The sequence below is a fragment of the Peromyscus californicus genome, unplaced genomic scaffold, assembly GCF_007827085.1.
Source record: "Peromyscus californicus insignis strain IS unplaced genomic scaffold, ASM782708v3 Scaffold_2__1_contigs__length_46816999, whole genome shotgun sequence".
NCBI classification, from domain to species: domain Eukaryota; kingdom Metazoa; phylum Chordata; class Mammalia; order Rodentia; family Cricetidae; genus Peromyscus; species Peromyscus californicus.
In genome coordinates this window covers 14,046,950-14,289,449 of record NW_026294540.1, presented here as the reverse complement: position 1 = coordinate 14,289,449, position 242,500 = coordinate 14,046,950, and the positions used below count along the sequence as shown (strand labels likewise).

Here is a 242,500-nt window from a genome sequence, read left to right as displayed (position 1 = left end):
CTTCCATCAATCACTAATTATGAAAATTCCCTATGTGATAAGAATGATAAACGGCACTGGTTGCCATGCGAAAAGGTCCCGAGCCACGGCCACAACTACCTAGTAGCCGAGCTTTATTAGGAGGAAGAGGGGTGGGGAAGAAGAACCAGGCCTGGGAAAGGAGCACGTGCAGAGAGAGGGAAAGATGGTGGGGAGAAGCGAGAACAGAACAGAGAGAGAGGGTGGGTTCTGGGTCACGGCTCTTAAGGCACAGGTAGGCCTACAGAGCTACACCACTCATGCACTGATGGAGTGACCACGCAGGAGCACATAGTCACCATCACACACTGATGACCTAAGATGCAAGACCTTTTGCTTAACTCCTGAACTGCGCATGTACGGTCATGCAGCTGGAGTAAGGGCAGAATTCTATCACTACAAGCTTGCCTACAGCTTGATCTTGTGGAGGCAAATGTCTCAGCTGGGATTCCCTCCTCTCAGGTGATTCTAGCTTGTGTCACATTGACGTCAAATTAGCCAGCCCAGATTTGCTCTGGCTCACAGTGTTAGAAGGCTTTGAGTCCACTGTACAGGGAAGGCATGGCGGTATTCATGGTGGTGGGAATGTGTAGTAGCGTATCACAGCCAACCAGGAAGCAGGGAACACAGGCCCCACTTCCAAAACTCCCTCATCTTCAAAACAGTTCCATTAGGTGGGGAGCCTGTGAGAGGCACTGAAGGGTCAAACCCTAACATCTGGCCTCCAGAACAGGGAGAGAACAAATGCCTGTTGTTTGAAGCTCTGATTATTGGCAATCAATGGTTGGCACTCCCAGGAAAGGAACACCAAGGTGTTTGGAGCAAACACAGGGAAAGACACTGAGCAGTCCCCTGCTTCTTTAGAGACCTAAGGAAGCTGTTGGAAGGGATTCTGCCAACACTACACACTCACCAAGTTTCTGTCAATTCCTTCTCATTTTACTCCCAAGTTCTCTTCTCTTGGGCTGGGGGATGTAGCTCAGTGGTAGAGTGCTTGCCTGGAAAGTCAAAGGCTCTGGGTTCTATCTTTAGAACAGAAACAAAATAAAACAAAGGACCCCTCCATAAACATCAACAGCTATTCCGCCCCCACCAACAAACACACAACCATCACACCCTTCTTTTTATTTCCCGTGTAGGTTTTTTGTTTTGTTTGAGACAGGATGTATGAGTTACTTTTTGCTGCTGTAATAAAACACCATGAATAAAAGCAAAATATGAAAGAAAGTTCATTTTGACTTACAGTTCCAGAAAGTGCGAGTCCATCATGGTAGGAGCGCACAGTAGCAGGAGATGGGCATGGTGGCAGGAGTAGGAAGCCAAGAAAGCTTATCTTCAAAGGCAAACATAAGGCAGAAAACAAGACACTGAAGTGGGACGAGCCTATAGACACTCAAAGCCCAACCTCAGGACGTACTTCCTCCAACAAGGCTGCACCACCTCCCCTAACGGCTCCACTGCCTGGGAGCCAAGTGTTCAAATACCTGAACCCATGCGGGATATTCCTCATTAAATCACCACACAAGGTCTCACTATGATCCCAGGCTGGCCTGGAGCTCTCTTTGTAGACCAGGCTGGCCTTCAACTCACAGAAATCCACCTGCCTCTGCCTCCCGAGTGCTGGGATTAAAGGCGTGTACCACCATGTGCCTGGCCTCTTTTTCACTATTTTACAACCTTTATCATACATACTTTTAATTTTTTCTCTTATCAGATGCACTCCCTGTTCCCTGCAAGCTCACAAGTGAAAATTAAAACTGGAAAATATCACCATGTGTCAAAGAAACACAGAGCCAAATACAGAGTTAAAAGCCAAGAAGTCAGAGCAATAGCTAAGAGCTGAGATTAAAAACCTTACCCTTCACTGCCCGCTGCTGTCCTACCTCTCCGCAACAGTACTTCCTGTGTGTTTGTCCTATTTATTGACTTTCTGTTCTGCCTTCTCATTGGTTGCAAACCCAACCACATGACCTCCTCGTCACTGCCTGTCTATACAGACCTCCAGGTCTTCTATGGTTGGTATTGAGATTAAAGGTGTGTGTCTCCATGCTGGTGGTATCCTTGAACACACAGAGATCTGCCTGTTATGTGATTGGGATTAAGGGCGTGTGCTATCACTGCCAGACTTCATCTATGGCTTGATATTAGCTCTGACCCCCAGGCAACTTTATTTATTAACATACAAATAAAATCACGGGCTGGAGAGATGGCTCAGAGGTTAAGAGCACTAGCTGTTCTTCCAAAGGTCCAGAGTTCAATTCCCAGCAACCACAGCTTGGCTCACAGCTATCTACAATGAGATGTGGTGCCCTCTTCTGGCCTGCAGGCATGTAGGCAGAACACTGTATACATAAATAAATAAATCTTTAAAATCACATTTCAGTACAAATAAAATATCACCATAACCATGAACCTCAATTGAGGCACAAGAAAGTAACTTCCTAAAAAAAGGCCTCCTAGCAAAATACTACATTGCAGAATTATTTTGTTGTCGGAAGTGCTGGGGATTGAACCCCTGGCCTCATGCATGAGATGCAAACAGGTTACCATGGAGACACACCAGCCCAGTATACACAGTTTGTATTTTTGCTGGGGAGCGTGTTTCGAGACAGGGTTTCTCTGTGTAGCTCTGGCTGTCCTGGAATTAGCTCTGTAGACCAGGCTAGCCTCAAACTCACAGAAATCCCCCTGCCTCTGCCTCCTGTGTACTGGGTGGTGTGCGCCACCACCACCCGGCCAGTTTGTAATTTTCACATAGTAAATTTATAACCCTAGAACTGCCATTTGGATATCACGAATGGCCACGAGTCACTAAAACAGACAAAGACACATGATGGAGCGGGTTCCCAGGGTTTGATGAAGAAAGTTTCCTAGACATATGACCCCATATGACCACGACACCAACAAGTGCAGGCATGTGACATCATGAGGCAGGAAGTAGAGGCAGAAATTTTGTAAATCACTACTTCCCTTTTTTGAGGCCTGAAAGATAGTATGGGCTGTGTATGTGTCATGTGACCATTTCTGACTTAAAATGGTAATAATGAAGCCTATATAAAGAACCCTGGAAAAAAATGAGTCAACAGTTTTGTTTTTGAAGTAATAGCTCTTCCTTCTTTCTCTTTCTCCACATCAGCTCTTCCAACACAACAAACATCCCATTTCTTCCTACACAGTGCATATCCTTCCCATTACCTGGCTCTACAATTGTTTCTAGTACATTTATTTACTTACTTTGAGAGAGAGTGTGTGTGTGTGTGTGTGTGTGTGTGTGTGTGTGTGTGTATGTGTGCATGCATTTTTTTTTTTTTTTTGTTTTTGGTTTTTCGAGACAGGGTTTCTCTGTGTAGCTTTGCGCCTTTCCTGAAACTCACTTGGTAGTCCAGGCTGGCCTCGAACTCACAGAGATCCGCCTGGCTCTGCCTCCCGAGTGCTGGGATTAAAGGCATGCGCCACCACCGCCCGGCGTGTGCATGCATTTCTTGACACGCATGTGAGGGTCAGAGGACAACTGCGGGGGTCAGTTATCTCCGTCTTTCATGTGGGTCTCAGGTTTGAATTCAGATCATCAGCCCTACCTCCTTTACCCGCTGAGCCACCTCACCAGCCCAAGATATTCTAACTTCAGCTCAAGCTCAGGCGTCCAGAGAGAGAGGCACTGAGAGGAGAGAAGCATGGGTGAGGCTTCTCGAAGAGAGTTACAGAGAGGAAGACATACCCGAGTGTGTGTATTGGCTCCTCAAGAGAGAGGGTCGGGCTGGAGAGATGACTCAGAGGTTAAGAGCACTGCTTGCTCTTCCAAAGGTCCTGAGTTCAATTCCCAGCAACCACATGGTGGCTCACAACCATCTGTAATGAGATCTGGTGCCCTCTTCTGGCCTGCAGGGACACGTGCAGACAGAACACTGTATAAATAATAAATAAATAAAATCTTAAAAAAAAAAAAAAAAGCCGGGTGGTGGTGGCGCATGCCTTTAATCCCAGCACTCAGGAGGCAGAGCCAGGATCTCTGTGAGTTCGAGGCCAGCCTGGTCTCTAAAGCAAGTTCCAGGAAAGGCACAAAGCTACACAGAGAAACTCTATCTCGAAAAACAAAAACAACAAAAAAACAAAAAACAAAACAAAACAAAAAAGAGAGAGAGAGGGTCTCAATCTTCACAGGTTGCTAAACCCATGCAAACTCCTGGGTGATGTTAGTGTCTTGTGCCAAAGAGGCCACTCTCTGTGGGCTTTCAAATAGGCCAAGTCTTTTACTCAGGCAATTCATCATGGGGCTGGAGAGATGGCTCAGTAGTCAAGAACTGCTCTTCCTGAGGACCTGGGTTCTATTTCCAGCACCCCATGGAAACTTAGATCCCTAACTAAAGTTCCAGAGGACCCAATGTTGTCACCACTCCAGAGGTGGTGGGACCTTGGAGAGTGGAGCCCATAAATGAGGTGGACTAAAGCCTCATGCACCAGTTAACCCGATTCAGGGCTTCAGACAATTCATACTCTAAGGGTTAAGAGAAATCATACGAATAAAGCTCTCATGAGTTCAAACTGTATACAACCACAACAACAAGCCACAAATGGCAAAACATATTTTTCCATAGAGGCATATAAGGAATAGTTTAAAATTTTAATTGAATAACACCATCCATCAAGTAATAATGAGTAATCTGAATAAACTCACTTCTATCCACTGCACCTGGGAGAAGCACAAAAACACGTTCCAAGAACAATTCTGTGTTTTGAAGACACTGAGGTCACAAGACCCTTGTTTTCTTGGCGTTTTCTCACCAACACTCAGAATTCTCCTCACGTGACTCCATTCTTGGGACCGAAACCTTAGCTGCCTTATTCCACTGTAGAGGACGGAAGGGTACACGTAAGTCTCAAACATTCAACATGTTCCCTGAAGTCAGTCAGTTCTAACTTCCCCCTTTTCATCCTGTGTCATTTGTCCATGTGACTGCGAAACATTCAAGGTTAATTTTATCTTGAGAAAGAGTAGCCAAAAATTCAGTAATTTCATAAATATTTAAAGGAATATTAACTGGCTTGTTTTTTGTTTGTTTGTTTACTTGTTTGGTATATTGAGACAGGGTTTCTCTGTGTAGCCCTGACTGTCCTGGAACTTGATCTGTAGACCAGGCTGATCTTGAACTCACTGAGATCAACCTGCCTCTGCCTCCCAGTGTTGGGATTAAAGGCATGTACCACCATGCCTGGCAACTGGCTTGCCCTTGTTCAGGCAACCTCAGCCGCGTAGACTTCCTGAGTACAGCAGTCCTGGCTGGAAAACAGTGCTCTGCTTCAGTCTTCCCTGCCCTCTGGCTCTTACAGTCTCTCCATCCCCCTTCCATCATGTTTCCTGAGCCTTAGCTGGGGTGATATAAATGTCCTGTTTGAGGCGGAGCATGCCACCGACACTTATTATTTCCACTTCGGTCAGTTGTGAAATTTGAATTAACCAACAAAGAAACTAATGAGGCCTAAGAGCTGTACTAATCAATCAGTATACAAATTTAGAGGGATTGATACTGTGTCCATTTAGAAAAAAAATATGAGTAAGTTCACGCCTGGCGTGTTTACCAACCATGGGTTCTTGGCCAGAATTACAGTCATAGGTATGCATTCATTTCCTCCTGTGACCAGGCCTTAAATCCAAGCAGAAAGTGGTTGGTTGCCCCCATAATAATCAAGCCACTATTGCACACATGAGGCTATCTTGACATGTGTCTTGACATGTGGGTCATTACAGTAGCTCACAGGGTTCATAGCTGGGTAAAACGACTGATGACCCCCTCCCACCCCCAACAACCTATAGAGCGCCTTCTAGTCCTGTGAAAGGTTGCCAACAGGGAGGGAGGAAGCTTCCTATTTAGTACCAGCTTGATTTCTCCATGTCCTGTGACCAAAGTGTGTGGTGTCTTCAGCAATAGTGTTTTACCACCAAGCTCTGGAGGCCAACCAACAATGGTGGCAATAGCCCGTGTTATTCTGGGCGGTGGGCGTCTCCGAAGTATTTGGATTTTTAAAAGAGTAAGTAAACTGTTTTTATTCTTGATAACTATGAAGAAAAAAAAATGTGACCTTTGGTTAAGGTGTGCTTTTATTTATATATTTGGGGCTTTAAAGGTATATTGTGTGTGTGTGTGTGTGTGTGTGTGTGTGTGTGTGTGTGTGTGTGTGCGCGCGCACCATAGTATAATGTGGAGGTCAGAGAACAACTTGCAGTAGTCAGTTCCTCCCTTCCACCATGGGGGTCCTGGGGATTGAACTCAGGTCACCAGGCGTGGAGGGAAGAGCTTTTACTCACTGAGCTATCTCGCTCTCCTTACTTTGTATTCCTCAGATAGTCTCACTATGGAGTCTTGGTGTGGTGATTTGAAAGAAAATGTCCCTCAAAGGGAGTGGCAGTATTGGGAGCTGTGGCCTTGCTGGAACAGATATAGCCGTGTTGGAGGAAGTGTGTCACTGTGGAGGTGGGCTTTGAGGTCTCCTATATACTCAGTGTGATACTCAGCCCACTTCCTGTTGCCCTCTGATCAAGATGTAGCCATATCTGTCTGCCCATGTGGCTGCCACACTCCCCGCCAGGATGATGGTGGACTGAACCTCTGAAACTGTAAGCCACCACCTCAATTCAATGTTTTTCCTTTGTAAGAGTTGCCGTGGTCATGGTGTCTCTTCACAGCAATAGAAACCCTAAGACACTTGGCTTATCTGAAACTTGCTATATAGCCCAGGCGGGCCTTGAACTCAAGATCCTTCTGCCTCTGCCACCATCTCAGCACTAGGACTGCAGGTGTGCACTACACCTTCAGTTGGGGGGGGGTGTTTTTGGTGGTAGCTCTACGAAACAAGAGGCTTTCTGCACTCACCTTCCTGGAGATCACCCGTTTGCAGTTTGGACAGGTTTTGGTGTGCCAGAGCTAGCACCGTGGGTTTTACGGTAAGGGAACGGGGGAGGCAGTGAACAGCCTGAGGTAGGCTGTGGCAGGATCTGGCTTATGTTACAGTAGCCATAGGAAATAGAGCAATGACTGCATAGGAAACACACAGAACAAGAAAAACAATCACACAGTCAAGTTATAATCAATGTCACAATAGAAATCCTCGAACTGTGTATTTGCGTGTATATTTATGTTCTCAAACATGACCTCTCTGGTAAACCCTCTACCCTGTCAGAATCTTATTCTGCCCAGGGAAACCAAAGTGAAGATTGGGAAAGAGCTCCTTTTGGCTGAGCTCCATGTTTAGCAAAACCTGTAGACTCATTTCCAATTGTTACATTCTAGTGCCCCCATGTGATCCCTGCTGGTGTTTGCACATTTGTCAGCAAGTGCACACAGCACACTTGTGAATTCAGCCTTCTTTTGGGTTAAGATGCCATTACAAATAAATAAATAAATAAATATGTATCTTAAAATTAAATTCATTCATTTATTTGGGAGGATGAACACGTGTGGAGGTCAGAGGCCAGTTTATGGGAGTTGATTCTTTCTTTCCCCCATGTGTAGGACCCGGGGTTCCAATTCAGGTCACTAGGCTTGGTGGCAAGTGTCTTTATCTGCTGAGCCTTCTTACCGTGTGTAGTCCACGAAAGCCTTTTAAACTCACTGTACAGCAGAGGATGATCTGGAACTCCCATCCTCCTGCCTCCACTGCCCAAGAGCTAGGATTACAGGCATGGGCCAACAAGCCCAGTTTATGCAAGTCCAGGGTTTTGACATGCTGGAAAGTACTTTAGCAACTGAGCTACATCCTAGACAGATTACGAATATTAAAGAAATACAAATGTAAATGTATATAATGAGACATCATGTTCACCTATGAGATTAACAGGTTTTTTGAAAGACAAGATTGTTCAGGGGATAATATAGTAAAGACTATTGCATTACTAGCAGGAAAGGACATGAAGACCTTTTGAAATGCATACATGTAGTTCAGCAATGTGCAGTACAGGTAGGAAGTATCCAGTCTGTTCCTAGGAATGTATCTTTAAAAAACCCTTTGTGGGGCGCTGGAGAGATAGCTCAGTGGTTAAGAGCACTGGCTGCTCTTCCGGAGGACCTGGGTTCTATTCCCAGCACCCAAACGGCAGCTCACAACTGTCTGCAACTCCAGGAATCTGACACCTTCACACCAACATACATAAAATAAATCTAAATAAATAATTAAAAAAACCCTTTGTGTATGTGTGTAGGGGGGTAGGGGAGCATATATGTGTCACGGCATGCGTGTAGAGGTCAGAGGACAACTTTTAAGAGTGGGTCCTCTCCTACCATGTAGGTCCTGGGAATCAATTTCAGGTGACCCACATTTTGCAACAAGCACCTTTCCCCTCGTAGCCATTTCACTGGCCCTGAGAAAGCATCTTACAGCAACGACTCCAAATATGAGAATTTGTAGAAACCCGTTAGTCAGGCTCCACCTAAAAGAGCCCTCTTGTATTCAGGGGACCAGAGATGGATTCCCAGCACCTACATATGGCAGCTTAGGACTGCCTGTAATTCCAGCTCCAGGGGATTTGGTGCTGTCTTCTGCCGATATCTCACGCATGTGTGTGGGCACAGGCACATACACAATTAAATATATTTTTGGAGGGTGTGGTAGAGACAGGGTCTCAGTATGTAACCTTGGATGGCCTAGAAGTCACAGAGATCTACCTGTCTGCCTCCTGGGTGCTGTGGGGAGCCATCCCACCCTCACATTTCCCCACAGTATACTCTCAAGTAGAGGCGACAGGAAATATTAGGATAGCGGGGAGAGAAACAGAAAATACAGGATAGCCTCGAGAGGACCTGGATCCTAATCCATCAGTTCTAATCCTGACTGTCTCTGCCCTACGGTTTTAAAAGGAACGCCAAGGGCTGGAGCAAAAGACCTCCCCCCAGCACAGCCAAGTGCAGACCATCGCAGACACCTGATACTCGGGCCCGTGGCCCAATCATCCAATCATGCAGACCTGCTGGGTAAAGCCTAAATGGGCTCCAACAGGGTGCTAGGATTAAAAGTTTGCACCACCATGCCCAGCTAATATTTAAAATAAAGCAAAAAAAAAAATTAGTGCATTTTAAATAGTTGGGCATGGTGGGACATGTCTGTAATCCCAAAATTTGGGAGTACAGGTAGGAAAGGAGGAGTTGGAAGTTATCATTTGCTACATAGCAAGTGTGGGGTCAGCTTAGACTAATGGGACTATCTCATCCTCCATCTAAATGTCTAGAGGACATTCAACAGTGAGTGACACAGCGATACTGAGAATGTGTAATATCCTACATTTTTCCTCCCAGACCATGCAGGAGGTATATTATTCCCACACTATGGATATGAAAATGTACTCAGGAATACTAAACAATCCAGTCTAGCTAATATACCCACAGTTTACAAGCAGTTTTGTAACCTGAGCATGCCTGGCTCTCGAGCCTGTGGCCTTTTTACAGTACCAATGACAGAACACACAACCATTAAAAACAAAACTTTTACCTGGGCACAGTGGCACCTGCCTGCCATCCCAACACATGGGAAGCTAAGGATCACTCCTGGAAACCATAGGAAGTTCGAGGCCAGCCTGAACAACATAAGATCTTTCCTGAGAATTAGAAAGATTAAAAACGCTTTATTTTTAAAGACTTACAGCATGTCAGGATCCCCGCTCTCAGGAGGCAGAGGCAGGCAGATCTCTGATTTTGAGGACAGCCTGGTTCACAAAGAGAATTCCAGGACAGCCAGGGCTACACAGTGAAACCCTGCCTCCAACGAAACAAAATGGCTTATTGTAGGGGTTGGAGAGATGGCTCAGCAGATTAAGAGCACATGCAGGGATTAAAACTTCAATTCCCAGCAGTCATTCAAGTAGCTCACAACCACTTTTAATTCTAGGGGATGCAACAGCCTCCTCTCGCTGCCAAGAACACCTACACTTACACACACATGCACGCACATAATTAAAAAATAAAATAAAATCTTTAAAAAAGCTTGGCTAGTGTAATTACTTTTTTTCTGATGAATTATATATATATATATATCAAGTTGCTGCTGTTGTATTGGTTTCTGCTGCCTTGATTCATGCTTGCCCACTTTTGTGCTAAATTCCCATGTTGCTGAGTATGTATGAAATGCATTCTTCTCATTTCTTCAGTTATCATTGACTGTCTACTTCTTGAAAAAATATACAGTGTTTCCTCATGGAAAATAAAAACTTAAAAGCATACTGTCTGGATCTGGTGGTGCACACCCATACCCTAGATGCAGGAGGAAGATGAACTCAAAACTAACAGTTGTGATTTATGCTGTCATGTTGTGTGATATTTTGTTTGTGTTCTGACAAATAAAGCTTGCTTAGAGATCAGAGGGCAGAGCTAGCCACTAGTTAACCATAGAGGCCAGGCAATGGCGGCAAACAGCTTTAATCCCAGCACTTGGAAGCAGCAGGAAGATCTGGAGTTCAAAGCCACCTGGGGCTACACGAGATTGATTCCATCTAAAAGAGAAACAGAGCCAGGTGGTGGTGGTGGTGCACGTCTTTAATCCCAGCACTACGGAGGTAGAGACAGGAATATAAGGTGGGTGGAGACAGGATCTTGGGCCCATTCAGTCTGAGAATTCTTGGACAGGCTGACTCATTCAGTTTGAGATTTGGTAGAGTTAAGAAGTCTCTGGTGGCTGCTTTGCTTGTCTGATCTCTAGGCACGCTTTATTTGTCAGAGCACAAACAATATCATACAACACTGTAATCCCAGCAGGCAGAAGGCAGAGACAAGGAAAATCCCGTGGACTTCTAGCCCAGACAGTCTACACAGTAAGTTCCAGGCCAGCCAGAGCTAAAACCAACCAAATGAGGTTTTAAATTTTAATTATTTGTTTTGAGACAGGGTTTCTCTGTGTAGCCCTGGCTGTCCTGGAACTGGTTCTGTAGACCAGGCTGGCCTCAAACTCACAGAGATCCACCTGCCTCTGCTGCCTGGCTAAATGAGTATTCCTAACAGAAAGTTAATACTAACATGGCACATACCAGAACATTTCTCTCCCAGATCAAACCTCCGTCCCCAAACAGTAGATTCTCCTGTAGCCTTGCAGACAGCTTCACTCACAGGTTACCTTTCCAGCTTTACTGACATGTACCTGGCTGCAGTAACTCACCCGTCTGAAGCATACTGCTAGATGTCGTGCTGGGGTGGCGCTGTGCTTCTGCCCGGATGAGCACAGACGCCGCCTCATCAGGCTGCTTCTGTCCTGGTCCCCTGGCTACTGCTTTTCCAGCAGCGCTCATCAGTGTGTGTCAAGAGAACCTGGGGCCACATAGCAAGGTGCCACCAACAAATGTGTGGTGCACTGGGCTCTGAGGTCCCTGGCCATCTGTATCTCTCCACTTTTCAGTCTCGTGTGTAGAGCTTATTGTAGCAGGAATCACCAAAGTTCTTAATAAAATCAAACCCGGGGCCAGTTATTGGGGTGAAATGCTAGAAGATCAGAGAGACAGAACAAGCCACAGCTAACCTCACCTGGCCAACTTCTCAGCTGATCTTGTTTCCTCAGACTGGAAGCCTCTGTGTCCTCATATCCAAATGGCTCTCAGCTGAACTGTGCTGCTCAAAACCTAAAAGCTTAACCAGGCCAAATGCTTCTAGTTTCTGGTCCTCACACCTTATATAACTTTCTGCTTTCTACCACCACTCCCTGGGATTAAAGACTCGCTTTCTGGGATTAAAGGCGTTGAGTCACCATGCTTGGCTGTATCCTTGAACAGATGGCTTTCTGCCTCTGGAATGCTAGGATTAAAGGCGTGTGCTACCATTGCCTATCCTAAGTATCTAGTGGCTATTCTGTTCTCTGATCCCAGATAAGTTTATTAGGGTACACAATATTTTGGGGAACACAATACCACCACAGCTTATACTTGTACTTACGAGGAATAGCACAAAACACGTATATTCTATCTCCGGGAAGCTGGAGTACCACCTTACTTTTGTTTTTGAGGTGAATTTAGAGGGCAAATCACACAAACCTGACACCAACAATACCAGAGATTGACTTTAGAGCGTGGGACACGTACGTAGGAGTTCTCATCACAGGGCTATATTCTTGGCTGGTCTACATTATTTCCTTTCTTTTTTTTTTTTTAAAGATCCTCCTGCCTCTACCTTCCAGATATGTGAATTAAAGGCACATAACACCATGCTCAGCTAAGAGACAATTTTTATTTTACTTTTTAGACAATCTCATGTATCCCAGACTGGCCTAGAAGTCCCTAAACAGTCAAAGATGATCCTGAAACTTCTTTCATGTGGGTCCCGGGGATAAACGCAGGTTATCAGGTTTAGTGGCAGGTGACTTTATCTACTCAGCTAACTCACCAGCTCTAGCCCAATGATTTAAAAGTAACTTTAAGGTGGGTATGGGAGGCAGAGGCAGGAAAACTGTAAAGGTTGAAGTCATTTTGAGCTACACAGTTAGGTCAGCCAGGCCACATGACTAAGGCCAAGGAAAACAAAAAACGATAATAGTCCATTTTTTAAAAGTAGCTTTATTGGTGCGGTATGGTGGCGCACACCTTTACTCTTGGCCTTATGGAGGCAGAGGCAGGCGGATCTTTGTGAGTCTGAGGACAACAGGGTCTAAACAGTGAGTTCCAGGCAGCCAGGGCTTCACAGTAAGACTCTTTCCAGCCTAGCCTTAGGTAACCTTTTAAAAGGGGACAAAAATCCACCAATTACTTTATTTTTCTGTATGCATTTTTCAAATACTTTAAACAAGTCTTTTTTTTTTTGGTTTTTCAAGACAGGGTTTCTCTGTGTAGTTTTGCGCCTTTCCTGGAACTCACTTTGTAGACCAGGCTGGCCTCGAACTCACAGAGATCATCCGCCTGCCTCTGCCTCCCGAGTGCTGGGATTAAAGGCGTGCGCCACCACCGCCCGTCTTAAACAAGTCTTTTAACTTAATTTTCCTGAAAGTTATCACTAAGCTGCTTAGTCAATTTCTCTTTTTTTTAAAAGATTTTATTTATTTATTATGTATACAGTGTTCTGTCTGCATGTACGCCTGCAGGCCAGAAGAGGGCGCCAGATCTCATTACAGATGGTTGTGAGCCACCATGTGGTTGCTGGGAATTGAACTCAGGACCTATGGAAGAGCAGCCAGTGCTCTTAACCTCTGAGCCATCTCTCCAGCACCTAGTCAATTTCTCTTAATTTGACAGGAATATATCTCATGGCATAGGCCTAAGATCCCCAAAGGGGAAGAAAGAATTCACTTCAGGAATAACTGGGGCTGATGAGCAGTCCAGGGAGTGAGTGGCCAGCAAACCAGCATGCAAGCAATTGTGTCTTGAAAAGGTGTTGGAAACACCACAGGGTGGGCACAGATGTGTAGATGTAACCAACGGTCTTATAAAATAAGAAACACAGAGCCAATTCAGAGAAGAAAGCCAAGAGGTCAGAGCTAAGAGCCTCATCCTTCCTGATTCAGGGATCCTCTCCAGCCAAGAGAGCTCTCCGAAAAGGACCTACTTCCTGTGTGTCTGTCTTTAAAGTCTTTTTGTTTTGTCTTGTCATTGGTTGTAAACCCAAACATGTGACTGTCTCGTCACTGTCTGAATGTACCGCCCTCCAGGTCCTTAAAGGCGTGTGCCACCGCCGCCATGCATTTGCTATGACTCTAATAGCTCTGACCCCCAGACAACTTTATTTATTAACATACAATTAAAATCACATTTCAGTATAAGTAAAATACCACCACACAGATGCGTGTCATCGCTTTTCCTGTGTCTCTCACAGGCAGTCCTGGGGTTTCCCTGTGTCAGGAGGCTTGATCTAACCTCTAGATTGCCAGGCCATCTTACCTAGACACCACCTTCCCGGGTGATGGTACAGACTCCTCATCTGGGAGGACCTCTTAGCCACTGAGCCATCTCTCCAGCCCGTGCCTGGCACTCTTTCAGTTCCTTTAATACCTTTGTAGGCAATCCCTGGCATTCAACCCTTTTTCTGCCTAGCGTAGCAGGGTGGTTTCCATCTTTTTGTATGGCAAAAAGATTGGAATGAATGCCAAAAATATGGCAATTGACTGACATGCTCCAAGACTAAAATTATATAAACACCGACTGAGAATACTCTCAGGGCAATTTTTACAACTGTGTATACCTGTTTGCACGCATGTTCACAAAGACATGTATGATAGGTTGACCTGGAGTGTCTCATTCAACTGTTCTCCATCTTAGTTTCTGACACAGCATCTCTCACTGAGCCTGAAGCATGTCATTTCCTAGAATGGCTGACTAGCAGTCAGCAGTCTTCAGGGATCTGCTGTCTAAACAAGCACAAGCCACAGTCCTGGGCTTCTTATGAGGATGTTGGGGACCTGAATTCCCTTCCTTGTGCTTGCTCAGCAGGACTTTACCAGCTGGGCCATCATTCACCCCAAGACAGGATTTTTTTTTTAATTTTTATTTTTGAGACAGGGTTTCACTGTGCAGTTTTGGTGCCTGTCCTGGATCTCACTCTGTAGACCAGGCTGGCCTCGAACTCAGAGATCCGCCTGGCTCTGCCTCCCAAGTGCTGGGATTAAAGGCATGCACCACCAACGTCTGGCTAAGTACAGGACTCTTTATCAAGAGAAGGGTGGACTATTTTTACTCTATCTGTATGAGTGTTTTGGCTGTATGGATATATGTATGTGCACCATGTGCGCCTGGTGCCCATGGAGGCCAGAAGAGGGCATCAGATTCCTGGGAACTGGATTTAAATGGTTCTGAGCTGCCATGTGGTGCTGAGAACTGAACTAAGTCCTCTGGAAATGCAGTCAGTGCTCTTAACTGCTGAGACTCCTCTCCAGCTTGAGAGTGAACTGTTTTTACATTTTGTTTCTTTCATGTACAATACAAAAAACTGAGACTCCAAATTACACAAGGAACCAATATTAAAATATTTATTAATTCAGCATGTGGGATACTTAAGTCATAGTTAATATTGAATGTCTTAGTTATTCTTTTCAGGATAATGAAATATAGATTGCACAATTTATATACTGCAATAAATATGGTTAACAGCAGACTCCAAACTTCCTCTTTGTTTTTGAAAAAAATCGTGTGATTTACTATGATCCACCAAGAAATATCTAAATGGGGGAAAAAAACAGAAGCATAACTCATGAGTGTCAGGGCTTCATTATCATTATTATTACATTTTGTGTGTGTGTGTGTGTGTACACGCGCGCACGGGTGTCAGAGGACAGCTCTGTGGGTCTTGGGAATTAAGCTCATATCATCAGGCCTGGCAGCGGCTGCTCTTCCCTGCTAAGCCATCTTGCCAGCCCTAGCTTCAGATTTTAAATAGAAAATTGTTAGATAAGCTACAGAACCTACGGCCAGTGTGAATATACACGTATGAAAGCATCTCGAGTTTGAAGACAGGTGTGAAATGAACTTTAGGGGCTACAAAGTTGTCTCCATCAATGTTCTCATTTTTTTATTTAATACTGTGCTGTCATGGTGTCAGCACTGGGTGTCACTGATCTCTACCCCGTGGCATTCACTGTATGTCAGTCTGCTGGCCTCACTGGAGGTGGTGGCACCTGGAGATGGGCGGGGTTAGAGGACTCAGCACACTAGGCTGTGCCCTGACAGGTGTTTCCTGCCCCTGCCACTCTCTGTCTGCCTCTTTCAATCTTGGGATGAGCAGTTTTGTCTGGCCCCAGGATGAAGATGAGCCATGGCCATGGACTGCAATCTTTGAAACGGAGCCAAAACCAATCTTTGCTCCTTTGAACTGGTTCTCCTCGGTATTTGCCACAACAGTGTCTAACCAACATATCCACAGAGCACAACTGACTGGACATGAACGCAGCTAGTTCTCTATGGAAGGTAACAAAGTTCAGGTGCACTGGAGCATGTCAAGAGGCCCTGGGGCTCCATTCACAGCTGGACCATTAGGCAGCTAATGACTCGGGCTGGTCACTTAGCCTGTGGGGCTTTAGTGACATCATGGTTGCTGTAGTATCCTAGTACAATGCACTGCTCTTGTTCATGCGGATGCTGGTATCAACAAACAAGATGTAGCATAGATAACGACGTGCACATAGTAGCTGATAAGGAAGCTGAGTAGCGCTCGCCTTTAATCCCAGTCCTCCACAGGCAGAGGCAGGCAGATCTCTGTGAGTTCGAGGGCGGCCTGGTACAGAGTGAATTCCAGGACACCCAGAGCTACACAGAGAAACGCTGTCTCAGAACAACAAAAGGGCTAATGATCATAAATGATCATAAAGTATGTGTACTCACCACACATACTTTTTAATCACTCTTAGTGCAGTGGTTCTCAACCTGTGGGTCATGATCCCCTGGTAATCATATGGATCCATGACAGTAGCAAAGTTACAGTTATGAAGTAGCAACAAAAATAATTTTATGGTTGGGGGTCACCACAGCATGAGGAACTGCTGTGCTGTTAAGGATCGTGGTGTTAGGAAGGTTGAGAACCACTGCTTCAGCATGCACTCCCGTTTAAAGAACACACTTGTGTTCTTTACTGCACCAACAGCAGACTCAGGCTTCTGTGTCTTCCACCTGTATCCAGAGGACACACTGGAACACTGGGTGACACACTGAGACCATCTGGGTTTGTGTAGATAACACAGCGCTCAGAAGGAAACCAGTTATATGATAAATGAATGTGCACGCACATAAAAACATGATTATTGCTAGAAAATGTAGTCAGCTGCAAGACTAGAGATAGAAACGGCAAGGCTGGCAAGATGCTTATTAGCACATGTAAGTGCTTGTCATGTAAACTCAGCAACCGGAATCTGACCCCAGAATCCACAGTGGAAGGACTGACCTCTACAAGTGTGTGCATATGAACACGAGTGTGCATATGAGCACGAGTGTACATACACACTCACAAACACACACACTATAATTAATTAATTAAAAAATATATATAAATGGTCTCAGATTTGAATTGAAGCAATAATTAGCTAGCTTTACCTTCAGGATTTCACAAGGAGCAGCATCTGGTGGCATAGGTTTCCCACAATGCTTTGAATACTCAGTTATCAAAGCTGATGCTTCATCTAAACTGGAACCAGAAAGAACAAGACAGTTGGGGGTGATTCCTGTGGTGATGACCTCAATAATAGAGATGGTAAATGTATCAAGCTGTATTCTTCACATACATACAGTTTATTATACAGATCAATTTTAACTCAAAAAATACCATATATCCACATACAACAATGTAGTCATGACGGGATCCCAAGGATGAACAGACAGCTAGAATCATGAGGTGTAAAGGAGACAGGGTGTAGGGTAAAAAGGCCAGCCAAAAAAACCCACTCTGGCCCTGAAACTGGAGCCAAAAGGTTAAAAAGGGCCAGTGAAAGAAATACACTTTGGCCCTGAAACCAGAGCCAAGGAAACACACTACCCCAGACCAACAAAAACAATCAATCCTTGAGTACAAAATCCAGCCAATGTCTGAGCTTGCCCAAGCTCAAGGATTGAAATCTGACCAATTTCCACCCTGAAAATCTCCACCCTGGGAAAACTCCGCCCCTAGGAAGCCCTATACAAGCCCTGTTCAGTTTGTTGCTGCCTTTTTCCACCCTGGCAGAGGCAGCCACCCTCCTGGATTCTTCCCTCCCAATGAATCACTTCAATGAAGTTTGGGTGAGACCTTCTTCCCCTGCAGTGGTGTGGAGCAGAGAAGTAACAACTTTTAGCTGGAGCCAGGAGTGGAGCGGACCTGTAACAACCTCGCTGGGGAAACCCTCCCCTGATGGAGCAGTTATTACATTGGGAATCTTTCTCTGGAGCAGGGCTGTAAGCGGCTATGCTTACTGCGACTCTGTGGTGTTCTTTGGCTCCTGACTGCCAGGATCCCTTCCATCCCAGCTGCAATGCTTACACAGGGCACCCCTGAGTGGCCAGCTGGAGGACAGAGCCATGACCTGCCTGTGACTGTACTTTCCCTTCTAAAGTGTCAGCTGCTATTTCCTTCTTACTTTCGCATCCAATTGTGGCTCTGGCTCAAGCAACTCACTGTTTCTAAACTTGTGGGTGTAGAAAGCTAACGAGCTTAGCAAAATTGGTGTGTTACATAAGGCCAGCAGCATGCCAAACAAGCGTTAAGAATAAAGATGTAATTTAGGGTTCAGAGCAGGACTGTGAGAAACCTATTTTGAGGGTCCAGACAGCTCCTTTAATTACTGGATGACAGATTCATGTCTCGAGGTTGCAAGCTGCAGGAAAACGCACTCCTGCGAATGTGTAGGCATGCTGCAGGTTAACACTGCAGCTTTCAGTTACGACCACACAGCTTTATAACAGCCGTTTGCCTCCAGAGTCAAGACACATTGTAAGGAAATTCTATGGTAAATTGGAGTTCCCCCATGTTAACTTACCTCAAGTCATTTGCCAAATAGTTTACCAAATCAGTGATATTGTTGGCGTCTATCATATGCCATTTCAACAATGGAAAATATTTCGTCTTTGCCAAAATTCCAAATTCCTTCTTATTTATGACATGATTCAGAATCAGACTTCTAATCTATGGGACGAAAGTCATCATTATATCAGAAATGTGTTTAATTTTAAGTCTTTCGTCAATGACAAATTTCTGGCAGAGTTGAATTATCAGTTCTTTGGGATTAAGCCTCTGGGAGAAGACCATGGGGCTTAGTGCAGTACACAAATACAAAACCTATTGTTGTTACCCACTTGGGGATTTTTTGTTTAAGTGAGGAAGAGGATCTAATTACAAGTATTTATGGGTACAATTTCTCCAGTGGGCACAACAGTAAACCACCATGACACTTGTTTTTTTATTTTTATTTTTATGTAATCCTGGGGATTGAATCCAGGCTCTTGAGTATGCTAGGCGAGTGCTCTACCACTAAGTCACATCCCCAGCCAGGGACCTGACTATTAAAAACCTAAGCTTTTAATAAGAGTGAAAGAATATTATTTGGGGGATAAGAACTGCTTTCTCTGACCAGACATAGAAAAATGAAATGAAATCCTTACTTGATGTGAAAATCCTGCTAGCTGGCCAGTGTTCAGATATTCTTCTAATTGCTGTAAAATGATCTGAGCATCACATGAATCCAGGAAATTCTAGGCGAAAAAAATTAAAGCATAATTAAAAAGGATTATTACTACTAATTGCTGTCAAGTCTGGAAGGTTTTTAAAAACTCTTTAGGATTCTTTAATTTGGGAGCTGGGCATGAACCCAGTTGGTAGAGTGTCTGCCCAGGGGCACCAAGCCTCAGGTTCTAGCCCCAGACTTAAGAAACTGGACACAATGGAGTCTGCCTATAGTCACAGCACTCAGGTGGAGGAAGGTCGTCCTTGGCCACACAGTGAATTGGAGGCCAGCCTGGGACACAGGAGACCACAGTCTCAATCAAGAAAGAGGTGGGGGAAGGGGTGGGGGAGAGGAAGGAAGGACACAACTAGCTCGAAAGGAAGGAGAGTGGTGTTCCCTGGAGCTCTGTAACTCTCCTCTATACACACTTTTCCTTAAACTAGACATTCATCAGTTCTATTCAAAACTGAAAAAAAATGAGCTGGGTGGTGGTGATGGCACACGCCTTTAATCCCAGCACTTGGGAGGCAGAGTCAGGCTCATCTCTGAGTTTGAGGCCAGCCTGGTCTACAGTTCCAGGACAGCCACAGATACACAGAGAAACCCTGTGTTGAAAAAGAAAAGAAAACAAAAACAACAAAAAATTTGAAAAAATACGATGCCTGTGCCACCCCTGACCTGAGGGCAATCCCACTAAAACGCTGCTTTTCTTGCTTCACTCTGCTCAGCCAAGAAGATCAGTTTCCAGATAACGGAATAATGTCCAAACTCATTTTACGATATCCTTCAGCTCCAAGTCAATCAATCTCGTTGGTTCCCATTAGCCTGCCTCACCCATACCGAGTATGCATGCTTTACAGGTTTGGTGAAAGGAAATGCACTCTTTTGAAGGACAGGCGGTGTGTCCTGGCAACTCAAGAGGAACAACATACAAGATACCTTAATCTGCTGGTGTCTTCTTTCGGAGTGGGGCATGAGCATCAGACAAGCCAGTGCGAAGGCCGGAAGCTCTAACTGGACATACTGCTTGGCGACTCCCATCATGTCGAGGTCATCTGAAACTGGGCATCTTGGAGAGAGGCAGTAATTAGTTAGCAGCTTGACGGATTCCTAGACCACATTAGCCTTTCTCACTTTCCACAGAGCTTCTGGTCCACTGTCAACCACTCTAAACGCCTAAGTGCTGGTACACAGCACATTCTTACTCTAAATGCCTAAGTGCTGGTACACAGCACATTCTTACTCCAAACGCCTAAGTGCTGGTACACAGCACATTCTTACTCTAAATGCCTAAGTGCTGGTACACAGCACATTCTTACTCATAAGGAATGAGCCTTTGAGAGCAGTCCCAGCACCTGGGAGGCAGAGGCAGGAGGATCAGGCCAGCCTGGTCTACAGAGCGGGTTCCAGGACAGCCAGGGCTACAAAGAGAGACCCTGTCTGAGGCAGGTGGTGGGGCAAAAAAAACAAACAAGCAAAACTTTTAGATGCCCAGGATCCATGTGCCAGCACTGCAGGACTCAGCAGGAGGAGGCCCTGGGACCCTGCAATTCCATCAGGCACTAATCCCTGAGTGTTGTGCCCATCAGCTTCGGGGAAAACTTTCAGCACACTCGAAGAATGGTGGTGACAGGTAACTGACACCGAGAAGTAGCCATGGCTACGCCGCCCCCCCCCCCCCCCCCCCCCCCCCCCCCCCGGGTTCAGAGACCCCGACTGGGAAGGAACTTCAAAGCCACAGGTCTTACTTTCTCATAAGAGAACACACGTCTACTCACTCTAGGATGGCGATGAGGCTCTCGCAGCAATCTGATACCTGACTGGGTCTCAAAGGACAGGAGGCTGAAGAAAACAGGAGACACACGCACAGGCACTCAAACGTCATTGCTACGGTCAGCCCGGCAGGGTGGCTCACCCTGCAACCCCAGCCCCTGGCAGGCTGAGCAGGAACACTGCTTAAAGCTAGCCTGGGCTACAGTGCAAAGCCCTGTCTTACCACAAAACAACCCCAAAACGCTACTGTGAGTGTTCAGAGGCCAGCAGCTTACCTGACAGCAGAGGAATCTGGATCACACGCTGCCAAGCCTTGCTGAAGTATGGAACCTGTGGAAATATGGGCACTGAGGAACCCATGTCCAGAACACTAGAAATTGTTTTATTTCTACAGCAATTTGTACAGTGTTCAGGGTAATGTAGAGATGACATCTTTCTTAAACACACACCCTGGTGAGGTGGCTCAGTGGGTACAGGTGTCTGCTGCCAAGCTAGACGACCTCAGTTTGATCCAGAGACCCAGATGGTGGAAAGTGAGACCTGACCCCCACAAGTTGTCCTCTGACGGCCACTCACACAGTGTGATACACACGCACCCACACAAAATAACTAAGTAAAATGGAATAAAAAATAAATTTAGGGCCGGGCGGTGGTGGCACATGCCTTTAATCCCAGCACTCGGGAGGCAGAGCCAGGCGGATCTCTGTGAGTTCGAGGCCAGCCTGGGCTACCAAGTGAGTTCCAGGAGAGGCGCAAAGCTACACAGAGAAACCCTGTCTCGAAAAAACAAAACAAACAAACAAACAAACAAACAAACAAACAAATAAATAAATAAATAAATAAATAAATAAATAAATTTAGGGAGCTGGAGAGATGGCTCAGCAGTTAGGAGCACTGCCTGTTCTTCCAGAGGTCATGAGTTCAATTCCCAGCAACCACATGGTGGCTCACAACCATCTATAATGAGATCTGGTTCCCTCTTCAGGCCTGCAGGCATACATGCAGGCAGAACACTGTATACATAATAAATAAATCCTTAAAAAATAAATAAATAAATAAATAAATAAATAAATAAATAAATTTATAGAAGGAAGTGGGTATGATACATGCAAATAGTATGCTTTTTCACATATGGGACTCAGGCAAAGACTATGGAATCTGCAGGGTGGTGGTGTCCTAGAACTAACACTCACAGAAATCAAGGGTCTGCTATATTTGCATATATTACTTGGTAATAAAAGAAATGAAGAATGAAAATGCTACAATGTAGTGTTTAGCTATAGGAGAGAAGCCAGACATGGATGATCACATATTGTGTGAGCCATGTGATGTGAAATGTCTAAAACAAACAAATCCATACAGGGGTCAGGAGTCACTAGGGGTTGGATGAAGGGAAGGATGGCTATCAGATATGGGGCTCTTTTTCTTTTTTTGGCAGTACTGGGGCCTAAACCTAGGGCCTCATGTATGCTACCCCAAGCTACAGTCCCAGCTCTGAGGTTTCTTTCTGAAGTGGGGAAAACATCCTAGTATTAGCTAATAGTGATGGCTGTTCAACTCCGTAAATACAGTAAAAGCCACTTAATGATATGCCTTTGAAAAGGGTGAATTTTACCGTAATAAACCAAGATAGATCTATGTGTCCTGAGACTGAACAATCTCCTGTTATACGGAAACACCACCTTAAGGGCTAGAGTGACAACTCAGTGGTTAAGGGTTTTGGCTGCTCACACAGATGAAAGAACCTCAGTTCCCAGCATCCATGTCAGGTGGCTCACAACTGCCTGTAACTCCAGTTTCTGGCCTCCTCAGGCACTTTACTCATGCACGCGCGCGCGCGCGGGTACACACACATACACACACACACACACACACACACACACACACACACACACACACACACAATTAAAGAAAAATAGCACTTTAAAACATGCCTGCATTTATGTCTGTACACATATGCACACAGACACCAGTATGCTTTTATAACAGCAAAGTACTTCCAGAAGGATTAGTAAAGGAGAATTTTATTGTTTTTGTTTTTTTGAGACAGGGTTTCCCTGTGTAACAGCCTTGGCTGACCTGGAACTCATTACATAGACCAGGCTGGCCTTGAACTCATAGAGATCCATCTGCCTCTGCCTCCCAAGTGCTGGGCTTAAAGGCATGTTCCACCACATCTCACTCAGTACAGGAGAGTTTTAATGTTTTCCTTAGTATATTCTACAATTCTAATGAACTAAGAATAAATTACCTACTTATTTTTAAAACCTTTAAAAAAATTATGATTTTCGGTCAGCCCTCTTGGCTTCTCGTGATCCTGAATACTGGATGGCAGACTGAGTCAGAGTTCTCCAGAGAACCACGCTGGACTGAACCTCACCTCTCCCAGATCCTGTAACCAATCCCTTTACTGGCTGTAAGTTACCCCAAAATAAACCTCCTTTTAACTATCAGAAAAAAAAATTATGATTTTATTTATTGTGAGCAAGTGATGCACCACAGTCGGAGGACAACTACCATGTGGGACCCAGGATTCGAACTCCAGTTGTCAGGCTTGCTGGCAAGTGCCTTTACCACTGAGCCGTCTCTCACTGGCCCCTAAATGATCTACTTCTGTACAAGGATTACGTAGGCGCACAACTCAGGAGACTGAAGAAGAGAGAACAGATAAAGGCTCCAACCTGAAAGATCTTCAAGGTCTACGAGGGGGCAGTCCAATGTGTAATCAAAATAAATCATTCTGTGACAAAGGCTAGAGTAGTCCCAAATGACTCCTGAAGCCAGGGAACCCAGGCGAAATGCCAGCTGAGGATGCTGGGACACTGTCCGCTGACCCGTTCTGCTCCTCACTAAGAAGCTGATGGCTCAGCCCAGGTGCCCAGAAAACGCAGAGCACAGGGACTGAACTTAATGAAATGTACCTTCAAGGAGACGCACATACCTGCCACAGTGAATGGACGCTAGAAATGGAGGATAAGACTTTCCTTAGGTAGGGAATCTGTAACAGGAAAGAAAATTTAAGATGTGAAGGATTACCAACATGCTAAATTCCCACACCTCAACACGCAATATTGGACTTTTTTTTAAAGCTGCGTTTGAGATAGGCCTCACTCCACAGCCCAGGCTGGCCTTCAGTTCTTGGGGACACAGCAGTGCTGGGGTTGCAGGGCACCACCACATCTTGCAATAGTGCACATCCCCCTCTTTTTCTTTTGGAGACAGGGTCACACGTAGCACTGGATGGCTTCAAACTAGATATGCAAAGGAACATGACTTCCCATCTCTGATTCTCCTGCCTCTACCGCCTGAGTGCGGGGACTGCAGACAGGCACCATTTTGGGTTTCTTGCAACGCTAGGTATGAGATCCAGGACTTTCCTGCTGCTTGTCAAGCAGTCACCTGAGCCGTGTTCCCAGCCCCTCAAGGTCATTTCGAGTGTGCTTGCAGCATGTGTCAGTAACTGGTGCTGATTCAACACGTATTGGGGATGTCGCGCGTCAGGAAGCCCCAAGTCTTACTTACCATGTTGAAGCCAAGAAGCTTCTGCAAGAGCCCGTTCCAAAGCTGCAGGTCATAGATTCTGTATTCTAAGCAAAGCTCTGTCACCAATCGTACTGCCTAAAAGTCAGAACACCAAACAAGAAAACAACAAAGTAACACTGCTTTAAGACACCAGTGAGCCAGTCCAACAGCCTTTTGAAAAGGTAGAGTACCTTCATAAAACACATGGACATAACCCACAAATGTCTAATGCCCAGTCTCAGTGAAGGACTCCATTTCCTATCTATGAAAAAGAGAGGTTCTTCTCTTTCCTGTTTCTAACTAAGAACAGCCCACCTCCTGGCCTCAATCCTGTCCCAGCTCCAACTGCATCAGTGACTAGTTCCCCAAAGGTGACTAGGCGGGAGAGAATGGCACCCCTCCCTATAGGGTGGGCCTTGGAAGGAGGCACAAGTGATCTTCTTGTTTACAGCATGACTAGCCCACGTACACTAAGAAGGGTGGAGAGGGCCTTCCAAATTGCCCTCTCATTCCATACGGCAGGCCCAGACACAGGAAAGGTCTGGGGCACTGGACCTACTGGGGGCAAAGGGCTCTGGTCAGCTGAGGGGTGGCAGGTGACTGTACGGAAAAGGCGTGCCTTGCTTGGCCATGCTCGCTGACCACGTACGTACCATAGGTTCATGGCTGTGGTTCTTCCACAGGCCCTTAATCATCCCTTCTTTGGGACTGTTGCAAAATAACTCATATGTGATGGGAATATTCAATGTCTCAAATGAAGCCAGGAAGGTTATACACTTCAGATAGGATCTGAAAAACAGATGTGTTTGTAAGGACCATTCTTATGGTTCACATTTATGTCTAAAACCAAGGCTACCGCAGGGGACAGGTGCTGTGGGATGTTCTGTATGGCAAATGTGTTGCTCTGATTGGTCAATAAATAAATCACTGATTGGCCAGTGGCCAGGCAGGAAGTATAGGCGGGACAAGGAGGAGAATGAAGCTGGGAAGTGGAAGGCTGAATCAGAGAGACACTGCCAGCCGCCATGATGAGAAACAGCATGTGAAGATGCCGGTAAGCCACGAGCCACGTGGCAAGGTATAGATTTATAGAAATGGATTAATTTAAGCTGTAAGAACAGTTAGCAAGAAGTCTGCCACGGCCATACAGTTTGTAACCAATATAAGTCTCTGTGTTTACTTGGTCGGGTCTGAGCTGCTGTGGGACTGGTGGGTGACAGATTTGTCCTGACTGTGGGCCAGGCAGGAAAACTCTAGCTACAGACAGGAGGCAATCTTGTTTCGTGTCCATTTAGGCCTCCAGATACCTTCACAGCATATGGCATAGATAGAAATCCATTTAACAAGAAAACATTAGTCTCTGAATGTTGCTAAGAAACGATGGAGACAAGAAGTTCCCTTAGGCCCGTTTCCCCTTTGCTGAAAGGTCAAGAATCAAGGTAATGGGATGGCATTTACACAGCAGCTAGGAGACAGCCATTCATTCCACCAAAGGCTCAGAAGTTATGGCTGAGAAATAAGTAGAAAAAATAAAATCTGTTTGCTTCTTTCTGATACAGTACATCAAGTTCTACTCACTTCATTTCTTCAGTGGACTTTTTGAAGAGAGATTCTATCATTTCCTTGTCAGCCAAATAAAAGAGACACTGAAGAGCTCGTGCTTTGTGGGCGAAGGTTAACTGGCGCATGCCCAGTGTCTGCAAGACCGAGAGGTTTGGAAAGTCAAGCTGCACACCTGCAGCCGAGGTCAGGCAATGGCTTCAGCTTAGGCAGCAAGAACATCCCTTCCCCTGGATATTTTTCCACTTCTCTTGAACTCAATTATCTCCACTTTAACCAGTGCAGAGTAGAGAACAGAGCACTTCAACATGACCCCTGGAGAGAACTCCTGAGACTCTTTCAGGAGGCAAAGGGCCAAAATATTAAAAGGGCTCTTTGTTTTCTGCCTTTTACAAGATGTTGGTATTTGTCCTTCTGGTGCTAACGAAGCAGTGGGTAAGATGTCATGCAGAATGAAGACAGTGACACCCCCAGCTGCTCACAACCACTGCCAGCACGGAAAACCAAAGAGGACTTCCCTTGAAATGATGGAAGCCTGATTGTGCTGTTATTTGCTCTGTAGAACAGGCTGGCCTCGAACTCTGTGATCTGCCCCTGCCTCCCAAGTGCTGGGATTAAAGGTGTGTGCCACCACCACCCAGCCCTTGAAATGTTTTTGATGAAACAATAAAAACTAATTTTCTTAATCAGTCAACTCTTATATTTATGCATCAATGAATGCACCTCTGAATACACATTAACACCAATTAATGATGGCGCATTCGTTAGTATTCTTCTTGGCAGAAAGGGCATCAGGAAGAAAGCATCCCTGCTGAGCCTGAGCTAACTGGCCCATGCACACCGGCCATACTTGAAGAACAACTAGAGGACAGACTCCCTTGTAGAGCTGACATGAGCTGACATCCGGGACCACAGATTTCCCTCCTGTCCCTCTCAGGACCATGTGCCGTGGTCCTCACCCTCCCTCTGCCTACTCTAGCTGCCTCACAAGATATTGTTAGCTGGGTACAGTAGCTCATACTTGCTATTTCAGCACTAAGGAGACTGAGGCAGGAGGTTTGCCAGGAGTTTGAGATCAGTCTAGGCTACACAGTCTAAGCCAGACTGTATCTCAAAAAACAAAACAAAACACAACAATAACAAAAACAAAATAAAAAACAAAACTTTCTCCCACTGCCCATCACCAAACTACCAACAAAACTGCTATATTAAAAATCATGAAGACTAAAGAGTTTGTGTGTCCCCTCAGGGAGACTGAAGTTTAGCATGGGGAGAGGCTAGTGGGTGATCAGAGGCAGAGCAGGTCATACGGGGCATGGAGACAAGTGAAGCTTCTTCCCAGGGCCAGTTTGTACAGTGTCCTGGTATCAGGAATGCTGGCTGATCAGGGAGTTAGTATCCATGAACAAAGTGCACCTCTGGGAGCTACCAACAGGTGCATCATGCGGCCTGCTAAGCAGATGCTGCATTCACGGTACTAAATGGAGTGTGGTATGTGCAGTGATCCCTGCTTATCAAATAACATCACTATCTGGATTGTGTTTACGAAACCAAGTGTGAAAAAATACACAGGGGGAAAACGTCAAGCCGAGATGCCCACATGTTCTGATTGAGTTTCTAGAGCTTACACTTGTGGCTGAGGTGGCAAATACAAACAGCATTCTTGAACTATAATCAATCGGACGAGACTGCAGGAGATACACGACTCTGGGGGGAAAAAAGAGAGACATTTTTAAACTTAGAGATACAATACAACAGAGCTGTGCTTCTGTCTGAAGTAAATGGCAACATCCTAAATATCAGCCAGAAGGACATGGGCCAATGGCATTTTTGTTTTCCCTTTCAAAGGTGTTTAAACCTTATTATTATTATTATTATTTTTTTTTTTTTTGGTTTTTCGAGACAGGGTTTCTCTGTGTAGCTTTGCGCCTTTTCCTGGAACTCACTTGGTAGCCCAGGCTGGCCTCGAACTCACAGAGATCCTCCTGGCTCTGCCTCCCGAGTGCTGGGATTAAAGGCGTGCACCACCACCGCCCGGCAAACTTTATTATTTTAAACTTTTGTTTACTTCTTTTGTGTGTGTGAGTGCTTTACTTGCATGTGTGTCTGTGCACCATGTGTGTGCCTGGTGCCTGCAGAGGCCAGAAGAGGGGATCAGATCCCCTGGAATTGGAGGTACAGCCGGTTGTGAGCTGCCATGTGGGTGCTGGGAAGAAACCCAACCAGTGCTCTTAATCAATGAGTCATGCCTCTAGTCTGGATGGTTCGCTTTTTCTTGAGTTCCTTCACAGCTAAAGAAGACAATGTCTGGAAGAAAGGCGGCATTCAGAGATCTCTGTAACACGGCCCGCCAGCCCACCAGCCCTGGAGAACTACTGTTGAGACTCTGACACTACAGCCTGAGGCACAGGGAGCGGCACACGCGGGAGACTGTGTTCACGGGACCCAGGAGGACCTGGTAAGTGATACAATTTCGACTCTAGCTCCAGGGCTGCCAGGCCTCTCCTAGGAAGGTCCAGAGGGGTTAGACAGGCTGGAGGAAAAGGAGCTCTCAGGTGGAAAAGACATTTGCAGATACGCTTTGGGGATTCCTTCTGTTATGGTTTGAATTGCTTCTAAGGCTTTCCGCATAACTGGTGCATTAGACAGGTCAGGAGCTGTATCTGAGTTGGACAAAGGCACACATACCCTTAAAAGACTAAGCAAGAAGCCAGGCGTGGCACACGCCTTCAATCCCAGCACTCAGGAGGCAGAGGCAGGCGGATCTCTGTTGAGTTTGAGGCCAGCCTGGTCTACAGAGTAAGTTCTAGGACAGCCGGAGCCACACAGAGAAACCCTGTCTTTGGGGTGTGGAGGCTAAGCGAGAGACAGCCAGGCCCGGAACTGCACACCTGTCATCTCAGCACTTGGGAGGCTGAGGCAGGAAGATTCCAAGTTTAGGATCAGTGTAACTGCCCACACAGTTAGATCCGGACTAAAAAAATATGTAAAAGTAATAACGCCCCCTCCCAAACTGCTACTGAGGTAGGTTCAGAAGGAAGGAGCCAGAGAGTTGGTAGGTGACTGGCTCTGCTCAAAACTAGGAACAATTATCTTTTTGTCTGGGTTTTGCAAGTCTACCTTCACTATTTGATTTTTGGAGAGGAGGCAGCCATGGGGCCTCGCAGGACTCTTAGCTACTTGTGGTCTAGGGCAGGAATGGCACAGAGCTGGCAGCTTACTGCCACACCCTCTTCCCATGCTGGGGCCAAGCATCAATAATAGGCTACCACATTCCTTCTGATACAAGTCTCGTCTTCTCAACAGAACAAGCGGTGAGCACATTTGACGAAAGTACACAACTCCTAAGATCTTGGTCACAGACGAAGGAATCTGTCTTGTATCTGAGCCATGACATGTTCTAGAACACAAGTGTTCACAGGGCCCTGGGGCCAAGGTGCTATCTGAGAGAAAAGTTTCCTTTGCTTGGGACATTCTCTGTTACAGAAGTCCTAGAACATTCACAGGCGGTTCAAATCCTCAGTCTCAGCTATTGACTCCCTCCCAGCCTGTGGAGACTCTGCCATAGAAATGGATGGATGGTTCTTCTCTGAGACTCTGACCCAAGTCACATCAAGAAGTCGTTTCAAATCTAACTTCTAAATCTGTTTCCTAATAAGATCCCTACTGGGTGTCAAGGGGGAGGCCACAGTGAAGGAAAGCATACCTGTGCAGCACTTCATCCTCTTCAAGTTCAAAGAACTCTGACGCTTTCTTTAAAAACAGAGAAGAATGAAAGTTAAGACTGTAGATTGTGGATACACAAACTTTCCTCTTAGTGCAATATACATGACAAAAAACCCAAGGTACAAAACTATGTTTATAGGGCTGGAGAGCTAAGAGTGCACTTGTTGCTCTTGCAGAAGGCCCGGGTTCGATTCCCAGCACCCACATGGTGGCTCACAATTGTCTGTAACTCCAGTTCCAGGGCACCTGACACCTTCTTCTGACCTTAGCAGGCATCAGGCATGCATATGGTGCATGGACATGCATGCAAGCAAAACACTCATACACACAAAATCATAAAATGATTAACGAAAACCAAAACTACATTTATGTGGAGGAAATACTGTGATTGCCTAATGATGACTTTTGCTTAAATGAAGGTTCCATGCTCATCATTCACACAATAAATATATTCTGGGTACTTTTTAGGTGAAAGTCTAATTCTGAGCACACACATGGCCTTAAGTGCACAAACATTTGGGTCCTTGTGGAGGTGACATTTGTTGGATAAATTTTAAAAGGAATGGAGCCAGGCATGGTAAAGTATGTCTTTAGTCCTAACACTGAGGAACAGAGGCAGGGGAATCTCTGTGAGTTCAGGGAAAGACTGGTCTATATTCCATGTTCAAGTTCCAGGCCTGACAGCGCTATAAAACAAACAAAAAGGGTCCCAAGATTTGTGTGGGGTTTTTGTTTTGTTTTTGAAATAGAGTCTCACTACGTAGCTGAGGCTGGCTCCTCCCATGCCTCATCCTCCCCAGTGCCCAGGGCCTCAGTCAGACATGCCAGCCAGTGCTGTCACTGAGCTACTCACAGAATTTAAGTGAGTCAGTCACTCACCAAATTAACATGCATTCATCAGGGCTCCCAAAGCACCGTGCTAGGTTTGAACCGTGTGAGGCATGGTTCTTAGTTGCCAGACCTTTCAGTTGACTACCTGAGCTAATGTGGAGCTTGGCACACAGAAATGCTGGGTGTAGACATGAGCTTACACTGTGTCCCGTGGAAGCAGTCACTGCTCTTGGTAGGATAGGCTAGCACTGGACTCAGGCATGCAGTGTTTACACAGTGGCATGGAGCACTGGGCTCAATCCCCAGCGCAGCACAGACCGGCTGTGGGAGCACACACCTCCAATCCCAGCACTTGGGTGGCCATCCTCAGCTACACGGTGAGCTAGAGTCCAGCCTGGGATACTGAAGACCTAATGTTAAGCATGGAGCTGGAGAGATGGCTCAGAGGTTAAGAGCACTGGCTGCTCTTCCAGAGAACCTGAGTTCAATTCCCAGCAACCACAAGGCGGCTCACAACCATCTATTATTAACTCATAGGTAAAGGCTCTTGTTGCCAAGTCTGAAGTCTGAGTTCAATCCATAGGACCCACTTGGTAAAAGGAGAGAGCTGATACCCTTGAACAATTTGGATATAATTAAAAAATAAGTGAAAATAAGAGCCAAGGGCTGGGGATGTATCTCAGCAGTAGAGCTCAGGCTTGGCACTCAATGGGTTCAGTATCCAGTAGAGAAGTAAATCAATCAGCTCAGTAAGATAAAACAAATAGAAACTGCCCAGCTACAGTAGTCTCAGCTCCTTGGGAGACTGTGGCAGAACTGTTTTCCACCGGGAGTGGGAAGTAGTTTGGGCAAAATATTAGCATGAAAAATCCACTAAATATACACTTAATTTCATATTAGTTACACCATTTTTTTACAACTACATTTCAAGAATATTATCTTCCTACCTAAGCGCAGGAATGATAGAATCTACTTATTAAGTTCTACCTGAAAATTCAGAGAAACAAGTGAAAAATGTGGATTGAGACTAATTTCTTCCACAAATGTTAGATGCTAATTATACTATTTCTAAAAAGTCAGCATCATGTGCCGCCTACTGTGTTCTGCTGAAAAGAACACATCACCTATACAGTGTGACTAAAGCGCATACGCTATGTTAAGTCACAGAAAAATGTGAGCAGAGCAAAGATGGCATTTATAAAGCAATTGGCCTGCACCCTTCCAAACTGCTAATGCGCCACACAGCTAAAGCATGTTAAAAATCATCAGTGTTGCTAAGCTAACATGTGGGGGTGGGCAGATGAGGTAAGGGGAAGAATTTGCAGAGAATTTTATGCTGTATTATCTCAAAACATTTCCCCTAATAGCTACAAAGGGAAGAACAGAATGTATTAGAGAAAGGGACAACTTAATCAAGACGTGCATCTAAATTAACATAACCTGTAAAGAGAGGACAGAACTGACTCCACAAACTTGTCCCCTGACCTCCATGTGCACATGCGCACATAAATAACACACATGAGTAAATTAATACCACCTAGAAGGGCCAAACAGATATATTCTCCCAAATATCATATACCAACATCATTTATGCAGCATTGTCTCAGTATTTAATCCGCTGGCTTTTACTTTTGAAACCGAGTCTTTAGTAGGTAGCTCTGGTTGGTCTAATTTCGCTGTGTAGACAAGGCTGGCCTTACACTTGCAATGATCTTTCCACCTTTACCTCCCAAGTGCTGAGATTTTTCTGATTTTTTTACAATTAAAACTGTAGTTGTTAAGCAAATCCCTGCTCTTAGGGAATAGGCACTTCAGTGTTAAGAGGCTAAGGGACATGGCATATGCAATATACTCTCCAATGGAGAGAAATGAATAGAAAGGACAATAGAACTAGAGGGTGAAGTACATGCAGAGAGATGTTAGAAACCAATGAATCGGGGTAAACAGTGTACAGCAGTATTTCTGCACTGTTTTTAAACGTTCCTAATTCCACTTTAAATCATTTCAGAAATAAAAAGTTAATCGCATGAATCCAAGTCAAAAAGCAGGCCTCTTCTTATATGTAAGAATGTGTGAAGTCATGAGCTGAACGTTTGAATAGCTACAGAATAACAGAAAGGAAAAACAAACCACCTCATTGAAACTCATCAGGTGACCTGTGACCTCTGAGGAGTCAGAGTCAGATGTGGTGGTGCGGCCTATAATCTCAACACTTGAGGGGGCTGAGGTGTTAGAATAACAATGCAAGGCCAGCCTGAGGTATAAAGCCGGACTGTCTAGGAGGGAGGGAGGCCAGTCTGTGTCCTCTTTGGAGAGCTGTGTCGTCTGGAACACAAACTCAGCTCCTATCTAACCACAAACTTGGGGCTGTGAGCATTCACTCACCTCACCAGGCATTGTTGAGGGGCACAACCATTTCTCCAACAACATGTCCCAAATTTTTTCCAAATTAATTTCATTGACTTCGGCTATTTCTTTAGCTGCTGTGTGAATATCTAAGACAGTCAAGACAAAAAAAGTACAAAAGTGAAAACTCAGGCTTTCGGCATGTGACAACTGGGAATCAAAACAGAGGCTCTTCCTGGACCAAAAAACACGAAGCTTTGTTCCCACCGGGATAATCTTTGCCAGACGAAGTACGAAGTCTTTCGCTTATGCTGGGATGTTCATAGAGGCTCACGATGAGATGTGCTGGCTTTCCTACTGCTCTTAAATATTCCGGAACATTCAACTTGTGGGCTATGAGCACGGCTTCGGTACCAGAGCGCCGGAACTGGAGATAAAGCTTCTTCAGCAAGGCCTGGGCTTTTTCACATGTCTCATCCTTAAAAAAATTCCAAATGGAGAGAAAGCCTTCCATCTTTAGCCTTCATGGGCCCTCCCCGCTTTATCTGCACCCTAAAGCACCCATCATGGCAACTGTGGGCTTTCTTCTCCCTTCTGGGTACTGGGATAAGGGGGGGATGAGATCGCTGCTCAGCAAGCATGGTTCAGACTGACCTGAGATGGAATGTTTTGTAGCCATCTTTCAGCCAAATACAGGCAAAATTTCAAGCTAGTCATCTTGAAGGGGCCTGGAAGAACAAAGGTCTGTGAGCAAATCTAAATCCTGAGACAACACGTTACCAAAGCAGCAAAAACTCTAAAATTATAAATGAACACCCAGTAAAAATAAAAGATGAGGGAAATGAGACAGCAAGATTCAAGACAGAAACCCAACAGCAAAGAGACCCTTCACAGCTTCCAGTCCACGCCTGGTTCCCTACGAAGTTGTCTAAGGATGTGGCGGCAGACGGCATAATACCATACACACTGCCTTTTCGAATCTTTTCAAATAGGCTCTGAATGGACCCGATGCAATAGACTTGGGCAGCTCGTGAAAATCCCTTTAGACACCGGAACAGACCAGGAGCTTCCAGCCAGCTCCAGCTGATGAGCACTGGGAACTGAAACCGATGACTGGACAGAACACCTGCCCGGCATGTACAAGACCCAGGATCGATCTCCGGCACTGCAGAAAAGGGACACAGCCAAAACCCAAACCATCAGCCGGCAATGCAAGTCCAGGAGTGGAGTGCGGCGCACCTTCTGGGACTTCCTGGGTGAGGCTGATGGCGATGGCCACGGCCCACTCCGGGTTGACTATGGACAGGAGATAGGACTCGATGGTCTTCGTGAGCTTGTCCACTTCCTTGCTCCTCAGGGCTGACGACTTGGCTTGTGCTAACTTGAGCAGCTTTGGCTTCAGGCTTTTCTCAAAAACGTGTTTGGCTGTAGACACGTAGAGAGTGTCTAGGGAGAACTTGAGAGAAGGAGAGTGACGGTGAGGGGAGGCGGTATAAGCTCCCTGGGCCAGGCTCAGGGACTGCAGACAAGAAGCTCCTTAGCAGGCCCGCCCGCCCGTTACCTTCATTAGCTTAGAAATTAAGAGCAGGGTTGGAAGCGACTCTTCACTGAGCTCTGAGGCTGAAAAGGGAAGTAGAAGGACATGACACGTGAGAAAAAAATTAGTTAGCTATTAAGTAAAATTCCTAGGAAGTTAATGAACATACAGAGAATTTTCCAGAAGTTCTGTGCTGTGCCAAATAATATGAGGTGGAAAGGCAGTCTAGTCTGGGCAGCTGGCGGCAGAGTTATCACGTGCTCCAGCATATACTGGTATTCGAGGTCCACTGGGGGCGAGATTCTTCTGTATGACTTCAAGTGTCTCAGAAGATTCAGAGCCTGTGTGGAAACGAGCAAGAGGCCTGTGAGGGTCACCCTGTCCTGGATCATCTGCACCACGTGCACTTGTCAGTGGCCCCTGCCACCGTGCCTGCGAACCTGACCTCCACAAGCACGTTGTGGCACATGTACGTGCCTGATACACACACGCTATGACAACCAAGTCCATGTCTAGTTTTCCCTGTATGGCTGGCTCCTAAAGCATGCTATATGAACACTAGAGACATCACATTCAGAGGAACAGAGGAGGGTACCATCTGGCTCACAGAGGAAGACTTGGGCAGTTCCAGAGAAACTCTTCAAATAGTTTGGGACAGAAATCAAAAAAACACTGAAGTTAGAAATTTTCATTTTTAATTCCTCAACTTATTTTTGAGGTGGGATCTTACTATGTTTCCCAAGCTAACTCTAAAATCTTCCACCCATATAGTAGACAGAAAGTGACCAGTAATCCCAGTACTGGGGAGGTAGGAGGTAGAGATGGAAGATCAAGAAATTCAAGGTCCAACTTGGCTACACAACCAGTTTGTAAACAGCAAGCCAGGAAGGTAGTGGCGCACGCCTTTAATCCCAGCACTCTGGAGGTAGAGGCAGATGGATCACCGAGTTCAAGACCAGCCTGGTCTACAGAGTAAGTTCCAGGACACCCAGGGCTACACAGAAGAAACTCTGTCTCAAAAAAGGAAAAAGAAAAGAGAAAAGAAAGAAAGAAAAAGCAGATTGAGCTACATGAGACCCTGTTTCAAAAAAACCCAAACCATGGGCAGGTAAGGTATCTCAGCAGTGCTTGCTGTACAAGTCTGACGACCTGAGCTGAATCCCCTAAACCCTGTAAAGGCAGAAGAGGAGCGGTGACTTCCCACTCACCCTTTAACTCTCAGGTGGTGTGCATGGTATTGGCGCGCGCACATGCACGCGCGTGTGGGAACACACACACACACACACACACACACACACACACACTAATGTTTTTAAAAATGGAAAAAGCAAAAATCATTAAATAAACAAAAATAATAAATGAATTAAAGAAAACTAAGGGGGGTTTGTCAGGAATAAGTTGGGGGAGAAGTAGTGGTGTAAATATGATCAAAATACACTGTATTCATGCATGATTTTTTTTTTCCCCCCCCCGAGATAGGGTTTTCTCTGTCTAACGGCTCTGGCTGTCCTGGTATTCACTTTGTAGATCAAGTTGGCCTCGAACTTTGCTGAATTCTTCAAGAATTAAAAATATTACATTTTTAAAAAAGAAAATTAGCTGGGCGGCGGTGGCGCACACCTTTAATCCCAGCACTCGGGAGGCAGAGCCAGGCGGATCTCTGTGAGTTCGAGGCCAGCCTGGGGTACAGAGCGAGTTCCAGGAAAGGGCCCAAAGCTACACAGAGAAACCCTGTCTCAAAAAAAAAAAAAAAACCAACAACAAAAAATTATTTAGAATTAAGTTCAGAATCTAAAGGGAGATCAAAGAACAACCCAGAAAGAACCCGGATAATATTCTTAATATTATAATAATTATAATATATAATATAATAAGCCGAAGCACAGAGATGAGTTTCAGTCTTTAACATTCTTTTATACCTGATTAATGTTCACACTGGTTATCTTTTCATTGGCTTGTTCTATAACTTTCAGTACAACTTCAATCATTTCATAATCATACGGGTCCAGCTGCACAAAAAGCAGAAATATGTCAAAACATGAGAAGATACTGTCATGCTTGCATGTGCTTTACTTGGTAATGTTCATTGGTACAAACAGCAAACATAAGCTTAGCAGGCACCGAAGCCCAGGCTGACCTTCATAGCTTAACTCTCACCTCGAAAACGACCTCTATCAGGCTAAGTAGCCACGATTAAAATGTCTTGAAGTGTAGTTTAAAAAGCTGTACAAGGCAATACTTTTTTAGTGACGGCAGATGCCTCTAGGGTACTAATACACAGAAAGAATAAACATGGTTAAGTTTTCAGTTTTTTTAAGAGTTTGAAACTGAAGTTTCATTTGTTCTACTTATGATGGAAATTAGAAAAGGAAGAAGACTCCCTTAGAAATGACCTAACACAACGTGGACCTGTGGGGTTGAGGCATTTGAGGGACTCTGCCTTAACCATCTTCCTCATGCAAGGATTAACTGAATGGTATCTGTACAGGCTTACAAAGAGACGTGTTCTCTTTGCTCCTCCTTTCTGCCCACACAGCATTTTCATGTTTTAAATGCTGACTAAAAGTACATAATTATCAAAGTGGGAAGATGGGCTATCAGATCCAGGAGCAAGCCAGTAATTTCTGGCTGATTTACAGGCAAAATGTCAAACTGAAATTTATCTTATAGTCTGATAACCTCATTTCTCCTGCTACCTACCTTCCAAGCCCCAATCAAACTACCTTTTAACTTAAAAATACCAATTTGGAGAGAATTTCATTTAAAACAAAAAAAAGAATAGGAAACCACATTCATTCAATGTAACTGTTTATAATACTGAAATGTATGGCTTAAAGTTCTACTTGTAAAAGGCTGGTCAAATGCAGTATGTCGTGTCCACCCCTCACCACCCAACCCCTGCAGTGGGGTGCTACACAGGACAGGCACTGGGCCACATACTTATCCTGCTCCAGAGAGTAGGGCCCACAGGGAAATTTCCCTTTAGAACTTATACTTTCTTTCTCTTTTGATTCTTTTTTTTTTTTTTTTAATTTTTTTATTTATTATGTATACAGAAGAGGGCGCCAGATATCATTACAGATGGTTGTGAGCCACCATGTGGTTGCTGGGAATTGAACTCAGGACCTCTGGAAGAGCAGCCAGTGCTCTTAACCTCTGAGCCATCTCTCCAGCCCTCACTTGATTCTTTGACAAAGAATGTTTGCTACTTAAAACATCTGAGTGGAGCTGGTCAGGCATTTGCTGCCAGGCCTGACCACCTGAATTCAAGCCCTGGGTCCCACATGGTAGAAACAGAGTCCTGTACAAGCCGTCCTCTGACCTCCTCACACACGCTGTGATGAGCATATCCCACAACAGATGCAAAATAAGTAAATGTAAGATGAAAACAAACAAAACCAGCCGGGCGGTGGTGGCGCACACCTTTAATCCCAGGCAGATCTCTGTGAGTTCGAGGCCAGCCTGGTCTACTAAGTGAGTTCCAGGAAAGGCGCAAAGCTACACAGAGAAACCCTGTCTCGAAAAACTAAAAAAAAAAAGAAGAGAGAGAAACAAAACCAAGAAACCAAGTATGGTGGCACACACCTGTAATCCCAACAACTGGGAAATTGAGGAAGGAGTTCAAAGTCACCCTTGGCTACACAGCAAGCTTGAACTACTTGAGACCATTTCAAAAAGCCATATATTGAGGATCTCACTAAGACTGATCCACTCCCCACTCACCTACCGTATAGAGGATCTCACTAGGACTGATCCACTCCCCACTCACCTACCTTATAGAGGATCTCACTAAGACTGATCACCAAGTCCTTCGTGCTCGTCAGTAAAGGAACCATCTCAGTGGCTTTGGTCAGGAGTTTGGAATGCTTCTCCTTTGTGGACTCGGGGCTGGCATCTCCCTGGCTCTGGTTGTTAGTATTGTGGAGCAGGGTTTCAATGAACAACTGAAGGGCTTCATCAGAGTCCAGCTGAAAGGTGCTGAAAGGAGCAGGAAGTCACAGGCTATTCGCAAATGTTTCTCAGCAAGGGTTCTGACAGACAACTCAGGTGCGCGCTCCTATCACTCAAGTCTTTTAACCTTGCGATTGTCTAGCTCATAATCAGAAAGTGTGCATCATCAAAGCTAAATACTACCGTTCTGTTTTAAAAAGGAATCTTGATCAGCAGCTGGGGCTAGAATGGAGCTTGAGGTAATCCTCCTGCCTCAGACAATAGTGGGGCCTATACCACAATGTATGGTTTAATTATTGTCTTTTCAAACCAGACAGTCTAGCTGGGCTAGGCAGTACATGCTGGTAATGCCACTGGGAGGTAGTCAACTGGATCAAGAGTTCAAGGTCGGCCGGGCGGTGGTGGCGCACGCCTTTAATCCCAGCACTCAGGAGGCAGAGCCAGGCGAATTTCTGTGAGTTCAAGGCCAGCCTGGGCTACCAAGTGAGTTCCAGGAAAGGCACAAAGCTACACAGAGAAACCCTGTCTCGAAAAACCAAAAAAAAAAAAAAAAAGAGTTCAAGGTCATCCTCGGCCATATAGTAAGTTCATAGCTAGTTTAGACTACATGAGACCCTATTTCACACAAAAAATAAGTAATAAGTTATATAATTTTAAAAAAGGCCTTAGTCAGTATAGACAAAGTAACAACTGAAACACCTCCTCAGGCCTTTAGAATGAGACAGTGATCCTTCAGTCTGCCATGCATAATAATTGAGATATGAAGCAATGCTTTAAGAACCATCACAGTCAAGTCCCCTGATATTCTAAAAACCATCTAGCTGGGCACAGTGCTGGGGTGGTTCACATCTATAATCCCTGTGTTTAAGAGGCTGAATCAGCAGGACCACAAGTTGGAGGCCAGCTCGAGTGACATAAAGAGTTGCAGGCCAGCCTGGACCACAAAACCAAAATCAAATGCAAAATCTTAAAAGCCATCTGACTTAGTTCACGAGGATCGCCTCAGGCAAAGAGTTACTATCAATACAAACGATCAAGGCCTCTGCTGAATGACTGAAACAAACTTAATATTGTCACGGCTACTTAAACTGCAGGAAAGGGAGCAGTTAGAAAGCAGTACTCAGAAGTCTACCAGGGTTCAACTCTGTCAAGCATGGCAGACACACCCTACCAGCGTTTGAAGTTCTCAAAACTGAAGACTGGACAGTTTCATTCCCATGCTCTGAATCAGTGCTACTCAGAGCTCTGAGCAGCTTCTAGTCCTTAACTGCAGCCTCAGCATGGAGAGAGTCAGGGTCATTACTCTTGTCCCCAAGGGGAGGAGGGACCGACTAGATGCTTGGCTGCTGAAAGAATACTGCAGGCAGATGTTATCAGTATCTTAGGCACTGGGGATGGACCGGGGTGTGGTGCAGTCAATGCGCTTGAGGAGATGAATTTGATCCCTACCACCCAAACAAAAGCAAAAAGACTTGGATCTCAGCCAGCATAATGATATGCACCTATGATCCTAGCACCTGGAGATGAAGGCAAGATGATCAGGAGTTCAAGACCAGCCTGAGCTACATAGCAAATTTGAAGCTTTTGTGGGTTACATGGGATCCTAACTCAAAAATAAACAAAAATAAACCCCCCAGAATCCGCTTATCTACTGCAAGTCAGAAAGGGGTGAGAGCCTTTACTCTTTGAGAGACAGTCACTTATCATTTGGCTGACCACGACCATCACACAGTCCCCTCGGTCCCGAGCCTTCCCTTCCCCTTCCTTGTCTCCTTACTTTGTCCAGTGTGTCCATGTTGTGTGTCACTACGAGCCACAGAACTATGAAGGAGGGATTCAGCTAACTATGGCAAAGCTATTACCTGGAAGAGCCAAGTTTTTTCTAGAGGAAGTCAAGGTTCAAGGAGCACTGGTGCTATTTTGACTGTATCAGCTGTTTTCTGCTGTGAATCTCATGTGTGCTACCATAGCTTCCCCAACTGATTCTTTTCCTAAGAACTAACAGTGTGGATTGAGTTTCTCCCAATACAATCAAGGTAGGTAGATTCATTTGATACCCTCAGATTAGTATCCCGGCCACGTGTGGCATCTGTCCCAGGACTATGGGAGAAATCTCCTCAGGGCAGGCACCTGAGGGGAATTCGACACAAGCTGGCTACGCCAACAGCACAGATGCATTAACATTTAAAGATTACCTGCAATATTCCAGAATGAGGTTTGTGTCCATATCTATGTTATTAACAAGAGCTTTAAGGAGGTCTTTCTTGGTGAGGAAATTTTGTCTGAAAGCACGCTGAAAAGAAATCTAGAAACAAAGAATACAAAATGAAAAAACCGAAACAAACAAAAAACCTGACCTTCTAAACTGAAAAGTATCAGAAATAGAGCAATAGAGCAACATTACAACACTACAACACACCTTTCTACTTTACTATTATTTTTATAAAGAAACATTTTTTACAGCTCCTCCAAATTATATTTTTAAATTTATTTACCTATTTAGTGTGTGCATGCATGCCTCTGTGTGTGTGTGTGTGTGTGTGTGTGTGTGTGTGTGTGTGTGTGTGCGTGCCTGCCGCAGCCAGTGTACGAAGGTCAGAGGATAACTTGTGGGAGTCAGTTCTCTCTTACAGTGCAGGTTCTAGGGATGAAACTCAGGTCCTTTGGCTTGGTGGCAAGCATCTTTTACCACCGAGCCATCTGGCTGGTCCTAAATTTTTTTTTTCGTGCTGTTCAATCCAACTATCGCTGTGAAACCTGAGGAATCTTTCTATCATAACCTCTTGCTGCTTCGTCAGGGAAGCCTGATTGTTAGTGGTGGTGGAACCGGTCCCACCACTGCATAGGAGTCAAGTTTCAAAACACACAGCATTTTGGCAATGGTCACTTTCCTGATAAACAATCTATTTGCAAATAAAATGTTTTATGTCTCGTTCTGTAACCCAAACTGGCCTCAAACTCACCATCCTCCTGCTTCGGCTTCCCAAGTACTGGGGTGACAGGTATGTATAACTATTACTCCTTAATATTATATTTAGACAAGAAGGAACAGTAACATGCATTTGTAATCCCTACTACTCGGGAGGCTGAACAGGAGGATCTGTTTAAACCAAGTCTAAGACTTGAGCAGCATAGCAAAATCCTATCTCCAAGAGAAAACAACACAAACTAGTAACTAAACAACAGACGGTATAGGCTATGAGTTAAATCTGAAAGAGCATAAATGTCGGTGGGTACTAGACACAGACCTACACACGAGACACCGAAGCAGGTGAAAAGTGTTGGGCTCCTTCAAACACTAGTAAAATAACTATCAAAAAGAAATAACACAAAAGACCCTTCTTTCTTTCCTTTTTTGGTTTTTCGAGACAGGGTTTCTCTGTGTAGTTTTGGTGCCTGTCCTGGATCTCACACCGTAGACCAGGCCGGCCTTGAACTCACAGAGATCCACCAGACTCTGCCTCCCGAGTGCTGGGATTAAAGGTGTGCGCCACCACTGCCCGGCTCCCTTATTTCTTTATATACCCCAAAGTAACGGTTGACAAGATCTCTGTCTTATATTCTCAGACTAGATAATTCTCAAGACAGATTAAATATCAAAGTGCTATGAATACTCACACCAAGTTTACCAAGACGAATACCCCATTGAGCATCAATACTGATTTCATGGAACCGAAGTTCTGTTTCAATATCCTGATAGAGATTTGCCAGCTTAGAGCCCACCAAAGATAATGCCTAAAAAGTAAAAACAAGATCAAACAGTATTAGTTCTAATTAGATGAAACTCAGAAAGGAGGGAAAAAAATCAAAGCCAGGTGTAGCAGGGTCTGTGTGATCTCAGCCCTGGAGAGGACTCCCAACCCTGGGGAGGACTGCCGAGAGCTTAAGGGCAGCCTGGGCTGGAGAGCATCAGGCAGCCAAGCTGCACACAAGACCCTGTTTGAGAACAGAAAACTCATAACCTTGGGCTGAGGACATGGCCCAGTGCTAAAGCATGGAGTAACGTGTGTGCAGGCCTGCATTCAATCCTGAGTCCCCACCCTCCCTAAACCTTATAAACCTTTTTGTGACAAGAGTGTAAATTGCTACATATTGGTTTATATGGTCACTACTTCTTTTTTAAAGATTATCTTCTTGATTTTAAAGATTATTTTAAACTATGTGTCTCTATGTATGTGCACCTGTGCACAGGTGCTCAAGGATGCTGTAGGCATCAGATTCCCCTGGAGCTGGTGTTACAGGGGGTTGTGAGTTGCTCAATGTGGATACTGGAAACCAAATTCCAGTCCTCTGCAAGAGCAGTATGCACGCTTGACCCCTGAGCCATCTCTTCAACCTCTGTTTTCATTTATATGTGTGTATGTCTATGTGAGTGTATGCCACAAGTGTGTAGGTGCCTGCAGAAGCCAGAAAAGGGTGTCAGATCTCCTGGAGTTAGAGTTAAGGCAGCCATGAACGGCCTGGCATTGGGGCTGGGAACTGAACTTGAGTCCTCTGAAAAAGCAGCAACTGCTCTTAACTGCTGAGTCCTCTCTCCAGCAACACCCCCACACATACCATACATGGACTTTTTTTGAGACAGTCTCAGGTAGCCGAAACTAGCCTCAAGTTTACTATGTACCTGTGGACTCTGAACTTCTGATCCTCTTATCTCTACTTCCCAAGTGCTGCGATCAGAGGCATGCACCCACACTTTGTTATGCAATGCTGGGGATTCACACCCAAGCCTCCCACATGCTAGACCAGCACTCTACCAGCTGAGGTACATGTCTTGCCCTCACTCATTACTTTTACATAGCACCTGGAGAATTCAGCTTTTTGCATGATACTGTAAATTTAATCTAGTTTTCCTACACAATAAAAGGACAATTTTAGGCCAACCTGGGCTACCCACAAAATTTCCAAATAAAAACAACTGAAACAAACCAAGCAATCAGAACAACTCCAAGGTAAGTTATGTAGGCTCTAAACTCATCCTACAGAAAAGCCTTGCTCTGGGGTCCAGGGTTTCAGGGAAAAGGGGTGAAGTTCTAAGGCTGCACAGAGATTTGTGTGTGGAGCCAGAGGAGAACCCCAGCTATCATTCTTCTGTGTGTGGAGCCAGAGGAGAACCCCAGCTATCATTCTTCTGTGTGTGGAGCCAGAGGACAAGCCCGGCTATCATTCTTCAAATACCACCGGCCTTTTTCTCGAGACAGTTCTCTCACCAACCTAGAACTTGCCAAGTGAGCTAGCTGGCCAGCAAGCTCCAAGGACCCCCAGCACTGGGATCACAAGTGCCCACCATCACACTTGTTTGGGTTTTAAAATGTGTGCTGAGGACCGAACTCAGATCCTCGTACTTGTGCAGCAAGCTTCGCCAACAGCTGTTTTCCCAGACCCTATGAATTTATTTATTTATTGTATTTTATGTGTGGGAGTGTTTTGCCTGCATATGTCTGTGCCATATATATGCTGTGCCCAAGGTGCTTAGAGTCCGAGACTGACGTTACAGACAGCTGTGAGCCGCCATGAGGATGCTGGGAACATAGTATCCAGGTTCACTGGAAGAGCAGACAGTGCTCTGAACTGCTCAGCCATCTCTCCAGCCCCCATTTTTCTTTGAGCTCTTTGTGCCTCTGCTTTCCACAAATACTGGAATCAAAGGCGTGTACCACCATGCTTGACCACACATAGAGGTTTAAATATTTTGTTTTGTTTTTCGAGACAGGATTTCTCTGTGTATCCTTGGCTATCCTGAACTTGTTCTGTAGACCAGGCTGGCCTCTAACTTAGAAATTCACTAGTCTCTGCCTCCCGAGTGCTGAGACTGAAGGCGTGTGTCACCACACCCAGCTATAGTTATTTTTTGTTGTTGGTGGTGGTTTGTTTTCGTTTTTTAAGAAATAAGAGGTATCACCAGGCAGTGGTGGTACACTCCTTTAATTCTAGCACACGGGAGGCAGAGAAAGGCAGATCTCTTAAGTTTGAGGTGATGGCACGTCTATAAATCGAGTTCTAGAACAGCCAGGGCTACACAGAGAAACCTTGTCTCAGAAAAAAAAAAAAATCAGAAAGGAGAAAGGAGGGAGGAAGGAAGGAAGGAAAAAGAGAAGGAAGGAAGGAAGGAAGGAAGGAAGGAAGGAAGGAAGGAAGGAAGAGCTATTTTAATTCTGTAAGCAATGCTTGTCACCCGAGTGTCACCAGTCAAGCAACAGTGGGTAGAGACCACATAAGACAGATCACCATTTCTGCTCAACAGTTAAGACCTGCTAGCAAAGTCCTTCACTTTGTCCCCCAAACCTTTAACCCATCAACAGAAGCAGGCTTCCATGCTCAGGGCATACCAGAATTTTGTCATAATTCTGCCATGCTTTATCGACAAGCTTCCAGAGGTTTTCAAACACATCCTTTTGAGGTAAGAGAGTGCAGTAAGCCAAGGCCAAGTCCAGGTCCACCAGGCGACAGTTAAACACCTGTGGGAAGAAAGCATCATGAACGAAGTCTCCATGAGCAAAACAGAAGGAAGGACCTTCGGGTCACTCCCCCAGTTGAGGGTTAAGCTCTCCAGAAAGAACAAGCCTGTCAGGAGCTGATTTAGAGAATCAGCTCTAAGAAGTCTGCTTAGGCACCTTTTCCAGGACTAGAAATGGAAGGAGAGCAGTCTCAGTGAGCTCTGTAAGGGCACAGAAGTCTTCCTTCTCCTACAGCTGACTTCAGTCTCTGAAATCTGCCATGAACCCTCCTTTGCCTCCTTAGTTACCGACTCCACATTTTAGCAAGCCAAGAAATCAGAAGGAACCAGAAGAGATCTACCACATCTTCCCACCAGCAAATCCACCCCACCCCCCTGATCTGACCCCAAATACAGCTGTGAGCTCTACGACAAAGCTGTGTAGTCCCTGACAGACTGCACGTACAACAGGGGTCCCATAGGGCCATGCTGCTGTTGCAGCCGTCTTAGCTCATGTAGGGATACTCCATGCAGTCTGCACTGCTTTGCCTGCACACATCCGACACCACCACTACCTATCAGACTGTCCCTTCCTTTTCCATGTCACTGGGTCCCATCGTCTCCAGCCTCCTCCTCTACGTAAGGGCTTGCTCTTGCTAGTTCTCTAACTTACAATTATTACTCTCTTTCCTCTGGCGACTCAATATTCTCTCTTCTGTCTAAAAACAAACCAAAATCAACACCTGGCTCTGGAGAACTCTATAGAGAAAGGTGCGGTGCTATTTCCACAACACCATTCTACACCTTCAAGTGCAGGCTCCCAGATCAAAGCTGGATAAAAGATGATTATGAAAGGCAACACCAGGATGTGGTCCTTTAAAAAAATTACGTTATCATTTTATATATGGGTGTTTTGTCTGCATGAGTGCATGTGCACCATATTTATGCAGCACTTGCAGAAGCCAAAATAGAGTGTCAACTCCCCTTGCGAACTGCCATATAAGTACTGGGAATCAAACCTTGGACCTCTCTGCTCTAAAGTGCTGAGCCACCTCTCTAGCCCCAAGACTTGGCCCTTTTATTTTTTTATTTATTTATTTATTTATTTTTTTGGTTTTTCAAGACAGGGTTTCTCTGTGTAGCTTTGCGCCTTTCCTGGATCTTGCGCTGTAGACCAGGCTGGCCTCGAACTCACAGAGATCCGCCTGCCTCTGCCTCCCGAGTGCTGGGATTAAAGGCGTGCACCACCACCGCCCGGCTGACTTGGCCCTTTTAAAAAAAGGTCCACACAGTCAATGTTTCAGCCTTGCAGGCACACTTCTGTGGCAACAGCTCATTGTGTCTCTAGTGGCAGGAAAGCAGCCTCAGCAGCCACAGATAATACACAAGGAGTATGGCCATGGTCTAGAAAAGCTTCATTTACAAAAGCTAACAGCTGGGAGTTTGCAGGCTGTAGTCTGCTGGTTCATAAAGTATATGAATTAATCTAGATCTTGGACCAAAATACATGATTGACAAAAGAGACAAAATTAAAATAGAATGTGGGCATTAAATTAACACAAGTTTTTATATCACTGTTAAATTTAGTGATGGAGAAATCTGCACTGCCACTAAACAAGAGAACATCTTTACCCGAAGGAGACAAACATTGGATATCTAAGGGTAAGGAGCCTTGTATGCTGGGCCGCGGTGGCGCACGCCTTTAATCCTAGCACTTGGAGACAGAGGCAGGGGAATCTCTGAGTTCGAGACCAGCCTGGTCTACAGAGTGAAGTTCTAGTACAACCAAGGCTATGGAGACAGTCTATCTCAAAAAACTTCTATTACAGATAATAGAAAAAAAGAAGAGAGCTTGCCATTAAGTAACATATCAATAAAGGGTATGCTGCAGCTCCTAGTATTATTATTAAACTTTTTCTAAAACTCTGAAAGTACCACCAAATTTGGAAGTGTGTGTACTCATGTACATGTGTTTGCATGTGAAGGCCAGAGACAACCTGAGAATATCATTCCTGAGGTGTCATACCCCGTTTTTCTATCTCAAACAGGGTCTCTCATTGGCCTTCAACTCAGTGATTCAGATAGGCTGGCCAGCCAGAGAGCCATTGCTGCTGCAAGGGGAGGGAACACGTGACACATGGTTCTTTCCTTCTGCCGTTATGTGGGTCCCAAGGCTCAAACGCAGGTTGTCACGTTTGCATGGCTATCACCTTTACCAACTGCGCTGCTCTGCCAGCGGTTCTTTGTAAAGCAATCTGACAGGGCTGGGCATGGTAGGGGACACCTAAGAGTCCAGTGCCAAGATGACGAGGCAGAAGGTTTCGGGCAGTTTGTGTATAGCTTGGGCAACACTGAGGTTAAGTCTCCTCTGGGGTCTTACTATTTAATCTGACAAATAAATAGAACCCAAGTGCCCAATACAACAATAATAATTCTTCCCCTCCAAAAGTCTCTTAGAACTTCTTAAAATTTAAGGTTTGCATATGCCTATGATGCCAACCCTCGGAGGCAGGATAATCAGGAATCATTGTCACCTTTGGTTATACATTGAATTCAATTTATTGTTTTGTTTTGTTTTATTTTTTCGAGACAGGGTTTCCTTGTGTAGCTTTTGGTGCCTGTCCTGGATCTCTGTCTGTAGACCAGGCTGGCCTTGAACTCACAGAGATCTGCCTGGCTCTGCCTCCCGAGTGCTGGGATTAAAGGCATGCGCCATCACCACCTGGCACACTGAATTCAAATTTAAGACTAGCTTATGCTACACAGGACCCTTTTTCAAAGGGGAATTTTTTATTTTATTTTTTTTAATTTTTTATTTTATGTGCATTGGTGCTTTGCCTGCGTGTATGTATGTCATGTGAAGGTGTCAGAATCCCTGGAACTGGAGTTACAGACAGTCTTGATCTGCCACGTGGGTACTGGGAATTAAAGCCAGGTCCTCTGGAAGAGCACCCAGTGCTCTTAACCGCTGAGTCATTTCTCCAGCCCAGGAAAATTGTTTTTAAGACTAATAAATTAAAATTCCTGTGAGAAAATCCTGGCATAGAAATATAAACTGAAAGTAAGGATCATTAATATCCTCTAGCCCATTAAAAATAACAAAATCAAGGGGAGAAACGGACAGGATTCATTACAGTTTCATCCATGTTCAATAAAATATCATTTACATAAACTACAAAACAACACAACGTTTGGACGTCACACTGGCTCTTGCAGTTTCAGAATGGTAGAACACTACCAAACAGCACATGACTGGCTCAAAACAAACAAGCCAACCACAAATACTCACTTTATGCAGCAGTGTTGTGGCATTCCCTTTGATAAACATGATGGACTTTTCTTTCAATTCCATAACGATTTGCTTTGAGTTTGCCAATGTGGTCTCACCAAGTAACTTTCAGAAAAGAACAGAAGAATCATTAGGTCCACTTTGATGTACTGTTCTGAAAATTGCACTTGGGAGACAGAGGCAGGGAGATCTCTGTGAGTTCAAGGCCAGCCTGGGCTGTAAGATACTCTGTAAAAAAACATTCTCAACAGACAACAACAGCAATAAATGCCTACAACAAACAAGCAAACCCACCAGCAGACAAATGCTGTGCTGAGATCAGGGTGAGATCAACCTAAACCTTGGACTAACTAGTTTTTACAAGCCCAGTTCTGAATTTCTGCATTTGCAAAGTGGAGACTCTCAAGGGCTATTAATAAAAATGTGTGCAAATGTCCTGGAATCTTAGATGCTCAACAAATATATCCTGTATTTAACAAATAAGCATCACTGGGCAGTGGTGGTGCATACTTCTAATCCCAGCACTTGGGAGGCAGACCAGGTGGATCTCTGTGAGTTTGAGGCCAGCCTGGTCTACAGAGCGAGATCCAGGACAGGCACCAAAACTACACAGAGAAATCCTGTCTCCAAAAAACAAACAAAAAACAAAAAACAAATAAGCATCAATGTCTTTGTTATGGAGCCAACAGGAGATTGGCTTGCTAGAGCTTTTGACACTTTAATTACCAAAGTCAAATCATTTATTGTGATGCCATACCTTTTCACTCAAACTGACACTCATGATGTTTGACATGGAGTGCTGCAGGCAGGTACCGAAGGAACCGACCACGAACCTCAGGGCCAGCTCCCACTGACTAGATTCTTGAAGGTTCCGGAGCAGAGCAGAGATGGAGCTCACAATGGGGAGAATGAGGTTGTCTCCTGCCAAGTGAGAAGATGACTTTCAAAAGTTGTATTTTTTAACAATAAAAAACTCATACAAATATTTACTTATTTATTTAATGTGTGTATGTGTATGCCAAAGTATGTGAGTGTGCACTGTGGGTGTACAGAAGCCTTTGGGGTCAGAAGAGGGTGTCAGAGGGAACTGGAGTTACAGGGAGTTGTGAGCCTCTGTATGAGTGCTGGAAACTGAACCAGGGTCCTCTGTAGAAGACATCCCCTGGTTGTTTTTTTTTTTAATTTATTTAAATAAATATCACTGCTTTGGGAAATTGCTTTCAGGGATGGCCTACTTCCTCAAAGTGGTAACAGCCACAGAGTTGGTTCCCAAAGTCTTAACACATGAGTGTTAATAAGAGTTAACACTTAAATAAGAAAATAACTAAATCTGGTTGGTTATAATATCCATTTTTTTTTTTTAAGTTTAGATGCTCAAATTATTGGCAGGTAAAGACATTTTCTCTATACAGAAAACTGAAATTTATGAATACAATTAGACAAATCACATAAATGTCTCACTTCTGAAAATGTAACAATGAAATTGTTAAACATTACATCAAAGATTTCATGACAAATTCATATTCAGAATTTCAGTATGTATGAATTTACACTTTAAATTATATTGGCATTTGCATATTTGTAATATTGTAATATATTATATATTTCTAATTATAAATACCTTTGCTAGTGGAACAGTATGGCAAACTTATAGAATCCAAAGGATGTCTCTTGCTTTCTATAAAAGAGAAAAAGGAATGAACTAAGACTAAATGACATAACTCTTACAAAGCACTGGACTCATCTATCATTGAAATCATGTTATTATCAACAATGTCGTAAAGCAGCAATTGCTTTAAGAAGCAAAATAACCGACAAAACTCAAAGCTGAGCATGGTGACACATGCCTGAAATCCCAGCACTTAGGTAGCAGGAAAGTTGCAAGTTTGAGGCAAGCCTGGGCTACACAGTGATACCCTTTCTCAAAAGAAACCCAAAAAACTAAAACCAACCAACCAAACTAACAAGAAGCTTTAACCTACACATCCAGAATGCCCAGATAAACATACAGTCTACTAAGCAGCCAAGCTGCATATGGCTGCACCATGATCAGGAACCAGAACTTTATACCCAGAAACCTCTCATACCCTTCTATAGTTATGACCCAGGGACGGTGGTTTGAGTGAGAAAAGTCCCCCACAGGCTTGGTCCTCAGTCGATGGTGCTGTTTGGGGAGGTTTAGCAGGTACAGCCTTGCTGGAGGAAGTCAGCCACTGGAGGTGGGCTTTGAATGTTTAAAGCTCAGCACCATTTCCAGTTTGCTCTGTGCTTCATGGTTGCTTTTGAAGACGTGAGTTCTTAGCTGCCTTTTTTGCTACCACGCCTGCCACTTGCTGCCATGCTGGACTCTACTCTCTGGAACTGTGAGCCAAAATAAACCCCTTCTTCCAGAAGTTGCTTATGGTCATGGTGGTTTTCTGTTTTTTGTTTTTTGTTTTTGGTTTTTTTTTTAGTTTTTCGAGACAGGATTTCTCTGTGTAGCTTTGGTGCCTGTCCTGGATCTCACTCTGTAGACCAGGCTGGCCTTGAACTCACAGCTATCCTCTTGGCTCTGCCTCCCGAGTGCTGGGATTAAAGGCATGCACCACCACCGCCTGGCTGGTCATGGTATTTTGTCACAGCAACAGAAAAGTGACTTATCCACCATCCCTAAGCTAGCCACTACACTGAATACCATGGCTTAGTGTGAACCCATTTTTTCCTTGAATAAATAAAATCATTTGCAGCATGCATTCCGTTGTGCTTGGGCCCTTAAACATATAAATTTATCTTGTTGGATGCAGTTCTGGTTCCAGGAATCTATAGCTCCAGTGTGTAAAAGCAAAAATAAATAGGAAACAATGATACAAGTGAGATTTACCGGCAAGGGGCATCACTGAGGAAATCAGCTCATAAATGACTGGCAGCACCACCTGGGACTCCAGAACGATTCCATCCTCACTGAAGAAGTCACTGTAGGACCACTCTTCATATGGATCCTTGTGAGCTCCAAAAGCAGCCTAAAGAGCAAACCACACAGAAAAGACAGCAGTAGGTACACTGTGACCCAGACCACCTTCACCAAACCGAATCCAGAAATCAGGTGTAAGAGCCCAACAGCTTAAAAAAAAAGACTTGTTTTCATTAATTTTAATTAAATGTAGGTCTGTATGCGTGCATGTGGAAGCCATGTTGGATCATCTGGAGCAGGAGCTATAGACCACCGTGAGCAGCCTGATGTGGGTGTGTGGAACTAAAAGCCTGAGAGATGGGTGTGGCTTATATGTAAATGGTACACAGCTTTGGATAAGGTTCATGTCTGTGCTTAAGCCTGCATGAAAGACATCAATATGGGGAGGTCAGGAATGCCGGGATCATACAAAAGCAAATGTCATCAACAGGAAGAAATGACTTTAGCATCCACAGATTCTGGTGTCTCTGAGGGAGGGCCGGTTCTGGAACCAACTTCTTCTCTGCATACTGAGGGAAAGTTATATTCGAGTATTCCTTTCTTGTTGGCAACTTGTAAAATATCACTTCAGATAAACCCTTAAGAGAAGGTCAATATACCCAGAGAGGTCTCAGTTAAGGCCCTATATTTCAAAAAGCAGTTCAAGGGGCCTGGAGAGATGGCTCAGAGGTTAAGAGCACCAACTGCTCTTCCAGAGGTCCTGAGTTCAATTCCCAGCACCCATATGGTGGCTCACAACCATCTGTAATGAGATCTGGCGCCCTCTTCTGTATACATGATAAATAAACAAATCTTTAAAAAAAAAAAAAAAAAAAGCAGTTCAAATCAAAATAAACAACTGTGCCTGGGTAAGAGAATTGGCTCCGTGGCTTTTGAGAGGAGAGCTAAAGAAAAAAAGTAAGTGGAGATTGGTATTTCTGTGAACTGTGCAAGTGACGTAAAGACCACAGGTGGGGCCAGCAGCAGTTTTGTTTATGGAAATAAAACTCAGAGGTGACTTACCCTCATCAGAATTCCACAGTCATCCATCTGGCATTGTTTGGAAAGCTCCACAGCGGTTAAAGTGTATTTACTTAGTTCTAAAGCGTCCAGCAAAATATCTAAAAGAAAGTGGACAGGATCATCAATCCTATGTTATTCCTTTAGAATAATGACAACAACCTTCTGATAATGACCACTTCAAATGCCCAGGAAGGCCAACGTACAGACAGCTGGCTCACCACGGTCAGGTCTGTGCTGAAGCTTGCATGAAAGAGATCAATATGGGGAGGTCAGGAATGCCGGGATCATACAAAAGCAAATGTCATCAACAGGAAGAAATGACAGTGCTAATGGGTTTTGGGATTTAGTGACTGACTGGTTGACTGATTGTCAAGGTCTAGCTAAGTAGCCCAGGCTAGCCTTGGGCTGATGATCCTCCTGTCTCTCAGACACCTAACTCAAGCACTACAGGGGACAACTTGGCTGTTAATGTTTTAAAGCTACAGTATCCTCGTGTAAGAAGCAGCTGTCTCTTGTGTGGTTTCCAGAATGCAGTTATCACAGACAGCGTGTGGGAGGTATGGGTACGATGAAGCAGAGAATACGAAGATTTATACATCTTGTCACCTGGACTGCAGATGGTGGCGGCTTGGCATGCGAGATCATGGATCTCAGAAGGAAGATTTAGTCCTACTGGTACTATCATTGGGACGTTGTTCGCCAGCATATGACAGAGCTTCTGACACACCAGAAACAGCAATCTCCCTGTGTCAGCATTACAGTAATACTTAAGTAAGTCTCTGCAGAGGAAAGAGGTGGGCAGTTAGGATTCAGAGCAAACGCACCTCCATTTGTCCTTCTTGCATTAACACACAGAGTCTTTAAAGCTTTCTGGGGGGAGCGGGGGACACAGCGGAGCAGTGAAGAGCACTCATTGCTCTTGCAGAGGATCCAGGTTCCATTCCCAGCGCCCACATGCATGGTGGCCCACATCCATCTATAACTGCAGTTCCAGGCAATCTGACCTCTAGGGACACTAAACATGCATGTGGTGCACATACATATATACATACATACACTCAGGTCAAAACACTCATACTCATAAAATCATTACAACGACAGAAAAAACGTTTTCATGGTACAAAGTGTGATCCACTTTCAAAGTATTTTAGTAACCCTTAAGGATCAAGGCACAGGAGCCAACATTCAACAGTCATGTGACCAGCTGAGCAGGGTCTCTTCCTTCCATACTACGATTTTTAGATGAAGAGGCCCCCAAACAGGCTCTTAGGAAACCAAGAATCACCTCTGTGACAGTGAAAGTGGCCCTGGCCCGAGGCTTATCAGTGATGGGACGGAGAGAGCAAAGGCCATTTCTGACAACGTGCCAGGCAGGGGTCCCAGTGTCACCTGCATTTGCTCAGTGCGGCTCCCACCTTCCCGTCCTTCAAGGCCCTCAAGACTAGCTCTGCTTCCAGCTCTTGTACAGACACCTGCAGGGCCAGGGCCTGTCTGTGCAGCTTTGACTTGATGCTCAGGTCTGTCCCCCCGGTCAGGGTGGGCCCTGGGCATCCCCTGAGTTTGTGCTCAGCCTGTGCATCTTCATGGGCCTTAATATACTGTTCTCGAAGACCGGCTACCAGGGCACTGTTGCTGTAGTCTTCAAATGGGAGGAAGACCTCAAAGTTCTCCTGCAGCAAAGCAAGACAAACATCCAAGTTTACTCAGTGTTAAAACTCCGCCTTGGAGCCGGGCGGTGGTGGCGCACACCTTTAATCCCAGCACTCGGGAAGCAGAGGCAGGTGGATCTCTGTGAGTTCGAGGCCTGCCTGGTCTCCAAAGCGAGTACCAGGAAAGGCGCAAAGCTACACAGAGAAACCCTGTCTCGAAAAACCAAAAAAAAAAAAAAAAAAAAAACTCCGCCTTGATTCTTACCCTCTCCTTGAGAAATTACTCACTTATAAATTAGGAATTTAAGATTTTGATGGCTCAAAGTAATAAAATACCGACACTAAAAGCTAGGAAAATAAGAAAACATAATTATAGAGAAATGTTTCTCAATTTTAGCACTCTTGACATTTGGGTCCAGATAATTTTGTGCTGTAGGGAGCCTTGCAAAAGAGGGGAGAGGCTTAACCATTAGTTTGGGGTAATTCTACTCTGCAGAGCTCTGCTGCCTTATGGGTACAGACTGGGTGCACTGACTAGGCACATGGTGTCTTTACCTGTAAACTAGCAACCACTTTAAATTGCTTCAAGAACTCTTCAGATTCATCCTTCTTCTGTAGATTGTCTGTAATTACATTTTTAAAAGTTACAGCAGATGTACAAATTCCCATATCCTCCAGAATGTCATGATAACAAGAGGCAGGACTGCAAAGTCATCATGAACGGATTATTCTAGTCATGAACAATAGGTTATTCAAGAGTGCTTGATGGCTCTAGCTTGGTCTTTCTGAATGCATGATGTCCTCTGTTATGTGACTACACAGCAAGGCCCCTGGCAGACCCTGAGCAGATGATGGCATCACGTCCTTGGACTTCTCAGTCTCCAGAGCTATGAGCTAAATAAACCACTATTATTATAAATTACCCAACCTTGGGTTTATTATAACAGTAATAAAATACACAATAACATACTATATTATGAGGATTTTTAAAAAGCTAACGTATTAAATAATCTTGGTTTTCTTGTTAGTCTTCTATATTGCTTTTCAGTTGCCAATGTAACGATTTTTACTTATACTTAGTGTGTGCATGCGTGTGCACAATCACACACACAGAGCACAGCATGCATGTTGAGGTCAGAGGACATGGGTTCCAGGGATTGAACTCAGGTTCCAGGCTTGCCTGTCAAGTGACTTTACCTGATGAGCCATCTCACCGTCCCTGACATGACACAACGGAAGCGCAAAAAAAGAGGAAATCTGAAAAAAGAAACTTCTTTCTGGAGATAGAAAAGGGAAGTTTAAATGTTATAATAAAATGGAAGGGGCTGGAAAGATGAATCAGTAGTTAAGAGCATGCCCTGCTCTTCCAGAGGACCAGAGTTCAATTCCCAGCACACACATCAGGTATCTCACAACCACCTGTAACTCCAGGGTTCCAACTTCTCTGGCCTGCATGCATGCATGCACATACCCACACAAAAGACACTTGTACACATAATTAAAAATAATAAAATAAAAAGAATGGCAAATCTTCTGAAACAAATTATACCCCCCCATTTCCAAGAGAGTTACTTTCTCAACTGTTTTAAGTCCAAATTTAAATAGGCTTTCTCCCCTATCATCACCAACAGATACATCAGGTATCTAGTCCATTAACCAACAGATTACCGAAACACGCACGGAAACAGAAAATAAGTCCACTTTACATGCTGTGGTCTAATAAGACTAATTAAAAACAAAAAGATTACATTTTTCTTATGGAAAAATGGGTAAAGTCAGAGAACCAGAGCCTTGGTGAGCTTTGGGACAAAAAGCAAGTAGGGGAACAGAGGCTAGGGAAAATACCTCTCTGAATATCGCACAGGATTTTGAGAATATCCACCGATGTCTTTGCGACAGACATTCTCCAGGCCTTGTCCTAAAATATACAAAGTGAAATCTACTTCTTTACTGCTCACCTCAGCTGGACAGAGACAAAAACACACATAAGAGCCGGGCGGTGGTGGCGCACGCCTTTAATCCCAGCACTCGGGAGGCAGAGCCAGGCAGATCTCTGTGAGTTCGAGGTCAGCCTGGGCTACCAAGTGAGTTCCAGGAAAAGGCGCAAAGCTACACAGAGAAACCCTGTCTCGAAAAAAACCAAAAAGAAAAGAAAAAAAACACATATAAGAACCGTGGAATCGTGGTGTGGAATAGTGAGAGAGGATTCCTAGCATCCCTCAGGCATGAGTTCCGTCCTCAGTACCACCAAAGAACAGAAACAAAAGAACACAAAGGAAGCAAACAAAAAACCAAGCAAAGAATCAAAAACAAACAAACAAACAAACAAAAAAAAACAATAAAACAGGTGACAGAGGATGATGTGCAGCTCTGGTCAGGCAGCTGCAAGGCGATAGGAGCATCACAAAGGCTAAACATGGGAGCCGCACCGAGATGGACTTTAGAAATACCAGGAAAGGGGCTGGAGAGATGGCTCAGAAGAGCACTAGCTGCTCTTCCAGAGGACCTGAGTTCAATTCCCAGCACCCACATGGTGGCTCACAGCCATCTCTAATGAGATGTGGTGCTCTCTGCTGGTATGCAGGCAGAACACTGTATACATAATAAATAAATTAAAAACAAACAAACAAACAAACAAACAAAAAACAGGAAAGATGTGCTAACCTACAGCCTTTCGACTACACTATAATTGACAGACCTTTTAAACTAAATTACATTTTAGAAGATTTAACAACAGAGAGAAGGAAAAAACAGAAGGAACCACAAAAGAGCTGTGGGACGGAGGTAATTCAGTGTAATTCAGTGGCAGAGGCCATTGGAAACACTGCATCTGGTCGCCAGCACCACACGCACACAGCACCAGTGACAGTACCAAAACAGGTGTGAACTGAGGCTCTGCTACTTTCTAATAAACCAAAAAGTCATTTAAATCTCATTTTCCGTAGTTAATCTACAATGGGACCCACTTCCCAACTTTATGTGAAAAAGTAGACTGTTTAAAGCTGGGAGGCATTTCTTAAGGCTTAAAAATCCAACTATTCTGGTAATTTTTTGTGGGGGTGGGGGGCAGGGCAGGGTCTTCCTGTGTAGCTAAGGCTGATTTGAAATTCACTATGTAGAGGCTGGCGGCCTCTGCCTGGCATTGAAGTCGTATGCCACACACCCTGTGATACTTGGTCTCTTATCTCTAAAGGAATGACTGGTTCTACTGTGGGCATGTTCAGCTTCCAATACTTTCTTGTGAAACAAGGACTTACAACGGAGCCAGGCTGGACCTGGAGTTCAAGGTCCTGTTGCCCCGCTACCCATCACCCCCACCCCCATACCCGCAGATTTCCAGGTATGCACTAGCACACGTCTCGGTTAATGAAACCCTCACTTCTTCAGAACTGTCTGGCTCTTCTTGCAATGCTAGCCGAGCCCAAATGATGACTCTCTCTGCAGTTCTCTCGGCTTCAACAGGAGGCAGAGACCTCAGGAGCAGGAGACAGTCATCCCCCTGTGAAGTGTTAGAAAGAAAGGAAAAAAACAGCGGGTCCTTACAAGGAATAGTTTGAACTTAGCTCTTCCTTTTCTACTTCAAAGTGAGAAGAAAAAAAAAATTCTAATCTACACTGTCCATTGTGAGGACCTGGGTTCAAATAGCAGAATGGGAAACAAGATGAAAAGATACTTTGAAAAAAAGACTATACTTTAATATTTTTAAAAATCTGAGGGCTGGAGCTGGACGGTGGTGGTGCACACCTTTAATCCCAGAACTTGGGAGGCAGAGGCAGGTGGATCTGTGAGTTCGAGGCTAGCCTGGTCTACAGAGTGAGTTCCAGGACAGCCAGGGTTACAGGAGAAATCCTATCTTGAAAAACAAAAACAAAACCAAATCAAAGCAAACAAAAAAAAACACTGAAGGCTGGAGAGATGGTGCAGCAGTTAAGAGCACTGACTGTTCTTCCAAAGGCCTGAGTTCAATTCCCAGCACCCACAAGGCAGCTCACAACCTTGTATAACTGTAGTCCCATGGAATCATGCCCTCTTCTCGTGTGCAGACATACAAGCAGACAAAATACCCATATACATAAATAAATAGATCTTTGAAAAAATACAAATATAAATCTGATAATCTGAAGAAGGTATAGTGGCACACACCTACAATCTTAACACTTGGCAGGGAGTTTGAATCCCAGCCTGGGATACATAGCATTCTAAGATGGTTTGGGCTGTAGAATGAGAACCCTGTCTTAAAAAAACAAACAATATCTGAAAATCCCATTTTGAATGACAGCTGTATATAAGCTAAATTGACAATCGGCCCCCAGCAGTGAAGATGTCCTTATAACGTGGGCATGCCTATGGCTGCTGGATATGAAGCAATAAAGACATTTAAAGTTACAAAAAGAGAGTGACAATTCAGTGCTGGAATGTGTGATTAGCACTCATGAGGCCGTGGTTTCAACTCCTAACATCTAAAAACTTCAGATGGAAAAAACCCCACAAAACCCACACACCGTAATTTAGAATCTAAGAGGCCTATGGCATGTGTAAGACCTGGGTTTGAGCTGTACCAACTAGAGAGCAAAAGCCCACTAGCTAATCACTTTTAAAGTAACTACTTTAATATACTGTTTTCACATTGACATAGCTATTTATTTAGTTTTGTGAAAGTAGTTTGTACAATTTGGTTTCTTTAGAGATTTAGACAATCTAAACTGTCCACACCTGTTCTCTGTCAATCAGATCAATAATTCTTAGACTGTAGATTTCGTCATTAGACAGCCTGTAGCCTTGGGCCACCTTCAGAGCATCTTCTAAAGATGACGGGATGTCTTGCTTGAGAATGTATCGGACCACCCTCTGAAAGAGACAACATACATTTCTTAACACGAAGACTCAGAGCCCAGAAATCATTTGCTAATGAAGGCAAAATGCCTTCAGTATTTTAAAAATGTAGCAAAAAACCTAAACTGGACCTAAGATTGAAACATGATTTAGGGGCCAGCGAGATGGTTCAGTGGGTAAAGGTGCTTGCTGCCAGGCCAGACAACCCAAGTTCATTCCATAAAACCTACATGGTGGAAGGAGAGAAGCAGCTCCTGAGCTCTCCTCCTACCTTCATATGTTGTCACGGCACCTGTGTGACCCACTCCCATATAATAAATCTAGCTCGGTGAACTTTCTCAATATGAAAAGCTTCAGTCCATTTCCCACGCTGCTCTAGAATTACAAGAACACAGAGGAACCAATCCAACTGGCACTTACCATTATTTCCTTGTTCAAGAGATTCACCTCTCTTATTCCATAGCCTCGCAAAAGTTTCTTCATCTCCATCAGTTTGTAACTTTCCTGCAATAACTTGACCCTAAACAAAATGTGCTGGTATTAACTTGACTATGTCAAACAGTCAATGGAAAGACCTGACTGCTGTCAACTCAAAGCAGGAAGCTGGCGCAGGGCACAGACACATCACTGAGTGTCCATCAGCAAACTTACTTGGGGTGGTCCATTTCCAGATGCTGTTTCACCAGCTGCTCCACAGCTGCACTCCAGGGAACCACCGCCTTGTACATTATCTTCAGCACAGCATCAAAGATGAGCTACAAGAGATCACACAGGAACAATGACCAGCCCTCCGCTGCACCTTTCAAGGGAGTGACTGGCACTGCGAACATCAGGTATGGGGAGAGTGAGAGCATCTCATCTGCCTGCAAAAGCATATATTGCCTCCAACTGCTACACACAAAGAACAGTTTCAGTGGCTGGAGAGATGGCTCAGCGGTTAAGAGCACTTGCAGCCCCTGCAGAGGTCCTGAGTTCAGTTCCCAGAACCCAAATCAGGTGGCTCACAACCATCTGTTAACTCCAGTTCCAGGAGATCCGACACCCTCTTCTGACTTCAATGGATACCAGGCACATATACAGTGCACAAACATATATGCAAGCAAACATTAATACACCAAACATAAAATAAAAAAAAGGTCAAGAGTACCTTCTGCTAATGAGTGGTACTCTCATTACCACTGAGGTCAGCCTGGGATACTTGATAACCTATCTCTAACCAAACAAACCTGAGCAGCTCTGTTATTCAGAAAAGTACCTAGGATGTTGTCAGTCAGCGGCCGCGGAGCTTTTCCTAGATGCTCAGCTGTCTCCATACTTAAAAGTAGCTTCCATAATTCAAATATAATCTTTTAATTCATTTTTTGAGAATTTCATACATGTAAACAATGTATTTTGGTCAGGTCCATCCCTATTTACCTCCTCCAACCTCCCCCTACCCAGACTCAACCAGATCCTCCTAACTTCATGCCCTCATCTCTCTCTCTCTAACCCATAGTCAATCGGGGCTGCCCTTATATTTTAAATATTTAATTATTCATCTATCCTTTATTGTTTTCCCAAGACAAGGCTTCGTATATGACTCACCATCCTAAATGCTGTGACTGTGAGCACCTGCGCTCCTGCCTTTATAATGAGAACTAATTAATAGTGGGAATCATTGTAAAGCCCAGCACCAACCAGTTAAGAGTTTAATTTCTGAGTAATTCCAGCTCCGGAACAGAGACACATCCAACAGAGAGGCATCCAACTGATCATGAAAAATCTTTTGGTAATAGGAATGGGTGCATTTTCATCTTATTTTCCACAATCAAAGGAAATAAAATTATGTATGGTTTTATCTTTTTTTTTTTAACATTCTACAAATACATGTCATTTTTATGACCAGAAAATAGCTGTGAGAGCCAGTGTTCAAAAGGAAACTCGTTACTGCAAACAGGAAGCCCCAACAGTCAGGGTTTGCTCACATCTGTGTCAGACAAGCATCCTATCACCGCCATGGCCTTCGCCTCCCATGCTGTGTCAAAGAGTGTCGCTGACTTTGAGCTGCACCTCTTCAGTAAATCCTACAAAGAGAAACATACATGTTTTCGAGTATTAGAAACTCTCAGGCTGGAGGTGGCGGCATACCTTTAATGAAGCAGACCAAGCCTGGACTCCAGAGGCCTGAGGCCTGATCCTCAGCACCATCTCCTGTCCAAAACCCCTAATACCTCACAGGAGTCCCTTGGGGAAAGTCCTGTTGTTCTCTTTTTCTTCTGGAGGTGGAATCTCATTATGTTGCCTAGCTGGTTTTGAACTTGTGGCCTTGAGTGATCTTCCCTATTTCAACCTCTCTAATAGCCAGGAGCTTCTCCGACGGTTAACAGCACAATTAGTTTACATTCTTGACCATTTAAATGCCTCCCTCATAGGTACTAGTGGTAAAGCCCGGCATTCCTTACAGAGTCAAGCTTTTTTTTTTTTTTTTTTTTTTTGGTTTTTCGAGACAGGGTTTCTCTGTGTAGCTTTGCGCCTTTCCTGGAACTCGCTTTGGAGACCAGGCTGTCCTCGAACTCACAGAGATCCGCCTGCCTCTGCCTCCCGAGTGCTGGGATTAAAGGCGTGCGCCACCACTGCCCGGCTCAGAGTCAAGCATTTAACAGATGACGTACTGCACAGATCTCAGAAACAAAAGTTGGGACTGATGGCTCAGCAGGTAAAGGCACTTGTGACCTGAGTCAGACGCCCAGGACCCATGTGGAGGAAAGAGAAAACTGAGACTCCCAAGTTGTTCTTGACCTTCACACATGCACCATGTCTGTGAGCACACACCGTCACACAATAGAAATGATTATTTAAAAAGTTAAAGAAAATATTACCTCTATATAAAGCAAAAGAAGTTCCTCCTCTTGCAAATTCTGTTCCCGCATGTAAACTCTCACAGACTTCTCTAAGACAGAGGGGATCAGCTCTGGTGCTGAGACCCTGTCAAACATCCGGAACACTATAGTGGTGCTATTTTCCTGGAGATGAGACGGGAAGATGGGGTAAATGACGCAGAGTTTGGCCACAACTGGATACAAAAAACAAACCAGTGCTCCTGGGGCTGGAACTTTACCTTCTCAAACTCAGAGAGGGCCAGTTTGCAGTTGTATTTCTTATGCAGGGTGATCAGCTCCTGCAACTTGTTTACCAGTGTCTGTAACTGTTGGACTTCCTCTGTGTTTTGATAATCCTTCTAAAACAAAAGCATTAACATCATTAAGGATACAAAACAAAAGTGTGTTAAGGAAACACAGTCAAGCTTATCTCAAAGAAATAAGTACAGGCCAAAATTACAGAGGAGAAAACCAGAATCTAAAATTTACTTCTTGGGAAAAAATTTAAGAACTGGCAACAGGAGGACAATTGTTTCAAAACCCAAATATAAACTTTCTCTCTCTCTCTGTCTCTGAGAGAGAGGCTCTCATGAGGCCCAGGCTGGCCATGAACATGATACATAACCAAGGATATCCTTGAATTTCTAATCCTTCTGCTGCTACCTCCCACAGCCCGAGATTACAGGCATTCATCAATATACTCAGTGCTGAGGACCCACCCAGGGCTTCATACATGTTCACCAAGCACTGTGCCGATCAAGCTACATGCTAGCCATCACAATACACATTTTTAAAGGGCACATTTGTTTGGGGCTAAAGTACTGAATACTTCACAAGAGAGATTTTTTATTATACTGTGTAATTTATCAACTTAATTCTAGCACTCCCAACATAATTTTTAAAAATATAAAATTGCACACTTTTCCTAGTATAATTCATGCTTTATTTTTTGAGAAACCTCAAAAGAAGAGATTAACTTGAAGAAATTTAGAAGAAAGCAGTCAAATGATAACTGGCTCCCTCCAGACTATCTTTCTGACTCTGACCCCACTACTGACAGTGCCTTTTCCGTTTCTTGATGCTAGGATGAAACCCAGAGGCTCATAGGAGAGACAAATGCTCTGTACTGAGTCATATCTACAACCCACTGCTACTCCTTCAGATTGACAGGTCTCTGGTTTAAGTAAAATGTTGTTCGAATCTTAGATGGTCTTTTAATAAAAAATCCAGAGCCAGATATTGGGGTAAATGCTGAAAGATCAGAGAAGCAGAGCAGCCAGCCACTAGTTCTGACCTCTACGACATCCTCAGCCAAAATTGAGTGAGTTCCTGTTTCCTCTCGACTTACATACCTTTCTCTGCCCTGCCATATTACTTCCTGGGATTAAAGGCGTGTGTGCTTCCCAAGCAAAGGCATGAGATCTCAAGTGCTGGGATTAAAGGTGTGTGCCACCATTGCCTGACCTCTATGTCTAATCTGGTGAGTGGCTCTGTCCCCTGATCCTCAGGCACGTTAAGGGTACACAATAAATCTTCATAGTAAAAGAAGCAGGTATGACTGCTGCAGAATGACTCTTATACATCATTTTTACTTCACAGGATTTTGAGATGCTCTATTGCAAAAAAAAAAAATCCCCGTGATATCTTAGACTGTCTTTATATATTTTCATTTTGGCTGGTTCATGTCGACAGACGGCACAGAAACAGGTCGAGGTTGTAATAGAAACAACGGGAAGGAAGAAAGGCCTTTTCCTGTCCAGGCCCTGAGACAATGGCATGCCTTCTCCTACACACAGGCAAAGTCTGTGCCGTGATGTGATGAGTTTATCATAAAATTTGTCTCGACATCATACCAAGGCAATCCAGTGCCAAGAGGATGCAAATCCAAATTTCTCTGTTTTTTCTGCTGTGAAGAACACCTCTGCTAGCTGAAGTCCATTTTCCGGCCAGTTTGCCTTTTAAAAATATGAAAGACTGTTAAAAATCAAGTTTGAAGCTGCTGTGAGGGAGCAAATGCCATTTTTGTATTTAATACACAGATCTTACCTTATCAGTTAACTCTAGGTTCCTGGATGCTTGTTCCAGCCACTTTGCAAGAATGTTCTGAAATAGATACACCATTTAAAAATGAAATTCTCAATAATCCCACACAAAAAATTTCTACAATAAGTTTTTAAGAATTTTTAAAAACTGTATGTGAGTGCACGTGTGTGGCTGGGGTGGGAGGCATCAGATTTGGGTTGTGAGGCACATACTGTGTGTGCTAGGAACTAAACTCGTATCTTCTGAGATAGGAGAATGTGCTCATAATCACTGAGCCATCTCTCCAGCCCTACAGCCACCTCTTAGAAGTTATTTATCTATCAGTTACACTGCTGGACAGTGAACCTAAGACCTCGAACATGCTAGCATATTAGTCAGTACTCTACCACTCCTTCCACCTTTGGTTTTTTTTTTTGTTTTTTGTTTTTTTTTTCTTTGAGACAGGGCCACACTCTGTAGCCCAAGCTGGTCTGGAACTTGCTTTGTAGCTGCTATGCAGATTGGACTCAAATTCCTAGCCGCCTTCTACCTTAGCCTCTCAAGTGCTGAGATTAGACAGTGCACCACGGCACCCAGCGCTGTCACCTTTTGAAAGGGCTTCCTCACTAATTGAATCTGAAGCATTAAAGGAAGTTAAACCTGTAGGAGTGGAAACACCAGAAGAAACTCACTTGTCCTTCGGGCACAGCCCTCCTCACGAACGGGATGACATCATTTTTAAACCACGAACAAAGTCTTTCCAAGGAGACTTGTGTAGAAATTGAGTTCAGCAAGTTCTCCAGCATTTTCACGTCAAACTTGCTTTCAAAGTCAGCCTGAATTACAGAATCAGAAATTAAGACCTGCCTGACAAAATGAAACTAACAACCCCTCGAAGGGCAAAGACCTGATGGATCCTTGGGAAGGGGGATAAATACAAACCAAGTACAATGACAGAGATGCATGAAAATGCTTTGACCAAACCCAGGCTAACTGAAGCAAATGATTTTCTTAAACAAAAATTTAAAGCCATTTCAAAGAATATGTTACTGAATTTTGTTGTTGTTGTTTGTTTTTTTTGAGACAGGGTTTCTCTGTGTAGGCCTGGCTGTCCTGGAACTTAGAGATCCACCTACCTCTGCCTCTTGAGTGCTAAGATAAAGGCGTGAGTGCGCTACCACTGCTCAGCGATGTTACTGATTTAATAATGAATGAGAAAGGTATTTTATACAAATAATTCAAATGGGGGGGGGGTCACAACTCATTAAACATTGTATTATTGAGTAGTAGATAATAAACACACATAGGAACCAGAAGAGATTGTATCCTAAGGAAAATACAATTGGAGATGATAGTATAAATACTAATAAGTGCAGTGGAATGGTCTTTCTGTATGTTGTGAATATGTGTTGCTACCTTTGGTTAATAAAGAAGCTGTTTTGGCGTATGGTAATACAGGATAAGAACCAGGTGGGAAAGCCAAGAGAGATACAGGAAGAAGAGGGAGTGGTCAGGGCGGACATGATCCAGCTGCCCAAGGAGGAACAAGATGCCAGAAGACTGCTAACACCAGGCCACGTGGCAAGATACAGATTAATAGAAATGGGTTAATTTAAGACGAAAGCGCTAGCTAGCAAAAAGCCTGAGCCATAGACCAAACAGTTTGTAATTAATATTAAGCTTCTGTGTGTTCATTTGGGACTGAGCAGCTGCAAGACACAAAAAAACTTCTGGCTACAAATAAGAATGTCCATTAGTTGAATAACACAACACTTCTTAAATCTAAATCAGTATCAGTCTAAAGAAGGGGATTTGGATAAACAGTCTATTAATCTGTGTATGAGATGGGGTCTATATTGCTCAGTCTAGCCTGAAACTCCTAGACTAACCAATCCTGTCTCAGCTTCCAGAAGATCTGTGACTACAGGAATGTGTCGCTGTATACAGCCTTCAGATAAATACCTTTAATAAGTATTCCTTCACCACAATCCAAATAGTAGGAACATTCTCTCCACCATCGGCAGAAGCATTGATATTAATAAATCAATTAATACAAATATTGCCTACTGAGGAACAACTCAGAGCTCATCGATCTCTGAAGATAGATAAAATAAGGCACTATTACCAAACCATAGCACTTCCTCTGATCTACTATTATCTGGGGATAACATCCCCTGGGACAGGTCACAGCCTATCAATCTAGAAACACTCTACCACCCAGTCACACTTGACAGCCGGCTAGTTTCCAGTACTCAACCACCCATTCCAGAAGCTAGAAAGCAATCAAGAAATTAAAATGCAGAATATGTTACCCGATGTCTAAGCCAAAGATACTGAGCACAAACAAGGTTTCCTTCTCTTAGCTGCATAAAAATATCTCTGAGATCATCTTCATTATTCAGGAATTCAATCCAAGAGCTACCACTGAGAAATCAGAGGGAAGACACAAGTTAGGAGTGAAAAAAATACTTTCGAAGTAGGTATCATTATACATCTTAACCACTTTTTTTGGACATTCATTTATTTAGAGGTCAGAGGACAACTTGCAGGAACTGATTCTCTCCCCCATCATGTGGGCCTCAGGGATTGAACTCAGGCAGTCACACTTGATGGCAAGCACCTTGAGCATATTGCTGGCTCCAACTACTTCCCTTTTATAAATTTAATTTTATTTCATGTATTATGAATGTTTTGCCTACATATATGTATTCATACCACTAACATGTGTAGTGCTCTCAGAGGACAGAGAAAGGAGTCTGATTTCCTGGAACTGGAGTTATGAATTATTGTAAGCCACTATGTGGGTGTTGGGAACCAAACATGGGTTCTCTACAAGAACAACAAGTGTACTTTATTGATGAGTCATCTCTCCACCTTTTTTTTTTTTTAAATGAAGTAAAAAGTAAAACAGATCTAAAAATTCCACAGTGCAAAGCAAGTCTGCTTTCACAAATGTAGAGAACGGTCATCTTCACTAATGGCAGTGACTCTCCATGTAGGTACCCAGATCAGATAATCACAACATAAACAACCTGGAGAGATGGCTCAGTGGTTAAGAGCACTGGCTGCTCTTCCAGAGGAACCAGGTTCAATTCCCAGCACCCACATGGCAGCTTTCAACTGTCTGTAACTCCAGTTCCAGGGGATCTGATGCCCTCACACAGACATACATGCAGGAAAAAAAAAAAATCAGTGCACATAAATTTTTTTTTTAAAAGCGGGGGGAGTGAAGGAGAATTCAGCCAGCCTTAGCTACATAGCAAGTTTTAGGCCAGCCTAGATTATAGGAGATCCTGTCAATTAAAAAAAAAAAAAATTAATTTTAAAATATGACTTAACAATTCACGATTTAACTGTGTTCTGTTATCTTCTAGTAAGTCATTGAAAGCAGATAAAGGTTATGATAACCATAAAACTACTGTCTTAAAAATGTTTTTTCTATATCTATAGTATAAGGAAAATTTTATTTTTTTATTTTTTTGGTTTTTCAAGACGGTTTCTCTGTGTAGCTTTGGACCCTGTCCTGGAACTCACTCGGTAGCTCAGGCTGGCCTTGAACTCACAGAGATCCACCTGCCTCTGCCTCCCGAGTGCTGGGATTAAAGGCGTGCGCCACCAGCACCTGGAGATATTCTTAATATATATACATAATTTGATGAGTATACTCTGATATAATAGATAATGATGTGCAAGTTTGCTGTAACAGAATCAACAAGCTAGATTTTTGTTCTTTTTTTTTTTTGGTTTTTCGAGACAGGGTTTCTCTGTGTAGCTTTGCGCCTCTCCTGATTTTTGTTCTTTTAATATGCTTTATTTTGTTTTTATTCCTTCTATTTTTGTTTCATGAAGTAGAAATAGTTTTATATAAGATCCAAGACAAAAATTTCAGGCTTTTTCCATGATCTGAAAAGTCCAAGCAATTTGAGTATCTTGCTGTTTTCTTTTGTTACATTATAATACTTTCAAAATTAAATAACTCACACCAAAAAAAAAAAGAAAAAAGGATTTCTTATGTAAAGCAAACAAAAAAAATCCCAATAAGACAAATAACCCTAAATAACAAAAGTCACTAAAAAAAAATTAAGAGTCAAACCAAATCAAGCCAGTTATATTTTTGTAATACATTTAAAAATTAGATTAGCAAAACACAAGAGTTTTCTGATGAAGTGAATGAATGGAAAACAGGCACTCTCTAGGACATCATCTACCAGAACAAATATATTTGGAGGACATATGTACAAATTATGCCTTGGCAACTGTGGTACCAGGAACTCAATTCAAATAGACACACTCACATATACACAGCAAGAATATAATTACTTACAAACACAAGACACAGTCAACAGCAATGGGAAAGCTGAGCCATTATAAAAACACAGGCAAGGACCAAGAGCAAGACAGAAATGATGACAGAGTGCTTAAGCCAATCTTGCTGGAAAAGACAGTATTTCCTATCATTTGAACACACAGGCTCCTCCTTCCCTTGGATTACAAAGTCACTCAAAGGAATACTATCTTTCTCATGATTATCCCAAACATATTTAATTCATAAACCTAAAAAATTAAAAAATAGAATGCACACACCTGAATTTCTCTGGTTCCAAATGCTCCATAAAATGTAGTTAACTTTGCATTAGCCTTTAGCACCTAAAGAAAAAAAATAATTTGATAACTTTAATAATGTATGTGGGCTGATAAGATGGCTCACCAAAAGGCACTTGCTATGGAAGCCTGGTGACCTGAGGTCAATTCCCTGGAACCCCCTTAAATGTGGGAGATAACTGATTTCACAATGTTGTCCTCTGACCTCCATATGCATGTTATGACATTTGCATCCACGCAAACAAAACACACACACACACACACACACACACACACACACACACACACACACACACACACGAAAACATTGAAATTACAGAAGCCTTGTGTACATTCTCATTTTAACCCTCAAATATTATGGCTTAATTTCCCATCCACACAACTTTCATTATTTTAACATATCACACACAAAATAATGAAAACATTTTCTAGTCACATTTTATATTTATAAAGGCAAATGCAAAACTAAGTGTGGGGATTTCACAATCATTTACATTTTAAGGCATAAACTTAGCTGGATTATATCAAGTATCTATTTTGAAAAATTGAATATTTATTGTGCTGTCTATGTGTGTGGAGGGGGAGGTGGGTGCATGTACCACGGCAATCGGGAGACAGAGGACAATCTGCAGGAGTTGGTTCTGTCCTTCTAGCATGTGGGTCTCATGGACTGAACATGGGTCTTCAAGCTTGTCACAACATTTGGACCCACTGAGCCATCGTGAGGATTTAAATGGACACATGCTCGGATGCATGCCCATACTGATCACTGCAGTCCATTTACTGAGCCTTTAGCAGCTACCAGGGACTAGACAGAACGCTTTGACTCCAAAACCACCACAAGACCAACACTACCTGGAGTCCCGTTTTGTTGCTAAGGAAACTGAGGTACTGAACACTCACTTAACATCAATCTGCCTTTAAAAGAAAAACAACACCTTCATACACAAATTAAATAGCGATGCAATGCCATTACCTCCATGTAGCTATCAGAATAGGCCAGCAGAGTTTTGTCTTCTTTCTTGAGGAGCTAAGCATGGATGGTGAGACAGAGAGGACATGTTAGGACAGGAATGCGCTGGAGATGGACCTACTCATGGACCTACATTGTATATAGGTGCAAAAAAAGAAAGGGAAAGAACACAGAGAGACGGATTGCTCTTTATAAGAGGGTGAACTTTCTGGGACTTGACAGAAAACATTTTCTTTGGAAGCAAATTGTATTTAAGCCCAAAATAAGAGGAATCTGTTATATGCAATGGTATTAAACAGTAAAGAAACGATTTATGGGGGCTCAGCACTAGGGGGATCAGATGCCCTTTATGTGCCTCAGAAGGAACCTGCATTCACATGCACAGATACACACACACAATTAAAAATAATAAAAATAGCTGGGTGTGCTGACTCACACCTTTAATCCTCATACTGGGATGTAGGAGGCAGGCAGGTAGGTCTCTGAGTTCAAGGTCAGCCTGGTCTACAGAGCAAATCCCAGGCTAGCCAGGGATAGAAAGTGAGATCCTGTCTCAAAATAAAATAAAAATAAATCTTAAATAGATTTTGCTAAAAGTAGTGCATATGAAAATTGTCCAAGCTGGGGAGTGGTGGCGCATGAGCATCTTTAATCCCTGCACTTGGGAGGAAGAGGTAGGCAGATATTTGAGTTCAAGGCCAGCCTGATCTACAGAGTAAGTTCTAGGACAGCCAGGGCTACATAGAAAAAAAACCGACATGAAAAACCTAAATAAGTAGATAAATAAAAAAGAAATGTCCAGAATTTACACACCAAGAAGAAAAAGGAGGTAAATGAGTAGTTATCAGCGGGAGGGGCCAGAAAGAACCACACAGGTCTCATTCTAGAATGTCTGTTGATGGATGCACACAGATGGCGGGGGTGGGGGGGGGTGGGGGGGGTGGGGGGGTGTACACTAGGAACCCTGAACTTGAGATAGGTAAAACTGTGCCTTATGTAAACTGTCTCAAAGCTGGATGGAAAAAAAGGGGAAAAAAAGACATTTAAAGAAAAAAAAACAAAAACAAAAAAACTGAAGGACAAGAAAATATATTTGAGCTGATAGAATTATATCACAAGTGATTAAAGCCAACTTTTCTAAAAGAAACCAACTTACCCTGGCTTTGGCATTGCAAGTGAGCATTTCCTGGGTGGTCTCATAGGTCACCCACTGGGCCTTGAGGCAGAAATTGACCACGAAGTCATCATCCTGTTCAAACACAGCAGAGGAAGGCACCTTAATAACGTCGACCAGCACAACAGTCCGAAATCCCCAGCTGATGACTGCGAAGACGCACCTGGATTTTGCAGAGATTTTCTTTAGCTTCTTCGACAAGTTGCTGCCATTCGGTCTGCTCACTGGTGTCCGGGGAAATCAAAGCCAGTTTCTCCAATATATCATTTGACTTGACCTTGTAGACAAGCTGTAACACAAACATGCCACATCTATTGACGTGAAGCACAGGATGCGAACATGACATTGTCTCGGGAAGCTGAGGAAAACTAACTGCCACGAGGAGGACTCCTCCCTCGGCTCAGGCACGAGGTTTATACAAGGACCTTTGGTGGTCACAGTGGCGCGTGCCTTAGTCCTGTATTTGGGAGGCAGAGCAGGGGGATCTCGGGGAAATTCACTGCCAGGCTGTCTACAGAGGGAGTGCCATGCTAGCCAGGGCTGGACAGTAAGACCTTGTCTCAAAAAAAAAAAAAAAGAAAGAAAAAGGAAAGAAGGAAGGAAGGAAAGAGAAGAGAAAAAGTTAACTCTTACCTATCCGGAAGGTAGTAAACCAGATTATTAAGAATTATGGAAACCATTTTTATGGTGCCTGTGGCCAGGTCCTCAGAGGAGCAGCAGGCAGCACCTGAACTTCAGGAGACTGGCCCAGCCGAACGCAAGGCAGTGATGGGTGAATCTCGGCTAGGCAAGGCCCCGAGGGCTTCTGCTCCAGAATGTGTCTTGCTACTGCTGTGTCCTTACAAGTTTGCAGCTGTTCTTTTTCTCTGGTATCTGGCGTGGTGTGAATGGGTGTGGAGGGGATTCCCCACTGCCTTCTATGCAGTGTGATTATCTCATGGAAATATCCCGTTCTACCAGGCATTTTTACCTGTGGATTATTAAGATGATTTCCTCTTAAGCTGTACTATTTAACTATTAAGTAATGATTTTATACAATAATAGTGTTGGTTTAAATAGAACTTTGATGACTAAGGATTGTTAACAAATGTAGTAAAGAATTATAAAAGAGGTTAGTTTAGTGAGAAAATTAATATAGGTAAAGGTAGGCTATAGTATTGCTCCCTGATAAAGTAAGGGCTGCAGAGAGTAGAAAATAGGACCAAAGAAGTGTCATGCAACGAAATGACCGGGAGAAGGCTTGATTTGATCACAGTAAAATCAGAAGAATGACACAATTAGCAAGACACTAATCTGCACCGAGGACAAAGCTGTTCTCAGTAACTAACTCCTGCCTTGTGTGGTGGTGCCTGTCTGTGATCCCAGAATGTAAGAGGTGGAGGCAGGGGGATCAGTTTAAGGCAAGCCTTGTCTATGAGTTGAGTTTGAGACCAGCCTGAGCTATAAGAGATCCTGCCCATAAACAAACAAATAAACAAACAGATAAATAAATAAATGTGAAAATAAAACATGAAAAAAAAAGTGTCATGCAGCTAGGACTTACGAGTTTCTCTTCAAGAGCCGTATAGACTGTGGTTTGGGTTAATGATAAAGGAAAAACTTGTTGGGCGGTGGTGGCGCACGCTTTAATCCCAGCACTCGGGAGGCAGAGGCAGGCGGATCTCTGTGAGTTCGAGGCCAGCCTGGTCTCCAAAGTGAGTTCCAGGAAAGGCGCAAAGCTACACAGAGAAACCCTGTCTCGAAAAACCAAAAAAAAAAAAAAATATATATATATATATATGAGAAACTTGAGCCAGAAGTTAGCTCAAGTTCTTTTTGATATTGGGAAATGTGTTCACAGCTAAAACAAAGCTTTAGACAATCGACTTAATGTAACTAGGAAACAAAGAATTGGATGCTTAGTTAAGATAAGTGGACAGAACTCGAACATGGAAAGTGAAACTAGTAACCTATATAAACGGTTATGGCTGAAAGGCTCCTGATCTATGAGAAGTCTAAAAGATAAATGTTTGACTGTATGTAGGTTCTAGAGGATAATTTGTTTTTCACCTGTAATACATAAAATGGTTCATCATGTTAGGGAAATTAGAAACATTTACTTGTACTCATTGTAGTCATTCACTTAAAACTAGAAGATAAGCACATTGTAATTTTTCTATTGCTTGAAAGATTTTTGGAGTATATAAGCTGTAAGGAAACAAAATCAAGAAATGAGAAGTAAGTCATCAGGAAGCAGTGACAAGGAAGTCATCAGGAAGCAGTGACAAGGAAGACATCAGGAAGCAGTGAGAGGGAAGACATCAGGAAGCAGTGAGAGGGAAGACATCAGGAAGCAGTGAGAAGGAAGTCATCAGGAAGCAGTGACAAGGAAGACATCAGGAAGCAGTGACAAGGAAGACATCAGGAAGCAGTGACAAGGAAGACATCAGGAAGCAGTGAGAAGGAAGTCATCAGGAAGCAGTGAGAAGGAAGACATCAGGAAGCAGTGAGAGGGAAGACATCAGGAAGCAGTGACAAGGAAGACATCAGGAAGCAGTGACAAGGAAGACATCAGGAAGCAGTGACAAGGAAGACATCAGGAAGCAGTGACAAGGAAGACATCAGGAAGCAGTGACAAGGAAGACATCAGGAAGCAGTGACAGGGAAGACATCAGGAAGCAGTGAGAGGGAAGACATCAGGAAGCAGTGAGAGGGAAGTCATCAGGAAGCAGTGAGAGGGAAGACATCAGGAAGCAGTGAGAGGGAAGACATCAGGAAGCAGTGAGAAGGAAGTCATCAGGAAGCAGTGAGAAGGAAGTCATCAGGAAGCAGTGAGAGGGAAGACATCAGGAAGCAGTGAGAGGGAAGACATCAGGAAGCAGTGACAGGGAAGACATCAGGAAGCAGTGACAAGGAAGACATCAGGAAGCAGTGACAGGGAAGACATCAGGAAGCAGTGAGAAGGAAGACATCAGGAAGCAGTGAGAGGGAAGACATCAGGAAGCAGTGACAAGGAAGACATCAGGAAGCAGTGACAAGGACATCATCAGGAAAGAAGAAGAAGGGAAACATTGGCATAGAAGAAAATAATTAGAGTAAAAGAAGCAACAGAAAGAATAAAGTGAAAAACGAAGCTTTGGCCCACAGAGAAGTCCTCACATGTCCTCATATGTAGTTTGCCTACTTTACATCTCTTCAGTTCCTCTGACCTGCTGAAGGCCTGCCCTTCATCAGCACCCGAGGTAAGATCCTGACATGTTGGAGGTGTGTGTGTGTGTGTGTGTGTGTGTGTGTGTGTGTGTGTGTGAGAGAGAGAGAGAGAGAGAGAGAGAGAGAGAGAGAGAGAGAGAGAGAGAGAATGAGAATTAAGAGAGAGAGAGAGAGAGAGAGAGAGAATGAGAATTAAGAGAGAGAGAGAGAGAATGAGAATTAAGTGGCTCCCCCTCAATTTCTGAGTTGCTGAAGGCTGGTCCTTCCAGAAGCATTATTGAATCCTTAAACATGTCAAGAAGTGTTGAAAGAGTTTTATTCAAGCTGAGACATGAATCCAATCTAATTTAAGTGTCCATTGGTGGATAAGCAAATCAGTAAAACATGGTCTATACACAACTGAGGACTACTGAGCCTTAGAAAAAAAGTCAATCTTGTCACTGACAACATAGACCAAACTGGAGGACGTCATGCTGAGTGACACAAGCCAAGGACAGAAGGATGATGCACGATCTCACAGATGCACAGCCCAAAGCAACAGAACTCACAGGAGCAAAGCTAAGACGCTGCTTACGAGAGAGGGGAGGGGGACTTACCAAAGGGGGAGGGGGTCTTCCAGTAAACACGGAAGGAGTAAGTTTTAGAGATCTACTGAGCCATGTGATGATTGGCATTAAAAAATGTATATTTCAAATTGCTACAAGAATAGCTGTATTTTATCGCTATTTTTTGTTTTGATATGGTCTCTCTTCAGTGATCTCTCTCTCTGTCTCACTATGTAGATGAGGCTGGCCTGAAACTCAGAGACCCGCCTGACTCTGCCTCTCCAAGTGCTAACATTAAAGGCTTGTGCTATGGCACCCACCAACCCAGCCTACTCAGATCCCCTATGACTGGAGTTACAGATGGTTGTAAGCTACTGTATGAGTACTGGGAATTGAATCCTGGACCTCTGCAAGAACAAGTTCTTTTAACCACTGAGCCATCTCTCTAGCCCTTAGAGCTCTTGTTTTCATTAATTCAAATAAGAGTATGTTGGTCATGTCTCAGCTGCACACCTGATACTATTAAGTGCCCATGTTTCACCCTTCTGCATCTCCTGAGCCTCTAGCACACCAAGATGGCTGCCCAAGAACAACACAACAAGTGAATGCTTACCTCAACATCCAGTCCAAACTGAATGGCAAAGGTCTCAGCTTCAGCAAATCTGTGCTTGTGAAGTAGCCGGCTCAGTCTGAAGAGTTGGAAGAAATATCACCAGACGCCCATTCATCAGGGAGTTTAAGTTTCTCATTAAAAGGCAAACAGGCTTTAAAAAATGAGAAGTTACCTGTTTTCTGGTAACACCTCTGTGAGGTACCTAAGTACTAAATCAGAGACGGAGTCTTCAGACAGGCTGAAAAAACACATTACAGTGTGAGTGCCCCTGCCATGCAGGATTCATAAGCAAATTCGAATTTAACAGCTATGCGATGATTATCTGATAAACAAAGCATGACCTACTTAGCATCGTTTTTGTGGATTCCTTCCAGAAGATATATAGTATCCTACAATTTAAAAAAAAAAAAAAAAAGACATGATGAAACCCCAATGTAAAGCCAACCAGACACTTGATTAGAATAAACACATAGTTCAGGCAAGAATTACACATCGGTGGCGAACTCTTAATCACTGGGAAAAAACCGAGGAAAAAGATTTGCTCCTGGTCTGGAAGCCATGCCATACATAAGAACTTGCTAATGGTAACAGGAAAGGCTGCTCACAGAAGAGTCCTGGAGGGGCTGTCTTAAGCAAGTGACAGTACTAATGTCACCATCACAGGACACACCGGTAGGATGAGGACCTCAACTTGCTGCATTGAGACATGTGATCTGTGCAGCTTCTTGTCAAAAGACCTTACAAGAGCAGAATCAAAATGAGGCAAGCAGGCAAATCCAGAGGCAAATACTGCAAAGACTTCAAACCTGCCAGTGTCTCCAAAGACAAAAGGACCATGATAACCAAATTCAGTAAGTGAGCCTGGATTGGATCCTGGATAAGAAAAAAAGGAGTTCTAAAAAACCTCCTGGGGCTGGCAAGATGGCTCAGTGGATAAGGGCACTTGGTGGCAAGCCTGAGGACCTGTCAGATCCCCAGAATCCACGCTGTAGGAGAGAATGATGTCCACAGGCTGTCCTCTAGCCTCCAAAGGCGCACTTCCCCACATAAAATAAATACATGGGAAAAGCTCTAGCGTAATTGGCATAATTGGTAAAATATGAGTTTCTAGGGCTTATTCCTAATACTTTTGTGTTAATGTTAAATTTCCTAGTGCAACAACTTTGGTGTACTAGAATGATCGTTTGCCTGTTTCTTTGAGTCAGGGTCATATGTAGCCCACAATGGTTTGGAATTCATTGTGTAACTGAGAATGGCCTTGAGTGTCTGATTTTCCTGTTCTGAACTCCTGGGTTGGCAGGCCTGTACGACCACACTCAGCAGAACTGCCTTATCTTACCTTTAAGTGTACTTATTTAGAATGTGGGCCACAGTGCAAGATATATATAGTATCTTAACAGTAAGTGGAGGTCAGAGGACAACTTGGAGGTGTCAGTTCTTTCTTCCATCACGTGGGTTAAAGGCACCAAACTCAAGTTATCAGATGTGGCGACAATCAACTTAACCACTAACTCGTCTTGCTAGTCCTAAAAATAGCCTTATTCTTTTTTTTTTTTTTTTTTTTTTTGGTTTTTCGAGACAGGGTTTCTCTGTGTAGTTTTGGTGCCTGTCTTGGATCTCGCTCTGTAGACTAGGCCGGCCTCAAACTCACAGAGATCCCCTTGGCTCTGCCTCCCAAATGCTGGGATTAAAATGTGTGTACCACCACTGCCCAGCTCTTTATACATACTATATATATACATGTTCTTTTTAAATCATTATTTTATGTGTATGGGTGTTCTGCCTGCATGTATGCCTGTGCAAGGTATGTGTGCCTGGTACCCACAAAAGCCATAAAAAGGTATTGGGTGAACATGAAATGGAGTTACAGGTGGCTGTGAGTCACTATGTGGGTGCTGGGACTCGAACATGGATCCTCTGGAAGAGAAGCTACTACTGTTAATCTCTTAGCCATTTCTCCAACCCTATAACTTACTCTTAAAAGATAATAAAGAGCCGGGCGGTGGTGGCGCACGCCTTTAATCCCAGCACTCGGGAGGCAGAGCCAGGCGGATCTCTGTGAGTTCGAGGCCAGCCTGGTCTCCAAAGCGAGTTCCAGGAAAGGCGCAAAGCTACACAGAGAAACCCTGTCTCGAAAAACCAAAAAAAAAAAAAAAAAAAAAAAAAGATAATAAAGAATTTAGGGGAGAAAAGTCAAGAAGTATACAAGTTCCAAAATGTATAGAAAAATATAGCATATTTGTATATGTGTGTAAAAGAAATGGAGTAAATATACTAAAATGTTTTTTAAAAAGGATCACAATCACTGGGTATGACCGCACACACCTTTAATCCCAGCACCCAGGAGGCAGAGGTAGGTGAATCTCTGCGACTTCCAGGCTAGTCTGGTCTACATATCGAATTCCAGGACAGCTAAGGCTACACAGAAAGACCTTGCCTCAAAAAATAAAAACAAGCCGGGCGGTGGTGGCGCACGCCTTTAATCCCAGCACTCGGGAGGCAGAGCCAGGTGGATCTCTGTGAGTTCGAGGCCAGCCTGGGCTACCAAGCGAGTCCCAGGAAAGGCGCAAAGCTACACAGAGAAACCCTGTCTCGAAAAACGGAAAAAAAAAAAAATAAATAACATAAAATAAAATAAAATAAAATAAAAACAAAACAAAAACCACAACTTAAAAATATAAATATTACATACTGCATATGATTGTTACATATTCATAAATTTGTAAAGTAAAAGGAAATGATAAGTTCACTATCCTGATTTGATCTTTATAGACTTTATAAGTGTACTGACTTGGCACACTATAGTTCATGAATTTTTAGAATTCAAATAACAAAAATAAGTAAAGTCACTACTGCTGTGAAAACTGTCATCACCAGTTGTGGCGGAGATAAGAAGACAGCTGAAAAGTTGAAGAAAGGCTAGAAACAGCTCAGAGATGGATAGTGTACCGCTCTTGCAGAGGACACACACCCAGCGGCTCACAACTGCCTATAACTCCAGCACCAGGGGATCTGATACCACTAATACACACACTCACCCACAGACATACACGTAATTAAAAATAGTACAAATTTATTTTTTAAACAAGAAAACAAAACAGCAGATGAAGTTTTACCATAATTTTTGTGAAGACTAGGTTGGGTCTCCAAGTATCTGTTATTATGAATGTAGGTATAAAGCAGAGATCAAGCCAGATATCAAACTAAGTTCCACTCATGCTTTTCTTACTCATAAAAATTAAGAAAGAAAATTATGGTAAAGTAGTTAAACACACGCATAGACATACCGTGCTAATTCCTGTTTGAACTAAAGAAGAAACGCTAGAAACTTCCAAAGAATACAGAACTTCCATCGTAGGTAAGGAATAAATGATGAGGTTTCTCGTCTAGGAGAAATGAAAACAGTTTAGTGAGCTAATACAAACCTATCGGCACAAGTCAGCACTTCCCTGTCAGGACATCTACTAGAACATCCTGAACAAAGCTAACATAAAACCACAACCCTCTCTTACTACTGAAGTCGGCCTGCCACTGTTATTATTTAAATACTACACACAAAACTCTGTTCTTTTAAAAAAGAAAAGAAAAAAAGACAGAGACCACCACTCGGGTCCATCTCCCCATCAGCCAAATGAGAACAGGCACATAAATCCCCACAGATCCCCTCAGTTAGTCCTCAGTGCTACACCTCCACAACAGTCGCCCCAGGAAATGCTTCCCCCTCTGCCCTTACCTCTCTATTCTCTTTTCTCTTCCCCTCCTCTGCCATCCCATTTCAGCACTGGAGACTAAACTCAGGGCCTTGTATACACTAGGCAGCTACTCTTTCCTCTACAGCTCTTGGCTTTTGACACAAGTACTGGCTTGGGTTATCCCAGGCTGGCCTTGAACCCATGACCTTACTTTCTCAGCCTCCTGCAGCCTACAACTCCAGGTGTGAGATAACATACCTGGCTCAAATAAGTTCATATAAACATTTTGGATTCCTAAAATGTTGTTTGAAATGAAGAGCCAAGATTTCATCTATTCTTTGAAAAATGGAATCCGGTTCTGCAGGATTATTTCTGGTTTGTCAAAGTCTATGTGCATGTCAACTTAGCATGCTGTGAGCATTACTTGGCATCATTTCTCTGTAACCCAGGCAGACCTTCAGTTATGATCATGCTGCCTCAGCCTGCAGGGCAGCTGGGAATCCAAGCCTGAGCCACCACAACTGGCTAGTGACTGATTTCCAACTGATCAAATAGACAGGTCTAAAGTAAAGTCTCCAGTACCTTCTCCGTAGTCGTGGCTGTCAGAGTGACTAATTTGAGGTTTGCAATTCCTTGCCTAAAAGAGAACAGAAGCTGAGGTTAAACAAGCTTTGCAGGTTGCTAAGATAAGCTAAGGTAAAACGATCTTCTCACAGAAATGTTAAAACGCACTCAGAAGACCATGGATTCTCTTTCTACCATAATTACGCAGAAGTCCCTATTACATTACCTATTTGGGCCAAAAAGAAAGTGGCAGATAATGAATCGGCCCTTCCTCATCCAGACCATTGCAGATGTGGTTCCGAACACAAAACCTAAGTAAGTGATCTGAATAAACCCAGACAGGAAGCCTGGTGCTACGAAAATCACTATAGACTCCAACATACCAGGTAAGTGACGAGGGAGAATCGGCTTCTGTTGTGAGGAGAAACTGCTCCATGGGAAGAGACGGCCAGTTCCACACAGGAGTGAGGGTGTGAGCGTCCCACAGGCTCAGCACATTCTACGGAGGTAGTACTCAGTTAGCCATCCTGACGACCGCAGAGCTAACCTTTCGGCTCTGTTTCTTGATGCGCACACTGAAGCGGAGCACTGCACACACTAGTCCACCCCAGCTCCCGGCCTTGTCTAACATCCTTTAAACAGACATGATGGGGGGAAGGATGGAGCTCGGTGGAGGACACTTGCGTGGCATTAATGAGGCTGTGAGCTGACTCCCTAGCGCACAGGCCCAAGTAACAAAAAAGTGGTCACAGTAAACGGAAACACGGAAGAAGTACCAGAAACATACATCAGTGTCCAGCACAAAAAGCAGGTTGTCGATCAGCTGAAACGACTTTGCACCTGAAAGAGAAAGGGCGATGTCTAAGGATTTTATTTCACTGCTACACAGGACCCTATTTCGGCTGTGAACGACCATCTTCATGAAAAGGCAGAACTACTTGAAAGGAAGTTCCCATTTTCATCTATTGCTGCCTCAGTTTTGGCTTGTGTTATCGTTCCTTTTCTTTCAAGATGACCAACCAATAAAACACAAAGCCTGGAGCCGGGTGTGGCGACATACACCTTTAATCCCAGCACTTGGGAGGCAGAGGTAGGCGGATCTCTGGAAATTTGAGGCCAGCCTAGTCCACAGAGCGAGTTCCAGGACAGCCAGGGTTGTTACACAGAGAAACCCTACCTCAAAAAAAAGGAAAAACAAAAACAAACAAAACCCAACAACACAAAGCCTCTCCAAGAGTAAAAATTGGAACATAACATGAACATGTGTGGAGTCACCAAATGAATCTGGCTGGTTTCACGGCGGCATAACAACATGGCTCACCCATGCTTGGAAAAGTGGCTAATACCTATAATCCCAGCATCATGGAAACTCACACAGGAAAACTGCCTCAAATCTGAGTCAAGTCTGGGCTACATGGTGAGTTTCTGTTGTTTGAATCTTAAATCGTCGTTTTTTGTGTGAGTGTGGTTTTTCAAGGTAACTTTGGAGCCTGTCCTGGAACTCACTCTGTAGACCAGGCTGGACTCGAACTCACAGATCCACCTGCCTCTGCCTCCCGAGTGCTGGGATTAAAGGCATGCGCCACCACAGCCCAGTTTAAATCGTCTTATAATGAAAAACCCAAAGGCAGGTATCAGGGTGAAAGCTGAAAGATCAGAGAAGCAGAACAGCCAGTCACTAGTTCTGACCTCTATGAAATCCTCAGCCTAAAGAGCATGAGTTCCTGTTTCCTCACACCTTACATACCTTTCTCTGTCCAAACATCACTTCCTGGGATTAAAGGCGTGCGCGCGTGTGCGTGTGCGTGTGCGTGTGCGTGTGCGTGTGTCACAACTGTCTGGCTTCTATGTCTAATTTAGTGGCTGGCTCTGTCCTCTGATCCTCAAGCAAGCTTTATTGGGGTACACAATATATCACCACAAGTTTCAGGTCAGTACAGACTATATTAAGAGTCCACCTCAAAAACAAAGACAAAAATCAGGTGGGCAAGAAGGCTCGATGCATTTGCCAAAAGCATTTGCCAAACCAGAAAACCTGATCAATCCCAAGGACCCATGTGGTGAAAGGAGAGAGCTGATACCCAGTGTGCCTCTGATCTCCACATGGACATAAGGTAATCAAATTCGTACACGTAATATGCAAACTAAACAAATGAAATGAAGGAAAACAAAGTAAACATGGGCCAGAGGACCTGCAAGGTGGTCAGCGGGAAGGGCTATTGGAACCAAGTCTGACAGCCTAGGATCAAGTCCTAGAAGTCACAGTGGAAAGAGAACAATCCCTGAGAGCCATCCTCTGACCACACACACACACACACACACACACACACACACACACACACACACACACACACACATACACACACACTATTCAATCTCCAGCAGCAAATACATTATATATGGCAGTGGGAGCAGGTACTCCTAATAATCTTAGGAGAGAAGGCTGGATGATCAGAAGTTCAAGTTCAGCGTCAGCTACCCAGCAAATATGAGTCCAGCCTGAGCATATCCAGAGTGGCAACAGAAAGTAGTGTCAGTGGCTTATCTCTACCTTTGATAATCTCTGTGTCCACAAAGTTCTTAAGGGACATTTCTTTCTTGGTAGAATCTGGTTCCCATTTTGAGAATGCACAACTACCAGTTCCCTGGGAAAGAGAAAACAGGACATCAGCTGGAAATCTTAAACCCAAACCTTCCAGGAATTGCACAAAGCAGACGCACATAAACTGTACACATTTTGAGTTCAAGTACGCGTGTGTGGGGTGGTGGGGTGGGGAAGAATACCGGAGCATGAACCTCCAGAGCTTTACTAAAGCTAAGCAAGCACTCTCCTCCTATGCTGTATCCCCAGCCATTTGTATTTCATTTTCAGGCAGTGTCTAGCTAAGTTGCCCAGGCTGACCTCAAACTTAAGATCCTCCTGTCTGAGCCTCCTAACCAAAGTTGCCCAGGCTGACCTCAAACTTAAGATCCTCCTGTCTGAGCCTCCTAACCAGACAGGTCTGTAGGCAAGGTTTGCAGGCAAAGGCTAACACCCTGTTCCAAGGAACTTTTATCTCAGTTTCTCTCTGAGCTCCAGAACAGACTGGAGGGACTGAAGAGATGCTCAGAGGTTAAGAGAGCTTGCTGTTCTAACTGAGGACCTGAGTTCGTGGTCCACAATTGCCTATGTCTCAACTCCAAGGGATCTGACACCCTCTTAGGGCTTTTGCAGGCACCCAAACGAACATGACATACACAAAAATAAATAAAAAAAAAGAACAGACTGGGAAGAGCAGTGAGGTGTTCATATTCATTGTTATCACGTGCATATTTGAGTACACATATTCAAACATCTCATCTCAAAGAAAAAGAACCTCTTCCAACATTATAAGTATAGCCTTTGTTTATTAAAAAACAACAACAACAACAAAAAAGCAGGACGTGGTGGCACACGCCTTTAATCCCAGGACGCAGAGACAGAGGCAGGCGGATCTCTGTGAGTTCGAGGTCAGCATGGGCTACAGAGTGAGTTCCAGGATATGCACCAAAGCTACACAGAGAAACCCTGTCTCGAAAACCAAAAAAAAAAAGCTGGGCAGCAATGGCACACACTTTTAATCCCAGCACTCAGGAGACAGAAGCAGACAGATCTCTGTGAGTTTGAGGCCATCCTGGTCTACAGATCGAGTTCTAAGACAGTAAGGGCTACACAGAGAAACTCTATCTTGAAAAAAAAAAACAAAAACAGTTGGGTCGGTAATGCATGCCTTCAATCCCAGTGCTGGGGAGGCAGAGGCAGGAGGATCTCCTGACAGACCTTTTATGGTCACTCCAATTTTAAAATAGCAATACTTGAACAGTATTGAAGAGAACTACATGCTTGCTTTGGTAGCACATATACAAAAACTGGAACGATACAGAGAAGATTAGCATGGCTCCTGTGCAAAGATGGCAAGCACATTATGAAGCGGTCCATAAAGAAAGAGTGAGCTGCGGGTGAGGGGGGTGGGGTGGTGGTGGAGAAGGGCGACAGTGGTCTGCTCTGAATCTGAGATTAACATTTAGTGACATAGTCACAGGTGCCGCTCTCATTGAGGAGCCTTTTGTTTCTTTTTCTGTTGTTTTTATGCTGAAAGAAATGCTGAAATACAATTGGGTGAAGAAACAATACCTTGCCTGATCAAAAGAAAACTTCGGGCAAGGTTGTGCTCACCTTTAATCCCAGTATCAGAGAGGCAAGAGGCAGGTGGCTCTCTAAATTCAAGGCCAGCCTGGTCTATTCAGGGAGTTGTAGGCCAGCCAGGGATGCACAGTGAGACCCCAACTCAAAAAAGGAAAGAAGAACCTCAGGAAGAGGCTGGAGGAAATCCGACACCAGCGATCGAGCACAGAAATCTTATTTAGTGAATTTTATGACCATGATTTTATAATTTCCTTTCCCCCCCACCCCCCAGCCATTATTTTGGAGACAGGGTGATGGGATTAAAGCTGTGTGCCACCAAGCCTGGCTTGTTTCTTTCGATACTTACTTTTTATTTTATTATTATTATTATTATTATTATTATTATTATTATTTTGGAGCTGAGGACCGAACCCAGGGCCTTGTGCTTGCTAGGCAAGCGCTCTACCACTGAGCTAAATTCCCAACCCCTATTTATATTTTATTTATTTATTTTTTTTTTTTTTGGTTTTTCGAGACAGGGTTTCTCTGTGTAGCTTTGCGCCTTTCTTGGAACTCACTTGGTAGTCCAGACTGGCCTCGAACTCACAGAGATCCGCCTGGCTCTGCCTCCCGAGTGCTGGGATTAAAGGCGTGCGCCACCACCGCCCGGCCCTATTTATGTTTTATGTGAGTGTGTATGCACATACATGTGCAGGTACCCAGGGGCCATAGAGGGTGTGACCATCCTGGAGCTGAGTTACAGGCATTTGTGAAATTCACAACTTGGTGCTGGGAACCAGTCTCTGGTCTTCCTCAAGAGCAGCAAGGGCTCTAAACCACTGAGTCTCTAGCACTGATTTCCCTGTTCCTGTCACATTACAAGTTCATTTGTATTTTAAGCAAAAAGAAACGTTTTATGAAAAAGCAAAATTTATAAAAAGAATTACCCCAATTATCACAGGAGTTTCACTTGCAAATTCTCCAGTCACAAGATTAAGACAACCAAGACTGTGGTAATTTTCAGTAGAAATAAAACTACATTTGAATTGTCCTTGTAACTGCAAAATTTAAAAAAAAAAATTAGAATAAAACATGTGTACATGTATGACGAATAAAAATCATAGAAATCTGCTCAAATCAATCATCTATGTTTTTAAACAGAAATGTTTCTGAAATGTTAGATTATAGCAATTCCTAAAGTACCAGCCAGTACAATGATTAATCACAGAAACAGCTTGTACATTCATAGTAAGTAAAAGTTTTAAAAAGGCAATATGATTTCTTTTCTTACCTTCTTGGCCAAATCCAAGTCTGTGTTTTCAATTGCTTTATTTAAAAAACAAAAACAAAAGGCTGTCTAAATATACTATCAGTCCACAGGTTCATATAGATGAAAAATAAGACAACTCCTTTTGAGTTAAAGTGAAATTAATGCATCCTAGGCCAAAGGACACAGGTCAGGATCAGTAAATTAGTCTCTCTGACCAAGGCTATTCCCTGAGAGCACATCGTATACTCTTGGGATCGGCCAATCGACCTGCACAGAGTCTTACCAAGTGCCTCTACACCACCCCCGCTTCTACTAAAGCCTGAGTCTCACCTGTAAAGTATTCACCACTGCCCATCTGGCTCAGAACATCTCTTTTACCCGTCTTGATCCTGCATTAACTATGAAAAATGATGTATCTTAAATGTTTTTCTGTTTGTTTGAGACAAGATCTCTCTATGTAGTTCAGGCTGTCCTGAAACTATGTAGGTCAGCCTTGCTTAGAACTCAGAGATATTCCTGCCTCTCAGAAATGGGATTAATGATGTGAGCCACCACCCCCACTGAAAATGATGCATCTTAAAACCTAATCATATACATGGGACCTAACATGTTATCTAGCCTGCAGTAGATGTTAGTAAAGTTTGTCAAAACAAATTCCTCAGTTTTACCTGGCTCAGTGAGACTTAACAGTCCATACCATTGGATCACTGACTGTTACTGTGCATTATTGTGTGTGTTTGTTGTATATGGCATATGCACGATAGTGTAGGGGTGCATGCACCTTTGCATGCATATGCAGAGGACAGAACAGGACTTTGGGTGTCTACCACTACTGTTTTGCTCTCTGTCTTACTGCCTTGAGACAGGGGCTCTCACTGAACAGGAAACTCAGTTTCAGCTGTGCTGCTGGCCAGCTAACACTGAGGATCCACCTATATCCATTCCCTACTCCTAATGCTGGAGGTAGAGGCAGAGCTTTTCACAGATGATGGGAATTTGAACCCAGGTCTTCATGCTTGCAAAGCAAGTGCTCTTACCTACTGAGCCACCTCACCAGCTCACTTTGCAATATTAAAAGTTATCACCAGGGCTGGAGAGATGGCTCAGAGGTTAAGAGCACTGACTGCTCTTCCAGAGGTCCTGAGTTGAATTCCCAGCAACCACATGGTGACTCACAACCATCTGTAATGAGATCTGGCACCCTCTTCTGTATACATAATAAATAAATAAATCTTTAAAAAAAAAAGTTATCTCCATCACTGTGTTCATTCCCTCTTTCAAAAAGCTACTTAACTTTTTCTACAGTTCAGTAGTAGATCACTTGCCTAGTATGCACAAGACCCTGGGTCCGATCTTCAGTATTACAAAAAGTCACATTACTGTATATGTCTTTTCTTCCCAATTAAGCTATAAACTGTTTGAAGGCTGTAACCAAATAATATTTCTTCATATTCTACCACAGCTTCAGCAGAGAAGCGTTATGTATACTCTGAATACATCAAAGTATACCCAGTATCACAGGATGCAACTAAATTAAAATATTCTTAAAGGGAATACTTGAAGATTTACTTGAAAACTAATAAACACTGTCACAAATCAACAAGAAAATACATTACCCTGTTCAATTTGTGAAAGCTGGAGGTTTGTAATATAAAAAAATCCATTGTTCGTTAGAAGCAACATGTAATAGGTACCTGGTAAAATAAAATCAAAATCAGTTTCTCTAAAAGGCAAGTGAATAGAAGATCCAAAGCAATACTGGAAACTAGCTCTAAAACCTGCCAACGAGGGTTGGTAAGATGTTTCAGCAGGTACAGATACTTGTCGCCAAGCTTGATGCCCTGAGTTCATTCCTCAGACCCACATGGTAATAAGAGAATCAACTCCCACGAGCTCTCCACTGACCTCCAATAGTGAGCAGAAATTTGGTCCTGGGCATACACATACACACAAAACGAATGTTAAAAAAAGGAAAATAAAACAAGAAAAATGTGCTGGGCAGTGGTGGCACACACCTTTAATCCCAACACTCGGGAGGCAAAGGCAGGCAGAACTCTGTGAGTTCGAGGCCAGCCTGGACTACAGAGCAAGTTCTGGGACAGCCAGAGCTACACAGAGAAACCCTGTGTCAAAAAAAAAAAGTTTTTACATGCTAAAACCCACACAGATGTTTTAAAGGAATGTAATGTCACAATGAAAAACTGTTGTATGGCAATATTCCTACCTAGAAAACACCTCCTATTCTCAGAAGTTCTCTCTTACTTTTCCTTAATAAATCTACATTCACTCTGCTCAAAAAAGAAAAATGCTGTGCTGGGTTTGTGGTGTCACAAATCTTTAATCCTAGCAGGAGGCAGCAGAGGCAGGCAGATCTCTAAGAGTTTGAGGGAAGACTGGTCTATACAGTGAGTTCCAGGACAGCCAGGGCTACATAGAGAAACCCTGTCTCTAAAACCAAACAAACAAAAATGGTCTCTATTAAATGTATTGACATAAAAAGTATCATGATTTAGGTAGCACAGCAATGAACTAACAATGTTTATTAAACATAAACGTGAATATTTGGTTGGGTCTCCATCAAAAAACATGCAAAAAATTCAAAGAAACTTACCTTCATTTGAACCATCTTTCTCAATAATGAGATTCCGGTAAGTACGCTGATACTCATCGTTCGCTTTCTCCACAAAAGCCTAATTGTAAACGAATTTCAGCTTAACAATAACCCACAACCTTCAGACCAACTTGTAAACGAATTTCAAATAGCAAGAGTAAACTGAGATAAATAAAGAGTGAGGGGTATATGGTTTAAACCCTACTCATCAGCAGACATTAGCAATAACAGACTGCACCCTAAATGCTGCAGCTTGAAAGGGGAAACTGTGGGCCAGCATACTCAGGGTCTTCAGAACTTCACTGATCACTTTTGGGTTTACTTCCCATGTTCCTGCAGTCTGATTCTTCAATTGAAGATAAGTTTTTTTGTTTTTGTTTTTACTTTAAAATACAGATTCAGTAATGGCTGTCTAAGAGAGCGTTAGGGTAAAAATGGACAACAGGGCTCTTACTTTGGTGAATAATGTTTGCTTTGATGTTACATGGATGAGATGTAAGTTGCCACTTCTCTCCCCAACCAAAAGAAACTTTCCTTCTTGACACAGGCCGACCACATCCACATCAGTATCTGAAAAGTTCAAATCAACGTTACAAGTGACGTTCAATAGTCCCGGATTTCAAATAGAAAATGCAAATTTTCACACCAAAAAGTCAATGATTTATACCAATCTATGCCAAACATGGTGATGCACACCTATAATCTGAGACAGGTGGATCAACAGGATTTCTCTGTGTAGTTCCAGCAGTCCTGGAACTTACTTGCTCTTGTAGACCAGGCTGCCCTCAACTCAGATCCACCTGCCTCTGCCTCCTCAATGCTGAGATTAAGGTGTGAGGAGGATCACAAGTTTAAACACAGTCCAGGTTTAAAAAAAAAAGCTAGTAAAAAACAAAGATTAAGGCCGGGTGGTGGTGGCGCACGCCTTTAATCCCAGCACTCGGGAGGCAGAGCCAGGCGGATCTCTGTGAGTTCGAGGCCAGCCTGGGCTACCAAGTGAGTTCCAGGAAAGGCGCAAAGCTACACAGAGAAACCCTGTCTCGAAAAACCAAAAAAAAAAAAAAAAAAAAAAACAAAGATTAAAACAAAAAACACGTAGCCGGGTGGTGGTGGCACACGCCTTTAATCCCAGCACTCGGGAGGCAGAGCCAGGCGGATCTCTGTGAGTTCGAGGCCAGCCTGGTCTCCAAAGCGAGTCCCAGGAAAGGCGCAAAGCTACACAGAGAAACCCTGTCTCGAAAAAACCAAAAAAAAAAAAAACAAAACAAAAAACACAACAACAACGAAAAAAAAAAACATGACAGGAAAATCTTTCAAAATAATTTTACCATAATCACTGCCCCATCACTTAAGTCAGTCTTTAATAGTCTTTAAAATCTCTCAAAACTTTATTTTTAAATTGTGACTTGAATCTGGGCCTGGTGATGTACACCTTTAGTCCCAGCACTCTGGAGCCAGATGCAGGTGAGTTCAAGGCCAGTCTGCTCTATAGAGCAAGTTCTAGGACAGCCAAGGCTACACCACAGAGAAACCCTGTCTCAAAAAAAGTAACTTTTTAAAAAGATGTATTTGTTTTTATTTTATATGTGTTTTGACTGAATGTTATGCTTATGCCTGTGAGGGCCAGAAGAGGGCATCAGATCCCTCAAACTGAAATTGTGAGCCCCCATATAGGTAATGGGCCTCAGATCCCTCAAACTGAAATGGGGAGCCCCCATATAGGTAATGGGCATCAGATCCCTCAAACTGAAATGGGGAGCCCCCACATAGGTAATGGGCATCAGATCCCTCAAACTGAAATGGGGAGCCCCCACATAGGTAATGGGCCTCAGATCCCTCAAACTGAAATTGTGAGCCCCCATATAGGTAATGGGCCTCAGAACCCTCAAACTGAAATGGGGAGCCCCCACATAGGTAATGGGCATCAGATCCCTCAAACTGAAATGGGGAGCCCCCACATAGGTAATGGGCCTTGGATCCCTCAAACTGAAATGGGGAGCCCCACATAGGCAATGGGCACCAAACGCAGGTCCTCTGCAGGAGCAGCCTCTTAATGTTTGCCCAACTCTTTTAAGGTTTTGCCTCAGCCTCCAAAATCATACCACAACTTAACTCATTATTGGTTTTTTGTTTTGTTTTGTTTTCATTTGGTTTTTCAAGAACAGAGTTTCTCTGTTGAACAGTCCTGGCTATCCTGGAACTCACTTTGTAGACCAGGCTGGCCTTGAACTCAGAGAGATCCACCTGCCTCTGCCTCCCAAGTGCTGGACAAAAGGCGTGCACTACCACCGCCCGGCTAACTTAATTCATTATTAAATCCATGTTCACTGGTACTTTAACTCAAAGAATTATTTCACACATGTATTCTAAAAGATATTACACTGTGATATATCCTAGAAGTAATGAACTTGGCAATCCACCTCCTTCACCTGCACAAACCTAAAACACATACAAGAGTGGGAACTTGAACACAAAAGGCTCAAACATTCAAATATAAAACTGAGAGGACAGGTTATTTGAATAAATACCATAAAAACCAACAAGAAAATTAAATACTTGCTTACATGCACACCCTCCCCTTAGACATTCTGAGGCAAGGAATTATGTCAGTATCTTTTGAACCTAAGGCCCGACAAGTACTGAAGATTTTTCTTGAAATTCATCTATTTTAATTCTTTTAACAGTGGATTAAAGAAAACACAGCCCAGGGTTGGGGATTTAGCTCAGTGGTAGAGCGCTTGGCCAGCAAGTGCAAGGCCCTGAGTTTGGTCCTCAGCTCCAGAAAAATAAGAAAGAAAGAAAGAAAGAAAGAAAGAAGGAAGGAAGGAAGGAAGGAAGGAAGGAAGGAAGGAAGGAAGGAAGACAGAAAGAAAGATAGAAAGAAAGAAAGACAGACAGACAGAAAGAAAGAAAGAAAGACAGAAAGACAGAAAGAAAGAAAGAAAGAAAGAAAGAAAGAAAGAAAGACAGACACACAGAAAGACAGAAAGAAAGACAGACAGAAAGAAAGAAAGAAAGAGAGAGAGAGAGAGAGAGAGAGAGAGAGAAAGAGAAAGAAAGAAAGAAAGAAAGAAAGAAAAAGAAAGAAAGAAAGAAAGAAAGAAAAAGAAAGAAAGAAAGAAAACACGGCCATTAGAAATCAGTAGCAATACACGTTGACTCTCAGGTACTTCACTCTGTTGGACTTACCAAATATAAGACGCAACTGAAGCGACCTGCATACACTGTCGAGCAGTATCACTGAGCGGTCTGCAATGATGATGAACCCATCGCTTAAGCTGCATGCTTGTATCTTTGGATTCCATGAGGCCTGTAGGAGGGGAAAACATGACCAAAAGTGAAATCATTTCATACAAGTTTCATGGTACTTAACAGTATTGTCAGAGGGCCGGCTGTGGTAGCACACACCCTTTTATTTTTAAATTCTCACAGTCAGTACGTTATACCTAGCCCATTATGTGTCAAGAGAAAGGAGAAAGACAACACTTAGGGGTTCCAAAGTCTTTAATAAATCACCACATAAGCAGGGCGCTGATCGATCAGGACTACAGGACAAGGGAGCCTTGTTTCTCCTGGCAGCCCCAAGCAGGGGGAGAAGCAGAGTTTATAAGCACAAAAACCACAGGCATTTGTTGCCAAGTTACTGTTACATTTTTCATCAATCAGAAGTCAGAGACTAGGGACTTTCCTCGTGTATTCCATCATTGTCAACAGACACAAAATGTAAGACTTTCAATCCAACCAATGGGATTCATTTGTTCTTTCTGTTGTTAGGAACAGCCATAATGTCTTAGAGAACTAACAGGCATAAGAGACTGCTCCTACTGTATAAGGAGGAGGTACGTCAGCTATTGGAAGGTTCCCAGCTCCCCTAGGGCCTAGGAACTTGAACTGTGTTTCATCCTACAGGTAAAATGGAGTCTGAAGTCAAAACGGCAGTACTTAGGCCAAGGTGCTTTTGCCTGCTCCCTTCAAGTAGGCAGAGATAGGTAGATCTCTGTGAGTTGGAGGCTAGCCTGGTCTACATATCAAATTCCAGTATATCCAGGGCTACCTACTGAAGACCCTGTCTCAGAAAACAATAACAACAATAAACAAACAAACAAAAGTATTGTCATATATGTTACTTTAAAGCATTACCAGACAAGAGTTTCCTCTTTAGTCTGCCTGGTCAGTTATCAAGTGCTTGTATATTGTATGGCATATCTTCAATTTATACAGGATCCTAAGTAGGGATATAATCCAGGATGGACAGAGAAGAGCAAAGGTATCTTGTTTAACTCCTTGTCTCCCAAGTGCTGATTCCATGTTATAGGAACCAGGCATTAAGAGGAATACATGACTCAAGCCTGACTTGAAGTCTCCAGATTATACTAAATTAGGGATGGGTACCATGGCGAATTGTAAACTAGAGAATATATACCCCCATGAAAAAAATCCATATAAAGCAGGATATGCTTAACACCAGATATTGAAAGCCCTGTGAAAATAATTCTGTCTCAGCCTCACTATCTAACTTATTGAGACAGCTGGGTAAGAACCAGTACAGGTTTATTAAATATTGGCTAAATGAAATCTTCAGTGTAACGTGGGCTATAGTTAAGACCCTGCCTAAAAAAAAAGTCAAAATACAGAAAAAGTGCATAGAAAGAATAAACCTCCACCCTTCAGAGTGAGGCAGGCAAGCACAAGAGTTCATTTAGCCTGTGACTGTATTCAGCTTGGGTTATGTAGACCTCTTTTCATGTAGTAAAGCACTTAACAACCTAGTCCTTTTACCTGTATATACTATGCACACACACCTCTGAACAATACACCCAACTACCTCCAAATGCCCTCAGACTGGCATCTGCATCAGGCTATTCATACACTGATCTCTGAACAGTAAGATAAATGTGCGTGCCCTTAACAATTAAATTTAGATAGTTTCTAGTCAAATGTATTTCCAATGCAGTTAAGTACAAAGCATAGAAATGTGGTCTGGCTTCAACTGGTTTTGAGTACATGTGCAGTAAAGGCAAAATTGTATCAAGAAGTTTTTAGGGAAAATCCCCTATTTACCTTATTATGTCTATTCATAATTTGGGCATACATATGATTAAAATCAGATGAATTATTGGAAAGGATATGTACAGCATAAAAATAATTATGGAGCCCGGGCGGTGGTGGCACACGCCTTTAATCCCAGCACTTGGGAGGCAGAGGCAGGTGGATCTCTGTGAGTTCGAGGCCAGCCTGGACTAAGTGAGTTCCAGGAAAGGTGCAAAGCTACACAGAGAAACCCTGTCTCGAAAAACCAATAAAAAAAAAATAATAATTCTTACTGTTTAGCTGGGCGGTGGTGGCACACGCCTTTAATCCCAGTACTCAGGAGGCAGAGGCAGGGAGATCTCTGTGAGTTCGAGGCCAGCCTGGTCTCCAAAGCGAGTTCCAGGAAAGGCGCAAAGCTACACAGAGAAACCCTGTCTCGAAAAACCAATAAAAAAAAAAAACTTCTTACTGTTTAGCTGGGCGGTGGTGGGGCACGCCTTTAATCCCAGCACTCGGGAGGCAGAGCCAGGCGGATCTCTGTGAGTTCAAGGCCAGCCTGGGCTACAGAGTGAGTTCCAGGACAGGCTCCAAAGCTACACACAGAAACCCTGTCTTGAAAAACCAAAAAAAAAAAACAACAAAAAAAAAAGATTATGACCTAATCTGTCAATCAAATTAAAGAACTACCTGTACTACACCTGTTAGCAATCATAAAAGGAAGCCACAAATCAGAGAGGTCTTAGTACCCTCCCTCCGGTGGACTGCAGCTTTCCTGCAGGGCATTCTAGTCATTTCTTTTTTTCTTTTTGTTTTTCCAGGCAGGGTTTCTCCGTGTAGTTTTGGTGCCTGTCTCTGCCTCCCAAGTGCTGGGATTAATTAAAGGCGTGTGCCACTGCCGCCCGGCATTCTAGTCTTTTCTATTGCTTTGCTTTGAATAAAATCTCTTGGCTACTTCTGAACTTAGGTGAGTTATTATTTTCAATTTTGGGGGAAATAGGCTGAAAATGGAGAAACATTGGCCTCCGACCACCAGTCACAAGAGAGTGCTTAACTTGGTAGCAAATGGGATAGACTTGGGTCAGGAAGGGAGCCCTCATCTTCAACTCTATTAGGAATGTCTTATTTCCGTAGCAGATAGCAGATAATTCTTTATATCAATTTATATACACTGCCCCCGCCAGGGGTTGTTTTTGCTTTAGTTTTGAGACAGTGCCTGGCTAACATTGCCATAACTGGCCTGGACTCCCACCTGCCTCACCCTCCAGATACTGGGATTATAAACTTGAACTACCATGTCCAATTCAGTTTACAACGACCTTGTACGTGTGAAATGTCAAGAGGAGTTAGGAAGTGCTGGGAACACTGCTAAGACGACGCAGGAGGAACTCAGATGCCAATTTCCTATGGTTTGAGACTGAACCTTGACTCACTGTCAGTGTGAAATCGATACCTTCTCAGAGGAGATCTTCCCAAGCAAGTCTACTTGGTACAATGCAGTCACGTTTTCTTTTCTTGAACCAACATTGACGTGTCCACTTTCGGTGTCATCGCTTGTTAGCAGCTCAACATTGTTCCACATGTTTCTGAGATTGTCTGTGAGGAAGGAACCACTCTCTTTCCTGGAACAACATATAAAGTGACAGACCGAATTATCTTTGTTCATAGAATTCAGTTCTTTGGGTAATGAAGTGTTAATCAAAGAACAAAAATTAGTGTCACTACATTAAAACTTAACTTCAAACTGGACAGTGACAATGAATGCCTTTAATCCCAGCACTCGGGAGGCAGAGGCAGGCAGATCTCTTTAAGTTTGAGGCCAACCTGGGCTACAGATCCAGTTCCAGGGCAGCCAGCCCAGTTACATAGTGAATCCCTGTCTCGAAAACAAAAACAAACAAACAAACAACAAAAAGGGGGTTTAGGTTTCAGGTTGTATATGGTAATGGGGGGGGATACCGAAAGTTAGGTGCATGGCAGACAAGTGCTCCAAGCTGGCTACACCCTCTGGTTTCTACCTTCATCCAAAATGACACCTGAAACCCAGGCGAGACTTTAACACTCTTGTTAACAAACACAACTCCTATCACCTGTGATCTGAGTGGGACTGAAATATTAAGGTAGAAAATGTCCCTAGCTAACTGTTAAGATCTGAGGGAAGGAAGGTGCTACAGATGGCTTATCAGTTCAAAGTGCTTGCTGCTCCTCCAGAGAACCAAACTTCAGTGCCCAGCACTCACACCAGATGGTTGACAACTACTTGTTAACTCCAGCTCCAGGAGATCTGATGACCTCTTCTGCACGCGCGCGCGCGTGCTGTGCGCGCGCGCGCGCGCACACACACACACACACACACACACACACACACACACACACACACACTTAAAAATAATAATAATAATATTTTTTTTTAAGTCTAAGAGCAGGGCAGTGGTGGCAAATGTCTTTAATCCCAGCACTTGGAGGCAGAGGCTGGCAGATCTGTGAGTATGAGGCCAGCCTGGTCTACAGAGCGAGTTCCAGGACAGCCAAGACTACCCAGAGAAATCCCATCTCAAAAAGTAAATAAATAAAGTGGAAAACGGTGGGAAAGACCTAAGTCTTCAAGACTGAATTTTCTACTTAGTGCATGGAAGCTAACTACGCGAACGGGTGATAAGAACAGACTTTTGGCATCATTGACTGAGGGAGGAAAAAAAGGAGCCAATACAATATCATGAAGGAGATAAAACACAGTCAGTGGCCGGGCGGTGGTGGCGCACGCCTTTAATCCCAGCACTCGGGAGGCAGAGGCAGGTGGATCTCTGTGAGTTCGAGGCCAGCCTGGGCTACAGAGTGAGATCCAGGAAAGGCACAAAGCTACACAGAGAAACCCTGTCTCAAAAAACAAAAAACAAAAACCCACAGTCAGTGAAGCTATCCACGAACGCTCAGAGGGCCAGCCATGTAGAGTCACCTCCAACTTTCCCCCGCGCCAGCGTCTAGAGGGCGAAAAGCCCCGAAACGGGCTGAAGCGGCTTCTGTTTTCACCTGACACGACTCCCTCTTCCCTACAGCAGCGCGGTTGACCCCTCTCACCTGCAGCTGAAGAAACTAAAAGAGAACTCTCGAGTGTTTCACACTTCTTCCTGACTGACACAACCGCCCCTACCCATTTTAGCTTCCAAGCCACTGACTTGAATTGGCGGGAGAATACCGAGCCCAACCCCTTCTACGGGGGCTGGAGGAGGCCAAAATTCTCTCACACTCGAACTAGGAAACCGCCCCGCCCGAGATCAAATTGAATCCCCGCTCCCCGCCGCGGATTCATTCTACGATGTATTCTCGGCCCCACCCACTTCACGGGCCACACGCCACGCCCTTCGAAAGTCTAACCAATCACCATCTCGAACCGCGTTGTTATAGAAACTCTTATCACCACCCCTTTTTTCTCCCAGCAAGCTGCGCGCCCCGCCAGGCCTCATCCCTTTTGTGCCATCCGGGTCTCTCGCGCCAGAGATAAAGTCTGTGGCGAAGCTTCGGGGCGGCCAGTACTGTTGAGCGCGTCCAGCGGAGGCGCCGCCTTAGCGGCCGGGACCCAAAAACAATGGCGGTAGGTACTCACTCGAGCCTGAAGCCAGGGCTAGGGTTTTGTTTGGGTCTCTACACAGAGTGAACAGCTCTCGGAGCTGCGGTCCGTGCTTGTGTGTGGACAAAATGGCGCCGCGGCCGCTTTCTGCGCTCGCCATCATGGCTTCCTGCTGCAGGGAGGGGGAGGTAAGGCGGTGTGGATGGGGGTGGGGAGCCGCAGGGAATGGCTCCTTTTTTCCAGAACTTTCCTCGTCCCTTCCCTCATCCCGTGTTTCTTCAGATGCCCACCGAACTGTGGGATTCATCTCGTTGACCCAGACTAGGGGTATGTGTCGCGCTTTGGTAGGGCTTCTGAGTCTATGCTTCCACTGGAGAAATAACGACTGGAAAAGGCCAGAAGGCGTCTCTGGAAAGTATCGGGTCAGAAAGGCAGTCTGTTCGAGGGACGATGTGTGAGGAAACAGTCGCAGGCCTTTGAGCGAACCCTTAGTGAGATGGGGTACTTTGCCTCCTCCTGCTTAGTGTTTGTCGGTGTGGATCTTCTCCTCGGCTGGAGTTGGGATTGTCTTAAAGAGTGAAAATTTGTCCAGTTATCCAGTTCCATTCCCTGGTACTTGTGCCTCAGAGCGACTCGTGTTTCCATTTTAAGTCTTTGAGAACCGCGGGGCCTTGTTTCTTTGAAGACCCCTTTCTTGACCCATATCAAAACCGTACCTAAGTGGCCTCTTTGGACAGGATATGCTATGCCCGTTTTTAATGAATCCTATCATCCTGTGATTGTTTTGTTTCTAGTTATAGAGAGAAAATATTCTTCTGAGCATTATGTATTCATCCCTTTTACTGACTAAAAGGTTTTAACTTCATATTGTAGACAAGGATTGCTCTTCCTGATAATTGGAATATTTGAAATTAGAGTGGTACGAGTCGTTTTTCTGCATCTCACTACTCTTTATGTCTAGTTGAATTTAAAGTAATTTTTATGAGGTTTCAAAGAGTAGATAAGCTTTTTTAAATTGTGGGACTGGTACTTCTAAGTTGTGTCTTGGGCCTCTTCATATACTTCAAGTAAAGAGTAGTGTTGTTTTTTGTGCTCCATAAATGAATTCGAATACTTGGATTCCGCAGTGTCCTCTACTGTAAAGACAATCCCCCAGAGAACTGGCCTAATATTGAGTATGCTGCTTACCTTCCTTTGCGTTGGGAAAGCATTTACATGCTCTGCTTCAGATAGGGTTTTCAAGATATACTTTTTTTTTTTTTTTTTTTTTTTTGGTTTTTTTGAGACAGGGTTTCTCTGTGTAGCTTTGCGCCTTTCCTGGAACTCACTTTGTAGGCCAGGCTGGCCTCGAACTCACAGAGATCCGCCTGGCTCTGCCTCCCGAGTGCTGGGATTAAAGGCGTGCGCCACCACCGCCCAGCTCAAGATATACATTGTAAGAAATGGGTGGCTTTCTCACAGACCCAGCAACTACATAGAAGGCAGTTTGCAGGCCGTGTTTTTAGGGATTTCTGCTAAACTGAAGTAAAGCTGAGTAGTTTTGCTTAATAGGACTTCCTTGTATTGTAAATATCCTTAGAAAAATGAAAGTTGTATTTTGTCAGGGACCATCTAATATTACGTGTGTTTAATGGTGTGGGTTTTGTTCCGTAGTGTTTTTTCCATGTGAAAGTGACAACTACTAACCTGTGTCACATAGTGGTTCTTCTGTGGCAGAATAAACATTAGTGGACTAAATGGTGTCTTTTTCTATAGTTTTCAGTTCTCTATTGGTTCTCAGGAAAATGAGCGTGTTTTACATGGCTGTGATCCTAACAACTGGAAGGCTGCAGCAGGCGCTTGTAAAGTTTGAGGGCCACTGTGAACACAAAGCAGGCATCCTCCTCAAAGCTTCGGTGGGAGGTGGTGCCTGTGATTTATGTTTGAAGTGCTTTTTTAGGTTGAGAGGGTATATCTCAGGCCAATCTGAAGTCTTTTCTAAGGTTAGTGAGAACAAGAGTGAAAGAAAATGTGTTTTAGATCACTGTCACTCTTAATGGTGTAATAGAGCAACATGGATCACTAGTGGGTAGCAAAGACAGAGAGATTGCGGTATTTTAGGGGCATCCGCTAGTGTTTCTGGTTGTCAGCTGTAAAGTAAGGTTGACCTTGATTCTGACGGATGAATGCCTTTCACCACAAAATTATTCCAGTCCTGGAAAAAAAGAGCATGGCTAGTGGGATAAGAACCTCCCCTGCAGCTAGCTTCCTTTTTGTTTCTTACTATTCCTATTGAGGTGTACAGGTGGTAGTTTAGCACATAATTTATGCATTTCACCTCCAGTTATAAGTTTGTCCTTTTAATTATGTGTACTTAACTGCTGAGCCATCTTTCCAGCCCCCAAATCTGTCCTGTTTCAAAGTGTGTAGTTTTATTATTGGAATCTGGTACTGGTTTTGACCCATTTTTATACCTGAGTAAAATAAAACACTTCCTTTATTTTGGTACCTTATTTTCTGGACTAATCTTCCCAAGGGAAAAGAGTCAATCATGATTCTTGATGAAAGACTGTAGTTATCTTCCCCCTGAAGTCCTAAGTCAGAGATTGGTAAACACTTGGTGAAAAGGAGCAGCTGGTGAATACTTTTGGTTTTATGGGTAATGTGCAATCTTTCACACTGTTTACTTGCTTTACCAACCTTTTTAAATACAAAAAATTATTCTTCTGGGCTCAATGACATGGGTTTTTAATCCCAGCAGAGGCAGGTAGATACCTGATTTTGAGGCCAGCCTGGTCTGCAGGATGAATTCCGGGCCAGTCAGGGCTACATAGAGAAACTTTGTCTCAGAAAGAAAGAAAAGAGCACAAGAGTTCTGCAGAAAAGTAATGTCTTTGCCAACTCCTGTCCTGAGGCATCTGTTCGCTGGGTGAACAGATTTATTTTCCTGTTATTTTCCTTCTCCAGTCAGATACCTGCGGTTCCACTACATACGGTTCAGATCTGTTTGTTTTCCAGTGCCTCTTACCAAAATTCAAGCAAATGTTGGGTTTGGTGGTATGTATCTGTAATTGCCGTTTCAGGGCTTGTCTTACCTATGAAATGTTATCTGAAACTCAATTCAAGGGAACTTTCAGGTTTTAGTATATACTTGAAAATAAGATACTTTCTATTATTCCAGCTTAAATCAGATCATTAGTAATTTTTATTGTTGTTCGTTTGTGTCCTCCCACCCCCACCCCAAGATTTCTCTCTATAGCCTTGGATGTCCTGGAACTAGCTCTGTAGACCAAGCTGGTCTCAAACTCAGAGAGGTCCACATGCCTGTCTCCTGAGTGCTGGGATTAAAGGCGTGCGCCACCGCCACCACGCAGGACTTTTCTTTGTAATTAAAATATTCTAGCATTTCATACATGAGTACTGTTATACATCATTTGCACCCCTCTGTAGTAGTTCTATGGTAAGACATTATTTGGATTGCACAGTTCTCAGAAGCAGGGCTGGTGGTGGTTGGAGGTTTTTTTTTCCAGCACTGGTGATTTAAGACAGATCTTCATACTTGAAGCAAGCGGTTCTACCACTGACCTACATCTTCTACCATAAATAGCTTTAGTGAGGGGGATACAACTGAAATTCACATCTTGAGCATTTATTCGTGGGCTTTTATGCTGGTTGCTGTTACGAGTACAAAGATAGGTGGCCTTCTGTGAACTAGAAAGTGACAAGAAACTGAACCTTAGGTGAATCAGGTCTCTGAAAATGTGTGTGCCGTTGTGTTTTTGTTTTGGTTTTGTAAGTGTTGGGACTTACCTCAGTGATAGAGAACTTGCCTAACAATCATGAAACCCTGGGTTTAATCCATAGCACTGCAAAATAAAATTTATATTGTAATATTGCCTATAAAATGCTTTAACGTGGAAACGGCTTGATGTTTCCATAGCCCAGAGCATAAATACGGAGAGGCAGAACATGTTTTGCTGTACCTCTGTGCCAAGGGGATATTTTCATTAAAGAAGGTTAATTAGGTTCTCAGGTAAGGTAATTTTCTGCTTATTCTTTTATAATCTAGAAATGCTCCCTATGCTGCTTTAATATCTTATAGTTCTAAGTACCTATAAACCTTTTAACAGCTCATTCTAGATAGCTTTTTAATAATAATGAACAGCGATTTGATTGCTGGCAAGTCAGCAGATTTAATTCACACATCTAAAGTTTTATAGTTTCTTTAAATATTTATTGGAAATACCAAGAGCCAAGTCTTTTTATTTTTATACCTGTTACTTTGCTATATATACGTCCACTTGGAAATTAGCCATATATAGGTTTTGGTTTTCTTTTCTGGTAAAACTCAACTGTCTTCATTCCTTGCCCTTTTAAAAACCAAGAGACATTGGAAATGCAATTACAAACTTTGATTTTTATTTTTAACTTTTAGGCTACTGATGCAGAACGAGATGGACTAGCCCCAGAAAAGACATCCCCGGATAGAGAAAAGAAAAAAGAGCAGTCAGATGTGTCTATTTCTCCTAGAACCTCAAAACATCACTATTCAAGGTCACGGTCAAGATCAAGAGAAAGAAAGCGAAAATCAGGTAAGGAATTTGATGGGCTGAAACGTTGCCTAGATAGTGGTATATTCTGAATTTACTTAACACACTGTAACTATGTGTTGTAGCACCTACATGGGGATGTTTCATTTTGTTTTTTCTTCCAGCACTAAGTCTAGAACCTCGTACTCTGCTGAGTAGTCCCTACCATTTCATCACACCCCAAGCCCTGCAGTGCTACAAGGACAGAATGGACTCCATAGTAGTTCCAGGCTAACCTAGGCTGAATAGTGAGACAGTGTCTCAAGTAACTAGCCTTAAAGGCAAACATTTTGCTGTTGAAAGAAAGCAGGGCTGTGGTGACTTTAGTGTGGAGTGCCTAGCTTACATAAGAACATTGTAATCAGATGTTTCCTGTCCCGATCTCCTGGTTCCAAATAACCAACTCAGGCTGACTATTACTACTTAAAAATGCTCAGCCAATAGCTCAGGCCTGTTACTAGCTAACTCTTACATTTAAATTAACCGATGTTTCTATTTATGCTTTTACCATGTGACTCGTGGCTTGTGGCCTTTTTTGTTGGTTTTGGTTTTGGTTTGGGGGACAGGGTTTCTTTGTGTAACAGGCTTGACTGTCCTGGAACTCACTCTGTAGACCAGGCTAACCTCGAACTCACAGAAATCTGCCTGCCTCTGCCTCCCACATGCTGGGATTAAAGGAGGGCACCACCACTGCACGGCTTGTTACCTCATTTTTCACACGACTCACAACTGCCCTGACTCCCTTCTCTCCCAGCATTCTCCCTGTGTCAGGCTGTTAACAATGAGCATAATACACAGCAGAGCCTAACATTGCAAAGATTTTTTTTTTTTAGTATGTTTAAATCTCTTGGGCATTGTGATCACATTTAGAGTGAACATTTTCAAGCTTGATAAGACATTGCAGGATGATCAAAAATTAAAATCCATTCTGGGCTACATAAAACCCTGCCTGAAAAAAAAAAAGAATAAGAGAAAGGAAGTTTCTAGCTAACGTCCTTTTAACTATAAATCATGTCAAATTTAACCCAGACTGACGCTCCTTTGTGCTGGGATTGTGTGTGCTCAGCCCAAATCTGTTTTAATTTTTTTTTGTTTGTTTTGGGAGTTTTTATGTACACACATACATGTCCATGAATATATCTGGATGTTTATTTAGTATGTGTGTGGTATGTTGTGTGTGAGAGGTCTGTGAAGGCCAGGAGTTGACATCCAGTGAGATGGCTTAGTGTGGGGAGAGCACTTATGTGTAAGCCTGACAACCAAAGTTCAACCCTCAGAACCCCACATAAAGGTGAAAGGAGGGAACCAGCTCCTGACCTGTACACATGGACACATAAGTAGTAATAAACTGGCCAGGCCTGGTCTGCATAGCAAGTGCCAGTCCCTGGCCAGTCAGGGTAACATAAAGTCATTCTATTTCAAGGGAAGGGGAAGGGGGAGTGACTAAAAGAAAATGTAGTCTTTGGAAGACACAGCCCTCACTAGAAATTTCGAAAGTAGTGGTTTTGATTGCTTCCCCCCCCCCTTTTTTTTTTTAATTTATGTTAAAGATGTTTGTGTATGTTTATGTTATTTTTGGCTTTTTTGTGTGTTCGCAGATAATGAAGGAAGAAAACACAGGAGCCGGAGCAGAAGCAAAGAGGTAATTAACACTTTAGTGAATAGGTACTTTAAAATTCTTGTAAAGTGTCTGGTAGAAATGTTTGTGTGACTATTTGCCATTGTCAAGGTAAGTACCAAAACTTGAAATTTAAACGGTTAATTGGGTTTTTAAATAAGCATGATTTGGATTCATCATTTTTCAAGAAGATAGTTGTGTATATAAAAAGTGCCTTCAAAAGCTATTAACTTTTATTATATTGTGAAAATATTCACAATAAAAAATAGCATATGAAGAATAAGCTGGATTTTTAGGCCTGTGATACAGAGCTTCCATTAATTAATCTGAGGTCCCAGGTCTCCGTATCCTTGACAACTGCTCAAGATTTTTAAGTGTCGGTCATCTTTATCATTATTCTATTTGTGGGCTCCTTTTCTTCATTGAAAGCACTGAGTTTCCTTTCTTTTCCTTAGTGAAGCTAGTCCAGAAGTCAGCCTTATGCTGTTGGAATAAAAATGTGAGGGACAGCTGGAGAGGTGACTTTTCACTACAGCCTTAGGAAAAACAGAGGCAGCAGCTGTACTGCATAGGAGTTAACTTGCCTCCCCCACCTAAGAAGATGAGGACTGAGCTACCCAGGAAGAAAATCAGCAGTGAGAAAGGGAAAAGAGCCTCAGGGGGCTGGGCAAGGGACTCCGAAATCCAATATGGGCAGGGACTTCACCTCGTCCCCTAATGGAAGCTCTGTTAAATTTTTAATTTAGGAGAGTTTTTGTGAAAATGACTATTTTGTTTAGCTCACATGATAACATTTCTATAATAAATCATACTCAGCGTGCTAATGCGCGAAGAGACTGAACTGAAGACGCTGCAGACTCAGATAGCAAAATAATAAGCCTACTTCATGATAAGGTAACTATTAGTCATTCAAACTCCTATTTCCCTTAAATATATCTTAAATCAGTTAAGGGTTTAATGTTTTATAAAATTAATAGTAATGTTATGTTTGAAAACTGGTTTAAACTCTTATTAAAGTTTCTGGAATTGAACCGTTTATAGCATTTCTAGTCTGCCAATATATGGCAGAGTTGAGAAAGTTGTAAGGTCATAGAGAACTGGTCTTGAAACTAAGGTTTAGCTCGTGTCTCCAGGTCTCTTGTTAATCTGCAAGATAAAAAATCACTATGATCATTTTCTGATGTATCATTGTGCATGTTCCTAAATGATTGACTCCACTTTTTTGGTTTTTTTGTTTGTTCGTTTCTTGACTCTGTATTTAAAGTTAACCTCTAGTCAAAAGCAATATGCTATGGCCTATTTTGGGAAATATCTGTGTTGTGTTACAGTGGAGAAATGGTAGCCTGAGCAACAAAGGATGGGTCCCTGGCCCAGTTGAGTTACTGTGCCGCTTTGTGTTTTCACCTCTTGTTTCTATGAAATAGGAGAACAGTTTAGAGGATCTGAATTTCTCTTAGATTTAAGTTTAATAACCCTGAGTGGTGGGGGATTTAAGCTTTCACAAGGTGGCTTTCACATGTTTGGGTTGGGAAGTAAATAATAATTCCAGATTTGACATTTGAGTGGTAAGGTTGAGATTTGATCATACACTTAAGTTCAAAGTATGTATTTTATGATGACATAGGAATTGCTACCCCTGGTTTACATTTTTTGCTTCTCAATTAAAAATGGTAGTGCTGTTTTCAACCGTAGGTTCAGAAAATATAACAGAGCTGTAAGCCTGTTGGGATTGTGCAGGCTGATAAGTGATTGCTCCCTGGTTTGTAGACATTGAAAGATAAGGTCTTTGGAGAGAATGGGGCCAGAAATGAGGTTAGTTGAGGGGGGCATTGCTACTCCGCATAGTTTGAAATAGCAGTAAGTATTAACTTTTTGTTAAAGTAGACTTTGCTGCTTTTTTTGAAGTGCATTTTGTGAAGCATTGCTTTGTGTTTTTACTATTATCTCTTTTTTTGTTTCTTTTTGCTGTTACTGGGGATTAAACCTTGGACTTTATGCAGGCTAGTGAAACACTGCTGCCGAGGTACATCCCTCAGTTCCATTATTTTTATTTGTTTGTTTTGTGGTTGGGGGAAAGGTTTGGTTTTGTTTTGTTTTGAGACAAGGTTTTTCTCTGTATCCCTGGTTGTTCTGGAACCAGGCTGGCTTCAAACTCAGGTATTTCCCTGCCTCTGTCTCCCTAGTGCTGGGATTAAAGGTGTGTGCCACTACACCTGGACCTATTTTTTAAACTTAGTAGTGTGTCCTTTGGATTTAGAATGGGTTTTGTTAATTTTTTAAGAATGAGGATTCCACTTGAACCATGGCTTTCAGTATCTATTTTTTAAATCATTATTTTAAAAATACTTCGGGAACAAACTGCAATTTTGTATCTTAATCAGAAAATTGTAATTACATATGCAACATTTAGGTGATATGAAACTAGATGATTTTATTATTTGCCACACATTCCTAAGGTTACTAATGTTGCATCACAACATTTTTGTTTACTGATACCCATACTAACTCTTTTTGTTGCACTATTTTCCTGAAAGAACCAACTTCTTGTTAAAACAGGCAAGAAGACATGAATCCAAAGATAAGTCCTCTAAGAGACATAAGTCTGAGGAGCACAATGACAAAGAACATTCTTCTGACAAAGGAAGAGAGCGATTAAATTCATCTGAAAATGGTGAGGACAGACACAAACGCAAAGAAAGGAAGTCATCACGAGGCAGAAGTCACTCAAGATCTAGGTCTCGTGAAAGGTAACTAGTTTGGGTGGTGAGCCTCGGTGCCTTCCAGTACCTTTAACTTGTAGGTTATTCCTAGCATTACACACATAATCTTAGATAGGGTATTAGTTATTTCTCACTACCTTAATGTAGTTCTTTACCAGCTGATATCTGAAGGCTTTTAGAATCTTAGAATATATTTCAGTAGTAGAGAACTATCATGTCCAAAGTCCTGGGATTCAGTCCGCAGCAGTGGAAGAAAATCCATTTGGGTCTTTCTCATAAATCCAAAAGTGGCTCCAAAGCCACATTTAATTAGTGGCTAGATGAACTTTAACCTTTTTCCTTGTATTGAAAAGGTTACATTGTGGGAACTGGAGAGGTGGCTCAAGCGGTTAAGAGCACTGGCTGCTCTTCCAAAGGACCAGGGTTCAATTCCCAGCAACCACATGGCAGTTCATAATTGCAACTCCAGTTCCAGGGGATCAGACACCCTCATACAGGCATACATGCAGGCAAAACCTAATGTACATTAAATAAGTCTTTTTTTTAAAAAAAGGAAGAAACAAACGTTTCGTTGTTAAACTTTATTAACCCAGAAACTATTATTTTATAGGATTGGTGTAAAATTTGTTACCTCTTTAACTTCTGTTCTACATTTTCGTTTTTTGGTTTGGTTTGGTTTTGGGGATTAGAGGTGTCCAGATCGGGTTTTCTCTGTGTAACAGTCCTTAGCTGTCCTGGCATCTGCTTTGTAGACCAGGATGATCTCAAACTCACAGAGATCCACATACCTCTGCCTCCTGAGTGCTGGGATTAGAGGTGTGCAGCGCCACCACCTAGCTGTTGTATATTTTTTAAAAAGAGGTTTATTACTTTTTGATTCTGTTACTTTTTTGGTTTTTTTGAGACAGGGTTTCTCTGTGCACTTTTGGTGCCTGTCCTGGATCTTGCTCTGTAGACCAGGCTGCGCTCGAACTCAGAGATCCGCCTGGCTCTGCCTCCCAAGTGAGCAATAATTATTGGGCAATAATTTGTGTGATATCAAATATTTTTGTATGTTTGATACACTTTGACATAAGGGTCAATTTCCTTTCTGTTTTGTTTTTTAAAATAAACTTTGACAAACTTGTGTTAAAAATGTTCTAGTTTGCTTTCACCAGTCTGTTCTGTTGTGTTTCTGATATCAGAAACAGCTGGATCAGTGACAGCCAGTGCATATGCTCTGTAGTAATTTTCATGTGCCCAGTTGAGTATTTTTACCATTGTAGTGATAGATGCTAGTTTTGGCCAACATAGCATAAAATTTTATTTTAAATTAAGCTAAAGCTGGGAGGTTAGTAAGAATGACCATTTGCGCTCCAGAGTCAGAGTCTACTTGTACCTTTTATAACAAATTGGCATTAAAGTGAATCCAACTACAGAGTGTTTTTTTTTTGTTTGTTTGTTTTTGTTTTTGTTTTTGTTATTGGTCCTCCTTGTACAGGATAGAGCCCAACCAAGATGGCTGAGGGTGAAGAAACCCCTTTTCCTAATCTGTAAACAGTGCAGAGTAAATTTTTTTTTTCTGTCTTGGTTGCATTTTTTGGTTTTCTGTTTGTTTTTTGGTTTGTTTTTGTTTTTTGGTTAACCACTTTATAAGGTGTGCAGTGGAAAAGATAATTATGGGCTTGTCATGGTTACACATGCCTACAGTCTCAGCATTCAGGAATTAAGTAGGAGGACAGAAGTTCAGTGTCTGCCTGGGATATATAGTAAGACCCTGTACTTAAAAAGGGAGGCAACTATAAGCAATTCAAAGTTTATGCACTTGAATTTCAGACGCCATCGAAGTAGAAGCAGGGAGAGGAAGAAGTCTCGGTCCAGGAGTAGGGATCGAAAAAAGTCTCGATCCAGAAGCAGAGACAGGAAGAAGTCAAGATCTAGAAGCCGGGATAGAAAACGAAGGATTAGAACACGTTCCCGATCGAGATCCAGACACAGGCATAGGACTAGAAGCAGGAGCAGATCAAGAAGTCGAAGTCGGTAAGTGTTCATCCTCCTGAGTAAAGTATATCGTGCTCTTCACTATCCACCTTTTCTCAGTTGTACAACACATTATCTACTGATAGATCTAAAATATTTTAAATCATTACATCATCAGTAAAAACAAACTTAGGGCCTAGTGGTGTGTCTCAGTGAGCATGCTTATTATGCTTTGTCCAGGGGTTCTGTGCCCTGCACCACAGAAAACATTTCCTATACACATTCTTACACAGTATGTGATTTGAACAAAATTTATTATGTTCTTTCTGTTTGGTTTGGTTTTGGTTTGAGATTTGGCGTTTTTTGTGTAGCCCTGAAAGGCATTTGCCATCACACCCAGCAATTACGTTCCTTTTTTTTTTTTTTTTTTTTTTTAAATCACAAGGGCTAATTTAATACTCTATATTATCAGGCTATTTGTGTTTTGTTTTCCTAATTTACTTGTTTGATGTATTTGATTGTTTTGCCTGCATGCATGGTGCCTGAGGTCAAAAGAGGACCATCAAATCCCTTGGAACTAGGGTTATGGGTGGTTGTGGACTGAAGCCAGGTCCTCTACAAGAGCAGCAAGTGTTCTTATCCACTGAGTCATCTCTAGCTACTGGGGTGAGTGGGTGTGTGGGTGTGTGGCCCACCTGTGGAGGGGCTATCAGCTGTTGTCCTCTATTGATCTTCGAGTTATTTGTTGATATGCGGACTCAGCTAGGGTGACCTACAACCTCCTGGGGTCTTCCTGTCCCCACAGTCTCAAACACTAGGGTTATAGCCATGCCCAGCTATTTTCATGGGTGGTAGGGGTTTGGATTCCGGTCCTCCTGCTTTCACAGCAAGTACTATTTCTCACTGAACCAGCTTTCTTCCTTTTTAATTTATTTATCATTATCATTTACACTTGTTTTATGGCGTGGTTTACATTCCTTTGTGCTTTGGTTTTGGTTTTTGTTTGGTCTTCAAGTTGGAGTCTCACTTTAGCCCTGGCCTGGCTGCCTCCCCATGGTTTCTGGGATTAAAATTTTGTTTCGTTTTGTGGGGGGTTTTTTTGGTTGTTGTTGTCTTTTTGATTGATCATTTTTGGTTGGAAAGAGGGTCTTCCTTTTCCTCCCTCTAAGCCCTCTTGTATACCCTTCCTTCTCTCTCCTTCAAATTCATGGTTTCTTCATCAGTTGTTACTATGTGCATAATACATGTATTTGTATGTACATATATATATATTCCCAAATATACTCTGTTGTAACTCTTTTTTTTTTTTTTTTTTTTGGTTTTTCGAGACAGGGTTTCTCTGTGTAGCTTTGCGCCTTTCCTGGAACTCACTCGGTAGCCCAGGCTGGCCTCGAACTCACAGAAATCCACCTGGCTCTGCCTCCCGAGTCCTGGGATTAAAGGCGTGCGCCACCACCGCCCGGCTTGTAACTCATTTTTAATTGCCTTTCAAGCAGTTAGTTCACTTTGGATGTTTTTTTGTTTTTTTTTTTTTTTTTTTGGTTTTTCGAGACAGGGTTTCTCTGTGTAGCTTTGCGCCTTTCCTGGAACTCACTTGGTAGCCCAGGCTGGCCTCGAACTCACAGAGATCCGCCTGGCTCTGCCTCCCGAGTGCTGGGATTAAAGGCGTGCGCCACCACCGCCCGGCTCACTTTGGATGTTTTTATTGGTCCAGGACATTGACCCTCCTTCCCTTATTTTTTTAAGATTTGTTCTGTGTATGGGTGTATATTTCCCTTGTATGCAGATGTCAGTGGATGTTGGGTCTCCTTAAATACTGTGGCCAGCAAATTGTCCATTTGCTAGAGGCAAGAAGGAAGTCCAGTTCAACTTGGCTCAGTAGCTGGTGTTAGTTCAAACCTTGAGAGTCTGGCACCCAATGGTTTATTTTAGGCATATTTAAGCACAGCACAATTTGGAAAAATGTTTCCTGGTGATAATTAACACAGCAAAACTTAAGAAATGATTATGTTGAAACTCTTGTACAAGTTACATCTTCCATGAAGATAGGTTCTATAGATTAAGGAAGCAGACTCGGGAGGAGGATAGTGCTGTGCTTGACTGAGATAAATAATCAAGATAAGGATCTGTGGAAGCTGGTGTTGCCTGGCCATTCACATGGCCCAGAAAGACACCAGGCTATTAACCACGTCTATTCCCAGCCTTCTATGCAGAAAACAGGTGTGTTTTCTTGGGACAGTACTGTGTGTTTAGCATTCCTGGTTTGCCTCTTGCTTATCGTTGAGCACAAGGACCTATATACTTCTTACAAGTGGAAGCCAGAAGAGGGCACTGGATTCCCTTCATCTGGGGTTACATTATAGGCAGTTGGGAGCTACCCAGCATGCATGCTGGGACCTGAACTTAACCACTCTTAACCACTGAGCCATCTCCAGCCCCATCAGATGAATTTTTTCTGTTACAAATTCCTATTTAGCAATTAATAACTATTACCTGAGACATTAAAAATAGTAGGAATATTTGAATCCTCATTGTGTGCATACTAACATGCAGGATTATGAAGCAAATCTTTGCACCACTGGATATGTAGGCAGAAAGTTGGAACTAGCCAGTATGATTCCAGCTGTAACATGGATATTAACTGGCCATATGTGTAAGGAATTTAGAATCACTATGAAAGATGTATTGATTGGGGCTGGAGAGGTGGCTTAGTGGTTGAGAGCACTGGCCGTTCTTGTTAAATTCCCAGCACTCGTAGTTGCTCATAACCATCTGGAACTCCCAATTCAGTGGGCCTGATGTCCTCTTCTGGCCTTTGTACCAAGCATGTAAATAGTGCACAGGCATATATGCAGATTTTTTTAAAGCCTCTACATATTTTTTGATGTATCGTTTGATTCTTGTTGAGCTATGTAAAGAAAATTAGTTTTTATGAAGATAATTATTGGATGGCCATAATGAGACACAGAATACTGGTTATTTCAGAGATAGAAAGAAGAGGATTGAAAAACCAAGAAGATTTAGCAGAAGCCTAAGCCGGACACCTAGTCCACCTCCCTTCAGAGGCAGAAACACAGCAATGGATGCCCAGGAGGCTTTAGCTAGGAGGTATGTCTATTTTCCCATTTAAGTCATTTTTTTCCTTTTTGAATAGCTGTCAATTGTGTAGGCAAATGAATGCTTTTAACTCAGAGGATAATCCTTTCCCTACCCCACTCACCCCCAGAAAATCTAACCATAAATACTGTTGCACATTGGTGATTCAGAGCTATATAAGTAGGTTTTTAGTTGGGAATTTTGTTGTCATTTGTTTTTAATTTGCATGTGCAGAAAGGCTGAGAAGTTTTTGCCTTTGTGATTAACTGATATTTTTACCATCACCGCCCGCATGAAAAAAACAAAGATTCAGTCTTTTGCATTTGAAAATTTTGAATTTTAAATCGTTCAGGAACCTCTGAGTTGTCTTTTCCTTTACTATTTTTTTCTTTATTAAAAACAAAACACTTGAACACTGAGAATTCTGTCACTAGATTTTAGTTTTAGTAGATACATATCATAAGCCAGTTTATTATCTTGTAGTATAGAGAGAACGTTGCATTTCCAAAGTTTCTGTTTGAGTGTTGGGCAGTTATGTGGCCACATTAGAGCAGGTCTGTGACAGAAATGTGCAGGGGCCAAAGAGCTGCCTCAGGAGGAGGCCAAAAGCCAAGCACTTGTTTGCAATTTTTTGCATATTCTGAAAATTTATATTTTTTGGATTTGGGTTTTTTTTTTCTTACAAAATTGAGTTTGTATTTTTTTTCATTATAAAAATACAGTTATCACAGTGTAACCCGATGTGCTGCTGCCCTGTGAAGCCAGCCTGGCAGAAACTCCACTGAACAGCAGCAGCAAAGGTGTGAGCTGACCCCTTCTTCATCCGTTCACCTCAGTGAATGGAGTTGGTTCCGACCTGCATTGGCCCTACAAGTGCAACCTATAGACCAATAGTTGTCTTCTTTCACGCAACAGAGTTAAAAAACCTAATATATGATGGTTTATTAACTTAAAGTATTTTCTAAGCATTGAAGTTTACTCTTTCTTACATACGGGCATCTATTATATTTTCTTTTTAATTGTTACTAAGGTAAAGTTGCAGGGTTGATATGTTGGTGCATATCTGTAATCCCTGCATTGACAGGTAGGAAGATCAGGAGTTCAGAGTTGTTCTTGGCTACATGGATACTTTGAGGGCAGTGTTAGGCTTACATGAGGCCCTGTCTCTAAAAACCAAAAAGGAGAAAATCGTTGTTACTACCATCAAGCTGTTTGATTTAATTATCAGTGATCTTGCTGTTACAGGTAGACAGAAAGCCCTCTAAAAAAAACGTTTGAAGTGTATTGGTTCATGCCTTCAATCCCAGTGCTCACAGGGCAGAGGCAGACAGATCACTGAGTGTGAGGCCACTCTGGGCTACATGGAGAGGTCTAGGACGGTAGAGGTACATAAAGAGTCCCTGACTCCAAACAAACCAAAAAACCCATAAAGAGACTTGTATATTTCTTTTTCTTTTTCTTTTTTGGTTTTTTAAGTGTCAGAATTTAAAGCAGTTTTGGAAATAAATGATTTGTGACCTATTTTGCTGATTAACATAATCAGAAACTTATTCTCAAGGATTATAGGTTATAAAACATCTTTTTTGTAAATTTAAGTACTTTTTAAAACAAATATCTGTTGAGGATGTACTTCAGTTGATATAGTGCTCGCCCAGTATGCACAAGCCCTCTGTTCCCTGACCCTGCCTATAATCAGTGTGGCACATACCTAATCCTAGCATTTAGATGGAGAAGCAGGAATTGTCTTAAATCTAAGGTCATTTTCACTACCTGAGTTTGAGGCCATCCAGGACTACATGAGTCACTCTCTGGAAAGGAAAAAACTGCAAATACCTGTTTAGTGTCTCAACACCAAAACATAACCATTTCCTCAATCCTGGTTGATTTGGACTGAATTAATGAGACCATATGACAGGTTTCTCTTTCAAGAACTAAGTGATACTACTTACTATCTGCTGTGTGGAAAATGAATTTGACAAAACATGGTAATTTAGTGTAAAGTATAATTCATTAATTCATTTTTGTTTTGTATTGAAATTTTTATTTTATGTTACCAGTTCTCTTGCTAACCATAGATTTCTTGATTTAGTAGCTTGTTAAGAAGGGTTTTTTTTTTTTTTTTTTAATTTTTTTTTTTTGGTTTTTAGATTTATTTATTATTTATATATTATGTACACCGAAGAGGGTGCCAGATCTCATTACAGATGGTTGTGAGCCACCATGTGGTTGCTGGGAATTGAACTCAGGCCCTCTGGAAAAGCAGTCGGTGCTCTTAACCTCTGAGCCATCTCTCCAGCCCCCAAGAAGGGTTTTTGCGTATCATCTTCTAAACTAAAGATTGTAGAGATCCTTTATTTGAATGAATATAAAATAGACTTTTTATTCAGGTTCATTCTTCCCTGTGCAGTATATTATAAATATTATTTTACCACTTAAACATATACATAATTTATCTAGTACCAGTATGTGGTTTGCAGGCTTTTAATTTTATCTTTGCTTTTTTTTTTTTTTTTTTTTTTTAAGCATTTAGGGTGAGAGTTAGAGGATATATAAAAATTTTGCTTTTAACAAGTTCAGCAATTATTTAAGAGTAGTCATGGTGGCATATATCTGTAATCCCAATGTTAGGTAAAGACAGGAGTGTCACGAGTTCCAGGCTAGCCAAAGCTACTTGAGACCCTGTCTCTAAAAAAACACACACACAGAAATTTCTAAACATTAGAGCATATACTACTTTGGTGAATATAGCAAAGTTTGCATCCCTGGTCCGTAGCCTGCTCTAGCCCTGCAGTTCAGGGCCAACATAGACAACATAACCCTCCCCCATTGTTCTAAAATGAATAATGACGTTTAAGAATTATATTGATATACTCTTTAACTGACTGGTACCTAATCTTAATAGGAGGGATATGATTCATTAATTTTCAAGTTCTGTGTGTAAAATGTTTGTGTATATACATGAAGATACATGCTGGTTTTACATCAAATTGTTTTAAATTGTCTTTGATAGGTTGGAAAGGGCAAAGAAATTACAAGAGCAACGAGAAAAGGAAATGGTTGAAAAGCAAAAACAGCAAGAGATGGCTGCAGGTAACTTAACGGTGCATTGCATGGTTGTAAAAAAAAAATACTTGAAAAATCCAGAAAATTCAATAGGAAAAATCACCTTTAGAGTGTTTTCATCTTCTCAAAAACCATTTTATGGCCCTGAGTGGTTATACTCCTTCAATCTTAGTACTTGGGAGAGACAGAGTTCAGGGCCAACCTGGTCTGAATAGTAAGGCCCTGTCTTAGCAATAACAACAACAAAACAAATTTGTGTGTGTGTGTGTGTGTGTGTGTGTGTGTGTGTGTGTGTGTGTGTGTGTGTGTGTGTGTGTGTAAATGTGTATGACTGGAGAGAGAAGCCCCTGTGTTATTCCTGACAAGCAGGACCTCTGCTTCTCTCCAGCCCCTTGTTCTTTTATTGTGATAAGATTTTTATCTTGGATTAAAGGTGTATGTTTTGTTTTTTTGGTTTTTTGGTTTTTTTTTTGTTTTTTTGTTTTTTTGTTTTTTGTTTTTTTTTTTTTGGTTTTTTTTTTTTTGTTTTTGGTTTTTCGAGACAGGGTTTCTCTGTGTAGCTTTGCGCCTTTCCTGGAACTCGCTTTGGAGACCAGGCTGGCCTCGAACTCACAGAGATCCGCCTGGCTCTGCCTCCCGAGTGCTGGGATTAAAGGCGTGTGCCACCACCACCCGGCCTCTGTATGTTTTGTTTTTTAATGGCTGTGTGTGTGTGTGTGTGTGTGTACACGTGCCCATGTTAAGTAAGCACTTAGATGCCATCCATGGTGACATGTATAGGTCAGAGGACAACTTCTGGAGTCAGTTCTCTCTTCCTCCTGTAAGTTCCGTAGTGGTCACGTTTTTCTTTTTACCCACCAAGCTGTCTCATTGTCTTAAAAACAGATAATTTTTTGATGAGTGAATAATGGTTATTCCTGGTAATAAACCTCCATAGCTGACTTCTTATGTTAGCTTAAGAACTTTTAGAGCCAGATATATATGGTATCCCATAACCACTTAGGAGGCTCCCTGCAAATTCAAAGTTGTTACTATTTGCAAAAACAAGGTGTAGAAGAAAGAATTTTTTACGAGGACTGTATTCTAGCAGGGGATGGTGCCTCAGGCCTTTCATCCTAGTACTCAGGAGACAGAGTAAAGGCAGTCTCTGAGTTTGTTACCAACATAGTCTACATAGCAAGTACCAAGCCAGTCAGGTTACACAGTAGGACCCTATCTTGAAAGAAGACGGGGGTTGAGGAGCCAGCTCAGCAGTTATCAGCACTGGCTGCTTTTCCAGAGGACCTGGGTCTGATTCCTAGTACGCACATTACAGCACAGGGCCAACTGTAACTCAAATTCCAGAAAATCCAGTGCTCTGTTGTTCTTTCTGGGACCAGACATCTATGTGGTACACATACATACAGGAAAACAAACACTCAAACTTTTTTTTAAAGACAGGATTTCTCTGTGTAGCCTTTGCTATCATGGAACTCATTCTGTAGAGCAGGCTAGCCTCAAACTCAGAGAGATCCACCTGCCCCTGCTAGAATTAAAGGCATATGCTGCCACCACCATCCAGCCAAGAATATTTTTCTTTGAAGGTGGCGGCTATGTTCTGGATTGACAACTTATTTGAAGAGTCTGGCACGTCTCTAGAACTTGACAATACCCTCTCTTGTGTGTGAACAATGCCAAAATTGTTCTAAATGCTTTAATTAAAATTGCTACTGGTGGGCCAGGTGGGGGTGGTACACCCCTTTAATCCCAGCACTCGGGAGGCAGAGCCAGGTGGATCTCTGTGAGTTTGAGGCCAGCCTGGTCTACAGAGCGAGATCCAGGAAAGGTACCAAAACAAAACAGAGAAACAGAAAAAAAAAAAAAATGCTACTGGTGCTGGGTGTAGTGATGCACGCCTTTAAATCTCAGCACTTGGGAGGCCAAGGGAGGCGGATCTCTGAGTTCAGCACCAGCCTGGTCTACAAAGTGGATGCCGGGATTGTTACACAGAGAAACTCTGTCTTGAAAAATCACATACATACCCTAGTTCATTTTACTGAAATCATGCTGCCTTATTTTGTGTACATTTCTTTGGCAATAATAAGCAAATATCTATTGATGAACACACTAACATGTATTTGCTAACATTTCCTTATTTGATGAAAATTATCTTTCCCTTTTATAAATGGTAAGGTTTTTTATATATATATATAATATATAATATATATATATATTATATATATATATAAATACAAACACTACTATTGTGTGAATTAGCTATGTCTTTTAAAATCCATTGTATGTTTTTCAGCAGCTGCAGCCACTGGGGGTTCTGTTCTCAATGTTGCTGCACTGTTGGCGTCAGGAACACAAGTGACTCCTCAGATAGCTATGGCAGCTCAAATGGCAGCCCTGCAAGCCAAAGCCTTGGCAGAGACCGGCATAGCTGTGCCCAGCTACTATAACCCAGCCGCTGTGAATCCAATGAAGTTTGCTGAGCAAGAGAAAAAGAGGAAAATGCTCTGGCAAGGCAAGAAAGAAGGCGTAAGTTCTTGTGTCCTTGTCATTTCACCACTAGCTAATGATTGCATCAAACAGATTGGAGTGAAAGCTGTCATTTTAAGAGCCAGTTTATAATGCTCAGGTTTGCCATGATTAAAACTGAAACTGTGTGTGTGTGTGTGTGTAACTTAGAAAAAAAATATGACTCATTTGCATGCTTCTCAATTGTGACCTTTTTTGAATGATAATATTGTTTTGGAATATCTAAATGTTGAATTCATTTGAACCAAGCTTTTGAAGAAAACCAATTGTTTACATACATTTATAAGGAGTGGAGACTAAGCAGCTTGCTAAAAGATACATAGTGAGCCAGGCATGGTGGCTCATGCCTCTAGTCCAAGCTCTTGAGAGGCTGAGGCAGGTGGATCAGGAGTTCCTAGACAACCTGGGTTACAGAGTGCAATGCTGTCTCAGTAGGCATGGAATATATTATGAAGTGGTATTCATTTAGGTTTTATTCCTTCATAATTCTAACAAGTGTTAAGATAATTATAAATTATAGTAATAGGATTCTTTAAATTGTTTGATTTGCCTATGTTGTGGAATTTATAGCATAATAAACTTTTAAGTTTTACATATTCTAAAATTCAGTGCTTTTTAACAGGACAAATCTCAATCTGCTGAAATATGGGAAAAATTGAATTTTGGAAACAAGGACCAAAATGTCAAATTTAGGAAGTTAATGGGAATTAAGGTGAGTTATGCCTTAGGGTTGATCCTAACTTATGTTTTTTCGGCTTCGTTGATTTCTGACTTCAAAGTATTTCAGTCATGTGTCAGTTCCAAGTACTTAGTTGAGGATATTTCTTCTCCAAGTTAATCTCATAGACATGACTATGCCATAGTTATCCTTACTGTTGGACAATACAGACTGTTTTGACATGTCTCTTGATGATGCCTGCTGAGGCTACTTAGTGAGACCCTATATTAAAAAATCTAAAGCAGCCAGGCAGTGGTGGTGCATGCCTTTAATCCCAGCATTCAGGAGGCAGAGCCAGGCGGATCTCTCTGAATTCGAGGCCAGCCTGGTCTATAGAACGAGATCCAGGACAGGCACCAAAACTACACGGAGAAACCCTGTCTTGAAAAACAAAACAAGGGCTGGAGAGATGGCTCAGAGGTTAAGAGCACCGACTGCTCTTCCAGAGGTCCTGAGTTCAATTCCCAGCAACCACATGGTGGCTCACAACCATCTGTAATGAGATCTGGCACCCTCTTCTGCATACATAATAAATAAATAAATCTTTAAAAAAAAAAAAAGAAAAACAAAACAAAAAAATCTAAAGCAGGACTGATAATGTAGCTCAGTTGTTAGTTCCTTTGTTTTTGGTTTTTGTTGTTGTTGTTTGTTTTGTTTTGTTTTGAGACAGGATCTTGATGTATATCCTCATCTAGCTCTAGGTAGAGTTCTTGCTTAGCAGTCCTAAGGATCTACGTGGGTCAAGTTCATTGGTTTTTGGAAGTAGGGTTTCTCTGTGTAGACCTGGCTGTCTCTGTAGACCTGAGTGCTGGGATGAAAGGCATGTGCCACCACTACCTGGCCAAGTATCATCTTAGGCCACATAGAAAGTTGGATGATAGCCTGGGCTACATAGAAACCTGTTTCCGATCTTTCTTGGTCTTTTGATGAAAGTTTAAAGAGGAGTAATGAATTTCCTGGGGGAAATAGTAATGTTCTTTTAGATGAAAAGTAGCCTAGTATGGTGGTGCATTCCTAATCCCAGTACTCAGGAGAGGCAAGCAGATCTCTGTGAGTTCAAGGACAGCCAAGGCTACACAAAGAAATGCTTAACCATTAATGTGTAGAGAATTAATTTGATGCAAGCCCTGGAAAGATACAAAGAAATGGGCTCTTTGTTGAAGGAGATGTTTAACTTAAGCTGGCTTTTGTTTGGTATTTATTTATTTAATGAATGTGAGTGCTCTATCTGCATGTACAACTATCAGATCCCACTATAGATGGTAGTGAGCCACCATGTGGTTGCTGGAAATTGAACTCAGGGCCTCTGGAAGAGCAGCCATCTCTCCCACCCCAGCTGGCTTTTACTTTAACGAAGTAATCTCCATGTGCTCCACCCCACCAATGCCTGCATGGCTTTTTCCTGTTACATCCAATAAAATAGCTAATACTTCTGTCCCTGAAACATGTGTATCCCTATTTCACTCTATATATGGCATTTATATGCTTAAGTCTTTGCACTATTCTTGACCGCACCACTAACAGGAAATTATTGTTTGTCATCGTGCTGTGTCTTTGCATGTATAACTTACTATCAAGGTTACTATTTTATATCTGGGACTGGAGAGATGGCTCAGCTGTTAAAAGCACTTGTTCTTCAAGAGGACCCATGTTTAATTCTTAGCACCCACATGGCAGTTCACAACTGTTGGTAACTCCAGTCCTAGGGGAACCAACACTTTTCTGATCTCTGCAAACATTGCACGCACATGGTTTACCAACATACATGCAGATAGTACAACCGTGCACACAATAATAAAAGTTAAAAAATAAATTGTTTGTATGATATTTAGAGTGAAGATGAAGCTGGCTGTAGCTCGGTTGACGAAGAAAGTTACAAGACTTTGAAGCAACAAGAAGAAGTTTTTCGAAATCTTGATGCTCAGTATGAAATGGCAAGATCACAAACCCACACACAAAGAGGAATGGGTTTGGGTTTCACATCTTCAATGCGTGGAATGGATACAGTTTGAAAAATATCAACTTGGGACTTTATAGACTTGTTCTGATGTCAGGTCCTTGTTCACCAAACAGCTAGTATTCTAGCTTGCATGGGTGTTGCATTGACTTTAATTTATTGAAAAATACGATTTTTTTGTAAATATCAGATCAGTGATACTGGTGTTAGTGTTGTAATCAGGTTAAACCCACTTCCATTAAACTTGACAGGACTATAGAAGGACAATATTTTTTAGTTCATGAATTCTACTTTTCAAATATATTAAAGCTTCGGGTGGGATAAAATCTCATACATAGATTTTCTCGTGTCCGCTGTCTTGTGTACTTTTGTACTTAACCTTGTACAGTTATTTTCATCTCTTGAAACATGAAAGAAATGTTAAGTAGATGTTCTTTAGAAGATCTGGCCATTTGGTACATAATCTGCACACATATGCTGGGCAGTGATAATAAAAATGGTTTTCTCAAAACTGGTGTTAATTTAAGTTACCTGGTGTTCTTGTTTGAGTCTGTTGTATGTAGCGTTGATGTTACAATTAAAAAACACTGGCTATAATGCTTTTTTACAGCAGCTGTTTTAGGGTATAAGCAATACTACAGTGCGCAGAAATGTAAAGGGAAGGTGAATGGAGCAAATTTATTATTATAGTAGTTTTCCTATTATAAGGCAGAATTGATGTGCAGTATTTGTTAGTCCATGTTATTCAGGAAGTAGGTTAATGCATTAAAGGGATGTGAGCACTTTTATATTAATAAAGTGCCTTATGACAAGTCTGTTGTATGCTACTTGCTCATTATCCCTTTGCAGTCTTATCAGAAACTGAGACATTAGAAACAACTTTTTTGTGGGGGGGAGTGGGTGTTTTGAGACAGGGTTTCTCTGTATAGCCTTGGCTGTGCTGGAACTCACTCTGTAGACCAGGCTGGCCTCAAACTCGGAGATCCACCTGCCTCTTTCTCCCGAATGCTGGGATTAAAAGCATAAATACCACCACTTGGCTAGAAACAACTTTGAGGAGCTGAGTGTGGTAGTCTGGTCAATAACCCAAGCACCTGGAAGGCTAGAGCTTTGAAATCTTGTTTTGTGTGAGGGTGTTTATGTAAGGAACATCCAGCTAAAATGATGATGAATGACTTACATAGATCAAAGGAAGGAGCTGCAGGCAAGAATTAAAATTTTTTGTTTGTTTTTGTTTTGAGACAGGGTTTCTCTGTGTACCTTCGGAGTCTGTCTTGGAACTCGCTTTGTAGACCAGGCTGGCCTTGAACTCACAGAGATCCACCTTACTCTGCCTCCCTGGTGCTGGGATTAAAGGCGGCGGCCGCCGCCACCCCCCCCCCCCCCCCACAAGAATTATTTTATGCATACTTGCCAGGAGAATTAATTTTGAACTAGATATACTGACCTAGCTTTGCCTGCAAGAGAGAGACTGAGTAAAAAAAAAAAAAAAGTTTTCATAAATAAGGCTGAAAAACTTGGATTCAGTTTCCAGTACATGACAGCCTGCAAATTCTTATTCGTGTTACCTGGGCTCTGACACCTAACCTCCATGATCAGTGCACATGTATGGTACACATAGATCCAGGCAAAAAACAGGACCAGAAAATTCTTTTATATAAAGGATAAAGGGTAACATGCTTAGTTTAAATGAAAATCCTTTCGATCTCCCGCTCATCCTATTAGCTCATTTCTGTAGTTTTTAATCATGAATCCAACCCCCATAGTTCCTCAAAAGCCTGACATTTGTTTTCCTTCTATTAATTATGCCTCTTGGAGAAAGGGAAGAAAGGCTAGATGCTGGAATCCTATCCCTAGGGAGGCTAAGACAGGAAGATTGCCCCAGGTCTGCCTAGGCAACTCGTAAGGGCCTGGGGAATATAGTGCAGTTGCTCCATTTGCCTAGCCATGGATTTGATCCCCAGCACCAAATGAACTGGGATACATGACCTCTCAAAAGTCTCCTAGACCATCACTGCAAACAGAGCCATTCCCCAAGCTGTATTATGACAGGGTTTCTCTGTATAGCCCTGGCTGTCCTGGAATTTGGGGCTGGCCTCAAACTCAGATCCACTTGCCCAGCACATTTTTTTTTTCCCACTCATTGGCCCACTGATGGCAAGATGAGTCACCACCAGCTCTATTGGTAGTCACCCATTAAAATTTTCTTGATAAAATTTTCTTGAGTTCTTATTTTTGCCAGGTTGGCTCCAACAGTCACAGACTGATCTGGAAATACATCCTGAGCATGTGCTAAAGGTTTCCATCACTGGAAGGGCAGACTTCGTTAAATTGGGCTAAGTGATGTTTAATGTTAGAGTGGATTATTCGTGACCCATCTACCCAGGGAAAGAGATCATGCAAGTCTGTATGTAAAAAATAAACTTGTAAGACCTTAAAGGATTAATCACCTAGAAGCCTCAGGTGGCCTGAAGAACTTGGAGCTGGAAGAGTTGAGAAGATAACAATAGCAGGAAGGCTCCTGAGGGGATCAACATCTCACTAGACCCTCTCGGGAGAACTGAAACATGCCAGCATGAGGAGGACCTCCACCAAAATTTTCTTTGGGAAAACAGAAATAGGTCTGCAGACTGAAATATTCCCACCCCCAAATTCCCTTCTCTGGCACATAAAACTCCAAGCCCCCAGTGCACGTCTCTACTCTGGAGAGACTACTGGGTTCATTCTGATTAGACAGTATGCCTCTGTAGAGATCGGCCTCTTATTTTCATGTGACCTTCATCAATCTCCATCTGTCAGGTCCAAAGCAAACAGTTCCCCACACCCCAAAAGGCAGTCCAAAGAGCCAGAAATAGGATTTCTGGCAGATAAAAGGCAGCATTCCTCTGGAATTTGTGAAACTCATCTTCCTTACTTCTGACAGAAGGGACCTATGGCTACCTGTGGTACCGATCAGCATCAAAGCACATGGCTGGAAAAACAAGTGCCTGTACCTGTTAACACATTTCAAAGTCCACCCTAGCCCCTCCCATCTCCCCTGCCTTAAACTCCCTCCAGGAGGGCTCTGCCACCACCATCTGGCTTGTTAGCCATTTTCTGTTCACTATACTTTCTCTGCTCTGAACTCTTTCTAATGCCGCTGACTTCTCTCCTTCATATCCCAATAAAGACCTTCCACTGAACTATATTATGGATCCATCATGTCCTCTGTTTATACGCTAACAAGACCTTTAAGAAAAAAATCATGGGGGCCGGAGAGATGGCTCAGAGGTTAGGAGCTCTGGCTGTTCTTCCAGAGGTCCTGAGTTCAGTTCCCAGCAACCACATGGTGGCTCACAACCATCTGTGATGAGATCTGGTGCCCTCTTCTGGCCTGCAGGGATACATGCAGGCAGAACACTGTATACATAATAAATAAACCTTTAAAAAAAAAAAAAAGCCGGGCGGTGGTGGCGCACGCCTTTAATCCCAGCATTCAGGAGGCAGAGCCAGGCGGATCTCTGTGAGTTCGAGGCCAGCCTGGGCTACCAAGTGAGTTCCAGGAAAGGCGCAAAGCTACACAGAGAAACCCTGTCTCGAAAAACCAAAAAAAAAAAAAAAGAAAAAAATCATTGAGAGTGAAACTTTGGTGTTGGAGCTATCTGCAAGTCACCCATGTTCCAATAAGTAATGCCCCCCTATTTACTTTTAATTTATCCATGTTCCAATAAGTAATGCCCTCCCCCCTTTACATTTTTTTAATTTATTTGGTTGGTTTTATGAGTCAGGGTTACCTTGTGTAGCTCTGGCTGTCCTGGAACTCACTCTATAGACCAGAACTCATAGAGATCCACCTGCCTCTACCTCCCGAGTGCTAGGACTAAAGGCATTCACCACAACTGCCCAAGTCAACTTTTGACTAGTGTGTACGAGGTCCTGAGTTTAATACCCAACACCACTAAAAAAAGACTTAAAAAATAGATCTTCCACAGGCCTAGTTTCCTCTCTATTGTCTGTAGGATGAATTGCAGCTTCAAGGTATCACATCAAAATAAAACCATCTCCATTCCCAAATGTCTCCATATCCCACTTATTTCAAATGACCACTTATTTGACCAGTTTAAGTCCCAACACTGGCAACTACATACTTTTCCCTTTCTCTCAATACCTTTAACCAACACACATTCTGTTCTTATCTTTTTTTTTTATAATTTATTTATGTGTATTTGATGTACATTGATGTTTTATATGCATGTATGTCTGTGTGAGGGGATCAGATCCCCTAGTACAGGAGTTACACACCGTTGTGAGCTGGCATGTCGGTGCTGGGAATTGAACCTGGGTCCTCTGGAAGAGTAGCCAGTGCTCTTAACCACTGAGCCATCTCTCCAGCCCCTTGCTCTTATCTTTTAAATATTTTCTACTTCTACATACCTTTTTCCCCCACCACTATTGCTGCTATAATCCAAACTTGCTTCCCCCACCCTCTTTTCGGTGCCGGAGTGTAAACCCTCAGCATCATACAAATCAGAGCTACAATCTCTAGGACCCCACCCTCACCCAGTCCCCACAAGCTACAGTTTCCTACTTTACAATGAAAACCTATCAGTCTGTTTGCTAGCCTCAATGAACTGTTTTATTTCATTTGTGCTCTATCTTTTAATCAAGACTATCTTATCAAAAGGTAAGTTTGCTATTAGGAACGTACCATCTGTTTAAAATGTTTTAGGATTTTAGTTGGTAGGCAGTCTAGGAAAACTTGGCTAATGTTCCAGATTTCACTGTGCTCCACTTTGCCTTTATCTTCATTTTCTTTCTCTACCCCGGCCACCAATTTGCCCACTTAATCTTTCCCATTTCAGTTCGTGTTCTTCCCTTCACTGACAGAAACCAACAGGGTATTTTTTCTTCTTTTCTTCTTTCTTTTTCTTTCTAAGAAGGGAGGCTAGACAGGCTATCTTATGTAGCCTAGGCTCACCTCAACCTTGTCTCTGAGGATGCCCTTGAATTCCCGATTCTAACTATGCCACAGATGACCTAACTATATTGTTTCTTTGTTACACGCTATAATTTCCTGTATTTTTAACATGTGATGACAAATAGCCATTCAAACCCCGTGCGACAAGAAAGCAGAAACATTCATAATTACGGGGTTTTCTGGGTTTGGTTTTTGTTTTTTTAAGCGTTCGGGAGGGCAGACATAGTACTCTGGTCCTAGAGAAGTGTCTGACACATTACAAGCAGTGAATATATATTGAATGAATGAATGGTGAACCCACAAAAAGCCCCCTGAGAGAAATCGAAAACAATGTAATGACCTAATTTTGCTTACATTCGTTTAAAAAATAAAACAATCACAATAAACCAAAGTGGCTTGTGTCTACGAGCACAAACGTCTGCAGCAAAGCTAGAGTTCCTGTTTTCTCTTTCTGACGTGGGGCAAACGTACCACAATCTGTCATAAACCATGTATCCGGCTCTGATTCTTCAGCTTTCGGACGCCTAACGCGGACAATCCATATTGTTTTATCTCATTCGGAATCGTTTGAAAAAATGATCAATCCCAGTGTGCAATGCAAACAATCAGCCCGGTCGCTTAGAAACCACACATCCCAGGATGCCACGCTCCGGGTCCCAGCGGGCAGGAGGCAGGAGGGAGGCTGTGGCATTCTGGGAGTTGTAGTCTCCGGGCAAGTCCCGCCTCTAGAGCGGCTTCGAAGGCCTGCGTGTGGAGAAAAGCCTCCAGGGAGAGCGGCGCTGCCCTACAACCTTCGCCCCCTGCCCTCGCCTCTTTCCCACAACCCAAAATGGCCGCGGGTGTGGATTTTGGCGACCTAGAGTTATTCGAGGCGTTTGACCCTCAAGAGGAGTCGACCCCGAAGCCCGTTCACACCCGCTTCAAGGACGACGACGACGAGGAGGAGGACGACGACGACGAGAATGGGGTGGGGGACGCGGAGCTCCAGGAGCAGCTTCGGCACTGCGAGGAAACCATCAGGCAGCTCCGCGCCGAGAATATCCTTCCGGTTTGGCCCTGTCACCCGGGACTTGGGGGTCTCGGTGGCGGCGGGTGCGGGCGCGGGGGAAATTCCAAGAGGGTCAGCATTCGAAGTCCCTTCTCCCGCGGCTCGGCGGGCGGGCGGGCGGGCGGGCGGCGGCCTGCGCGCAAACCCTTCCGGGGGAGACTCCTCCTGTGTGGACCCCCCTGGCCCCCCAACCCAGGGCTGCCCCTTGGCCTAACTTCAGCACCTTCCCAGTTACATTGTAAACGGTTCCCGACTCCTCTCTCCCTCCCTTTGGGGGGTCACGCTAGTTTATTTCCTGGGCTCAAGGGGAGACAGTCGTGATGTATGTTTGAAGACGCGGGGATCGGAGCCCCCTGGAATCGGGGGGCCGCGGGGATGCAGTGTCGGGGGGGGGGGCGTGAAGAATGAGCGTGCAAAGAGAAATGGTGAATGGGCGCGCGATAGTTTTACTTTTTAGAGGTCTTCCGCTCTGAGTTGGCTTGCATGGCAGTGCCCTGGGAAAAACGCGCCAAATTTCCCTTTGACTTTATTATTAACAGGATTACCGTTTCTGGATTTGCTAGTACGTTAGCTTTCATTCATAAGTTTCTTAAGTCTGCCATGTACAGGTAGTTTTTGGTTCAGGTAACTCTGCTTTTTAAACTGATGATGAGCCCCGAGAGTGGTTGATGTGTTAGGTTTTGAAGTCTGACACTTTATTGTGAATCTTTATAAAATACTAGCGAGTAGAGAGATTTGTGCATTTCATATCCATAGATACAATCCCGCGTGCTTGTTAACATTTTGCTCTTTTGCCTTTATTTTGTCATCTACCATGATGCTTTGACGTGGGAAATTTTCCTCATTGGCCGCTTTGGCTCGTTCCAGGAACACCGTTGTCTTAACTGACATTTTGGGTTAATCTCCTAGACTGTTTCTGAACTTCAGTATCATGTCTTAGAATATACATACGTTCAAAAGGCCGAAAACTGTATTTAATGTTTAGGTCCAAAACACGAGCTCAGTGTGTCTCCCTCAAAATACTTGCAGGTCTTTCCGTTACATTTCTAACATTTGGATAATGAAAGTGGGAGTTACAGTGGTTGAATCTTATGACCTGCATAATTGTGTTTTTCGATGACTGATATTCCTTAACGAGTAATAACATCAAGAACTTAAAAGAAAGTTGAACATTCTGACAAGACCCAGGTATGAGATCTTGAAATTACACCTGAGATGCCTCTTGCTGTTCATCACGTTAATCACGGAGTAAGAGGTGGTGGGATTTTGGTATTACCGTTTTTTCAGAATACTATGAAGAATTCAGTAACTTCTTTATTGTTGACTTATGGGTATAAAGGAATTCTGGTAAGTGGGCTAAACATTTAAAGGGACTTAATGGGTCACTTTTCTGAATCCAAAAAGTTTTGCCTGATTGTTAGAAAAGCAAGTCAAACCCAACTATTCATATTCAACACACATTTCCAGGAAGATAAAATAAGTTTACAGAAAAAAAAAATAAGTTTACAGTTACTTTAGCTGATGATTTCTTTACAGATTATTATTATTGGTTGGTTTTGTTTTTTGAGCAAGAGTCGGCTTACTGAGACAGGGTTTTCACCTTGTAACTCAAACTAGCCTGGAATTCACTGTATTGCTTAGACTGGCCTTAAATTTATTGGTCCTTGTTCCTCAGCCTTGAAAGTGCTGGGATTACAGATGTAAGCCGCCACACTAGCATTATTTTACAAGTAAAATATTTGATTAATACAGATAGTGCATGGTATAGCAGTTTTGTGTTTTGTTGAGACAGTCTCACTGTTGTTGCCTATACTGGCCTCAGCTCACAGTGAAGCTGAGGGTGGCCTTGAACTGCTGATCCTCTGCCTCCCCTGAGAGCTGGGAACATGCCTGGTGCCACCAAGTCTGGCAAAGGGCTTCAGAAGGAGAAAAGGCAAGGTACTTTTGAGAAAGTACAGCATGTAGGCATGTATTCAGACGTATATGGTCATAACAAACATACTAAATGCTGGCATCGCAATATGAATTTAACAAGTCACTAAATTCATTTTTATTTTATTTTTTTGAGTCAGGGTCTCACTTTGTAGTCTTGGCTGGCTTGGAGTTCACTTTATATATACCAGACTGGTTTCTAACCCAGCCGCCTTGTCTTTCCCAGTGCTGGGATTAAAAACACGTGGCACCACTCTCTGCCTAAAGTACTAATTTATGTGGAATGGTTGGTTCTTCCTCTTTTTTGCCTTTGCTTCCCCATCCCTTCCTTCCCTTTTTTCTTTATTTCAACAGGGTCTGTGTAGCCCAGGCTGCTCTCAAACTCATGACATGCCTCCTGCCTTAACTTCCCAAGTGCTGGCATTGCAGATAGGAGTCGTGTCCAGTTGAAATAGTTTCAAGCTTTGGAACAAGGAGGTTACCCTGTACTTTTTATTATTTGTTCGTGTACTGGCTAGATTGTGACTAAATTTTCAGGTAGGGTCTCATATAGCCGGAGCTATCCTAGGACTCATTGTGTAGCTGTGATGATCTCGAACTTTTGATCCTCTGTCTCTACCTTCTGAGTCTTGGTATTACAGGTGTGCATTGTAGGCAAGCTATCAGCTGAACCACTTTGTCAACTGTGGTCTCTCGTCAGGCTTACCTAGAATTCACTCTAGCCCATACCGGCCTTAAACTGGGAGCAGTGCTGCCTACAATTCCCAAGTTGTGTGAATCTTGGATTGTAGTAGTTAAAGCAATGTGCTTTGGCCTCCAGGAGTCTATAGTAAAATAAAAATCATTTATTTATGAAGTGTTTAGTTTTCCTTTATACTTCCAAACCAAATTCATGTGGAAATGTTTGGAAGTATATTCTTGTAACCTGCCTGCTTGTCCTCTTCCTTGCTGCCCTGATTTGTAAGGAAACTAACCTCTTGTTAAAGAAACTTTGTTAAAAACTAAACCCAGGCAGTGGTGGCACATACCTTTAATCCCAGTACTCAGGAGGCAGAGGCAGGCGGATCTCTGTGAGTTTGAGGCCAGCCTGGTCTACAGATCGAGATCCAGGACAGGCACCAAAACTACACAGAGAAACCCTGTCTTGAAAAACAAAAAAACTAAAAAGATTGACCTGTTGTTCTTTGGGGAGTGTGTGAACTTTTTTTTTTTTTTAATGTTGAGATAATTTCTAGGCTAGGCATGGAGGTTCAGGCTGTTAATGACCATTTGGGAAGCAGAGTCAGTATGATCCCTGTGAGTAGCTGGGCACTGGTGGCGCACACCTTTAGTCCCCGCCCTGGGGAGACACATAGGCAGACACAAACTCTGTGAGTTTGAGGCCAGCCTGGTCTACAGAGGGAGTTCCAGAACAGGCTCCACCTGGGAGGCAGAGCCAGGTGGATCTCTGTGAGTTTGAGGCCAGCCTGGTTTACAGAGCAAGATCCAGGACAGGCACCAAAGTTACACAGAGAAACCTTGTCTCGAAAAACCAAAAAAAAAAAAAGGTGTTTGCTGTATAATTAGAATCTAAGCACCCTATCTCAGAAAACAGACAGACACTTAGACTTTCCCTTCTGGCCTCCCTCCCCGGTGCACATATGACGGGCACCCACACAGTGTATTGTGCATACACTGAGTGCAACACAATAAAGAGATAGGTTTCAGGGCTGGAGAGATGGCTCAGTGGTTAAGAGTCCTGGCTGCTCATCCAGGGGACCCAGGTTCAGTTCTCAGCACCCACATGGCAGCTCACACCTGTATGTAACTCCAGTTCCAGGGCTTCTGACACCCTCACACAGACAGACATTTAGGCAAATAAAAATAAATAAATTTACACATTAAATAAAAATAAATTATAAAAAAAGAGATGTTTTGTTCAAACCACTAAAGATAGTAGACTAGGGGAAAACTTAGATTTTGCATGGGAAAGCTGGAGCTCTTGTGCTTTTTGTCTTCACCTTACTTGTTTGGCTGGACTTGGAAGCCAAGGCCCTTTCGTGTGCTGAGCAAGCTGTCCAGCACAGGCTGCATCCCCAGCCCTCTTGGTTTTGTTTGCAGAATATTACATGATCTTTAGTCCTTACGGTTACAAAAGTCAGCTGGCTGTGGTAGTGTACGCCTGTGATCCCAGCACTGGGCAGGCTCAAGTAGAAGGATCCCAAGCATGAGGCGAGGTAGGGCAACTGATAGAAACAAGAGGAGGCCTTGTCTCAGCAAAGAATAATTGTAATCACAAAACTCATGTGCTTCTAAGTGCTATGTGTGTACTTTACTGTCTTCTAAGACTATGTTTAACTTCTGTTTTAGTGGCATACTGGTGAGCAATACTAAGATAGATGGACCCTTATTACAAATTCTATTTATGAACAATGCTATTTCAAAGTAAGTAGTTTTTTTTTTCTTACATGTGAGTTTATGTGTATATGAAACTGGATTCTGTAAATAACTATTTGCATTTGTATTTGTATCTTTATTCTTTTTTATTGCATTTTATTTATTGTGTGTTTTTATGTGTGTGCCATGGTGCAGGAATGTGGTAGTCAAAGGACAACTTGTAGGAGTCAGTTCTTTCCTCTCCCATGTGGGTCCAGGGACTTGAACTCAGGTAGTCAAGCTTGGCTGCAGGCACCGTTACCTGCTAAGCCATCTCAAGGGCCCTCATCTTTATTAGTTAAATTGTTTCAGGGTTAAAGTATGAGAGATCATCGTTTTGAGTGAGAATATGAGAATTATGGGACCTGAATTTGAGTCTGGACTCCTACACCCGTGAACTGGTGCAGCTCTCAGTACCTGTTAATTTTCTCACTTGAAAACAGTGTGTGCTAATATTAAATGCCCCTCAGGTCCTTAAATGGAATCTATGAGAGCTCAGGAAGTACCATCTCCTAAAAAATGCCACCACCACTATAATAACAATGTTAGCTGCTCCGCTCTCATATGTGGATAAGTTTTCCATATTGGCTGTCTGTGAAGCCTACCCACATCCCACATGGTTATTTTTGGTCAGTAGCAGAACTTGACTACTGCACGTCTTCTGGCATGCCTGAGTGCAAGGCTCAGTGCACTCCTGCAGTGGCCTGCCCTTCCTGAGTCACTATTACCGTCTTACGCACTGACTATGGACAAGAAGATAAAGGAGTAAGGTCCAGGCCCATCACCTGCTGTAGTTCACGAGTGGAACCCAAGACATTGGGAGCTTGGAGTAGCTTGGATGGTGAGTGTGCCAGCAACATGAAGCAGGATGCTCGGCACACCTGGGCTTGGTTACTGTGGAGCCTAGATTAGACAGGTATTAATCTAGTCTAGCTTTGTGGTCTAACTTCAGTACCATCCATCTGTTATTCTGCATTCAGAATCTTAGGCTGGAGCTAGAAAAGACATGAAAAGTCAGGTCTGCCTGAGGTCCCTGGCTGCCTTATTCCAGCATAGCAAAACCTGGATTTCTTTGACACCTGAAGGGATCACTCCAGAATATATGATCAGTGTGGTTCTTGACCTGGACAGCTAGACATCTTTCTTTCTTTCTTTCTTTTTTTTTTTTTTTTGGTTGTGCCTTTTTTAGTTTTCATGTGAAATGGACATTTTCTTATATGTGCATTGGAAGTCTAAGGAGGATATGGAAAGTATTAACAAGTTGGATGTCCCTATGTTGCAGAAATAGGAGAAAGGAGGAAGAAAGCTCTTCATTATGTAACTCCTTTGGTGGATTTTGTTTGTTTTTTGTATTCGGGGACAGTGACTTCTCTTTGTAGCCCTGGCTGGCCTGAGATTTGCAGCTGTCCTCCTTCCTCTGCCTGCCTGCGAAATGCTGGCATTACAGGCCCGCCACATCATGCCAGGCTTTTCTTTCGGGTTTTGAGCCATTTGTAAGTATCGTCTATTAAAGAGTAAAAGTATATGAAACTTATAAATAAAATCTACTTATTCTCCCACCTGTTTGACTGAGGTTCTGTGCCAGACGCGCATAGATGATCAGAATCAAGCTGTTAATGCTGCAACAATACATATGTAGAGTTTCTAAGGAGTAGCATTCTGAGTTACAGAGCCCCTAATGTAGCAAACCTGAAAAACAAAAATAAATGGGACTTCTTCAACTACTGCAAAGGACTTCACTCTGCTAATGTGTCACTCTGTCCAGGTGCTAACCATCTGTCCGTCTTTCCCTCTCCTACAGGCAGTACCACCAAGAAATAGAAGAGTTTGTATCAAATTTAGTAAAACAATTTGAGGAACAGCAAAATAATGATGTGGAAAAGACTTCCTTCAGCCTTTTACCCCAGGTATTTTAACCTTGAGGCTTGATGCTAAGTGGTTATGCTTTTTGCTGCCAACTGCTGTTACACTGGAAATCCCCTTGAATCAAAACCAAAATGGCGAAGATTGTGTGCTGACTTTGTATCCTGTCACTGAGTTCCTTCTGCAAAGTGACCAATGCTGCCATCTGACTTTTCTTTGAATGTGCCTCCTTTGCTCAGAATAGTTGCGTGACTATGCCTAAAATTAATGGTGTTCTATTTCCCAACATGGGCAGAAAATTGGCTGAAGGAGGGGTTTATTTATCTGAGGTTTATAAAAGATGACTTCTTGGGACCAGGGAGGTGGCTCATTGGGTGAGAGGGCTTGCTGTGCAAGTGTGAGAACCTGAGTTTGAATTAGGAATACCCACTTCTTATGTGTAGCCAGCATTTTAAGGGCAGAAACAGACAGATCCCAAGAGCTCACTGGCCAGCAAGCATGGCCACACAACAAGTTTCCAGTGAGAGATCCTCCGCCAAGCAGATAAGGTAGAGGGCAAGAGAGGAGGACTGGTCTGTACTGTGTCCTGCTACGGCTTCTGCATGTGTGCGCACAGATTGGCACACCCACCAACTCAAGTCCATACAATTCGGACACCTTTAATCCCAGCATTCAGGAGGCAGAGGCAAGCACTGTGGTCTACGGAGTGAGTTCCAGGATAACCAGGGCTATGTAGAGACCCTGTCTCAAAGAAAAAGAAATATGAGGAATTACAGAGTGTGTGTGTATTCAAAAGTGTGGTTGGTTTCCTTTTTTTCTAATATACATTAAGGTAAGTAGACTCTGTCAGCCAGGCATACACAAAGAAGCCCTGTCTCAGGAAAAGGGAAAAAAAAAATCTTTCAATTAAGCAATGATACTTTTTGTCCTCAGGAATTGGAGAAGGAAGTATTTTGTTATTTGAAAATTTTGTTGTTTTGAGACAGGATCTTAACTGTGTAACCCTGGCTGGCTTCAGACTCATAGATTCACCTGCCTCTGTCTCTTGAACGCTAAGATTAAAGGTTTTCACCACCACACTCAGCTGAAAACTTTTTTTTGTTGTTGGTTTGGGGTTTTTTTGTTTGTTTGTTTGAGACGGGGTTTCTCTGTGTAGCCTTAACTATCCTGAAACTCGCTTTGTAGACCAGGCTGGCCTCAAATTCAGAAATTCGCCTGCCTCTGCCTCCCGAGTGCTGGGTTTAAAGGTGTGTGCCACCACACACGCTCCAAAAATGTTACTTTTGATTCAGTGAACATTTCAGAATTTTGTAATTGTTTGAGGTCTATGAGGTTATCAATAGTGATTGTTAATGGTTTTTTGCTTGTTTTGGAGTCGGTTTTTTTGTTTTGTTTTGTTTTTTCCTTTCTTTTTTCCAGATAGGGTTTCTCAAGTCTGCCTTACTATTTAAGCATTGTATAGTTTATAAATAATCCTGCCTTAGCTTCTAAATTCATTCTATTATGACATGATGTCGTATGTATATTATTAAGTGAAAGAAGGGTGTTGAGCTTCCTAAAGTTTGAAAACCAAAAAGTATTCCTCCAGCTGGAGAGATGCTCTGTGGTTAAGAGCACTGGCTGCTCTTCCAGAGGATCTCGGTTCAGTCTCAGCACCCACATGGCAGCACACAGCTGTCTATAACTCCAGTTCCAGGGGATCCGACACTCTCATACAAGCATACGTGCAAGCAAAGCTCCAGTAAATAATCAAACACACAAGGTATTCCTCTTGTGACTCTTTGTAATGCCTGTTATTTGGTCTCAGCCATCCAGTGTTACTTTGGAAGAGGACCATAAAGTGGAAGAATCATGTGCCATTAAAAACAACAAGGAAGCTTTCAGTGTAAGTTTGGACTCTTCATTTTTAATTCTGCAGATGTGTGATTACTGTTTATCAGTTGGGTGGCTTAATGATAAGATGGTATGGTCACATGACTTGATAAGATCACAGCGTTTTCTTGTAATAATCAGTATTGTAATTGTCATCCTCTAAATATCATTTGTTCTCTAGTGATTGTTGCACGCTGTTGTGAGGACACAGTATACTTTATTCGCAAGAGTTTGTATTGGTCCTGACCAGCCTCTTCCTGTTATCTTGAAAATTTTGACTAAAGAAGTAGAAAGCAGACTTGTAAGGCTTACACACAGATGAAGCTGAGAGAAGTAGCTGATGTAACATGGCATGTGTAAAATCTGAAATGTCAATAGGCTTCATTAGTTTGTAAAAGCAAAAGCTTAACAGGGGGAACCTCTATTTAGGCCTTCCGGTTCTTTTGCAGAATTCATTGATATCACACCATTTTGTAGCATACTCACAAAGGATGACTAGTTTTCATGCTATGGGATATGCCCCCAATAATACCCCAATTTTAAAGACATGGGGCTGCTGAGATGATGAAGAGCTGCAAGTCTCATGAAAAAACTTGAAAGGAATGTTGTGTCTCTGCAAATTCAATAGTAGTTGTTACGTATCACACTTCATAGCATCCCTGGTAGAATAGGATTAGTGATAGACTTGAGAACAAGAGGTACATTTCAGCTCGGTCTTAGGGAGCTCGCAGAGGTATGGCCTTGGCGGCTCATCCTTGTAATCCCAGCACCCAGGGCAAAGGCAGAAAGGAAAAGGGAAAAGGCTAGGCTGGGCACGTAGCTTAGTGGTAGAGTACTTACTTAGGATGTGTGAGTCGCTGGGTGGTGGTATCATTGCTGTTGTTGTTATTCTTAGCCTGGAGAGATAGCTGAGCAGTTAGGACGTGTACCACTCTTGTAGAAGAACTGAGTTTGATTCCCAGCACTTAACCTGGGTGCCTCACAACCACAGATAACTCCAGCTGCAGGGATCCAACACCTCTGGCCTCCCCAGGGACTGGCATTTGTGCCACATACCCTCAAACACCTGCACACACATAATTAAAAATAAAGTAAATCTTTAAAAAAATAAGAAATTTTTTTTCTTATTTTTATTCTTCCCTTCCTCCCTTCCCCGCTGTCAGGTGTGCGCACTTCCGCTTCCCCTCCTTTCTCTCTGTCTCTCTCTTTCCCTCTTTCTCTCTGTCTCCCCATTATAATAAACCCTTTCCACATGGGGGAAAGTCAGAAATTTGCATCAGAGAGAGGGAAAATGTCTAGGTTATTTGAGTAAAATAAAGATTAGGGATGCTATCAAGAATATTTTATTTATGCCGGGCGGTGGTGGCGCACGCCTTTAATCCCAGCACTTGGGAGGCAGAGGCAGGTGGATCTTTGTGAGTTCGAGGCCAGCCTGGTCTACAGAGCGAGATCCAGGAAAAGGCGCAAAGCTACACAGAGAAACCCTGTCTCAAAAAAAAAAAAAAAAAATTATTTATTATTTATTTATTTTTGAGACAGGCTTTTGTAGTCCTGACTGTCCTGGAACTCGATCTGTAGACCAGGTTGGCCCTGAACTCAGAGATCTACCTGCCTCTGCCTCCCGAGTGCTGGGATTAAACACCTGCACCACCACCACCTGGCCCTATCAAGAATATTTTCAAGTTTTTTATTTCTTGTTCTTTGTTTATGGTTTGGTTTTTATTTTAATTTTTAAATGAAATTTATGTATTTGTATGTATGCATGCAAACGTGCATGTGCTGTGGTGCATGTGTGGAAGTCAGAGGACTGTTTTCTGGAGTTGGTTCTCTCCATCCACCCTTGGGTCCTGAGTATGGACCTCCAGTTGTCAGGCTTGGCGTTGGAGCCATCTCACCTGCACAGACTGTTTGTTCATGAAACAAGAACTCTCTCTGTAGTCCAGGCTATCCTCAGACTCACAGCAGTTCTCCTGCCTCGGCCTTTGAAGTGCTGAATTTACAGGTGTTAGCCATGTTTAGCTTCAAGAAGGATTTCTGAACTCAGCTAGGTAACTTTCATTTTCCTTTCCACTGAAAGGCTATGGAATTAAAGTAATGCTTGTCTAGAATGACAGTTTTATAGTTATTGCTTTACTTCTTTAGACAGTACTGGTGTTGACTGAATGCTGCTCTGTGCCAGGAGCAGAGAGGTTTCAGAGACAGCAGTGAAAAGAAAGGTCTAGGCCAGCTCTGGTTTAATGAGCAGGTGAATGGGAGAAGGTTAAATTCCTAAGAAAAGTAAGATTGGGGCGTAGGCCAGGAGTTATGTACTTGCCTAGCTTGTGAGGCCCTGGGTTCAATTTCCCAGTAGTACATAGGGGGGTGGGGGGGGGGGGTGTGAGTGAGAGAGAGAGAGAGAGAGAAGGAGAGATGGATGGATGGATGGATGGATGGATGGATGGATGGATGGATGGGCAGCCTAGGTAGCTTAGTGAAATTCTACCTTAAAATAGGTGAAGAAATGGCTGGGACTGCAGTTTGGAGCACTTACTTGCCTAGCGTGTGGAAGGCCTAAATTCAATTGCGGGATAGCAGGGAGAGGAGTGATACAAATCCTGGGAGTGGGTAGTTTGTATAGTGAGTTGTTGGGGACTGCCTGTGTGGGCCGAGATCTGGATGAGTTGACGGAGAATTCGAGGCTGTGTTCTGAGGGAAGCGGGCTCAATAAATAGGAAAGGGAAGGAGATGCCAGCAGCCAGTATTCCAATTGCTTTCTGTGCAGCCAGTACTGGTATATCGCTTGGGAGCCGGTTAAGGGTGATACTCGTGGAGGTAATATTCTTGCCATCTGATTAAAAAGGAAACACATGGAAAGCTAAGAGACTCACTCGCCAGTAGTCAGGTGACAGAGCCAAGTGATCTGCATCCTTATAATGCTTTATAGGCCATAATGGAAACTTCAGATTATAGTCTAAGAAACCATTTGAGGATCATAAGTAAAACTGTGACATGCTCCATCTTAATGGAAAGAATCAGGTTCTTTGTGGAAAGTAGTTGGCCCATGGTCTGCGTAGGGTCTGCAGCTAGTTAGAAAGCTGTTGTGTTAACCTCAAGCAAGAGAAGAGAAAGCATAACAGACCAGTGTGGTAGTTATGATGACACCTGGCTGAAATCTGGATATCCTTGGCAGTGAAACCAGTCAGATGTGTTCACGAGTAGGTGTAGAATAAGAGAGCTCCTGAGAGAACAGTCAGAAGAACTCAGGACTTGGCCAAGGGAAGTGGGAAGCATGGGAAAGGAGCAGGTTTGGAGGGGCTGGGAATTGATTGCTCTTTTTTTTTTTAACTTATTTATTTGGGTTTTGTTGTTTTTAAGACAGTCTCACTGTGTATCCCAGGCTGGCCTCGAACTGTGGTCCTACTATCTCAGCCTCCCAAGTGCTGGGATTGCAGGCAGGTGTCATCCTACCCGACTGCCAGTGCCATTTTAAATAGGTGAGTTTAAGATACCTTACATGTCCAGAAAGAGGTGTCATGTTGGCATTTGAATATCCAAAACTGGAGCTAAGGGATCAGAACTTACTTGGGGGGGCGGGGGGGGGGGGGTCATCAGCATAGAAATTATTTCTCATACCCTAGATCTGAGTCAGTCACCTCAGAAGTGAGAGTGGAGGAGATGTCTTAAGGATCAGCGGCATGGGGAGATGAGAGGGACGTGGGGGCAGAACTGAGAGTGGCATCCTAAAAGCCTTCCAAGGATGGAAGATGTTTCTGAAAGGAAGGAGGAATCAGCTGTGATTCCTACTTGCTGACAGGTTGAGCGATGAAGTTTGACAGTTGCCCAAAGGACTAAGCTGCAGAGAAGTCCTTAGCTCCTTCATCAAGCTAGTGTGATAGGGATGCAGCATTACTAGAAGTGTTCTAGAGACACTGGCAGTGTTGTTGAGAATGGGAGGGGCATGCTCTAGATAAAACCGAAATACAGCATAGGAACCTTAATAAATCCTGGCTTGAGGGCAAAAAAACTATAAAACACATTTTGGAGGTAGAGAAACTTGAATGTTGAGACGATATAGGTGATACTAGAGAGTTACTGTTGATTTGCAGGAAAATATTCTTAGTTCATACTGAAGCATTTAAGGTAAGTGTTACTCTGTCTGCAACTGACTTAAATGGTCAGGTAAAGAGTATGTGTGTGTATGTGTATACATGAAGAGAGTCGTGCACAGAAAAATTTCAGTGTTACTATTTATTTAGTCTAGGTACAGGGTGCATGAATATTCATTGTACTGTGTTTTCAACCTGTCTAAGAAATGGCTGCGAGAACTCAGTAGGAGACCAAGTAAATGCTAACCAAGGAACTAGAAACAATAAATGCAGCCTGTGAGGGTCTTGCTGCAAATACATGAGGTCCTGGAGGGACCTGTGAGAGTCAGGCTTTGGTTGAGACAGAACGAACAGTCTATAGTACTAATGATACCAGTGAAAGCTCGGGTGCCACTTTATTTGCACACCAGGGTCCAGCTCCCATTTAGGACTTTATTTCTCATAGCTTCATCCAGAGTCAAACTGTTAATGGGTAATCATAGACTTACATTATCATAGACTTACATTACTTAATGTCTTTTTTTTTCTGCTTAAATAGCGATATTTTTTGACTTGTTTTCTGCAGGTTGTAGGAAGTGTCCTGTATTTTACTAATTTTTGCCTTGATAAATTGGGGCAACCGCTACTAAATGAAAACCCTCAGCTTACGGAAGGATGGGAAATACCCAAGTATCCTACATAGTGAATGAAGATCTTTTATGCATCTTGCCACTAAGTTCACCTTTAAAAAAAAGCTTACCAAATTTTGCAGACTATGATAACTATTCCTTAATAAAATTCACTAAAGGTACCAGCAAGTCTTCAGCCACATTGTTTCTCTAGAAGGGCAAGAAATGCAAGTAAAGGCAAAAAGGTTTGTGTGGGGCGTTGTCTTGTTTTACTCTTTGTTTTCCAATACCAGAACCATAAACTCTTATCACCTCTTAAAAGTTAATGTTCTTTACCGCTGGCTTGATATAAATTACACATGAGCTAGAATCCTGATAGCAGGAGATATGTGTTAACTGTTTAAATTGATCATTCATTTCTTGGAATTCAGGCCCAGTGCCTGGGAGGGTGGAAACAAGTCGTTATTATTGTCAATGTAGTTACGGTCTTAGAACCATCCGCCTTCTTCCCGTGTTACCTGAAGGAAACCTGATGCTCTGTTTGCTTTGGTTCTTCGTTAGTAACCACTGAAAAAAGTTGAGAGGTAACATACCAATCTGGAACAGACTGGTTCTTGGTTAAAAGACTATACAGTGCTGTTTATGTAACTGAGTACAAGACACATTGCTGTGCTCAACAATTGCAGATACAGTACGCCTCGCCTTCTACTGTCTCTGGCACTCTGCTGGCATCTAGAATGTATTGATTTGCTTTTCTATTTCCATTGACATTATGAAAACCCTTGGATTTCTGTTTTGTTTTGTGTTCTGACCTAATAGACCAAAGCCTCACTGTTTCAATTGTGGTTCTGAAGAGCATCAGATGAAGGAGTGCCCAATGGTAAATCTCAATCTAAGCAGAGTGTCTTTGAACAAGAGCTGGTGGATGTTTTGTGCATGGGTGGCTCTGGGTAATGTGCATGAACTTCCTGTGCTACACTCATTTGTACTTTAATCTTTTCAAATTCATGTTTATATTTAAGACACTGAATACTCTATTTGAGGTGAATGAAGTATGAGTTAATTTTAGACAGTTTATTTTAAAAAGTTAATTTTGGGTTCTAATAACACTAAAATAATAAGTAGTTAAAGTGACTGTTCTTGTTTGATTTTCAAAAGTGCATGATTTTCAAAAATGCCCACTTTTATGCATCTAATCTACATTAAAACTAGAGCAATCTATGCTTTACCTTTTAAAAAGTGGTGAGTATTCTCAGTAAATTTCTGAGATATTTCTAAATTACTCAATACCATTCTTTTCGAACATTATTATGACTTAGCCTCGGAATGCTGCTCGCATAAGTGAGAAGAGAAAAGAGTACATGGATGCCTGTGGTGAGGCAAACAGTCAGAGTTTTCAGCAGCGATACCATGCAGAAGAAGTCGAGGAGAGATTTGGACGATTCAAACCAGGAGTTATCAGGTATCACTGTTGTTTTACCATGTGGTGTCACTTTTTATTTTCTTAGTATTTAGAACATTCTGTGTCTCTTGTGGGGATTACAAACATGTAAGAGTGAGCCAGGTGGTGGTGTGCAGATCTGTGAGTTCGAGGCCAGCCTGGTCTACACAGAGAAACCCTGTCTCAAATAACGAAAAGCAAATAGAAAAGAATGTAAGCAAGCTATAACAAGTCTGTACAGAATGCATCCATTCATTCAAACCCACTTATCAAAGGCTTACTGATGAAGTACAGGGCAGAAATGTTTTAGCCAGGCATGGTGGCTCATGCCTGTGATCCTAGAACTTGGGTGGCTGAAGAAGGACAATCCCTTTAAATTCTAAGTGAGCCTGGCTACAGAGTAAGAGCCCTTAAGAATAATACAGGTCTGGAGAGATGGCTTGGAGGTTCAGAGCCCTGACTGTTCTTCCTGAGGACCCAGGTTTGATTCCTAGCACTCACAGGATGGCTCAGAACCCTATCTGTAATTCCAGTTCCCAGGGATCTGACATTCTCTTCTGCCCTCCATGGGCACCAGGCGGACACATGTTGCGCAGGCACACATACAGGCACAAACACTCACACACATGAGAAAAAATGATAATAATACTTTAAAAAAGAAAGATGCCAAAATAGTGGTTTTGTGCAAATCTGAATTCATCATCTTTCCTCCTCTGTTTTGCTTAGTGAGGAACTTCAGGATGCACTGGGTGTGACGGACAAGAGTCTTCCCCCCTTCATCTACCGGATGCGCCAGCTGGGCTACCCTCCAGGCTGGCTCAAGGAGGCTGAACTGGAGAACTCAGGACTCGCACTCTATGATGGAAATGGTACGGTATGTTAGGAAAGAGAAGTCAGTTTACAGGTCCCCCACTCACCCCACCTTTTTTTTTTTTTTTTTAAGATTTATTCATTTATGTATATGAGTGCTCTACTTGGGTTTAGTTCCTGCATGAGAGAAGAGAACCTCAGAAAGAGGAGGGTGTCTGATCCCATTGTAGATGGTTGTGAGCCACCATGTGGTTGCTGGGAATTGAACTCAGGATTTCTGGAAGAGTAGCCAGTGCTCTTAACCGCTGAGCCATCTCTAGCCCCCACTCACCTGTTTTTAAATTAAGATTATTAGCCAATGGGCTGGAGAGATGGCTCAGCGGTTAAGAGCACTGGCTGTTCTTCCAGAGGTCCTGAGTTCAATTCCCAGCATCCACATGGTGGCTCACAACCATCTATAATGAGATCTGGTGCCCTCTTCTGGCATGTAGGCAGAGCACTGTATACATAATTAATAAATAAATCTTTAAAATAAATAATAAATAAATAAACAAAACCTTTAAAAAAAAAAAAAAAAAGATTATTAGCCAAGCCTTTAAGCCAGCATTTGGGAGGCAGAGGCAGGCAGATCTTAGTGAGTTTGAAGCCAGCTTGATCTCCTTAGCAAAATCCTGTCTTAAAAAAAAAAGATTCGCCATGCAGTGGTGGTGCACGCCTTTAATCCCAGCACTCGTGAGGCAGAGACAGGTAGATCTCTGAGTTCGAGGCCAGCCTGGTCTACAAAGTGAGTTCCAGGAAAGGTGCAAAGCTACACAGAGAAACCCTGTCTCAAAAAACAAAAAAACAACAACAACAAAAAGAGATTCACAGCAAAGTAACAGGCATGCATGCCAAGCCTGTTTAATGTGTGCTGGGGTAGCTGAAAACATGATGACATTTCCTGTTTTCCAAGGAAGGAACTAAAACTTCAATGATCGCCGGGCGGTGGTGGCGCACGCCTTTAATCCCAGCACTCGGGAGGCAGAGCCAGGCGGATCTCTGTGAGTTCGAGGCCAGTCTGGGCTACCAAGTGAGTCCCAGGAAAGGTGCAAAGCTGCACAGAGAAACCCTGTCTCGAAAAACCAAAAAAAAAAAAACAAAAAAAAACTTCAATGATCATACAAAATTATCAGGTGGTTTAGCTGGATATGAAGTGCACATTTGTCATCCTAGCACTCAGGAGGCTGAGGTAGGAGGATTGATAGTTTGAGGCCAACCTGCCTGAGCTGCATAGCAATACCTTGTCTTAACAAAAAAAAAAAAAAAAAAAAAAAAAAAAAAAAAAATAGGAAGAAAGGCCGGGTGTGGTGGCACATGCCTTTAATCTCAGAACTTGGGAGGCTGGTCTCTGTGAGTTCAAGGCCAGCCTGGGTTATACAGAGAAACCCTGTCTTGAAAAAGAAGGAATATCAGATCGTTATTTAGGTTTGGTCTGTGTTCTCTGAAGCCAGAGTGGGAAGCCTGCAGGTAGTCCTGAGAAGCTTTTAGCTTTCTTAGCATTTCTTAGCAATGGCAAGAGGCATGTTGCACTTCTGCAGTGATGTGGAAGGACAAAGGGAATTGACTGGGTGTAGCTCCTTGGAGAAATAACATGAGAGACCCTGCCTTATAGCAAAGGGGCCAGAGAGATGACTCAGTGGCAACAGGCACTTGCTGCCATGCCTGATGACCTGAGTTTGCTCCTCAGGATCCACATGATAGGAGAGGCCTAATTTAACAGATTTCACTGATTTCCACACACCCACCATGGCACAAATGTTTTAAGAATTTTGTTTTGTTTTGTTTTTTAGACACAGGATCTGATTGTGTTTTTGTTTTGTTTTGTTTGTTTTTGGTTTTTCATGACAGGGTTTCTCTGTGTAGCCTTGGCTGTCCTGGAACTTGCTCCATAGTCAGGACTCGAACTCACCTGTCTCTGCCTTCCAAGTGCTGGGATTAAAAGCATGTGCCACGGGCCGGCCGGGCAGTGGTGGCGCACACCTTTAATTCCAGCACTCGGGAGGCATAGCCAGGCGGATCTCTGTGAGTTCAAGGCCGGCCTGGGCTACAGAGTGAGTTCCAGGAAAGGCACAAAGCTACACAGAGAAACCCTGTCTCAAACCACTCCCCCCCCCCAAAAAAAAAGAATGTGCCACCACCTCCTGGCTAAATCTTTTTTATTTTTTGAGACATAATCTGTATCCCAGGCTGTCCTGGAACTTGCTGTGAGTTAAAGCTGGCCTTGAACTCCTGCCTCAGCCTTCTAAATGTTGGGATCACAGGTTGCCATGCTTGGAGCCTATTTAAAACTTGTAATGGTTCAGGACAATGATAGTCATTTCTAGACTAATTCTGATACAGTATCTCAGCACTTTCCTTGTGTGGTTTGATGTTGGGGGCGGGGAGGCAGGACGTGTTTAGTGTCTAACCTTGTTGACATTTTCTCTGCTCTCTAATAGATGATGCTGATGGGGAAGCAGAAACTGGAGAAATACAAAATAAAAATGTCACTTATGATCTCTCAAAATTGGTAAACTATCCAGGTTTTAATATATCTACTCCCAGAGGTATTCCAGATGTAAGTATACATTTTAAAATTTTTCTTCTGAAATGTGATAGTTATATTAAAGATTTTCCAAAATACTAATGTATGCAGCAGTTTGTTACTTAAGAAGCAAGTGAATTCGTAGCTAGACCTGATGGCGCGCATGTGTACTCATAGCACTTGAGAAGTGGAGGAAAAGTGAAGTTTACTGACGTGTTTGAATTTGTTAGACAGGTCTCGTGTTGCAGGCCAGCCTGATCGTCCTTCCTCCACTCCCAGATGCTAGGATTACAGATGTGCGTGCATCTGGCTCTGATGGACAGTCTGGGGAGCCAGACTAAGGTTATCAGGCTTATGCTGCAACTCCTTATGCACTAACTCTCCCAGATCCTGTGCAGAGCTTTTTAACTTACATTTTTCAGTACTGCAAATTGAACTCAGACAGTGCTAGTACCACACTGTCACTGAGCTAATCCCAACCTGGATCCTCTTATTAATTAGAATATGAAATGTAAAACTGTATATGTGAAAGTTGTGGGATTTTCTGACACTATATCTAAGCAAAGGAGCAAAAGTCGGTTTTTAGGCTCTATAATCCTAACTCTGCAACAAGCTCAATGGAGTCTGTACCTCAGAAGAGGACTTTGGCAGTGTGGTGTTGTGTGGTGACATGCCTTTAATCCTAGCACGTTGACAGGTAGAGGAAGGTGGATCTGTGAGACAAGGCTTTTCTGTGTAGTCCTGGCTGTCTTGGAACTCACTCTGTAGACCAAGCTGGCCTCAAACTCACAAATAACCACCTGCCTCTGCCTGCTGATTACTAGGATTAAAGGCATGTGCCACCTGTCTTGTTTGAGGTATTGAATGATGTCGTGATGTTCCTTCTGCCTCTTCCATGTCCTGGGATCTAAGAGTGTACCATTTAGTCTAGTTTTACAGTTTTTATTATTATTTTCTAGTTTGCATGCAAAGTAATGGATTTCATTTAACATTTCTGTTTTAGGGCTTTTGAGGGGGCGGGGGGAGGTTGTTGAGATGGAATCTCACAGTAACCCTGAAAAACCTTGAAGTCGCTGTGTGGCCCAATCTGGCATGGGATTTGCAGTGACCCTTAGCCTCATCCTCTTGAGTGCTAGGAGCAAAATCTTTGAAAGGTTATGTTTTCCAAATACATTCATCCTGTTTTTTTCCACATTAGGAGTGGAGAATGTTTGGTTCCATACCAATGCAGGCATGTCAACAGAAGGATGTGTTCGCCAGTTACCTTACTTCTAACATCCAGTCGGTAAACAGATTTGTGTGTGCGTGTGTATGATACTGGGAATTAAACCTAGGACCTCAGATGTGCTAGGCAATCTCTCTACCACTGAACTACATTCCCAGCCTCGGGATATAGATTTGAAGGGTGTAGTTGGTAAACATTTGTGGCCATGAGATTTTATGGTTCATTAGTATCTTACTGTTCTTTTTGGTTTATATTGTAAACATTGGTATCTGATTAATAAAGAGGCTGCTGAATAGGAGCCCTTTCAGCAATTGCTTGGGTCGAGACTGGTTTAGGTATGGGTTAGAGGTTCTCTGTCTGCCTTGTGTGACTTGTGTTCCTCTTGGTTACTCCATTAGCCAAGCATGAAGTCTGGCAGCAAGCGGTCTTCGTCTCAGTCCAGCCCTAACAGTCCAAAGAAGCAGAGGAAGGAAGGCAGCTCAGCAGCATCCCCTGCTGACATGGAGCTTGACTCGGGTACATTTTCTGGGTTTGATTTCTTGAGAAGGCAAGGTCAGTCTGTATGCTCCTGGGTCTGTAAGGCGGGCAAAGCTCCACCCCCCTTACGTCAGAGCATTGACATTGGTGCTGGTAAACCTGAATTGGAAACCACACTTGATGTGAGAGCCAGAGGGACCATCTAGCCAAGTCCCTGAAATTGGCAGGGTCAGGCACCCACAGTGCCACAGCTAGTCAGGCCCCTCAGATGGGGCTTCACTCTGGAAAAAGCAAAAGGAGGGCATGCACACCTCCGGCAGCTCCAGCTTCCAGAAGAGTTGAGCCACTGGGCAGTTACCTTTGTAGGTATATTGGTCCTATAAGTTAGTTGTCTCCCAGGGACCGTGTGCTCCTAAAAACTCAAAACAGGGCAAATCCTTGCCTCTGACATGATCCCGTGCTCAGCCTTGTGCCTTCCTTTTTCCATCCTTCCCATGGAACCTGTGCTTAACCAAGATCATGGTGATCCTGACAGGAAAACCCAGTTTCCACCTTTAGGAGCTCCTCCGACCCAGCCCCAACCACTGCTCATTTGTGTTTGCCTGAGTCATGGTTAATTAGATAAACTCAGGCTCTTCTGGACCCAAGGCTAACAGTTGTTTTCCACTCCAAAGTAAACCTGGCTAGTTTTGTCCTATATAGCAAGACAGGTGTTCTGAAATGGGGTAAAATGGCAACATGACGAGAAGATGCATAAAAAATACTGTGGTCATTGGTAGAACTGGTGGTGTGCATACTTAGCTTATGTGAGGCCCTGGGTTTGAACACCAGCACTGAAGGAAAAAAAACTTTGAATGAGGTACAAATAGTGTACTTTATTCCAAACTTGAATGTGAACACTCTCCATTTTCAAATTCCCAGGGAAAATTTAAACTTGGACTAAATTCCCTTGAAGTTCAAAGGAATTGAAGTCCAAAATTAATTACTTTACAGAAATTCATAATCTGTTAGGCTTGGTGTCCTGTAGTCCTTGGGTAACAGGCAGGAGGATTGTGGGTTCAAGTCTAGCCTGGTCTACATTGGAAGATCCTGTCCCCAAAAGATAACCAATTAAGCTGCCAGATCATTTCATATGGTATCATCATCTCAGCACAGCTCCTGAGCACCATGCCAGCAGGTTTCAGATCCTGGCCTTCTAGCTTTTGCAGCCTTACTTCAGTGTCCAGTCTGACTGCCCTCCCCAAGCCTTAATCTTTGGGTTGGTTGTTTTTGACATAGGAGCTCCTGTAGCTCAGACTAGCTTCAAACTTACTATGTAGCTAGCCCAAGCTGATCTTAAAGTTCCCACCATCCTCCTGTGTTAGCCTTCCAAGTCCTGGGATTCCAGGAATGATCCACTACACCTGGCTCTCTAGTCATAGAGTTAATAGGGAACAAAACTCTTAAGAGCCTTTGCAAGAGACCCATGAAAATTTGAAACAAGCTGGATGTGATGGTAGATTCCTATAATCCTAGCACTTAAGAGACATAGGCAAGAGGGCCTCACAAGTTCAGGGCCTGGTCTACATAGCAAGTTCTAGGCCAGCCTTTTTTTTTTTTTTCCCCCCCTTTCTTTTTTTTGGTTTTTCAGGATAGGGTTCCTCTGTGTAACCGGTTGTCCTGGAAATTGCTCTGTAGACCAGGCTGGCCATGAACTCTCAGAGATCCACCTGCCTCTTCCTCCCCAATCCTAGGATTAAAGATGTGCACCACCACTGCCCTGGCTTCCTCCCCCCCCACCCCCCCCTAGTGGCGAGGCAGTGTTTAAAAACAAAAGGGGGCTGCTGGTGGGATGGCTCGGTGGGCCCAGGCTCTTGCTGCCAAGCCTGATGACTTGAGTTTGTTCCCCAGGAACTGGGGTTACAGGCGGTTGGGAGCCACTGTGTGGGTGCTGGGAATTATGCTGGCTCCTCTGGGAGAGCACCCAGTGCTCTTAACTGTTACCGAGCCATGTCTCCAGCCCCATGAATTTTTAAAGATCATCTTAGCATGTACAAAAGGTCACGTGGCAGGAACCCTCCTGCCCAACCACAGAACAGGAAAATGGCTGCAGACACTGAAGCCCTTGACCTGAAGCCACATCCTGACCAGACCAAGCCTCTCTGGGTATCTTCTGGAGTCCCGTGAATCTGTTGTCATCTCCCAGTCCTTTCACTTGGCACTAAGTTACCTGTCCCCCAGACTCTGAATAACAATGACGAGCATCCAGTGACTGATGCTCAGGGCCAGGTATTAGAGCTACCTAGTAGAAAATCATACAGGGCAGGCTCTCTTATGATTACCCCCTATGATTAAGTTAAAGACTTTAGTTTGGGGACAGCAAAATGGCTCAGTAGGTAAAGGACCTTGCCACTAAACCTGGTGACCTGAGGTAAATCTTCAGAAATGTGGTAGAAGGAGAGAATTGGCTCACACAAGTTGTCCTCTGACCTCCATGTACAAGCCAAGACTTGAAGTGTTGTCATTCCCCCACCCAGTAAATAAATAAATGTAATAAAATGATAAGCCTGGTGGTGACTCAGCTTGGCTGGCTTAAATGCCTAGGCCAGTAGCCCCACATTTGTGGCAGGTACAAACTCATGAGCCACTGAGACACCCCAGCTTCAGTTTCAACCACCCATCATTCCCAGCTTCTTCCTTGAGAAGGAACAGGTAGCTCACTGAGTCAAGCCAGTTGTAGAGTATGTAATAAGTAAGGCTGTGTCACAAACCTGTGGACAATTATATTAGTGTGTGTTAGTGTGATAGTTTATTCAAATGAAATTTCTTACGGATGTTGTCTCGTGTCCCCGCTTAATTCTCTAACATTCGGTTATTTTATTATGTATACTTATATGTGCATGTCTGCACATGTGCCATCACCACCCTTATGTGGAGGACAGCTTGCTTTAGTTTTTTTACCAGGTGTGATCTAGGGATTTCGATCAGGTCATCAGGCTTGGCACTCACCTTTTTGTTTTTTCAAGACAGGGTTTCTCTGTGTAGTTTTGGTGCCTGTCCTAGAGCTCACTCTGTAGACCAGGCTGGCTCTGTAGACCAAGTGCTGGGACTAAAGGCGAGCACCATTATGCCTGGCAAATCTTTTTAGTTTTTAATATAATTTATCCTTAAAAGCAAATGAAGGACTGGATATGTAGCTCATTGAGTAGAGTGCTTGTCTAGGATACATGAAGCCTTGGGTTTCATTCCTTAGAACCACATAAAACCAAGTGTGGTGTCACATACCTTAACTCCTGCATTCCAGATGTGGAGACAAAAGAATCTCAAGTTCCAGGCCAGTCTAGCTATAAAAATATTCTATCAAAAAGTACTAAATTTTTAGTCAGGCATGGTAACATAGCTTTTATCCCAGTACTGGGAGGCAGAGGCAGGAGGATCTCTAATGTGTTCAAGGCTAGCTTGGTCTATAGCAAGTTCCAGTCCAACCCGGACTATATAGTGAGACCCTGTCTCAAAAAAGAAAAATCCAAAGATGATAATACTATATATTTTTTTAGTTCCACTATTACCCTAGTCACTACTCTATCACTTAGGGATTGTAGACTGTCACTGTATTTGAAAACATGTGATATATAATGAATGATAGGTAAAGAACAACAATGTGATACAGGTGCCACAGAGCTGATTACAGCCCATAATGATAGCAACTTAGAATTGTATTGAGGAGTGAAGTCAAGGACTGAGCAGGAAATCGAGCAAGGCAGGCCAGGCATTTGAGGTGGTAGGAGATACACACACACACACACATACACAAGCGTGGACTGTAGGACTGGTCCAGCAGCAGAGAAGCAAACAAGCTCTGTCCCACACGCCGAGCAAGTGCTCTGCCTCAGAGCTGTATCCCAGGCTCCTTCTGCTTTCTGTTCTGAAACAGGGCCACAGTAAGCTGTCTAGGCTGGACTTGAACATGGCAGTCCTTCTGCCTCAGCCGCCTCAGCTGGATTAGAGGCCTGCAACATCATCAGGCCAGGCTGTGAGAAATTCCTGGTCATGAAAAGACTTCTAAGCCTGGAGCAGTGCTGGGCTTCATTCTGTAGGGGAAGGATGGCACTCAAGGCTTTCATTGACGTGGAATGTTCCTAAGATGGAGGGGTGTTTTCGAAATAGATGTCCAGCTGACTTGGAGGATAGACTAAGGAAGATGAATCCAGAGGCGAGGGTGGTTGACTATTTCTGACAAGTGTCAGTGGATCTGGAATAAGGAGGTGAGCGATGCGGTAGAGGAAAGGGTGGACTTGAGGGAGCCTGGTGTCTGAGGTTAGGGCAGAAGAGAAGACTGCAGTTAGCAACAGGCTTCCCTCTGGGAGACTTTGTCTTCTCTTCTGCAGCCTTCCCCACTCAGGGACAGCACCCTCCTGGGAACTCCTCCTATCTCCATGTCTCATGTGTCCTCCGTCTGAAACTGTGTGTGTGTGTGTGTGTGTGTGTGTGTGTGTGTACACAGCGGTCGCTCTCCCAAGGTCTGAGTCACATGCCTTAGCACCAAAATCCAGAGCACGCACTCACCCTGATGTGCCTCCCTCAGGACTTGGTCAGAACTTCAGACATCCAGGCATGGTCATGGCATCTGAAAGTCACTGTTTTCCCTTTTCCTGGTTTCGAGACTGTAGGCCAGGCTGGCTGTTTGAGTGCTGGCATTTACAGCAAGTGCCACCGTGTCTAATCCTTCTCTGCTTTCTCAAAGACAGTTATTTGGGCCATTCTATCTCTAGGTACCCCAAGTTCAAATAATACATTTGTATGAAATGCATCTTCCCATTTCAGATGTGGAGGTTCCACCTGGTTCTCAGAGCAGCAAAGCCTTCCAGTTTCAACCACCCATGCCTCCTGGCACACCTCCTCCACTGCCACAGGGAACACCTCCACCTCTCTTCACTCCTCCACTCCCGAAGGGCACCCCACCACTGACTCCCAGTGACTCACCCCAGCCCCGACCCACAGCTGCAGCCATGGACGAGGACGCCCTGACACTGGAGGAGCTGGAAGAACAGCAGAGGCAGATCTGGGCAGCTCTCCAGCAGGCCGAGGGAGGCAACAGCGACTCTGATGTGCCTGTGGACACACCTTTAACTGGGAATTCAGTAGCCTCCTCCCCTTGTCCAAATGAGTTTGACCTCTCTGTCCCAGAAGGAAAGGCCCTGGAAAAGCCAGTGCTGGCTGAGCCCCAGGGCCCAACCACTTCCGCAGAGACAACGGGGCCTGAGCCTCCCTCCAGCCCAGCAGCAGGGGCAGCAGTGTTCTCTCAGAAAGAAGAGGAAGAAGCTGCAGAGGGGGACCCCGAGGAGGCTCTTGACAATGGCAGTGTGTCGAACTGTGACATGAGGAATGGAGGCAGCCAGAAGCTCCTTCATCAGGACACCCGGCCCTCAACAGCCTCCAAAATCCACAGCCTGGTGCCTGACATGAGCAAGTTTGCCACTGGAATAACACCCTTCGAATTTGAGAACATGGCTGAGTCCACTGGGATGTACCTCAGGATAAGAAACCTGTTAAAGAATTCACCCCGAAATCTGCAGAAAAACAAAAAGGCTTCTGAGTGAACGCGGGAGCAGCGCCGGCTGCACGATGATCTGTAGCTCTGCGTTGTTCTATCGGACTTAGATGGCAGGCGAAGTCGCTTCCCCCTTGTCCTCCCCACCTTTCAGAATCTGCCCCAGTTTGTGATCTCAGCTCCAGCCTGTTTCACAAAATGAAAGACTGGGCGTGTGAGTTTGCTCTTTTTCCTCACTGACGACAACGGCCAAGGAGGTGTGTACTGAGCTGGTTCAGATGTGGTTGGTTCGGGTTGTACTATTTTTGGATCGTGAGTATCTGTCAAGAGTGAAGGTTTTTTGTTTTTTTGTTGTTTTTAAATGTCTTTTGTAAATTGTTTTCCCTTTCTACATTTTGCTATTCTGTATATATAAGCTTAATATATCACTTTTTAAAAGAAATTCTAACAATTTTAAATTCACATTTCAATTCCAACAACCAAATGAGAAAAATCAGGGATGAGCAGCTTTATCCTGCTTGGGGTATTTTTGTAAGATTTTCATGCATGAATTTTAATATCACTCTTACTTTTTGTAATTTAATTATTCAAATCCAATAAAGGTGTGCTTACCTTTATGTACAGAGGTTTAATAAATTAGTTTTCTTACACGTGAACCAAGACTGGGTAGATGTGACTCACAGTTAAATTGTTCTTTGAAAATGGGGTGAAAATGATGTGGTTGCAAAGAAACTGCATGTTTGGATCCCAGCCTATAAACATATAATAAAATGGTGTAATATTTTGGGAAAAAGTGAAGGTCAGTTAGCCTTTGTACAAGATAATATTGTGCATTCAAGCTGTAAGGTAATAGTTAGACACAAACCGAGTGTGACTGCTCACTGTTAGTCTCTGCTTGGTCAAGCTCAGGAGCACTTGGGGACCTTGAGTTACTCATGCAGTGTTACCCTGCTTCCAGGCCAACAGAGGGCGAGAAAGGGAATCATTCTGGATTAGTCTACATCTCTGAGAACTTGAATAGTCCACTTGACTGGTTTGTGTACAGTAAAGGGAAGGATGACCACGAGAAAGGGCGAATGAGGCCATGCTGAAATAAAACGTTACGTACTTTAAGCTGGTTTTGTCATCCGAGTTTTACGTGAACTCTTCACAGGGGTTTACGTGACGTGACTGTGAGAACCTTAGCCTCTCTAGCAGCCCTGCCACAAGGAAGGAGGTCAAGAAGGCATAGAGAAGATAAGGGGTCTTTGTCAACATTAAAGGTGTTTCCCTTTCTCTCTCTCTCTCTCTCTCTCTCTCTTTTTTTTTTTTTTTTCTTTTGAGGTAGCATCTTGCTGTATAGCCCAAGCTGGCCTTATTCACAATCTCCCTGCTACTAACTACCTTACTGCTGGGATTACAGGCAAGAGGACATGATTCTTTAAAAACACACACACACACACACACACATTTACTTATTGTGGTGTGTGGGGGGGTCATTCCTTGGCATGCATATGGAGATTAGAAGACAATGTGTGGGGGTCCATGTTCTCTTCCCACCACTGTTTATCTTCATCAAGCTAGACAACAAGCACCCTTACCTGATAAGCCAGCTCACCAGCCTGAGACTGACATCGTACTTTTTGATCTTCCTGCCCCCACTTCCTAATTCCTGATTAAAGATGGGCACCACCACTCCCAGTTTCTGGGCTTGCAACCCAGAGCCCTGTGTGTGTGCTAGACAAGCACTCTACCAACTACTCTGCTTCCCCAGCCCCAGTGACATGACTCTTGACCGAAGATTTAGCTGGTTTCTAAATCAGAAGTAACTGTTTAGCCCTGTGTACTGGCTTATGCCTAGAATACTTCGCACTTGGGAGGAAGGCTGGAGGATCAGGACCAGCCTTGGTTACATTGCAAGTTCAGTTAGCTTGAGCTACATGAGATCCTGCCTCAAAAAAAAAAAAAAAAAGTTGTGTTGCTTTAACTGTTGTATTACTGGTATCCTCTGAATATTGAGATAGCTCAACAATTATTTCCAGTACATAAATGCCTTGTTATGGTATAGATTATCCATTTTCACTTCATTGAGTAGGCATTGTCTTTTTTTTTTTAAGTAAATGTCTAAGACATAGATGGTAAGCAACCTAATTGTAAATAAATTCCGATCTCTTGCCTCTGTATCCAAGTTCTTTTTTTAATTTGTATTTTTTTTTAATTATGTGTATATGTGTGCGTGTGTGAGTTCAGGTGCCCTTGGAGCCCAGAAGAGGGCTATGGATCCTGTGGAGTGGGAGTTGGATGCAGGTGATTGTGGGCTAATGGGCAGATGTAGGTGTTGGAAACCAAACCTGGGTCCTTTCCAAGAGCAGCAAATTTAACAGCTCAGCCATCTCTCCAGCCCCGAATCTGGACTTTTACCCACTGCCTTGCTTCCCTGTGAGAAACTCTACAAAAGTATTGGCTTCTCAAAAACTTAGCTCTTCTTTCTTTTTTTCAATTAGGGCTGGAATTTTTAGCTGAGTAATAGAGAGCTTCCCTGACATGAATGAGGCCTTAGGTTTGATTCCCCAGTACCAGGAAGAAAAGAATTGACAGCTGCCCACTGGGGCACACTTACTGAGCTAGGAGGGAAGTTTCCTGCTTGTAATCCCAGCACCGGGAGATTGAGGCTTGAGGAAGGCAAGTCGTGGGCTATCCTGTGTTGTGGAATAATCTCTTTATACACTGTGAAGATTTGTTACTTGGATTGGTTTAATAAAAACCTGAATGGTCAAAAGCCAGGCAGGATTTTTGGGGCACAGAGGATGCTGGGAAGAAGAGCAGAGATGCAGAGAATCACCAGCCAGACACATGGGCAATACAAAGTAAAGGTAGCCGTGTCATGTAAAAGAACATAAATGAAAAGAAATGGGTTAATTTAAACTATAAGAGCAGGTTAGAAACAAGCCTAAGCTATGGGCTGAGCTTTCATAATAAGAAGTCTCTGTGTGGTTATTTGGGAGATGGCTGGCAGGACAGAAGAATCCACCCACAATCCTGAGCTACACAGTAAGAGAAAAGAAATGCTAGAGGTCACCCTTTCCTTTGAAGGAGCTTCTGTGATTCATGGGTCTCAGCATAAAGCAGTATACGGCTATGGGAGAGCACAGACGGCTAGAGGAGATCATTGGCTTCAACTAGCAAGAGAAAACTCCTGAAGCAGTCCTTAAAGTGTAGGAAGGAGAATATTACAGGCCGAATGCACACTGAGAGATACAAGAAGGGCCAGCAAGATGGCTCAGTGGATAAAGGTATTTGCCACCAATGTTGAAAACTTGAGTTCAATCCCCAGGATCCATGTGGTGGGAAGAGAGAACCAAGTTGGTCTCTGGCCCCCACATGCACATCATGGTGCCTGCACACACACAATAAAAAAAAAAGAAAAAAATTTAGAGAAATATTCTGGAAATAGTAAAAATGAAATGAGTCAGAGGGATAGAGGACACTGGGAGAACACGGCCCACAGAATCAACAAAGCAGGGCTCATAGGGGCTCAGACTGAAGTGCCAACCACAGAGCCTGCATGGGTCTGCGCTGGTCCTCTGTGTATATGTTATGGTTGTTAGCATGGTGGTTTTGTGGAACTCCTGACAGCGGGAGTGGGGAGGTCTGACTCTTCAGCCTGCTCATGGGACCCTTTCCTCCTGGGTTGCCTTGCCCAGACTTGATAGGAAGGTTTGTGTCTAGTCTTATTGCACCTTGTTGTGCCATGTTCAGTTGATATCCCTGCGAGGACTACTATTTTCTGAAGGGCAAGGGAGGAAAAGTGGATCTGGGAGGGGGGCGGAAACTGTGGTCAGGATGTATCATATGAGAAGAGAGAAATATAAGAAAAAAGAAAAAAAATGCCAGGTGGTAGTGCCACACACCTTTAATCCCAGCACTCGGCAGGCAGAGGCAGGTGGATCTCTTGAGTTTGAAGCCAGCCTCATCTGCAGAGCGAGTTCAGGACAGCAAAAGCTACACAGAGAAACCCTGTCTTCAAAAACAAAACAAACAAAATTAATTAATGTGGGATAGATCCAGATTTGGTGGCACCTGCCTTGTCAACCTAGCAAGTTTGGGACAGCTTGAACTGATATGACCCTGTCTCCAGTTTTGTTTTTTTTTTTTCAAAACCAGGAGGCAGAAACAGGCAGATCTCTGAATTTGAGACCAGTCTGGTCTATATAGGGAGTTCCAGGGAAGAATACTATTTGTTGTGTTGGTTTTCAAGACAGGGTTTCTCTGTGTAGTCCTGACTGTCCTGGAACTTGCTCTGTAGACCAGGCTGGCCTTGAACTCAGAGAACCGTCCACCTCTGCCTTCTGAGTGTTGGGATTACAGGCTTACGCCACCACTGCCTGAGGATGGTGTTTTTAAAGACCTTGAAAACGGTGAGCGCTGAGACCCCTTCACTGCTTTGCTGTGTGTTTCAGTTTTTGAAGTGAAAGGACCTGTAAGGTTCTTCAGGGGGCAGTGACTTCATCTAAGTAACGTTATTCGTTTTCCTTTTTGAGATCAGATCAATTCCTATATCCCAAGCTACTCTGGCATTGCTGTGTAGCCCTGGCTGGCCTCAAAACCACTGCATTCCTCCTGTCTGAAGCATCCCAAGTGCTGGGATTAAAGATGTTCATCACCAAACCTGCTTCCAAGCAATGTTTAAAATCATATATACGGCCGGGCGGTGGTGGAGCACGCCTTTAATCCCAGCACTAGCTAGGCCAAGGCAGGCGGATCTCTGCGAGTTCAAGGCCAGCCTGGTCTACAGAGCGAGTTCCAGGACAGGCTTGAAAGCTACAGAGAGAAACCCTGTCTCGAAAAACAAACACACCAACCCATTTACTTTTCAACATGCGTGATGGGGGTTGAGGGAGGGGCATGCCACAGTGTGCGGGTGGAAATCAGAGGACAGCCTGTGGGAGTCAGTTCTCTCTCCTTCCCCCTGGTGGCCCTTGACCACAGAACTCAAGCCAGCAGGTGCCTTTGCTGCTCCGTCCAATGGCCCCTCAAGCCATTTTTTTTTTTCTCAGAGTTTCTCTGTGAAACAGCCCTAGCTGTCCTGGAACTTGCTTGGTAGGCCAGGCTGACCTGGAACTCGCAGAGATCCGCCTGCCTTGGCCTAGCTAGTGCTGGGATTAAAGGTGTGTGCCACCATCACCACCACCCACCCACCCACCCCCACACACACCACCATTTTTTTTTTTTTTATTTTTAATTATACGTCTGTATGTGTGTCTGTGCCCAAGGAGGGTAGAGGTCTCAGGTCCCCCTGGAGCTAGAGTTCTGGAATCTAACTCAGGTCCTCTGGAAGAGAAGTGTGTGCTCTTAGCCACTGAGTCATTTCTCAAGCCCCCAAGCCATTCTTTAAAGTGGATTAATTTTTGTTGTTGTTGTTGTTTTGTTTTGTTTTTCAAGACAGGGTTTCTCTGTGTAGCCCTGGCTGTCCTGAAACTTGCTCTATAGACCAGGCTGGCCTCAAACTCAAACCTCAGAGATCCACCTGCCTCTGCCTCCCAATTTAATCTCTGCTGAAATTAAAGGTATGTGCCACCACACCTGGCTAAGTAGATTAATTTTTTTTAAAGATTTATTTATTTATTATGTATACAGCATGTATGACCGCAGGTCAGAATAGGGCGCCAGATCTCATTATAGAAGGTTGTGAGCCACCATGTGGTTGCTGGGAATTGAACTCAGGACCTCTGGAAGAGCAGTCAGTGCTCTTAACCTCTAAGCCACCTCTCCAGCCCCATGTAGATTAATTTTTAAAGCAGAATTCAGAATGAATGGAATTTATTTTGATTTATTTATAATGATTTATTGGTCTTCATTAGTATTATTATATGCATTGGTGTTTTGCCTGAATATATCTCTGTGTGAGGGTGTTGGATCACCTGGAACTGGAATTGCACAGTTGTGAGCTGCCATGTGGGTGCTAAGAATCGAACCCGGGTCTTAACCACTGAGCCATCTCTCCAGCTCCAGAATGGAGCGTATTTTTAAAGACAGGGATTCATACCTAGGAGGGTGTAAGAAGAGGATGACGCTGGGCGGTGGTGGCGCACGCCTTTAATCCCAGCACTCGGGAGGCAGAGCCAGGCGGATCTCTGTGAGTTCGAGGCCAGCCTGGGCTACCAAGTGAGTCCCAGGAAAGGCGCAAAGCTGCACAGAGAGACCCTGTCTCGAAAAACCAAAAAAAAAAAAAAAAAAAAAAAAAAAAAATGAAAGAATAGGATGATGTTACTTCCTGGAGGCAACCCTCTTTTTAAATGGGCTCTGTGTGTTTGGGTGTCAGGATGAGAATGTGGAACAGAAGGAGGAGGGGTTGTTTGGACTTGTCGGTGCTGTGACAGGTCTCCAGGTGTGGGCCAGTGAGGTAATAACCAAACACTTCAAGACGGGCGTTCAGCAGGGGTGGGGATCTGTTTGTCAGGTGAAGTCCCAGAGGTTGCTACAACAAGGCCTGCTCTCATTATCTTGAGCAAAGGGGAAAGAAGGCACCACCCTGACGGGAACCAAAAGAGCTGCTGATGCTTTCTTCAGAATGCTCCATCTGCATTCCCATAACCGCAGATACCCTCCTGGGTGACTGCATTTTCAAGTTCTTTCCTAGAATGTTTTGATTTTTTTTCCTATTTTTTTTTTTTTAACTTTACATTTTTATCTGAGATGTGTATGTGTGTGTGCATGCAAATATCACAGTGCACATATAAAAGTCAGAAGACACCTTGTGGGAGACAGTTCTCTCCAACCACATGGGTCCTGGGGATAGAACTCGGGTGATTTTTGGCGGCAAGCAGCTTTACCCACTGAACCATTTCACTGGTCCTCATTTAATTTTTTTCTGTCTTGCAATTTAAAGAGTGCCATGAGCAGACAAAACCAACAAGAGTGTTGTAACCATTTTTAGTGCCCAAGTAGCTTCCAAGGTATGACTCAATTCTCTGAGATTACAATGCCTTCAGACAGCCTGTGTTTTCGGGATTTAGGAGAATCCCTTTCCCCTCAGTCTCTTAGGTTCATCTGTTATAGTGCAGATCACTTCTGACTGTTTAGGAAGAAGTGATTTGGGTAAAGGAAAGTGCTTACTGGTAGTTGACACCTGTAATCCCACCTTGGGATTTAAACACATGTGGGGCTGGAGAGATGGCTCAGTGGTTAAGAGCACTAGCTGCTCTTCCAGAGGACCTGAGTTCAATTCCCACTACCCACAAGCCAGCTCACAACTGTCTGTAACCCCAGTTCCAGGACCCTCACACAGACCTGAATGTAGACAAAATACCAATGCAAATAAAAAAATAAATTTAAAAAGAGAAATGCGCCGGGTGGTGGTGGCGCACGCCTTTAATCCCAGCACTTGGGAGGCAGAGCCAGGCGGATCTCTGTGAGTTCGAGGCCAGCCTGGACTACCAAGTGAGTTCCAGGAAAGGCGCAAAGCTACACAGAGAAACCCTGTCTCGAAAAACCAAAAAAAAAAAAAGAGAAATGCATGCTTAGGATATGGTCCTGGATCAACTAACATGTTATTGCATGTTTTTGTTTTTTTCTATAAATTTTCTTTTCTTTTCTTTCTTTCTCTTTTTTTTTTTTTTTTTTTTTTTACTTTTTCTATTGGGTAACTGAATGACGTTTTATAATTCTGTAAAAATCCTGGGAATGGAGCTCAGGTGGTAGAGTGCTAGCCCAGCATGCACAAAGCCCTGGGTTCCAACCCCAGCACGTTATAAATCAGCATGGTGATGTATGCCTGTAATCCCAGCACTCAAGGTGCGGAGTCAGTGAATTAGAAGACCAAGGTCATCCTCGGCTACATAGCAACTTTACAGCCAGCCTAGGGTACATGAGACTGTCTCAAAAATAAATTCATTAATCAATGTAAGAAAAGGGGAGGGACAGGGAGATGACTCAGTAGTTAAAGGTGCTTACCACCAAGCCCGACAACCTGGGTCCTCAGGACCCACACAGTACAAGAGAACCTGCTGAGCATGGTGGTCCACACTGGAGAGGCAGCACTGGAGAGGCAGAGGCAGGTGGATCTCTGGGAGTTCAGGGCCAGCCTGGTCTACAGAGTGAGTTCCAGGATAGCCAGAGCAACATAGTGAGACTGTCTCTCAAAAGACCAATATATATATATATTTATAACATATTTATATATGTGTAATTCCAATCCTGTTATATATCTGAAGCAACGGGAAAGGCGTTTTTAAAACAAAACTGCCAATGACCTGGTTATATTTGGAATTTTGTAACCCAAGGAGGCACGTCAACGATAAGGCTGCAGCCTTTATCCAGCTCTCTATCAGGGCTCTCAGCTGACACCACTCCTCTGCAGGGTGACCTCATCACACAATGAGTTCTCAATTTCAGTCGCAGCAGCGGCTTGGGCATTAGTCAGAGGTGAGAATGACAAATGAAACTGGATCCAGACAGGCTGTGGGATCCGACCCAAGGCAAACTTCTCACGGACTAAGGAGTTCCCTTCTCTCCCCATGCTGACTGGGCCTGGCCTGGCCGAGTCCTTTCAAACAACCCCAATTCTGCTCACCGCTCCAGCCCAGGTTATTCTAAAGCTTCTACTCCTGCACACCGAGCACTAATGAGCCCTGAAATACTAGGATGGTTGAAAATGGTCTCATGATAGCAAGAAATCAGGACAGGTTTAGCAGGCGAGTGGCAGAAGAATGTGTTACCTAGCTGACTTGGGGGCACACACCTGTAATCCCAGCTGTAAGAAGGCTGAGACAGGAGGATTGTGACGACTATGTGAGCCAGGGCTACAAAGCAGGACCCTGTCTTACTGTATCAGTTTGACTTCTCTTTTTCCTCTTCTTTTCTCTTTTTTAAAGTTTTTTTTAATTGTAGTGTGTGTGTGTGTGTGTGTGTGTGTGTGTGTGTGTGTGTGTGTGTGTGTGTGTCCACAGATACCAAGGCACATAGCTGGAGGTCATGAACCACTTGGGGAAGTAGGTTCTCTCCTATCATATGAGTCTGGAGGCTTGAACTCAGGACCTCAAACTTGGCACCCAGCACCCTTACAGATGGAGCCGTCTCATCCACACAGGCTTTTCATTACTTTAATAAAATCCTCATCACAGACAACTTGATTGGGATAGGCTTTATTTAGGCACATCGCTTCACAGTCCTCGGCTGCCTTGATTTTAGACCCATGGTGGGGCAGAGCATCACTATGACAGACGTGTGCTCAGGCTGGGCATGGTGATTCATGCCTTTAATCCCAGGAGGAGCTCTGTTCGTTAAAGGCCAGCCTGGTCTATATAGACAGTTCCAGGCCAACCAAAGCTACATAGTGAGACCCTGTTTTAAGAAAAATAAAACAAACAGCAGCAAAAAAAAACTACTTAGCTCATGTTGGCCAGCTTCTGGGATAAGGCTGTCAAAGTAATGTTAACAACCCTCCCTCATTTGAGTGCACCGAATTTCCAAACACCCCAGTCTTAGCCACATGGCCTCCGAAAATAGAATGTTCTTTTCAGATTGTGTTTGTCTTATGACTGGCCTGAAATACTATGTTTAAATTCAGACTGTATGTGTTTGTGTCACATGACTGGTCAGTGCTAATTGACAGGTTTAATCCACTTTATATAGAAAGGAATAAAACCTCCCGACCTAGGAAGACCATAATAAACACGTCACCACACAAATCTCTCAGGCAGGCTGAGAGAATGCAGTCACCTAACAAGAGACCTTTCACTGTGGGCCGATAAAGGGAAGAAGACACTCCTGACGCCAGGCCCGGTTTCTCATGTCGGTAATGTCAGTACGTTGGAGGCAGAGTCAGGAGGTTCACAGCAAGTTCAAGACTAGCCTGGTCTGAATAGTAACTTCCAGGCCTGCCAGGGCTATAAAGACCCTACTTTTAAATATCACAAAAAGGGGCTGGCTGGAGAGATTAAGTAAGTAAGTAAGTAAGTAAGTAAGTAAGAGCACTGGCTGCTCTTCCAGAGGCCCCAGGATTGGTTCCCAGCACCCACTTGGTGGTTCACAACTGCCTGTAACTCTAGTTCTAGCGGATCCAGCGCCCTTTTCTGACCTCTGCAGGCATTGCACACTAAACACTCTTAAACATCAAAATAAATCTTAAGTAACCCACAAAAATGAAGAAGAAACTTTGAAAAAGGGTTATTTCAATGCCGGACATGGTGGTACACACCTTCGATCCCAGCAAGAGGTCAGTGTACTCTACACAGCAAATTCCAGTAAATAGAGGGACTCCTATCTCAAAACACACACAAAAAAATGTTCAAGACCAGCCTAGGCTATATGATGAACTACAGTCTCAGTCCTTTCTTTAGTATTTAAAGAATGCTATTAGCCAGGCAGTAGTGGTGGACCCTTTAATCCCAGCACTCAGGAGGCAGAGGCAGGGAAATCTCTGAGTTCGAGGCCAGCTTGGTCTACAGAACCAATTCCAGGACAGCCAGGGCTTGAAGGAAAATGGACCCCCAAGGGAGCGGCACTATTAGGAGGTGTGGCTTTGTCAGAGTAGGTATGACCCTGTTGGAGGAAGTGTGTCACTATGGAGGTAGGCTTTGAGTTCTTCTGTGCTCAGGATACCACCCAGTGTGACAGTTGACTTCCTGTTGCTTGCAAGATGTAGGTGTCTCGGCTGCTTCTCCAGCACCATAACTGCCTACATGCTGCCACCATGCTCCCCTCCATGATGATAATGGACTGAAACCTCTGAATTGTAGGCAATCCACGCCTTTAAGCGGTTTTTCTCATAAGAGTTGCCACGGTCACGGTCTCTCTTTGCGGTAATAGAAAACACTAAGACCGAAGTTGGTAACCAGGAGTGGGGTATTGTTGTGCGATAGGCCTGACCATGTTTTTGTTTGGAGTAATATGAAATTGGGAGTTTGGGATAGGAAAGCAATGGAATGCTTTAAGTGTTGCTTAATGGGCCATGCTAGTAGGAGCATGGAAGACTAGTACTGAATGTGATATGGTGAACTGTGGGTTCCTGGATCAAGAGGCTTCAGAGGAGAAGAATATTAATATGTGGCCTAGAGACTGGTCTTGTGATATTTTGGTGAAGAGTGTGGCTGCTTTTTGCCCTTATCCAAAGTGTCTATCTGAGGCTAAAGTGAAGAGTTTTGGATTAATTCCATTGGCAGAAGAAATCTCAAAACACCCTAGTGTAGACTGTGTTGTGTGGTTATTAGTGTTGACACTGATGAAGATTTATAATGAAAAGGAACAAGCTGAGCAAGGAAAAATATTTGAGGAGAAAAAGAGCACCAGAAAGTGGGAGTCAGCTAACTCCTGTATTCAAGGAGATTAATGGACTAAGAAGTGGCCGGGCAGGCAGTGGTGTCGAACGCCTTTAATCCCAGCACTTGGGAGGCAGAGGCAGGCAGATCTTTGTGAGTTCAAGGCCAGCCTGGTCTACAGAGCGAGATCCAGGAAAGGCACAAAGCTACACAGAGAAACCCTGTCTCTAAAAACAAACAAACAAAACAAAACAAAAAGAAAGAAATGGAATAAAGGGAGTGGTGACCTCAGGGCAAGATCCCACCTGGCTAAATTTCCAACTTGTAAAAAAGGAACTAAAGAAAAGTTTAGAGCAGTGTGTGGTGATGCATGCCTTTAATCCCAGCACTGGCAGATCTCTGAGTTTGAGGCCAGCCTGATCTTCAGAGCAAGTTCCAGAACAGCCGATCTTAGGCAGCAAAGGAAGCCATCAAAAGCAGAGAGGTGGAGAAAATGTAATTGAACAAGGGGGTCATGTTCCAGCCCCAGCAAGCAGCAGAACTTGGTAGCTTCAACCACATGATTCTGGCTTTAGAGTTATGGATAGAAGAAAGGGGTTGTGGAATTTGTCCCTGGAATTAAGGAGAGCTACTGAGGCCAGACATGTGTCAGGGGTGTCCCTGAATGGAGGCCTAGAGAGGCCATTGCATGAAGCTGTGAAGTTGAAACCTGGATTGCCTTGAAGAACCCAAGATGTTAGGAGAGGTATATGTATGGACATGAGCATGCCGCAAGGCACATATAAGAAGTCAGATGAGGGCTGGAGAGATGGCTCAGAGGTTAAGAGCATGGGCTGTTCTTCCAGAGGTCCTGAGTTCAATTCCCCGCAACCACATGGTGGCTCACAGCCATCCCTAATGACATCTGGTGCCCTCTTCTGGCCTGCAGGCATACATGCAGGCAGAATACTGTATACTTAATAAATAAATAAATAAATCTTAAAAAAGAAGTCAGATGATAACTTTTGGGAGTTGTCTCCTTCCATCACGTGGGCTGGAGGTATAGGAGTCTGGTCCTCAGGCTTAGTGGCAAATATCTTCTATTGCTGATGACTGCACCAAGGCTGATGTAAAACTTACAACCCTCCTGCCTCTGCCTCCTAAGGGCTATTTTGCCAGGAAGGTGCTCTCATTGTTAATGTTGTGAAATGATGAGTGAGAGGCCTTGGTGGGTTTGGACCAAGGTGCCCTGCAGCAGGTGAGACACGCCATGAGGGTGCAGTGGATGGTGGCATGCCACAGTGGACCGTGGCATGGCGTGATGGAACGTTACTCACGCGGCAGATGTGACATCCGCTTGGCCAGTTTTATGATTAAAGTGTGCGTGTGTTTGTGAGAAAGAGAGGGAGAGAGAGAAAGAGAGAATGGGGGGGGTGAATTACCTCTGGAAAGAGAGAGGAGGAGAGAGAGAGGGCAAAGGGGGAGGAGTGTTTTCTTAAAGGGAACAAAGGATGACATCAGGACGCTGGGAGGATCCCCAAGGGGTGGGTCAGAATACTAACATTCCTCCACTTTGATTATTATAAACAGGTGAGTTATGGATAGCAAGTTGGGGGGAATGAGGGCGCTGAATTCTCAAGACTGCTTCCTGCTGACAAGGGGCAAAGTGGGGGGAGGGGGGAAGGTGGGAGTCACGCATGGTGGGAGGTGTGAGTGAAGAAGCATTCAGTTGGCTGTCAAAGCGGAGATCTCAAGTGTGGAGATCTCTGTCCCTCGAGAGAGCTGAGAAGGCAGGTTGCAGCAGTGATGCTCCAGGAACTTGGGGAATGGTACACCAAGTCAGGAGTACAGGAGCCATCCCATCTGCTGTTTCTCTGGAGGTGGAAAGGCCTCCATTCATCCGGTAAAAAAGTGTCAATGAAGCCGGGTGGTGGTGGTGCGCGCCTTTAATCCCAGCACTCGGGAGGCAGAGCCAGGTGGATCTCTGTGAGTTCGAGGCCAGCCTGGGCTACCAAGTGAGTTCCAGGAAAGGCGCAAAGCTACACAGAGAAACCCTGTCTCGAAAAACCAAAAAAAAAAAAAAAAAAGTGTCAATGAATTAGCAGTTTTTTTTATGATGGGCATGTGGGCGAAGTTAACCTGTCAGTATTCACCTGGTTGGCGTCCTTGGAGTTGGTTCCGGGGCTAGTGTGTCTGGAGGACCCCCTGTGGACTGTCCCTAACACAAGTCTGGCGGGGGGGGGGGGGGGTGTAAAAACTGCAAACTATGGGATGGCAGCGTGACGTGGTGGAAAGTTACTCACATGGCAGATGTGACATCTGCATGGCAAATTTTATCATTAAAGGGAGAGAGAGAGAGAAGGGGGAGGAGCTTTTTCTTAAAGGGAATGTTGGATGGCCTCAGGATGCTGGGTGAGTCCCCAAGGGGCACGTCGGAATCCTAACACTAATGCCCATTAGTTTTTTCACATTTTCACCCAGACAGCAAGTTTATATGTATGCACTGGGTGTGGTGATAACTGATATGCTAGAATGTCTGAGCTTTACAATGCTCTGAAAATGTCTTGGTTTGGGTGTGTGATGATTTTACCTTGGGTGAACTAAGCTCTCTGCAGGAGCTGGGTGGATAGCCAAGATCCTGCAGATGCTTGCTTGACTTTCCTTGAATGTGGAGGGAAGGTATGTTGTAGATAAGAGCAAAAGTTATCTTGGGGTTATCAGTAGCCGTTTACTATCAACCTCTGGATCTAAACGAACTTGCTAGATAAGGATTGGAGAAGGAGAGCCGGGGGGCGGTGGTGGTGCACACGCCTTTAATCCCAGCACTTGGGAGTTAGAGGCAGTCGGATCTCTGAGTTCAAGGACAGCCTGGTCTACAGAGTGAGTTCCAGGACAGCCAGGACTACACAGAGAAATCCTGTTTTAAACAGCAATAACAACAAAAAAAGGAAGGAAGAAAGAAAGAAAGAAAGAAAGAAAGAAAGAAAGAAAGAGAAGAAAGAAAGAAAGAAGAAGAAAGAAAGAAGGAAAGAAGGAAAAGAAAAAAAAAACAAAAAAGAAATCAAACCTAGGGTCTTTGCAAGAGCAGGTGCTCTAAGCTGGTGAGACATCTCTCTAGGCACGCCCCCTTGTTTCTTGTTTTTCAGATAGGGTCTCGCTTTGTAGCCCTGCATAGACTCTCTATGTACACTAAGCTGGCCTGGAGCTCACAGAGATCCACCTGCCTCGGGTATGTACCGCCATGCCCAGACGAATGTGTTATTTGTACAGAAAAACAGTAAGTGCCGGCGGTGTGGCTCTGTGGGTAGTGTTTGCCAAGCACACAGGAAGGGCTGCGATGGATCCCCTGCACCCCATAAACTGGAGTGGGTGGTCCATGTTTGTCATCCCAGCAGTGACCGAAGAGTGAGGAGAAGTTCAGTGACGCGCTCAGCTAGGGAGTGAGTTGGAGGACCGCTTGGGCTACAAGAGGCACTTGTTTCTAAACTAAGTAAATATCTAAAAACACATATTGGCCAGTGATATAGCTCAGCAGGTAGAGGCTCTTGATGCCGAGCCTGTGGATCCTTAGAACCCACCTGACCAATGGAAAGCGCCAACTCCTACAAGTTGTCCTCTGAGCTCTACATAGGCACAGCTGGGTCACGCATGCTCAAGCACACTCTAAATCAACCAGTCAATAACTATAGAAAATAATATATAATATATTATAATATATAAATAATATAATATTATAGTATAAATTATATAGATAATATTATATATAAATAAATGTAGAAAAGAATCGATAAATAAGTTCATAAAAGATAAACCTTGCCGGCCAGTGGTGGTACACGCCTTTAATCCCAGCATTCGGTAGGCAGAGCCAGGCGGATCTCTGTGAGTTCGAGGCCAGCCTGGTCTCCAAAGCCAGTTCCAGGAAAGGCGCAAAGCTACACAGAGAAACCCTGTCTCAAAAAAACAAAACAAAAAAACCATATAAACCATCAATTTCCCACACCCAACCCCCCCCAGACAGGGTTTCTCTGTGTAGCTTTGTACCTTTCCTGGAACTCACTCTGTAGCCCAGGCTGGCCTCGAACTCAGAGAGATCAGCCTGCCTCTGCCTCCCGAGTGTTGGAATTAAAGGCGTGCGCCACCAGTGCCTGGCTTAAACCAGCAATTTTTTTTTTTTTTTTTAAAGATTTTATTTATTTATTTATTATGTATACATTGTTCTGCCTGCATGTATGTCTGCAGGCCAGAAGAGGGCACCAGATCTCATTACAGATGGTTGTGAGCCACCATGTGGTTGCTGGGAATTGAACTCAGGACCTCTGGAAGAGCAGCCAGTGCTCTTAACCTCTGAGCCATCTCTCCAGCCCTAAACCAGCAATTTTATATGGCTTAACTTAGTACTTGCCAAGACATTGCATACAGAGATGCACACCTGTCTGTGGGGGGGCGGAGGGGCTGTGAGATACGGTTATGTGTGATGCTCATTCCTGGAGCTGTGAGCGTCTAATTTACTTGCTCTTGCTTCTTTCATCTGTGACATGGGGATAGCAACACTTTACCTCTTCTTCCTCTCCTGAAGACACAGGGTTATGACTTGTAATAATTAGTCCCTGACATTCAGAACCAGAGATCTGAAGCCGTGCCCCATGGCTTATTATTCTGGACATGTTTTTGGCTTGAGTACATGGAAAATGACTGGTTTTCTTTTCAACCATTTTCTCCGTTTTTTGTTTTGTTTGTTTTGGTAAATGTTGAATTCATGAACTGTACATGTGAGGCAAGTGGTCTACCACTAAGCTACATCTGCAGATGTACATATAGATTTAGAACATATGTGTTTATACGTTTGTATATATGTGTGTGTATGTAAACACTGTGTATATATACATACACCACACATATATGTGTGTATGTGTGTGTGTGTGTGTGTGTGGTGGTGTGGTGTTGTTTGCTGTTTTTTTCTTTTTTTGTTTTTCGAGACAGGGTTTCTCTGTGTAGCTTTGCGCCTTTCCTGGAACTGGCTTTGGAGACCAGGCTGGCCTCGAACTCACAGAGATCTGCCTGGCTCTGCCTCCCGAGTGCTGGGATTAAAGGCGTGCGCCGCCACCACCGCCCCGGCTGTTTGCTGTTTTTTAACACTAAGTCTCACTAAGTAGCCCTGGCTGGTGTGGAACTCCCCTATATCAATCAAGCAGCCTCATTTCTGTCTTAGTAGGGTTACTATTGCTATGGTGAAACACCATGAACAAAAGCAAATTGGAGAGGAAAACGCATTTAATTTGGTTTATACTTCTACATCTTAGTCCATCACTGAAGGAAGTCAGGACAGGACCTCAAAAGGGCAGGAACCTGGAGGCAGGAGCTGATACAAAGGACATGGAGGGGTGCTGTTTATTGGCTTACTCTTCATGACTTACTCAACCCTGCTTTCCTATAGAACCCAGTGTAGAATATTATTTTATTTATTTATTGTAGAATATTATTTTAAGGTGTGTTGCATTTGTTTTAACTCTGTGAAGCTGTATTACTTTGCCTTGTCTAAAACACCTGATGGTCTAATAAAAAACTGAACAGCCAATAGCAAGGCAGGAGAGAGAGGTAAGCAGGGTTGGCAGGTAGAGAGAATAAATAGAAGGAGAAATCTGGGAGGAGAAGGAAGGAGCCAGAAAAGGAGGAGGACTCCAGGGGCCAGCCACCCAGCTACACAGCCAGTTATGGAGTAAGAGTAAGATTTACAGAAGTAAGAGAATGGGAAAAGCCAAGAAACAAAAGGTAGATGGGATAATTTAAGATAAGAAAAGCTTGGGCTAGAAACAAGCCAAGCTAAGGCCGGGCATTTATAAGTAAGAATAAAGCTTCTGTGTGTGATTTATTTGGGAGCTGGGGGGGGGGCAAAAGAGCAAAAACAAACAACAATAACTCAGGACCACTAGCTCAAGGATGGAACCACCCACAATGGACTGGTCCTTCCCTCATCAATCACTAAGTGAAAAAACGCCCTATAGGCTTTTCTACAGCCTAACCTTATGGAGTCATTTCTCAATTGAAATTCCATCCTCTCAGATGACTTTAGCTTGTGTTAAGTTGACATAAAACTAGCCCACACAACTGATCCCTCGTCATCTTGACATATAAACACATCACTGGTTAAGCCACAACCTTGACCTTCTTGTTGAGTTCATAGAGATCTGACTGCCTCTGCCTCCCTAGTGTTAGGATTAAAGGCATGAGCCACCACACACCCAGTCTTCGATTGTTATTTTAATTTCAGTCAAAAGCACTATACAATGAATATGAGGGGACTGGAGAGATGACTCAGCAGTTAAGAGCACTGGCTGCTCTTCCAAAGGACCTGGATTTAATTCCCAGCACCCACATGGCAGCTCACAACTGTCTGGAACTCCAAGATCTGACACCCTCACACAGACATATATGTAGGCAAAACACCAATGCAGATTAAAAAAAAAAAAGTTATAATGAAGGGGCTTGTGGTTTGAAAGAGGTAGAACACAGGTCCCTGCAGGAATTGCAGGCATGCACTACCACCCTCAGTTGTGTGGGTGCGGGGCATCAAACCTAGGGCTTCCTGTGTGTGAGACAAGCACACGAAATTCCCTGCAAAAGTAACAAATTCCAGCTGGGCACAATGATGCATGCCTTTAATCCCAGCACTTGGGAGGCAGAGGCAGGTGGATGGCTGTGAGTTCGAGGCCAGCCTGGTCTGCAAATCAATACAAATAATCAATACAAAAGAAAAGCAAGAAAGAAAATACAAACTAACTTTGTTTTGGATCTAAACTCCTTAAAACAATCAGAGAAAGGAGTGTTAACTTCAGCAGCCTGAAACGACATTTTACAATAACAAAAAGAGCTTCTTAAACTAAAATTAACTTCCTCACTGAAGGTGCCAGTTTGTGCTTTTACACTTTTCCTGTAGCTGCCGAGTGAGAAAGTGTGTGGTGCAGTGTGGGGGAGCTCATCTGAGATGCCAAGGGAACACATGGGTCTTAGGACCTGGTGACTAAGAGAAGTAAGGGACATGAAGTAATGACTTCGAATACTCATTTATGCTTTTTGATAGAGGGATGATTTTTTTTTTCAAGACAGGGTTTCTCTATGTAACCCTGACTGTCCTGGAACTCCTTCTGTAGACCAGGCTGGCCTCGAACTCACAGAGATCCGCCTGCCTCTGCCTCCCACGTGCTGGGATTAAAGGCGAGCGCCACTGCCGCCCACTGATAATTTAAGAAGTAGAGATACAGAGGCTGCAGAGATGGCAAAATGCTTCCCATGTGAGCATGAGCACTTCCGTCCCATCCCAGCACCCCATAAAGTCTCCATTGGCGAGGTAGCTCCTAAGACATGACCTTGGAGGTTGCCTTTTGAACTACACTTACGTGTATGAACACACACTGCTAACATGCACTCATACCCATGCACACACACACACTGACACAAACAATTAAAAAAATAAAAGTAGAAAAATAAGCTAGGCTTGATGGTACATACCTGTAATTCTAGCATTTGGGAGGAAGAGGCAGGAGAATCAGAGATTCAGGGTCCATTTTGGTATATGATGAGTACCAGGCTAGCCTGGTATAAATGATATTCTATCTCAAACTAACAAACAAACCAGCAATTGACTGTGTATCACTTCTTGCCTCCTAGAATCCAAATATGGTCCCAACCTGGGGAATCATCGACAAGATTCTGAGCCTTTTTTTTTTCTTCAAGACAGGGTTTCTCCATGTAGTTTTGGTGCCTGTCCTGGATCTCTCACTGTAGACCAGGCTGGCCTTGAACTCACAGAGATTGCCTGGCTCTGTCTCCCGAGTGCTGGGATCAAAGGCGTGTGCAACCACTGCCCAGCTTGGTTTTGAGCCTTTTCCTGATATAGAGACTAAGAGGCTGCTTGGCTCCATTTTCTTGATCTTGTCTTCCACAGAGGAGTCTTGGACCTAAGTCAGGCCTACTGTATGACCTGGTTGAGATTTTGGCCTTCAGCAAATAATATAAAGTTCCAAATGACTTTAAAAAAAAAAGGCACATACCTTTAACCCCAGCAGCACTCAGACAGCAGAGGCAGGCAGATCTGAGTGTGAGGCCAGCCTGGTCTACAGAGCAAGTTCCAGGAAAGCCAGGGCTACACAAAGAAACCATGTCTCAAAAAACAAACAAACAAAAACTCACTTTGGCTGCCGTAGAGACAGTTTAAAAGAGCAACACAACTTGGTGTCATCCCAGTAGGAAGTAAATGATAAATTGTCACAACATTAAAAAAAAAAGAAAGAAAGAAATTTCAGCTTTAATCCCGACAGCACATACCTTTACATCACAGCATTTGGGAGGCAAAGGCAGGTGGATCTCAGTGAGTTCAAGGCCAGTCTCTGGTCTACAAAGCAAGTTCCAGGACAGCCAGGACTGTTATACAGAGAAACCCTGTCTCAAAAAACAAAACAAAACAAAAAAGTCACAGAATCTTAGAAATGTGGTGGTAACTTTAGAATTGATTTTGTTCCACCCCGGCAGTATAGAGCGGCATGTACTGAAAACTCTAGTCTATTTAGAAGGCCTGAAGTACAGTTTACATGATGATGTACCTGCTGTCGCTCTTGGTTAACTGAATGTGTACAATCGTGCTTCTGTGGTCAGGAGATGGTTTTCTTTTGAGAGCTGATCCTCGGAATCTAAACAGAGCAGTTTGTCATTTTTTTTAAATAATTTATTTAACTTTATTTTATGTGCGTTGGTGTGAGAGTGTCAGATTCCCTAGAACTGGAGTTATAGACAGTGTGAGCTGCCACGTGGGTGCTGGGAATGAACCTGGTCCTCTGGAAGAGCAGAAGAGCAGCCAGTGCTCTTCACCGCTGAGCCATCGCTCCAGCCCGTTTGTCATTCTTCCACCATTTTTGCTTTAAAAGAAGAAAAGTTCTATAAAACCAGAAGTGTCAGCATGGCTTTATAGAAATAGCATTCTCGATGTGTAGTGGTGGCGCACGCCTTTAGTCCCAGCCCTGGGGAGGCCGAAGCAGGTGGAGCTCCGAGTTTGAGCGTCTTCAGAGTGAGTTCTAGGACAGCCAGAGAGAGAGAGAGAGAGAGAGAGAGAGAGAGAGAGAGAGAGAGAGAGAGAGAGAGAGCATTCTCATCTCATCTTTGTGTTCCCCTTGTTCTGTAGCACAGGACTGTCTCTGTCCAATAGTGAACACATGGTAGAGTGCTTGCCTAGCACCCAAGTGACTGCTGTGTTGGATCTGCAGCATCCTAAAGCAGGTGTGATAACACATACTGGTAACCCTAGGACTTGGGAAGCAGATGCAGGAGGACCAGGAATTTAAAGTTATCTTCAGTTGTAAAAGACCCCATCTGAAGACAAAAGAACAAAGCACAGTGGCTTGATGAGTGCTTATTTTGGAGGACTTAGCAAGTAACTTCTTTTTTTTTTTTTTTAACCATGCAACAAAACCTTTATTAACATTTTTTTTTTTTTTTTTTTTTTTTTGGTTTTTCGAGACAGGGTTTCTCTGTGTAGCTTTGCGCCTTTCCTGGAACTCACTTGGTAGTCCAGGCTGGCCTCGAACTCAGAGATCCACCTGGCTCTGCCTCCCGAGTGCTGGGATTAAAGGCGTGCGCCACCACCGCCCGGCCCCTTTATTAACATTTTTAACAGAGGTTCAGCTATTACTGAAACTTGTAATTTCTAAACTTAAATTGGTGCAAATGGCTATAGTGCAGAGTAAGGCCATCATTGTCCACTGGGAATGCAGACTGAAGAATTAATAGCCACCCCTCAGACGGAGGACCAGGTGCAGGGTGGACTCTTTCTGGATGTCGTAGTCAGAAAGAGTGTGGCCATCTTCCAGCTGCTTGCCTGCAAAGATCAGCCTCTGCTGGTCAGGGGGGATGCCCTCTTTGTCCTGGATCTTGGCCTTGACATTCTCGATGGTGTCACTGGGCTCGACCTCCAGGGTGATGGTCTGGCGGGTCAGGGTCTTCACAAAGATTTGCATTTTGACCTGTTCACGAGTGTGATGAAACCACAAACCGCCGAAGCGCGTCGAGTCACCCGGACTCAAGCAGCTCCGCAGCAGACAAAGCTTGAAAAATAATTTTTTAGTGATATTTTATTTTGTGTGTTTACCTGTACGGGAGGGCCATGCATGTGCCACAGGGTTCATGTAGAAGTCAGAGGAGGGCAGCGACCGGAAGCTGGTACTCATTTTCTACCATGCGGGTCCCAGGGATTGAACTTAGATTTTCTGGCTTGGTGGTAGGTACCTTTATCTCACTGGTCCAGACTATGATGACTTCAAACTCAGAGATCTGCCTGCCTCTGCCTCCCAAGTGTTGGGACGAAAGGCTTGCATCAACACACTGGATTTTTTCCTTTTCTAGAGAGGGTATCAGTAGCTCAGGCTGGCCGCAGAGGATGACAGTGGACTTCTGATCTTGCCTCCACCTCCCAAATATTGGGATTAATAGACATATACCACTGTGGTCAGTTTAATGAGTTCTTCAAAAAAGAGAAAAAACAAAAAATGCAATAATAAATATAGGCTCTACAGGGGCCAGCAAGATGGCTCCCAGGTGTTGCCTAGCAAGCCTGGAGAAATGAGTTCAAGTCCTGGAGTCTGTGTAAAGGTGGAACAAGACTTGCATGTCTCTCCTCTACCCATACCACACACAATAATAGTAAATATTAAAACAAAAAACCAAACTCTAACATCCAAGGATGGTGGCACATGCCTTTAACCCCAGCACTCACCAGGTAGAGGCAGGCAGATCTCTGTGAATTGGAGGCCAGCCTGGTCTACGTGATGAGTTCCAGATCAGCCAGGGCTACATAGTGAGACCCTGTCTCAGTAAACAAAGTAAACCCCAACACCAACACAATCATAGGCTTGCCAGGTGCAGAAGGGCATGCCTTTAATCTTGTCGCTATAGTGAGTTCCAGGACAGCCAGGAAGACAGAATCAAAAGTAAATAAACTGGGCTGCAGTGGCGCAGGCCTTTAATCCCAGCACTTGGGAGGCAGAGTGAGGTGGATCTCTGTGAGTTCGAGGCCAGTCTGAGTCTACAGAGCGAGCTCCAGGACAGGCACCAAAACTACACAGAAAAACCCTGTCTCAAAAAACAAAACAACAACAACAACAAAAGAAATATATAATTTTTAAAAAGTGGCCTCAACACAAAACATAAAGCAAAACCCGGAAGTGTATATTGATTCCATCATTGACAGGGCTTATTGCTCCAATCCATGGGATCTATGACTACTGGAGATGCTTTAAGAGCTGAATGGTATTCAGGTGAGGGGGTCTGGACTGCCTTTCTGAGTAGGAATGAATCCCGGATTCCAAGGGTACTATCACCTCTTGACCTTGGAGCTTGCGTATCAGGCCCAGGTGGAATCAGGTAACAGATTATTTATTTATTCATTCATTTATTTTATTTATGGTGATTTAAGGCTTAAAATAGACAGGAGGGTCTGCAGGTAAATTCACTTTGTTCGGAACTTCGTGCCTTTCCAGTGGAGTTCCCTTCCTGAGCTCTGTTGCTTGTCCAGACACAAGGATGTTTTGAATGGAGGTCAACAAGGGAGGTCACCCTCCGGAATGTTTTCTCCTACCGGGAAGGAAGAGGAAGCCTGTGGCCCCTTCCAACACCAAGGAGGCGCTGCAAAACCCCCGGGCTCCCAACAGCTGCAGATTTCTGCCGGGGAGCTGCGAAACTTCTGGGGTTGCCATGGTCCATGGGAGCGAAATGCTGGCCGCCCTCTGGTACCGCAGCCCTGAGCCTGCTGTTGCAGCGTCCTTGTCCAGTCCCTTTCAAAAGCTTTTCAAGGGGGATCCCTCCTTGGGGAGGAGCTGGGACGGGACATGAACCTGGGCTTCCGTCCAAACGACTGGGGCGAATAAAAGAGGTTTTTCTTAAACTACCGGGCTGCAGCCCCGGGCTGGGCTCAAAGGATTTTTTTTTTTTAACCCCCTCAGTGTTTTCCTGGAGAGCAGAGACACGGTTCACCCCCAGCTTAGCTTGCACATGGGCCATCTTCCCTTCCAACTGGAGGCAAAAACGGTTTCTCACCCTTGCTCGGGGCGGGCAGGGGAGGCGAAAAGAAATGAATCACTACCCGCCCCCCCCATCCCCGCCCCAACAACCGCATCCCACCCCACCCCACCCCAGCAGGGGTCGGCTCGACCGACGTGCAGAGCCAGCCAGCCAGCCAGCCAGCCAGCCAAGCCATCCGGGGTGACTTGCAAATTCTGGGCACTTCTTGGCTAGGACGCCCGGGGAGTCGCCTGAAATGCCAAGGCGCCCGCGGGCGCCGGCCTCTCGGTGGGTGCCCCGGGGCGTCTGGCTCGCCCGTCCTCGCGGCGGTCTGCGGCGGGGGGGGTGGGGGGGAAGGATTTAGGGGCGCGCAGACAAAGGGGCGAGCGGGGAGCTCGCGAGCGGCAGCGGGGAGGGGCGGGCGGGCGAGCGGGCGGGCGGCGTCTTCTCCTCCCGGCCCCGCGGCGGCGGCGGCGGCGGCGGCGCGTCACGTTCTCTTCCCCGCCCCGAGCCGAGGAGCCGGGGAGGCGGCGGCCGCGGCGGCTGCTGCTGCTGCTGCTGCTGCTGCTGCTGCTGCTGCTGCTGCTGCTGCTGCTGCTGCTGCTGCTGCTGCTGCTGCTGCGAGGCAGGTGGCGGAGACCCGCGGCGTCCCAGGCGGTGAGCGAAGCGCGGGCCTGTTTCTTCTCTCTCTCTCTCTCTCTCTCCTTCCTCGCCGTTTCTCTCTCCATTTTCTCTCCCTCCGCTCCTTCCCGCGCGCTGGGGTCCGGGGCGAGCCTGGGAGAGGGAAGGCTCGGCCCCTCAGCTCCCGCCACGTTCCCCCGCCGCCCGCCGCCGCCGGGCGAGCGGGCGAGCGCCTGGGAGGAGGAGGAGGAGGAGGAGAGGGCTTGGCGGCGAGCGGCGCGCGGCCGGCCGGCCCTGTCAGCCGCGGCCCGGGCCTTGCCTTCCTCCCGCCCGCCGGCCTCAAGATGGAGCGGGGACTCCTCGGCCCCCCGCGTCCTCGCCTCAGCTCTGGGGGGCCGAGGGGGGGGTTTGCGGGGAGCTCCGGGGATGGCTCTGCCCCTCGTGGAGGCCGCGGGTCCGGTTGGACCTGTTGCCCCGGGACGCCGCCGCCGCCGCCGCTCGTCCCCTTCCTCCTCTTAAGTCAGGCCGCCGGGTGCCCCCGTGTGCGAGCCGGCATGGAGGGCGGCGGGCGTCCTTGCCTGGCTCGCCCCGGGCCCGGCCCGACCCGGCCCGGCTCGGCCACGTCCCTGCTCGGCCCCCGGGCTTTTGTTTTTTTGTGTTTTTCGCCCCCCCCGCTTCAGATCCCCTCGGATCTCTGAGAAGGTGGCAGGGCGGGCGGCATGGGGGTGCCAGAGCTCTCTGAAATCACCGCTGCCGGGTAACCCGAACCGGCTCCGGCGGCGGCCGGGGATTGGCGCGGGAGACAGATGATGACACTTGTTCGGGGAGGTGGAGGGGTGGGGTGGGGGGGCTGGGAGAGGGGCAGCGTTTAAAAAGCAGAGGTTTTTCCGTCTCGGATTAGGAGATCTTGCGTTACGATGAAAAAACAAAACACACACACACACACACACACACACACACACACACACAAAAAAAAAAAAAAACCAAAAATATCGGATTTTGATCCTGGAGTACGGCCCTGAAATCCCGCTGTCTGTCCCCTTCATGTGGCGTTTCCATCTGCCGGGAACCGCGCACCCCCACCCCCTTCCTCCCTGCCCAGCCCCACCTCTCGGGTACGAAGACGAAATGACACGTTAGGTCCGCGATCCGTGTGGATGGATACCTGCTTTTAGCAAATAACTTGGGCGCCAATTACTGTGGTTTTTTTTGTTTTTTTGTTTTTGTTTTTTGTTTAGGAGCGTGGAGATGGTTTCTATAATTTTTTTCTTTTTTCGTGTGTGTGTGTGTGTGTGTGTGTGTGTGTGTGAGAGAGAGAGAGAGAGAGAGAGATTCAGCAGCCTGGCCTCTCTTCCTCTTCTAGGCCAAGACTGTGTGTGCCTGGCTGCTTGGGGCTCTGTAAGTATTTATGCCGTGGCTGGCTGCCGCGATTTGATGATTCTGATTCTCGGATATTGTTATTATTTCTCTTATTAGTGGTTCCCAGTCAGGAGAGCAGTGTTTGGCTTCTAGGCATACTGATAATCTTTGGCCAGAATTCTCAGGTATGCTGCTCTTCAGCCTCGGGGGCATTTCTTTCTCTTGAAATAATAACAATTAACGTTTATTGAGGGCTGCTTCTGGCCAGGCTCTGGGGCAGGTGTGGGGTTTTGAATCTAGTCGTAATCCATCCAACCTAGGAAGGTTGTTGTCACCCACGTTTACCGAGAGGGCATTGAAAGGTCAGAGTCACAGCTGGTAAGTGGTGTCAGGAGTTGTACTTCGGTCAGCTTAGTAGTTTCGTCTGCCCAGTGAATCAGTGGCTCAGAGCAAGGCTGGACATTATTAAAGCTAACAGAGTGGGTGAGTGCTCCTTGTTGAGGTTCAGAGAAAGCTGTTAGGCATGCACTAGGCCTGCTTCAAAGGGGTAAAAATGAAACTGGGTGGGAACTTCCCTAGGATCCCCAACATGAGGATCTTGCCGTTCTGTTTTTTTTTACAGCCATTGTTGAGCTCAAAAAAGCAAGCCAATCTGGTTCTTTTTTGGTTTTTCGAGACAGGGTTTCTCTGTGTAGCTTTGGGTCTTTTCCTGGAACTCACTCTGTAGCCCAGGCTGGGCTCGAACTCACAGAGATCTCCCGAGTGATGGGATCAAAGGTGTGCCCGGCCGGTCTGGTTCTTTAAGGATATAAACTTTAAGGAGTTTCATAGTTTCTTCTAAGAATTAATTTTTAGTACATTTACTGTGTGTTTGTGTATTTATATGTATCATAACATGCGTGTGGGGGTCAGAGGTCAGGCATCTTGTGGGAGCCAGGCCTTTCCTTCTGCCATATAAGTCCATGGATCAAGGTCTGTGCTACCCAGGTAGGTCCAGTGGATCAAACTCAGGTTCTCAGACCTGGCTGCAAGCACCTTTTCCTGATGAAGCCATCTTTCCAGGCCTAGCAGTTTAATACTTTTATTTTTACCCAGTTTCTAATATTAACTTTGTTACATGACCCATTATGTGTGTGGATTAACTCAGTAATGTTTGATTCCTTTTTTTTTTTTTTTTTTCTGTAACAACCATGCTTGGGATTGGACTGATGCCTTAGACATGGCAGGCAAGCACAGCCACTGAGCTTCATATCCAATGTGAAGTTTTAATTTAAGCAGATCCAGGACAGGCACCAAAACTACACAGAGAAATTCTGTCTCAAAAAAAAAATTTTTTTTTAAATTTAATTTTAATGATTTATTTTTATTTTATGTGTACAAGTCTTTGCTTGAGTGTGTGCTTGTGCATTGTGTGCCTGCCAGGAGCTGGAGGAGGTCAGAGAGGATGTTGGATCTCCTATAACTGGAGTTACAGATGGTCATGAGCTACCATGTGGGTGCTAGGAACTAAGCCCAGGTCCTTTGCAAGAGCAGTAAGCACTTTTAACCTTTGAGCTATCTCTTTAGCCCTGTTTATTTAAAATATATATATTATATATATATAATATATATATATGCACATAAACACACACACCCAAGGGGTGGGAAGTATGTGCATGTTAGCGAAGTGCCCAGGGAAGCTGGATGAGACCTGGAGCTACAAGTAGCCTCCCAATATGGGTGCTAAGCACCCAGCTCAGGTCCTCTGCAAGAGCAGCACTTGCTCTTAACTGCTGAGCCATCTCTCCAGCACTCTCTTTTTCTAAGATTCATTTGTTTGTGTTCGTATGAGCGTTTGCCTGCATGTTTTTATGCGCACCCCTGGAGTTAGGGGTGTGTGTGAGCTGTCATGTGAATGCTGGGAAATAAACCTGGGTCCCCTGTAACAGCAGTAAGTGCCCTTAACTGCTTAACTGTCTCTTGGCTCTTTTTTTTTAAGCTCTGTCGATTGGGTTTGAAATCCAGAGGGTTATGTGTAAGGGATGATTTGGTCGTCTTGTCTCTCATACAAAGGTAGGACCTTTTAAGTGTCTTAATGTTGACTTCCTGGTGTTCTTCATTATTATTTACAAATAGATTTCTGTTTCTTCTAGAATTTGCATATCAAAGGCAAGGGGCTTTCTTCCCCCTGCCCCCTACTTTGTGGAATCCTCTGCAGAATTCTGCCATTTTATGTGCTGAAAATGTTTATTTAGTTGATTGAAATTGTGTGAGCCATAAGTTTCAAGACTGGCTTTGTAGTTGTCAGAACTAAAGAAAAACAAAAACAAAACAGAAGTGATCATGGTAAAGATACAAGGAGATGGCTTAATATTTGTTGACATAAAAAAAAGCCATTTGACCCAAAATTTCCGTACTGGTGCACACCTTTAATTCTTGAGCTTGTGAGGCAGAGGCAGGTGGGTCTCTGTGAGTCTGATGGCAGCCTGGTCTACAGAGCTAGTTCTAGGCCAGCTAGGGATACACAGTGATAGCTTGTCTCCAAAAACTGTAAAAACAAACAAAAAAGCCAATTGGGATTAGCAAAATGGCTCAGAAGGTAAAGAATCTCGCCCTTAAATCCGATTCATGGGACCCACTGACTCCTGAAAGTTGTCCTTGGACCTCACGTGTACACACACTAAATGAATTAAACGTAATTAAAAAAACAAAAGCCAACTATCTATGAAGTGTTAGGTGACTTTTCACCCTGTTTAACTTCCTACTATCTGAATAGCCAACTTTCTTGTACAAATGAGGTGAGAGGTCAAATAGTTTTTCATGTTGTCCCCCGCCCCCGCCGCCCCGCCCCCCCCCCCCCCCCCCCCATCTTTCTCTCTCTTTTTCTTTCCTTTTGGTTTTCCAAGACAGGGTTCCTCTGTATAGCCCTGGCTGTCCTGGAACTTGCTCTGTAGACCAGGCTGGCTTCGAATTCAGAGATCCACCTGTCTCTGCCCCCCAAGTGCGGGACCAAAGGTGTGCGCCGCCATACGTGGCTCTTGGAGTTTTTCTTTGACATGAAAAAGAAAAGAGTCAGTGTCGTGGCAAGCCTGCCCTTCTTTCAGTATTGTGGAAGTGTTGTGATTCCTCCAGAGGCTGTTTATGGAGCTGTGGTGAATCTGTCTGTCTGTGTAATGAGGTCTATTCAGTCTTCACACCACAGATACTTATCCAGCCATTTACCGTGCCATATACCCTTCTGGATGCTAGTGACACAACCCTGGATAAGATGACCTATCCTTAGTCTCTTACAACTTCTCTGCCAGCCACTGGTGCCTTTTAATGCCAGCACTCGGGAGGCAGAGGCAGAGGCAGGTGATTGTCTGAGTTCAAGGCCAGCCTGGTCTACAGAGTGAGTTCCAGGACAGCCAGGGCTACACAGAGAAACCCTGTTTCGGAAAAACAAAACCTCCCTTCCCCTAGGAAGATGATACACATATTAAATATAAGTATTTTATATATTAGAATGCCATACATGGCAAAGGAAAAAAAATACAAACTAGAGGAGGAGGAATACAAAGAGCTGCGGATAAAGTTACAGGAGTTTCAGATCAGGTTGCAAGAGACCCAGCCGAGAATATGATTTCAGTAGAAATGTAAAGAAAGTTAGAGAATGTTAGTCCTTAAAGGAAACAGGGGTCATATGGAAGAGGGACCAGAAAGTTCAACTTGATACTGGAAGCTTGGAGAGCAGATAATTTGAAGACTTGAAGGCTGTTGTTACCCTGAAAATATTTGTTAGAACACTGAAAGACCCGGAATGATTTAATGTGTCATCCATTCATTTATCCACTCGTCTGTCCTAGAGATGAGGTTGAACCCAGGCCTCTCACATATACCAGGCCAACACTCTACCACTGAGCTGTGCACACACTGCCCTCCCCCACCCCCTTTAAACACCTGGCTTAGCCTCCTGCATGCTGGGATTCCAGGTGGGAGCCATCTTACATCATACCTGGCCTTTTTGGCCTCCTCTGCCTCAAGTGCTGGGATTAAAGGCCTGCACCACCACCCGGCTCCATACCTGGCCTTTTTGTTTGTTTTGTTTCTTTATTTGAGACTGGGTTTCTCTGTGTAGCCTTGGCTGGTGCGCCACCGCCGCCAGGCTTCATACCTGGCTTTAAAAAAAAAAAAAAGGGATCTTATATGTTGCCTCTGATCAGCTAGATCTCACCATCCTGCCCCCTCAGTGTCTGCAGTAGTTGGGGTTAGGTATTGACTACCATGCCCAACTTTCTGCTGTCTTATTAACTGTGATCAAGGTTGAGTTAAAAATATGGAGAGCCGGGCGGTGGTGGCGCACGCCTTTAATCCCAGCACTCGGGAGGCAGAGCCAGGCGGATCTCTGTGAGTTCGAGGCCAGCCTGGGCTACAGCGCGAGATCAGGAAAGGCGCAAAGCTACACAGAGAAACCCTGTCTCGAAAAACAAAAAACAAACAAAAAAAAAAAAATATGGAGAATTAAAAGTTCAAAGAATTTTACTGTCTGGCTTAAAAGTCTCATAGCTGATGAAAACAGAGCAAGAACTGAACCCTAGTTTATGTTATTTTAGTAAATGTGCAAAATACCTTGGCAATAGAACATCAAGTCAGTGGCTGCTCAAAAGTTGGCTAGCCAGGCTGGGCGGTGGTGGCGCACGCCTTTAATCCCAGCACTCGGGAGGCAGAGCCAGGCGGATCTCTGTGAGTTTGAGGCCAGTCTGGGCTACCAAGTGAGTTCCAGGAGAGGCGCAAAGCTACACAGAGAAACCCTGTCTCAAAAAACCAAAAAAAAAAGTTGGCTAGCCAGGTACTTGGCTTGACCCCCTCCACACACACCCACACTGGGGATTAAACCTCAAGTTTCCTACATGCTGTATTCCCACCACCACTGTTCTATTGAGTATATACTTTTCTTGTATAATTTATTTTTAATTTTATTTTATGTGCATTGGTGTGAGGGTGTCAGATCCCCTGGAACTGGAGTTACAGACAGTAGTGAGCTACCATGTGGTTGCTGGGAATTGAACCTGAGACCTTTGGAAGAACAGCCAGTGTTCTTAACCACTGAGTCATCGCTCTAGCCCCGAATATATACCTTTATACTTTCCTATTATAAAAAAAATTTTCTGTGTATGGATTTTTGCCTGCATGTATGTCTGTGTACCACAGTGATGCTGTTCTTGTGGAGACCAGAAGAGGCAGTTTGATCCCCTGGAATTGGAGTTACAGATGGTTGTAACCCTGCATATGGATGCTGGGAACTGAAGAACAGCCAGTGCTTTTAACAGTTGAGCCAGTCAGTCTATTTTTGGTTTTTTGTTTTGTTTTTTTTTTGTTTTTTTTTTTTTGGTTTTTCGAGACAGGGTTTCTCTGTATAGCTTTGCGCCTTTCCTGGAACTCACTTGGTAGTCCAGGCTGGCCTCGAACTCACAGAGATCCGCCGAGCCAGTCTATTTTTGTACGTCAACCCAGGATCTTTGTTTAACCCAAGGGGTCTATGTCATGAGATGTGCATATGTTCTTCTCCCCAGCTGTACTTTTGGCAGCACAGCCCTGCTTTTTAGTCTTAAAAGTTTCATGGTTCTCTTGAAACACACACACACACACACACACACACCCAAAAAAAAGTTTCATGCTTCAGTTTCTTTTTCTTTTTTGGCGGCGTGGGGGTGGGGGAAAACACAGTTTCCAAGACAGGGGTTCTCTGTGTAACCCTGGCTGTCCTGGAACTCACTCTGAAGACCAGGCTGGCCTTGAACTCAGAGATCCACCTTCCTCTGCCTCCCAAGTACTGGGATTAAAGGTGTGTGCTGCCACTGCCTGGCTGGTTTAAACCCAGTTTAACAAACTTTTATATAAGTATTTTCAATCTTAACTGGAAAACAGTGTCTGTAATATTCTGTATATGAATTTTTTAGACAGCTATTTAAGGAGGCTTTAAACTATTACAACATTTTATATATTTTAAATAAACATAGGGTATGTTTCCCATATAGGTGGAACTCAAGAATCCATATGCTTTAAATCAGCATTGACTGATGGTACTGTACAGGAATTTTAGGGAAGAGTGACCTCTTCAGACTGTAGTCAGGGTACAGAAGGAGCTTCTCCCACTCCATTTTTTTTTTTTTTAAATAGGTTGACAGATTGTACTTAACCAACCTTGAATTTGGCTAGGACATCTGGGTTAATATCCTGGACCTGGCATGAAGTACCAAGGAATCTTGGCCACAATCTGTAAAGAGCTTTTTTTCCCCTTTAAATCTCCATCTGGCACTTCTAGAAGGACAGATTCCATTAGCACTAACTCAATGGGTGGGTCTGTTTTTTGATTGTTTATTGTGGTCTAACAACATCTTAAAAGTATTTTTTGCAAAGTCCTTGAAAAGAGGAAATAGTCCTGTTACTGGATCCCTGTAGGGACACCTATCTGGCCTCTTAGTCCCTGGGGAAGCCTGAATTTTCTTCTGTGTCCTGTGTCTCCTCTCAGGAATCTTCATGAGGCTAAGGCAGACATTTTGCTTTCCTAAATTTTATGTAATCATATGGCCCAGTATGCTTCCAACTTGAATTACATAGTTGGGTGTTTATATTTTCCCTCGCTTACTTATATGTAAGCTTGGATTAAATCCCAGTTGAAGAGTCTGCCCATTTTTGACACTTGAAAGTGGCAAGTCCTTGATTGACAATGTTATTTTTGAAGCTATGGGCCTAAGGATCCAGATGTTCAGGATGTGCAAATCATCTGGAATTTGGGTTTGATGTGTAACAGAAAGGCAACTCTGATTAGTTTTTTGCTTCCCAACTGTACAGATTATTTTTATTTTATTTTATTTTACGTGTGTGTGTGTGTGTGTGTGTGTGTGTGTGTGTGTGTGTGTGTGTATGTGTATGCCACAGCATGAATATGGAGGTCAGAAGATATGTTAGTTACTTCACTGTGGCTGTGATAAAACACCATGACCAAGTCAATTCATGGAAGAGAGTTTATTTGGGCTTATGGTTCCAGAGGGAGAGTCTCTAATGGCGGCAGGACCAGAGAGCTGAGAGATTACAATTTCACCTGCAGGCATGAAGCAGAGAGAGCAATCTGGAAGTGGGGTGAGGCTGTGTACTCTCAAAGCCACCCCTAGTGATGCTGTACCACCTCCTCAGACAGCATCAACTGAGGGCCAAGTGTCCAAATACCTCAGCCTATGGGAGACAGTTATTCAGACCACCAGAGAGGACAGGTTAGTTCTCTCCTTCACCATGTGGTTTCCAGGTTGGAACTAGAATAACTAGGCTTGGCAGCATAGTGCTCTTGGCCACGGAGACATTTTTCTGGCCCTACACATTCTTTACCTCCTGTAGGACCTTGAAATATTTAGGGCCCCTCCCCCCATTTTGAGGAAAAATAGGAAATAGTAGGGATATTTTCCTAGAAATTTTTTTTTGAGACAGGGTTTCTCTGTGTAGCCCTGGCTGTCCTGGAACTCACTCTCTAGACCAGATTGGCCTTGAACTCGCAGAGATTCATCTGCCTCTGCCTCCCAAGTGCTGGGATCAAAGGCATGCACCACCACCACCTAGCTCTAGAAATCTTTTTTTTTTTTTTTTAAATATGAATAGCCTTTGTTGATTGTGGCAGTCAATTGAAGAATCCTGTTCTTGTTAATTAGGTCGTATCTACAGATCCAATTAAAGCATGAAAATATTGTGTGTGTGTGTTTGTTGCTGGAGATTGAATCAAGAACCTTGTGCATGCTAGGCAAGTGCTCTACTGCTGAGCTACATGCCCAGCCCCTTGAAGACTTTGTTTTTCAAGACTTTTAAAAAAGTGTGTATATGTGTGTGTGTGTGTGTATCTAAGTGTGGATTTGTGTATGTGAGAGCAGTGCCTGCAGAGGACAGAGGACAGCATTGGATCTCCTCGGGCTAGAGTTGTAGGTGGTGGTGAGCCACTGAACATGGCTTCTTGGAAATGAACTCAGCTCTTCTGCACAGATAGTATGCACTCTTGACTACTGAACCATCTCTCTATCCTCAACCGTCAGTTTTTGTCATTGTTTTGTATTTTATTTAGTAAAGGATTTGTTTTTATTTTTTATGTGTGTTTGTATGTATATGTGTATAGTGTACATGCTTGGCAACTGTAGAGGCCAGAAGTGGGTGTCAGATCCCTGTAACTGGAGATACTGATGGTTGGGAGTTTCCAAGTGGGTGTGGGAATAAAATCTGAGTCCTCTGAAGAACAGCAAGTGTTCTTAACCATTGAGCATCTCTTTGGCCCTCCCCTGCTTAAAACAGCTAGAGAGAGAGAGAGAGAGAGAGAGAGAGAGTGTGTTAGTTTAGGCCAGAGGCCAATTTTGGTGTTCCTCAGATATCACCCCTGCTTTTATTTTTTTTTTTTTTGAAATAGGAGCTCTGACTAGTCTTGAACTTAACCAGTTAGGCTAGGATGGCTAGCCAAGGAGATCTGGGGGGATCCACGTTTTTTCTGTTTCTCAGCTCTGGGATTACAACTATGGGTCACTGGGCCACAGTGCCTGTCTTTTCTTTTTATTTATTTCTTTGTATTTATTTATTTTTTCAGAGCTGAGGACCGAACCCAGGGCCTTGCGCTTGCTAGGCAAGCTCTCTACCACTGAGCTAAATCCCCAACCCCTCTTTTTATTTGTTTTTAAATATTGGTTCTAGGGATTGACCTCAGGTCCTTATGCTTACGTAGCAAAAACTTTCCGAGATACCCCTGAACCCTATTCTTGTGTTGTTTTCTTTGAGACAGGATCTTGCTATATAGCCTTAGATGGCCTGGAACTTGCAATGTAAACCAGGCTGCCTCTGCCACTGTAGTGTTGGGATATTTGGCTTGTCACTTATCTTTTAATCCATATATTCATCAGGCATTTGTCAAGTATCTGCTATGGGAGGCACTAGCCCAGATAACAAGTAGAGGAAAACAGCTTCAAACCCTGGTCCAGAGACACCTACCTGCTCATAGAAGACAAGTTAAAAACAAGACTTTATTCTTTTTCCTTTTTTTGAGATGGGGCGGGGAGTCTTCCTATGTCCACTTGGTTAGCCTAGAACTTACTGTGTAGGCCTGGCTGGCCTCAGCCTTGCGGTGATCCCCTTGCTTCAGCCTCTTGAGAGCTGGGATTATAGGCATGCACCATTATACCCAGCTGTAGCTCTTTTTCCCTTTATTTTTTGAGGCAAGGTCTCACTGCATAGCCTTGGCTGGCTGGAACTTCCTATATAGACCAGGCTGGCCTTGAAGTCACAGAGATCCACCTGCCTCTGCTTCCCAAGTGCTGGGATTAAAGGCGTGTGCCACCACATTTGGCTTACTTATTTTTTTCATTTACAAGTGTGTGTTTGTGAGTGTCTGTGTGTGTGCCGTGTTTGCATGTGTGTGTGTATGTGCGCGCACATGCGTGGAATTACAGGTGGTTTGTGAGCTCTCTGATGTGAGTGCTGGGAACAAGCTTGGGTCTTCTGGAAGAGCAATAATGCTCTTCAGTGCTTTAGCTGCCTATTCAACCTTTTCAGCAACCCCTACTCTCTTTAAGGTAGACCCTCAGTGTACAGCCAAGGATTATCTCTGAACTATCATCTGCTGTGCTCTGGACTCCTAGCTGTGTGTTATCATGCCCAGCTCCATCCCTTTCTTGACTGCAAACTCCAGCTCTGTTATTTTGTGGAAGACTGTATTCAAATCTTTGGAGCCCAGTTCTTTCCTCTATAAATTGTGGATAACAGTTGCTTGATCGTGGGCATGTAGATTAACTGGAGCAATGGGTGTAAACTCAGCAAATGCCCCTCTTCTTCCCCCCCCCCCCTTTGCCTTTCAACCAGTAGTATTTTTCTGTCATTTCAATTGTACTGGGAGACAATGGGGTTTCCTGGCTTGAGAAATGAGACCTTTCTTCCTGCCATGTTTACAGCATTAATTTGAGTAGGAGTGACTTGCGTGACTGAAAGGGCATGTTTTAATGAGCAGTTGTCAGTGGGGAACTTGTGATTGACAAGGACTTAAATGTTCCGAATGGAAAAGCAACTTGCGCTCCTCCTGTCAGAACTTGTGTCCTGCCAGCTTGCAGGCCCTTTTGTGTGCTCCCCAGTTGTCTTTCTCAAGGTTTAATTAAAGGTGGAGTTTTCTTTCTAAGGTCTGGTAGAACTTGCTGTGTGTCTGCATCGCACGCAGGTTAGCTACATATGACTGTGACCAACACTGAACCCGGCACCTGAAATCCAAATGAAAGCAACTCTGAGTTTCCACTGACGGCATCTAGGCTGACTGCTCCAGACAGCGGTGAACTTGGGAGTGCATTTAATAGACTGATGGCTTCTTTTGAAATCAGCATTCTGCAGTCTTACCAATGTGGAAATGTTCCTTTTTCCATTGGCTCTCAAGACCCACAGCAACTGTATAGTTGCACATTTGCCAAGTAAAAACAAAAAGCCGTTTAAAGAGGGGAGCTCAAATCCCAAGTAATGAGGGAGTTCTGGAGTTTTCTGAGTTGTCTGTGTCCTTTTCTTGTTCTGAACAGTTGGTGTGCCCCATGAAGGAGCAGCAGCAGTGTGCCTTCTTCTATTCCTCTGTGAGGACTGGAAAGGAAGACAATTTGAATACCCCTGAAATGCCCCTTTCATATCCTTGCTGTATATAACAGATCAGAAACTTGTTTGCCAGCATGCTCTAGGGTCAGGAGTCTATCTAGAGATTGGGGCTTAAGTCATAGACTATTAACTAACAAGTGACTACACTTTAGAATCAGTTTCCTCAGTGGTAAAGTGAGTTCATTGAACTAGATTGCTAAGGTCTCTTCTGAGTCTGAAGTTTTATGTTGCTATATTAAGCATCTTGTTCCCTTTTACACATTAGTATAATTGACTGCTGCTGACCTTAAATTCTTCTGGGAGATAATAACCACAGCTAGTCATTTTAGTCTCCTTTTTTTTTTTTAAATTTTATTTTACAATACAATTCGGTTCTACATATCAGCCACGGATTCCCTTGTTCTCCCCCCTCCCCATTTTAGTCTCCTTTAAGATCTGTGTCTGAGCAGTGACATATATCAGAATTACAGAATCACTGGGAAATTTTGTAGAATGTGCAAATGAACAGAGCAGCTCAAATTATTTAGCTTTCTGGGTTTCTTATTTTTCCACATGCTTGTGCAGATGGAAGAACATTGGGAGGCTGTTTGTTTTTGTGTATGGAAGTCATAAGAACAGTAGTCCTCATTCCATTGAGCCAAGCAGATATTCATAATCTCTGGCAGTTGCATCAGAGCTTAGAGTTCCCCTCAAGAACAGCATTGTCTAATGTCCTAACCTAGTCCTCTGCTCGGGTTGGTTGCATTTTCTCTCTGTCTCTGTCTCTCTTTCCCCTCCCTTTTCAAAACCACTCTGAGTACGACTTGTACTCTATTCTGTGTCATACACCCTAAGTTTTAAAACCATATAATTTTCAAGTATGACTTAATTTTTCAGAGGATTATGTCTCCGTCTGACTTTTCCGAAAAGATGCCATAAACCTTTCTATTCACTGTCAGCGTCTTATTGTATGATCTTTTCAAACCAACACTTAATGCTGACAGGTTGATTTTATAAATTGCTCTGTGAGGGCTTGATCGGAAGACACTGGAAGTAAGACTCCCTTGTAACACCTTTTGAGTTAAGGAGCCAATTAATTTTCTGATTCTCACTGGCTTGTCTTGGCCCTGGAGTGTCTAAACGGGCTTCTTGACATTGATCATTTGAATAGTGGCTGCTCTGTTTACTGCCGTCTTTGTTCTTTACTCTGCCTCTTGGAGAGCAGTGGTTTGCTGTTTCAACTTGTTCATTTTAAGGCTGCTGAGTCTGTCTCTTTCATTCATTTATTATTCTTTTTTCAATACTGGAGATGGAATCCAGGGCTTTGCACATTCTAGGCAAGTACTCAATCTAGCACTGAGCTACCTCCCTAGACTGAGTCTGGCCTTTTAAAAAGGTTTAGTGGGACCGATATGGTGGTGCATGCCTTTAATCCCAGGACTCAGAAGGCAGAGGCAGGAGGATGTTTATGAGTTCCAGCCATGGTTAGTGAGACCCTGTCTCCCCCCCCACCCCCCGAAAAAAAAAAGCACATAGAGTTTGTATATGAAATATTCCTAAATGCTTACATAGAGAATTATCAGGGAGAGTGGGTCTAGCAGTCTTACATCAGGGTCCTGATTGGTTTTTTTTGGTCAACTGGATACAGGTTAGGGTCATCTGGGAAGAGGAACCTTGATGGAGAAAATGCCTCCATCACATTGCCTGAAGGCAAGTCTATAGGATATTTTCTTGATTGATGTGGGAGTGATGAGCCCACTCTGGACAGTGCCACCCCTGGGCAGGGGAGTGATGGGTTGTGTAAGAAAGCACGCCTTTAATCCCAGCACTCGGGAGGCAGAGCCAGGCGGATCTCTGTGAGTTCGAGGCCAGCCTGGTCTCCAAAGCGAGTTCCAGGAAAGGCGTAAAGCTACACAGAGAAACCCTGTCTCGAAAAACCAAAAAAAAAAAAAAAAAGAAAGCAAGCTGAGCAAGGCATGAGGAGCAAGCCAGGAAGCAGCGCTCCTCTATGGCCTCTGCTTCAGCTCCCCCCTCCAGTTTCCTGCCTTGAGCTTCGCCTAGTGATGGACTGTAAGCTAAGTTAATAAACCCTCTTTTCCCCGTGCTGCTTTTAGTCATGAGGCTTGCTGTTTGTTTTTGGTGTTTTGAGACAGGATTTCCCTGTGTAGCCCTGAGCTGTCCAGGAACATGCTCTGTAGACCAGGCTGGCCTCAAACTCACAGAGATCGGCCTGCCTCTGCCTCCCGAGTGCTGGGATTAAAGGTGTGCGCCACCACCGCCCGACAACATTGCCCGTTTTAAAGCAGTGTCTTATGCCTCTTACCTCACCCTCTCGGGTGCTGGGATTACAGACATGGGTCACTATGCCTGGTTTTTTTTGTCACTTTTGAACTAGACTTAGATATTGCATTTTCTAGTTTATATGAAAAGTTTTTCTCAATTTCATTTTGCATAGGATTTTTTTCAGGTTGTTTGTAGTTAGTTTTGGGCTCATCTCCATGTTTAGGAAGTTTAGACTTTTTATTTTATTTCAGGCTTTCTTGGTATTATTTTCTTTAACTTTTTTTTTTTTTTTTAAAGATTTAGCTATTTATTATAAGCGCCAGAGAGCCTCCATGTGGTTGCTGGGAGTTGAACTCAGGACCTCTGGAAGAACAGTCAGTGCTCCTAACCACTGAGCCATCTCTCCAGCCACTTTTTTCACTTTTTTGACAGTTATTATATAACCTAGTCTGGCTTGGACTTCACTAGGCTAGCGTCACACTCTCAATCTTCTTGTCAACTTTATGTCATGGATCTGGGAGGGGCTCTTTATCTTATCTACCTCTGAGGATTAATAGTGACTGAGGAAGGGGTGGCTCATGAGAGACATTTTCTTCAGTGGTATAGGCACTGGTAAGGTGCCCATGTACCTTAACTCTTTTTTTTAAATAACTTATTTATTTTTATGTGCATTGGTGTTCTGCCTGTATGCATGTGTGAGGGTGTTAGATCTTGTAGTTACAGACAGTTGTTAGCTGCCATGTGGGTACTAGGAACTGAACTCATAACCTCTGGAAGAGCAGTCAGTGCTCTTAACAGCTGAGCCATCTCTCCAGTCCCTGTACCTTAACTCTTAACCCTTTAACCCATAATACCTTAATCCCTGGCCCATGCTCCTGTAAGCAACCCTAGTGAAACTCATTGGAACACACACACACACACACACACACACACACACACAACATGAAAGTAGAAGGTAGACTAGTAGTAGAAGGATAGAGGCGTGTGACTGTGATCAAAATACCTTATATGGGGTTTGGCACAGTGACTCAGAGGGTGAAGGCATTTGTCATCAAACCTGACACCCTGAGTTCAATTCTCCAGATCTACGTGGTGGAAGGAAGGAACCAGTTATTGCAAATTGTCCTCAGATCTTTACACTTAGACATTCCCACCCATCCCCAATGAGAAATAAGTATTAAAAAGTATTATATGCATACATGAAAGAATCACAATGAAACCTATCATTATATAGTCAATATATGCTAATGTCTTGTGATAAAGACACCATGACCAAGGCAGCCTTTAAAAGACAACATTTCATTTGGGGCTTAGGGTTTCAGAGGGTTGGCATCCATGATGGCGGAGCAAAGGCATGCAGCGGGAGCAGCTGAGATATGGGTAGAGAGAGAGAGGGAGGGAGGGAGGGAGGGAGACAGACAGACTTGAGATGGCTCAAGTCTTTGGAAATGTCAGAGCCTGTCCTCTACATCTCCTAATCCTGCCCAAACAGTTCCACCAACTTGGGAACAAGTATTTCAACATACAAGCCTATGAGAGCCATTCTTAGTCAACCATCACAGCTAATAAATACATTTTCCAAGTTCATAATCCTCCTGCCTCTGCTTCCTCAGTGCTGGGACTACAGGCATGTGCCATCATGCCCAGCTTAATTTTTTTTAATTCCCGAGTTTTTGAATGCTTTGCTAGAAATAGAGAGTTAAATAACTGGGAGGGCCTGAGAGGTGGCTCCATGGTCAGGAGTACTTGCTGCTCTTGCAGAGGACCCAGGTTCAGCTCCCAACATTCACAAGGTGGCTCCCAACCACATATAAGTCCAGTTTCAGGAACTCCAACCCCATCTTCTGACTTCTGCAGGCACTGGGCTTGCATGTAGTGCACATACGTGCGTTCAGGCAAAACTGTCCTATTAAAATAATCTTTTAAAAAAGGAACGGAAATTTGTGATCTCTCTATCCCATCAAGAGCATCCCACCCAAATTTAAGATTTTATTCCATGATCCTCAGCACACTGAAGTTGTTGCTGAAACCCAGACTCAACATGACTTCTCCTTGGCCGATGTCACTGGTTATTACATTGGTTTGAAACAGTGGCTCTGTTGTGACCTGTGCTCTGATTGTGTTGGGTGACATCACACATTTTCCCTTGTTCCAGGGGCAAGCTTCTGAGAGGTAGAGTAAATGATGGCAGACGGTGGCTTCTTGTCACCCGTTATGGTTTTCCATGGCTGAGATCCCTCTCCAGTTACTCTACCTCACATAGACTCTGCTCTCTCTATATCTTGTGGTTTTGTTCCCTGGGCCACAAACATGTGGTCGTGACAGGACAGTGGCCAGTCACACTGTTATGTCGTTCGGCTTCATTGCCTAAGGGTGCCCAGGGAGGAGTGTCCTGTCTCCACTTGAAGTCCAGTAGTCTCTAGATGAAATGACGCAACTTTTCTCCCCTGGGTCGTCATTCTCATTGTAGTCCATGCTGGTCTGTGTAAGCTGGGCTTGAACTCACCGATTTCTGTCTTCGCCTCCCCAGCCAGGGACTTGCAGGTGTGTGCTGTGCCCAGGGGCTGGGTATCACATTTATTTTAAATGACTAACAGGTTGTTTTGAAGACAAAGTCTATGAGAATTAGGGGTAATGAGGGAGCAGATTAGTAAGAAATGAATAATAGGTACTTTGGCCATGTTCTTCACCTTTCTTTTTCCTTCTCTTCCTCCTCTTCTTCTTTTGTGGTTTTTTGAGACAAGGTTTCTCTGTGTAGCTTTGGAGCCTGTCCTGGAACTTGCTCTGCAGCCCAGGCTGGCCTCGAACTCACAGAGATCCGCCTGCCTCTGCCTCCTGAGTACTGGGATTCAAGGCGTGCGCCACCACTGCCTGGGCACCTTTCTTTTTCCTCTGTAGTTTCTTCTGCAGCCTTTAAGTCTCCTTTCTTTTCTTTGAGACAGTGTCTCATACTCAGACTAGGCTGGCCTCAAACTGGGTCTCCTGCCTCAGTGTCCAAGTGTTGGGATTACAGGCACGCGCCACCTCTCTGAGCTCTACACACTTTGATTAGCACGTTCCTTGACTCTGCATGGTTTCCTGCGTAGACAGATAGAACATGCTGATCTAATAGTGCTTCAGAAGGACTGTGCTCACGTCCCCCTGACAACTTGACATGCTGCCTCCTGCTCTGCGTGCTTGGATTCTGCTGCTCACTCACTCTTGGGTTTCTTCCTCGGATCTTGAGACATACTTCATAAATTTTTCATTTGTAACTCACTATCTTTTGCTTTGAGTTTTGTGGGTGTGTTTCAAACTCTTAGTGCTGAGCTATCGGTTTTACTGGGCAGTGCCTTGTGCTTCCTCCAGGGCTTCCTTATACATTATATGTCACTTGTCAAATAGAGACTGTAAAGTTCCTCTTACTGTGAGTGCCATTTTTCCTTTTTTTTAATCCTAAGAACAATTAAATTATTCAGTTTTATATTAAAGAGTTTTACATTTCTCCGCCCTTCCCCTCATATAGAGTGCGAAAATGGATGCTGCGTACCCAGGGGTCTCGGGCCGTTGGTTGGCAGTGGTATCCTGATCTGATGACAAGATCAGCACTGTCTTACTTTTGGTCTTAGGTATGTAGTCTGTATATCCTGTCCTTTCTTCTTTTGTTCTATTTTGAGGTGTCTTGCTGTGTTGACTAGGTTAGCCATGAGCTCAAGGGCTCAAGCAACCCTCCTGCCTCACCTTATCTGGGATTACAGGCGTGTGTCTGGGCATCCCCCACGTGAGTCTTTGAGTATTTTAAAAGAAGCAAGTCCAAACTGGGCTGTGTTGTAAACATAAAATACACAGTTGATTTCAAGGAACTAGTATGAGAGAAATGTTGATTGTTTATTGATTACACCTTTTTTCTTCATATTTATGCACATGCTAGGCACATGTGTGGAGGACAGAGGACAACTTGCAGAAGTCCGTTCTTTCTCTTATGTGGGTCCTGGGGATCCAACCCAAGTCCTTAGGATTGGTGACAAGTGCTTTTTCTCTGAGCCCATTTTGTTTGTCCCTGTTTATGTTTCGAAATAATAGCATAGATATATTGGGCTAAAAAATTAATTTTACTTGTTTCTTTTTAACTTTTTTTGCCGCCTTGGCTATCCTGGAACTCACTAAGTAGACCAGCTAGCCTTGAACTCACAGAGATCTGACTGTCTCTATCTGGGATTAAAGGTGTGGATCATCATGCCTGGCTATGTTTTGTTCTTATTTAAATAATTTGGTTACTAGAAAATCCAGAATTTCTTATTTGTCCTGCAATATATTCCTGTTGGACAGTGATATTCTGGAAAATACAGCAGTGTCAACAGATGTAATTATCCGATTTAAGACTTTCAGCCAGCTCAAATAGCACTCACGAGAGGTAGTAATTGAATAGATTGCTCATGGTTTCCTTGGCCTAGTTTTAAAAAGAGCCTCCAGAGTTGGGAAAATAATGAAATCATCTTCATCAGTGGCTCACAGTGCTCTAGTTTGAAAATTGCATCGTTTGGCATTATTTTATGGATTCTTGTTTTGATGTTGAGTCAATTCAATACTTTTTAAAAATCGGTTGTAGGGGGCTGGAGAGCTGGCTCAGAGGTTAAGAGCACTGGCTGCTCTTCCAGACTGGGTCCTGAGTTCAGTTCCCAGCACCCACATGGTGGCTCACAACCATCTGTAATGAGATGTGGTGCCCTCTTTTGGCCTGCAGGCATACATGCAGGCAGAACACTGTATACATAATAAATAAATAAATCTTTAGAAAAAAGTTGGTTGTAAGTCAAATAATCTTATAAACTTACTTGGAAGCAGGACAAGCCAAATCTTCCTGGCCATGAGGAACTTAGTCACTGCATGAAATGCAAAGAAGACTAGGAATGTGGTTTGTCACTGAGCAACAGAGCACCCCCCCAGAAGCTCAGAAAGGGGTGGGCTGGAGAATTGTCAGAGGAGACAGTTGCTGCTGTTGGCTTCTGCTGCCTTGTATTTTCATTTTGTTTTTTAGTTTTCTCTCTACAAAGCTCTGACTGTCCTGGACCTTACTATATAGATTAGGCTGGCCTTGAACTCAGAGATCTGTGTCTGCCTCTGTCTCTAGAGTGCTGTGATTAGAGGTGTGTGCAACCACACCTGGCTCTCCCCCCCCCTTTTTTTAAATTAAAAAAAAAAAAGCTTTGTGTGTACGTGTGTGTCTCTGTATGTCTGTGTCTGTGTGTGTGTGTGGCAGGGACTCAGGTATGTGCACATGAGTTCAGGTGCTTGCAGAGGCTAGAGGCATCAGATCCTCTGGAGGTAGAGTTACAGGCAGTTGGCTGCCTGACAAGGGTGCAGGAAATTGAACTCAAGTCCTCTGCAGTGGTATGCACTCTCTTAACCCTTTAACCCTTCAGCCATCTCTCCTGTCCCTTCTCTTCTTAGTCAATCTTGTGATCTCCCAGAAGCCTTTGCATGGCAGTAGAGGGTGGGTGGGTTTGTAAAGGATCCTATGTGGGAGATATGACCCTGCATTTCTCATCCATGGGCCTTACGCTCTTTTCAGCCAGGAAGTGAACCGGTTAAGTTGGGCCCAAGCAGCCCTGTGCACTTGTTGATTGGGCTTTGATAGCCTGCCCGAGACTGAAATTCTGACCTTTGGTATTCACTCAGGAGCTAAAGAAACTGCGCCAGTGCCTTTCGATTCTGTCTTCCCAATATGAGTGAACAGGACTGAAAGAAGAAAAGCAAACCGAGTAGGTTCCTTTCTTCTGTGAGATGCAAGGCCTTTGGAAAGCTACCCAGTGTTTTCGGTGGCCACAGCCCAGCAGCTCAGGTTACACTGCCCCTTCTGTGCTGGGGGCGGGGGACAGCAAGTGACACAGCATAACCATGTAGCCACACTTACATAACCATGACTTGGGGGACAGAATTAAGCTCTGAATGAACTGCCCAGGACCGAGAAGATGGTGTTAGAACAGGGTCTGACTTCTGTCAAGCGTGACTTGAAAATCATCAGCGGGACTCCCAACACCCCAGAGCCTCAGTTTGTGGCTAGCATCATTTAGAGCAGAATCTTCAGGGTGCAGCTGTCTCCAGGTAAGGGGCTGGGCCCTTTTGCTGCTGTTGCTCACAACTGTCCGGCTGGGCTCCAGTTAGACTGATTCTGGAAACTTAGTTTTAAAATCCCTCTCCTGGCAGGTAAAATTCACCACAAATTCTTGAACTGCCCTTTGCTTCCCTCCCCAGAAGGTTTAGAGTAAAGAGGTGTTTTCAGTTTACAGATGGAAAGAGCAGCCTGCAAAGCATCTGAGCCGAACTTCAGAGTGTGGTTTGCTCAGGCCAGTCCCCTGCTGCAGGAGAGTGCCAGGAACTACAGCATGAGTGATCTTATCACTCCACTGATGGCAGAGTAGTTTTACTTTGGCAAAGACGGAGCCCGAATCACTTTCCTTTACTTTTGAATCCTTTCCCTTGCTGGGATTTGAAATCTAAGGCATTGGTAGAACCCCCAAAGGGTGGAATTGGAAATGAGTAATAATTAAAACTTCAGGGTATACATTGCTGTAGGCCACAGGAATATATCATAAGAACTCAGCTGGTTATGGCAAAGTCACTACCTGGAGGAATCAGGAAATTCCTCCAGAGGAAGCCAAATCCCAAGGAGTTTTTGGTGTTACTTGGCTTGTTATATATCAGCTGTATTCTGTTATGAAAATCATGTGTGCCTTCATAGTTTTCCCAATTGACTTTTCCCTAAGAAGGGCTAACAGTGTGGATCGATCACTCTTCCGGCTACCTCAGTCGGTAGAGAATGAGACTCTTAATCTCAGGGTCGTGGGTTCGAGCCCCACGTTGGACGCCAGGTCTTGTATAATATTAGAGGGACCAGCCTTAATATTATACATCCCAGGGGCTCAGGAGAGAGAACTACTAACGGCGAGGACTATTTTCGGGAAGTAGAATCTCAGCACACCAAGCTCTGTAGTCCACTTGCTTTAATTCCTCTGGCATGACATCCTATATACACAGCTTCAGTTCTGTTCTCGTGCCTAGCTCCTTTCTTGCCTGATTTCTCTCTGTATCTACTGTTCCCTCTTAAGTTCTATCTTAATTCTCTCGTCTTAACTCTGCCTCATCTAGGTCCTTTTCACCTTGTTCTTACCCAGCTAGGGCTTTCCCACCTGACTCTTCCTCATCCTCCATCTCGTTCCTCTAGTGCTCTCCTCTAGCCCTTCAATCCAGTTCTTCTCCGTCTCAGTTTGTCCCTCTCAAGTTCTTACCCGTCTAGTTCTTCCATTCTCTTTTTTGTCCCCGTCCTGTGCCCTGGAAGTCCCGGTATATAAAGTGAGGGTCTGAGCTAAATTGTGTAAGGCCATTTACTTAACATCCACCTCACCTAGGCAGTGTCTCCTTGTGGAATTTACCTTAAGTCAGGAGACTTGCATGTGGGCTGCCATCACTGTTAGTCCTCGGAAGTTGGGCGCCCCCTGGGCAGTGTTTCCTGTAGTCCTTGAAAGTGGCTAAGGGAGATAATCTGATTCCAGAGAAAGCCTTTCCCGAGGCTGTTCTCCAAATACCTGGAATGTGTATGTCCAGAGAGTGATCAGTCCACACTGTTAGCCCTTCTTAGGGAAAAGTCAATTGGGAAAACTATGAAGGCACACATGATTTTCATAACAGAATACAGCTGATATATAACAAGCCAAGTAACACCAAAAACTCCTTGGGATTTGGCTTCCTCTGGAGGAATTCCCTGATTCCTCTAGGTAGTGACTTTGCCATAAGCAGCGGAGTTCTTATGATATATTCCTGCGGCCTGCAGCAATACATAGAAATACTGAGGTCTGGCAAGGGTTAGATAAGTTATTACAGGTCGGTTAGCTGAGACAGAAACCACACATCTCATTTCCCTGTCCAGCTTCTCGAACTCTCTTCCTGAATCAAGACTTTGGGTTTTTGTTTTGTTTTTGTTTTAGGATAGGCCTTAAGGTAGCCCAGGCTGGCCTTGAACTCCTGATCCTCCTGTGTGCTAGGATTACAAACATGAGCCACCCATATACCTGGCTTGAGGCATGACTTTGTTTTTGGTTTTGTTTTGTTTTGTTTTTTTCTGAGACAGAATTTCTCTGTATATCCCTGACTGTCCTGGAACTCACTCTGTAGACCAGGCTCACCTTGAACTCAGAAATCTGCCTGCCTCTGGCTTCCGAGTGCAGGGATTGAAGGTCATGACATTTTAAAAATGAGAGTTTGGGCCAGGCAATGGTACATAGAGAAACCCCGTCTTAAAACAAAAACAAAAACAAAACAAAACAAAACAAAAACCAAAAAACAAAGAAAAAAATGAGAGTTCGGGCTGGGGATCTGGTTTAATAGGTAGAGTGCTTGCCTAGTATGCTCAAAGCCTTGTTTGATCCTCAGCACTGGTGTGGTAGTGTCTGCCTATAATCCTAGCACTCTGAAGGTTAAGGCAGTAGGATTGCTGTGAATTCAAGGCTAGCCTGGACTATAGCAAGGCCCTGTTACAAAAGAAAGGTTATTCTTTTGGGGGGCCTGTAGAGATGGCCTGAGGTTAAGGGTACTTATTGCTCTTGCAGAAGACCTGGGTTCAATTCCAGCACCCACATGGCAGCTCATGACCATGTATAACTCTAGTCCCAAGAGATCTGACACCCTCTTCTAACCTCCTTAAGCACCAAACATGCACATGATATAAAACATGCAGACAAAACACCGTGTGTAAAAAATAATGGAATGAATCTAAAAAGTTCAAGGGAAAAAAGGCAGTTTTTCCTGCCTCTGCCTTCTGAGTACTGGGATCAAAGGCGTGAGCCATCACTGCCAGGCTTTTTTTTTTTTCCCCTTAATTTGAGCATAAGTTACTTCATTCTTATTTGGGGAACTGTTTTGATGAATTGTAAATTTCTTAAACCTTTTTTATGCAAGTTGCAGAGAATGGGGCAGGGGTTGATTTTACTAAAATAGATATCTCACATAATACTTTTAATCATGAAAATTTTCAGACCTAGAAAAGTAAAGTGAATAGTGCCATTGTCCGACATTATCAGTCTTGTTGGTCACCAAAGCTGCATGGCTTCTTTTCACACATCTTGCTCTTGCTAGTAAAATGCCTTCTTGCTTTACTGAACATAGAATACTTTTATTTATAGTTTTGTGCTTTTCTGTCTTTCCCTTCCTGCCTCCTCTTTTTATTTATTTATTTATTTATTATTATATTTATTTATTTATTTATTTATTTATTTATTTATTTATTAATTAGACAGGTTCTCACTATGTATCCTAGCCTGGCTTTGAACTTGCTGTGTGGCTGAGGATGACCTGGAATTTCTGGTTTTCCTGACTTCATTCCCTCTCCCCTCAGAGTGCTGGAATCATAGCTGTGCGTTTTCAAACCAGTTTATGTGGTACTTCATGCACAGTAGGCAAACCCTGTGAAGTGAGCTACAGCCCCAGTCTCAGACTAGGGAAGTGGAGAGCAGTCATTGAAAGAAGTGAGTCTCTCGCATCCCACTGCAGGCGTCTTCACCAGGTGCTTCCAGGGCTGCTCAACTCATCTGTCTCAAGCCACTAGGACAGAGTGTGGCCATTGCATGTGGTCTAGGCCTAGAAAAGGCACACTGCTGTCATGCTTCTTTAATGCTGTTGGCTAAAATTCAGTCATGTGGTTGACCAAAGTGCCAAGGAAGCTGGGAAATGACATCTGAGTTCAGGAAGAAGGAGAAAGTAAAATGGGCCTTGTGAATGGACAGGCCAGGTGCTAGCTCACAGCATGCCACTGATCACACTTTGTCTTGAGTCCTGTCCTGGATAGAAAGAACTAACTGGGAGCCAGCAAGATGGCTCAGTTGTCAAGGGCACTCACCCCCAAACCTGACTTCAGTTCAATCTCTGTGGTGCAGGGCAGGTGAGAGCTGACTCCCACAAATTGTACTCTGACTTCCACTGGTGTGTGTGTGTGTGTGTGTGTGTGTGTGTGTGTGTGTGTGTGTGTGTGTGTGTGTGTGTATACATGTACACGTGTACATGAGTCCTTATTGAGAAAAAGAGAGAGAGAACAAGAGGAAAAAACCAAAATGAAACTTTAGGTCTGGGGCTTTAGCTCAGCAGTAGTGTTTGTCTGTTATACAAGAGTCCTAGGTTTCCTCCTCTATGCTGCAAGAGTAAAAATATAATAAAATTTGGATGGGGTGTAGTGGCTCATGTCTATAATCCCAGGACTCTGGAAGGAGGATGGTGAGTTTGAGGACAACCTAGGTTACAAACTAGAGAGAATAGCACATGAGACCATTAGAAAAAAAAAATCACAAGATAAACAAACAAACAAACAAACAAAACAATATATATATAATTACCTTTATTCTATACTGGGATGTAAGCTCTGAAAGTCAGAAGGGAACGCAGCAGGCAGCTGGCCATTTTGCCCTTTTCCAGTGAGATGTGATATTCCAGAGCTACAGCAAGGCTGCAGGAACTTTTGGCATTTTAAAAATGAACTGCTAATGGAGGAGGATGTGGATTTGGGGGGGGGGGGGGCGGGCAGAGGGGAGGAGTGGGGGGACCGGGAGAAGAGGCAGGGGAAACTGCGGTTGGGATGTCAAATAAATACATTTGAAAAACGAACTTGTTCCACATTTTTGTCTTCACTCCATTTGCTTGGTAAACAGTCAATATTAGGGCTGGTGGCTTCTCGGTGTTCCAGAGGCAGGGCAGGGGCAGCAGTTATTTTCAGCGTGTGATTAGCTTCCTACTCAGTTTTCAGAGTTCTTCGCTGTAGCCTAATTTTCTAGGACAAAAAAGAAAACAGTATTTGTAGCTGAACCAAAAAAAGCAGTGTGCAAACTGGAAGACTGTGTCCCCGTGTTACTGGTGTTGAGGGGTGTGTGTGTGTGTGTGTGTGTGTGTGTACACACTCACCTGTGTTGCTCCTGTCTGGGGGGAGCAGGATGTCTTGACAAAGCACATATCCTTTTGGCATCAGCTCTAGGTTCTGTAATATAGAACCTTCTCTTTTTTTCTTTAAAGGGGTGAGGCTAGAGAGGCAGACAACCATCAGAATTCCCATTTGTGAGGTCACCAGCATGACCTCACAGCCAGATAGTTCAAAATGTTTCTTAGCTTCTGGGAAGATGTTAGCTGAAGCATGGCCTGATTCCATAGGCACCATGAGGTACCCCAGTCTGTCCTCTATTAGTTGATTTGGGTTGAATTTTCTATAGTTCTATAGATAAAAAGTAGACACTGATGTCTCTATTCTTTATATTTATGTATTCAGATTACACAATTTGGAGAATTATATAATGGTAAGAAAACCACTGTGGCTATCCTTGGCAGGGTAGCGCAAGTCGAAACCTCAGAAGATGAGCAGCAGTGTGCCTTCACTCTGGGTCGTCAGTGCTCTGTTATGTAATTTACCATCACATTTCTCTGCATATAGACATAATATTTTTAGTCTGTGAAAATATGTCTTTAACATCAGGCAATAACAATTTGGAATGGCTAGATCCATTTATCAGGAGTATAAATAACTTATGACCTACACACTTAAGTTGAGACACATCACAACTGAGGAGCTGTCAACATTGAGTTTTGGTGACTATTTTACAGGTGGAGCTGTAAGAGCCAGTGTGAGTTCATGCAGATACCTGGAAGGTTAACAGAGTTTTTCTTAGGTCTTACCTTGGCTCTTCGAGCTGGCCTCTCAAACTTGTGACATTCCTTCACTAGTGCTGGGAATACAGGCCTGCACCTCTTGTTCTTTGAGCAAACAGAAATGTCATGGGGTTGCAGGAACTGTCTGATTGGCCTAGTGTTTCTCTTTCATGCTCAAGACCCTGGGTTTGGTCACTAGCACTGCAGGGGGAAGCCTTCATAGAGAACTTTATGTTCCCAGATTCCTGAAACAAACACTTGATAAATCGTCACCTTCTGTATTTTATTTAGGAGCTGAGTAGAGTGGTGCATGTCTTTAATTCTAGCACTTGGGAGGCAGGGGCAGGCGGATCTCTGTTCTCGGCCAGTCTGATCTATGTAGCAAGTTCCAGGACAGCCAGAGGTACATAATAGAGAAATGCTGTCTCAAAACAAGAAACAAAAACAGAAAGTAAAGTCGGAATTAAGTCTTTTAACCTTCAGTGTTTGACTCTAACTGGGGAGATGAAGAGCTTTAATCCAAGTCATTATTTTTTTGGTTTTTGAGACTTGGTCTTATAGTCTTCAGCTGGCTTTGAACTTGATATAGATCCGAGGCTGGCCTTGAACTCATGATCCTTTTGTTTCTGTCTCCTAAGTGCTTGCATTATGGGCTTGTGCCACTATGTCTGGCTTTGCTTGTGCACGTTTGCGTGCGTGTGTGTTTGAGTGTTTGAGACAGGGTCTCTCTGTGTAGCCCTGGCTGTTGCTTTTGTGTTTTGAGATAGGCTGTGTAACCCAGACTAGACCTAAACTCGTGCGGTCACATCTGGTAGACTGTGCTTTTTACAGCACTGTCCTATGTGCTCCTTATTTTTCCCAGTCATGTGTCCCTGTTTTCTTAAATGGCAGACTTTTGGAATGAGGTAACCTATGCACACAGACTTAGAAATTTGAAATTGCTCCTTCTAGCACGTGGGAATCAGATAAGGAGGGTCAGGAGTTCAGTTCCAGCCTTAGTTAGCTACATACCAAGCGCAGGGTTATATGAGACTATTACAAAACCAGGAAGAAAGCAAGCAAGCAAAATTCCTGAAATTGCCAGTTAGAAGTGAATTTTTACCTGGGGGCAGTATTTAACTGCTTTAGATAATTTTTTAAAGGAATATTTAAAAATATTTATTTTATGTGCATGAGTGTTTTGCCTGCATGCATATCTGTGCACCACGTGTGTGCCTTATGCTTGTGGAGGTCAGAAGAGGGCTTTACATGCCCTGGAATTAGACCTTGTGGGTTCTGGGAACTGAACCCGGGTCCTCTGCAAGAGCAGCCAGTGTTCTTAATCATTGAGCCATCTCTCCAGCCATAGATTAATTTTTTATTTTCTTCCTTCCTTCCTTCCTTCCTTCCTTCCCTCCCTCCCTCCCTCCCTCCCTCCCTCTCTTCCTTCCTTCCTTCCTGTCTTTTTTTTTTTTTTTTTTTTTAAAGCTTTTAGAATCAGGGTTTCTCTGTAGTCATGGCTGACCTAGAACTCACTCTGTAGACCAGCAGGCTGGCCTCAAACTCACGGAGATCCGCCTGCCTCCGCCTTCCGAGTGCTGGGATTAAAGGCGTGCGCCATCACTGCCCAGCTCTTGCAGATATCTTTATGCAGGGAGAATAGAACTGACTTTAGGTTTTGAATTTCTCTTTACAAGATCGCCGTGGGTGGTGGTTAAGGTGGGTCACATGGTGCCAAGTATGGGCAGAAGGGAGTGGCCCTCTGGGTGTCTTGAAATGATAGTTTGCTGCTGCTAGAACAGTGACACCTTTTTGTGCTTCGCATAAAATGTCAGGTGACACTGATCTCACCTCCAAACTTTGAGAAGTAGTAATTACTAGAGTTCCTTAGGTTTTTTTTTGTTGTTGTTTGTTTATTTTTAAGGTCCAAATAATTGGGCTGGGGATATAGACAGTACTCTTCTAGCATGGTTATATACCTTAAAAAAAGAACCTACTGGGGGCTGGAGAGATGGCTCAGAGGTTAAGAGCACTGACTGTTCTTCCAAAGGTCCTGAGTTCAATTCCCAGCAACCACATGGTGGCTCACAACCATCTGTAATGAGATCTGGTGCCCTCTTCTGGCCTGTAGCCCATACATGCTGTATACATAATAAATAAATAAATCTTTAAAAAAAAAAAAAGAGAACCTACTAACTCACCTATTCTTTTCTGCTACAAGAAATATTTTCTTTATCTGCATGTTTTGAATATTCTCACTTTAAATTTTTTTATGTATGTGCATAAGCCTGCATGAATGTATGTATACCATGTGCATGCAGGAGCCCAAGGAGGTAAGAAGAGGGAACCCTTGGAACTGGGGTTGCAAACCACTGTGAGCCCCTAGGTGGGTTCTGGGAACCAAACCCTCTGCCCGAGCAGGTGAGTGGTCTTAGGTGCTGCCTCATCTCTCCAGGACTCAGTGTTCCTACTTTTACTTTTAGGAGGCAGGTTTTTGGTGATCGCTTGTTAAAAAGAGTACATAGTAAACATATGACCTGTATTTTGCAAAGGTTGTGATATTGAACTGTATTCACTCTTTAAACATTTGTTTCGAACAGAAGACCATTTTTTCTGTAATTCCTGTTCAAACAAGGTTTAGAGAGAGAGTGTATCTGAGGAAAATAGGGACCTTGAATTCTTTTTGTTTGTTTGTTTTTGAGTCAGAGTTTCTTTCTGTATCACTGGCTGTCCTGGAACTCAGTCTGTAGACCACTGGCCTCGAACTCACAGAGATCCGCCTTGGATTAAAGGCATGCGCCACCACTGGCTAGGGAACCTGAATTCTTGAAACTAGTGATGACTAATCATTGTGGTGCTTGCCAAACATGGGCACCATTCTCATGGTTGGAAACAGCCTCTAGACCAGTAGCTCTCAACCTGTAGGTCTTGACCCCTTTGGGGGTTGAATGACCCTTTCACAGGGGTCAGCTAAGACCATTGGAAAGCACAGACACTTACATTATGATTCATAACAGAAGCCAGTTTAACGTTATGAAGTAGTAAGAAAGTCATTTTATGGTTGGGGTCGCCACAACACGAGGAACTGTAGTGAAGGGTTGCAGCATTAGGAAGGTTGAGAACCACTGTCCTAGGTGGTGGTGTCCTCTAGATATTGAACTGTAACCATATATTCGATACAGTGTGTACATAAAGCACTGTGAGAGGCTGAGGCAGGAAGATGACCAGAAATTCCAGGAGGCTTAGGCATTCCTTGTCTCAGAGCAAAAACCAGGGGCTGTGGAGACGGCTCAGCAGGTAAAGGTGCTTGCTGCTCAAGTTGCCTGCCTGAGTGAAATCCCTAGAACCAACCCATATGGTAGGAAGAGTGAGCTGACTCTGGCCAGTAATTCTCTGACTTCCACACACACACTGTGACACACATGTGCCTCTCCCCAGTAAAGAAATAATTTTTTTAAAGCAAACAAGAGGCTGGAGAGACAGCTTAGTGGTAAGAGCATGCACTGCTCTGTGAGGAGTCCGAGTTTGGTTCCCAGCTCATAACTGCCTATGGGGATCTGATACTGCTGATCTCTGAAGGCACCTGCACTCACATTCTCACACACACACACTTAAAAATAATAAAAAGAAGTATTTGGAAACCAAGCAAACAAACAAATCCAAATAAAACAAACACCCCCTCCCCACTCACACACAAGACAAATGTGGACTAAACCATAATTTCATTGAGGATGAACACTTGCTTGGAATAGAAGAATATCCTACTTTCTGGAACTATAACTGTAAGCAAAGCTTAAGAAATATAAAGCACTTTTTTTTTTTAAACCCAAGGACAGGTCATCTAAGGTTATCTGCTTCTTTCACATAAATATCTTGCTTCTTTGGCCTTGAGTTATAGATCAGATCCGAGTTAAATTACAAATTTATTTAATATCTTAATTAATCTAGCTCAAAAAATTTCAGGCCTGCCTTTCTCTCCCAAGTAATTCGGTAGGGCACCCAGGACAGACAGCCAAACAGTTTGTTTCTTTCTTTCTTTCTTTTTTTTTTTTTTCCAAGACAGGGTTTCTCTGTGTAGCTTTGTGCCTTTCCTGGATCTCACTCTGTAGCCCAGGCAGGCCTGGAACTCACAGAGATCCACCTGGCTCTGCTTCCTGAGTGCTGGGATTAAAGGTGTGCGCCACCACCGCCCGGCCCAAACAGTTTCTTTAGTATTGATGTTGAGCAACACAGCTTCCTGTTTTGGGGCGGAAGTGTAACCTTGAATGACAAGGAGCAAGAAGGGATTGTGTAGTCAACGAGTCCCTCATGCTCTGCTCCCTGGTCCTGCTTGGTGCTTGGAAGTAGATGGTCTTCCTGCTTCCTTTTACGAGTACGAGCAAAACAGTAGCTATTTTTAAATCTCAGAGGTGATGTAAGTTCTCAAGATAAACATTTTACAAATAGTTCTCTCTAAGGCATCATTCAGTGTTATAAATGCAAAACTCTTGAGTTTTGCACACACCCATATACATAAGTACAAACAGACATACGTGACACAGACAGACAGACAGACACACACACACACACACACACACACACACACACACACACACACCAGTATTGTTTGGAAAGCAAGACTGTAAAGCAGTGTGACTTTTTTCTTGGAAAGTGGTCTCACTCTCCTCTTTTTGGCCTTTTGAAGCAAGGTCTTACTATGTAGCCCTGGCTGGCCTAGAACTTGTGGCTATCCTACTTTTTTCTCCCTATTTCTGGCATCACAGGTCTGAGCCACCTCCTTGGTTGTGACTAACTGAAAAAATAGGAGTTTATACACATCCACACAAGGTCTTTCCTGTGGGCAGGCGTTGTTTATTATGGTGACACAGCCATTAATTTTTGGAACTGTTGGACTTTTCCCTGTGGGCCTTGGATCTATTTTGCTTTGTTTGGTAGCTGCACATCCATTTACCTTTGAGATATTCTGATGTAGGTTTTGGAAACAGCTCCATAGTGTTGTAGAGTCATACCACTAATTTCTCGGACCACCAACAAGGTGCCTCTGAACTTGTTTCATTCACTCAGCTGCTTGTTTTTCTTAAAGTAAGGTCTCACTCTGTAGCTCAGGCTGATTTTGAACTTGTATTCCTCTTGCCTCAGCTGCCTCAAAGAGATCACAATTACTTCTGAAAATAGAGTTAAAACATTTTGAAAGATGGGAAATATGGCTGGGCGGTGGTGGCGCATGCCTTTAATCCTAGCACTTGGGAGGCAGAGCCAGGCGAATCTCTGTGAGTTCGAGACCAGCCTGGGCTACAGAGTGAGATCCAGGAAAGGCGCAAAGCTACACAGAGAAACCCTGTCTCGAAAAACCAAAAACCAAAACAAAAAAAGATGGGAAATATGATTCAGTTACTAGAGTGCTTGACTAGCATGCGTGAAGTCCTGGCCTCTATCCCCAGCATCACAGAAACTGCATGGTGGTGGATGCTTGTAATCCCAGAACTGGAGAGATAGAGGCCACAGGACCCAAGTTCAAGGTCATCCTTGGCTACATACCAATTTTTAGGTCAGCCTCAGATACAAAAGACTGGGTCTCAAAACAATTGGTTGAGGCATTTTTTGTGAAGTATTTAGTGTTTCCTCAGGCAGTCACTTTTTTGTGGGTCTTTCTTTATAATCCTGGCTTTTCTGGAACTCACTATTTAGTTCAGGGTGGCTTCGAACTCACAGAGATCCTCCTGCTTCTGCATCCTGAGTGCTGGGATCAAAGGCTTACACCACCATGTTGTGCTCAGGCAGTCACCTTTAAAATGTTTTTATTGATTTTTATGTGTAAAAACATTTTCATGTTTGTAGGTATATAGGTCAGAAGGGGTTGACAGAGTCCCTGGAACTGCAGTTACAGGTAGCTGTGGCTGCCTGACCTGGGTGCAGGGAGCCAGACTGGGTCCTTTGCAAGAGCAATAAGTGCTCCTGTTTGCTGAGCTCTCCTGCTACTCAGTCACTTGATATGGTAGATTCTTTGGCAAGGAGAGAACCTTTGGGTGGAGGAGGTTGTGGAATGCTGTTGTCCAATAGAACTATTTGTCCTGTGTGCAATGATGGAAACTTCTCTCTGTGGCACTGTGGCCTGTTAATTGTACATTTGAATGTGACTGAGCCATTCAATTTAACATGTAGGGGCTAGATACATGGTTCCAAGGTAAAGAATGCTTGCTATTCATGCAGAAGGCTGGAGAGAGCTGGAGTTGGTTTTCCAGCCCCTCAGTCGGGTAGCTCACAAGCACATCTAGGGTGTATTATGCTCTCTTCTGGCTTCCACATGCATCTTCCTGAATGATTGTATACAGAGAGGGGGTGGTAAATCTTTAAAAAGGAAAAAAGTAGGGTAGGCATGTCCGTGTATGCCCATAATCCTGGCACTTGGGAGGCTGAGGCAGGCAAAACTGTATGAGTTCTAGGCCAGCCTGATCTGCATGATAACTTTCAGGCTATCCAAGACTTCATTGTGAGACCCTGTCTCAACAAGACAAAACCAGAAAAAAAAAAAAAAGGCAACGAGTAGCTGGTGGCTACCATATTTAAAAACACAGAGGCATAATATTGAGCCTTTAGTCTCACAAACTGGGGGAGCAGTTTATGTTAAGATACAAAAATGTATCAAGTAAAGGTAAGCTGTTAGGTACTCATCCTAATCCACCCCCCGTGCCGTGTAGTAGGGAAGCTGGACTTGGACTCGGGTTCAGCGGCAGCTAGTCTTCACAGCTGTGCTGGTCTTTGCCAGAGTGTCACCTTAAGAGTTTTAGATGAGCTGGGCATGGTGGCGCACGCCTTTAATCCCAGCACTCAGGAGGCAGAGGCAGGTGGATCTCTGTGAGTTCGAGGCCAGCCTGGGCTACAGAGCGAGATCCAGGATAGTCAGGCTAGTTACACAGAGAAACCCTATCTTGAAAAAACAAACAAAACAAAACAAACAAACAAACAAACAACAACAACAAAAAGAGTTTTAGATGATCATCTTCCCTAGTAGTCACAATGTAAGCATCAACACTGATGCTCAGGACTCTTCTTTCCTGATTAGCCTGATGCTGGCAGCCCCCAGCTCTTACCTGTACTAACTACCGTAATGAATAACGAGGGTTTCAGGTGATGCAGGGAGAGGCTGCCAACGCTGGGCTTCACACTTTGCTTGTTAATGGTGGCTAGACTAAAGTAATTGAAACAAACAAGTGAAATAAATACAAGGTCCGAGATGCTGTGGACAGCTTTCATTGTGCTGGTAGAATCCTGAAATAAAGGCTTTGCATTTGAGGTGGAAGGTTAGTAAGTTGATCAGTTTCTTTTTTTTTTTGGTTTTTCGAGACAGGGTTTCTCTGTGTAGCTTTGCACCTTTCCTGGAACTCACTTGGTAGTCCAGGCTGGCCTCGAACTCACAGAGATCCGCCTGGCTCTGCCTCCCGAGTGCTGGGATTAAAGGCGTGCGCCACCACCGCCCGGCTAATCAGTTTCTTAAATTGATCTGAGGTTCTTGAGCTCTCCTTTTAAACTTGATTTCTCCTGAGAATCTTCTGGTTCGCTGTCTCTCGAGAAGGGAGGACAACGCCAGCTGTCCTTGGTCTCCTGACTGTGTAATGTGTCTTTCCTTCCAGCTCACACATGCCTCACCTTGCTTTCGGTCTTCTAGGACGTTTTCAGGATAGTCACATGGTTTGGTATTTCTCATCAATCACATTATATGCTTATTTATTTTTTGTGTGGATGTGGATCTTTTCCCCCCAGCTACATTGTAAGTTCCATATGTTTGTGTCTATCATATATTATTCTGTCATCTATAATGAGCAAGAAGTATAATTGAAAAACATATTCAGTACACCTCAGCTAATTTTAGAGTAAACATTTGGAGCTTTTATTTTTAATTTTATTTAGTGAATGTTGTTTATTAATTGTTGTAGGAAATATAAAGATGACTATAGTTTCTTCCCATCAAATCCACAGTCCACACAGAGACAGCTATGTGCTAGATGCTATGAAAAGCGTCCAGACTCAGTAGGGTGTGGTGGCTCGTGCCTGTAATCCCAGCACTCAGGAAGACCAACACCACGAGAAATGCTGTGAGTTTGAGGCCAGTCAGTACGACAGTGTGAGGCCCTTGTTTCAAAAACCGAGAAACGGCCATGAGATGGCTCAGTGGGTTAAAGACATTTCCACACAAGTCTAACTAACATCCTGAGTTCAACCCCCAGAACCTACTTAAACGGTGAAAGGAAAGAGCAGGTATCCAGGATCCATGTCACAAAGAGCACACAGACTAAACAGAATGGACACTCTATGGGAAATGGAAAGTTGAATACATTCTCATTGGTGAGGAGCTGAGTAGGTTTAGTATGGCAGGTGAGTGCAATTTGAGCAGGCTAAGCTGGAGACTTGGAAAGCACATTGCAGGCAGGGAGAACCCCTGAAACAGAGCCACAGAGGAGGCAAAGTTCTGAGGTGCTGTAGAGGTATTGAGAGTCAATTGTGGATGATTCATGTGCATGTAATTGAGAAATTGATCCTCCGATTATTTTTTGATCATTAATTGCGTAGTGGTTCTCAAATGCTCCCATCAGAATCACCCGAATGACTTATTAAACTCCAGATAGCAGAGCCCACCCAGGGCTCATTTCTCACACGTTCTAGGTGGTGCTGGTACCTCCCACTGTGAACACCAACACGTCTGATAACTGCCTGTGGAGGTGCCTGTTTTGTGTATGTAAACCCTTGATGTTAACGCACAGTGGTGTTGCTGCTCTGGGCATAGACTGGTCTCTCCATAGGCTGCAAACGAGGCTTTGGTATTCACAACCCTTAGTGCAGTGTCGAAGCAGTAGTAATCAAAACAGCAAACCTGAACATGCTTACTTGGCACCCAAAGTTTTCTTTTTATTAAATTAATTAATTAATTTTTTCCATCCCTATCATAGTTTCCCCTCCCTCCCTCCCACCCCCTCCCCCAGCCTCTGCTATCACCCCCTCATTATTTAGTGTATATGAGTGTTTTGCCTGCATGTATGTCTGTCTGTGTACCACATGAATGCCTAGTTCCAGAGGAGGTGGTGAACCTCTTGTGGGTGCTGGGACTCAAACCCAGGTCCTTTGCAAGAACAGTAAGTGCTCTTAACTGAGCAAACTCTCCAGCCCTGGCACCCAAGTCTTTAAGTATCTGAATTAGAGGCACTTGGTGCTGGAAGCCCCTTGTAATGTAAAATGAAGATTTAAAATCTCCTAACTCCCAGCCATGTGTGGTGGTACAAGCTTATAACCCTAGAACAGGGAGTTTAATCCTGGCACTAGAGAGTTCAAAGCCAGCCTGATCTACATAGTTCCAGGACAGCCAGAGCTACATAGTGAGACCTGGTCTCAAACAAAACACCTTTGTAACTCCAAGTAGAGACAACAATGAGTATAGCAACAATTGGGAAACACCTTTTAGTGCCTTTACAGTCTTAAAAATTATTGAATTTTTAAGACTTAAAAATTCTCCAGAAGTGCCCCAGCCCCCCAAAAAACAACCCAAACAAACAAAATGATGTCTTCCTGTGATTCTCTTGCACCACTACTGTGCTCAGTGTGGAGTAACTGTCGTCCCTGTTCTCTTTCTCTTTTCAGATTGAGTCGAGAGACGGAGCTCTCTATAGAAACACCCACATTTGTATGGATGATTGGGGAAAGATAGTGGCACCAGCGAGGGAGAGCTCTGACCTTCCAAGACAATGAGTATGCTAAAACCAAGCGGGCTGAAGGCCCCTACCAAGATCCTCAGGCCTGGGAGCACAGCCTTGAAGACATCTGCCGCTGGTAATGCTTCACTTCTTACTTGTTTATTTTTAATCATTGCGTTTTGAGACAGGGCTTCTCTGCATAGCCCTGTGTCCTGAAACTCACTCTGTAGACCAGGCTGGCCTTGAACAAAGGGATTTGCCTGCTTCTGCCAACCTGAGTGCTAGGATCAAAGGTGTGTGCCACCACGCCCTGTTACTTTTAATTTTTTAGAAAAAGATTTGTTTTATTATTTATTTGTGTGTGTGTGTGTGTGTGTGTGTGTGTGTGTGTGTGTGTATGTGTGTGTGTGTGTGCGCGCGTGCGCGCGCGTGTGTGTATGTGTGTGTGCATGCATGTGCATGCAGTTTCTGGAAGAGTCCAGAAGAGGGTATCAGATCCCCTAGAGCTGGAATTATAGGTGAGTCACCTGACATGGGTGCTGGGAACTGAACTCAGGTCCTCTGCAAGAGCACCAGGCATTCTTAATCACTGAGCGATCATACATTATCCTGTATAAAGGCATTGAATTGGAAGATTTTTTTTTTATTTTCTGAAAAGACAACTTTATAAAAATCGGTATTTGAAAAAGTTTTGATGAAGAAACAGAGTTTTATATTTGGAGTTCTTAAAAAAACATAAAATTATAAGCCGGGTGTGGTGGTGCACGCCTTTAATCCTAGCACTTAGGAGGCAGAGTCAGGTGGATCTCTGAGTTCGAGGCTAGCCTGGTCTACAGAGCGAGTTCCAGGACAGTCACAACTACACAGAGAAACTCTGTCTTGGGGAAAAACAAAACAAACAACAACAAAACTTATATGTTCAGGTGTACATGCACACCCACCTTTTCGAGCACCTCTGGAGATCAGGGGTTGACGTCAGGTAACTTTGTCAGTTGTTCTCCACCCAATTTTTTTTTGTTTTTTTTGGTTTTTGAGACAGGGTTTCTCTGTGTAGCTTTGTGCCTTTTCCTGGATCTCACTCTGTAGACCAGGCTGGCCTCGAACTCACAAAGATCCACCTGCCTCTGCCTCCTAGCGCTGGGATTAAAGGCGTGCGCCACCACCGCCCGACTATCTCCACCCAATTTTTTGAGACACTAGACCTGGAACTCATTCTGGCTAGGCTAGCTGGTCAGTGAACTCCAGGGATTTTCCTGTCTGTGCCCCACGCTCCGCTATTTACATTGATGCAGTGATCTAAAGTCCTCTGAGCACTTTCCCTGCTGAACCACACACGGCCACTCAGATCTAGAATTCTTTTTTTTTTTTTTTCCCCCAAGACAAGGTTTCCCTGTATAGTTCTGGATGTTAGGGAACTCACTCTGTAGACCGGGCTGGCCTAGAACTCACAGAGATCCACCTGCCTCAGCCTCCCGAGTGCTGGGATTAAAGGCGATCGCTACCACCATCTGGCAGATCTAGAATTCTTAGGAGTCACATTTTTGGAGGTTATCCTTTCTTAATTTAGTTGATTTAGTGTGACTAGTTAAAGTAATTAACAAGTTAAGTCACTGAAGTTATTTGATCCCTACAGTATTAAGGTATTTTGATTTCTCTTCCTTAATTTTTCCAGATCTTTCTCCATGGAATTAGAAACAAACAAACAGTAGTCTAGTCTAAAAGGTTGGATGACACTAATTGAACAGTAGTTGGTTCTCAAACCAGTGAGGAAGACCTTTCCCAGACATTTTATGCATGAGTGATTCAGTCCATTCAGGTTGCTCCAACACAGTGGTTCTCAACCTTCCTAATGCTGCAACTCTTTAATACAGTTCCTCATGTTCTGGTGACCATAAAATTATTTTTGTTGTTTCTTCATAACTGATTTTGCCACAGTTACTAATATAATGTAAATATCTGTGTCCTGGTGGTCTTATGTGACCCCTGTGAAAGGTTGGAACCACTGCAAAACAAGTTATCTTAGGCTGGGAATTTATAAACGACAGAAATGTGCTGTGCACAGTTTGCTGTTCCCCAGTGATGTTTACACTTCCTTGGCAGTTAGGCCTCAGACCAGATGTCGGCTCTTGGGTGTGGGGTGCTTGTCTTCTTCTCCACAGCACTCAGGCTACCTGCTTTCTTGTCTCCTCCCAGTTCTTCACTCTGACCTCTAGGACGGCACAACACTTCTGTCTTGCTTTGTTTCCTGACATCGAACAATACCTCGGACTAGTCCTAGAGACGCAAGAGGAATTAAACATGTAGAGGATGAATCCGTACATTCAGTCATTTAGTTTTCTTTTTAAAGGCCCTCGAGAGATGTCACTGCCTCCTCCCTACCTGGAAGAAACTAAACTCAGGGAGGTTGTGTCACAGCCTGAGATCATGATATGCCTCATAAACGATAGTCTGGTTAGGAATGCGCTCTTTTCCAAATTACACTGAATATTTAATAAATCCTTATTGGACGACTAAATGGATGTTTTCAGTGTAAATACACATTTCTGACAAATTAACTACTATCTTTTTGATAGGATAACGGTTGTACAAAAGTGTCTTGTCTTCCTAGGCATTTGGCTATCTTTTTGTTTTTGCTGTGATCTACCTCTGCCATCAAAGGAGTAGGTTCATGTATAAACTATTTTATATAATAGTGTTGCAGTAGCGATCATAGAGGCCTCAGCCCCCAGTCCTTTCATCCATCAAGCATGACTCCATGCTTCTGGTTAAATGATCTGAGTTTTGTTAGCTTGACATGCTCTAATATAGAAGTGAACGGGTCTTAGTGGATCTGACTGGGTATTCCTGAAGTGTTCAGGAAGGGAGTGGAGTAGGCATGAACTCAGAACTATAAATACAGGGCTGGGAAAGAATGATTTTTTTCCCCCTTGCCTTGGTGATATCCAGTCTTAGTTGCAAAAGTAGAATAAACCTCGCTCCCCAGTTCACAGAGTTTTGACAGTGTTGTACTTCCTTACTTAAGAAAAAAAAAAAAAAAACTTGTCCAACAAGTCATGGTCTGTTCATATGGCTGTTGTTTTCTCTTTTTATGTTTAAAGTTTTTTTTTATTATTTATGTGTATGGGTGTTTCATCTATATGAAATATATATGTGTGTATGTCTGAGCACCGTGGGTATGTATGCCTGTTGCTGACTGGGGCCAGAAGGGAATGTCAGATCTCTGGAACTGGAGCTGCGGACGTGGTGAGCCACCATGTAGGTGCTGGGGATTGAACCTGGGTCCCTGCAAGAGCAGCCGGTGTGTCTAACCACTGAGTCACCGCTCCAGCCCCCTCTCCGTTTTTCTTCCAGTTAGCACATAGCTGCTTGGGTGTGATGTTGGATCTCTCTGACCCGACTTTGTTTTCAGCTGCAGCTCCAGTGGAGAAGACACTGGCCAGTGAGAAAGCCACAGGCCCTCCATCCTCAGAGACCCAAGAAGAATTTGTGGATGACTTTCGAGTTGGAGAACGTGTTTGGGTGAATGGAAATAAGCCCGGATTTATCCAGTTTCTTGGGGAAACTCAGTTTGCACCAGGCCAGTGGGCTGGGATTGTTCTAGACGAACCCATAGGAAAGAACGATGGTTCGGTGGCAGGAGTTCGCTATTTCCAGTGTGAACCTTTAAAGGGGATATTCACCCGACCTTCTAAGTTAACAAGGAAGGTGCAGGCAGAAGAGGAGGCCAATGGCCTGCAGGCAGCTCATGCAAGAGCTGCTTCGCCTCTGTCTACGGCTGCGGCCACCACGGTGTCCTCTTCTCCAGCCACGCCCTCAAATATTCCCCACAAACCGTCCCATTCAACAGCAAAAGAAACTGCAACTCCGTCTCAACTCAGCAACCTTACGAGAACTGCCAGTGAGTCAATCTCCAACCTTTCAGAGGCTGGCTCTGTCAAGAAAGGAGAGCGGGAACTCAAGATCGGAGACAGGGTGTTGGTGAGTTGATGTGCACAAGTTACTGTGGCTACTGCTTCTTCAGTTTTCCATCTCAGCATCTTCCTCCCCTCCTCTGCTAATTATTTCGCCTCCCCCCCCCCCCCCCCCCAGGTTTCTCTGTGTAGTTTTGGTGCCTGTCCTGGATCTCGCTCTGTAGACCAGGCTGGCCTTGAACTCACAGCTTGGTTCTGCCTTCCGAGTGCTGGGTTTAAAGGCGTGCGCCACCACCGCCCGGCTCTCCTTCCTTCTTTGAGACAAGGTTTTTCTCTGTAGCCCAGGCTGCAGCAGTGCTGTTCACCATGTTCCCCTCCACCACACTAATTTGTCTTTTTTAAACATAAGTCTTTGATTTAGAAATAAGAAGCATTTTAACTTTAAATTAGTTAAAGAAGTAAGATTTAGGAACTAACCATGGTAGCTGGACGGTGGTGGTGCACACCTTTAGTTCCAGCACTGGGGTGTCAGAGGCAAGCAGAACTCTGAGTTCAATGCCAGCCTGATCTGCAGAGTGAGATCCAGAACAGCCAGAGCTACACAGAGAAACTTTGTACCAAAAAATAAAAAATAAGAGAGAGAGAGAGGGAATGAGAGAGTGAGACACACATACACAGAGGGACTTAGAAATCTGAAATGTTTGATTTAAAGTTTTAGCAGTTAAAAAAACTGCCAGGCATGGTGTTGTATGGCTGCAGTCCCAGCTCTCTCGAGGCAGAGGCAGGAGGATTGGGTATTCAAAGCCTGGCTGTGCTACGTAGCAGTATCCTATTTCTAAAAGCAAAAACAAAACAACAATAAAGAACTAATTGGGCAGAGGCAGGGAGGTTGGGGCGGTAGCTCAGTAATGCGTTCGTTCACCTGCAAGCATGAGGACAGTCTGATCTCCAGCATCCACGGCAATGCTGAGCGGGGTAGCACACACTGCTGCTGCCACACGCTTACTGCTAGGCCTGGGCTGGCGGCATGGAAACAGGGAGACTCTGCTCACATGCTAGTTGAATTAGCCTAATCAGCAAGCCCCAAGTCTCCTGTTTCCGTGGCAGAACAGTCAATGAGTGTGTCCAGAGAGAAGCTCCGAGCAGCCAGACTTACTTTTTAACTACCCGTGCTCATGGTGTCTAGTTCTGTTAGGGCTTAACTCAGCAGCAGAAAGACATCAGTACATTTATGAGGGTTCGACTCTTCTACCCTAAACCCACATGCCTCCCACTAGGCCCCACTTCCTGACTGTAGCACTGGAAACTAAGCCTCATGTATCTTGGGTTGTCCTTAAACTTATTATGTAATCCAGAATGACTCTGAACCTAAGCCTCTTGCCTCTACTTCCTGGGTACTGGGATTACAGGTGTTGCCACCACACCTGATATACTTGGCACTGGGGACCAAGCCCAGGGATTTGTGTGTGCTGGGCAAGCACTCTACCAACTGAGCTGCACCCTAGCCTTCAGTGTGAGTGTTAGTGAGCAGACCATATGGGAACCACAGCAATTGAGACTAGGAAATGAACCGAGATGTCAGCATTGATTATTACTAGCTATGAAAAATACCACATTTATTCTTTTTTCTCAATGAAAAAAATTACATTTATTAATTTTATGTGTATGAATGTTTTATCTGCATGTATGTATGTGTACAGGGCATTGGGACCCTTGGAACTTAAGTTACAAATGTTTATTAGCTACCATGTGGGATCCAAAACCAGATCTTCTGTAAGAGTAACAAGGGCTCTTAAACACTGAGCCATCTCTCCAGCCCCTACAATGAAGTTTTTGAAAAAGAAATTAAGAAAAAAAGAAGCCTAAGTCAGGCCTAGTAGTACAGATCTGTAATTCTGGCTATTTAGGAAGCCAAAGCAGGATGTTCAAAGCTAGCCAGACACGTGGTACACTTCTTTAGTCCCAGCGCCCAGAAGGCAGAGGCAGGTGAATCTCTGTGAGTTTGAGGCCAGCCTGGTCTACATAGTGAGTTTCAGGACAGCCAGAGCTGCACAGTGAGACCCTGTCTAATAAAAGAGTTCAAGACTTGCCTGTGGTACAGATGAATTCAGTACAGGCTGGCATTTAGTGAGACCCTGTCTCAAAACAGGAAAAAGGCTGGAGCTAGAGCCCAGCCTTAGAGTGCTTGCCCAGTACGCACAGGGCCTTGTGTTCAGTCTTCTGTATTGGGGTGGGTGAATGACAAAAGCTTAGGAAACAGGTGAGGAAAATGGAAAGCTTGTTCTGAAGAAGTGCTGTGGTTAAGGTAATGATGCAGGTTGCTAAGGAGCAGTGATTGACTTGCTGTTGCCATGTATGGACCTGGACCAAGTCACAAATGTGTATTCTCATGTATGTGTGAGGGAAAACATAATAATGCTGATGGGATAATTTTGGTGATAACTAATGTTTATATGTATATTGAAAATAGTTGAGAAAATATTTTCAAAAAGAGTTTTGAGCACTTCGTGTGAATAAAATCGTGAGGAGTGGTATTTTTAACAGTTGTAAGGAAACAGAACCTTTACAGTAGAATCAGTCATTTTAAAGTACTTCAATTGTCTTGTTTTTTTTGTTTTTTGTTTTTCAAGACCGTTTCTCTGTTAGCCCTGGCTGCCCTGGAACTCAAGCGATCCACCTGTCTCTCTCCCTTAACTTCTTGTGTAACCCAGGATGACTTTGAACTTCTAGGCCTCTTGCCTCCACTTCCTGAGTCTGGTATGCTACCACCACCCAGCATTAAGTGCTTACATTTTCATTTGCTGTGCAATGAGTGAGCCCAAACCACACGTGTCGATTGTGTCTTTAACACCCATACGTCACTGTGTTGAGGCAAAGGAAGTACCAGAAAATACCAAAGATCCAGAGTCACAGATGAGATCTACTCCTCTTTGATGTTGCTGCGTTTTTACTTTTGTAGCAAATAATTAACTTCCAACCAGAAAAGAAAGTGGCTCTGAAGTAATCAAGTATTTTTCTAAAATTTATATTATTATTGTTGTGTATGTGTGTCTGTGGGCACACATTTTGTGAAATCATCTCTTTCTTTCCACATTTATGTGGGTACCAGGGACTGGATGCAGGTCATTAGGCTCCCGTACTGGGGCAGCAAGTGCCCTTACCTAGTGAGCCATCCGGCTGGCCTATAGTCAAGCGTTTTTCTAAGTAAGAATATTTTGGTAAAAAGCCTTAATGCGTACACACATACAGAATGTTTCATTACTGAACTACAGCAGACATCAGGTCAGTCTAGCAGTGTGTCACTTGGGTAAGTGGCCCGTGTGACTTTGGGATAACTTGACAGAGTTGAGGAGACGAAGCAAAGAAGCCGCTGATGGACGATGGAGCGCACTGCCTGTCATTTGTTAGGACCACAAAGGGGAAGCCACTGAACTCTCCCTCTGAAGTCTCACCTTTTGTTCTTCCTGTAGGTCGGCGGCACTAAGGCTGGTGTAGTCCGGTTTCTTGGAGAGACCGACTTTGCCAAGGGGGAATGGTGTGGTGTGGAATTAGATGAACCTTTGGGGAAGAACGACGGTGCAGTGGCTGGAACAAGGTTGGTCTGAGTTGTGTGATGTTGTGTCTCCCTCTTACATATGAGTGTGTTTTGTGAGACACTCTTCCTCTATGGAATAACCCAGGCTAGCCTGAGACTCGTGGCAATCTTCCTGCCCAACTCAGTCTCCCAAGTATCAGGACTAAAGATATGAGCTACTGTGACTGACAAGGAGCTATAGTTTAATTTTATTGATTGATTGAGACAGAGTCTCTCTGTGTAGTTGTGGTTGTTCTGGAACTTGCTATGTAGACCAGTGGCCTCTATCTCACAGAGATCCACCTGCCTTTGCCTCTCAGTGCTGGGATTAAAGGTGTATACCACCACATCTAGACTTTTTTATTCCGGAGACCTAGCTAGAAAATATTTTCTGTTTGTTTTTGTTTTTAATGCATATGCACATGTGTGCATGCCAGAGGGCAACTTTGGGTGTCAGCTTCAAGATTTCTCATTGGCCTAGAGTTTACCCTTTAGGCTAGACCAGCTGACCATTGAGTACCACTTGGCCCAGCAAAGATCATTTTCCTTCTGGCTTTCTTTTTTGAAAGTAGTGGGCCTCTGCAAGTTCCTGGGCATCAGGAACAGAGTTGGAGCAAAGAGATGGTAACTGCCTTTGTCAGGAAAAGAAATGTAAAATGTTTCTTCATGTCTGATAAGAATTCCAAACTGTGCTCAGGAATTGACTGCCAAGCAGCCCCCTCTGTTGTAAGAGCATCCCTCTTCTGCGCTTGGAGTACAGATGGGACTCAAGTAGTACAGAAGGCTGTAGGAGGATTTCCCATAGTTCTTTTTGGTCTCACATAGTTCAAGCTGGCCACAAATTCCTCAAGTAGCCAAGACTGCTCCTGAACTCCTGATCCTCTTCATCTCCCACGTGCTTAGATTTTAGTGTATGGAGTCATGCCTGACTTAGAATGTTTCCTCTTCAAATGCTTTGACAACCTTGGGTGCAGCAATAGGAGATAATGCATTGTTATTATTGGTGTATAGTAGGTTGATCTTGACATGATCTCGTTGACATTGACCTATGAACCATATATAAACGTAGGAACTTTAGCCCATCATGATTCACAGAGATAAAAAAAGATCTCTTAGTAAAATGATTATGAAGCCATCAAGCCTTCTCGCTCTTTTGTGTGTGTCCCGTGTATCAAAAACCAAACCCTTGGTCTCTCACATGAAGGCAAGCCGTTACCACTGAGCCACACCCCCAGCCCAAAGCCACTCTTTCCTATTCCTGAAACATTGTAATTGCCACAATCTCTAGTGTCCTCAGATAACTGACATTTCTAGTTTACTTTGGGGGATCTGCCGGAGTCATGGTTTTATTAAGTGGGGATCCCTACGTCTCTAAACGTCTGTTTACATTTATCACATAGTAGAGCTACTTAGGTCCTTACATTATCTCACACATTTTGAGTTGGAGGAGTGTTTGTTTCTGGTTGTTACTTTTTGTAATTAATTATATTTGTTGCTCCTCTTACTGTTCTTTAAAGGTATTTTCAATGTCAACCCAAGTATGGATTGTTTGCTCCTGTCCACAAAGTGACAAAGATCGGCTTCCCTTCCACTACACCAGCCAAAGCCAAAGCCGCCGCTGTGAGGCGAGTGATGGCCACCACGCCTGCCAACCTGAAGCGCAGCCCATCCGCCTCCTCTCTCAGCTCCATGAGCTCTGTGGCCTCCTCTGTGAGCAGCAAGCCCAGCCGAACAGGACTAGTAAGCCTCCTCGCCTCCTTCCTGAGGCACCAAATGCCCACAGCCAGTGCCCTGCTTTGCCTCTGTGTTCTGAGTGTTGGCTGTAGCTTGTTGTGACAGTCTCTGCAAGGCAGTTGTGGAACTGTGACTCCAGCAAGTACATGAGTTTTGGAGTGGCACTTTAATTCATCGTAGCTTTAATGTATGCTAGTTCCTGGGAAATCTGTAGCAACTACTGTTTATCCTGTGAAATGATTTGGGCCCAAATGACAGGGAAATTGAAGGAATCCCATTCATCGTGGACATAGGTCTCTTTCTCTTTGAGTTCTAACAATTTTAGGGACGAATGTATTTTGAGAGAATTTAATGCTTTCTAATTTTCGTGTAGTCTAAGCCACAGCTAATGTGTGGAGTGCTCCTATGCGGACCGGATGATCCAGAGCGACCTTTTGGAGCTTGACGATGCTAGGAGGAGCCGTGTTAGGTTTTGTTGTCTCTCTCTTCGTCTCTTCCTCTTGGTCCCTTTTTCTCTCCTCCTTTGCCCACTTAGAGCATTTCGAGTGGAATCTAGAGTTCAAGGAACCCTTCGTTCTTTTTGTTAACATGGTATGTTATTCACATTATTTTGATGTCGTTCCCTGCCCTTAACTTTATTTCTTGGAAGTGAGGCAGATGGCAGATGCTGTTTATATCAGAAATGGCAGCAAGATTTCCCTCCCACCCGAATTCCGGACCTCGGCTTTTCGATGTGAACTTGAGGCAGCAGTTAGGAAGTTAGACAGTGACTCCAGCACCGGGGTTTCCAGTCCTTGAAGCAGGGGCGGTGACGTCTCTTACGTGCCTGTGATGCTCCTCAGCCAGCCAGCTGCAGTTTCTTCCTTTTATGTACAGATACAGTAAATATGTCTCAGACCGTTTGAGTTTGCATCCTCACCAGTCCGATTACAAATGAGTCTCAGGGGAAAGTGTCACAGAACCAGTGGAGTGGGTGAAGAACAAAGCCGTGTTCCAAAAGGCTCAGCGCATCCCAGCATGGACATCTACTCTGCTGTTCTAGGAACAGTTTCTTGGATGTGTCTCCTGGAATAACTTTTACCATCTTGTAAATTATGTCCATTTCTTGGGGAATACCAATCTCCCCTCCTAACATTTAGCAGACAAGTTCGGTTTCTCACACCTCACTTCATTTATTGATGAAAACTGTCAGAAGAGATATCTCCTTGTCTTGTGAGACAGCTTTATTTCTCGGGATGTTTCTGTGGAGCAGTTATAGTTTCTGATTAAAATTACTGTGAGGGAGTATAATGGGAACACAAAATCATGTGACTTTAACTTTTCCTTGAGAGGTGTATTTCTGCCTTGGAAGATAGAAATGGAAAAATTAATATTTTTGAATTATTGATGTGTGTGTGTGTGTGTGTGAGAGAGAGAGAGAGAGTGAGAGAGAGAGAGAGAGAGAGAGACAGACAGACAGACAGACAGACAGACTTTGGAGCTGGCATTTGTGGGACACTGGTTTCTTAGGTGAGTGCTGGAATCAGAACTCTGGTCCTCGTGATTTCACAGCAAGTACTCTTAGCCACTGAGCCATCTCTAGAGACCCCAGAAAAGTTAGTATTTTAAGGTAATTCTTCAATAGCCTTTATTTCCTGTGCTGCTCTGATTTGTGCATAGTACTTGTTTTTTATCTTCACAATTGCCAGCACCCAGCTTTGCAGACATGGTGCTGTTGAATGGAGTAGATTACAATCTAGTGCTAAAACTGAAGTGTTTGACCTAGTCATTTGCATGCTGTTCCAAGGCTAACACTGCATTTCTTTGGGGTTTTACACATCCTTCAGTGTCCCTGTGAGTTTTCACAGGCCCTTGAAGCAAATCTCTGCACATGGTTTGGTGACCTCACACTTAATGTACTCAAGGAGATGTTAGTGAGTTAACCATGCAGCGAGGAGGGGAAAGCTGGTCTAATGTTAAAAAGAGAGAAATGGAATTTGCTCCCAATATGTTTAAATAATTCAGGAAAGTCCACAAAATGAGCGGCAAAAGGCAGTGTGAGTTCGATTGGATTCCTTTGCTCTCATAGTCATCCAATTGCTGGATCATTAATTGACGAAGACCCCACTGTCTGCTCCCTGAGATGATGCTCAGTAGACTGACGGAGAGTACTTGGGTGACAAATAAGCTTTGTTTGCAGAAGAAGCAAAGGCTGAGTTTATCTGGAGCCAGCACCTGCTAAGTCAAGGCCACGGACAAATGCTCCACTAAGGATGGGGCCATTTCCAAACACCCTCCCAGCCTGTGGGAGCCTGCAGCGCCTGTGGGAGCCTGCAGAGAGGAATGTGCTTTGCTTTGCCCAGTTACCTGTTACTACTTATGCAGAATCATCTCCTCTGGGCTTTATGTGACTGTTAGCTTCAATACAGATGTAGTGAAACAACAGAGATTAATAGATGGTAAGAAGACACATTCTTTCTCAGGGTCCCCAGCCCTTGTCTCTGCCATCTCCTGTCCTGTTTCCCTTCTTCCTTCCTGTCTTCTTCCCATTCACCATTTCTTTTCCTTCTGTGTGTGTCTGTCTGACTGTCTGTCTTTACCCAGACTTCTCTTAAATCTTATAAATATCTAGTGACTGGGATCCAAGTCCTAGAGGCCAGGCTCCAGCATGATACCTCCCATGTTTCTCCTTTGCAAAGAAAGATGAAGGAAATCCTGACAAAAATCCAACTGTTTCATCAGTTGAAAAGATGTAACTCTGAGGGTGATGTCTTCATTTCCGAATGATGTTTGGAAGCTTTAAAAACTCTTAGCCTTAAGGCCAATCAGAAGGTTGGCCGGACGTCATCATTCGAAGATACCCGTAGCTCAGGCTGAGGTAGCTTAAAGAACCTTGGGATGTTTTGTTTTGTTTTGAGACGGTTCTACTCTGTAGCCCAGGCTGTCCTAGAGCTCACTGGCAGTCCCCCTGCCTCGGCTTCCTGAGTCCTACATTACAGGTGTGAACCACTATGTCTGGCTTTAGAGAAACTTTTAAAATGGGTTTTGTGAAAACTGTTTAGATTCCTACAGTCCCTGTCAGCTGAGCTCAGAGTACCCATGTTTGAGCTCCACATTCATCTTCTAAACATCTTCTGAACTTTGCTATGAGTTTGTTTATCGTTGTGTTTTTTAAGTGGTCTTGTCTTCTTGGTGAGAACTTGGTCTAATATGTTGCCAGCCCCCAAGCTGGGGCAGCACTTCTGCTTTGCTGAGGAGAGGCCTGCTCTGCATGCGCTGCTCACTCCTCCCCACAGCACCATCGCCCTTCACTTCTCTGACTTTCCTTTGCAGTTGACTGAAACCTCCTCCCGCTACGCCCGCAAGATCTCGGGCACCACTGCCCTCCAGGAGGCCTTGAAGGAGAAGCAGCAGCACATTGAACAGCTGCTGGCTGAGCGAGACCTGGAGCGGGCCGAAGTGGCCAAGGCTACCAGCCACGTGGGGGAGATAGAGCAGGAGCTAGCCCTGGCCCGAGATGGGCATGACCAGGTGAAGTCTGGTGTTGATCTTGTGGATATGGTGGTGGTTTCTAAATTGAGTGATGAGGCTAAAAAAGAGTGCCTGGTGTTTGGAGCCAGGGAGTTGATCTGAACATAGGAAATGAGTTTCAATTTCTTTTCTGAGCTTGTTGGAAAGCTGTGGTCTGGGTGCCAGTTTCCATCACCATAAAGCTTTGTTCTTCGTGATTTTACCTTAGCCATTTGGTCTTTATGTCTAGGCTTTGAGTCTGTCTGTATTAACTGATGAGTACTAGGGCCTTAGTGATCACAGGTGGTGTGTGTAGATTATTATTGACATATGTTTCATATTGGAAAAGCTAAGACTTGTTTTACTGCCCTCCCTCTGTTGCTATATGATGTGGAGTTTTTTGTCATCTAGTTTCCAGGAGAGTTGCCAGGAATAACCTACTAAGATAGAAAGTATTAGAATGTATCAAGACTGATGCCTACCCATCACGGTCACACTTAGCCATACCCATTTCGGGGTATCCCTGGGCTACTCACTGACATCCTTGCTTCCCCAGCATGTCCTGGAACTGGAGGCCAAGATGGACCAGCTGCGAACAATGGTAGAAGCCGCTGACAGGGAGAAAGTGGAGCTCCTCAACCAACTCGAAGAGGAGAAAAGGTGATCCTTGACTGTAATCTCTTCCTTTCCAATGATGCTGTAGCAAGAAATTTACTGTCAACAACCAAGGGAATGACTGTGTTCAGCAGCAACTGAACTCTGCTATGTGAAGAGAGTGGGCACTGATGGAGCTTTTCCAGGAAACGTGGCATCATTTAGACACGACTTGATTATCATGTACTTATTGCCACGGAATGCTAAACCTCCCAAGGATAGCTTTAGTCAGCATTACTAAAGGAAATTCCAGCCGGGTTTCACTTACCTAGCCGTATAAAGAAACTTAATCTTTTTGTTTGTTTTTTGTTTTGTTTTTCAAGACAAGGTTTCTCTGTGTAGCCCAGGCTGTCCTTGAACTCACTCTATAGACCATACTGGTCTCGAACTCAGAGATCCTCCTGCCTCTGTCTCCTGAGTGCTGGGATTAAAGGCATGTGTTACCAAGCCCGGCTAAGACTTTTTTTTTTTTTTTTTTTTTAATTTTTATGTGCTTTGGTGTTTTGCCTACATGTATGTCTGAGTGAGGGTGCCAGATTCTCTGGAACTGGAGTTACAGACAGTTGGGAGCTTCCATATGGGTACTGAAAACTGAACCCGGGTCCTCTGGAAGAGCAGCTAGTGCTATTAACCGCTGAGCCATCTCTCCAGCCCCCTGGCTGATCTTATCTTGATTGATTGATTCATTCTGGTTTATGTGCCCAAGGAAAACAATTCATTTTCTTTTTTCTTTTCAAAATATTTTACCTTATGCCTTCTAGAGTTGATTTGTAGATAAAATTTTGGAATTTCTAAATCATTACAGCCCAGCTTTTATGCAGCAGTGCTCTGAAGATGCATGCCTTTATTTTTGGTGTCTCTAAGGTGTTTGTTTTCATCACCGGACACTGAATTCACCAGGGTGCTGCTCTTACTTTCTGCTGGGGGGTGAGGTATTTTTTAGTACTTTCTCAGGGCTTTGTTTTGGTTTACCCCACAGGAAGGTTGAGGACCTTCAGTTCCGAGTAGAAGAAGAATCAATCACCAAAGGCGATCTTGAGGTAAACCCTTCCAGCTCTCTAAAGCCTTTATGGATGCCAGTATTGAGAAATATGGGTGACACACTGGGCCAGCTGTCCTTGTCAGAACAGCCGGTCAAGAGGATGACAGGCATCCTGCCTCTGGCCCACTTGGGTTATGCTGAGGTGATGATTGGTCTTTGTGCCTGTGATTGCGGTATCCTAATTCATGTGGCAAATTGAAATGCTCAGAACTCTTCTCATGCTTCAAAATTAAAAGCTATGAATTGGATTTAATCAAGTCATAAATCTGGCAGTGTGTCCTAAGGCAGTCTTAAGTAAGTCTCTGCTTGTTCCTCTGATGTTGGAAATAGCATTTTCAAAGAACTTAATTTCAACATAATAGTGCATAACAAAGCATTCTTGTTGTGGCTTGGCTTTGTGCTCTAGTGGGGCCGAATAAATCTTTTATAACCCTATAAAAGTAAATGATGTGTTCTCATAGTTTATTTTATTCTTTTGGTGTCAGAGAGTCACCCATTTTCCTTTAATAGTAGGTTTCTTATCTTCTTAACATTTACTCCTACTAGTTTTGAATTAGATACTGCTATTAAATGGTTTTGATGCTTTTTAAGCCACTGCCACATATATGACAAATATAAATTATTAGCTTTTTCAAAATTTGAAGATTCTGAATAGCATTTTAGTAAAAATTGCACTTATTTATATAGTTTTTGGATATTGGGCAGAGCTAGAGACATGGCCTCACTATGTAGCTGGCTGGTCTGGAACTCACAATTCAAATCAGGCTTGCCTCAGATTTATAGTAATCCTCCTGCCTTTGTCTCCCAAATGCTGGGATTGCAGCCATGCACCACCATGCCCAGCAGAAGAGAGATGTTGGTTGGGTTTTGTTTTTGTTTTTTTGCCGCCATCAGGATTTTGGAGTCTGTTGGCTTAAATTTCAGGAGTCCTTCCAAACAGAAACTCTGATTTCCTTGGAAATAAATATATTTTTATAGACAATAAAGAATAAAGGGAGCATTTTCTGAGTTCTGATTTTATAAGGTCTAGAATTGAATGGCGTCTTAATAATTTAATAGAAACCTTCTTCACTCATCTCATATATAGTCACATCCTCTAGTTGACCTTTGTGTTGTCGTCATCCATTTAAAAATACCCCAAAGTCTCATTAGAAGTTTCATACCATCATCTCATTCATGAGAATTACCACCTCTGGAGGTTGGCAAAGGTTGAGTTAAAATATTTACATTAGCAATAGGGTAGTATAGTCTGTCTGGTAAACTTACTTGGAATTAATCAAATAAAGTTATATTGAAACCCTAACACAGACTGAAACTTTAGTTGAATCTCTTTTGTTGTTGTTTACTTTTTTTTTATTTTTTTATTTTTTTACTGATAGCAAAAGAGCCAGTTTTCTGAAGATCCTGAGAATGTAAGAGGGCACTTAACTGTGTGGATATTTCCCTTAACACAGTTTGGTTCCAGATTAAAATGCTTATTGATACACTCAAATACTAACTGCATAATCTGACCTTGGGACTTTCCCCTAGTAGTTCTGTGCATGTGGCTTTCAAAGCAAGTGCATTTGTATCTTTAAGAAACTGTATGTGATGACTGAGCTCTGTGGATTCATTTGTTTAATGTTAGGTAAATATTTGCTTTTTAAAGACCTTTTGCTAAAAAGGAAAGAAACTGTCTGAGGGCACGGCCTCCTTCGCTTCATTCATTGTTTTCTAACTTTGCTAGAATTACTTCCGAAGGGATGACAGCTGAGGGAAGTATAAACACCTGAGATGGAGAGCTGCAGAGACGCTGGGAGATACTTCCCAAGTAGTCTGGCCTCCCGCGTCCCCAGCCTAGGTGCTCCCGGTTGCTTCTGTGCGTGCTCCCACTGCCAGCCAGTGTAGCTGATAAGAAATGCAAGCTGCTGTTTATCCCTCCTGTCTGTACGTAGGGGCCAGAGTTCTTCCTGGATATGCAGGGTAGTTGAAGTTTGCGTCACCGAGGGGGCTTTTCCTAGCAGCAGTGCTACCCGTGTGGTGCTGTTCCCCCTCTCCTTACTGAGATTCAGTACCCCACAGAGAACCCCAAAGTGGCCTGGAGGACATTGCTTTGTGCACCCTGCCCACGGTGCCACCGATGACGGAGAAGACCCAAAACCTCTCGCTTTGATTTGCCAGCTCAAAGGAACAAAATCAAAACAAAGCATCCTTTTTCTTCTTACCACCTATGGAGCTGAAATAGAGAACTCACATTGACATTTTGATGAGGGGTACCTTTTTGCGAAGCTACTTCAGTGATCTGGGTCTCTCTCTTCTCTTCATCCAGAACAGGTTCTGCTGCCTCCAGTGTCAGTGTGCATGGGACCCCCCCCTCCTGCCTCTCTGTGCGCTTCTTGCAAGGCCTTTGCTCTCCTTCCAAGCCCCTGTCCCAAGAGTTTCCTCTTGGGACACCGCATCTTAGTCTCAGAAAGCAATCATTTTAAAGGGCTGTCCTGCTCAGTGGCACACTTTTACCACAGACTGTGGCATGGAAGTGGATCACGGGTTCCCTTGCTGCTGACTGGTAAAAGTCCACTGTGGAGCATCTCCTTCTATAACAGGGAGAGGGCAAGGGAGAGGGCAGGGTGCTCTGTTTCACTCAGCTGGACGGTCTGAATTTCGGGAATAGTACATGGATGTTTTTTCCTTTTCTTTCTTTTTCCTTTTTCTTCCTTTTTTTGGTCTTTCGAGACACTTTTTCTGTATAGTCCTGGCTGTCCTGGAACTCACTCTGTATGTAGACCAAGCTGGCCTTGAACTCACAGATCCACCTGCCTCTGCCTCACCCCGGCCCCTGTGCTGGGATTAAAGGCATGCACCAGTACCACCTAGCTCTCTTTTCTTTTTTTAAAGATTGAGTCTTACTCTGTAACCCAGGATGGCCTTGAACCTGTGGTGATCCTTCTGCCTCAAGCTGCTCAGTGCTGGAATTGCAAGTAAGAGCCACCTCTCTTGGCCTAGAACTTGCGCTATAACCTGGCCTCTGCCTCTTGATCTCCCTGTCTCTGCTTCCTTGGGTGCTGGGACTATATAGGCTTGCATCACCATGCCTGGCTGGATATTTGTTTTTTATCTGCACATAGTGAGTGACTTTTTCCTTTTGTTTGAATTCCTGAAGCTATAACCCTAACCATGTAGATCTGGATTAAGTCATTTTCTTGTAAAGGAGAGTGTTGAACAGCTTCTCTGTGCAGCACACGTGGATACAGGGGACTATCTAGACAACAGAATATAGAGAGTGTAAGTGAAGAATGTTTTTTTTTAAAAAAGCCTTGTGTCTGAGTGTGGTAGTGCACACATACAATCCCAGGATGTAGTGGCAGGTGGATCTCTCTGAGATCTGTTCCACATGGAGTTCCAGGCCAGCCAGGACTATATAATAAGATCCTGTCTCAAAAAATGTTTTCTGTTCACTTTTTAAATATCCCACGATGGTTGTTCATGCCTGGTTTTTAAGCACAGTGACCCCTTGAGTACCTCGCAAGTCATCAGCAGAGCAGTGAACATGTTCACAGCTTTCACTCTCTACTCAGGCTCTGTACTACTCAGTTCACTTTGTTAGGACCTCTGTTGTAATTTTCTCACTGCCCATAATTGTTCAGATCATAGTTAGTCCTGATATTGCCAGTCAGCTGTTCCAGGGGCCAGTTGGGTAGGCGAGATGGTGGTGGGAAGTACTTGGAGACTCAGATCAGGATTATTTCAAGTGGAGCAAGACTCGGCCACACTTGAGTCTGTTAGGCACAGGGAACCTCCTGGATCCCAAGCAGGAAACTGAATTTGTGGAAAGGGAGTCGGAATGACTGAGGTTTCGAGGGCCCCACTCCTGCTAGGGTCTTAACAGATCTCTCAGCACGGTTGCACTGCCAGCCTTTCCTATCTTCTGAGCTGGGAAAGAATGGCTTCGTTTCAGGATAAAAATAAGCCCCTTGCATCTAGAGCATAGCTTTTCTTTCGCTCTAATCTCCTTAATTGGCTTTTTCAGAGGAAGAGGCAGTGGTGGGTGATCATTGCTAACTGCCTTTGTGATCTTGAATCCTCCGTTCTTCTCCACAGAGAGCTAAGCCTTTGAGAAGCCCTGGTCGGGAGGGAGTTAGCGCTTCTACAGCCCTTGTTCCGCTGTAGAGAACCTCAAACAGAGTGCACCACCCACTTCCTCAGACACAGCCAGCCAGGGCGCCTCTGCTCTGGCTTCTCGAGCCTGTTTTATTTGTTTATTTATGTGTAATTCGTCTTTTGAGACAAGGTCTTACCCTATAGCCCAGCCCTTAAACTCACTGTGTTAGCTCAGGCTAGCCTCATCCTTGCAGCAGTCCCCCTGCCTCAGCCTCCCAAGTGCTGGGATTGTAGACCTAAGTCACCACAGCCAGCCTAGATTCTTCTTACTAAGATGACTCTTCTACTTTTTTTTTTATTTTATTTTATTTTTTTATTATTACAAGTTGTTTTCCAGATCCAACAGTCTGCTCTGGGGACCTAATGAGTGCTTGAAGACTTGGGGCATTGTCTTTTTCCACATGTAGATGAAAGTGATGATCTTTTTGAGGGTCAAACAACCTTGTGAAGTCCCTGAGTCAGTTACGTACACATTAATGTGAAGTAGCCGTGGGGGAGGGGCGGGGAAGACGATAGTCAGAGGAGTATTAACTGTTCTAATTTGTGCTGATAAACTTCACTTATCGAGATAACATTTTTGGCTGCATGCATCTGGAACTTCATCTGGCCTCATGTGTTCTCCGTGGTTTTCTTTCTCAACAGACTAGCTCATGTCCTCCTCCCACTTTCGTTCCTTTGTCCGTGTGTCCCTCCTCACCCCTCCGTCCCCTGGCAGCTCCATCCTGTTCTCTCTCTGTCCCCTTTATGTTCTTCCTTTGGCAGAAAGTACTGGTGGCCTGCATGCCGCTCTCACTGCTCCTGTGCTGGCATGTCATGGTGGCACTGTTGTGTTCTTTTCCTCTTCCTTTACTAACAGACGCAGACCAAACTGGAGCATGCCCGCATTAAGGAGCTTGAACAGAGCCTGCTCTTTGAAAAGACCAAAGCTGACAAACTCCAGAGGGAGTTAGAAGACACTAGGGTAATGGTTTTCACTATTTCATGAAGCAGCTTCACGCGTGCGAGGGGTGGACACATCGGGTGACGTGCCTGCTGGTGGCCGGAGCCTTGACCCAGTGGTTCAGCCTGAGGTCGGTTTCAGGACCGCTCAGGTATTCATGAGCACAGAGTGATGAGTGATGAGATGAGCAGGTAGAGGTGTTTCATGTCAAGTATTTTGTCAGAAGTAAAGACTCAACCCAAATCAAGACGAGAGACCTTAGAACCATAAAAACTCCATGGTTACCCAAAACTGTATTTCAGGTTCTTGTATTAATACTTTGAAATACTCCTCTCCAGTTTCCACAAGCAGTCAGTTATCCTCGTGTTCTCATATTCCTAGTTACAGGGTTTTCTAAATAATTTATGCTTCTTCCTGCCCTCGCTCTGGCCTGTTGGGAAAAAGAAATGGAAACATCAGCTCTTTTTGATGAGAATTAAGGACTTTGACCCCAGTTATCTTTTTCTTTTCTTTTTTCCTCTTGATGGCTGAGCTCACGTCTCCCTCTCTCTGTCACCAAGGTTCAAAATCTCAGAGGTTAGGAAGGACAGGTGTGTTAGGAAAAGAATGACTTCTTTTGGGGCCAGGGCATCAGTCCCGTTTTAATTGGTGTATTAGAGCACCCGGAGAGGGGTCATCCACACATTCTAAGTGCTTTCTATTTTCCAGCCTTTTCATGATCCTGGGAAGTAGGTGGTATTTTTCTCCCTTTCTGTAGACTCTTACAGAGTAAGGACACTAAGCACAGAGATGTTCCATCTTTGTTGAAGACGACACAGCAGCAGATAGTAAGACTGGAGCAGAGTTTCCTTCTGGGTCACGTGGCTCCAGAGTCTGTACGCTTAACCATTGCAGGAGAGAACCTTTTAATTTGTGCTAAAAGAAATACTCAGAATCACTCACTATGTAAAAATATATATTCATGTATGTACCTGTTAATCATGTTTGCCTGTGATTGGCCTTAACTTTAAATTTTCAAAAATTACTTTGTATCTAGCTGATCAATTTGTTACTTTGACTTTTCTTTTGAATCAATAGTATTTGTAGGAATTCTTTTGGTGCGAAATCATTGATATAAAAACCTAGACACATGAATAGTCTTCCTTTTCTCAATCATAAATTTTTGTTTTCTAATAAAGAAAAAGGGTAGAGAGGTAGCTCATCTGGTAAGGTGTTTGCCTTGCATGCATGAGGATCTGAGGTTAGTCCTCAGAACCCAAGGGGGAAAAAAGCCAGGCGTGGTAGTGCACGCTTATAATCTCAGCCCTGGGGAGCCAGAGACAGGATTTCTGAAGCTTGCTTGCTAGCTAGCCAGTCTGGTCTATTTGGCAAACTTCAAGTCAATGAGAGACCCTGTTTCAAAAACCAAGGTGGACAGAGCCCAAGGAAAGACACTTGCGATTGTCACCTGGCTTCCACATACACATATACACATACAGACACACGGGTGTATGCACAGCCACGCACACATACAGATGAAGTCATAAATGAGTAAATAAATAATGCTGGGCATAGTGGCTTATACCTGTAATCCTAGCACTTGGGAGACTGAGGCAGGAGGATTGCCACAAGTTCAGGGCTAGCCTGGGCCACATAGACCAAAGCCAGCCTCAGTACAGAGTAAGACTCTGTCTGAAAAAAACAAACGCAAAAAAGAGAAGAAAGAAATGGTTTCAGTTGGCCTCAGAGATGAAGGAAAGATCCCAGCATGTAATTTGGTAGGGAAAAAAAAATGAGAAAAGAATAAGTGATAATTTGGTAACTTTCTTTACAACCTGAGGACGCAAGACTTGATCTGGGAAATACATGGGGCTTAGGAGATAGAGACCCTTTGGTGTGACTGAAGTAAGGAAATACAGTTTTTACTTCTAACTCTCCTCCCATGTCTTAGTTTTGTCAGCAAACAAATTTACTATTTTCTGGTTTTGTCCTGGATAATAAGGGATCCATTTGCAAATGGACTTCTGCAGCCATTTTAAATTAGAGTTTACAACCTTCCATAACCCATGGTGTCTTCTGTGGGTCCTCACTCTTGGCTTGTCAAGTGTGAAAATGACCAGTGGTCCGTCAAATCCCTATACCACCTGCAGTTCTTTTCAGGAAGCATTTTAGAACTTCCCTAAGCCTCAAGTCTAGTTTATTCCAACTCACCTGGTGGTGTAGAAATGTGAGAAGAATAAGAAACAGTTCCTGACTTAAGGCCATAAACTAACTAGCAGGAGAATTGAGACCGAGGGCAGGCTCTGTGGAATACAATTTGAAGGGGAAGTGACAGAATGCCACGTCGAGGACCATTGTCCTGTCTCTTCATTGCTGTGCACTTGGCATTCTCTCAATTGGCAGCTTTCTTGTGACTAAGAACTGTCACACGGGATTTGATTTATCTATGCTGTAACCTTGTAGCAAGGGGTTCATTGATGCTGTGTATCTTAGTTGTAGGTGAGCAGTTCATGGATCCTCCCCTTTCTAGAGAACAGAGTATAAATGAATTAACCTGATTAATCTGAAGCATCTATATAACCACAAATGCCACAACTTCAGCCAGTTCCAGAGCAGTCAGTGCCTGTGCGATGCATCCCTCTCTCTTTTCTTCTGGACATCTTACTGAGCATCACAGCATGCTGCCATGGGCAGAGGAAGCAGAAGGCACTTGTCCTGTGTTCTCTGTCCCAGTAAAGGCAATGTGGGCTGAGTCTAAAATTAGGAAAAGTTTGGATTATTGAAATCTGGGACCACTGGGATTTTAAAACCATTTGTATCCCCTTCTATTTCCCAGATTAGTTAAGTGATTTTTATGTTGTAAGATACCATTTTTCACATATTCTTTGTACCAAGCTGAAAGCCTGTGAGGAAGCAGTAGAGAAACTTTCTAAGACTGAAAGGCATAAGTTGAGAAGGTATTTTTTTCCTTAAAACTCCAGAGCTCAGATAGAATCAAAGTGTATGGAGGTAGCAAGAGTCTTGCAGTTTAATCCTACATTCCGTTTGTATACATACTGATGTTGAGAACCACTGGGTTAGGGAAACGATGTGTACGGCAGAGTGTTGACAGAGTTACAAAGGCCAGAAAAGGGTCTTTCTGTGAGAGTCCAGTGTATAATTGCAGGTAAGTGATCTTTTAATGTTATTTTAAAAAGCCAGTAAATTCTTCATTACCCAACCTAGGTTTTTATCCTACAGATGATGCATTTCTCACAGAAACACGGGTAATTTTAGGTCTCATATACCTGCTATCTAATAGAAGTATAATGCAAAACCACATATACAGAATCTTAATTTTATGATACCCACATGAACTGTTTAGTAAGTTACAGGTGAAATTAATTGGAATAATATGTAAAAAGCCCATATATTTAAAATGTTATTTCACCATACAATGACGATTAAAATCATTAGGATATTTTGTCTGTTTTTCTCTGAGTCTTCCAATCCTGATGTGTGTGTCTCTGCACATCCTGCTTCCGATGAGCCACACTTCAGTGCTCAGCCGTATGTGGTTAGCGATGGTGCGTGCTTTAACGACAGTTCAGGCTTTAACCGCCAGCATCAGGTGGAGTAGCCCCTGAAATGCTGTGCCGTTGGGTGAAGGAAGAACAACCGACCCAGGGAGCTTGCTTTCCTCCAGGAGGCAGATTACTGAGCACTTTGGGAGCAACTGTTTCTGTTAACTTATTATCAGTTAATGAGTGCTTCCTGGTTTAAGTGTCTTTAGAGGAGAAACAGATTTTCTTGGAGTGGGGGGGAAGCTCAATATTCTTTTGAGATTTCATGATAGTGGAAGTTTGCTAAAGATTATAATTCTATATTAGAGGCTCCATAATTGAATTTAAGCCATTATCTCAGTGAGGTAGACATTAATTCCTACATGAAATGTAATAGTTTTACTTTGCTTGATTCTGGGTGGTTTGTAAAGAGCTTCAGAAATAAGGAAAGTCATCAGTGATTTGTTATTTCAGTGCTCTCTGTTTCTTATGACTGCTGTTAATAGGTGGCTACAGTATCAGAAAAGTCCCGAATAATGGAACTAGAAAAAGACCTAGCATTGAGAGTACAGGAAGTAGCTGAGCTCCGAAGAAGGCTAGAGTCCAGTAAACCTCCCGGGGATGTGGATATGTCTCTTTCTCTTTTGCAAGAAATAAGTGCTTTGCAAGAAAAGCTAGAAGCCACACGTACTGACCACCGGAGTGAGGTGACTTCTCTGAAGGACCACTTTGGAGCTCGGGAAGAGACATTTCAGAAGGAGATCAAGGCTCTGCACACTGCCACTGAAAAGCTTTCCAAAGAGAACGAGTCCTTAAGAAGCAAGCTTGACCATGCAAACAAGGAAAATTCAGACGTGATAGCTCTGTGGAAGTCGAAGCTGGAGACCGCCATTGGATCCCACCAACAGGCAATGGAGGAGCTGAAGGTATCTTTCAGTAAAGGAATTGGAACAGACTCAGCCGAATTTGCCGAGTTAAAGACACAAATAGAGAGACTGAGACTAGACTATCAGCATGAAATAGAAGCTTTACAGAATAAACAGGACTCTGAGCGGTCTGCTCACGCTAAAGAGATGGAGACCCTGAAGACCAAGCTGATGCAAATCATTAAAGAGAAGGAGGACAGCTTGGAGGCTGTTAAATCGAGACTGGACAGTGCAGAAGACCAGCATCTAGTGGAAATGGAGGACACGTTAAACAAACTGCAGGAGGCTGAAATAAAGGTAAAGGAGCTAGAGGTTCTGCAAGCCAAGTACAATGAACAAACCAAGGTCATTGATAATTTTACATCACAGCTCAAGGTTGTCGAAGAAGAGCTCTTGGATCTTGATGCGCTTCGGAAAGCCAATTCCGAAGGTAAATTGGAAATCGAGACACTTAGACAGCAGCTTGAGGGAGCTGAAAAGCAGATTAAAAATTTAGAGATTGAAAGGAACGCTGAAAGTGGCAAGGTTTGTATTGACATCTTCCATCATTTTTTTTTTTTTTTACTGTTTTCCATTTGTTAGTTTGCATTGTATGTTACCTTTGAGTTGAAGTCATTTGTCTTTAAAATCCTTGGTTTAACAGGAATTGTGTGGTGCACCCACTTGAGTATAATAGAATACCTTCTGAGGATCTCAAGTACGGTTTTATCTGAGATCAGAGCAAATAATGACCAGCCGTGTGAATTTTGGTTTCCTATCATCTGGAAACCTTATCTGCTACTTTATCTCCTGACCATGATATAAACTCCTATTTAAGTTTAATTCTAGGGTGTTAAAAAAAATAGAGCAGCTTAAAAAAAAAGAAATCTGGAGCCGGGCGGTGGTGGCGCACGCCTTTAATCCCAGCACTCGGGAGGCAGAGCCAGGCGGATCTCTGTGAGTTCGAGGCCAGCCTGGACTACCAAGTGAGTTCCAGGAAAGGCGCAAAGCTACACAGAGAAACCCTGTCTCGAAAAACCAAAAAAAAAAAAAAAAAAAAAAAAAAAAAAAAAGAAATCTGTTTAAAATAGAGCAAACTCTCTAAAACAGTGGTATAAGATGAATATGAAGGAGAGAGACAAGAGAGAGTGGGTGTAAATGGATGTTTCCTGTCCTGACTGCCTGGTCCCAAATAACTGACTCAGAGGCTGAATGTGAGTTATGAATGCTCGGCTGACAGCTCAGGCTTGTTACTAGCTAACTCTTACACTTAAATTAACCCATATTTCTATCTATGTTTTGCCACGTGACTCATGGCTTGTTACCTAATTTTTCATGTCCTGCTTGTTTGGTGGCTGGCTGGCGTCTCTCTCTGGATTCCCCTGACTTTGCCCTCATTCTTCCCATCATTCTCAGTTTGACTTTCCCACACATTCCTGCCCAGCTACTGGCCTGTCAGCTTTTTATTAACCAATGAGAGTAATACATATTCATAGTGTAGAAAAAGATGGTTTCACAACATTTCCCCCTTTTTGTCTCATTAAAAAGGAAGGTTTTAATTTTAATATAGTAAAACTATATACAGCAAAAATAGTTAAGTAAGAATTATAGTAACAATATTAAATCCATTTGCATTTGGCAGTATTAGAGAAAACAATTATCTAAACTTGGTGGGTCTAAAGTTTTATATCTAATTTATTTTCTATTATAGCTAAGAAAAAACTATAATTGTAACTATTTAGTCTTCAGCTCCATCAAAGACCCCAGAAGGATGAAATGTTACCTAATGACAGGGACATCAGGCTGTCTGGACAGTCACCCAAATTTCCTCTGGAATGTGGGCATAGTTTTCTAGACTACTTCCTGATGATTGGGGGTGCTGGTAATCTTTGGGCGCCTTGAGAAAATTCAGGATTATGGTCAAGTCCTGACTCTGTGAGGCTGGATCATCTCATCCAGCAGCCTTGAAGCCTTTCTGGATGCAGAACTCAGAGGAGGCTGCAACAGAGGCACTCTGAAATGTTGGGTCATCTGGGCCATCTGCTCCCATTGGAGATTTTTAGGGGGTCTTCCTCGATCAAACCTGATTTTTCTTAACCCAGAATGAATCCAGAGCCTCTCATTTCCTGTGGAAATAAAAGTAGAGCCTCTTTCCCAAAGTAACATGTTTTGCCTAAAATTTAAAGTCAAGATATTTTAAAAATATATAGGTTGGTTAATCTAGCAGCTTTCATAATCAAATGTCTCTTAGCACATATCATTTTTTCATTATTAGTCAAAAATTTTACAGACAACAACACAATAACATACAGTATCCAGACTGTGTGTATTTTCCATCTTTGTGTGGCTTATTATACTTGTTTTTTTATTACTCTATTCCTTTTTTAAGGACTTTATTTTAAAACTATATTTTTTAATCTAAGACTGTATATTCTTTTCTCTCTCTCCCAAGTCTGTGCATATTTTTTAAACACACTGTGACCCATTTAGAGGTCTTTTTGTTTGAATCTGTCCTTACTTTGTATCTCTAACCTTTTCTGTCTGCATAAGCAAAACAACTGCTATGTAACTTAAATCATGACTTGCTGGTGCTGGCTCCTCCCCCTTGGTTCCCCAAGAGTCTAGTCTCAATGGTAGAGGCATGTTTACCACCAGCTCTGGGAGCCATGTTTACTGCCTCAACTCTGGGATGTTTCGAGGTCCATGCCGGCACTGAGTAGCATGCTGCCAGCTGCACATAAACACCATATAAGTGTTCCCCACGTTGGAACAACATATGTAAATGGACATTTCCTATCCCTACCTCCCAGTCCCAAATAACTGACTCAGAGGCTGAATATGAATTATAAATGCTCGGCCAATAGCTCAAGCTTGTTACTAGCTAACTCTTACACTTAATGCTTCGCCTTGTGGCTCATTGCCTCATTTTTTTTTTTTTTTCTTTTACACATCCTGCTTGTTTGGCAGCTGGCTGGCCTCTTTCTTGACTCCTCTGACTCTGCCCTCCTTCTTCCCATCATTCTCAGTTTGGCTTTCCTGCCTAACTTCCTGCCTAGCTACTGGCCTGTCAGCTTTTTATTACCAATTAAATTATTACCAATGAGAGCAATACATACTCATAGTGTAGAAAAGGATAGAGAGAGAAGAGAGAAGAGAAGAGATAGGTTTATAAGCTCAGGCTGGGCGGGGTAGTACATGCCTATAATACTTGGGATGATAAGGCAGGAGGTTTTTCAGTTCAGTTCCAGGCCATCCTGGACCACATAAAGAGACCTTGTCAAAAACAAATAAACAAACAAAAAGAAAACAATCAACCAAAACAAAAAACACTTTATAAGTTCATTTCTTCCCTTTCTGCCCACATTACTCCCTTGCTTATAGGGTTATGTATAAAAGTAGAGCATGTACTCTGGAGTGCTTCTTATCTGTAAGTTAGCATGCTATGATAAGTAATGCTCACAGCAAAGTAAGGGCAGGAGGCCAGAGCCATTTGGATTATTACTATACTTTTATGCCACAGTGAAGACACTATCCTTTTGTGATAAGACACCATGACCAAAGCAACTTCTAGAGGGAGTTACAGTTTAGAGGGTGAGTCCATGATCATGGTGGCTCGGGGCATGGTATCAGGCAGGCAGGCATGGTGCTGGAGCAGTAACTAAGAGTTTATAGTTTGATCCTCGAGCATGGGGTGGAGTGAAGAGACTCTGGGAATAGTGTAGGCTTCTGAAACTTCAAAGCCTGTCTGCAGTAATATACCTCCTCCAACAAGGCCACCTGTCCTAATCCTTCCCAAACAGTATATCAGCTGGAGCCCAAGTATTCAAATATATGATCCTGTGGGGGCCATTCTCATTCAAACCACTACACCATCTAACCTTTGCTTTTTGGAGATGGGAAAAATGAGACTAGGTTTTACTGTGTACTCCAGGCTGTCCTTGAATTCATGATCCTTCTGCCTTTTCCTCTCAAGTGCTGGGTTTACAACATGTACCACTATATCCCTGTTCCTCGTGGTTTTTTGTTTGTTTGTTTTTGTTTTTTTTTTGTTTTTTTTTTTTTTTTTTTGAGACAAGGGTTCACTTTGTAGCCCAGCTTGACCCAGGACTGACTTTGTAGCCCACACTGGCCTTGAGTTCTCAGTGGTCTCCTGCTTTGGTTTTCCAAGTGCTGGGACTACAATACACATAAGGCTCTATTCTTCTGGCTGTCCCTTTTTGTGTGTTTCATTTGGGGAGACAGGGAGACCAGACAAATGTGCTACTTGTCAAGGATTAGGAAACTGAAGTGTCTACCAGCCATGTCTCTGCCAGCAAGCCCTGCTACAAGGCAGCTTCCGTTCTTCAGGGGCGTCTTTCCCAGTCCTGCCACTAGAGGGGGCTCTGGTATTGGTGATGGGTGATTTTTGTGGCAAGAAGCTGCTGCTCTGTTGGCAAAGAAGAACGTGTTGTGATGGCTAAGTGGGGAGAGATGAAGGCAGATAAACAACCAAAGTCTGCTAAGTAACCATACTTGAAAACAAAATAGCTACAGGGAAATGTTCTCTAATCTCATGGTGTTCGGAAATAGAAACGAAAAACGAGTTAACTAGAGGAGAATATATGGCTGGTAGTTAGGAAGATTTAATGAAAGCTGAGTTCTAATTGCTAATGTCTAGTGGGTCTTTAAATATGACTCAAGTGTTGGAATATTATAAGCATACAAATATACAGAATAATACAGACTACTGTTATAATGTGCCTAGGGCCTGTCTATGCTCAGCACAGGCTCTACTACTGAGCTACATAGACAGCACTAGGGTCTTTCAAGCTCAGAAATGAACTTGATCAGGTAGCTTATTTAGGAAGTAAATACCAGCACTTCTTGCTTTAGACCATGTTGCTGTTCAAATTTAGGTATAAAAAGTGGTATATTTTGACTTTTTAAAAATGGCCATTAGAAGCCAGATAGTGGTGGCCCACGCCTTTAATCCCAGCACTCGGGAGGCAGAGGCAGTCAGATCTCTGAGTTTGAGGCCAGCCTGGTCTACAGGGTGAGTTCCAGGACAGCCAGGGCTATACAGAGAGACCCTGTTTTGAAAAACCAAATAATTAAATTTAAAAATATATAAAAAATAAGAAAAAAGCCATTAGGAAAGAGCCCAGCAGTCAACAGTGCTTACTGTTCTTGTAGAGGCCCAGGCTCAGTTCTAGTTCTAGGGGTTCTGATGCTGTCTTCTGGGCAGGCTTATTCCAGTACGTGGTGAACATAAACTCAAACAGATAAACATACGTACACATAAACAAAATTTAACATAATTTGGCTAGATATGTCAGCACACAACTGAGTTCGAGGCCAGCCTGGCCTACATATAGAGTTCCAGGACAGCCAGGGCTACACAGAAACCCTGTCTCAAAAAAAAAAAAAAAAAAAAAAAAAGGTACTCATACCTAGAAGTGATTGTTTTTAAAGTCACTGGCTTCTTAGAATTAAAAACAACCAACAAACAGGAAACAACTCTTTCCAGTGTTGTTTTGTTGTGTTTCTCATTTTTTCCCACTTTATTTTTCCCTTATCATTCCTTTTGTTTCTTTTTTGTTCATTTGCTTCTGTAACATATAACGCGGTGTGTTAGGCTAATAGCATTACCAAAGAGCTCCAGGGAAAAGAGCTAATGCTCGGTAGCCTGCGGGACACTCTGAGTGAAGTCAGTCAAGTGAAGGAGACTTTGGAAAAAGAACTCCAGACTTTGGTAAGTACCTGTTGGATGGGAATCTGAACCTCAGCGTTGTTCCGGCTTTTCCTGTTTAAAAGAACATTCTCCATTAAAAAAAAAATACAGCTATGTCTCTAATTCTTCAAAAATACGGATTTAAATTGAATATATTAGCAGCTGATAAATGCCTTCAAGGGAACTGGATCAAATCAAACTAGCAGTCAAGGTAGGTGTTAACTTTTCTTTAAAAAAAAAAATGTTCATTTCCTCTGGTAAAGCAGTTGGACGGTTGTTGGCAGCGTAGTTTTACAAGACACAGAGCTAGCTCTTCCCGCTCACACATCCAGCACGGGCAGGTTTCCTGACCGAGGGTCTTTCCTGTACTGTGCCTGCAGCATCCCCTTTTTGACTGTGGGCAGCAGCCGTCCAGGTCTTGAGTGTCCTCTGTTGGTGTGGCAGCAAGCTATCAAATTCAATTGCGCGGGATTGTAGTCTGCCTTAGGAAATCGTGTTTCCTTTTACATGTTTCCTCTTAATCCCAAATTGTGTATTAGCACAAGGCTTTAAACCCAGCATTTCAGAGGCAGAGGCTGACAGACTCTTATGAGTTCCAGGTCGGTCTTGTGCACATAGCAAGCTCTAGACCAGCCAAGGCTACATAGTGAGACCCTGTCTCAAAAAAACAAGAACAAAACAGATAACACCCCACCAAACTGTAAGATTTTCTAAATGAACAAAAACGTTCAGCTCTTTGCTTTCCTCTTACCTTGCCTCCTACACCGTAATTTGACTTTCCTGGAGGCTAATAATTCTGGGCCATGGTGTTCATGTGAGCTTGCAGAGAACCTAGGCGGCGTCTTGGGAGCCTTGGCTCCAGCGGCTCCATATGCCTCCCTGTTACTCTGCTACTTCTCTGATCACCGTGGTGAAGTATTGTTTCTTACGTACATGGTTGTGCTACAATTTCCTACTTTTCTCAGTCTCACTCAACTGTGTAGCCCAGGCTGTCCTCAGACTCTCAGAAATCCTACTGTCTCAACTTTTTTTTTTTTTTTTTTTTTTGGTTTTTCGAGACAGGGTCTCTCTGTGCAGCTTTGCGCCTTTCCTGGAACTCACTTGGTAGTCCAGGCTGGCCTCGAACTCACAGAGATCCGCCTGGCTCTGCCTCCCGAGTGCTGGGATTAAAGGCGTGCGCCACCACCGCCCGGCTTGTCTCAACTTTTTGACTGTTGGGATTATAGGCATGAGATTTCTACTTAAAACAAGTGCATTCATGGGTGGTATGTGCACATTGAGTGCAGTACCTGTGGAGGTCAGAAGAGGGCGTCAGATTTCCTAGAGTTGGAGTTGCAGGTGGCTGTGGGCTGCCTATTGTGGGTGCTTGGGTCCTCTGTAAAAGCAGGAAGCACTAGTGCTCTTGACCGCTAGGCCATTTCTCTATCCTTAGTTTTCTACTTTTAAAAATAGCTATATTGTTCATCATCCTACTATTCACATATAGCTACTTTTTTTTGTTGTTGTTGTTTTTTGTTTTTTTCGAGACAAGGTTTCTCTGTGTAGCTTTGCGCCTTTCCTGGAACTTGCTTTGGAGACCAGTCTGGCCTCAAACTCACAGAGATCCGCCTGCCTCTTCCTCCCGAGTGCTGGGATTAAAGGCGTGTGCTACCACCGCTTGGCTTTATTTTTTTAATTTTTAATTTATTTTGAGACAGTGTCTCTCTTTGTAGCTCTAGCAGTCCTGAAATTTACTGTGTAGATCAGGCTGGCCTTGAACTCATATAGATCCACTTGCCTCTACCCTCGGAGAGCTGACTCTAAAGGCTTGTGCCATCACATCTGGCTATTTTGTGATGTGGAGTCTTTTAAGAAAACGTTTTAGGGCTGGTGAGACGGCTCAGTGGGTAAAGAGACAGGCCTGGAGGCCTGAGTTTGTGCCCTAGCACCCACCTGGTGGGAGGAGAGAACTGATTCCAGCAAGGTGTCTTTGACCCCCACATGCACACACACTTACACGAATACATTAATGTAATTTAAAAAACCAAGAAAATGGGACTAGAGAGGTGGCTCAGTGGTTAAGAGGACTCGGGTTCTGTTCCCAGCACCCACATGGCGGCTCCTGACCATCTATAACTCCAGTTCCAGGGGAACTGACACCCTCTTTCTGGCTTCTGTGGGCACTAGGCATGCATGCAGTACATATTCATACATCCAGGCAAAACACTGATACACATAAAATCAAATAAATAAATCTTTTTTTTTTTTTTTTTTAAGATTTATTTATTTATTATATATACAGTATTCTATCTGCACACCAGAAGAAGGCACCAGATCTCATTAGGTGGTTGTGAGCCACCATGTGGCTGCTGGGAATTGAACTCAGGACCTCTGGAAGAATAGTCAGTGCTCTTAACCCAGTCAGTGTTCTTAACCTCTGAGCCATCTCTCCAGCCAATAAATAAATCTTTTAAAAGATCTCTTGTTACAGCTACTTCAAAGTTTATTTCAGGAAAAGTAGAGACTTTTTATCTTAGCTTGTCATCGTGTTTAGAACAGGAGACCATCAACAGTAGGTGACGGATGGAGTGCTTCTGCTTATAAAGTTACAGACACAGAGATTAGCCTTGAATTTAGTTCAGGTTTCTCTGGATACTCTCAGAGGGCAGAAACCCAGAACTCCACTCGTTCAGGCAGATTCCTTTCTTTTTGTGGTTCTTTTCTTCTTCCTTTTTTGTATGAGGGATTCAACCTAGGGCTTTGTCCTTGCTAGGAAAGAGTAATACCATTGAGCTACGTCCCCACCCTTCAGGCAGATTTCAGAGGAGCTCTTAGAGGGTTAGTCATGACAAAACATATTCTTGCAGCACATATATAAATGTGTATGCATATACTTATATATATATATATATATATATGTGCTCAGTCATAACACTTGTATACAGATATACATGCATACATACACATGGAAACCCACTCGTGTGAGCAAGGTGCATGATACACAGTTGCTAGTTCATTGGTGCCTACATGTTTTAAGTCCATAGTCTTAATGTAACAGCTACAAAAATAAATAGTATTGTAACTGATAGACACATTTGGTCTTTATCACCTGAGACTCTTGTAAGATGAATATCTGGTTCTTTTTCTTCAGAAAGAAAAGTTTGCTGGTGCTTCAGAGGAGGCAGTCTCTGTTCAGAGAAGTATGCAAGGTATGTCTCACTGAAGTCCAAGCAGAAAGTTTTAGGGTGTGTCATTACGGGGCTGGGGGCTGGCTTCGGGAGTGCATAATATAGTCTAATGCCATAATTTTGGAAGTTACACAATGCGCAGAAAAACTGCATTCTATTGGTTTCCTGAACCTTCAAACTCCAGAAATAGTCATTTCTTCTTTTGACCTGAGGTTTGTTCCATATTAAAGTCTGAGTGTTCCTGAGAAGGACAATCGTATCTGAGCTTTTGCTGTTTTGGGTTTTGCCTAGAAGAAGGAAAGAGATGTCTAGGGAAGACATAGGGCCTCCTGGTGTGCTTATGTGGGGAAGAAGCAGAGCTTCACGCTTCCCTGTCATCACAGTATGGGATTAGCAGTGAAGCTTTTAGTATCCCGTGTCCTCGGAGCTCATGAGCATATGCTTGATTGGGTTATAAGCCAGCCAAGCTCTGGGTGACCTATTAAATGTGATACATATTGAACTTGTAACTTTATCCTAATAGATACTATAAATAAACTGCACCAAAAGGAGGTAGAGTTTAACACGTTGTCTTCCGAACTGGAGAAGTTGAGAGAAAATTTAACAGGTAAGGTGATGTCGCCCGGTGACAACCCGATGAATACTGCCGAGTGTCTAGGGTGAGAGTGTCGTTACAGTAGCAGAGCTGCCCTCGGACGCTGCGCCACTCTGTGTGCCAACGTTTGAGATCCGTAACCCTGAGGATGTCCTCTCTTCTCTGTTTCATAAAAAACCAGCATCTGCCACTGCTGCTGCTGCTGCTGTCCTTGTTCAGTGTGTTTCACACAGACAGCCACACAGATGACCACTTGCTCCCTGCCTCTACCCTTGCCCTCTTTCTTCTCAACACACTGGCCAAAGAGTCAGGTCACATGACTTCTTTTCCATCTCACTCACTAGAGGTACAGTCCTTGTCCATCAAACCCCGTATCTCTAGGAGTTTCATATCTCCAGGAGTTTGTCTTAGACTCTTCTTCCCAGTGGCCACTGCAGCCTCCTTGCTGTGTGGACGTGGCAGGCCACGTGCTGTGGGGGCCTTTGACTTGCTTCCTGCTTCCTGTCCTTCCTTCAGGTCTTCACTTAAATGTCAGCAGTTCAAAGGGTTCCCTGTAATACTTTACTCTTTCCTTTGCAGTTTCCCCCTCAGCACTCACCTCTTCCTATTGTATTGTTCCTTTCTTTCGTCTAATGATCTGTCTTTGCTCCATGTGGTTTCCATGTAAGCAGAGATGGCTAGCTGCAGATACCCCGGATACGGGCGCATTCAATAAAGTCTTCTTGCTCCTAACACAGCAGTGCTGTTTCTTTTCTGTGTATGTTCAGATATGGAGGCGAAGTGTAGAGAGAAGGATGAGAGAGAGCAGCAGCTGGTAAAGGCAAAGGAAAAACTAGAAAATGACATTGCAGAAATGATGAAGATGTCAGGAGATAACTCTTCTCAGCTGACAAGGATGAATGACGAGTTACGTCTGAAGGAAAGGTACGTCTGACTGCTGGCGCCATAAAGGCTCGGTAGAGGGCTAAAGGCTCAGGGCTGCTGGGTGGGTATGAGTTCGAGACCAGTCTGGTCTACAGAGTGAGTTCCAGGACAGCTCGAGCTACAGAGCGAGACCCTGTCCCGTGTCTCCCCCACCCACCCACCCTGGCCACCAGACAGGTTTTCTCTGTGTAACACCTCTGTGGCTGTCCTGGAACTCACTCTGTAGACCAGGCTGGCCTTGAACTCACAGAGATCCACCTGCCTCTGCTGGGATCAAAGGCGTGCGCCACCACTGCCACCTAGTGAGACCTTGTCTTAAAACAGAAACAAACCCTAGAAAAACAAAGAGTTCAAGGCTGTCTTGTTTGAAGGCTTCCTGGCTC

The 242,500-nt window shown here is 43.8% G+C and overlaps 5 protein-coding genes and 1 non-coding gene across 12 annotated transcripts in view; 4 read left to right on the top strand and 2 right to left on the bottom strand.

Moving 5' to 3' along the window:
• Positions 1-4,730: 4,730 nt before the first annotated feature.
• Kntc1 (kinetochore associated 1) lies at positions 4,731-95,086 on the bottom strand. The gene is given in 66 exon segments (XM_052755408.1): positions 4,731-4,865; positions 6,888-7,049; positions 16,988-17,078; positions 18,403-18,548; positions 19,025-19,114; positions 20,026-20,155; positions 20,865-20,928; positions 21,135-21,189; positions 23,801-23,857; positions 24,382-24,477; positions 25,035-25,170; positions 25,960-26,078; positions 27,570-27,648; positions 29,648-29,694; positions 32,884-32,993; positions 33,112-33,322; positions 33,499-33,572; positions 34,084-34,300; positions 34,406-34,464; positions 34,551-34,722; positions 36,301-36,390; positions 38,155-38,359; positions 40,528-40,637; positions 41,951-42,067; positions 44,659-44,787; positions 48,055-48,159; positions 48,812-48,975; positions 49,676-49,732; positions 50,915-51,053; positions 52,007-52,104; positions 52,613-52,785; positions 53,396-53,676; positions 54,211-54,278; positions 55,501-55,573; positions 57,035-57,154; positions 58,369-58,503; positions 58,909-59,008; positions 59,140-59,243; positions 60,453-60,551; positions 61,347-61,490; positions 61,586-61,705; positions 63,200-63,301; positions 63,393-63,449; positions 64,061-64,204; positions 65,681-65,792; positions 67,953-67,966; positions 67,968-68,015; positions 68,947-69,000; positions 70,100-70,192; positions 70,281-70,406; positions 74,465-74,540; positions 74,637-74,702; positions 74,810-74,853; positions 77,752-77,850; positions 78,739-78,793; positions 79,104-79,219; positions 79,508-79,560; positions 81,272-81,365; positions 83,812-83,922; positions 84,156-84,190; positions 85,751-85,828; positions 86,746-86,824; positions 87,200-87,315; positions 89,935-90,055; positions 93,227-93,395; positions 94,852-95,086. Coding segments are annotated over 64 exon segments (6,636 nt in total). The 5' UTR covers positions 93,356-93,395; positions 94,852-95,086; the 3' UTR covers positions 4,731-4,865; positions 6,888-7,019.
• LOC128121141 (U6 spliceosomal RNA) lies at positions 82,583-82,684 on the top strand. The gene has a single exon (XR_008222086.1). It is a non-coding gene; the product is annotated as a U6 spliceosomal RNA (small nuclear RNA).
• A 144-nt stretch (positions 95,087-95,230) lies between the features above and the next one.
• Rsrc2 (arginine and serine rich coiled-coil 2) lies at positions 95,231-118,375 on the top strand. Of its 3 annotated transcripts, XM_052755406.1 has the most exons (12): positions 95,234-95,365; positions 99,261-99,353; positions 99,756-99,912; positions 101,508-101,551; positions 102,344-102,421; positions 104,062-104,274; positions 106,063-106,266; positions 109,192-109,314; positions 112,313-112,392; positions 114,656-114,888; positions 115,511-115,600; positions 117,439-118,375. In XM_052755406.1, exons 5-12 carry the CDS (start codon positions 102,414-102,416, stop codon positions 117,616-117,618), a joined length of 1,131 nt encoding a protein of 376 aa, XP_052611366.1. In that variant the 5' UTR covers positions 95,234-95,365; positions 99,261-99,353; positions 99,756-99,912; positions 101,508-101,551; positions 102,344-102,413; the 3' UTR covers positions 117,619-118,375. The 3 variants fall into 3 exon arrangements, with proteins under 3 accessions (XP_052611365.1, XP_052611364.1, XP_052611366.1); XM_052755405.1 differs by lacking the exons at positions 99,261-99,353; positions 102,344-102,421 and having other exon boundaries at positions 95,231-95,365; positions 104,084-104,274; positions 114,659-114,888; XM_052755404.1 differs by lacking the exons at positions 99,261-99,353; positions 102,344-102,421 and having other exon boundaries at positions 95,232-95,365; positions 104,084-104,274.
• Positions 118,376-123,243: 4,868 nt separating this feature from the next.
• Positions 123,244-150,551, top strand: Zcchc8 (zinc finger CCHC-type containing 8). 2 transcript variants are annotated; one of them, XM_052755401.1, is made up of 14 exons: positions 123,244-123,559; positions 124,716-124,756; positions 127,850-127,924; positions 129,717-129,822; positions 131,586-131,663; positions 136,301-136,404; positions 136,523-136,588; positions 137,163-137,223; positions 137,663-137,805; positions 138,511-138,653; positions 141,072-141,190; positions 142,356-142,442; positions 142,781-142,898; positions 147,663-150,551. In XM_052755401.1, the coding sequence occupies exons 1-14, from the start codon at positions 123,350-123,352 to the stop codon at positions 148,436-148,438; spliced, it is 2,127 nt and encodes a 708-aa protein (XP_052611361.1). In that variant the 5' UTR covers positions 123,244-123,349; the 3' UTR covers positions 148,439-150,551. The 2 variants fall into 2 exon arrangements, with proteins under 2 accessions (XP_052611361.1, XP_052611363.1); XM_052755403.1 differs by lacking the exons at positions 123,244-123,559; positions 124,716-124,756; positions 136,301-136,404; positions 136,523-136,588.
• Positions 150,552-169,099: 18,548 nt separating this feature from the next.
• LOC128121028 (ubiquitin-like) lies at positions 169,100-171,675 on the bottom strand. Its single transcript, XM_052755400.1, has one exon. The coding sequence runs from the start codon at positions 169,607-169,609 to the stop codon at positions 169,376-169,378; it is 234 nt and encodes a 77-aa protein (XP_052611360.1). The 5' UTR covers positions 169,610-171,675; the 3' UTR covers positions 169,100-169,375.
• Positions 171,676-171,818: 143 nt separating this feature from the next.
• Positions 171,819-242,500, top strand: part of Clip1 (CAP-Gly domain containing linker protein 1) — a 117,265-nt gene continuing 46,583 nt past the window's right edge. The window contains exons 1-15 of one of the 4 annotated variants that reach the window (XM_052755396.1): positions 172,104-172,304; positions 207,762-207,950; positions 211,224-211,792; positions 215,196-215,320; positions 216,817-217,039; positions 220,346-220,543; positions 221,079-221,182; positions 222,156-222,216; positions 223,598-223,630; positions 227,212-227,316; positions 231,323-232,267; positions 237,336-237,452; positions 240,562-240,619; positions 241,122-241,205; positions 241,961-242,117. In XM_052755396.1, coding sequence (XP_052611356.1) covers positions 207,866-207,950; positions 211,224-211,792; positions 215,196-215,320; positions 216,817-217,039; positions 220,346-220,543; positions 221,079-221,182; positions 222,156-222,216; positions 223,598-223,630; positions 227,212-227,316; positions 231,323-232,267; positions 237,336-237,452; positions 240,562-240,619; positions 241,122-241,205; positions 241,961-242,117 — 2,864 coding nt within the window. In that variant the 5' untranslated portion in view covers positions 172,104-172,304; positions 207,762-207,865. Of the gene's footprint in view, positions 171,936-172,103; positions 172,305-207,761; positions 207,951-211,223; positions 211,793-215,195; positions 215,321-216,816; positions 217,040-220,345; positions 220,544-221,078; positions 221,183-222,155; positions 222,217-223,597; positions 223,631-227,211; positions 227,317-231,322; positions 232,268-237,335; positions 237,453-240,561; positions 240,620-241,121; positions 241,206-241,960; positions 242,118-242,500 lie in introns of those variants that run through there. The other 3 variants (XM_052755397.1, XM_052755399.1, XM_052755398.1) reach the window with 3 other exon arrangements.

What these genes read in the sequence shown, in the direction of transcription:
- LOC128121028 (XM_052755400.1), bottom strand. Translation starts at nt 169,609, where the DNA reads ATGCAAATCTTTGTGAAGACCCTGACCCGCCAGACCATCACCCTGGAG.
- Zcchc8 (XM_052755401.1), top strand. Translation starts at nt 123,350, where the DNA reads ATGGCCGCGGGTGTGGATTTTGGCGACCTAGAGTTATTCGAGGCGTTT. An exon ending in CCTTCAGCCTTTTACCCCAG is followed by an intron (nt 129,823 to 131,585) that starts GTATTTTAACCT and finishes ATTTGGTCTCAG; the next exon opens with CCATCCAGTGTTACTTTGGA. An exon ending in ATGCAAGTAAAGGCAAAAAG is followed by an intron (nt 136,589 to 137,162) that starts GTTTGTGTGGGG and finishes CTGACCTAATAG; the next exon opens with ACCAAAGCCTCACTGTTTCA.
- Rsrc2 (XM_052755404.1), top strand. An exon ending in GCCGGAGCAGAAGCAAAGAG is followed by an intron (nt 101,552 to 104,083) that starts GTAATTAACACT and finishes TTGTTAAAACAG; the next exon opens with GCAAGAAGACATGAATCCAA. An exon ending in GGAAGTTAATGGGAATTAAG is followed by an intron (nt 115,601 to 117,438) that starts GTGAGTTATGCC and finishes TATGATATTTAG; the next exon opens with AGTGAAGATGAAGCTGGCTG.